This window comes from Gymnodraco acuticeps, unplaced genomic scaffold, assembly GCF_902827175.1.
Source record: "Gymnodraco acuticeps unplaced genomic scaffold, fGymAcu1.1, whole genome shotgun sequence".
NCBI lineage: Eukaryota > Metazoa > Chordata > Actinopteri > Perciformes > Bathydraconidae > Gymnodraco > Gymnodraco acuticeps.
The window spans coordinates 1,200,565-1,488,922 of NW_022990685.1; the positions used below are offsets into that span (position 1 = coordinate 1,200,565).

A 288,358-nucleotide genomic window follows, 5' to 3' on the forward strand; every position below is an offset into this window, starting at 1 on the left:
TATATTTGTATTTCCTACTTATTTAATGCAAGTGTATTTCTATTTGAGATGTTTACTTTTTGGATTGTTTATTAGTCTTTTAATTTCTCTAATGTACAATGCCTTGTCTTTTTATGCTGCTGCAACGCAAACATTTCCCAAATTGGGATCAATGAAGTACTTCATATCTCTCTCGTCTTAAAGTTGTAACCAAATACGAAAAGTCATGCAGATGGAGAAGCTTCTGTTTTGATCTGCATGAGGTTTTTATAAAAGATGATTTGTGTATATAACCAACTTGTTGTTAAATGAAAGGCACTCTGGTGCTGTAGTACGGTGGCCGACAGGGGCAAACGGCAGTTAGTCTGATCATTTCAAGTGCTTTGTCAGTTTATTAGAAATGACTCGGCAAACTAGCTAGCTAGCTAGCTAGCTTACAACAGATCTGCAATGATAATGTCTCTATCGTGTTTTGAGCTTCTTGCAGCATTTGTATTAGCTCTTTTTTATTTGCAGCGTTTCCTTTATGCAGTGCTTTCACTGAACGCTGCGCATGTTTTTGTCAAGTTGGTGAAGATGTTTTTTCGTTTGCATGTGTTTTGGCACATTCGTGTTTTTATATTTGCATCATTTTTGAAACTGCAGCGCGTTTCTCCTGATGCAGTAGCTTTGGGCCCGTCAGCAGCCCAACTGTAGGACTACCTACAAATGACATTAGACAAACATGCAGTGTATTCAATGGAAATGTTTTTTGAATGTCAGAAAGAAAACAGAACATTGTTTTGTTGTGCGTTTGGAGATTTAATTTGTTCATTACACTATAGTACCAGTAATGTGCATTTGGCTTTAGTTACCAGCATCCAGGCACTTCAGCGGCTGAAACTGGTTACTCGGTGTTCATGTAACAACCCTGTAACAATGTCTGCTCCTCATTGTGAGACTTAAAACGAGAGAATGTCATTTATTGGCAGGGTTACAAAAAATAAAAGAAACTACATTCCACTAATAGTGTACTCTTACCGTCTGGGCTTCAGAGGCGAACACACAGAGTCAAATAGATACAAAAAACGACAGATTTGTGCATGGAGTCTGGTTAGTTTCCAGGCTCCATGTCGGATCCATTGTATCCTTCATAGAAGTAAAGTGCATTTTGAGTGTGATTAAACACACAGGCAACATCCTTACAATACATTTTACATTAATTCAACTACACATCATTTTTGTGTGAACTCTGCTTCACACTCTTGGCAAAAGGAAGTCTTTACTGCCCTCTGGTGCAGAAATGATGATCTCTAAAAACTACAACATCCACAACAACACTATATCAAGTAAAGCCCTTCTTAGGTCTTTAGATGTCTTCCTCCTTGTTGATGTCTTTAAAAATAGACATGACACTCCAAAGGAAAGGAGGAAATCCCATCTAAATGACATTTATTAAAAAGCAGCTGCTATTTCAATGATAATGGGTTCTTATTTAAGGTCACATATTGGTGGATAACCTTATAATTATTGTATATTTCTAATAACATTTATTAGATTTGGTTCAGCACCAACGATAGCTAAAACATTTTCTGCCTAAAACTCCGGTTTCGAATGTGTCTCATGGAATTGCATCCCACTACTCACATGTGTTGCAAAGTGAGTAGTAGTAATCAAAGTAGTAGAGTAGTAAATAGTAAATATATTTTCCATAACACATTAAAACATTCGGAAGTTTTTAATTTAACAACCCTTTTCTGATCCATTTTAGTAAAACTCCCAGAAGGCACTTAGCCTCCAGCTGCTGCGGGGGGATGCTGCGAGGGAAGTGGGACTGAAATGTGTGCGTCTGTGTAAAAGTGAAAGGAGGGCATTGGTCGAAGTTAAATAAATACTGAATAAATAGTCTTTAAGACATAACTGATGTTAACCCAACTGCAGCTGAAGCCTGGACCACCTTTAGAGTTCATCAATTAAAGGAATTGTGGTTGAGGTAGAGCGTGGCACAAATCCTGGTTTTGTAATGTTCAGAGTTTGACGTGTACCAACAACGCTTTCTAGGAACCTTAGCATGCTTTGAATACACGAAGCTGTGATTTAAATTCCGCTGCTCCGGAGACGCTGCTCTGACCGCCATGTGAGGGACAGACTCTGTTCCTCTTCACAGACTCACCTCAAAGCCTTTCACTCCTTAGGAATCAACAATCAGATTGCACCTTGGCTCACAGAAAGAGGTTGATTTTGGCGGGGACTGCCTTACAGCCGGTGGTGGAGAAGTACTGTCCCTGGGCGGGGGTGTAGAGCATGTCGCCCCCTACTGCCTCTACCACGTCCGTGCGGCCGCAGCTGCCCCGCTGGCAGAGCTGCGAGCGGACGCAGCGCTCCACGTGGCGTCGGCTCAGCGGCAGGAAGGGGACGAAGCGGGTGATGAGCTTCTGCTGGATCACCCTGGACTGGAAGAAGCCGCCTGGAGAGAGAAGCTCACTTTAGTTTGCTTCAACTGACAGACACCCAGCATGCTTCAGGAGAGCCCTTTTCCACTGGAATTAATTCTGTTCTAGTTCTGTGCTGGGGATAGTTTGGTCAGCAGTGTTTTCAACTTGTTATACACTGAAAGAGGCCCCCTTCCCTATGCTGTAATTTGTAGGTATTGTGTGCATGTAAATGGTCTGCAAAGGCTAAAATCCCAAAATTCTCTCTCCCCCACACTGAATATCTCTCACAATAACAAAAGTGGCAGACTACTTAGACTACAACTTAAGGTACTATTAAACTTAAGAAGGTAGATTGAATTGCAAGAAATCATTTATACTGATTTCAGAGAGACGTGGCTACAACCTCAACCCGCATATAGCTTAGCGTGTCGTCGCGCCAGCTGCCGCATGAAACTAGTCACTCACTCTGACTGGTCCACCAGTGCCTTTGTCGCTTTAATGAATATTTCTACAGTTCGGTAAAAGAGAATGAACGGGAAATGTAGCGAGAAAAGCTCAAATAAAGGATAGTGTCATGTGAAGTTTCGCTCTTCCTCCATGGATGATGTTAGCATAGCACACCCAAGCCAGTCTGACTAATCGATAGCAAGATTTAGAGGATACAAACAAAATGATTCTTGTATTATCTTTGGCGTGACGTAACAGGATATTAACCGGGAAACCTATGGAATATGAATTATTCACTATAAATTGCTTTTGTATAAGTAGGTAGTAAGGACTTGTTGCCATTACAATGCTAACAAAGGGGTTGTGACTCAAAGTATAAGAACTGCCTCTTGGAAAAAGGGTATCAGTGGTTCCAACATTGAGCTCATTATTGTGCATTCCACTGAGAAGGCTTCTTATTAGGATACACATTTACATATAGCAACTCTTCAGTCTGTATACCTCTCTGAATATTTTACAGTTATATCAAAGGACACTCACTTGTTGTGCTGTTGTAGACCGCCTGTGCGATGGCTTCCTGCAGGTGTTCCAGCTGGATGTCCTCCCTCTCCTGCCCCGCCTGCCGGTTCTCTAAAGCCACTCTGTTGATCACCTCCTCTCCGGTGGTCCTGCGGGGACCACACACAACACACCGAGTCACACCTTTTTCACGTTTTATAATTAGGGAACTATTTTCTGTTGGAAGTCATAGGACACTTTAACAGCTCGTCTCTCTCATGGAGTTCACAGTTCAGTCACTGTGAACTCTTATTTCTGTCGTCCATCATTATCAGATTTGAGCAAAATAGTATTTTTTCATTTGTATGTGTTTTGGCACATTTGTGTTTTTATATTTACATAGTTTTTTAAGTGCAGTGCATTTCTCCTAAGGAAGTGTTTTTTGGCTGTAGTAACACATGCACCTGTCGGCCGCCGTACATTTAACAGCTGTCCGTTTAAAATAAATGTATCCTCATGCATTCATTTTTCCTTCTGTAACAAACTTGCACTGAACAGTGACTTCTGTGTACTGTTACACCCATAGTGTGTGTGTGTGTGTGTGTGTGTGTGTGTGTGTGTGTGTGTGTGTGTGTGTGTGTGTGTACCCGATGAAGACGTAGATGGCCTTCCGGTAGTTCGTGCGAAACACAACGTGGGAGGGACCAAGGAAAGGCTCCAAAACATCGATGAGACCTGGAGGCATCTTCTCCATCTCGTCAAAAAAGAAGACGGAGCGAGCGCACTCCGTCAGGTTCCCCTGCACCCAACTCTTCAACTCCTCCTGCAAACAATTAATCATGATTATTCACTATTGTGATTAACGCCATTACATTCTTTTATCAATTCCCACCACTAATAAAGACACACCTAATTGTTTCTTATCTTTGATTATACTCGTGATGATGAGATAAAGATGAACACTGCCTAATGACCTCTAACCTACCCTGTATTCCTTGACTCGGTCAGGTAAGGGGAAGTGCAGCGTGGGAACAAACTGATGGACGTACGGGCTGCTCATCGCAGAGCTGTACAGATGATTTCCCAGCATGGCGCTGACCATGGTCTTCCCCGTCCCAGAGGCGCCATGGAAAGACAGCACCAGGGGCCGCTCGGGGCTTTTATTCTGAAGGAACTTCGCCACCTCTTCTGACACTATGTCCTGAGCCAGATGTTGTCCATAAACATTCTTGTAAAGGTCCCACTCCAGATCTGAAATTAAGGGAATAAAGATTTGTTTGATGTTATTGTTAAATGATTGGTTAAGTTATTCTCAACACTTATTTGTCTTTACCCGGAGCTACAAGACCTTTAAAGACAGGAAAACACTACGACATTGATTGATTGATTACGTATTGTCATACTGATATTTTGTACAAACTGTAAAGTCCACTGAGACAAATGTAACATTTGTGATATTGGGCTATATAAATAAACATTGATTGATTGATTGACTTTCTGGGGGAATTCCTTATGGCTGATGATGTTACATAAGATGACGATCCTTACGGCTTCTGTCCCATGACTTTGGTCATTTATAACCCTCTAAAAATCCAAAAAGATCATTTTCAAGCTCAGGATATCTGTTGCTTGGAATTGGACTTCGTATGTCTAGATTGCCAAATTTAATTAGATTTTCTCAACAAATACTGTTTAAGTGTCACATTTTCAACAGTATTATAACACAATTCAGCTACAGATAAGACTTAGCTACTTGCAAAACAATGATTTGTTCCAATCTATTTAAACAGTATCTGCAATGTGAGAGAACACATCCTGTGTTATGCTAGCTAGCATAACAGCTAACGTGACTACAGTATAAGGTAGCTCTTCGTGACAACCTCAGTTATTTAACAGTTTCAGTACACGAACAAAACATATAATGTATGACACAATTGGCTGAAACAACCTGCCTATAGATACTTTCCATGTTAAACTAAGCCAGCTGACTGACAGAAAGCAGCACCCATTACTTAACGTGAGCAAGCTACGACATACATATCTGGTCTTACCTCTGATATGTGGCTTAAAGTCGCACTCACAGCTTTCTGATATACTGCAGTAGACTTGCTGATACCAAACACCAACAACGGGGTTACAAATGTATAATAGCAGCACAGACAGGATGGCCAACATGTTGGCTGCCTGCTGGCAGACAGGAAACCGGAATGGCCCTTCTGCTAACGACAACCGGTTAGTTTGGTAGTTTCTTAATTTCGAGGAAGTCGTCCAGAAACACGTACCAGAAATGATAGTAACGACTTCATTTCCCAGAAAGCATCTGGAACCGGTATCGTGTGTTGGCCACGTTGGAGGATCGCAGTCACAGTCCAGAATACACAGCGGATAAACACAACATCTGGAAAAATACTCACTATACTTATCACTTTATGTGCAGTCTTTTATTACACAAGTGATATAACAAATACTATGTACGAGATGATGTTGGACATTATGGTAAAATGCAATATATTATTTAAGCAATCAATAATTAAACCAGAAAATTAGAGTTATTTTTAAAATAAACTGTAATGTTTTATAGAAATAATGCACCCTAAAAATAAAACCTTATCCAAAAAGGTAATTTATACAGTAGAGGGTGCTATTAATGTAAAAATGATCTTTTATGGAGCCATATTGGTGTTTAAAGGTCCCATGAGCTTTTCCGGTTATTACCCGTCCCCTTGTGTGTTCGCTTTTTATGCATGTAAACGGTCTGCAAAGTCACAAACCCTCAAAGTACACCCTGTAGCGAGTACAACTCTAACACAGAAAATACCTGTCTGTGCTGCCCCAAAACGCCTCGTTGGAGATTTCTCTTTTTACATTTTTTTCTTCGTGGCCATAGTGACGTAACACCGACCAAATGGACCAATCCGCGGAGCTCTGCACACACACGCACACGCACGCACGCGCGCGCGCGCACACACACACACACACACACACACACACACACACACACACACACACACACTCAGCCTTATATTTTCTCAGCCGCGGCTCCGCAGATCTCCGCACACACTAGGCTGCGTTCCAGGCCCGGTTCTACGTGGGTGCATAAGGGTGTTTATCTCAGTTGAGTCATTATGCACCCTCAAAAAAAAAGTGAAAGATATTACATATATAATAACAATAATAATAATAGTAATAAGAATAATAAGAATAAGAATATAGTTGAAATAAAATAAATTGTAATTGTGGTTAAATAACATTGTCTGCTGCATTTATTTGGTCAATTTAAACGGTAAGTAATGTTATTATGTCAGGTCCGCGTGACCTGTGCCGCTGCGCGTTCGTCATCTGCAAGGTGCTTACACAGCAGTCAATGATGATGTCGTGGACAGTGGACACTAACGTCCTCCCGCCCGACTCGCCGGCTTTGCCCGCCTCGCCCACGGAGGCGGAGCAGCCGCAGCCGTCTTCGTTGCCCCAAACACCGCCACCCCTGGGCGGTCCGCAAGTGCCAGAGGACCTCGGCAAAACAGAGCCTGCCCAGGTATATTTAAACAAGTACCCAACTCGCCTGTACAGTGGGGTAAGGCGCTCATTTTGCAGCTCATGGTTTCAAAACAGAGATTGGCTGGAATATTCCTGTAAAAAAGATGCCATCTTCTGCTATGCATGTAGACATTTCGGTCTTAAAAGGGGAGTGATTTGTAAAATATCCATAAAGAAAAAAAAAATCTGTTTACAGTTCTGTTTCATATGGGTGTTGACATGTATCCATAGATCTCTTCATTTTGCTCTCAAAGTGCACCAGATTGATTGATGAACTTCAATATTAAAAACAAATCTTCCCGGGGGAGCAAGCCCCCAGACCCCCCTAGAGGAGGTGAAGACCCTCCTACAGGAGGTGAGGACCCCCCTAGAGGGTGTTACTGTAGGTCCACTCCCCACTTGTAAAAATAGCACTTTACCACTGCACCCTCTCTAATCTCAGATGCACCCTGAGTCATTTTGTTCTGGAGCCGGGCCTGCTGAGTTCCGCGGTGTCTCACTGTCTCGCTGTCTCGCAGACCCCACACAGCAACCAGGAAACGACACCAGTAATCCACCTCTCACTGTCCGCTCCTCGAGTCTCAAAGGGCGGAGCAGCGAGCCCTGCATCGTCCCGCCAACACGGCACTCAGACCCCATGCAGCATTCTCATCTGTTTGTCATTACTGGTGTCATTTTCTGGTTGCCAACAAACGCTATTGTAAAACGTAATCACTGATGTTCCGCTGTAACGGTGGTGGACTCATCAGAACAGAGTGGGCGAGCTGACCAATCAGAGCACAGTGGGCTCATAGGGAGGGGGGGCAGGAGCTTCAACAGGCCGTTTAGGACAGAGAGTGAATACACATACTATACAGAGATGCTGTATGAGAAACCAATGTGAGTTTGGAACATTGCACAATATAAATCTATTCTAGTAGACCTCAACAATGGAATTATGATCAGTAGAAATGGCCAGGACATGGGACCTTTAATGAATTTAATATATTCATTAAATTGGCCCGACTTGAAAAACTGATCTGAAAAACCTGGCCTGATTTTGGAAAGGTTGTTGTGATATATTCCCCTTGTGCTTTATTCCAAATACACACAAAATCTAGCAACAATACAGATCCATTTGCAACCTCAATTTACTTGCTACTTGCTTGCCGTGCTGTGAATGGATCTGGCCCTTCCTACATCCAGGACATGGTTAAACCGTACACCCCAGCGCGTGCACTACACTCTGCATCAGCCAAACGACTCGTTGCGCCCTCGCTGCGAGGGGGACCCAAGTTCCCATCAGCAAAAACACGTGGGTTTGCTGTCCTGGCTCCAAGATGGTGGAATGAGCTCCCCATTGACATCAGGACAGCAGATAGCTTGCACATCTTCCGGCGCAAACTGAAAACTCATCTCTTTCGACTCCACTTCGAGCGTTAGAACTATTAACGAAGCACTTATATACTAATAAAGGACTGGCTTATCTAAAGCCAGTTGAGTAGCACTTGAAATGTTTGGCTCTATGAAACCTGATGTACTTATATGATTCTGTTTTCTTCAAGGTTGTGTCTTCCTGGTTGAATGTACTTATTGTAAGTCGCTTTGGATAAAAGCGTCAGCTAAATGCAATGTAATGTAATGTAATGTAATTTCATCACCTCAAAGAACATTAAAAACCCCACATTTATTCTCACTTGTAACTGACAGAAAAATATGACAGTATTAGACAAACAGTGAGGTAAACATGTTTATTTACATTTCAGATAAATATGAGACATTATTAATAAGGTTATGGACATGATCTGTACCTGTGTACTGTGAGTGTGTGGTTAGAGTCAGTTCAATCACTTCCAATTCATATAGTGGTATTAAAAGAAGTAAGAGTAATGAGTAAGAAAAGGGAAGTTTAAACAAAAGAGTTGTGAACTGACCCTAGCACTGGTTACAATACCACTAATCACATCACATTATGTATTTACTTCACATTAGAATATCCTTATGATAAACACATGATGATAAACATAATATTTAAAATGGAGATAAAATGTTATTCTGTTATTGCGTTGTACAATATGACACACACTTTGTATGGTCTTTTTGTTAAGGAAGGTCCAGCCTTCAGGAAGACATAAAAACGTACTATACATTAAGCTAACAGACCAAGGCACAGCCTCATTTCAGAAACTATTTACCACGACTTCCTGTTTCTTCTGCAGAAGAAAAGCAAAATAACTCGACACAGTTGCACATATTTACACTGATATATTCCCTTCACATTTTGGTTCCGATACGGGCTAGATGAAGTTCTCTGGCTTTGACATATTGGGACATAGCGTGATGTAAATCAAAATGGGTAAATAAGCTGAATGGTAAATGAGAATAAAGTGATTTTGTAAGAACACAAAGCACATAAAACAGTTATTCAAAAACAGGTCTGGGGTCAGCGTGGTCTGACAGGTGGCTCAAGCCTGTTGGACAAGGCGGTCAGCACCTGGTCAAACTTGGCGTGTCGCAGAACTTGGCTCTCCTCGGCTCCCCTGCTCCCCCAAAGCAGCCTCATCTGGAAATCGGTCAGGAAGAGCTCCAGGACCTCCGCCTGACCCTGAAAACCTGCAACCAATCAAGAAGAGGTTACCATCAGTGGATCGACTGCAGAGTTCACAATTTGATTTCAATAACTGATTTTCTTAGTTCATAAGTTTGAACCTTATTTAGAAAATAAATATATTATTTTAATACTAAATTCAGGAGAAACACAACTTGGAAACAGACATCTCACTCCTCTGGCTGTGTAAATAAAAAAACTAAACAAAAAAACAGTACCGAGACAAGTTGACTTCAATTCAATTTATTTTGTCATCAGAGTTGACATAATTGTATTATTACGTTAAAAGTGATATAATTCAGTTAAATAAAAAGTATTAAAGGGGCTTTATTCTGCTCACTTTCAGGTTCATATTTGTATGTAGTGTCTCTACTGGGACATGTTTCCATGCTTTAATGTTCAAACAGCTCTTTATTTTTCTCATACTGCCTGTGCTGCAGCACCTCTTTTCACCCTCTGTCTGAAACCAGAGCCCAGTCTGCTCTGATTGGTTAGCTGGCTAGCTCTGTTGTGATTGGCCAACCGCGTGTCATGTACAATGTGTAAAAGTGCTAGCCAATAGAAATGTAACATAGTGATGTCACTATGTTGCATAAGGAAACTATATATTTTTTGTTACAACACCATTAGCGACCAAAGTTAGAAAGTTCAAAGTCTTCAAAGTATTTGCAAAATGTCTGCTATTCAGCAATGTCATGAATTCTTACAAGTTTTGATCAACAGCGCATCTCTCTCTACTCTCTTACCTTGTAGTTTGCTCTCAGCGTTGGAGCGATAGATTCCCCCGAGCTGAGCGATGGTCCTCGCCGCCCCCAGGTGGAACATGACCACATCCACCCCGGCTTCCGCCACCTCCCACGGCTCTGTCCCCTCACCCACCGCCATGCTCTTCTCCAGCAGAGAAAGGAGGGGTAGGACGTGAGGGAAGCTGGTGTTGGACAGCGGACAGCTTTCTGGAGGACAGACATATACAGAGTTAACATTGCAAAAATCAGGCCACACAAAAACTTTGCTGAAAAAAACTAGACTTTGCATTTTTACTTCAAGGCTGGATTTTACGGCTGTATCCAATGTGTATGTGCATCTGTATTGACAAACATTGGGAAACAAGATCATATTACTGCTGTATTAGCTGCACTGCACATGCTCCTTATAAAATACAGAATACAATTTCAAACTCTTCTCTTAGCCTTCAACGCCCTTAATGGTTTCCTTTTTGATAATGCATATCGTTTGGGCTGGCTCAGGCTTACCGTCAACCAGCCCCTAGTAATGCTGTACACACTGTAAAGCCAGATCAGACACATTTGTAATTTGTGACATTTGGGTATATAAATCATATTTCAATGATTGAACAATAGTACGTGTTTTTTGTTAAATGGGACCCCTACCTCTCCCGTCATTCAGACTCTTCATAAAGGGCCTTAGAGTTTTCTCGTAGAGAATAGCGCCCTCTGTGTGTCGCTGCCGTAACACCGTCCAGGTCTGTTCCAGACGGCACACCTGAGAGACAGAATAACGCCTCCATTAAAACCTGCTATCAGTGCATGCAGGGGAACCAAAGATTCAAACTGAGGACTGAGCAGTATCAAACTTAAAGGGGCCCTATTGTGCTTTTTGGGGGTTTCATCTTTCCTGGTTTGGTCTGCATTTCCCAAAGTTCACACCAGAGGGAGTTTCTCTCCCACACACTCTCCCCCTGCCTGAACAGTTGGATTGTAGTCCTTTGTTTACTTTGGTAACATAATGACATAACCAGTTAACACTTGTGCTTCTATTGGCTAGCGCTCCAGCACATTGTACGTGAGGGGCGGGACATATCAAAGCTGTTGATCACTCACAACAGAGCTGGCCAGCTAACCAATCAGAGCAGACTGGGCTCTGGTTTCAGACAGAGGGTGAAAAGAAGTGCTGCAGCACAGGCAGTATGAGAACAATAAAGAGCTTTTTGACCATTAAAGCATGGAGACATGTCACAGTAGAGACACAATATACAAATATTAAACCTGCAAATGAGCAAAATAGTACTATACTAGTGACATTTTCTGAATTGTCTGTGACAATCTAGAAATATTCTCTATGTTCCTTTCCTCTCAAGTAGTAGTAGTAGTAGTAGTAGTAGTAGTAGTAGTAGTAGTAGTAGTAGTGGTAGTAGTAGTCAAAATAATTCAAATGTTTGCCTTATTAAACTCTAAAAAGGTTTAACTCTGTGAAAATGAGGTTGATTGACCATGAATGCCAAGAAGATAAATACAACTTGTGGCAAATAATTACATTGGATTAAAAGGTATAACCCAGATTTGGGTGATTTTATGCTCTATCTATACAAACAGGTCAAACCAGGACAAAAGATGCGAAGGGAAGACAACAGAAAAGTTAAGAAAAAGGACAGTTCAATATTGAATCTAATTTAGTTCACACTGGTATTTGAGCGAAATTCAAAAGAATATCTTACTTCTATAGTGTTTTTATAATAGTATAGTAGTGTTTTGTACATAAAATGTGTTTGATGGTTAATCTCAAGAAAAAAACCTTTGAACAGGGATTTGACATGTGATGCTAAGTGTGATTTTAGTGAGAAAGTATAAGAAGGTTTTCAGTATTAAAAATAATATAATTTCTTTTTTTTCTTTTGTGTTAATTCTGACATGGGATAAGTGTATGTAATTTTGCACCACATTGCTATGTTATCTCAAAACATATTTTTTTTAAAGGGGGCATCATATTTCAGCTCAGTGCACAATACAAGCTTGATTTAAAACATCTAAGGACATATCCAATTACGGACAGTTACTTCCTCTGCTGCTATAAAAATAAGGGATCGTAGCTAGCTAACTTGACATGAAGGACACAGTTAGGGTTAATAGGCAATCAAAGGTCGTATTGCAGTATTATCAAAGTACAGCAGTGCTTTTTATTTGTTATCTCCAGTGGGTAACAACTTCAGGTTATAAAACACATGGTTCTTGTCTTTAGCCTAGGCTACTTTCAAACGTGTGTAAAAAAGAATCTGCAACAGTGATACTGGTATCCCTACATCATTGTTGTCCCTAAAAAACCCAAATGCGGGCGAAAGAAACACACAGAACAAATAGATACAGGGATTTATATTTGAATAACAATCAACTTCACTCAATGCCCCACAGATCAATAAAAAACAACAATATATCAACTAAAAAGGTGATTGACCCACACTCTCAAGAGGACAGGGATTCTTTGATTTGATGAAGAAATCTGTGAAACTATAGTCTGCTACTCTTCTAACAGCTATTTTTACACTCCACCACACCACCAAATGACTCCATGGTTATCGTGCTAATCTCAAATCTGTATGTCCTATATATATTGTTCCAGGTGACTATCTTGGTTATATGATGTGTGTTTACCTGCGGCAGCTCTAAAGCTCTCATGACGGCGGTGAAGCCAAACATGTTGCCCATGGTGCTCTTGAGCTCAGCTGCTATTTGGATGATTTTATGCAGCAGGCCCGCCCTCTCCTCAGTCGTCCCTGTGCAGCCCAACACATCCACAGCCAACATGATGGACATGGTTTGCAACCTGCAGACATGGGGAGTTTCTAACATTTAGTGAAAATCTCATTAATATGGTCACATCAGCCATATTTCACAGGGAGGAGTATGACACAAAATCATAAATTGCTTTGGGAGGTAAATATAGAGGTGGATGAAGTACTACTTTTGTCTTCAAATACTCTATAACAAGTAAAGTCATGAATGCAAAGTAAAGATACAGAAGTATTATTAGCTTAATGTATCGAATATCGAATACTGAGCCAATTTGAGATAGTTGGTAGAAATAGTAGTACAGTACTGCATAATTTCCTAAAAGCATACCACTATGAGTATTAAATACATTTGGTGGTGTTACAAATACATCACTTGCCTGCAAAATGCAGTGAAGTACACTTTTAAAAGTCCCTATTATACTGTTTTTCATCAATATATTATAGGTCTCAGATAAATACAAACATGTCTCTGAAGTGCTTGGCTCGTAATACCAAACAGATCATTGCAGCATCCCATAATCCCCTCTGTTTCAGCCCTGTTTCCAAAGTGCTGATTCTCTGTCTGTTACTTTAGATGAAAATAAGAAGCCCCTCCCCACACCCCTCTGAGAGATATTTGGTTATAAAGAACTCAATGGTGCTCTAGGAGGAGATTCAGGTGATAAGGGGGGGGGGGGTTACCTTGGTTAGTGATTGGCTAATGGTTACACAAGACAAAACATCGTTATGACATCATAAAGTGGCCAAAATCTGAACAGCTCATTTTCAGACAGGTTTTTATAGAAATGGATCAGGACAAAAAGAGAGAGAATCTTTTCTCCTGAAACTTTCAGAGTCTCTTTCCACAGAGGGGACACATGTTGATGTAGAAGAGACATGAAAACATGGATTTGGCATAATAGGTGACATTTAAAGAAGATTAAAAGATAAAGAACAAGTATGTCGAAATAACGTTAAAATATGGTTCTTGGGCAAATGGTGGTTTACCTTCCACTATTCCACCATATAATTAAGGGCTATACAATTGTTGGTTTAACAATGTAAGTCAATTGGAAAAAGTTTGGGCACAATAATGTTACAGGCTGACACATAAGTCGAAAATTTGCTTCAACGTCTGCCGCACTTCCTGGGGGCTTGACTTCCACAGAGTAGTGGCCTTTCACATATCCAATGTATCTGAAGGCCATGCTTGGGAAGGGTGCCCCAAAGGGTGTTCAGTTGGTTGCAATCTGAAATCTAGATGCCACTATGTCTTGTACAAGTGACTTTTAATGAATGTTTACAGGCTCTTACTATACTTGGTCAAATAGTATAGTGTATCCTCTGCTGGACCCAAGTACTTGTTGGAAGAGGTTGACTGGAGGAAGAAGGGTCCAGGATTTATGAATCATTACTCACCTCTCCAATAGATCCAGCCTCATCTGTTGGCCATGTGGCAACGTTAGAAACTCCATCCCTGAACTAACTCCCATCATCCTTTGCACCTCTGGAGTCACCTCCAGAATTCTTGCTACCTGCGAAAACACAGACAAATGTACACACTCCTGTATGAAGGTCACTTTTGGTTGGTGATTTATCTGAGAGCATCATGTAAAACAGCTGCCTTCAACTCTTTTCACATTAAAATAGCAATGTTAGCCACTGTTGAACTAAAGTATTAATTTCCATCAGTACCATGCAGTCAGCCTTGGTGATATGTTTGGCCACTGTCCTGGGGTCGACCTCCGACAGCAGCTCCTTCACCCTCCGCAGGATGCCCACCTCCAAAGGCTTATTCTCCTTAGGCATCAATGGCGACTGGTACCTGTTCGGTTTAAAAGAAGATACCGTCTCCACCGATGGCGAGAAGTAAAAGCCCCTGTCCTCGGCCCTCAGTGGATCAATGCCCAATGACCCTTCCTCCACCCGCAGCCTCTCCACGTAGCTCTGGGGGCCGGGGTACAGCTCGGTGTAGCAGCTTCCATCTTCATCAGTAGACAGGGGGTCCAGGTTCAGATGAGGTTGGGATCTGTCATTACACGGTGTGTTCAGGCTGCTGTTGGGAGAAAGCAGGGTTCCGGCAGTCTCAGAGCCCCTGGAGAGGGACGGGGGTGGCACCATGCTGGCTGTCCGGCTATTGCCAGGACTTCTAGTCTGTGGGGCTGGAGATAGAAGAAGAAGAGAGGAAAAGGAGGAATGATTATGAACTTGTACCAATGTGTGTGAGTCCAATGTTCAGCCTATCAAATGATAAGGTATCAGCAAGTTTAATAGGAAAGGATAAGTCAATTGGTTCTTATTTAAAAAGGTGCAATATGTTGATCTGAGCCACCTGTTCCAAAACAACATGAACATTAAAGGTCCCATGTCGTGCTTTTCCAGTTATTACCCGTCCCCTTGTGTGTTATGAAGGTTTTTCTGCATGTAAACGGTCTGCAGTCACAAACCCTCAAAGTACACCCTGTAGGTAGTAAAACTCTAACACACAGAAAAGACCTGTCTCTGCTGCCCCAGAACGCCTCGTTGGAGATTTCTCTTTTTCTTCCTGGGTACAGTCACGTGCCCATACCCAAATGGACCATTGGTCCAAATGGACCAATCCATGGAGCCGTTACGTGACCAATCCGCGGACTTCCTCACACACACTCAATCTTTTCTCAGCTGCAGCTCCGCCGATCAATCAATCAATGTTTATTTATATAGCCCAATATCACAAATGTTACATTTGTCTCAGTGGACTTCACAGTTTGTACAGAATATCAGTATGACAATACGACACCCTCTGTCCTTAGACCCTCACATTGTACCGATTTCTCCTCCCTGAGACGGCGGGACGCGGCGAGGCTGCGGGTGTGTGTGTGTGTTTCGGGCTGGGTTTCGCTGGGTTTCGCTGTCTCACAGACGGCCACTGGGCTCACAGGGGGGGGGGGGGCAGGAGCTCCAACAAGCCGTTTAGGACAGAGAGTGAATACATATACTTTACAGAGATGCTGTATGAGAAACCAATGTGAGTTTGGAAAATAGCACAATATAAATCTATTCTAGTAGACCTCAACAATGGAATTATGATCAGTAGAAATGGCCATGACATGGGACCTTTAAGCATTTCACTTCTTCAATTGGGTCCATATAACATCAATCAAAGTGATCTGTTATTTTAATGCTTTTGAATAAGTTACAGGAGGGAAATAATTAAGAAAATGCTGTGAGTTAAATGAGGCACCACCAGTAACCTAGTCGTTACTCTACAGAGAGAGTTCAGAAGGAATGTTAGTGAAGTTTTTTAACATCTTTAATACTATTTAATCAAATGTTTAGCTGGCTAACTTCAAAATGAACTCCCAGTGTTAGCTTTAGCCTACACTTTCGAATCATTGATAGTGTACACTACAGGCTATCATGGCTCATCACTATCATCTTTGACGTTATCATCCTCACTGATAAGCAAGGGGCACCACTCTTTGTTTTCATGCATTTGTTTCATGTAGAACTAGAAAGCTCTTTTTCTTCAAACAACAATCCTTTTAGTGTAGAGTGTCAGAATGGAAAAATAAATGCAGCTTTAAATGAAGCTGCATTGTAGTTCACATTTAGTCCAAGGGTAAAGTTTAAAGTCAACAAACAAGGTTATGTAGTTCATGTATTACCACACTGTTTGGTTACAGGCTACTAACCCAGATTGCATAACTTGACTAAAACTAATCTATGTTTATGTATGTATGTTCATTCTTTCCAGATTTGCATTTTATTTTTGGGGATTTTTTCTTTTCTCTTTTAACCGGTTTGTGCGGTTGTAAGGTTCTTTTGTTACTTGTTTTTTTATCCAATACTTATTTTGAAACAAAAATAATAAAACACCTTGACTCTTAGTTGTATTTTATCTACACAATTCAATGTCTATTATTTCTTCCTCTGAGTTTAAAATGTTCTTCAAAGAGGCCCTATTATGCTTTTTTGGGGCGTTTACCTTCCCTGTAGTGTTATGCAGGTTTTTGTGCATGTAAATGGTCTGCAAAGGCTAAAATCCCAAAGTTCTATCCAGAGGGAGTTTCTCTCCCACACTCCCCCCCCCCCTGCCTGAAACACCTCCATTGTAGTCCTTCCAGTAGAGTCCCAGGAGAGGCACAACAAACTATTATGGAACATGAAAAGGAGCATGATAGGGCCCCTTTAATCATAACGTAACTAATGAATTCTGCAGACAAAAAGAAAAGCTTAATCGAGGTACTTCGAGGTAATGCAGTGTTTACAGAATGGATGTAAGGTGTAGGAAACACAGGTTAATTGAGTTTATCATATTTATTTGCCACTCTACTATATCAACCTTCCCTCCACAGAGTTATCTCAGTACTACATCTTTATGGTCAAAGTCTGAGCTTGTTACGTGAGACTGCCGTAGATTTAGCTCTCATTTGTGTAACTAAACTGCTACAGGAGCACACCACACACTCTCTGAACTTTAGTCCTGTTCAGTGCCCACACCCTCCGAGCTGCAGTATCTCACAGAGCTGGAGAACAGTCGGCCATCCGTTTGCTTTGAAGGAGGAACGCACAAACAAGCTTGTGAACTCCGTTGACCGGGACGCTCTCGGTAAGTGTTTGGGGCTAGAATAGGTATATTACTTTTTGCTAATGATTTCAGTACGTTTTCATTAGTGTGTAGCATGGTGTGAGTATTACTGTGATGTATATGTGCTTGCAAAGAATATGCACCTAAACCCTGATGAATGCTACGGTCAGGTACAAAGACTTCCAGATGTTTTCTATTGACAGGAGCCGAACAGCACTTTTAGAATGCTTTGAAAAACATACCTTGCACTATAGTATTTTTAAGGTTTAGCTTATAAACCATGAAAGAAAATCTAAGTTTATAGTTATAGATGAGCACAGTCGAAGCAACGGGAAAGCACAATGAGACCCAGATTCAAATAACTTAGTGTTCTTAGTACTTGTAATTCAAAACAGATCAGCCTATCAGCTCTTGCAATCGTCTCACATTTCCTGTTGGCAGTAATGTCAGAGTCAGGACCTTTTCTTTCCTTATGAAGAGCACGTACTTTTTTATTTATAACAAGTCGTATTGGGCCTTTAAATGAATTGCTCTAAACTCTCTGTTCTTCAATAGTAATGACAAGTTGTATTGTTGCTATAAAGAGCACACATCAGAAAGTGTAAGCCTTTACTCATATATCATTTTGTATTTTTATAATCAAATGTACCATATTTATATGCCATTATTATTATTATTTGTTTTTATTACATTTTATTATTATTATTATTATTATTATTATCAGTAGTAGTACATAAGTATGGTCTTTGAGACAAATGAAACTGAAAACAAATAATTACTTAATAAGATAAACCTAACAGTTGTGCTTCTTTGCAACACAATGCAATAAGCTTGATTGACATGTGTCCTTGTAAGTACAAAAGGCAGCTGCTTTTATATACCGTTCCTAGTTTAAAACCTATTATTACTGACACACAACGCTGTGAAACCTGAGAGAGAGAACATTTACCACATCAAAAAAGCTTTTGTAAAACTCCTGGGAATAAGCGGCAGGAAATCCCACACATTGTGCTTGTGTTGTATAATCAGGGAATCAGGAAGTTATGTAAGATTTGAAGCAGTGTGCTTCAGTTTGCTGCAAATCCTTCATAGAAAGCCTTGTAGTGGTGTGCTTCAGCTTTGTTTTTTCTGCACTTCTGAAACTACTAAAACACACACTGTGCTCTTAGATAGATGGATAGTATTGGAGGGATGAAACCCTCTTTAATGGTCACATGTTCATGCACACAGTGAAATGTGTTCTCTGCTGTTTACCCATCCTAGTACTAGGAGCAGTGGGCAGCTATTGTACAGCACCCGGGGAGCAATGGGGAGTGGGGGGGTGGGCCGTTGCTCCACAGCAGGGCTCAGGAGGTGAACTGGGACCTCTCCAAGTACCAGTCCACACTCCATAACTTAACTGTTAGTGTTGTTGATCCTCAGAGCTGGAAAAGGTTGCCATTGTGTCAATAATCATGTTTACTTGAGCTGGCAAGACTTAGAATGCAGTTGGCTTTTAGCTTAATCGATTAAAATAACAATTAGAAATTGATGATTGAAAAGAAAGCAGTGGTTAAGCATTTGCATATTCATTTGCAGAGGGGCAAGGTTGCTGCTGCCCCTGCCTGTGAAGGTCTGTGTGGACGATAAACACATGCCATCTGTGCATTCGTGGACTCATCCACATATCTTTGTTAGTATAATAAAAATGACTATAACTTTATTTTCCAACCCTATATTATGCTTGTTTTTTCATGCAGGTGTGAATTCAGATACTTTCTGATATTTTCCACTAATACAAATGTAACTAATCAGATGTACAGCCTTGAAGAAAGCGTGTGCTATATGACAGATTTTAAAAACGATTTCCTACATTTTACATGGGTAATTGAAAACATATTTTGACACAACAAGACATTTATGTTGTAATCTTTGACCAGTTTTGTATCAAAATCTTATAATTGAATGCCCCTTTGACTAAATCATCAGAGCCTTTAATTGTCAAACAAACACAAGAACAAGGTGCCCTTTTGCAAACTGAAATGTCCCAACAATTAGTTGGAAATAACTGAGGTTAAAAAAAACTGTACACATACATATGCCACATTTACAGTAATTATCTTGTTATTTTTGAAGTTTCTCTGAATTATAGCTAAAATAACCAAGTCAATAGAGCCTGTTGTCTGGAAGCTTACTCACAACTCCTACTTTGCTTAGCAGTTTTGATGATGACACTGCTTGCAGTCTCTTACAGATCCTTAACCTTGTAACAAATATTGTACATCTTTATCTAACCAATATCTTATACAGTTTTAGTTCATCATGAGGTTCAGAGCCTCTGTAACATGGTAAGTCGTGTCCTCTTATAAACCACTAGCCATAGTTCGCAAATTAGCTCAGAAACCAGATTTATGTTCAATTATTTGTTAAGCTGAAGCATAAGTTGGATATTCAGAAATGAAAAGCCTTTTGAAATCTGGAAGATCTAACATTATCACATCTCTTGTCAGATTTTCTTTCAGAGATGTACCGACCAATCTTGACGGCACTTGCAGTGCTGCTCTGCTCTTCACCCTGGGTAAATTCAGGGAAAATCTTGGTTGTCCCTGTGGATGGAAGCCATTGGATCAACATGAAAGTCCTCGTCGAAGAGCTTCACTCCAGAGGTCACGACATCACAGTTATACGGCCATCAGACAGCTGGTACATCAAGACAGAGTCCCCTTACTACAAGTCCATCACAATCAATTCTGCTGCTGGCTTTGATGAGAAAGGCTTTGGGATATTTGTAACCAAAATGCTGACCATGCGTCGGGATGGTGCTTCACTTTGGGCGCGTTTATCCCTGGAGTATGAACTGGTGGAACAGTTCTATCAGATGAACAAGCAAATGATTACAATGGTAGGGGAGATTTTTGAGAATACCCAACTGATGCAGAGCCTGAATGATGCCAAGTATGAATTAGTTCTGACAGACCCTGCGATCGGTGCAGGGGTGCTTATTGGTCATCGTTTGGGTCTTCCACTTGTCCTCAATGTGAGGTGGACTGTTCAGGGTGAGGCACATCATGCAATTGCACCTTCCCCATTTCATATGTCCCAATACCAGGGGCAGAGCTGACTGACAAGATGAATTTCCTCCAGCGGGTTAAGAACTTAACATACTTTTTCTTTACTTGTTTTCAAACTTGGTATGTAACAGATTCAAACTACAAACCATTTGTCCAGCGTTACTTTGGAAATGATGTTCATTACATGGAGCTTTTTCAGGCAGCAGACATCTGGCTAATGAGGAACGATTTTACCTTTGAGTTCCCAAGACCCACAATGCCAAACATTGTCTACATGTCAGGATTTCAGTGCAAACCCTCCAAGCCCCTATCTAAAGAATTAGAAGACTTTGTCCAGAGCTCTGGTGAGCATGGTGTTATCGTTATGACTTTGGGAACCCTGGTAGCAGCACTTCCTGAGGACATTACTGAGGACATTGCTGCTGCTTTTGCCCAACTTCCTCAGAAGGTGATCTGGAGGCACAAAGGCAAAAGACCATCAACCCTCGGCAACAACACCTTACTGTTGGACTGGCTGCCTCAAAACGACCTCCTGGGTCACCCCAAGACCAAATTGTTTGTGGCCCACGGAGGCACCAATGGAATCCAGGAGGCCATCTACCACGGTGTACCCCTTGTGGGCCTGCCCCTCATGTTTGACCAGTCTGACAACTTCTTCAGGATGAAAGCAAGAGGTGTGGCCCAAGTCCTGGACATTGCAACTGTGAACAAAGACAACTTCCTGGAGGTGCTGAAGGAGGTACTCTATGACCCAACCTACAGGGAGAAGATGAGGGTGCTGTCTAACCTGCACAGAGACCAGCCCATGAAACCACTGGACAAGGCCATGTTCTGGATCGAGTTTGTGATGAGGAACAAGGGAGCAGCACATCTTAGGACAGAGTCTTACAAGATGTCCAAGATCCAGTACCACTCGATCGATGTGGTGGCCTTTTTGCTTGCAGTCGTTTTTCTAGTTTTTGCAGTTTTTATTTATGCAATTAAGGTTTTGTGGCAAATATTTTTTTCCAGAAACAAAGTCAAAAAGGAATGATTAAAGTTCTGTAGGATGTTTGTCCGACAATATTTCTTTGTCCTGATTTATTTATTTTTTATTTGGAAAGTCTGTTTTTCAGAGTTTAGTAGAAGTCTAAGCTGAATTATGCCAAAGAAGTTATGTTTACGTGATTTTTTCGTTCGACAGATTATTTGAAATAATTCTTGCAGGTTTTTTTAAAATACAAAAATTATTTTTATAAACTACTGCATTTTTTTAATTAAATTAAATGATATAAGACTATATTTATAAAAACGTTCATATTTGTTTGTCTATCATCTGTGGCTGGGCAATGATTTAATATTCCTCATGAGTTTTTAGTAATGATCCAATGTTTTAATGTAAATTGTTGAAATCAATTTATATTTTCAAAATCAAGATTTCAGGCTATAAATAAAAACTGGCAATTTTTTTTTATTGAATTTCTATTTTACACATATTACAGGTTTGGTCCAATGTATTGCACAGCAAGTGAAATATAACTTTACAAAGGATTAGTTATTTTATATGTACTTTTCCTTACTTACAAGGACTTTAATAAATTAATCATCACACGCCACCACTTTGGAAATATATATATATTGAAATAAATTACATCCTAGCTTCTTCCTCGTTTGTAGGAAACTCCCCCAGAAAACAGAGTAGATGTCATTTCCTGTATTCTGGTGCATTTTGTAATTTCATCCACTAGTAAAGAAACATATTTGATTATTAATTCAGAGTCGTCTTTGATAAAAAACACCCATTATTTATTTAAAATCAGTAGTATTCGACATGGTCAAAGTCGGGGGGGTCTAAACATTATATGAGACTTGTCACCCTCATATAATGGCTGCGACGCCCATGCATTATACACAGTCATGTATACACTTGACCATGTATATAAAGTATTCAAACATAATGAATCAAAATGTTAGATAGAAATATATATTGCAAAAAACCACCACAATAAAAACGTTATTAAATGAATACCTTCTCAACAAAGTTTACACAAGAAGCCAATTATAATGTAATCTTTGTCCCATTTAGTATACAAATCTTATAATTTGTTAGACTATTCCCTTTTAAAGTTGTCTTCTCTGCTTGAAAAAACTAACAAGGGATCAACTTTACAAAATAAGATCAAGATAAGATTCACTTTATTGATCCCAAATTGGGAATGTATTTCTGCACAGCAGCATGTTAAAAGACATTGCACATCATGTGAAAATAAAAAGAGTAGAACATAAACAGTGGAAACCTCTTATAGTGAACATATTTGTCTGTGTCAAATTGATCACTACAAGTGGGTGATTATTACAATTGACTTTCTATTCTTAATTTCCAGTGCATTTAAAATCTAACTGAAAAAATAATACACAATAATTTATAGCATTGATATGTACAGCTTCGCTCAATCCTGTATTGTCTCTTTGAAAAATCCGTACAGCTGTTTCAAAAGCTTTCACACTACAGTACAATTGAAATTCTGCGCTATGTATTTTTCAAATATACTACAATACTGCACAGTAGCCTACTATATATAAATACAGCTCACTGTATTACTTTGGCGATAGCCTAAAAAGTATTGTACAAACACAGAAACATCAGTAGAGCTACTAAGACTGGAATTGGTTTCAATGTGTCCCTTAAAATTGGTCAGGCGTTAAAATCAACTGAAGTTATCAATGACTATCAAAAAAAATACGGTACATTTATTTCCAGGTTATCCTGTATTTTCTTCACTGTTCTTTTCTTTTAACACAAATAAAAGTGTCTTACCAGATGATGATGGAGACATTTAAGTCACATAAAATAAACAACTTAAACTCATCATTATGAATTATTTTACGCATAATTAAACTATTAAATAATCAAAATAGTAAATCAACATTTTGGCTCCTAAACTCCAGCACCTAATTATTATGGAATGACAATTATTAATAAACATAAAATGGAGAGCCAATACAAAACATTTGTTTGTTAATAACTATAATTCATATAAAGTCCACTGCACTATAGTGTCCATCTTCGGTGCTGACCCTTTGTGGGCGAATGTGGGCGAATATTTTCCGTCTATGACGGATTTATTTTAACAATGACGGAAAAATCTGAAAGCATTCCGTCATTTTTGACAGATTAGAACAAACTCGAAACAGCACCAAAGCTTCCCCGCAGCGAGGCTCCGGTGGTATCCCGTATTATGCATGCCCGCCAAAAAGGAAATGATATCGTTTCCAAACCTAACTTTGTCGTACAAATCATTGAAATGTCTGTGAGTTATTGCTTTACGCTGTGCGCGCTCCCGCGAGGTGCAGTGGACGTGCATAACATGGCATAACACCGGAGTGTGCGTCCCCCCCCCCCCGCCCGTCAGAGGTGTGTACAGAGTAGACCGACGGGTAATAATGAATTTTGACGAAAATGTTTACGATCCGTCAAAATGACGGGCAGCAAAAAAGTCTAGAGCCACCTCTGAATAACACATGAGTCCATATGTGTAAAGGTGCTTGTGGTGCAAGAGGGGAAGGGGGCTAGAGCTCATCATCAGCGATCCAGTTTGAGACCTCCTGAGTAAACTCTTCCAAAGCAGCTGCTTTGGGGTTGTACCATTCATCTTGATACATTTCCACCTCCTCAATGGACATTAAAGCTCGAACAGAATCATTGAACTCTTCCATTTCCTTGCGTAGTTGTATACATTCTATTTTTGACTTAACCAGTTCCACATTGCAGAAATGCTCCATTAATTGTCTTATTTCATTTATTTCCCTTGTCAATGCACCCAATGTTGCACTCCTTGATGATTTCAGTCGCTTGAGCCTTTCCATATACACAGAGTCAATGTCACTTTCCAAGCTTGCAATTTTTTTTGCTTTTTGTTCAAGACAACACATTTATTCCTTTTGAATTGTACTTAATTGTTTATGGACTTGCATTGTCTTGCTTTCATTTCCATTGCATTTTGTACTGTTTTCCGCGAGTTGAGATGTTTCCAACAGCTTTTCCGTCTTTGAACGCTCCACAGCAGTCACGCGTTACATACGTAATTAGAGGAGGTGCGATCGTTCGTTGCCTTCAGTCATTCAACACCACTGTTCCCGGAAGCAGAAGCCGTAGCGAAACGAAGGCGAGTGTTTGGCATACTGTTATGAGTTGAGTTCTTGGCTTCAAAACAAACATTTCCACGGACCGGCGCGCATTAAGCAAGGTTTTTTGACTAATAAAAAAGCAATCTTTCCCACTTAGTTTTTGCTCCTTTCTGTCCTTTGGTTTTGCGCCTGGCCGACACGCTCACACATCACACAGATAGATATTGTTTGTTTGTTTCGGTAAATGTATGTCCATGTTATCCTTTACATGTCTTTTCTTCACTGTTCTCTTCTTTTAACACAAATAAAAGTGTCTTACCAGATGATAATGGAGACAGTTACGTCACATAAAATAAACAACTTAAACTCATAATTTCTCTGCAGTGCATCTTCAAACCAAAATGAACGCAGAGTATTGTCAGCAGGACTCTTTTGTACCAGCTGAGGCAATCGCAGTGACAATCAGCTGTTTCGTTTAACAGCGTGTGCGGATCACAATTAATTGACAACCTATTCCAATCCATAACCAATATTCAATATGTTAGGCACATTTAAATAATCAAAATAGTAAATCAACATTTGGGCTCCTATAACTTTAACAATGTTCACTTTTGAGCTGTTACACTATATACAAATGTTCATAGGTGGCACAAACCTTTCTAAAGCTAATGAAGTAGCTGAAATGGTGTTCTTTTTTTTATTCTCTTTTTTCAGTTGTTGGTTAGGTTCAGGGCCGCCCCTCCCTACACGTAGATCACGCAGACTACATGGGGCCTCATCTTGCGTGGGCCCCCCGTCGACACTCGCAACACATAAGGAGGGCCTCATGAAACACCTTTGTGTGGGGACACAAGTTAGCCAGGGGCAGCCCTGGTTAGGTTGGTGCACTTGGTTGACCTCAGGAAACTGCTAACCTTGATTCTTGTATCTCTTGTCAACATCTCTTTCAGTGATGTACCGACCGGCCTTGGTGGCACTTGCAGTGCTGCTCTGCTCTTCACCCTTTGTCCATGGAGGTAAAGTGTTGGTGGTCCCCTTGGATGGAAGCCACTGGATCAACATGAAAGTTCTTGTTGAGGAACTTCACTCTAGAGGTCATACAATCACAGTGTTGAGGTCATCAGACAGCATGTACATCAAGCAAGAGTCTCCTTACTATGAGTCCATCACAATGGATTCCTCTGCTGGTTTTAATAAGGAAATCTTTGGGTCATTTACAACCACAATGATAAACATGCGGCGAAGAGGAGCTTCACTTTGGTCTCGTATATCTCTGGAGTATGAAATGGGGAAGCAGTTTTCTCAGATGCACAAAAATCAGGTTGAGATGGTAGGGGAAATTTTTGAGAATACCCAACTGATGCAGAGCCTGAATGATGCCAAGTATGATTTGGTTTTGACAGACCCTGGACTCGGTGGAGGGGTGTTTCTTGGTCACCGTTTGGGTCTTCCACTTGTCTTCAATGTGAGGTGGACTGTTCAGGGGGATGGTCATGATGCAATTGCCCCTTCCCCATTGTCATATGTCCCAATATCAGGGACAGAGATGACTGACAAGATGACTTTTCCTCAACGGGTCAAGAACTTACTTATGTATGTCTTAACACGGTTTCTAATCTGGCATATCACAGATTCAAACTACACACCATTTGTCCAGCGTTACTTTGGAAATGATGTTCATTACATGGAGCTTTTTCAGGCAGCAGACATCTGGCTAATGAGGAACGATTTTACCTTTGAGTTCCCAAGACCCACAATGCCAAACATTGTCTACATGTCAGGATTTCAGTGCAAACCCTCCAAGCCCCTATCTAAAGAATTAGAAGACTTTGTCCAGAGCTCTGGTGAGCATGGTGTTATCGTTATGACTTTGGGAACCCTGGTAGCAGCACTTCCTGAGGACATTACTGAGGACATTGCTGCTGCTTTTGCCCAACTTCCTCAGAAGGTGATCTGGAGGCACAAAGGCAAAAGACCATCAACCCTCGGCAACAACACCTTACTGTTGGACTGGCTGCCTCAAAACGACCTCCTGGGTCACCCCAAGACCAAATTGTTTGTGGCCCACGGAGGCACCAATGGAATCCAGGAGGCCATCTACCACGGTGTACCCCTTGTGGGCCTGCCCCTCATGTTTGACCAGCCTGACAACTTCTTCAGGATGAAAGCAAGAGGTGTGGCCCAAGTCCTGGACATTGCAACTGTGAACAAAGACAACTTCCTGGAGGTGCTGAAGGAGGTACTCTATGACCCAACCTACAGGGAGAAGATGAGGGTGCTGTCTAACCTGCACAGAGACCAGCCCATGAAACCACTGGACAAGGCCATGTTCTGGATCGAGTTTGTGATGAGGAACAAGGGAGCAGCCCATCTTAGGACAGAGTCTTACAAGATGTCCAAGATCCAGTACCACTCGATCGATGTGGTAGCGTTTCTACTGGCAGTTATGTTGCTAGTATTAACAGTTTTTCTTGTTGCAGTTAAAGTTATATGGAAATGTTTGTTTTCTAGAAGCAAGGTCAAAAGTGAATAATGAATATACTGCTACCTACATACACAGTCGTACATTTTTAAAAACATTTATACTTGGTAACTATTCTGAACTGTATCAAGATGTATTATGAGCATGTCTTACATTGTTATCCTAACTTTAGCTTTAGTGTGTGTATCCAGGTTTTAGAAAATGTTGTTGGTATAATCTTTTTTTAATTAATTTCACAAATAGCTGTATATTACGATTGTCTGTCAATAAGACTGGGGGAAGGACTACTTGCTTTTTATTTTATCATGACTTTTAGCTTTGATATGACGTTGTTCTGTGATTGTTCCACGGATCTATGTGGATATCAGTTTCTGTTTATTTCTCACACGCATCTAGTATTTCACATTATCCTGTTGTCCTTTTTAATGATCATTTGTGGCATGTTGCCTATTTGAGAGCTAAGAGTCATGTAGGGAGACATGAAGACGGAGGGGTAGGACAACAAAGGTGCAGTAAAGGTCCCCAGGCAGCCAAACCTGGGACCTTTTGGTTATTTGGTTGGCACCATTGAAGCTTAAATGTACAATGTGTAAGATAAGGCCAGCAAAAATGTCCCACACTATCGTGTATATGTTAGAAAGCTGACGCTATGTTGAAAACTATAATCAAACAAATCTACTAATATTAGCATGCTTAGCAGAGCTTGGTGCAATCTGTCATGTAATACCACTTTTTATTTTAGAGGCCTTAGTGTCTCACTGTGACGTCCAGTATGCCTTCAGTTCTGAGGACTAAGAAGTAGCGTCGATCCAAGGGTTTATCAATACTGTAATACATCCATTGTACATTTTTATATTGGATTTAATTAAAGTGGCATAAAATACACTTTATAGATCGGTTAGCTGTAGGGGGATGATGAACCGATATTAAGGCCACCCCCCACAACTGCTCGAGCAAATCAAGAGTTGAGCACAGCCACTTGGCTTCTACGTTAGCACCACAGTTTGGCTAGAATTACTACTACTAAAACCTAACCATAATAGCTTTTATAAATACATTAATGATAGAATTGAGACTTGCTCAATGACACACATTTGTAATTCATGTTTCAGTCGGAGTCATCTGCATGTCTGCAGTCACTGTTATTATTACACACAGTTTAAGTTGAATGTTCACTGTGTGAAGCACTTTGGAGTGGGAAACACTGGAGGCCTGCCCCTACTCCCCGCCAGATCAGGACACGTTCTGTGGCTACCATAACACAGGCTAACGCCACAAGTAAACATTACAAGATTGCATGGTGTTATTTGATCTGTTCGTTGAGTTTCATTAGTTTGGCGGAAGTTTCTCTGGGCAAAAGTCAAACTGACCAAGGGCACTTTTATGATTTGATGTTGGCCCTGGGGAATTGTCAGTCATATGGTCATTTATGATTTAACTATGTTATGGGTTGTGTCTCTTCTGTGAGCATGGCAACAAAGATGAAAAAAGAGTTTAGTATGGTATGAGACTCACTGTTGTAGACAGTGGAGAATTCTGCAGCTGTCAGCAGAGGACGGTGGTCCTGCTCCCTGTGTACATCTGACTCCCTGTGGTGGAGAGAGGAAGGACTGCATGGAGACACAAAGAGAGAGAGAGACACAGATGATAGATGGTTATCACCATACAGGAACATGTTCATTTAGATTTTTTTTTAACTATCTCTGACTAATAAAATATTATTCAAATGGAGTTATGTTTGTGTATTATTATGCTTTAATGACGCTTTGTCGCAACATGTTGAAACTTTTCTACACTAACCAAGACACAAACATTAAAGGGTATTTTTGGGGTTTCCCTTTCCTGTAGTGTGTTATATAGCTTTTTGAAAACGCATCAATTGGATTTACTTCCGTAACATACAGTAATGACATCACTATGTAACGCTCCAACATATTGTACGTAATAGGCTAAGGGGTGGGATTTCTCTTAGCAGTTGACCAATCACAACAGAGCTAGCAATCAGAGCAGACTGGGCTCTGGTTTCAGACAGAGGGTGAAAAGAGGTGCTGCAGCACAGGCAGTATGAGAAAAATAAAGAGCTGTTTGAACATTAAAGCATGGAGACATGTCCCAGTAGAGGCACTACATACTAATATGAGACCTGTATTGAGCATAATAGGGCCCATTTAATTCTTTCCTGAATTGCTTATTTTGGATATGAGGCCATATGAAAAAAAAGTGATGTATGTCAGTGAAATGTTACCTTTTCGGACAGACCCTCCCCTCTCGGTGGCTTGAGGGAGGGCTGACAGCAGTGCAGAAGGCGGTCTGCAGGTAGCTGAGAGGCAGAGTCCTGTTCAGTGGCTGCTGAATCTGTGCCTCGCTCCACCCGGTCAGAGCCGCCTTGCTGCCCACGTAGAAGTGAACAAGAGCCGGCAAAGAGTCAAACGCTTCGTCCTCCAGGCTGTACTGCACCCGGGTGTACGTCTCACTGGACTGAACCAGCGTCTTCCTGATGACAAAGTGAAGGGTTTTCTGCTCCCAGTGGCACGTGAGCAAGAAGTCGCCCTGACAGGACTGAGAGTCTCTGAGGAGGAAGTCGCCGTGGTTCACCACCAGACTCTCAGACACCTGAGCAGAAATATTAATTCAATCAGCATCTGTTTTTCTTCTTTAAAAAAAAAATACAAATAAGCATTTTTCACAGATAATTCAAACAGCATAATGGTTCTGGTCATGACTTTTGGCAACATTATAGCAACTTGTTTTTTATGTCGAATGTACTGTATATAAAAATGCTGCCGCTTCTACTTTTTTATGTTTTTGTAGGTCAACAAGAAGATAAATCCTTCATGTTTACAATTCACCGATACAAATACCACACATGAAAATCCACTTGTAATTCAGTTTAAATGAATGACAATAATGTATTATAGCAGGGATAAATACAGTGCAACACCAACTCCATAGATAAATGTTGACTCCCGCATAGATGCCTTTTGGAATTCATATAAAACAAAAAAGACTTGGGGGGGATATTGAAAGATTGCTTTCAAGAACCTGTGATTGTAAAAATGTTCACCAACCTGCCTATTTCAAAATACCGAGAAAATAAGATATCCTTATCCAAATCCTTTTCTCGTCATTAGTTTATAATAAGTTGATTTGGCAGCGTTTTCCGAAAGCACTGCATACACAGAGCGCTGCAAATACAAAACACTGCAAAGATAAACAGTTGGCCAATTTTATAATCCCTAAACATCAACAAGCGTTCCTGTCCCAGCTGTGTGCATCACTTTTAAGTGTCCCCGTTTCTCCGTTGTGAATTTAACTGATACAGCTATTTTTATTTGCGTGTTGTTTATGCAGCACTTTTAATAAATGCTTTGCATGGTTTTATCAAGTTGGTGAAGAAGTGCTTTCATTTGCATCTGTTTTGGCTAATTTGTGTTTCTTTATTGTATCGTTTTTGAAACTCTTATGGAAATGTTTTGGGCCGTTGTAGCGCGTGTGATCGGCCACCGCTACCTTGATTTAAAAAATGCATAACATCAATAGAATATTACTTTATCACTAAAGAACAGTATTAAGGAAACACTATTTCATAACACAACTTACGAAGCTCTGTAGATGGGGTGAAACCACAAAATCAAATCTCCCAGCATCCAAACCTCTTAGGAAACACCATCTTAAGCTCATCTGTCATACATCTGTGTGTGTGTGTGTGTGTGTGTGTGTGTGTGTGTGTGTGTGTGTGTGTGTGTGTGTGTGTGTGTGTGTGTGTGTGTGTGTGTGTGTGTGTGTGTGTGTGTGTGTGTGTGTGTGTGTGTGTGTGTGTGTGTGTGTGTGTGAGAGGCCTACCTCCCAGGGGATTGGTCCATGGTACCAGGCATGGCTCTTCAGGTTGCTGCCGCTCAGTTTCAGCTCCTCCTCTAGCTGCTTCCTCAGCTTCTCCGACGGAGGCTCCAGCCAGAACTGGTCTTTGGAGAACTTGAAGGGCATCACAGGGGCACAATCAGACACAAAAACCCAACAAATCAAAGAGCAGACACTAGAGCCTTCATGTGGCATCTTCCCAATTTGGGTTCACAAATCCCAACAGAGGCGATCTCTACTGTTGCATTTCTGCGGCTTCTTGAAATGTTCATCCTTTGCGAGAACAAGAATTGTGGGTAAATCTAGTCAAACCGCAGCCTTTATCAGCTCTGTTGTTGTGTGAGTTTGTGTGTGTGTTAACAGGGAGCACAGAGGGGAGTGAGGTAGGAGGAAGGACAGCTCTGGCATTCCCACACTGGCATCAACACTGGCGACACCAGGGGCCCAAGACCCAGACCCGTGCTGGAGTCTTGGCCCGGTCGCTGTGGCAACGTCATTGTGCGATGGGGGTCATCACTCAGTGGCGCTTTGTCAGACGCGTCTTTATACAAATAGGAACAAAAAATGAAGATACTGTATATCAAGAGGTTACGCCAGCAGCAGGCCGGGAATGCTTTTGTTTAAGAAGATACACACACACACACACACACCACTTACTGTCAATACACCGTTTTATAGGTGGCATGTTTTTCTTCTCTTCGACGCCTCCCACCCCTCCCTTGTTTTTGCCAGAATGGTTTGTCCCACTAGAGTGTGAATTAAGGGCTGGGCACCGGGCCAGGTCCACTTCAAAACAACATAGAAGAATGTGTGCATATACGGTTTGTGTGTGTTTGTTTGTGAGTGTGTTTTGGAGGGGGGGAAGACCTGGAAGCCACTAATGAATTGCTTTAATTTCATTAGCTATATCATTCATTGCCAGCTTGTCCCTTTTAGACAAGTGTGTTTCTCAAGTATCCAATTATAAGTCAATGAGCTGGAAATTCTCTCTCTGTGTGTTTCTTTCCACCTTTTTCCAGGCAGAGCTGCCGGGCGAATCGAGGCCGTTGAGGTTACCAGGGGCAACCGCAGACGCTTCAAAGCTTTTTATCCGCAAAGGACCACATTCCCCGAGCCTTTTCTGTCACCCATCCTAATTTAATTAGAGTGCCTAAAGCAGAGGATCACAGTAATTTTAATTTAAAGGGGCCCTATTTTGCTAATTTTCAGGTTCATATTTGTATTTTGTGCCTCAGTTGGATCTGATTGGTTAGCTGGCCGCCTCTGTTGTGATTGTACAACCGCTTAGAGATGTCCCGCCCATTAGCATGGGGGGGGGGGGGGGGGGGGGGGGGGGAGTGTGTGGGAGAGAGAATCGAGGAAACCCAAAAAGCAGAATAGGGCCTCTTTAACATTAACAGAGAATCGTGCTACCACTGGGAACAGAAAGTGTCAAGTCAGAGGAGAGGAAATGATAATAAGCATCACTGTAACAGGAAGCCACATATAAACAAGTTAAGATTGTTAGATGAAAATAGATTAGCTTACCTTCACATACTCTCCACTGCTGTCTGTCTTGTCCCGCGGACTGAAAAATGACAGAAACACATGAGGTTTTGCTTTATTATAAGTGTCTTTTGGCGATTGCTCATTTATATTTCTAAAGGGATTAGACAGCCAGGGGGGATAGGGGGGAATTAGGTTGTCTCTATTTAATTCTCATTTGATGCATACTTTTTTGGTCTCTTGTTAGGACACCTTGTTACCACTTCTTGAAATTAAATAACGCCTTAAAAGTATGTATATCTTAGTATGTTTTCTCCAAAGCAGTATGTCATTTGGAAGTCATTATAATGAAAACATTTATTTAGGTGAACAGATTGAACCAAACAACAAAATAAATATGAATTGGTCCTTGAATATTGGTGTGGTGTGCACTGACCTAAAGACTCTTCAAAATACAGAACTGTTTAGTATATTAATACATTTTTAGGAAATGGAACTTTTATTTTTGGTTCGATGATATCTGGAATGAAGGCAATAGTCAAATGTACAGCAAGTGAGTATGACAAATGAATTGGAGTTTAACAATAATCTGCTGTATCAGGATTGTGTGGGTGGGGTTTAATCAGATTTGACTGACCATCTCCATGGCAACATAAAAAACATAAACTGTGATCAAATTTGAGTTTTTTACTGCTCAACTCTGGTTGGCGTGTGGAAAGTTCTCAAATAACTTTAACCAAATATGAAAACATGCGGAATGACTTATTACCAAGAATCACATGAGCATATTTCTGGTAAACACAAGAGATAATGAGGTTATTTTTGCTTGATATATTTAAAGATCTGTCAAATAAATTGCCTAATCAAGACAAAACATTTAAAAGTGGCTGTCGACTGAGGACAGCCCTAATCTGAATCCCAACCAGAGAAAATGTCAACATGACAAATCCGACTAAATATTTGAAGACTGTGATAGAACTATTAACGAAGCACTTTTATACTAATAAAGGACTGGCTTACCTAAAGCCAGTTGAGTAGCACTTGAAATGTTTGGCTCTATGAAACCTGATGTACTTATATGATTCTGTTTTCTTCAAGGTTGTGTCTTCCTGGTCGAATGTACTTATTGTAAGTCGCTTTGGATAAAAGCGTCAGCTAAATGCAATGTAATGTAATAATGTAATGTAATGTAAAAGACATCTTTCAGAACTTTAGTGAATCTTACACTTTTTCATGCTTACTAAGAAGTACTGAGCTTTAAAATACCCAGCCCTAAGTACTTTGAAAGCAGTACAAATAGCAGTTGTAGTAGCAGTAACATTACAGAAAAGGCAGAACATGCTGTTTTCTGACTGACTGTTGCACAACTCTCTGTTAATGCAACACACCCAGCAACAACTTGTCACACAACAAACTTCTCCAGGGAGGATGGGAAATACTTCTGCTGCTGTGTGAAGTCATATCTGCTCAAAAGTCCGTTTTTTCTGGAAGGAAGCAAAGGAAACTTCTTTTGTCCCCTGATGTCAATCCAGGGATCATACCAGCTGGCTTCTCACCAGGTCTGAAGGCTCTGGGAGTCACCACTCATGGAGAACAAACTCTTTTAATTAATGTTAGAAAAAGAGGAAAACAAACTAGTTTCTCTCTGACAGTGAAACTGCACATTGGCAATGTGAAACTCTTTTGGGTCACTCCACTCATCCTCAACATGCCGCATATTTCCATGAGTAACGTCAAGGGAGGTGACCTTTTGTTCCCAAACACAAACTCTGAGAGCACACACAATCACACACACACACACACACACAGATGTGAACAAACAAGTACAACATATTTCATGAGATACAGTCAGAAGCTACATTCACAAACGTTATGTAGTTGTTATATCCGGGTTGGTTGCTTGTATTTGTGAAGAGTTTATCGAGCGATATCAGATAAACAATTATTTTTGAATTACTTCACGATTACAGTATTTAGGAAGTGCCTTCAGTTATTTTCTGATCATTTCTTGTCTCAAAACAAAACTTGATTTGAGAAATGTTGCTCAAATCTTGTTATGTTGTTCCTGTGATTATGAAATGTTTTGAATCATTAAAGAAGAGTTGCGGAAGTTTGATTTATTGTGATCACAAAACTACTTACACATGACCAAGAAAAAATGTCTTTCACCCTCTAGCTTTCTGTCACGATCTGTTTCTGCTTCCTGTTTTATTTTGAAAAGTTTTCACCCCCTGTTAGGTCTGTTTTAACCTCCAGTCTGTTCACCTGGTGCCTTTGGCCCAATCCCAAACCACGCCCTACACACTTTACTGGTCTCACAAACAAATCTATTAGAAAGCTGCAGCTAATTCAGAACGCCGCTGCTCGAGTCCTCACTAACACTAAGAAAGTGGATCACATCACTCCTGTTCTGAAGTCTTTACACTGGCTTCCTGTGTGTCAAAGAATAGATTTCAAAATACTGCTGCTGGTTTATAAAGCACTGAATGGTTTAGGCCCAAAATACATTTCTGACCTCCTGCTAAATTATGAACCATCCAGATCTCTCAGGTCTTCAGGGACTGGTCAGCTTTCTGTCCCCAGAGTCAGAACTAAACATGGTAAAGCAGCGTTCAGTTATTATGCTCCAAATATCTGGAACAAACTCCCAGAAATCTGCAGGTCCGCTGCAACTCTGACTACTTTTAAATCCAGGCTGAAGACTTTTCTTTTTGCCGCTGCTTTTAATTGAACTATTCATATCTTAAACTGCACTGTAACTTGTATTCATGTATTTTTTCTTTTAATCTTTGCTTTTTAATAACTGTTTTTAAAAGGCCATTTTCTTAATGTCTTTCATTGTTGTAAAGCACTTTGAATTGCCTTGTGTTGAAAGGTGCTATACAAATAAACTTGCCTTGCCTTGCCTTACACACTAACCATGGCTGTATGAAGAGAAATTGCCTGACTCTCAAGAACAAAAACACTCAGATCTCCCTGGAACTTCCGGCGAACTTCTGTACTCGTGGTTTCCCTAAACCCCACCATGTAAACACAACATTTTGTCAAATCTTGGCTCAGTCAAATTAATAAAGGAAAATAACTCTATCTTCAACTATGAGCAAAGAACTTGGACTTCTAGACTTTTCTCTTCCAGTATAGTGTAAGTCAAAGAGCAAAAGTCCTTCTGGGCCCAATGGCATCACATGACTGACACAGACGTTTTAGTACCACCATATGACAACTATGAACATTTGCTCCAACACCTGGTGAACTTGCTGGGGGCTTGCCTTTAGTGTCTTACATTATGAGGCTCTTTAAAAAGTCTCTTTTTAAATGCCTTTTTTACAGAAAAAAAGGGAGAGGACGGTACATGAGGGATTATGTAGGAGCAGAAGTAGCAGTGACTGCTTGTTAAAAAAAAATTCCACACTATTAAAATATTTTCCTTCCAACAATATCATAAATGATATGGAACATTAACGGAACATAAACGGTCTCACGGTCTCACGGTACGTCCACACAGCAGCTTTTCAAAAATCTTGAAAATCTTGGAGCTGGGCGTGTCTGAAAGCTTGGGGATTTCGCGACCAACAACCAATCACATGAATCTCCCGCCCCCGACATACAAAGCAAAAAAACCCGGTTCTTCTCCACTATTTCTTTTAACATTTTGAACATTTATGAGATTAATGTCTATGGTGCTATTTTATGCTACATTCCATGCTGGCTAATGATACTGTCTATGCTTGCTAGCAACGAAGTAAACTAGCAACGAAGTAAACTGGATATAAAATCCCCAAACAAGCGAAAACCTACCAGTTTCACCCACTGCCTCTGCCACCTCCCTCCATGCCTGGTTCCTCCGGTTTGTATCCCGGTAAGTAAATAGGGACTGGTCATAAAGAACCGGGTGATTTGCTACCGCAATAACTAACTTCTCCTCCATTTTTGTGGAATATAGAAATGAACTGCGGGTCTGGTTCTCCCAGCTTGCACGCGGTTTGATTGGCTAGCGCTTGAACTGTCAGATTTGCATAAAGGGATCTGATTGGCTGTCGCTTCCAGCTCAGCCTCAAAGTTGAACATTGTTCAACTTTGGAATCCTGAACATCCTGGAAATCCTGGAAATCTTCGCCTCGCCCCCCCACAATGCAGTTCGGCGACAAGCGAGGGAAAGTGACGTCATCCCCATTCAAAGTCAATGGGCGGAGACGCGCTGGAAGCAGTGGACAAATCGCCAAAAGCTGCTGTGTGGACGGGCCGTAAAGGTTTATGTTATGGAAGCAGGATTGAATATTTTACACTTTTTTTGAGAAATCATACTTAATGAACCCCGGTAGCTGTTTCAATGGATACAATACCAGCCATAGGCACCAAAGTAACTGAATCAACCCAAAAGTGAGAGTTGATTAATTTAAACTGCAGAAGCTTCCATTAGCAATTATAACATACTTTTTAGCTCTGTAATTGGATGTTTTTTGCTGATGTTTTTTAAGACATGGGAGGCAGTGACAAGTAATCATGATGGTACTAAATTGTATTTATAAACCTTTATAAACCCCCCCTAACCTTAACCCTATGTCAACACAGGTGTTTAAGGCATTTTGGAAAACTCTACTTTTGCCAGTGACCAAATTCCACATATCAATAAGAGCATATGAAGGTGGGATCTTTCTGTCCTTAACACGTGCAACTGCAACAGGACATCAAGGAGCCTGTTAATTAAGCATGTCCTGCATTCTGAGCAGAAGTCTGTCAAATTAAGTGAACACACCTGTGTGGAAATGGACCTGCAGCTTTAAAAGTGCAACCCTGTGAGCAACATGGGAGTGTAAAGACTGAGGCGCTGTTTACACGAGAACAAAACGGGTTGTATCCGCTACTTTTCTCTTTCGTATCATTTGTATCATTCGTTCATTCACACGAGGCCGTAACGGAACCGCGGAAACGGACCCCGCAAACGATAACGGGTCCCAAGGTGGATAGATCTGCAAACATCATTTTCCTGATAACGATGAAGCCATAGCCCCGCCTCTCCCCACCTCTGCTGCTCACTGCTGTAGCATGGTCAGTAGCTACTGTCAGTAGCTACTGACCATGCTACAGATGTTAGTGCAACATCTACAGCTCCTCTACCACAACCATCAGCAACAAGTGGACATGGAGAACTACATGAACTATGTTGCTAAATCCACCACGGAGAATAAACAGAAGGGCAACCATGGCAACCATGCTCGGTGGTCTTCTTCACTGCTTTTGGTGTACTTTGTGGCGGAAGTACAGCGCCACTTACAGGCCCGGCATATGTACTACAGCATCTCCAGCGGGTCGAGCGGTCTTGTGTGAAGGGACACGTTTATTGAGCCGTATCCGTGTGAACGGAAGACTTTTTTGATATCGAATTTGGTTCGTTTGCGTTTCGTTTGCGTTCCCGTGTAAATGGGATCTGAGACTAAGTGTCGGTTGTCATACGAGGGCTGTCAGTGTCAATAATTCACGGTAATGATATTAACACCGCATGTAAAACGTTTTTTTTAATAATAATGCTATCTTATCAGCAAATGAAATACACTCTCAGTGGCGACTGGTCATTAGGCACAGCCCCCACCTATGGCACGTTTCCACTGCAGCGCAGAGCTCGCTTTAAGCGCGCCGAGCCGTGCGGGGCCCGTTTTTGGTTGCGTTTCCACTTGGCCTAGTGCCGGCTAGCGGGTCCTAATTCACAGTTTTTCTGGCCCCATAAAATCGTGGTTCTAGGGCCAGGAACAACCAGGCTGAGTCGGGCTGAGTATGCTAAACTAGAGAGAGAATCGCTGGCAAGGGGGCTACAACTACAACCAGATGAACATATTTGACCTTGATTTAATTGTAATACACGTTTCAAAATGATGCCGAAGTAACAACATACTGATACCGGTTAGTAAAAACCATGAATTAATGCTTTGACAAGTCTGCAGACAGACGGCAGGCGAAAAACCTTTTAAAATGTGTGTTTTCTAAATGGAGCTTGGCTAAGCTAACGTTGTAAATGCTCCGACCGTCCACACTCACAACAACGGCCTACAGACATAAATAAACCAGCGACTGTATTCGCCATGACACAGGCAGTCTGTGGTTTGTACTTGTTTAACTGTTGTCTAGTTTCTGAACAGAAATGATGAGCTGTGAGCTCTGAGTGCTAACAGCTAACGGCTGTGTTGTTTTTTTGGGGTTCTGCGTTACTATAGATACTAACCAAGTTCCTAAACTGTAATGGAAATGCGCCATAAAGTGAGCCAGTCCTAACGAGGCCTAGCCATACCGAGCGAGGCCGTGTAGTTGAAATGCACCACTAACGTCAGCAGAAAGTATTAAAAATAATTATTACAAAAATATATATATATATAAAATATATTTGAAGATCATGTTTAATCATCTGATTCGTCTGTACATTACTGTTTTAGTCTGTGCTCTTCTAATTAGTGTCTACAGTGTGTGCCTATTGAGCTGTTTAGAGCCATGTGGGACAAAACCCGATCATGCCCCTCCCTCTCATTGTCAAAGTGAATGGTGACTGTAAAAACTACACTGCGCATGCTCAGAATATGTTCCTATTTAATGTGTGTGGCAAAAAAATAATGACCATAGGGGCATAGAGCTGCCATCCCCACCATACGTCATCTCACATAATTCAGAGCTGATAGAGAACCGCAGTGACGCATCCTAAAACCCGGATGTAAACTCCTTCCGGTTCCTTCGTCAAAAACGCAATGCAATTTCTCCATAGGATTTTGGAAAATAGCTGGAAATAAGGTCTGTGGTTGACACACATTTAAGAGACAGATCACGTTTTGTTCAGCCGGATAATATCCACATGTCTATCCTACTTTTATAATTTTCGAAGCATAAATCTAGTCGCAAGAAGCAAAATGCTAACGTTATGCTATAAAGGAACTACAGCAGGGTCGCTGCTTCAACGTCACGCCAACTTAAGATCCATATTCAAACATACAGATTGTAAATGGTACAAGTTGAAGTGTTTGTTTGAACAGTTTGCAAGAGGCAGGTACTTGCTTTCAATCAGAACAGGGCAAACAAACTTAGCGGGAGTGTTTTACGTGTTCGGTGTATTGACGTAAAACGGCCTGGACAACTTCTGTAGTCCTATTCAGCCACATGTTAACAACCATCGTTTTTCAGACACGTAAACTCTTCAAAAATCACCAGCGGGGTCACTGCTGATGTATTTTATGTCGTAGAACAAAACGTGATCTGTCTCTTCAATTTGTGTCAAACACAGACCTTATTTGGAGCTATTTTTCAAAATCCTATGGAGAAATTGCATTGCTTTTTATCGAAGGAACCGGACGTGGTAAAAATGCTAACTTGACTAACTAAAAGTGTGGTGTGTAAAGAGGAGACGAGAGAGCTGCAGTGACGCGTCCTAAAACCCGGAAGTAAGCTGCGCATGGCTTCCCTCCCTTCTTCATAGGATTTTAGAAAATGGCTCGAAATAAGATCTGTGGGAAACATAGGCCTACCTGTTATATAAATGCACGTTTTGTTCAGCCGGATAATATCCACATGTCTACCCTACTTTTATAATTTTTTAATCATAAATCTATCGATTAGATTTATGATTCGACTTTTGAAACTACAAGAAGATAAGGAGGACTTTTACAAAAAAAGTAATAGAGATTTTTGTCCAGAAGGATAGGCAAATGGACTTCATCTTCAAGTCAAGGTCAGACCACCATTTTATTGAAAATGGGATCTTACTAAGAGAGAACAATTCAATATTTAAATGATAAAATTGCATTTTTTGGGTATCCTTCTGTTGAACTGTCTGTTTAAAATTAATCGAAGCATCAGACTAAAAAAGCTTTTGAAAATAATATTATATTTTGATTTAGGTCAAAATATAATATTTGTAAACATGAAGAGTCAGTGCCAGTGCCTCACCAGCCATGAACCTCACTGCAGAAGCTTATATATAGAGATCTACGTTTTTTGTGCCCCACCACTTTTGTACATATAAAAACGCCACTGTAAACTCTAAATGCAAGTTTGTGTGTGGGCATGCAAGGAATGGGACAAAGCAAGAACAGCAATACACATAAATGATACAAAAAGTGCTGGATTATAATAGCATGTTAACATAAGTGCATGTTATCATTATTTTCTTTTGCATTAAATGGTTATTGTCAGTACCGGTAAATCTTGACACCACTAGTTGACATTACTGAAAGTTGCATCGTAAGAATGGGGAAAAATATGTTATTGGAACATTACGGAAAACTACTGGCTTTATGTTTGAAAAATAAATATTACGCGTCACCGGCTTGAGCTTCAACATCAGGATACATATATTTATTATCCTTGCAAGAATGGAAGTAGTCATCACATACAGAGAGCATATGACAATTAGTTCCGTCCTTGCAAGGATAATAAATACATGTATCCTGATTATTGAAGCTCAAGCCGGTGACGAGTTATATTTTTCTAACACTTTACATTCATGAAACTCGGTGGATGGGTGAAACATGGGCCAAGGAGGAACCCATTACAATTTGGAGTGGATCTAAATCCCGGGGCGGAAACACAAATGATTGTTTAAGGCATTGGTCGCAAAATCTGGCTCTCCATGACCTTCTAATTATTTTGAGTTTCATGAAGGACAGCTCAAGATATCAGTGCAAAGATGACAGCAAACATCAGGCACAGTGAAATGCCCCGCTGTTTCAAAAGCACTGTAATGGTCTAAAGAAACTGCTCTGAGAGCCCAGTGAGGGGGAACTCCCTCCGCCTGGGGGCTGCGCTCCCCAAACCAGCATCATATTTTACAGCACTTCCTGCTCTTCCGGCCAGCAATCCTTACTGCATTGCATTAAACACACTTAACTTCCATAAAACACACACACACACACACACACACACACACACACACACACACACACACACACACACACACACACACACACACACACACACACACACACACACACACACACACACACACACACACACACACACACACACACACACACACACACACACACACACACACACACACACACACACACACACACACACACACACACACACACACACAGAGACACACATACACACACACACGTTCAGCAAATGTGTGGCCACATTGCTCCAGCCGCTGCGCGCCCATGGCATGAGAGTTTTCTTTTATCTGGACGACCTCATAGTCATGGCCAGGTCCAGGGAATGGGCAATGTTTTACACAGCCCAATTGATCCTAGACCTAACCAACTTCGCGATCAATTGGAAAAAAAAAGCACCCCCATACCTCACCAACAGGCGCTGTATTTGGGAGTGGTTCTCGATGCAGGCAGGCTACGCGCCACCCTGTCAGAGAGCAGACGCAGATGCGTCCCTACTCTGGGCGGTTCCCAGGCTGTGACAGGGGGCGACAGTGACAGCTTTAACTGTCATGCAGACTCTGGGTCCGAGCTGCTCACGTTGTGGTCCTGCTCGGGTTACAGCATATGCGCCGCCTGCAGAGGTGGTTCTCCAGCCTGCCTGAAGGCCTGAAGAGGGCTATAGGTGGGCGCTGGTCTCTAACAGAAACACGGCACAGCAACCTCCTAGAGCTACGGGTGGTAGTGTTAGTCCTCCAGCATTTCATGCCCCTAATTCAAGGGAGACATGTATTTGTCAGGAGCGACAACAGCACCACAGTGGCTTATATCAACAGGCAGGGCGGAGTCCACTCCGCCGCCTTGTTGGCCACAGCGGAGAGGCTGTGGTTATGGGATTCAGAGGTGGTGTTATCTCTGAAAGCCCTCCATATCCCAGGACTGGAGAACAGGGGGGCCGACCTCATGTCGAGGGGCGGGCCCCTGCCAGGCGAGTGGGCACTTCACCCGGAGGTGGTGAAGCAGATCTGGGCCCAGTTCGGGAGAGCGGAAGTGGATCTGTTCGCCAGCCGGCGCAACAACCACTGTGCCCTGTGGTTCTCCATGGCCCTGAGCGACGACCCGCCCTTGGGGGCGGACGCGTTCGCACACGAGCCATGGCCAAGAAAGCTGCTCTACGCCTTTCTACCGCTGCGTCTCATTCTCCCTCTCCTAGGGAGAGTGAGGCGAGAACGTCTGTGGCTGGGATTTTGGCGGCAGGTCAGCCTTTAGTCAGCCACTAATGTTGCGGTTTTTACAGGGGGTCAGGAGGCTGCGCCCAGTAGTGCACGGCACGCCTCCTCCCCGCAGTGGGACCTGCCGTTGGTGCTCGAGGCTTTGGTCACAGAACCATTTGAGCCTCTGGAGCTCTCCTCCCTGAAAGCACTGTTGTGGAAGACAGCGTTGTTACTTGCCTTAACGTCAGCCAAGAGAGTCCGAGTTAACCGCTCTATCGGTGAACCCAAGTTGCTTGTTGATCCGGGTTGACCAGAGCGGGGTGATACTCAGGCCGAACCCCTACTTTGTGCCCAAGAGCCTAAGGAGTGCGTTCAGGTCGAGGGCTATTCAGTTAGGGGGCTTTAGTCTTCCCCACCATGGTGGGGCCAGGGAAGCTAAACTGCACCTACTCTGCCCGGTGCGTGCGCTAGCATGTTATGTGGAGCGCACGGCTGCCTTTAGACGCTCTGAACAGCTGTTTGTGTGCTTCGGGGGCGGGGTGATCGGGAAAGCTCTGTCCAAGAAACGCCTGGCAGGATGGCTCTGCGAGTGCATTTCACATGCCTACGGACAGGCGGGGAGAGCCTTTCCCACGGGGGTCCGTGCACACTCTACACGGGGTATGGCTTTGTCAACAGCCTTATTCAACGGCGTGAGTGTAGAGGCCATATGCACAGCGGCGTCTTGGTCCACGCCAGGCCCCTTCATAAGGTTTTATCTCTTGGACATGTCTGGCTCTTTCTCATCGTCTGTGCTTGCTGGGGCAACACAGGACTGGTGAGGAGGGGGGGCTGTGGGTCAGTGGGCATTTGACCCCCTCCCCGGACATAATGCACTTACGTAGTGCGCACTGGGCCCATACAGGGCTCGAGGGCTCTCCTCGCCTGCCCAGGGGCAGGAGGGGAGAGCCTTCCACACTATAGTCCACACACACTCTGCACGGGGTCAGTGTCCAGGTAGAAGTATTTTTCTAGTTTATTTGTTAGTTAAGCATTAGTGTAGATTTATCATTGTATGTATTTTTCTGGACCTGCCGATCCTGTGTTTTTTGGTATTCATTATATATTTTTTACTACAACTGCTTTTCAAGTAAAGACTCTTTTTGATACTTGAATCCTGTGTCTGCTTTTGGGTCCACTCCTTGTACACTCGTGACACACTCTGAACCTACGACGATATGCAGTCATGTTAATCTGCAGAAAGTCTGGTGAATTTAAAGTCAGCTGAGGCCGATTAGTTTTCTGTCTGATGCTCTGAAAACAACATTGAATACCTTTTGAATATTCATTTCAATGCATTGGTTTTCCAAAAACGTTTGACTCATGACGGCTAAATTGTCCCCAGTAGATCAAAGCAAAATAAATCAATAACGAGAAAGCAAGAGAATGAAAGGGGTTAAAAGACACAGAGAGCAGGATGACAGAGAAATCAGCAGAAGAAGAAATACACGTGGTAAACACTAAAGGGAACACTGAGCTCTCGCATTGTTTAAAGACTGGTAAATGGAAAATAAAGTGTGAAGAGAATTCAACGGTTGAGGTAGAAAACCTTAACATAAGCAATACAATCATTTTTTTAAAGCAATATTTTGAGTCAACTCGTCTGTTTATTTTGTAAGCAGCCGTGTTATAAGCGGGATAATGGTCAATGTGCTTGTTTGGGTGCTTTTCTGAATAATGATGGGCTCAACACACATCATACCTTACTTATCACTGCATTATAATGTCTCAGACAGGGCAAACTGCATTTACCTACAAAAGGACAGAACTTACACATGTTTTCAACGTTGTGAGTTGCATTAAAAATACTTTGTTAGGTTAAGAAAACTAAACTTCTTGATTGGATTTATGAAACAGAACTACTTAGCTAGGTTTAGGCAACAAAATTAAAAAAACGTAAACATCCTCGTAGTGATCCACCTTACCAATAGATGATAACAGCCAACTTACCCAACTATAAGTAAGAACAGGGCCATTACATTTAAATTCCCTTAACTAACAGCATCCATTTCCACTGTTGATAACTTTTGTCTCTGATTTATGTTTTGATAAATCAAACCATAAAATGCTTGGGAAAGTCAAGGAAAGACTGTCGACATTGTTGAAAGAAACAATGTCTGTTGGTACAAGATGGGATGCAAAAAGCTGCCTTTGTTCATTCAACCATCTTTTGGCAGAAAGCTATGGTGGCCGACAGGGGCAAACACACTACGATGGCACAAAACACTTCCATTAGGAGAAACGCGCTGCATATAATATATAAAAAGTAAAACATACATGTGCCAAAACACACGCAAATGAAGAAACATCTTCACCAACTTGTTGAAACATGCAAAGTGTCATAAATAAAACGCAGCAAACACAAAACGGTGCAAATAGAAAATGCTGCAAGAAGACAACAACTATCCCTGTCACTGGAAGCAGACCTTAAATGTACGTTTTATTGGCATACTTTAACAATGTGCTTGCATGATTACTTCCGATATTATTGCAGATCTGCTGTAAGCGAGCTAGCTAACGGAGCTTACAAGTCATTTAAAATATACTGTCAAAACGTAAAATTATGAAACAGCCAACTCTGCCAACAGTGACAATGTTTTCTTTATTTTCATGTGTTTTTGCACATCTGTGTCTTTTTATTTGTGTTTTTCAAAGTGCAGCGCGTTCTTTCTAATGCAAGTGTTTTTGGCCGTTTAGGGCTGTAGTGTGTTTGCCCCTGTCGGCCAACGTAGAACCTCTCACTACACGTGACTTTGTCCTTCTTTGCTAACCACAAGAGATTACGTGTCAGAAGAAATTCATGACATTACACATACGTTTTTTGAAGTTTCAAATATTCATTCTATTGGTTTAGTCAATTCTGCAACTTGATTTAAATTATTGATTTATTGTTTTTGGACAAAATTCGAATTAATTACAAAAACACACTATTGAAAATCCTTAGTACTTTTTTTGTATGGATAACTTGCACCATGTTCTTTACTTTAATTGTTTTCGGCTACACATGAACTACACATGTCGGTTAAATAGCTTAAATTCCAATAGAAATGTCATATGTAATATTCAAGATGCTTGAAAACATACTTTTAACCCCTTTATTCTCACTTCCGGATTTCCACAAGAATGTAAAAAAGGTATTTGCAATATAACAATAATAATAATATTAAATTACTTTTATAGCGCAACGATGCAAGATATTTGACGAATTAGAACCAATCTTTTACAAAAGATACAAAAAATAAAAACTTATATTCAGAAACCATTTACATAACACACCTTTCCAAAAAGTATGCCAAACATGAACAATATTTTAATTACACATGTGCTGTATTTGCTATGTGATTAAGCACTGCGTCTCATTCTACCATTCACATTTTCTCTGATATTAGCTGAGATGCTCTTGAATTAAATGTACAGGTAGTGAACTACATTCAGGTGTGGTGATAGTACTGAAGAAAAATATCTGAATACTTTATTCCAGATCAGGTCAGACTGAAGCAGATAGGACAGACAGGCAGACAGGAACAAGTGAAACAGGGATCTGCATCTCTGCCAACAAAGCCTTATCACCATTCTGACTGAAAGCAGAGCAGGATCAAATTCCTCCTCTTGTGTAACATATAGTCCCGTCCAGTTTCAGCCTGCACTTCTCCATGTACAACACAGACACACAGCTGGTATCACACTGAGTTCAAAGTCAAATGTTTTACTAGTCAGGACCATACGTTTTTAATGGCACCAAACTAACCGAAAACGGATGTGTTCGCGGTCCTAAATACAGTAAACACAGACTACATGCAAAGTTATTTAGAAACGTGTAGTCACTGATTTGCTATGATTAATAGTAGTTATTTAAAATAAATAATATTATTTATGTTATTACTTTGTTCCCTCACCTTCTCTCTCGCTCTCCACAACGGTCTGACCGAGAAAGAGCGTCCCGGACTTCACACATCTTCTCCCGCACAGAGAGAGACACGCTCTGCCGAACCATCTGACTGGCTGAACCACAGCGGCAGGCAGGCAGCTACTGCGCATGTCTGCCGCTGCTGCACATACTACTCTAGCTTTTAAAAAATCTTTCTTGGTGGTAAAAGCCATTGTTGTTGAATATTGAAAATGCAGTCTGTATTTTAAAACGTAGCTATAATTTGTGTTACTAGAATAGTTTAAAATTGTAAGCTAAGGTCACAGAAAGTGTCCCCTTTGTTTAGTTGTAGGTCCTATTTCCAATCATAAACAAAGTTATATGCCAATGCTCAAATCTGATTAAATGTTCAACCAATATAAAAAAACGTTTAAAATACATATAAAAGTGTATTTTATTTCATCCTGGTGCAGCAATCTGGCTTATTTGGACTTGTATCAACATACTGATATATTATTCAGGTTTATATAATCTCACTGTAGTGGCAGATGACTTTGCAGTGTTGGTTTAAACCTTATAACTTAAGTTTAAAAGCAGGTTGAAAAAAGTAAACCCCACAGTCTATATTTGGGGTTGAGACCCTATATGTTTCCGGAAAAAGTCAATATAAATAATTCAACTTTCTCACCTGCACTTCACCTCCTGCGAGCCGTTCACAGTCTTCTTGGTTTCCTGTGTTCTTGACGTGACACCAAGCTGCGTCTCTGTTTGGTCGTCCACGTGGCTGCGAGCTGCTTCTGCTATCGGGTCCATCGGCACGTAAACATCCTGGTGCATAGCCATTTTGGTGCCGTTTGTTGCCACGTGTAAAGGTTCTCTTACATCTCTACTAGTTTTGAAATTATCCCTGCTCCTTTGCTGTGACTCTTGGTTTTGAATGGGGTCCACTGAAGGATCATTGACGCAGCCTTTAGGTACAAAGGTCAGAGGTGAAGCCCGGCTGGGAGTCGGGGTGGCTGGCAGCGGCCGGTCCATGCTGGTTAGACTGAGGCTGGACAGGGCACTGAGCAGAGGGGAGTCTCGGACATGGTCCCCCGCCTTCCACTGGCTCTGCCCTTCACTCACCCCCTCCTCCTTTTTCTTCTTCCCCTCCCTCAGCCCCTTCAAGCTCTTCTTCTGTTTCTGGGTGCGGGGCACAGTGCCCACATGTGTGTGCATCTCGCTGGAGCGGGCGTAGCTGGGGCTGCGGAGGCAGTCGTCCATGTCATCCACTGATTGTTCCCTTGCTGCTGATTTGGCACCGCCGAGGCTCCCATCATGCTCTGGGCCTGCCTTGATGTTGGCCTTCTCTGACGGGCGGCGGATGGAGAGATTAGTGAGGCTCCCAAACCATTTGAAACCTGAAAAGTAGGGGGAGGTTAAGCTGCATTCACATGATAGCCTACGCGGCAAAACACCTCTTTGCTGAAATTGCCATTGTGACATTATAGGTATTTCATGGAAATGTCTTGCATCCATGGTTTATAAGAAATAAGGTCTATTGACCGTGAACTCCAAAAATATACAACATTAGTTTTTTGATGGAATGACCATTTACTATATGAATCCTAAGCAGTAAAAACCTTCCGGGAGAAAGTTGACAACACAAAGGTTAAAATAACTGTGATACATGCAACCAACTGCTCCTCAGGTTTCAACATTAATGTTGTGATACTGTAATCTACTGGATGAGGACATAGAGGAAATTATAAAGGTTATTTTAAAATATGAGATGTTGTATACAGTAGCACAGGGAAATTCAACCTGTGAACGTTAACCTTAGATCTGAGCATTCTGACTTGCATTATTACACCCAGTGGTCCTGCAAATGAGTCACAGCACTATTGCCTTTGCGAGATGTGGATGTACATTTTTAAAGACAATTAAAGAATAATGTTGGACTTTAGGTCACACATGGGACCAGCAGCTGCAAACATTACATGTTTTTTTTCTTCTGTGAAACACAAAAAAAACGTTTTCTTTTCCACGGAGACAGCAGAGCAATGTTGTTGTACCCTCATCTGCTGAAACTCTCATAGTTTATATTATAATCGCTCCAGCTCTCAGCAGCATTTGATTATGTTTCTGCCCCGGGGACCTATTAGACTCTGACGGATATTTATTTCCTCAGCTATATATAGACTGAAGATTTTGTGGAGGCGAGAGAAGTGAGATGCTGTCTCTGCTCTGCTGGTCAGAGATTTCAGGCCCCTTAGCTTATCATGAACAATATGATGAAGCGTTAGCCAAAAGAAGCGCTAGTGCTACATAGTGATGTCCCTATGTTGCAGGAGTAAGCAAAGGAGTCCAATGGAGGCCTTTCAGACAATGTGAGTGTGTGGGAGAGAAACCCTCTGAGATTTTAGCCTTTGCAGACTGCACAACAAGTGACTTGAACCAGTGGCTAAATAATGTTTTAATTTGGACAAAGTAAGGCTAGCTGTTCCTTAGCTAGCTTTATGCTAAGCTAAGCTAATTGTCTGCTGGTTGCACACTAGCTTTACATATAATGGAAAACGATGAGAGTGGTATCCATATCTGATGTAACGACTCTGCCAGACAGCAAATTAAAATTACCAAAATGTTGAAGCGGACCAGATGTTTTATTCAACATTTGAATATAGGTTTGAAGTTTTAACAAATACAACTGACTTATCTTAAATAAAGTTAAAATCCATTTTGTTTTGGGGGTTATTTTTTTCACTTTTGATGGAGAAGGCTCGTCCATTCACTCTGCTTCTGGTCTTTGTGCTACGCTAGGCTAAATACATTCTAGATATGTCTCTGTACTGGACTCACAAAAGTGAAAATAATATCCAGAAAACTCTGAGAAGGACAGCACACTGTACAGCAGGATTTCTCCAAATCTTCCTCGTATGTGTTAACTTACTTGGCAATAAACCTGTTTCTGATTCTTGATGTGTTTCTTAAATTAAAACACATATACAACCAAACTGAATACAGTGTCAAGATAGAATCTGTTGCGTGGAAACAACAAACCTTAAATGATCAGAAGCTGTTATCAAGGGACATTTTTGATCCCTTTATTACGAAAATGTAAAAGTGAAGACGTCAACATGGCCGAAACTTTTCTGTGTCTATTAATCTGGCGCAGTGGGGGCAGATCCCTCATGGGTGAAATTCAACTTCAACTAGTGAACAACTATAGAGTCTAACAGCAGAAGAAGAGAAGCACAGAGCTGTCCTTTCAGCAGACACTCACTGTCTTTGCTTAAACTCTGCTCTCAGCTGGGACGCTGTCCATTCAAACTGCACAAAGACACATCTATGCTTCATTTACAATGCATCAAAAAACTGTGTGTGAGTGGGACAAACAGCCAGCACACAAACACACTCATTCACAGTGAAACAAGTGTCAATAGATCACTTTCTTTTAAAGGATACATATATAAACTTGTATCAGCCTCCTGTGTCTACTAGAATGTATTTTCATGGGTGGAAAGTCACTAAGTAGACCAACTCAAGTACTGTACATGAAACTGTTACTACTACTGTTTAGTACTTTTGCGTGATGTTACAGTCTTTACATGCACAAAACCTATATAACAATAGGAAGGGGGAAACCCCAAAAAGTATGATAGGGCCCCTTTAAGTTTACAAAACTGACGGTTTAAGTTCAGCAAACAAATCTGCTCAGCTGGTTTTGGGAACACGTTGGCAGGAGGTGTTGCGTGATGTTGACAGCTCTGCGGGGCCGTGGCTACCCTCCTGCAGCGGAAACACACTTTCTGTCTGTCAGAGGAGAGCTGGCTCACACTCAGCAGGATCTATTCTTCAATATGACAGCTAGAAAATAGGGAGGAAACTCCAGTCTCCATCACTTTTCTACTTCTTCTGAAAAAAATAAAAAGTACACTCTTTCACTCTTACATCAGACTGATGCTAAGAGTGAAACATTTTGAAATCCAACACAGATGCCAATGTTTTGGTGTTCATTTTTTGCATCTATTTCCCATTTGTGGCAGGGAAACAAATACATGTGTATAAGTCTCGTAAACATGAGTTAACAAAAGCCTCCAATACAATTACATATTCAATAACCTTAGTGTCTGCAACCTCAGTGCTAGATGGCACTTAATCACACCCAACCTTCATAAGTTCCAATGCAACAGTGTTACAGGGTTTGAATGCGTGTGTTGTGATGGAGTATTACAAATACTCCATCACAACACACACAAATGTCCTGCATTCAAACCCCTACTTAAGTAGGACATTTTTTTATTGTACTTAAAGGTTCAGTCGGTAACTTTCTCTAAAATGCTGTTTTACGATATTTTCTGAAACTGTCCCTCTAAGATATCCTATAGTCTTTCAAACAGACTGTAGTGCATTTTACAAGTGCCTCTAAAGGCATTTTGTAGATGAAATCGGGCCTGAAGGAAACCAACCAATCACAGCTGAAGAGTCTCTAAAGCAATGTTACTGTTAGCGCAGATAAAATGACCTATATAGAAAAACAGATCAGCCAAAACCAAGCTCCTCCTACGAGCTGGAGCAATCTCTCTCATTTGACAGCTAAATATTACACTCAAATATTTGGGGCAGAATTAGGCAGTGCAGTAACAGTGTCCTAAATTCATATTTGACACTGCATAAGAGACTACTCAGCTCTGATTGGTTGTATTCCTTAGGAGCACTAAAAGGAGGCACGTGAACATCCTTTTTTTCACAGATGATCTGTCTCGTGCCTTACTCTTAGGCTAAAGTGCCAGTTTTGGCAAATATCAACTTCCAGTAGGAAATACATATGTTCTGCAGTAAAATGTCCCCTCCAAGTTATTTTACTCCTGTTAATAACACAACATTGTTAGAGCAGCATTTAACTGTTACTGCCGCTCAGGGTGGAGATAGCTTTATGTAAAGTGTCTTAGTTTATTGCAGTTGTTTACAACCTGGTTGGGCCCCTCCAAAGACTCACAGATACATTGGAGAGGTTGTCGAAAGTTAACAAAAAAGGGAAGAAGGAAAAAAATAAGTTTAAGCCATATACGGAGGGAACTGCTAACTACTCAAAGACATCTGAAATGTTAAAAGGAACCCAAATGAAACGTGGTGTTTTGTCAAAAATGTTTGGAACCAATGGTTGAATCCTTCACAATGCATTGTGCTTTATACTGTACACTTGTATAAGTAAATACAATGTAAATGTTGTTCCAGGTACAATATTTGGTTTCCATATTCCCCATACATTTCGTTAACTCAGTCTTATGTTAGATTTGGAATGAAAAGAGTTGTACTTTTACATTTTAAATATTTTATTAAATAAAAAACTCTCATAAAAAGTTGTAATATTCCCTCTAAATTAAAGTCTACTTCCTGTTGTTTCGTCCAAAGAACTTAATTTACCCCCTAGCAATTGCACCATGGGTATATTATGAAGGTATTGTATTTTGTCCTTTTTGTGCAATAGGGACTTTGTTGAAAACATTTAAGGAAAAAAACACAACACATCAGAAATATTACAATAACAATATGATGAACTAAAATATAACTTACTCAGTTTCCGTTTGTTCATGGTTCAGATGTCAACTTCCTGGTGTATTTAGTGATATAAAACAGTTTGCTGCAGGGTGACAATGAGCCGCGTGCTCTTTACCCTTCAGAGTGACTCTGCTTCCTGTTCTCTGAACACAGCGGAAGAGTCGGGGTGCATTTCATGTCAAGTTGATGCCATCAGGAGACATGTCACTTTCTGACTACACAGCGGAAATGTGTCATTTGGGAGGAAGCCACAGTGGAGTTTTGACAGCTTTTTTATTTCCACTTAAAGGGCAGAAAAGGCAATTATTTTAAGGTGGCCGACCCATACAAACACACTTACACTTACATTAGGGTAAACATGCTGCACAACAATATGTAAATATGCAACACAAATGTACCAAAACACGTGCAAATGAAGATACATCTCCACCAACTTGAAAACACAGGCATAGTATTTAGAAATAATTCACCAACTTGAAGAATCAAGCTCAGCGTTTACTAAAAGCGCTGGATAAACAAACTGTTGCAAGAAGCTCAAAACACAACAGAAACGGGTCAACTCAAAAGTGACGCACACAGCTGGGACCTTAAGCGCCTGTTGACCTTTGGGTATTATAAAGTTGTCCAACTGTGACTCTCGCAGAGTCTGTTTATTACTTGTAAGTGTTTTTTCAGTGTATTTGAAATTGCTAGGTTCATCATTGATCATCATGAGATCACATTGTTAAAATAAAACTAACATTTTAGGTTAGCTTCCATTGACAGTTTACAGTTGGCCAACTTCCTAATCCCTGAACTTCAAATGAAACAATTGTCTCCTGAGTGTATACTGTCACTGAAAACCTACCTAAAAAGTTGTATTGACTTATTATAACAGTGTGATTGCATGATTCCTTCCGAAATTATTGCAGATCTGCCGTAAACTATAGCAAGCTAGCAAAGCATTGTCTGTTTTTTGTGTGACTGTGTTCTTTAAGTGTGATTTTTGTAAAGTGTCTTTGTTTATATTGAAAAGTGCTATATAAATTAAATGCATTGTTATTATCATAGCTAACCTAGTAATTGAATTGGAAAGTTAAATATTATAAAAATATTATAGTGTTTAAATACTCTCCCGTAAAGTTGTGCATTCAAAATCTTACCCCAAGCCTGTTTTTCAGGTCTCAGGCTCGAAAATGACATTCCCAGAACAAATGACCATATCTTTTTTCTCAAAGTAATGATAAACCTGTGAGTTGGATGTAGAAAAGTCAGAATCAATATAGATGTTTTTTATTTTAAAGAAAAATCAGATTGAACATAGTAAAAAACTGTAAGTTATAGTGTCCGTCCAAAGATTATTGTTTACTTATAGTGAAAACTACCCTTGGATGATGGTATGGTAGACTAAAAGCTTTAGGAATCCAAAGTACAACATATAATAAGTACCCTGTATCAAGATTGATGCAAAACAAGTGACATTTGATCTTTTTAGAGAGGTTTAGCAAAAAAAACTCAGTGGAAATGGGGGTTTTACCGTTTCTCTGGAACCCATCGGTCGATTTTGGTGATTGACATCTCTTTCTGACCGTTAGAGCCAATAGAATCGAAGGGGAGTTTTCACATAGACACCAACGTCAACACAAAAAGGTGGAGGCTTTGCGCTTTAGTTTTGCATGAGAGTGAAGCTATCTCTTGCTCTGACATCTGGAAACGGAAAAGCAGGTTTATTGCTTATGGATTATCATAAATCATTTCAAAGGGACACAGACACATTGGATTAACCTATGGATTAACTTCAGCAGCGTTTGTATCGTTTTAATGCCATTGAATACCACTTTTGACCAGACTACGACACAGGTAGGCCATGTTGCCGGTTTTGCCACATGTTCTGATGTCTGTTCTTGTTATTCTTGTTATTTCTTATCATAGAGTGATGATGTATGTACCCATCGATTCTGTGTCTTCTCACGATGCTAGTCGATATGTTGGATGTGCAGAAAAGATAAATAATAAGGGTTTTATGAGTGAGTTTCTGTGCATTAATCTGTTAGCATTTTTCACTCGTTGCTAATTCAGAGGCTCAGCATTAGCACCGTGGGTTTAAAAAAAAGATCAGTTAGCTGAGTTTCTTCCCGTTACATGGACGTAAAACATTCATAGTTTATTACATCTTAAGAAGCCCTCAGACACTTTTGCTTGCAGATGTTGTGATTTCGGCCCCTTTGGCGGGTCCGTGGGGTTTAAGAGGTGTTTAAATAAAAAGTAGAAAATTATTAGCATCAAAAGTTGAGAAAGTACTCATTATGCAAAATGATACATTTTTGGACTGATATATATATAGATATACATATTGTAGGGAAAATACTGAATGTGCTCTTCCAATATCAGAGTAGCACATGATAACAAAGGCCCTACGTAGCTGCGTACGTAACAGGATGTATGATTACCTAGAAGAGCATCAGGACTGTTTTAGGCATACGATAGCTATGTGATTAACATGATGATTCAGCCTCTATGGAGATAGACATATGACTGTCATGTTTATTGCTTACGCAGGCCTTAGCTAATCTGAACTAAACATTGAATACTGCTTTGAACCGGCATTCCTCCATCTTGTGATGTGTAACTCGCTCTCTTGTATATCAGCATGTCAAGGACACTGTTCTGGGAACTATTTGTCCCAGCAGCTGACTACTTCCATTCTTGCCAGGATAATAAATACATGTATCCTGATATTGAAGAGCAAGCCGGTGACGATTGATATTTTTGTACACACACATGTATTATTATTGTATTTGACCTATTGATGGATCTCATTTTATTTTATAATTAATAATATTTTTATTATTATGCTGGGTAGTTTAACCCAATTTATATAATCATGATTTTCTAGCTGATTTTAATTTTAATTTTAATAATATGAAATTGCAGTTGAATCTAAGTAAAAACAAAATGGGAAGTAAAAAGTGTAATATTTACCTCTGAGATGTAGTTGAGAGGATGTTATGTTTTACTAGAATAAAATGTAAAAACCCAAGTAAAATACCTCAAAATTGCACTATATTACTGAGTAAATGTACTTGGTTACATTCCAGCACTGTAGAGCTGCTGCTGTAGATTATTTTTGATGTTCCAGTCCTTCTCTCTATGTTTTATTCTAATATTAGATTTAAAACAAAGATTTGGATCACTTGTTATTTACTGAAATTGGATGATCCTGATATGTTTGACCACTAGGTGGCAGCAGAAGTCAATAATAAAGCAGGAAGTGATTCTGGGAGAATGTTATGGATGGAAACTCTCAATACGTTGTTATTAAGTAAGATTAGCATTTTGGTATTTCTACTTTTACATCAGTAAAGAATTTTTGCAAACATTTCTGTGTTTTCACGGAAAATGGTTAACTGTAAATTTGATACAAAAACACTATGATTTTGGGAGATTTACTGAAGCCCCATATGAGCTATAGTTGAATGCACGTTTTTGTTGATGTTGTGCCCATCTTTTACATTGGCATTACTTTAAAAACTGATAAACTGACTAGTGTGGCCATGACGAGTGATTACTGTCGGTGTCATTAATACTGGGGACATGACCCAACCACTTTTTGAAATGGCTGATTGTGTTCCCAACACTTTTTAAAAGTATAATTTGTTAAAAATAAATAAAACAAATATGGATATAATAAATAAAATATAACACATTTTTGTGGAGAAGAAACTCATTAACATTTTCTAAGAATGTGAAAAATATGGTGGCTGAAAGTGGCAAACGCATTACAACGGCCCAAAACAATTAAATAAACTGCAGTTTCAAAACGGGGGTTATAAACTTGGCCAACTGTTACTGTCACTGAACTAAGCTAAAAATGTACGTTTAAAAAAATATGAAATACAAGTGCAACCATAAGACAGGATGGAGACATGTGAAATGGGATACCCCAAGAAGCTATAGCTTGCGAACAGGTGCCAGACAATACATATTTACTTTATATATAGTCAATACATATGTGTTTGTTATTCAGAAACCCAAAAATAGCCCATGATAACCAAACATCTACAACAATATTAGATTCAACAGTCTAATAATTTGTTTAAAATAGGTTATAGACAAACAGACACTTTTTATGGAAAATGTGTGGTACATATACATGCATATCAGAGTAAGTAAACTTGTGTAGAAGTCCACAGCCATTCAGAATATTACCTCTCTGATATATTTGCTTAACAAGTGTTATTTGAATAGCTTTGTAAAGGTATAGGCCTACGGAGATAAACACATTTTTATAGTGTCATCAATTTCATTCAACACTTCCTCTGCAGACCACACCAAAGCTGGTAAATTAATGTTTGCGCTTTTTGTTTTCAAGTTGTTTTTATTTCTACACTGTTTTTGAAAGTGCAGCGCGTTCTCCTAATAGGTGTTTTGGGTCATTGTAGCTTGTTTGCACTGGTCGGCCACCGTAGATATCCAATATTTCCTCTGCAAAACTTTTGTCTCAAAATTAAACAATAGATTTAAACCTGTATCAACTCAATGTACAGATTTCTGTTCAAAAAAAGTGTGCAGCTTAGCAAATCAATCTTTATTTCCTATATTATTTTCAACTTTTACCAAAATAAATATCAAATCAAAGACTAGTAATTGTCCTGGCAGTTAGAGTAAAAAGGTGTTTTTTTTGTATTCTTACACATCATTTGACAAAAATTAGAACCAGGACTTTTAAAGGAATATCCCAAATTCAGACATAGTCCGTCCATACAGCTGTTTTTAGTGGCACAGATACTGAATAAGAAAATGAAATAAACATTATGTGCCGCACGACGAATACGTCAGAGGACTTCACTGTTTCAGGATTAAAATCTGTTCAGGAGGGAAGTCACCGGAGACTCTCCTCGAAACTTGGACGCGTCCCTGAAAGTATTTTGTGTTTGCTGGAGGGGATTGCCTTCCTCTCTGAGCCATCTGCCGGTAAAGAAACATGACGTCTGCCACGATGTTGTCAAGGTCTCTTTTACCACAAATAAACATGAAGAATACCAGGGCATCTGGTTGATCAAATAATGTGTCCCTCTAACTGACGGCACCATCTGGCCCACTGAGCTGTAAACCTGCACATTTTTATTCTCACTTCGCTCATCTGAATAAACGCTAAATCACTGCACATTATGTGACAGAGCCACCAATGTATTAAGATAATACATATGTTTATAGTATGAAGTTTGTTTGTATAAATGTCAACTCCCTGTAACTAATCAGTTGAGGAAAGCGGGTGGGGAACAAAGGGAGAGGAAATTGTTTGTTTAAGAGGCTGGTGTTTGTAATGCCCCTTTCACACCAACGTGGTTCCAGGGCCGGTTCGGAGCTAGAGCCTGAAAAGCACCGATTTTTCCTGTTCACACCGCAGCGGAGCCGCCACCAAGCTCCGAAACCCGGTGCTTTTCACGCACCAAAAAATGGTCGGTCTAGAAACAAGAACCGCATACGTCACGCTTACGTCGGAGGCGGGGGGCAGGATCAACCTGAGCAATAACAGTTTATGGCGAGTACGGCAAATGAAAGTTAGCGCTGTCCAAAGTGACTAGAACGCAACCACACACTTCTTAAAAAAACGGCACTTTATAAAGTCAGGCAACACTAACCAGGCTTTGTGTGATTCTGTTTTTTTCTACCTTACTTTGACCATCCATTCGCTGTTATTGATCATTGTGGAGAGCAGGCAGACGTTTTGTTTTGTATTATAGCAGCTATAGGCTACATGCTATCACAAGTAGAATCATAATGAAAAATACGCCGGTAAAATGTGCCGGCTTATGCCACAATAGGATAACAACAAGTAGTCAAGATAGTCAGTTTAGCTTCGGTTGCTATGCTAACCCATTTTATACCAGAGAAACTTTCATTACAGCGTTGTGATGCCAAACAGCGGGCAGCACTGCAGCGGTCGGTAAATGCCGCTGAAACACATTAATAAACAATGAACCACGGCACTCTGGAGAAAAGTACAAGGGTTGAGAAGTAGTTATTTAATTTAATCTGGCTTCGTATGATTAAAAGCAACACGATCATCGACCTGACGCCGTTGGGGAGAAAATCAGCGACGTAAACGGTGACGTCATGACGCAGCAGCGGCAGCACCAGTCGGGCTCTGGGCGGTGTGAACAAAACGGGGGCTGAAAAGAAAAAACGGTCCCGAACCAGAAAAGCTCTAGCACGGAGCTAGAACGGGAACCGCGTTGGTGTGAAAGGGGCACAAGAGGAATACAAAGAACATGCCGGGCCGGTTGCTGGAGGGAATTTGTAGATTTTGGTAGATTTTGGTAGATTTGGAAGTATCAACAACAAGTAGGCTACACAATCCCCGGATGTGAGAGGACGCTGGCGTCGGTTGCTCGCCACTTCTCTGTCTGGATTGTTTTTACTCTTTTCTACTCTTTCCTCAACATTTCTTAGCAGCTTTTTGGCTGACCAGTCCGGTTAAGATATATGTCAATCTTCCACTGCCTGGATCACTGAGATGTGTGAAAGTGTCCGTGTTTTCCTACCTGAAAACACCGGCTCCGTTTCGCCGCTCCACCTGCTCTCCTTCTGATCCTCCCGGCTTCACCTGCCTAGCTCCTCCAACGCTGCCTCCACCCCATTCCCGGACTTTTCAAAACGTGTCCTGCCTTTGGCTGGCCTGGACCCCTCTTCCATGGACTACCTGGAGCTAGCTGCCTGCATCTCTGCAGTCATCAAGCTGCAGGATACCCGCTAGCTGCTAATGCTAGCGGCTGCCCGGCTCACCTGTCCACTCAACGCTCCGTCTCTCCTGCCTGGCCTGGCATTGAGGTACTCCGCTGCGAGACTTCTACAACTCAACAACCATTCCACACCGTTATGCATCTCTGCCATCAAAAACCACGAACTTTTAAAATGAACCAGATACATCCATAGAGGCTCCGGTCGCAAGTTTGTTTACTTTCACACAGGTCACTCCATCCCCGTACTCTGGTCAGCTGAGCGCACACCCACCTTTCGACTACGTCATCACAACCCCTGTCTGCAAGCCCTGGCAATGACACCTGAGTCAATCCTCACCACACAAATAAATATGAAGCTCACTCTGTTTAATACCCGGTCCCTCAACAATAAATCCTCAACGAATTCATTCTGGACAATAAACTGGACTTTCTCTGTCTGACAGAAACCTGGCAACAACCTCTGGATTATCTCTCACTCAACCTCACTACACCCAATGGATACTCATACATAAATAAGCCACGCTCGGAGGGCCGAGGTGGTGGAATTGCCGTAATACACCGACAGGACATTAAAACCAGCCTCATCCCCATCTCATCTGCTCCTTCACTTGAACACCTGGCTTTTAAACTCTCTGGTCACACACAGTCACAGAACTCTTTAGTTCGCATGAACTAAGTACAGATCGCGTTCACACTGGAATAAATCCCTGGGGGTGGATTAGGCAAATGAAGCCGCTCACGTCACTTCTTCTTCTTCTGCTTTGGGTTTACTGGCAGGCCGCAAAACACTTCACGGCGTATACTGCCGCCCAAAGTCCCCGGCCGGAAGTCCCCGGAGTTGGGGACTGGCTTCAGTAGAAGCTGCTGGGACTCCCAGCAGCTTCTACTGAAGCCTTCCGAGTAAATCGCCAGAACGCCGACACCTCCTCATCTCCACCGCTCCCATGTTTTATTTTGTGTTGCCATAAATTACCCCCTAATCCCACCAGGAGCGTCTGCGCTGCGTTGCGCTGCGTTGCACTGCGTTGCGCTGCGGCTGCAGCGTTTTTAGCGATCGCGGCCACTCTAGTCAATGGGTGCTATTCCACCAGACACGCTGTGCCGCGCTGCGCCGCGGCTCGAAGCGTCCCAGAAGCTCCTCGCCGCAAGGAATTTCTAAAATATAGGATGAATCCTATTTTTGACGCGGCGCAGCGCGGCGCAGGCAGGAAGTGGAATGTTCATCCAACAACTGTGAGGCTGCACACAAGACGCTCCGCTTCCGCAACGTTTTGAAATGCGCCTGGTGGGTCAGGACGCAGGAGGAGGTCGCAGCGCGGCGCAGCCGCAGCGCAGACGCTCCTGGTGCGATTAGGGGGTTAGTCTCTCTGCGTTTCTGCGCGGGGCTAATGCTAATGCTAATAATGCTAATGCGAGGATAATAAAATGGTGGCTTCACAAAACTTTTTGGGAGTTTTACGGGGCGTGGTTTGCAATCCGCCCAGCCAATCAGAAATAGGAACCTTTTTCTCCCACGAAAGTCCCTGCTCTAGCAGGGACTGAAAAGGGGGTGAAAATGTTCTCATGAACTAATTTTAGTACCGGCTCTTTTTGGTGTGAATGCGACAAAAGAGTTCTCATGAACTAAGCTCTCATGAACCTTTGTGGGAAAAGTACTGCGGTGTGAATGCGCCTATTGAGTCACTTCTTCTTTAAGTGTTTTTCTTATTTTTGCAAAGATTTGTTTGCCTTGGATTATATAGGCTATTTGTTGCTTTATTTTGTGGAGTGACCGAATAGCATGCTGTTTTAAGAAGACTGGCTTTTCAGAAACTGTTTACATCTCCAACAAAATCACAAACACAAAATATATTTTGAGATGGACATTACCTCAGAGCCCTCAAAGAGACATTACTCTAGGTATATTTTGTGTTTGCGCTTTTGTTGGAGTTATTTGAATGTTTTTTGTTAAATAAAATGTTTCAGAGATGCCCGTCCAAGTCTGTCTAGGCCTTTTAGTTTGGGTGGTAAATGTATTAGAGGACACACCAATATTATCAGCTCCTATTTGCCTTGTTAAAGAACCACAGTAGCTCCTAAATTATTTTAGTGGTAACTAGGCTTTAAATATGAGCTGATTGTTATCATTAGTTAAACGCACCTTCTATAAAGAAAAAAGTGAGCATTGTTCATTGGCTGATCCAAACTCTGCTCTCCTTTTTATAATTGTTATTTCTGATTGTCCTTCTATCCATTGTCAACCGCTTATCCGGAGTCGGGGCGCAGAGGCAGCAGTTCCAGCAGTTCCAACAGAAGGCCCCGAACTTCCCTTTCCCTGGCCACATCAAACAGCTCCAATTGGGGGATTCCAAGTTGCTCCCAGTCCAGCGTGGAGATACAATCCCTCCACCTGGTCCTGGTACTGCCTCGGGACTCCTCCCAGCTGGATGTGCCTGGAACACCTCCCTATGTTGGCACCAGGTTCCCATAACCCCCTCAATTGGCTCTGTTCAACACGAAGGAGCAGCGGCTCTACTCGAGTCCCTCCAGATGACTGAACTTCTCATCTTATCCCTAAGGGAGATGCCAGCCTCCCTCCAGAGCAAACCCATTTTGCTGTTGTATTCACAATCTTGTTCTTTTGATCATATTAGTGGTTTTTGTTACAACCCTTTTATTAATTTTTCAAGCCATATTAAGATGACTAACTCAAACAGGAGGGAATTTGTTTGGGACTATTTTCAGTTGAGGATTAATTTGTTTCGGCATTGATTATGTCGTTCCTGACTTCTTTGGTTCTATTGTTTTAATCCAGTTCAATATTGTAAGAGTGTATTCAATCCTTTATATTGTAGCCAAACTGGGAGTCACACACAGCCCAGGGGCCTCATTTATAACGCCGTGCGTAGGATTCACGTGGGAAGGTTGCTTACAGTAGAAATCCAAAAAATAGGTACAGAAATGTTCCGACATTTTCCGATTCACCAAACATTGCGTACCGGCGAGGAAAGTGCGTACAGCACTTCCTACGCCGGTTTCCCTTTATAAATCGACTCGAAATGCGGTGCAGCTTTTGCAGGCTTCACGTAACGCCCATATTTGTCTATAAACAGTCAAAGAAACGCCCATTCATTCATTCATTTTGACTGACTGCATGAAGAAGATCGCAGGAAATGACGACAGAACAGCTAAAAAAGACATCTCACACCGTATCAGATTTTGGTTATTTTGGGGAGGTCGAGATAAATCATATTGTTTGGTGGATGCCGTTTGAACCACACTGTAAAAATATCCACCGTGAATTCACAATAATTACCTGGCAACTTGTTGCATGACTTTCACAGTAAGGTTCACAGCAATTTACTGTGAATGTCTTCACAGCAATGTATTGTAATTTCACATCCATGATATTACAATGCATTGTTGTAAAGGTACAACTGTATACTGTAACTTCACAGCTTCAATTACTGTGATATTACAGTATGTTACTGGGGAATTACATTATTTTGTTGTACATTAATTACAACAAGGGCCTGTACTTTTACATTTCTATTGTGAAAGTACTGCAGGAGTAGCCAGTAATTTACTGTGAATTTACAATATGTACTGTGAAAGTACTGCAGGAGTAGCCAGTAATTTACTGTGAATTTACAATATGTACTGTGAAAGTACTGCAGGAGTAGCCAGTAATTTACAATGATACACGTGCATAACTGTAATTCCCAGCTCCAGTACTTCCTGGAGGAAGCTCATACAATGGTTTCCTGTCCAAGTTTAACAGGAAACCAAAGTGTGAGCTTCCTCCTGGAAGTACTGGAGCTGCACTATAAAAATGCACTTAATGTTATTGTACAATTAAAAACAACACACCAAACGCACAAATGAGGTAAAATCAATGGAAGCCCACTGGCATATTTATTGACAAAATAAACAACAGAGTAAACAAACAGGAACATGAACTAGTTCACCTCAACTATCCATAAAAAACAGATGAACCCTTAACGGATCCTTTAAACAAATAATCCCTCGCAGGTGAACTGACCGTAATGCTTCCCACTAAACTTGTCCCCGCACACCATGCAGTCTATGCAGACCATTCCAAGTCTATCAGCTTCCGGTGAAGGGTGCTCACGTGAGGGTTAATGGAGCTTCGCTTCTTTGCCTTGGAGCCTTTCTCCGGGTTGATGCCCAAGAAGCATCTGTTAATAAGCAAAGATAAGTTTCAGTTTTAAATACACTCATGTATTGCAGGCAGCATTTATCAAGGTGTTCACCTGTGTCTTTTCCCACACCGACTGTTACTAGTACAAACCTGTTGGATCATCCTCTCACAATAACATTATTTGTAGCCTAGCAGAGTGCCTCAGGTACCTCTAACATAAGGTTTACTTACTTATCTGAATTTTGAAGCCATACTATATTGTGAATTAAACCATTATGTCAATTTTTTAACAAGCTAGCCCAGCAACATCAAGTGATGGTGTGGTCCCAATTCGCATATTTGGTTCCAGGCTTCATACTCAAAGCATTTAATCTACTTTATAGCCTCTGTAGAAAGGCATGGACTTAATAGCAAGATAGTGAAACACAAATTTGCATGACAAGTCTTACTGATGACATTGATCATGTGTTTGAGTGTTACAATACCTTTGGATGAACTCCAGTGTGCATGATCCAACGGGATATTTGAGGTTGAAGACATAGTAGCTGCTGAATAAAGCAGCTAGCCCATGCAAAAAAAATGGGTGTGGGCCCATTACCACTTGTCCCTCGATGGATAGCATCCACCCAGAAGGCTTCATTGTGTCACCTGAAATGAACAGATACCCCGTCATGCGTTATTGTGGATAGGTACATTCCTAGAATCAATCAAAAATAATACTTGAGCTGGAGATGTCAATACCAGATCCGAGTAACATTCATGATTGCCAAGGACCAAAAAGCAGGAAAATATACAGTGCAGAGCATGCAAGGACATGACACAGAACCCTCCAGGTGGACAGCACTTTTCTACTCCACCATCAGTGAGGTAGGCTACTTAACAGTCACTGTAAAAGCATCAAAGGTGTTTGTGCAGATAGGAGAATCTGGCTGAACGACAAAGCAACTCCCTAGCCCTCCTCCCTCTGCCTTTATGGATAGACGGTTTAACCTCATTCCTCTATGGGTAGATGGTTACGAGCCCAGCTAGAACGAGAACATGTCAACTCGTCAGACCCCTGAATCATTGAAACAGGCTATAGATTTTAACTAACGCGAATCGCTGAAACATATGGCGTCAGAGTATCGTAAGTGTCGTTTCACAGACTGGACTTGAATGGAGTGCAGGAGAGATGGAAGGCCTTCAGTCAGATTCTCCCCTTGATGCAAAGGAACACTTAAGCTCTTTAGAGTAACTATTCAGTATCCTATACCTCATCGATGGTGGAGCAGAACAGGGATGTCCTAAGAGAAATTATATAACTAGAATAAAAGCAGCAGTGAAGTCTAGCCATTCAGGTCAGAAAAGCAGGAAATCCAGTATAAACAGGAACAATCCCAACCCTGAACATTACATTACCTTGAATGATCAAGCAGGGGGTGCTTGGGAGTGCTGCAGTATTCACTACATCAGCAGCAGTGGCACAGGTCTGAAACAAAGTAACACACAATAGCATAGATTTAACATTATGCAAGGATGAAGATCGTTCATTGGTCAGAGGTAAATCAGAACATAATAAATGGTCTAATAATAATAATAATTACTTGCATTTATATAGCGCTTTTCAAGACACCCAAAGCGCTTACAAATGGACGTCCGCAAACCAATGTGTAGCCCCCGCCTGGGTGATGCTAAGGCAACAGCTAATCCGCGCACTACAGCTCAACACAGATCAGCTCGGCCCATTTGGAGCAACTTGGGGGTTAAGTGTCTTGCTCAAGGACACTTCCGACATGCGGACAGTCAGAGCCAGGATTCGAACCACCAACCCTACGGTCGATGAACGACCAGCTCTACCAACTGAGCTTCAGTTGCCCCTAATGTAATCACTCGTTTAGCATTTTAAATATTTAAATACATTTTAAAAAACTTACATCAACTTCGAGCATCAGTTTCTCCGTAGGCTCCTTAAAGTAGACCATAAGGAGCTGGAGGATGCAGGCAGCCTTCTCCGAACCCTCTGGATCATAGCAGGCCAGAAATTCCCTGATCTTCGGGTTGTCCAGTTTCTGACAGAAATGCAGGATGGTCTGTCCTCTCTGATGACCTAGAAAAAAGGAGACCAGAGAAAGGAGAAATTACAAAGGCAACCAACAAAAGGAATTTTTCAGTTTGCATGCAGATTATGAACATGAGCATGTTGTAAAGGTGTTCAAGGTCAGGTAGTCGAGCATCCCATTTAGACGAGACAGCAGTCACAATCATATCGAAATGTTAACTACCTTAGCTGCAACAACACTCGAACAGTCACTAGCAATTTCCTCGAGGATGGCGCACGCACACCAGGATCACGAGGATGTCAAATCTGGAATAGAGGCAGTAAAAAACCACCACAGGGAAGCAAGAGAGGTAAGCTCACATAAATGTACTGTCAAACAGTATTGGATGAAGTGATTAATCTCAGGTGTGCTGCACAGGTAACAAATGTCTGAGCTTCAGTACTTCATGGAGGGAAGCACTGGAGCTGGGGACTGCAGTTATGCACAGTCTATAAACTACGGTCTGTGTTGCATACTAGGCCTACCTCCAACTAGGAAGCAATCCGTGGATTGGATTTAGGCAATACACCTCGTCGCGTCGGTCAACACCAGGCAGGCAATCAGTAGGCCTAGAGCAAGATACAAGATCTGTTTATTCGCCATGTAGTTTTACAACATACTAGAAATGTGTTGCTGGTAGGTACTGACATAAAGACAACATTGGACAGGGTGCAGGGACAAGACAGGACAAGTGCAAAACAGGACAGTGTACAAAATGCAGGTAAAAGTAGAAGCTAATTTAGGCTAGAATAGTATAGAAGTAAAATAAGATTTAAAAAATTGTGTTTTCAGAGAAATAACATTACGCATTGCAATAACCTATAAACATTTCAAACCTATAAACATTGCGAATCTGTAAACATTGTGAAGAGGCAAGAGAGTTTGGTAATCCTTTATCATCCAGAGTAGTGTTGATGAAAGTATTGAGTGATTGAAACTTTGCTCGCCACAGGATGGCGTCTGTAACGCACATATTAACATAGATACGCTCCTCTGAAATGATTGTCCCCTGCAATTATTATTATCCCTCAATCGAGATCGCTATTCAGCTAGCTAACGTTAGCTTAAACAAACGTAACATGCAACGTTAGCCTAATCTAAAATGCTCTACTACGGCGTACCTTTCATGTGGCTCGTCAGCTCAGACTCTCGCATCGTTATTTTTGCAAACTTTGCAGGAGGCTACTCGTGGGCTTGACCCTCGTCTTAGCCATGGCTTGTATTTGTCTTCTGCTAGCCAACGCTCGTTGAAACTGCAACCTCCTGGCACACAGTCATCTATCACTCTCATCAGAATGCCCAGGTCACACGTAACACAAACACTTGCAGGTCGCGCGCATAGCGCGGGAAGGCCGCAGCGGAGCTGTTTTATGTAGAAGCGAAGCAATTCTTTTCTTTTAATCTAAAAAGCGAACTATTCAGTCAGACAGCAATTTATTGTAAAAGTAAAGCATTTACATTTTCAAGCACTTTATCTCAATTTCAAGCACCATTTCCAAAATTCAAGCACTTTCCTAACCTTGAAAACAACACGTCAAATGTCAAGCATTAACAAGGATTTCAAGCACCCGTACGAACCCTGAGTAGTACAGTTAAAACCTTAACGATCCGAATAATCGATGAATCGATAGATTCATCGATTATCAAATTAGTCGTGTGTTGCAGCCCTAGTGATGACACGTGGTGACACCAATGTGCAATAGGGTCTGTGACGAATTCATTAAGAACATTGTAAGAGCAACTAACGTTACCAACTTTGACACCGATTTAGATTAGGTCTAATTTGATTAGACAATGTCATGAAACCACCAAGCACCTAGCACAAGAAACATTCATTAGCTAGCTAACATCAGCTAACCTACTAGTAAGTTAGTTAGACCATGGCGTCAGAATTCAAACTTAGCAGCAATGCTAAGCTAACTAGCTTATACCAATGGCAATTATACCAGTCTTACCGGTTAAAATATTCATTGTTCGCTCTTTCATTCGAATACAGCATAAGCCTTCTGCCAACAAATGGAACAGTCAGCAACAGTTGGCTGGCTAGCACCAGAGCCATCTACCATAGCCATATACGGCGCTGGCTAGCACTAGCTAGGCTAACGTTAAGGCCACCTGCTTGAAGGTGGACATGGCTGCTATCAAGCTAATGTTACTAGCTAACGCTAGCTATCTATTCGCTACCATGTACAAACCAACACGACACTACTCCACTGGCGTTCACAATCGAAAGCACATAATATCCACCACTAATCCACATTATGGGCAGTACTTACTTGCTGTTTACCGATGGTAACCGCTTTGGAGAAACTCACAGATGTTCACCTTGACTGTTGCCTCCGTGCGAATTTTCGAAAGGATCGAGGCATCTCTGTTAGGAGGCTTTGGGTTCCTCAATGCGCGATATGATTGGCCGTTCGAGCGATGACGTTCCGTTTCGTCCCTTCAAACGTGACACCTACGGTTAACAGGCAAACCAGTGGACAAATATCCAGAAATGACGTTTTTTCTGGCGTGTATGTCACGTGATCTTCAACTTTCTCAGCAGAATAAAATAAATATAAATATATCAGCGATTAAACAACATATTCCATTTCTTTTCACACAATACGTCTCCTTTCAGTATCAACACTAATTCGGCTGACTTATATATTTGATCCAATTGGTAGATAGGGACACCTAGTGGTTAAAGCACGTTATTGAAATATTTTGTTGAATAATCTTTCATCTTTAATAACCTGACTTTGGAAAGGGCTGGAAAGATACTTTTTTCACCAGGGGCCTCTAAATAGGGCCCAGATAAGAAATATGAAATATGGGAACCGTAACTCACCCAGACATTTTTTTTCAATCTAATGTCAAACTCTCACAAAATCCTGTCTAGAGCTAAAGATTGGACACCCTTTGGTGAGGGAGGGAGAGAAAATTGAAAAAAGGTGCTTGGCGCTTCGAGACTTTGAGAGTGTGTTGCTTCACTTGTGTGGAACCCGCTTGCAAAATTTGGGGCCGCGGTGACCTTCAACCAAGTCTCAAACTAAGGTTAAAGGCAGTGCTGGAATTGGGCCGGTACTCACCGGTACGCAGTACCGGCACTTCTGGTTCTGACCCATGGAGTACCGGCACTTCTTGCTCAGTACCGGCATGCTGGCGGTACTCCGGTACTCATGCACCGTGCCAGTACTCAACACTCTCCCGCCGTTCTTATTATACATCCATATATATATATACAGCCGCCCGGTACTCAGTAGATGCGTCATGAGGTGCCGAACGGACATTCTCATCGCTCTAACCGCTGGAGTTTCACAGCGGCTGTCAGCTGTTTACTCCTGTCATTCAAACAGAACGTGCTGTTCAACTTTGGTTCTTAAAACAGATAAAGTAATTATCGTAGGTGACTTTAATATTCATGTTGACGATGATAAAAATAGCCTTACTGTTGCATTTAACTCTATATTAGATTCTGTTGGTTTTTGTCAGAGTGTAAATAAACCAACCCACTGCTATAATCACACTCTCGACCTTGTTCTGACTTATGGTATTGAAATTGAGCAACTATTAGTCGAACCGCATAATCCTGCTTTATCCGACCATTTCTTAGTAACTTTTGAAGTACTGTTACGAGACTACAAAGCATTAGTCAAAAGCTCCTGCAGCAGAAACCTATCTGTTAGTGCTATAGCCAAATTTAAGGAAGAGATTCCACCAATACTTAACTCGATAGCATGTCTGCATGTAAGGGAGGAAACTTATACAAAATGTACACCACCCCAAATTGATCATGTTGTTGATAGTGCTACAGATGCGCTGCGAATACAATTAGACTCTGTTGCTCCTTTGAAAAAGAAGAAAATAAAACAACATAGATTAGCTCCATGGCATAATGCCGAAACCCGCAAAATAAAGCAAAAGTCGAGACAACTTGAAAGGATATGGCGTTCTACTAAACTTGAAGAATCTCGTTTAATTTGGCATATTACTCTCAATGAATATAAGAAAGCACTGCGTAAAGCGAGAGCAGCCTACTACTCTTCATTAATAGATGAGAATAAGAATAATGCAAGATTTCTTTTCAGCACTGTAGCCAGGCTGACAGAGAGCCACAGCTTGATTGAGCCTTCTATTCCCATAGCACTCAGTAGTAATGATTTTATGTGCTTTTTTAACGATAAAATTGTTACTCTTAGAAACAAAATTAATGACCTCTTGCCTTTGACCAGTATAGTGTTATCAACAGCTCCCGGAAACGTAAGTTCTAATATTACACTAGATAGTAAACTAGAATGCTTTTCAGCCATAAACCTTGAACAATTAAATTCAATGATTCTCTCTTCTAAACCATCAACGTGTATGTTAGACCCAATTCCAACTAAGCTGTTGAAGGAAGTTTTTCCATTAATTAGCACTTATTTATTAAATATTATGAATATGTCTTTATTATCAGGCTATGTTCCACAATCATTCAAAGTAGCAGTGATAAAACCGCTTCTTAAAAAGCACAACCTCGATCCAGAGGTTTTAGCCAATTATAGACCTATTTCTAATCTTCCGTTCCTCTCAAAGATTCTTGAGAAAGCGGTCGCAAAACAGTTGTGTGATTACTTAAAAAACAATGATTTATTTGAAGACTTTCAGTCTGGCTTTAGAACACATCATAGCACAGAGACAGCTCTGGTTAAAGTCACAAATGACATTCTAATAGCCTCAGACAAGGGACGTGTCTCTATTCTTGTTTTGCTCGATCTCAGTGCTGCATTTGATACTATCGACCATGATATCTTATTGCAAAGACTAGAGCACTTAGTTGGCATACAGGGAACTGCTTTAGACTGGTTTAGGTCCTATCTATCTGAACGCTCTCAGTTTGTACGTGTCAATGATGAATCTTCCACACAAACCAAAGTTAGCCATGGAGTGCCACAGGGCTCAGTGCTCGGACCTATTTTGTTCACATTATATATGCTTCCGTTAGGCAATATTATAAGGAATCATTCTGTAAACTTTCATTGTTATGCGGATGATACTCAACTATATTTATCAATCAAGCCTGATGAAATTAATCATCTAAATAAAATTCAAGACTGCCTTAAGGACTTAAAAACGTGGATGACCTTAAACTTTTTGATGTTAAACACGACCAAAACTGAAGTTATTGTACTTGGCCCGAAGAATCTACGAAACAAATTATCTAAGGATATACTAACTATGGATGGCATTAATTTGGCCTCCAGTGAGACTGTAAGGAATCTTGGTGTTATATTTGATCAGGATTTATCCTTTAACGCCCACATAAAATCAATTTCAAGGACCGCCTACTTCCATCTACGTAACATTGCAAAAATCAGGCATATCTTGCCTCAAAACGATGCAGAGAAACTAGTCCATGCATTTGTTACTTCAAGGCTGGATTATTGTAACTCTTTATTATCAGGGTGTACCAAGAAGTCAGTCAAGTCGCTTCAGCTGATTCAAAATGCTGCAGCTCGTGTACTAACCAGAGTTAGGAAAAGGGACCACATTACTCCTGTTCTGGCTGCCTTACACTGGCTCCCTATAGAACACAGGATAGAATTTAAAATTCTTCTTCTCGCCTACAAAGCCCTTAATGGGCAGGCGCCATCTTACCTTAAAGAACTCATTATACCCTACTGTCCTACTAGGGCATTGCGTTCCAAGAATGCAGGGTTGTTGGTTGTTCCTAGAGTCTCTAAAAGTACAATGGGAGCCAGAGCCTTTTCTTATCAAGCTCCACATTTGTGGAATCAGCTTCCAGTTTGTGTTCGGGCGGCAGACACCCTATCCGTTTTTAAGAGTGCGCTTAAGACCTTCCTTTTTGATAAAGCTTATAGTTAGGGCTGATTAGATCCAGCCCCTAGTTTTGCTGATATAGGCTTAGTTTGTCGGGGGACATCTTACTTCTTCCTTCTCTCTGTCTATACCTGTGTACTCTCATGTTCCGATTAACCCAGCTTCCCCAAATGTCTTTCTTTTTGGTGTCTATATACGCCGGGATCCGGAGTCATGGATGATCCTGCGCTCCTCTGTCCTGGATCGCGAGCCCTGGATCTTGAGTCGTGGCTGTGGTCCTGGACCATAGGTCCTGGATGGATATCCTCGTGGATTCATCTTCCTATTATACACACATGCATTTCCAAACATTTGGACTACCTATGTTGCAAATGTATTATCTTTTCAATTTACACACGGCATCTATTGCACGTCTGTCCGTCCTGGGAGAGGGATCCCTCCTCTGTTGCTCTCCCTGAGGTTTCTCCCATTTTTCCCTTTAAACTGTGGGTTTTCTCCGGAAGTTTTTCCTTGTACGATGTGAGGGTCTAAGGACAGAGGGTGTCGTATTGTCATACTGATATTTTGTACAAACTGTAAAGTCCACTGAGACAAATGTAACATTTGTGATATTGGGCTATATAAATAAACATTGATTGATTGATTGATTGATTGCTGGAGAGGGGGCGGGGCTTATCTTCTCCATGTAAATACTGTGGTGGAAACGACTATGTCAAAATTAACCTATTTGACCGTGATTTAATAGTAATACACGTTTCAAAATAATAATAATAATAATAATAATAATGCCGAAGTAACAACATACTGAAAACTGTTAGTAAAACCATGTTTTAATGCTTTACAATTTACATACCTAGATGCACGTGTGTTGTGTTTATGCAGTGCAACTCCCACCCAGTGGGTGGCTATGTAGAGTGATAGAACAGAGCAGGCACGCCCCCGAGAGAAGGAAAGCAAGTCACGTCACAAATTAGCATTTCTAAAATGTTAGCGTGGATTAATAAAAGTGCAAAAAGACAGCGGTTGTCGCCGGAAGAAACTTCAAATACAGAGAATGCTGTACCTGTGTTGGAAATTGTGTCTGATGCGGAGCTTTCTTTGGTTGATCCTCCTGCTCCAAGTTCTAGTGCATTAGCATTAGCACTAGCTCCGCCGCCTCCTCCAGAGCCTCTAACGTTAGCTGCTGCTGGCGCAACTGCCACCACCAACACCGGGCAAAGCGATGCACCTGACTGCTGGACAACGGACCAGGTGCAATATTTTTGCAAGACCAATGCATGGCTCCTTCTTAAAGATAAGAAGCTAGGATGTCGGATATGCAGAGATGTCAAATCTTTGGGAATACACACTGGACAAGGACTGAAACTGTCAACTGAATGGGGTGAGTGTGCAGTGTCTCATTTCGGTGTTGACAAGGGCAAACAACAAGCTAGCCTGAGAAAAAAAATCAAAGAACATAAAGAATCACAAGCCCATGTAAAAGCTGCTGACATCCTTACATCTGCTTCACGTGAAACTATTCAACATCAAGTGCAGTCTATGCATAAATCTGAATTAGACACCACTATCAGAGTTTTTTCGAACGGCATATAAAATTGGCAAACATAGCCGGCCATTCACAGACATGCCAATTGATTTGAATGTACAGAAACTGAATGGGCTGAACGTGGACAGGGTTTTGCACTCCAATAAAACCTGTGGCGAAATCATCGACCACATAGCTCATGAGCTGAAGAAAAAAATGGCAAAAGACATTACAGAAAACCAAAGAAAACTCTGTGTTTTGGTCGATGAATCTACCACTATTAGTGGTAAAACGGTGCTTGTTGTGTGTCTACGCTCAGCATTAGCTGATGCTGAGCCCGAAACGTTTTTTTGGGAGCTGATCGAGTTGGATGGAACAACGGCTGATGACATCACAAAGGCGTTAATGGAGTGTCTTGGAAGAGATTTTAACGAGGACTTTTTAGGTCAGTGTTTCGTTTTTTTTGCATGTGATGGGGCTTCAGTCATGCTAGGGAAGAGAACAGGCGTTGCTACCCAGTTGTGTAGTAAATTCCCAAGCCTGTTTGTGTGGCACTGCTCCAATCATCGTCTAGAGCTGGCAGTTGGGGATGTGGTCAAGGAGGTCTCAGGGCTCAATCATTTCCAGATCTTTTTGACAAACTCTATTCCTTGTTCCATGCCTCCCCCAAAAATCAGAGGCAGTTAGCGCAGTGTGCGCAAGCAGTCGGACAGCGTCTCCTGGTGATAGGGCGTGTTTTGTCCATCCGCTGGGTGGCTTCAAGTGAAAGGAGCGTCAGAGCAGTCTGGGAAAACTACCGAGTGCTTCATGATCACTTCACAAATGCTGCAAACGACACGAGCAGGGATTCCAGAGACAGAGCAAAGTACAAGGGCCTGGATGATGTGCTCACATCTGCAACGTTTGTCAGCAATCTGGGACTGATGTACGATGCGCTCACAGAGCTCAGCGACCTCTCTCGGCAACTCCAAAAAAGAGAGATGACACTGCCTACAGCAGATAGGCTCTTAACTCGAGAAATACGAGTTTTTGAATCCATGGTCACCATGCCTGGCCCACACATGACTACAGTTCATACAGCTCTAGCTGAGAAGTCCTTCAAGGGTGTTGCCCTGCGTGAGAATGGCAGGCTTGTACAGATCCATGCAGGTCAGTTTTTCCGCAGTATGGTAGAGAATCTGAGACACAGAATGACTTCCACAACCTCCTCTCATGTCAGCACAAGAGAAATCCCATTACATGGCCGGGAGGCCCGGGACAATCAGCTAATCCAGGACATGAAAGTGGAAGTTGGCCTGAAGAGGAGTTAGACGTACAGTATGGGGACGTAGAGGTGCTACGTTTGTGCGAAGTGCTGAAAGTGGACAGAAGAGAGACTGTTCAGGGCTTTCGCGAATACAAGGAAACCAGGGCATCCCGTACACCTGCTGCCATGGAGCCTCTACTGAAAGCAGTCCGAACCATCGCTGTCTCCACTAGTGAGTGTGAGCGGGCATTCAGCTGCATGAACGATATCCTTACTGCAAAAAGGAATGCTCTCTCTGTCAGCCGACTGTCCAGCCTGGTTTTCATTAAATGTAATGGACCATCACTAGGACAGTTCAATCCGGAACAGTATGTGAGGTCCTGGCTGGCAAAGGGAAGGAGAAGTGCTGATGAAAGAGCCTGTCCAGCTCCAGCCCCTGATACTGATGTCCCCAAGGCATTCTGGAGCCTTTTCTAACAATGTGAAGTATATTGCAAAGCAGCTCACCCAGTGAGAAGACTTTTGGCATAATGTGCCGATTTGTACAGATCCTGGAGATAGAAGGACTTCAGACCAACCAGGGAGTTATCTGATCAGCTTGGTGTTCAATGTAACTCTTTACCATGGCTCAGACTTTGTTACTTGCAGTTACAGTTTCTCATTTTAGATTGTGCACATTTTGCATTTGTTTTTACATGTTCTTTGTTCATGCTCTTTATCATTTTTCTGAGTTGGAAAGTTAGATTGCATCATAGTTTACTTTATACATATTTGTATTCTTCAGTGGTGAAGTATATTGCAAAGCAGCTCAGCCATGTGAGAAGACTTTTGGCACTTTATCGTTTTTCGTTTTCTGAGTTGGAAAGTTAGATTGCATTCAAAATGTACAGAAATACTTAATTTTGTTAAAGCTTTTTATAAAAAATGCTTCTGACCAGAGCTTTGTTTCCTTGTCATTAATGTTGAACACCACCAGAGGGGCTCTCACCTGAAAGGTCTCTGCTTCATGTGTCTTCAGCAGAAGATCTAGACTTTGATTGCTATATTTTCAGTTAATATTGACCTTACTGAGCTTTAGCCATATCCGCTGCCTATCATAAAAAATGTTAAGTACAGTGAACCTTTCTAAAATATACAGTAGTAAAGAGACAAACCCACCAGCATTATAGTAGCCAAATTCTTGTTTGTGGGCTGTATATATAAAATTGACTTGAAAAAGTTGCTGATTTTAGAGTACTGGCACCTTTTTCATTCCAATTCAAGCACTGGTTAAAGGTCATGTTTTCATGGCTCTCAGTACTCTAGACGGCACAAAGAAAGGTCCGACAGCTTTGAGCTTGGTGTCGTTGGAATCGCCTCGAAGAGTACATGCAGATTCATCCCTCTGCTGCTCCGAATGTCAAACGTTACGGCTTAAAACGGGACAAAGCCTTCCATTATGCCGCTTTCACTCTCGCTCTTGTGGTGACAGAGCACGCCAATTTTCCCGCATGCTAGGCAGACAAGAGTATTCTAGTTAGCTTTGGTTTGATGTAGAGATGTGATTTGATGTGTCGTTTGTCCCCCAACTCCTCTCCAAAGTTGAGATATGTAATAAAATACTCAGGGGAGTTTCCTGAATTTTCATGCCGAAAGCCAAGCACTAGGCCCTGGGTAAATTAAGACGCTGATTTGGGGCACTTTTTCCACTTTCCCTGGTGCTAGAAACTCAAGTCAGGCATCCCTGGAATCGTTGTAAAAATACATTTCTAGCTAAACGTAATTGAGAATGCAGTTTAGTTCTGTGGGAACGTAATTTTTAGGAGACAGGGTTGCCAGGACACACGCCGATTAGAATAGTCTATTCTGCACATGTGCAATAGTGCACAATTCAAATTTTACAGTAATGAGTTGTGCTCTTTATATACAGTCTATCATGGTTGTGCTAAGATGATTTTGAGTACAGTGCTTTACTGTGAAATAATAGTTAAATAACGTGAAATCCAATTCTACTGTTTTATAGATATTTTGTTGTGATATTACAGGGGCTTTTGATTACAATATTTCTCTGTAATATGATACTGCTAATAATAATAATAATGCTGTGAAATCCTTGCAATTTTTACAATGTTGTTGTGATATTACAACATTTGATGTGATATTACAGAGGATTTTGATTGCAGTATTTTATTGTGAAATAATAGTTAAATGCTGTGAAATCACAAGGATACAGTCCTTTTTACATGTATTTGTTGGGATATTACAGGGGGCCTTGATTACAATATGTCACTGTAAAATAATACTGTTAAATGTTGTGAAATGCTGGTAATTGTTTACAGTGCAGAGTAGCAGCATGGAGGTCGGATCATCACCAAAATAAATAAATAAGTGGTCCGAAAAAGGTTCATGACAAAAAGAATACACATAGCCTTCCTCAGGCAGTGTGTTTGTACCGGGGACAGGAGACCCCCCCTTGATGAGAAACTGTAAGAAATGATCGGGGAATCCCTCCGGAGTGGAGTCATGACGACTGGATCTGAATTATGTTTTCGTATTTGGTGGTTTGTGTTCCAGCTGTCGATCAGCTGTGCGCAGCGTCTCCACTGCAGCAACTCTATATCCACCAGTTAAAGGAAATACAACTAATGTGTTGTGTTATATTAGCTGTACAATTTACCACATATGGTGTTCTTAGTTTCCATACCTCCTGTGTTTTATGAGCGACTTATCAAGTCTTAGCAAACGGCATAAAACATGATTAAACATGGTAGTATATAAAACCATGCTCGTACAACCTATATAAATGCTAAACGGCGTCATTTATGAGAAAACATTTCATAACATTAACACAAATTTCTCCAAGTTATGTTTTTGTGTGCACTGAGGAGTCTCAAACAGGCGTTTGTTTAATCATTTTAAGATTGGCTTTAATCAATGTTTGAAAATGAATTCTTCATATGATAAATGAGAGGTAACATTTTATTTATGGTATTATTTCCACATATTTCTCTCCATTCTTCCTTCTGCCAACGGTGTCGCAGTTTCTCGTCTCTCCCGTTTTTGTGCTTAGTGCGTACGCATGGGTTAGAGTTTGCGTGGAGGACCGCACATTTTCCCGTCAAGTTAGTATTTTATAAATCGCAAACATTGCGTAGAAACTGGCGTACACCATTTTTTGAGCGTATATCCCTTTATAAATGAGGCCCCTGATCTGTACGTGTGTCGTACCCTGAAGCTTTAATGAACACACAGATCTGATTCTGAAGAAAGACACAAATGTCAGCATAAAGCCACTGGCCTCCTTTTTGTTATCGTGTGCACTGAAATATTGATGATTGATTGATGTCACTGTCTCAGATACTTTCCTCTGACTGTTGAACACTCTGGTATTTGTTACTGCAACATATCGGATTACAGTTAACAAAAGCTGCAGTGCAGGCCATGTATTATTTATTTTTTTAAACACAGGGGGAGAGGATGGGTGAGCATCCTGCAGTGTGAACAGTTTGTCACTATTTTTATCTCACTACCATCCGTGCCCAGTCTGTTGCTTTCCTCAAGAGTCTTGTTTTGGATCTTCGCAGAAACACTAATTTTGCCCCCCTCTCCCTTCGTGCTGAGCACTTCTCTCCGGTTGTAATTTCTCACCGCTCCGAGGCTTTCAGTTAATTCCCAAGTGATGCTACTTGTCTTAACCACCGCCCAAAATAGAAGACTTAACACACAGAAGTAGGCTACAGAGGACATGTGTGAGGCTCCCCTCCCCTGCTATCAGAGACAATGTGTTCCTGCAGATTCACACTAAGGTCTCTTCACTTGTTTTACACAAAGAAGTGTTCTTGAGTCGATGCTGGATTAAAAAGGTTTCTCTACATAATTAGTTTGATGAAGAGCAAATACTGCAGATAACTGACCGATCATTCCCTGCAAGGTGCACAAACCATCCTTGGTCAATTAAGGTTCTTGTCATAAGGAAAAGAACAAGGGATAATACTGTCTTATCAGAGGCCCTTTCAATATATAAATACACAATCTTATTAGAGTGGTGCAGTGATGACGTATTTTTGTAGGTCGTCCCAGAAGTTAGCATCTCAAAGGGCTCCCTTGACAAAAAGCAATAGGATTTTTCCATTGGATCTTGGTATATTGCAAAACATAAGATCTGTGGCCAACGATACGATGATACTTACCACGTTTTGTTCAGCAGGATAACATATTAACGCCAATTTGTCATTTTTTTTTTAAGCGTATGCAATCGGCAGAAGTAAAATGCTAACGCTAGGCTATAAACGGACTACATCACGGTGTCATGGCTGTCCATCACCACCGCTAAGCTAAAGGTGGTCTCGTGTCGGCATAATGACGTTTTGTAGCATCTTTGTGTCACTTGTTAGCAATCGTCGTTTCTATGACACGTAGAATTTTTCCGACATTCCAAGTGGGGTATTTACTGACATATTTTCAGGGGGGCCAGAGGGGTGTGTTGTGGTGGATGTGTTGGGGGGGGTCTCTTCTGCCTGGGCCCCCAGAGTGTTTTGCAGCACCCCTGCGTATTTTATGTAGTGGAAAATCTCTTCAGCTTGTAACGTGGGAACCAGAAGTGGTAAAATGCTGCTGATTTAGGAGTTGTTTCTGCACCACTTTATAGATTATGTCTTTAACTTTGTCCTTAACTTTCTTTGTTATTTTGCAGCCACATGATTAATATGTACCCTACACAGACTCAAATACATGTGAAGAGCTGGAGTCAGGACCATTTTGAATGAGGGTATTGTGGAGATGCAGAGATTACCCAGATCCTCTTAAAAAATTCACACCATGATCATTTTATGTTATTTTTCAATAATAATGAGAATGATGATGCAAAATGATTTAACTCTCCAATAATGTGAATCATATCACAATTGCAATATCAGTAAAATATTTTTGCAATAACTCATATTTTCGAAATAATGCAGCCTTATATATTCAAAAATATGTTGCTCTTTGTGATGCCCTGGCTCGGGCTTGTGTGTTCCTTTTTGCTATTTTATGACCCCAGAGGCCTGTACTACGAAGCAGGATTTTCGCTTAGCCGGCTAACTTCAGGGAAAACTCGGGCTCTCCGGTCCTACGACGCTGGTTCTTTTTTTAGCGGGCTAGATCTCCATGGTAACGTATGCTGTGCGGCTAACCTGGTCCGGAGCAGGTTAGGTTGCAGGCTAAGAGCTCAACTCAGTGAAAGCACCGCCTGCTGACCAATCAGAGCTCAGTGTGCGGAGTTTAAAGCGATCAAGTCATATTACAGGAGAAAGGAGAAAAACTGCCGTTGCAGGAAAGACGGCCGGCAAAAGTCACCGACTGTGTGAACGTGAACATTACTAGAATATCACCTCCCATCTTCAGAGCAATCTGACTATTATAACATTAGCATTAAGAAAGCTTACTTAAATATCTGCCACAACATAAGTAGCCTACACTGAGTGCAGACGTCGAGGTGTCCCATTATCATTCATATCACATCATTCATATCACATCATAATGTAGCCTATCATATATCTCCTTATCTGAGTCAGCTGAGCCGTATCTGGCCGTGCAACACTCACAGTGTCACATAGGCCTACTGTATGCAGAAGTATTATTTTAAGCATCACATTAAGTTGACGAAACACTCGAGTCAAATGTAATTAAAGTCAGATCGTGTCTTATAAACCTGTTAATGTACGCATTCAAACACTTGTTCTGTTACCAGCTGTATTCACCTTGCAGGTGCAGCTATGTGGCTTTTATCCTGGATAAAGTGTTTAAATCATGGATGTTTAAAGTTTAACTTCTTCATATTTGACTAGTATTAAAGTTCACTTTTCATTCAGGAAGTATGACGCTGCGCTGTCAGTACGCTTGTCCATGTTTGTGATTGGTCGAATGCTCCAAATACCACCCCTTTCATGTGAACGCGCACCTAACTAGATAGGACACGGCTTGCTTGAGCGACCCACTTGATAACCCGCGTCGTAGGACCGTTTAGCGAGAGCGCGTATGTTTTGGATTAGGCCAACCGGCTAACTCAAACATATCCAGGTTAGGTTGAACCAGCTTCGTAGTACAGGCCTCTGGTGGCCTTATAATAATGCATCATTACAGCCATCATCTGTCTGACGTCTCAGCAAACATGCGGCAGATGGATGAGATGCAGCGACTTGTTTGGACTGACGCTAGCAGCAGAGAGACGAGGCAGGGTGTTTAGTGTGCCTTCAACAGGCCTAAGTGATGACATTTTTGTAAGGTAAATACATTTTGGGTCAGTTAGGCCATTTTTTTTGGGTTAGTTAGTTATTTAGTTAGTTATATCAGTCAATGAAGACAACTGAAAGATTATCACACTTCCTTTTTGTTTGTTTTTCTATTATTACTTACAAATATTTGAGAGGAAGGACTTGGTTTTTGCACTTGTAAATGTCTATAACTATGTAAATGTATCCTGTAAATATAATGTATGATGTCCTTTATTGTTTTATGTTTCATGTGGACCCTATATGCTGCAGGTCTCCCTTGAAAAAGAGATATATGATCTCAATGGGACCAATCTGGTTAAATAAAGGTTTGAGATGAGATGAGATGAGATGGTTTTAGGTCAAAGGTCCGATTTAGTTTTAGAAAGCCAAGAAAACACAATTTCTTAATAAGGGACCTCACAAAGATAGAAGCAAACAACTCTGTGCAGCCATGTGTTTGTATTATGTCCACATTCCTCGGTGTGCATGTATTGTAAACACACATGCACATATATGAACATGCTTGTGCTTGTCCCTGTGTGTTTGCGTGTGAGACTGCAGATTCTTCTGACCTTGGACGCCGTTAAGCGGCTGGAAACACGCAGCAGCTCATCAAATATTTACGGCTCCATCTAATTCAGGACTTCATGTGGTCTTTGTTCCTCGGGCTGCTGGCCGCAGACTGGCAGAAAAAAGAGGAAAACAGTCCACACTCACTATAAACACGTGAAAAGCACCGTTCATCCCATAATGAGCTGTTAGAAAGTCCTGCATATAAAAATATATATGAGCACAGTTGTGCCCAAACACATGCGAAGAAAGAAACATCTTAACCAACTTGACAACACGTGCACAGGGTTTACTAAAAGTGCTACATAAATGAAACACTGCAAATACAAAATGCTGCTAATAAAAAAAATGCTGCAAGAAGCTCAAAACACAACGGAAAAGTTGGATGTTGGCAGTTAGACTGTTTCATAACTGTAAGTGGTTTGTCAGTTTATTTGAAATGACTAGATTAGCTACATTAGCTATCTACGGACCCCCCCTAGGGGACATGGAGAAGAAAAAGAAAAGAAAAAATGTTTTGCGAGATACCGCAAAATCTTTGCGAGATCTCGCAATACTTTTGTGAGATCTCGCAAAACTTTTCATTTAGCTTAATGTACTTCCTGGTCAGTTCGGCTGCTACAGCAACACAGAAACCACAACAATGGAGCGGTTAATTGATTTCACTTTGAGCTTGGCCTTAAATATAAAGATATAACATCAGTGCTTGGCAATAGGCACGGGTTATTGACAGATTCGAATTTCGCGGATCAATAACTCATGAACATAACGTTGTAAAAATACAAACAACATGACTTTACAATCATAGCAAGGTAGACAACGAGCTACAGAGTCGTTTTTATCAGAACAGTTCGATATGCGCCGTCATCCGAGCAAAACATCAAGAATTGGTCACAATCTGGGTTTTGCGAGATCTCGCTAAAGTATTGCGAGACATGGAGAAGAAAAAAAAATTATTTAAAAAAAAAATTAGATCTCGCAAAACACCTTTGCGAGATCTAATTTTTTTTTTAAATAATGTTTTTTTCTTCTCCATGTCCCCTAGGGGGCACCGTAGCTATCACATTGTTAAAATAAGCCAATAAAACGTACATGTTCGGTAAGTTTCCAGTAACAGTGACCAACTTCATAATATATGACAAACATATAACAAACTAGATAAAACGTTAATGCCCTGGCAGTGGCAAATAGATTTTATTTTATTTTTGATTTGATTACATTGTACATGTACAAATAATTTGAACTGCTACTGTGTGAAGAGAATACTGCTGTTAAAAAGCACCTTATTTGTTTAAAGTGTTTGCAAACCAAATGTTATTGCACTACTGTTCATATAGCAGTACTTTAAAGGTCCCCACTGTTTTTCCTCAATATAATATAGGTCTCATAATATATACAATATATATATATATATATATGTTATATAATTTTTCAGCCCTGATTCAAAGTGCTGATTCTCTGTCTGTTACTTTAGATGAAAATAAGGAGCCCCTCCCCACGCCCCTCTGCGAGATATTTGGTTAAAAAGAACACAATGGTGCTCTAGGAGGAGATTCAGGTGATAAGGTAAAAATTGTTATGACATCATAAAGTGGCCAAAATCTGATCAGCTCATTTTCAGGCAGGTTTATATATAAATGGATCAGGACAAAAAGTGAGGGAATCTTTTTTCCTGAAACTTTCAGAATCAGGGGGGACACATGTTTATGTATAAAAGATGTGAAAAAGTGGATTTTGCATAGTAGGTGACCTTTAAAATAAAAGTGCGCAATACACTACTTTTGAATTCATTATTGAGTTTTGCACGATTACTCGCAGAAAATCATGCAATTAATCGCGATTAAAAGGTTAATCGTTGCCCAGCACTAGCTATTATTTGGCATCATTTTCTGAACGTTTTCCCCTGTCGGCCAACCTACAATATATAACGATATGTCTCATAATCTGGCATCAAATTTGTGCTCGAGAAAAAATGAATACAGATTATTCCCCTTTGTTACTCGACATACGCAGTTATACCCCCACAACTTTATTCTATACGTGCAGCACATACATTACATGAGAGCTAATGTCACAGTTGCTTATAATCATAGTCATAAGGTATTAGGAGCACAGTCAGAGGCATGAAGACCAGCATGTATCCATTTATTCTAACACTGCATCATCCACAAGTGACTGATGTCGCTACTGTGCACGGCTGCTGTTTCTTTTCCTTTTCTTCCCCATCCTGATCCCTTGATTGTAATTCAGCGGTGGAGGTGAAGGGCAGATGGAGGCGATGAACAGATCTGTTGTGGGAGAAACAGAGGAAGTGAGTCCCTCAAGTGAAAGGAGTGATTAACAGTGAGGGTGAAGGTGACTCTGACAAAAAGAAGGAAATGAGAGAGTGTAAACATTTGAGTGGAAGTGAAAGTGTGAAACGGATAGGCGGAGGAGGGAGGTGATGATGCTGTGCCTAAAATCATGTTTTTTTTGTGAGCAGAAATGAGGATACAATGTACACCAGCATCAAACTGGTGGTGCTCTACCAAGATAACGTCTAGAAATGTTATGTTATGTTATTATGTTATGTGATCTTTATTAGATTTCCTGATAAGAATTGATTCAGTTTAGCAGTAATACTCATTCAATTGTAGATTATTAGTACATACTGTACGTTGACGTTATTATTTATATAGGAGCCCTGTAGACGAATCTCAATAAACCCAACCAATCGTTGTAGGGTTTTATATGTGGTAAACTTGACAACTGTTGCATTGTGGTCCGTAATAGACTAGGGTGGTAATTTTGTGATCCAACTCGGAAGTTAGCATCGAAAAGGCCACCCTCGACAAAAAACATTGGATTTTGGTGTAGGCTATTGGAGAAAATAAGCCCTGTGGCAAACATACATTTATGATACTTAACACCTGTGTGATTTTCTTCATTGTAAATGCACTTGTAAAAGCTAACGCTAGGCTATAAACAAACAACATCACAGTTGCATGGCTGCGCAAGACCAACGCTAAGCTAAAGGCGGACTTGTGTCGGCGTGATGACATTTTGTTAATCTTCGAGTTTAATCACAGGTTTCTGCATCACTCTATTATCCTTTAATAAAATGCTGAAGGGCCTCAGTATAGACATGTTCCTGTTTATTATACATGGAGCCTTAAGACTTTCTGTCATGAATCCTTGAAAGTTGTTTCTAAATATTTGTTGGCACCACCAGAAGCAGAGTGCTATCTAGTTCAGCTTCAGAGAATGCATACATCTGATCCCTTCAACAATCTTCAACTCACATCATTCCGTTCTATTGAGTCGAAACATGTGCAGATTTATATGACACACAGTCCCTTGACCCTCCTTAGCAACGGTCTGTTCTCATTAGCAGCAGACTGTTCGCGAGAATTAACAACCTCTGAAATGTCTAAATTGATCAGAATTGAGTAATCAACTAAGTTGAGTAATATATAAAGATACAATTGCCCGTTGATTAAAATACTTTGATTCATCCAACTTACAAAAAACGAAATGTAGCCTGGCTTATCAATGTTCTGATATATTCAAATGTTTCATAAAATGTAATCAGTTTGTCAGTGTCTTCTGGAAGAACAATTAAATAATAAAATAATAAAATGAAATGCAACCAAACAAAGCAGTGTGAACTACTACTTATACATACTGACTAAATACACACAGTACACCATGAAAGACTTGCCACGAGCTACGGTTTTCTTGTTAGCAGAGAGCAGCAACTCAAACAGATGAATGCTTGGTGGAATGTATCCAATTATATATCATGGTCAGTGAACACGATCATCTGACTGAATATGAGGGTCAAATCAGCTGAGACTGTGAAATAATTGTACCTGGACCAATATTAGTCATTATTCCTCTGCACTAATCATCTCTGGCCAAGTCAAGGTAGTACACAAATGAATTGCAAGCAAATTAAATGAGTCAAACACTTTGTTTCTAGAAATGAATACAATTAAATCAGTACTCTCTTGAGACTTACAGAGTGTAGGAGAAAGGTTGCTGGCGTAATAACATTTTGGCACTTTGCAATGGAATACAAATTGCGTCCTGATTCTTTGTGCTCATCAAATGAAGACTTAATGCCAAATTGCTAATTTGCATTTGAATTATCAGGATTATAAACCCATTAATTTGATCTTTTGTTTGTTTTCCATTTATACATTTAGATGTACTAATCCAAAGTGTGTGCAGGTGACACATGCTCTGGCTTTGTACAATGACCCATTCATGTTTTTAATAAAGACCCTGGGTCTTCAAAAGTCATTAACTAAAGCTGGTTTCACTTGATCAGCCACATGTTGCTTCACATTTTATCAAACAATTTAGTTATTCATGAGTAAGCGTTGAGGCATGATTCAGCAGTATTTTTGTGCTTTTAAAGGCCTTCCATATTAAACATTATATGACACCTTCTGGCAGGTGTGGATCTCCATCAACTGATAATCAAACAGCAGCAGCTACATGATGAACCTGTGGTGTAACACTATAAACACTGCAAACAAACTACAATGTCCAATTCTCTGTGAAAATGCACATGAAGCCATAAAGGTGCGAGCCCTGAAACCCGAAATGAGTTTTGCCACTTTCAGTTCCTTAATCTCCAAATTCACCAGTTTTTGTTTAGGTCCCTTGAATAATAATCAAGTTGAAGAGATTTTGGAAAACAATTGATGACATCATATACGTCAGTAAATACTCGGTACCACTTTACAATAAGACTACCCTTATAAAGGATTCATAAAGGGTTTATAATTAGGTTATGAATTAGGTTGTAAACACTTTATTAATCATTAAGAACCATTTATAAACCACTTCTAACATACGTCAACACAGGCTCACTATTTGGCAAGATGACTAAGCCTTATATTGGCTACCTAGCTTACTTCGTCTTCTTCATCAGCCAGCATCCTTGGTATCTGTTGTTCACTGAGTTCATCCATCTTGATGTGTCTTGGCATCTCTTATGACCATTTATTCATGAGTTACTAACATTTATAACTGCCAAAAGGGAGCCATGGGTAACACTTTATATTGAGGTACACAAATTAACCATCAACTAGTTGTTAATTATCATGCATATTAGCAGTTTATTGGCTCTTTTGTAGTCATTATAAAACACTTATTAATGCCTTATTCTGCATGACCATGTTCTACAAGTAATAAGCCATTAGTTGAGAGTTTTCCTCAATAACCCTCTAATTAGTGCTTATTTATTGCAAGTAAGGAAGTTGTTGTACATGAGTTTTGTTCTTAATATGCTCTGCTCAATATGGGCCTAATAAGGCAGTAGTACCACAAGAATAGTAATTCTCCCATAATAACACTTAACAAATATGATCTATTCTTATGTAACAAGACATGAAACTATAAGTGTTAATTAAGTCTAAATAACTCAAAATGAGGTATTTATATCTAAGAACATGTTCCCTATTCTAAAGTGAAGTCTTGTTCATAACCAATAAGCTAGTAGTTTGACTCTAATTGACCTGCACAGATTCCCTATTCTAAAGTTGCCTCCTCTTCACACTTTGTAAATACATTATAGCACACAACTACTGAAATTAACCTCAACACTACATGAACAAAGTAGGCACACATTGAAATATCTGTTTTATTAATGAACCACTAAAGAGAGGTTCACACACATACCAAAACATGTCAAGTTTCTCCAAGGCTGAGAACACATAATGCAGCCTGTACTTTTTAATAAAAACAGATTTTTAACAGAGTTTATGTATTTGTGATCATACTGTGTGACCTGCTTGTATACTTACACAATAGGTGTACTGTTCTTTAGTTTTATGTTTGGACATCCCTTTAGCTCCTCACTCAAATTGTTCCAGATCTTCACCCCACAAACAGAAACACAAAAACGTCTCTTTGTTGTGCAAACATTAGTGAATATAAATGAACCACGTACATGTAAATAATAATTCCCTTGTCTTTCATTGAACAATATCTGAATATTCCCAGGTAATTGAACGTTTTTTGCCTTAAACATGATTTGTGCAATTTGGAATTCTACAAGATCTGACAGTACATATTACTAATGTAACAATACATGTTACTAATCCTTACAGTGTAAGTGTAAGGCTCACACTTACACTTACAGTCATTGCTTTCTGACGGACTTGACCCTTATACTCTTCAGGTTGCATAGGGAAAATTAGTAGCAGTCTACTCATGGATGTCTACTGCCATGCTATTCAGTTCACTTTCTCCTACTTCCTGTACCCGGTTTCCTGGCTAACCTTCAGTACACATTTTACAAAAATATAAATGTGTAAATATGAAACATACAGGTCAATATCACCTTGCTATTGGTAGCTGAACTATCAATACCCCAACACATATTCTTAGATATAAATCCTACCTAATGTTGAGTTATTTAGACTGAATTAAAACTTATAGTTTCATGTCTTGTTACATAAGAATAGATCATATTTGTTAAGTGTTATTATGGGAGAATTACTATTCTTGTGGTCTACTGCCTTATTAGGCCCATATTGAGCAGAGCATATTAAGACCAATACTCATGTACAACAACTTCCTTACTTGCAACAAATAAGCACTAATTAGAGGGTTATTGAGGAAAACTCTCAACTAATGGCTTATTACTTGTAGAATATGGTCATGTAGAATAAGGCATTAATAAGTGTTTTATAATGAACAAAGAGCCAATATACTGCTAATATGCATGTTAATTAACAACTAGTTGATGGTTCATTTGTGTACCTTAATATAAAGTGTTACCAAGCCTTAAAGTAATGCATAAATTAGGGCGTGGTCACATTGAGTTACAGGTCTGTTCAGTGACTGTTGCTGATTAGCTTTCTGCTCTGCTAGCAACTCCGTGATGCGACAGGGGCTCTGCCTGTTCAGCTCATCGGGGGAACATAACTTGAACTCGGACGTGTTTGTTGTGCTGGTGCCTTGTGGACTATTCTTCATGCTTATATCGGACTATTGTGACTCGCTCCGCGTTTAAAACAGACGGTGCATGAACAAAGTTTTACGGTAAGTGAAATTCGAGTACTTCATTTATGTGTTGCTTATGTTTTTAGTCAGCTAACGTTAATGAATGTTAAGGCTTGGGTTAACATGTAAGCAAGTGGTAGCTACGATGCTAATCGTAGCCTCCAAGTTAAAACGTAATAGAGAAGTGTTAAGCGTTAAGTGGGATAAAACTCTAGATCAAACGGCTTCTGTGTGAGGTTGGTAAAATAAGGTCATCCTTGTAAGCAGGGGCGCCACCAGGGATTTTGGGTCCCATGAAAAGATAATCACATTGGTTACTTAAATTTTTTTTTCTTAATGTTCTTCAATTGTTTGGGTCCCTGTCAGTCACGGGCCCTTAGAATCGTCCTAACTTTTCACCCCCTTACGGCGCCCCTGCTTGTAAGTTAGAGAGATATATTATTAGGTAACTTTATGGATAAGGTTAATTTAAATTTGCTATGATCGATTATGTAGACAAGCTAACGTCAAAGTAGTGTTGAAGAGCGGCGTAGTTTATGTGAAATCAACCTCACAATAAGATGTGTGTATGCTACAAATATTAATGTCATATTTTAAGATGATTACTTAGATATTACAATCTGGTTGAGCTGGAGTTCATTATTGAGCTTACACGTTAACGTCACAGTCATATCTGAAGAATGAAGAGAATACATTTTTTTTTAAAAAAATCAATATGGACCATTACTGTATAATTATCCTTAAATTATGTTATACAATGCACCTTATAAACAAGTATGTTCAAAGCTTTTATGTTTAAATAGTGTATCAGTCATACTAAACAGTCATTACTTTGAGTCCTGATTTTCTTCATGTGTGAATAAAATGTTTTGCTTTGCTCTTTTGCATCTTACTTTGCATTTCATGTGAAAAATGTGTATTAGGTCAGCGTGAATGTTATAACACATTCATAAATGGACATGTGTATTCAACTTAAAAACAACGCACCCTTTCAGTAGTTATAAATGTTAGTGACTCATCAATAGATGGTGATGTGTTTCACACTTTACAATAAGGCTCCCTTTTGGCAGTTATAAATGTTAGTAACTCATTCATAAATGGTCATAAGAGATGCCAAGACACATCAAGATGGAATGGGGGGAGAATCAACTCAGTGAACAACAGATACCAAGGATGCTGGCAGATGAAGAAGATGAAGTAAGCTTGGTAGCCAATATAAGGCTTAGCAGTACAGATAAATGTTGGCTCACTATTTGGCAAGCAACCGGTCACAGTTGCCCTGTTTATCTCATGTCTTATACAAGCTTCTTAAGCCCCACGGACCCGTATCCGGGCCCGAAATCACGTAATTTGCAGGAAACAACGTCTAAGGAACCTTCATATTTAATAAACTATGAATGTTTTATATCCATATAACGGAAAAAAACTAATTTAACTGATCTTTTTCATTTAAAAAAAATAATAAATACTCAAAATGCTAACAGTGATCCAGTGACCTTTGCTTGTCAAATGCAACTTTATTAGCGAGAGGACCCTCTGCACTGATATCCCCACGATGCCAAATCATTAATGTCATTTAAAATGAAAAAGGAGGCTGTTTGTCTGCTGTTATCGATCAGAAAACAGCCATATAGACAAGTCAGTCACAACGAATAAAGGAGTGGTAACATAATTGCAATGAAAGGGGCCCTGTAATGCTTTTTGGGGTTTTCCCTTTCCTGTCGTGTTATGTAGGTTTTTGTGCATGTAAATGGTCTGCAAAGGCTACAATCCCTGTGTTCCCTCCAGAGGGAGTTTTTTCCCCACACACTTCCCCCCTGCCTGAAACATCTCCATTGGAATCCTTTGTTTACTTCCATAACATAGTGACATCACTATGTAACACTTGCACTTCTATTCGCTAGCGCAACACATTGTATGTGACAGACTAAGGGGCCGGACATCTATAAGCGGTTGACCAATCACACCAGAGCCGGCAAGCGTACCAATTATAGCAGACTGGGCTCTGGTTTCAGACAGAGGGTGAAAAGAGGTGCTGCAGCACAGGCAGTATGAGAACAATAAAGATCATTTTTAAACGTTAAAGTATAGATACATGTCACAGTAGAGGCACAAAATACAAATATGAACCTGAAAATTAGCATTATAGGACCCCTTCCAACACATTGCAAAACAATTTGGTTATCAGAGAACGTATTATTATCTTCGCAAGATTGTAAAAGTGTGAAACCAGAGAAATTCTTTGTGTTAAAATCACCAAACCGTGTGTGTGTTTGGACGAAAGCAGGCAGGAGGGCCGCTGCAGAGGCTCTCTTACTCTCCAGTCCACCTGCTGCTAAGTGATGCAGACAGAGCTCACACACACACATGCACACACTTACGCACGCACACACACACACCACACACACACACACACACACACACACACACACACACACACACACACACACACACACACACACACACCACACACACACACACACACACACACACACACACACACACACACACACACACACACACACACACCACACACACACACACACACGCGCACACTCACCCCTGTAACCCAGCACTCTGCTGATGCAGCAGAATAACAGCCAGTGTGTCTCTCCATCTAAACAGGGTCACTTGAGCATGCAGAGCCACAGAGTGGTGCAACATGACAGATAAGATAAGCGCCGTCCTCCTTTGCTGCTTGAAAGGCTGAGACGCTGCTGATGCTCGCCGGTATAGATATGTGGGGGACCTGACGTCTGTGGTGTTAAGCACATACCAGATGGAGAGCGTCAGCTCTCTATGTGTGTGTGTTAGAGAGTGAGATTGTGTGTGTGTGAAAGAGAGGAAGCCATAGTTGAATTTGAATGTGAGAAATCAGAAACACATTACATTACATTGCATTTAGCTGACACTTTTATCCTAAGCGACTTACAATAAGTGCATTCGACCAGGAAGATACAAACTTGAAGAAAACAGAATCATATAAGTACATCAGGTTGCATACATAGAGCCAAAACATTTCAGGTGCTACTCAACTAGCTTTAGATAAGCCAGTCCTTTATTAGTATATAAGTGCTTTGTTAGTTGTAAAGGAAACTTCTGCAGCAATGGAGAGTCAGGACTCAGAGAGACACGAGGAGAGTTGGAGCTTTGATGTCAAACACTGATAGTTTATTACAAGTATCGGCCGGAGAATTCATATCACAAGTCACAGCAGCCAGAGGTTCTGACTGCACGGGTGGGTTGCCATATCAATTCTGATCAGCCTCTCTCTCGATAGCCCTTTGAACTAGTTTACAGAGAGTTAATCAACAGCCGGGAACACTGGAGATATCTCCAACATCTGGAGACACTGAATCACTTGCCTGACTCTTAGGCTCTGTGACCAAGAGTTGACCGGTCATAAAACTGAGAATAAGTGCAGCAGCACATTCTTTAAAGGAGATAACAGAGTCAGGGTTGGTTATTAACATCAACAGGCAATAAGGTTAAATATCTTAGGAGTAAGGAAGAATTATTCTCTGACATTAGTAATTCTATCGCTCGAAGTGGAGTCGAAAGAGATGAGTTTTCAGTCTGCGCCGGAAGGTGTGTAAGCTATCTGCTGTCCTGATGTCAATGGGGAGCTCATTCCACCATTTTGGAGCCAGGACAGCAAACCCACGTGTTTTTGCTGATGGGAACTTGGGTCCCCCTCGCAGCGAGGGTGCAGCGAGTCGTTTGGTTGATGCAGAGCAGAGTGCACGTGTTGGGGTGTATGGTTTAACCATGTCTTGGATGTAGGAAGGGCCAGATCCATTCGCAGCATGGTACGCAAGTACCAGTGTCTTGAAGTGGATTCTAGCAGTTACTGGAAGCCAGTGAAGTGACGTGAGCGGAGGAGCGGTGTGGTGTGGGAAAGAAAACACAAAAAAAGAGTGAAATGTGTGTGTTTCTATGTTGTAACATTTATAACATGTGAGAGGAACAGTTTCTTCCCATCCGCTACAGGCCTCTTAAACAAGGCCCGGCCCCCCCACTGACACTTACCTCAGCCACAACGTAGTCTCTATATGCATTACATTAATGCACACAATGTTCATACTGCTTACTGCACATATTTCATATTTCATATTTTATATCCTATAATTCATTCATAGCATTCTATTTCCATGTAAATTACTGCTTGATTTTATTGCTATTTAAAGGTGGGGTAGGTAATTTTGGAGAAACCAGCTCGAGTGCGCTAGAATTTGAAAATACACAGCCGGAAGAAATCTGCCACTTCCTCACAGAGCCCCTCCTCCAACACACAGGAACGCGCACATGACCAATGAGGGCACGAGATAAGTTTGTGCACAGATGGAAGGCTGACAGGCAGGTAGGCCATCCAGTTATTTTAGCCGGGCCGGCTAAAATGATTGGTCGTGCTTTTTACAGTATTACGGCTTCCACGGATGACATTTTAGTATGGATTTTTTGTCAAAGCACTTCAGATATTCATTGCTATCGGGATGTTAAGAGCATTCCATGGAATATAACAAAAAGTGTATCTAGAGCCGGTTTCTCAAACTTACCTACCCCACCTTTAACTATATTTTATTGCGGTGTCCTTAAAGATTTTTTGTTTTATATTAGATTTCTTGTTTTATATTTGATGTCTGCACCATGACATCAAGTCAAATTCCTCGTATGTGTGAACCTACCTGGCAATAAACCTGTTTCTGATTCTGAGGTGATAAGAAGAATAGACTTTATTAATACCAACTGGGGGAATTCAGTTTTCACTCGGTTAGTACACAGTACACCTGAAATACCCACATGCGATACACTTGACATAAAGTATATAAAACACACCTGATTTACACAAAGCACAAACGTGACCTATATATAATAGCCAGAAATACGAACATGCACCAACACATGCATTTTATGTAGAAGTGTAAGAACAAAGGGGCTGCCATGTTTCAGCGCCCAGTTGTGGGTTCGGTGTCTTGCCTAAGGACACTTTGGCAGAGCAAAGGAGGTCTACTGTAACCTCTCCTGCTACCAGTCCACACAATGTGTTTAGCTAAACAAAGGATTCTCAAAGATAAGCTGTCACAATTCATCTTATCAGACTATAGTGCAACTTCCAGCTAAATCTGTTTGTGGTTATTCATTCATTACTTAACACAAAAAGTCAACTCAGTGTGCAAATTTGCTGCAATTACTGTGATTTCTGACATGAGCTAATCCGCTCTTCGGCTCATTTGGTTAATATGTGATGTTAGATATGATGCACTTCTTAGTGCGTTAATGTGCACAGTGGTGGTGAGTCACCAGCAGGATTCATTCAGTATTACCTGGATTGCTTTGCTCTCTGCTGGGGGACAGCAACTGTGTTTTTGTACCTGAGAGGAGTAAATAAATGAAGAGGCGTCACTCTGCTGCTGTTTCCCCGGAACCATAAACACCACTGAAGCCTGTTATAACTTCCTCATCTATGTAAACCAAGGGTGGAAGTACATTTACTCACTGTACTTAATGACACGTTTAGTCTCTAAACGTGTCATTAAGTACATGTGTCTAACTACTTTAGAAACATTGCTGTTTTACTTCTCAGAAGTATTTGATGGCGCTTTGACCACCAAAAGCTGAGTGTCATAGTTCCGTTACATTGGAGAGAAGGCAGACATGTTTACGGCTGATATCGCGAACACCCTGCAACAAACACCCAAAACATCTTGACATTGAAATAGCATTACATGTAACGGGAAATATATTTATTTTAGATTTTGAGGTGAACTGTGCCTTTAACACTGAATATGAATTGCATTTTTGAGTTTTCGACTGAATTTCAAGGAGCTTCAGATTAATTTAACCCTCAGTCTTAAATCCCCTACTAAGGATTGGAAGACCCTAAAATGCAGTTAAAAGCTCTGAAGAAAATTGTAAGAGCTGCCAGTTGAGACATTTTAGTGCAATGTGGACAGGTATTAAGAATATCAACGGTCAATTATTCACTTTGTTACATACCTTCAAGTTCAGAACGTTTTTTATAAATGTTTTCATTTTGAAAGAAATAACAAATCAAAGTTTTAGTTGCATTACTGTGAAGATGAAACTTCATCAATCTTCACGCCTTGGCTGTGAATTTTCACACAGATCTCACTGTCCTTTTTTTCTCATATTCAAATGATCTTCACATCGCTGCAGCCAAACGGAGTTAGATTTCCTAAAACAACTGACTTTTACAACAACAGTTTAAAATAGATAAATGCAAGTGGACTGATATTGGAGGAATTTGAATTTGACTCAGAAAGCATTCCTGAGAAACAGGATCCTGACAGTAATGTACATGCTGCACATTTTACAACATGGGTGCCTATTTATAGTGCACAGGGTATATGAGGTCAGTTAGGCCCGAACTGACCTCATATACTGACCCTAACTGTTAGTGTATACCAAGCATGTATGCTAGTTGTGTAGACATGGACGCAAAGCATTATTTACATTGTAAATATGTATTAGCATTCTGATTGTTTTTTGTTCAACATATAACAGGACATGCTTTGATTTAATGTTTTAGTTCAAATGTGTAAAGTTGCCTTACCTTTACCAAACACGCTGGCAGTATACAAGCACAATCCTTAAAAGACAGTAGCATAACTGTTATCACACTGTAATCACAGTGCAAATTAAAGTGCACTAGAAAAACACAGCATGTTGCTTTCAAAGTGGATAAAAGGAGCCCTATTATGCTCAGATTCAGGCTCATATATTTGTATTTTGTTCCTCTACTGTGACATGTTTCCACGCCTAATGTTCAGAAAGGTCTTTCATTTTCTCATACTGGCTGTGCTGCAGCAGCTTTTTTCACCCTCTGCCCCTAATCATATCACTTACAATGTGTTAGAGCGCTAGCCTATTGGACTCACTCTGGATCATTTACATGCATACAAACACACACTATAGGAAAGGACAAAACCAAAGAGCATAATACAGCCCCTTTAGGTTTGCAGATTAAGTCAAGTTTTCTCTGAATATTGTTGCACATTTTAATTTTGTAACACAGTGATTCACAAGCTAATTGTTATGTACAGTGACTGACTTTCTTAGTCGTCAATAAATGTTCCAGTTTGAGAAGCCTCAGAGGCTTGAGTTGTTTTTTTTCAGCGTGCTGGTTTTGGCTGCACATGAAGTAAACAGAATGCAGACATACGGGGTAATGGCACGGCAGTGTTCAAATTAGAGGCTACAGATGGAACATGCATACCAACCTCCAGTTGGCTCCAGACATTTAATCAGTTGAAGGAGAAAGCTTGTATACAGAGTAAAAATAGTGGTGGATAATCATCCATTTATCTTGAGCTCAGCAGAGACATATCTAGCATTCTTGATGTAGCTGCATTAAAGTTATGATTATTGTGCGTATATTCAGCACAATTTCAATAAGTTCATCAAACAAATCTTTACTCGCTGTCACATCTGCAGGAAATTCCCATCTCTCTATGTTTTGTTGTGAAATAAATATATCATGGTTAGACGCATTTCACTTTTTGATGATATTTTCTGTAGATTAGGGTTACTCCTCTATTATGTCTGTTTTGCTATTTTCAATTCATTTATCAAATATAGCATTTTGGTAATTAATTCTTAGAAATCTGTACAAAAACAACAATATAGCCTACTGTGGTCTCAAATATATTACTGAGGATATGACCTCAGGTTGGCATGTCTCTAAAAAGCTTTACTTGGTCCATCTTTGCTTTAGACGATCTTTGTTTCACAATTTAATTTGGTTGGTGCATGCGCAGCCGCAACCTCCACTCCCCCCTGCGTTGGATGAGCGCTGACAGCAGGCTGGCCGGAGACCGTCAGCAGCCGCTGTTGTTGCCACTTCCACTCCACGTTGTGAGACCGGATACAAACTGACACAAGTACGGTAATTCATTTCTGTAACGGACAACAAAAAGTGTTTTCTGAAAGCTTTTGGACACACTGAGCGCCGAGCCTACTCCTCCTCCTCCTCCTCATATTCCCGGTGCTGAGCGGACTGTCAGTGAAGGTAAGTGTCCGCTTTTTGTGACAGTTTACGGTGCGGAGGGAGAGAGGGATGCACCGGTGTGCTGCTGCCGTGTTGACCGTCCCGCACGGCTCGGTTAACTTCAGCCTCCATGTGTGTTAGCTCTATTCGCGTGTTTAAATGTGTGGTTTTACTGAAGTCCGCTCTTGTTAAGGATATGAACACAAAAAGGCAAGTTTTCAAAGGGCTGCATCTCGACCGTGCAACCCGCGTGGAGCTGATCGTCCTGCACGCGGCTTTTTAACATTTAAATAAATACCTTACCGATTAGATATACTTTATTGTTTGCAAATTGGAGATTTCTTTCCGTCACAGCAGCATGCAAGTAAGACATTGCACATGAATTAAAAGTGAAATAATGATAATAACATAAAATACAATAAAAAAAAAAACAGTAAAGATATATCAGCAGAAACAAAACAGGCGAACAAAACCGTGAGTAGTCGATAATGAAAGATATATCTATACAGTATATCTATTGAATACACCAAATAAATATACACATATACAGGATTGTACATTATGATCACAACATCACAAAATATGCTATTACAGGTAGCCCAACAGATATCCAAATTAATTTCCCACAGTTTTTATGTTAAGTGCACTTGATTGTTTGTAGCCCCTGTGACTCTGTAACTATTATCATGCACAAAGACCTATAACACACTACAGGAAAGGGAAACCACACGAAAACAACCAATCTGACTGAACCTGGTTGCTGTAACTGTGAGGAGTTGCTTTCTCTGTAATAGGATTTGTACAGCTGTGTACATTTCATTCACACTCTGCCACTTTTATTTTTTCTTTCTTTTGATGTTTTTCACAGATGTGAATGGAAACCATGTTATTTTCTCGGCCCTGGCTTGTATTAAAATAGTCCAAAAATGATACTGCTGTATCATCTACTTAAATTTCAGTTCGGATGCTTTTAACTTTTTACATGAAGGTTAAATGAAAGCAACTCTCAAGACGGTTGGTTAGTTAACAAAAAGGCAGCATGGTCCAAGAGAGATTGTCCCATAACATAATGTGTCCCCTGGTGTAGTGTCATCAAGACCCTCACACGGTCCCACCCCCATCTGCTTAATGAGTGAAAGTATTTCATATTTTGAACCTCATAAACACTGAACAGTCCAACCTCCAGTGGGAGCCCGGTGTGCTCGGTAAGCAGTCCTAGCCCCCAGATCCGGAGCAGGTGGCTCCTCTGAGGCCGAGGAATGGAAATGGAAACGGTAACCAGAGCCTAATGTTCGTCGGCGGGTAGCCTCGGGACCGGCTTTAGCTAAAAGTGTTGACGAGGATGCAGGACGAGCACTTGGTAATAAGGATCAAGTGTGTGTGTGACATTTTCTTTTCAATTAGAGTTGTCCTGTCCGGTGTGTAAGGAATACACCAATGTTTTCTTAACAGTAAATCCTCAGCAAAGATGCTGACAGAGGGTCGTACCAGCGTGTTGAAGCTCAAAGTCAGATGAAGCTGCTCAACCCTTTCTGTTGATCAAAGTAGCTAAATGAGCCTACTTATCACCATCTGGAACATTAGCTACTTTAAAGAGCCTGTGACACGAGTTTCCCCCATCATCCAAACCCATACATTTGAGTAAATATTGTCCCCTTGAAAACCGTTACTGAACTGATTTTGGATATTTGTACTTTGATAACCATTAATCTGCCCTTCAATGTTGACCATTTCCTGGATCTGCTCGGGGATTCTTCAAGTTCCGCCAAATTACGTGTGACGTCATTGCGGGCACAGCGCTCCAGCTGCACCGTTCAGGATCCCAGCATCTGCATGTAAACGCACGATGGCGCTCACAGCAGCACATCCGTGCATCTTATCCATTAATTTCCCCAACATTGTGGTGAAAAAACACACGTTTAATCCATGTTGGTGTACTACAACTACAAAAAGCATCGGTTTGTTTTCTCATCAGGAAATGCAGACCGGCTCAAACAAACGATCATTTAATGTATCATATGTTCGCCGAATTGACATGAAAGCACTAATAAATGTAGTTTCATCCACTTGAGTTTACAACTACAAAAATAATCGATTTGTTTTTATATCACATCCTACGGGAGGAAATTCAGCAGCTCTCACTACCGATTTGTAATCCTAATGTAATCATCATCTTCACCACGATCATTTATGTTTATGTTCACCGAATTGACATGAAAGCACTGACAAATATGAATATACTGTAGTCAACTTCATTAAAACGTTATTAACGTGCCTAAACTCAGTAATTCACCATTTCTACGCATGACAACACACTTTGTCCGTGTTTGGCTCTCTCGCCGCACAGTGAAGCGTTCCCGCATTGACGTCACTTCCGGCTTCCCCCAAAACTTCAAAATGAGTCGAAGGAATTTCCCCGCGATGTTCGAAATGATTGATATTTAACGGAACGGTATCGCACCTTCTTTTTTAAGCTGACGGTTCGAGATTACTAGTAGCCCAATATTTCATTGCACAACAGTTGTTGGGATGCTGTCACAGGCTCTTTAAGCTTAACGCGAAGCCTTGTGACCGTGATAGTTTGTTTATAGCCTAACGTTGGCTTCTTACTTCTGCCGGTTGCATCTGAAGCTTTATGGGTTTTCAAAAGGCAATTTCTTAAACGTTTGTTTTCCAAAGATTGTATTGTACAGAAAATACTTGTCTGCAATATTTACAAATCCTATTAAAAAAAAAATCCCATTGCATTTTGCCAAGGGAGCCCTGTGTAGTTGCAATATAATAATTGAATTGATCGAAATGTTGACATGCCTTGTCTTTTTATGATTGCATCATTTGTTTGTATTCATAATTGTTAACGTTTTGTGCATCAAGTTCGAAATGTGATGGATTATATGCTTTTGTAGATTTCTGGATATTTTATTGTGTCGTAGATAGAGGACAGGAATTCAACCCCTATAAACATTGTGGCATTGATTACTGATGCCGATGGGAAATATGAGATAGCATTTGATGTCCAGAGCAGGTAATTGTAATTCCGATAACTGCAGCACCAGAACAAATACTTGATGATTCATCTATTTGTCAGTAGACAGAAAATGACTCAACAGTTATTTGGATCATTTTAAATTGTAGGATGACAGATGTTCCCCAGCTGTGAGGTTGGAAACCAATAACAGATGGACGATGAAAACTTAATTTCATCACCATGATAATATGATCTTGCATGTGGTACATAATAACACTTTATAAAACGGACAAGTCTAATCAAGCAATCTCATTGGTTCTTAGCCGTGATATAATGAGCGTATATCACGGGTAGAATTGTAGTTACTTTTCACAAGTCAGTATCCCTCCGCGTCTGAGAAAAGCTACAACCGTTACAGCTGTTACATTACGTCCGTTACGAAACTAACTAACTTACAAAGCTTAAGATGGAAACATTTAAGGTTAACTTCGACCTCCGGGGGGGTCTTACTACGGAGGAGTGGATTGAGGAGTGCCTATCTCCAGAAAGAAAAAGCACCTAAACGACGACATGCAGAGCTACGTGAAGAGCAGGTAGACCAACTGGAGAAGTACCACCATTCAAAAGCTTTCTGATGCGTGTCTTGAAACAAAGCAGAGACATTATGACCGTTAGTGGCCACAGGTGCGAAAGCTCTCTCCAGAGCTACTGGAAGCCGAATCTCGGGGACCGGAGAAAGTGGAGCAATATTCTGACCACGCCAAGCAACAGCCAGAACAACCTCAACCTATGCAAGTAACCACGTAAGCCATGCTACTGATGCTGGACAGTTTTTCAGTGGGTGCATCATAAACGACAACATACAAATGAATGTAAATAAATAGCCAAATAATGGATCAACGCTCTCTGTCTAATATGTTGGCGTCGGGCCGAACCACGCCCCTTAGCTGTGATAATGAGCATATATCACGGCCTGTCGTGAGCATTGCTTAATTATATCGGTTTACATACCTTTTTTTTTAGTATTGATTAGGCTATTGCATAAAGATATAAGGCCATTTTTCATTGTAGAGTTACATCTTTGAAACACTTCTGGATTTATGAAGTTGACCTGAAATTGGCCTGAAAACAACCCGAGTCCCCACTTTGTCATTCTACAACATGTCCGCTGGAGCTTCATCACCCCCCCATGATATCTTGAGGTCTTTGATAATCGCTGTTGCTGCTCTTCAATCTTAATGATGAGAAATAAGTATTCTCCAAATAGTTTCTGTCCTTTTAGCATGAAGACCCAAACACATTTAGACGATGATGTGAAAGTCAAACCCACCATGGTAACCAGACTTATGCGCTGCATGTAAATGGTCTGCAGAGGCTCAAATCTCAAAGTCCATGCCAGAGGGAGTTTCTGTCCCTCACTGCCATATTTGAACTAAGAAACAAACAGGAACAAACTGTTTGTTAATAAAACGATAAGTAAAACAACAGAACAATTAAAATACAATATTTAAATAATACATTAAGGTTTAAATCAATTACCCAAAACTAATGGCAAATGTGTTCTGATTCTAGCTTCTCAACGGTTAGGGTTTGCTGATATCTTTTGATTTATTTATGATTTTCAATAGAATATATTTGAGTTTCAGTCTTTTTTAGCTGTCCAAACTGTGTTGACCAAAGAGGTTTGACATGGCTGAGACTGAATAAATATGTGTGGCCTCTATCATTATTTAGTTTTGAATATAATCATCTCATGCATCAGACACAGGATTAAGACCATTGTGTTCCACGGACTGTGAGTTCCAATACCAGTTCTGCTGTACCATTAAGTATGCTAGGGAAATAATCATTGTATGACAAAAGCAGTATTCCAAAGAACACCTGCATCCCATACTGCATCCGGCATCCTTTTGATTTATTTCTGTCTCATTTTGGCATGACCTTACAACAACATTTACATATAGTGGTGTAAAAACCTGGGAAATATCGACCACATATAACATCGCACCCACATTAATTATGAGTGGATATAAATATTTAGTGATAGCCGCATCAGCATATTGTTTACTTATCCTCTCATGCGTTTGCTTCAATAGCACCTCTTCAGTGTAACTGAACAGATCTGTTGAGGTAAGGCAGTGAAACCTGAGCAGAGGTTCCTGCTGCCATCGCCTCCATCTTCTCTCATTTCAGCTCCACCCTCCCTCTTCTTTCACCCACCCTTAGAGCCTGGAGAGCTCAACTCATCGTGCACTTTAAACGTCTGAAAGTAGCCTCGTACTTAGAGCTTGTATGATGACGGAATAGATGGAATCAGATCTGATGTGAAATAACTACCTCATCATCCGGGACACGGTGTTTTTCCCAGAGGATTTCTCTTCTCCTGAGCTGTTTGATGTTCTCAGAAAACACAAACCCTGCAGCCCTCTGGTTTTTGGAAATGTGATCGCTGCCAGTCGGCTGCTTCTGCCAGCACTGGGACTTGTTTACAAAACCCCTCGTGGACTTCCATCATAGGGCCATGAGCTCACACGCTACATTTGACCCTTTAAGACATGCTGTTGGATCACAGAACAATCCCAAATTCATATTGAAGCTTTCCCTCCTATATCAGAACTGAAAACAGAGAAATCTTTGTTGATGTTTTGCAGATCAGTGAAGACGGTTTAAAGGGTGCTTAGTGAATTAATTAGCAGACCGAACCTTCCCAGTAAGAGATAACCATTTGCAGTGGCGAGCCGTGACTTTTATACCTAGGCCCCCCCCCCCCCCTTCCCTCGAAAAAATAAAATAAAAGAGGAGTTATTACGTCACAGCGTATACTTCAGCGGAATATCAAAACAGCGGCCCAGTGTGCAAAACGCATCTATGACAGCGACCCTCTACCACACAGAACAACACCATTTATATAAACACCTATCATGACAGGGCACCCACAGCCAAGTAACAATTATAAATGAATTAAGTCGGCACGGCGGCCCGCATTGAAAATGACTTAGGCCTACCTTTGATGATCAAATCACTGAAACACAAAGTCCATCCTCCTGTCCTTTTGGATGAAGCACTTGATGGCGGGTCATTCAGCTGATCCTTTGCCACTCCAGTTTATCATTGTAACTCAATCTTGAAAATGACTCGATTAATAATTTCGCAACAATGTCATCACTATCACTGACATGTGCCATCATGAACGAACTTAAGCTAATCATAAATCTATCGATCATAAATCTATCGATTAGATTTATGATTAAAAAATTATAAAAGTAGGGTAGACATGTGGATATTATCCAGCTGAACAAAACGTGCATTTATCTAACAGGTTCGTTCCACAGACCTTATTTCCAGCTATTTTCTAAAATCCTATGGAGAAATCCCATTGCTTTTTTGTCGAGGGAACCGCGTTTTAGGATGCGTCACTGCACCACTTTATACATGTGTATAAACCTCACAGCGGGCGGAACTTGTCATTTAGAGGGTCAATTATACTGTCATTTGACATTACTCTCATTGAGTTACTATAGCTGGCCCTCTGTGAATATACAGCAGGACCACCAATCAGCTCCTGTCTTCACAGTAACTCGCAGAGACTGCTAAAGGAGCTTCTTTAACCCTTCACATTCCAACAGAAACTGTACAGGCAGATTTTAAGGATTTATTTCTTTGGACATTTTATATTAAATACAATTAAATCAAGTTATTTTGGTAAAACTAATGACAAATATAACTAAAAAAAAATTTTTTTTCTTTTTTTCTTTATGTTTTCAAATATTATTTTTTTGAATATCTTAGACCCTCAGAGGGCCCTGACCGCTCGCCACTGACCATTTATGTAATGTATAAATAATTGGTTTAATGTTGCCATTTTTGTTTAGGCATCCACCAAGCCAACATTTTCTTTGTCAAACCTCCCATATATTCAACCTACAGTAAGTCAACCTGATATATTTAAGTCCAATATTATCTTTCTCTTTTAGCTCTGACTCCCGAGGAAGGTATACAGGTATACAGTGATGCGGAAATGACTCTTAAAACCCTAAAGTGACTGAGCATTTACCAACCCGGTTCAGTTGTCTCGAACTCAGCGGTTTTTTGAACACGCTTGTTGATAGAAGCCTGAAATAAGTTCTGTGGTTAACACAACCTGAAGAGATTTAAACGTTTTATTCTCTGACATACAATCCATCTGTAAATATCCCACTCGTGAATGTCTGAAGCTTCTATGTATCATAAAAACGGCTGTTGCTAACAATTGAATAAAAGAGACTACAAAACGTCATCATGCCGACACAAAACTGCCAAAACAGTAAGCTGAACAATGCCGAAAAACTCGTAGAGCTGATGGGAAGTCAACTACAGAGTTAGGGGATAATCCTCTGGGACTTAGTCATTTTGAATATCCTCTTTTACTAAACACATACGACATTGATGTATTTGTAATTTAAAATATTGATCTGTCAAGCTTTAATATTCGGCATTAGCAACAGTTGAGAATTCACTGGTGCAGTCTCTACACTACCAATGCTCTGAATAATAAATGAACAGGTAATACTCCTTTAAGCAGCTCAGGTAATCTCTACTTGAATCACTATGTGCTGACTTTGAAACCACACTAAGGTCTTATTAGGTTTGAGCATTTTAAAGTTTTGTTGCAACTACATTATCAGTACTCTAAAGGCCGGTTCAATTCTGGTTGTGGTGTGGTAAAAGTCTGACATCCAAACCAAATAAAATAGGCAAATAGCAACAACTGTCGAAATGGATTATTGGTCATCATGTCATGACCAATCAGCAGACAACCAGTTGGTTTCAATATCTATACAATAATGATAAACTGTAGATTCCCCGCACCAGGCGCTGTCACTCCCCTAAGATATCCCTCTCATCTCTTTTAAGTTCTGTTCAGCTCGAGGAACATGAGTGCTGCTTGCTTGAGGCTCGCAGAAAAAGAGACCCACAGGGAAGCAAAGCACTTTGCCAGCAAATTCACAGGGATGGGAATATACACAGGCATTCTGCTCCGGTAGCATTCAGCCAGGCCTCCGAGGTGAAGGACAACTTGTACAGTCTCATAAGCATAAAGAATGGATTTCAGTTTTCACTGATGTATTGAGTCAAATGTGGCCCTTTTATTCACAATCATCTCTCCTGCCAAATCCCTGAATATAACTTTATGAAGAAACCTGCAATAACTTTTGTGCTTTACAGATCGTTTTGGCAATTTAATGTATTCGCAATATCCAGTTACTGTTTTGAAGAGGTGTTGACCTAAAGAACATTTGACTGGTCTCAGTAGGGAGTTTTATTTTCTTACTGAATCTAAATTATATTCAGCTTTTCCACTCTCTCAAGGCGATCAACATTTCTTTGGCTTGAGAAAATGTTAAGTAGAGAGAGCAACCTATCCAGGTACTTTCCCTCTATGTCATGGCCATGCCCCTTTTCCGGGTGAAAACATTCCCTCTGATTTGACTGCCGGTAAATACAGATTTACATACATTCTTAAGTGTTCAATAATCACATCAAACATTTAAGAATAGTGTGCATTTTTCTAAAATGAGCAAAATGAAGATGGTCATTCAGTGAAACAATTTCACAAAGTCATTGGAGATTGATGATCGGTGCATATATATAGTTAAATTACAAAGCTATAGAGCAGCGGTTTTCAAAGTGTGAGGCGCGCCTCCCCAGGGGGCGCCAGAGAGCTTCAGGGGAGGCGCAGCGTGAGAAAAAAATAACGAGAAACAGTGAAATCTAGCTGGTTAACTTCAGCTAAGTTTATGCGAGCGGCAACATGGATCGATTTTTAGTGAAGTTACCTAAAGGGAGAGAGGAGACAGTGTCTGGCAGAAAACGTGTGTCACTTGCACTTTTGGCTGTCTGTGGAGACCGAGTTCCCCCACCTCGCCAAAAAGGCTGTAAAAGTGCTCATTCCCTTCACCTCCTCCTACCTGTGCGAGTGCGGGTTTTCCGCATTGACTTTGATCAAAAGCAAGTAGCGGTCAAGGCTGCAGCCAGAGGAGGATCTGCGTTTATTCCTGTCTACATTGCATCCCCGCATCATCGGCCTGTGCGCATCGAAGACGCAGACTCATTGTTCCCACTAAAGTAGGGGTGAGTGTAATAAGGAGGCAAAGTGTGTGTTGCCGGGAGCATATAAGGATTTATCCACAATGGTGAAAGTTATTGTTTAATGTTTTAAGGAGGTGACGCTACTCAGCCAATCAAATCGGTGCAGTCAGTGAGTCAGCACGATAGATTCAAACACACACAGACAGGGGCGGCGGGTACTGTAGGCTAGGGAAGGCTCAGCCTTCCCAAATATTGTTGTCACTGCATCCTGGTAAAATAAAAATATAATGTTTGTGTCTTTGACATTTGCGCTGCTATGCAGCCACCTGTGCCCTCTAGGCCTACTACGAAGCCAGTCCAACAGACCCTGGATATGTTTGAGTTATCTTCACTAACCCTAACAAACGAGATCTCGCTAAGCGGTCATACGACGCTGGTTATCAACTCGGTGAATCAAGCCAGGGATTCTCTCTCCAGCTGAGAACGCGTTCACGTGAAAGGGGCGGGGTTAGCTACATTTGACCAATCACAAACAGGGACAAGTGTACTGACGGCGCAGCGTCATACTTCATTAATGAAAAGTAAACTAATATTAGACAAATATGAACTTTAACCATCCATGACTTAAACATATAATCCAGGATATAAGCCACATAGCTGCTGCAAGGTGAATATAGAACAACTGGTTAAAAAATAAATAAACTACAGAGTGTTTGAAAGCGTAACAGTTTTATGATATCACTCTCCCATCTAAGACACGAGTGGATCTGACTTTAATTACATTTGAGTTTATCCTGTAATATAACTTGATATATTTAAACTCCGCACACTGAGCAGATCAGATAGTTGACACTGAGTACGTGGGTTGACTGCTGCAGGTGATAGAGCTGGCTAAAAGATCAGGTGATATTTTGTATTGCCGCACTGGGTAGCAGGAGTGTGTTGAAGCAGTACGTGAGCTGTGAGTGCGATGAGGAGGAGTTCAGGAAGAATGTGTGCATCCTGAGCTACACTAATGAAAGCCATTGGTCGACAGTGTGGCTTTAGACTCTCCTGCTGCACAAAGCTAAATCAGAAAATGCTCCTTGAAACTATCACACTAGTGGTTTTAGGTAAAGATCTCAGTCCGTACTGAACATATAAAAAATAGTATAACGGAATATTAAACGGAATAGTAAAAAGCCTAAGGCCGTGTGTTTAGACGGCGCCATTTTCTGGCAGAAAGGCTCTGGCAGGGTGATAGAAAGTTCTTCCTTTAAGCATTGCATAACACTTTTTTTCAAACACAATGTCCTGACAACCTACCAACGCTTTTATAAGACCGACTAGCTTTGCCTCCTTGACTGTTATCGATCTATTTGGGATACTTTTGTATTTTGTTGACATTGTCCCTCACTGTGGACACAAGGTAAAAGGGTCTTGCTCCCAAACTTTGTATCAATGAGCTACAACTCTCAATGTCACAGCCTTAGAGCAAGAGGGACGATCCGCATTCAGGCCCGTCGGCCGATTTACAAAAAAAAAGAGCTTTTAATCTTAGTTTTGATAGTTAGCGTCTGAAGACCAATGTAATAAACAAGCGGCTCCTCCAAATTCTACAGTGACGTCAGCAGCACACAAAAAGTTAAATATTTGTAAGAGGTCGCAAAAAAAGTAAGGCACGTTCACGAGGCGTGGAAATGTTTGTTCTCAGACAATGTGATATGTGGCCCTAAAACACATTTTTCTTTTTGTTTTCAGTTGACAAACACCTAATTTGTGTATGGAAATATAAATTCAGCCAAGACTTACAAGACAAGCGTTTGAGCTCAAGAACACGTGTAATGTTCCCAGGTTAATCTACTCAATAAACGTAAAGAATTTTCCTTCCTTAAAATAACATTGTGTACCAAATCCACAATTCCTTTTCACGGACATGACATGTGTTTGTTTCTCTTTCTGTTCTGAGGCTTTCTAACAAATGAAATAAATGCAGGATACCAACAACACTTGAAATGCTCTGTGATCAGCTACTTTGAAATTGAAAAACAAGTTATTACAGAGAGAAAATGGGGGCAACAGAAAGTTGGTTTTCTGAACACTTCTATCACTCAGCTTCTACCAGAGCGGCCCTTTTTTTCAAAATACTTAAACTTGACCACCATTTTCAGATTGATCAGATTCTGGACCAAAACAATGCTGTCTTACGGGCCGTCCACACTACAGCTTCGACAGCTTCAAAAACGGTTTCCAACGCATCTGCCCATTCACTTTGAATGGGGTGACGTCACTTTTCGCCGAACTGCATTGTGGGAAGCAGAGTGGAGCTTTCCTGGCGTTTCAGGCTGCAAAAGTTGAGCAATGTTCAACTTTTGAAGCTTCTGAAGCTTTCAGTGGAAGCGTCAGCCAATCAAATCATATGCCAGTACAAGCTCTAGCCAATCAAACAGCTGCTTGTGTGTCAGGGGCGGGAGATTCATGTGATTGGTTGTTGGTCGAGCTTCAGACACGCCCAGCTCCAAGCTTTTTTTGAAGCTGTAGTGTGGACGGGCCGTTAGAGTAAAGAAAATGCAAATCGGAAACTGTTTTCTTTTGTGTGCTATTAGCCTTAAAGAGTGTTTTCACACAGATTTCAGGAGAAGGAAAGCATGCACTGGCACGTATTGGTAGAATGTAAACCTCTGAACAGCTGGGTATGATTTGTACACACCTGTTTTTTCTCCTTGCAAACCTAGTGTGGCGTTGTTATTTTTAAGACACAATGAAATGGCATCTTCAATATGACAGTTTTCATGCTGAAACAGGCTGTTGGAGAATGAGAGAATATTCCGACTGCCCCCCACCTGCTGCAGTCAATAAAGAGGCACTATAGAAGTATAGAAATGCACAGGTCGAATTCAAAAGTGGCCCCTAGATGCACATTTTCGGGTTCATATGTGTATTTAATGCTTTAATGTGACATGTTTACATGCTTTAAAGTTGAAAACTCCCTCTGGAGGGAACTTTGGGATGTTAGTCTTTGCAGACCATTTACATGCACAACAACCTATACAACACACTACAGGAAGTGGAAACCCAATAAGAAAGTATAACAGAAGGTATTAAAGGCATCTAACTCGGACAAAAGAGACAAGGGGACCAGAAGTTGAAACAAGCTAACTCATCTCCAGGTTTTAGGACTTAGTGCCACTCTATCCAACACAGAGGTAGCTGGCTTGCCTCTGTGAACCGGACTACTATACGCTTTGAAAGTGGATTTAAAAGTGCAGGTTACAGCTTTATTTGGCCCCTCAGGTGTTGTAGCAGCGGGTCTGCTGGGGTACGCCGAGGTGCAGAGTCTGATATCTCTCTCTCAGGCTGTGGATGGTGAGAGGTGAATGGAGGCAGTGAATTGGCCTCAGCCCATGAAGCCTGTCTGGACTGAGGCCTAATACTACGCTGCTGGATATTATAATTAGCTTCTTGCAGCGGGACTATATTCAGAGTTCACTCAGGGCTGGGAAAGAAATGTCATTCTGTGCACGTCCTCAGAAATCTGTGTAACTGCACAAAAAAAAAAAAATGGGATCCCTGTGTAAGAGCTGTTAAACCAATTGGATGAAGTTCATTAATATTAAAACCCAAAAATGTAACAGTAACGATACGTAGCTGTTTGGCTCCTTATGATTTTGTCAATATTTTATGTTGTGGTTAATATTTCACTATATCTATAAAGTTTCAGTGTAGCACAAATTCTTCAAACGTTACATTTTACATTTCAAGTATTTACCAAATGCTTTCATTGCCCCTGGCTCAACATATGATGTGATGTTTCCATTAGGAAAACAAATCAATACTGAAATCATAAATAGCCTGTTAGATAAACATTTATTGATAGCGTTCATTATGTGTTTTTGATGATATTTATTATGATCACACATTATGAACATTGTGTCGAGACAGTGACATTGACCATTGACTTATCATTCAATATCATGATGTGGAATTTCAGGTCTTGAATGAGCTTATGGGTCAGGTTTGAATGCTGATAGAATCAATCAGCATGAATTTGAATGGCTGCGATGCTGTGTTTCAACCTTTTGACTCAATTATATTTCAGATCGGTGTTATCAGCGACGTAACACTGCCTTAAAAACATAAACAAGAACTGAAAATGGCTGTCCCCCAAATGGCAAATTGCTTCTGTAAAAATAGCAAGTAATGAGTGAGAGCATCCCAAAAGAAACCCTGGAATGGGTGCACTTAAATTTCCCGAAATATAAAATCCTGCAGCTTAATACAAATGTAGCAGCCTGATGGGAAGAAGCGGAGAGGGTTGAAATGAAAACTACTGTAGGGCTCAGGTATCCTGCCCTCTAAAGTCCTCAGTGCTCAGCTCAGAGTGGACAGCCGTGCCCCGCCTCATGATGTCTCCATTACCTGGCCGAGACACACACACACACACACACACACACACACACACACACACACACACACACACACACACACACACACACACACACACACACACACACACACACACACACACCACCTGCTGCTTGTACCCACCGCAGGAGACTCGCTTCATATGTCACTCTATTCTGATTGGTTGTGGACAGAGCAAAGAGCTGAAGCTGCATCATCTCCTGATTGCCTTATTTGTTATTCTTTATTGAGTGGACACTGGGTATATCATGATGCTGCTATTGGACATGGAGTGGTTCAGTCATGACATTTCATCTCTTTTTGCAATGGATTTTGGAATATTGTAGCAAATAAGCTTTGCGGCAAACACACGCTTAGTTTAGTCACACATTTTATTCAGCATGATAATCTCCAAATATATATACCACTTTTATGATCTTGAAGCTTACCACATTGTAGCAGCTGAGGCCTTAAGACATGTTTAAAAAAAAGGAATATAAAGTCACAGAACAGCTCTGTTGTGATTGGTCAACTGCTTAGAGATTTCCCACCCCTTAAAGAAATAAACCAACATAAAATAAACTTAATTTGCAGTATATACAAATGTCCACGGTCGAGCCTAAATAGCTTTACAAACACAGTAAGGATAATAAATAAAATGGTATGGCAAGCAATAAAAATGCAAGGCAAGCTCTTTCTGTGGACTAGAATAATAAAGCAGGTCTGATGGAGGCAGCAGCTCTCTCAGCTCTCTGTTCTTTCTCATCATTTCCTGGCAAAAATCCTCCTTTGAGTCTTTGTCCATACTAAGGTGGTTTTATCTTTGAGAAGCAGCGACCACTGCTCCATTTCTAAGTAATGACGATATCCAGACATTCACAGTTTTGACCCAATATTGCTCTCTTATAGAAAAATAGTTTGGGAATATGTTTCATTCATTCACTGTCAGAGACACAGGAAATCTGTCTATTTTTATTTTCTTATCATGTTTTTTATTCAGTCCAACATTGTGTTGTTCATTTTCTATTCAAGAGCAGTTTGCCCTGATCCAAGACCACAAACAACTTATCACTGTCTGCATGGCTATCTGCCAGAACTCTGACATTTGAGTCACTGATGCCAAACATCAGATAGGATAAATAGTGGAGGAAGTCGGCCTGTCGCGATAATCGATAAATTGACTTATCGTACGATAAATAAAAATGGACTCGATAACTTTTCTGAGCTCGATAAATTGCCATTTATATAAGGATGTGACCAGCATTTTAGCCACGCGCGTTGTGAGGGGGGGGGGCTGACTGACACACAGCCAAGTCAGGAGTCAGACACTGCGTGCACGTGCAGCAGTGTAGCATCCAAATTAATAATATAGCGACAAGCGGGAGACAACGTGTGACTTACTCGAGGGGAATTGAAAGTGAAATGGAATTGGTTACAAAACCTAACTACACATCTCCGGTGTGGCAGTATTTTGGATTCAAGCCAAATGAACGAGGCCAACCTACGGATTTGAATGAGCCGGTATGTCGCATTTGTTTAAAAAAAGTAGCGACAAAAGCAGGCAAGACCACAAATCTTAAACTACACCTAAAACATAACCACCCCATTCCGTTTTCCCAGCTGGGAGCAAACACGGCAGCTGGAGAGGGAGAGCCCCCACCTTCCTGAGTTTTCAATCAAAGATGCATTTGCCCAACAATGCAAACATGTTGGTGTTCCTTGCTCGAAAACTGCATCTGGGTCTTTGTATGGACAGTGGACTGTAAACTTGAGTGTTGTTTTAAGCAGGGTTTTTTTTGCTTGTGAGACAATGTGTGCTCATATTTATTTATATATATAAATAGATAGAGAGAGCTCTGTTTTCCAGCCTGAGTCTATTTAATTGATTGTTTTGGTTGTGTGTGTGACTTAATTAATTTATTATAATTTAATTAATTTGTTTTATTTATTATATATAATATATATATTTGAATATTATTTCACATTTCATTTGCAATGTTGAATGTTCAATAAAAAGTTCTCTTTGAAAGGATGTACTTGAATTCTTATTATATATTATCATTATGTCAGTGGTCTAAAATGGTCTTACAACAGTGCCGACAATATTATCGTTTATCAAAATAATTTCCAGGAAAAGTTATCGTCCAACAAAATTAATTATCGTGAGAGGCCTAGGAGGAAGTCTTATTGTCGACTTTGCAGATTCACTGCATTTGCGGGGTGAGGAAGAAATCCTGCACCAACAATAATTTGACATGTTCAATTTAATGGAACAGACCTTCAAACCCAAATTAAGAGAAAATAAGAACCACCAAACGGCTGAAAAAACTTGGAGCGGCTTGTCACATCAGAATGGCTGTTCCACCTTAAAAGCCAGCTGTCCTTAAGCTTGTGCTGGTGTTGTGGCTGCTAGCTTTGAGGCTTACCAGAGCCCATCACATATTTCAAAGGATTTTAATTTAAAGTTGCTCATATCACATGGGGTCTAACTGCCTTTATTGAGACACAAGTAGGGACCATCACGAATGGGGTATTTACTGACTTATTTTATGGCATTGAACAAAACATGGAAGTCGCACAAACTTGTGTTAACCACCAAAAACACGTTAAAGACTGTTGACTTAGAGATTAGGGAAACTGAAGTAGTCAAATTTAACTCATTTCCATTTTTAACGACTCATTCCTGCTCCAACTCTATAGGGTAGAACGACGGCCCAGGCCATTCAACCTAAAGTGAGCAAGGGAATGAAGTTGTTGCTAACTTCGACGCTTACCCTTTCATTCTAATTTTCAGGTTACATTAGCTAATTAGCTAGCCGGCTCTGTTGTGAATGGTCAACTGCTTAGAGATGTCCCGGCCCCTATTCTATAATGTACAATGTGTTGGAGCGCTAGCTAATAGAAGCGCAAGTGTTACATAGAACTAACACTAACAACACTAACATAGCTTTTACAATACGTCACCCAATGAAGATCCAAGTGAGGGAATTTATCTGTCACTCTGTTGGTTTTAGGGCTGCCCCCAATTAGTCGACTAAATGTTAGTCTGCTAAAATAGTCTTAGTCGTCAAATGTTGTATTAGTCTATTAAACTAACAAACACTGGGCAGCCTGAGATTGAATCGGCTGACTTGAACAATCTTTATTCGAGAGCAGCCCTAGTTGGTTTGTTCATGAAGCGTTGTTCCGCTAGTACATGAGGTTATGAAGCCAAAGAAGGAGGACATTAAATGCAATCTCTACGATGTATCTAAAAGTAAAGTGTGGAAGCCAACCATCACCAGGTCAAATGTTGTTTTCCTAACTGAAGACCTACTTTGGCATCAACAGCAAACTCTTTTCCATGACACGTTTGATACACGACCAAACAGAATGTTACCCCTCACTTTGAGAGAGACCCATACACCCACATAAACAAGCTGCTTTTAGTGTTAGACAGGGATGAGTGTGTTGTGCTTACTTGGATGTTTTTAGGCACCACAGTGCACCACTGATCCATTAATGCATTAATGAAGGTCTAATCCTCTGCTGAAAAAAAAGAAAAGCACAGAAGCCGCTGTTTCACAACAAAGCAACTGTGTTTCCTGAGCCCTCTGTGTGGCCGTCGCCCAGCTGGGCTTCAAATCTGGCTTTAGGGCCCGCCCAACCTTTAGCTGCAGCTTTCTCCACAGTCTGAGTTGGACTGCTCTAGATTCCATTTCCTGGTTTATACCCTCTGTGACCCGTTTATTTATTTGTAGGATTGCACCAATGCACATTTCGCAGCCAATATCAATGTTGAGAATTAGGGATGCACGATATTGGTTTTTTGAAACCGTTACCGATACCGATAACTTCCTGCTTCTCAAGACCGATACTGATAATACCCTTTTTTTTTTTTTTTTTTTTTTTTTTGACGCCACTAATTATTTTAACGCGATTAACGCATGTGTATTTTTTTTCCTCGGCCGCCCCGTAGTTTCAGAGCGCATCGAGTTTAAAATACCATCTACAAGCTGATGCTGACAGCCCCGCTCCTGCCGCCCGCTTGTGGCAGACCACACTTCCACGCTCACCGGCAGGCACCGACTGGCCATCTGGAGGACCGGGAGGGTGTGTGTATGTGTGGCCCGAGCGAGCGAGCGAGAGAGAGACCTTACGTGCATTGTTGTTGTTAGCATCAGGTGCTAGCTAGCTGCGCTAACGGATATACGGAGCTGTTTAAATTAGAACAGAGGAGCGACATTTCGCCACAACTGCGCCGAGCACTTGACTTTATGCAGGAAGCCAGACAGTGGGACATTGTACGAAAAGTCAGCACACTCAGCACGGATAGTGCGCAACATGATTGCAGCGTCCAGGCAGCTCCGGTTCGAGCATATGCCTTGAGTTGCACATAGCTCCAACGCCCATACCACCGACGACATGTTTGTTTACTGTCCTGGCTTCACGGCCGCACACCATTTACGTCACAGCCAGGCATGAGTTAGGGAGCGCTGGATTTGTGAAGAACTCCCCTCTTCCTAAACCACTAATACCACAGTACTGGCCAAACGGGAGGAGCCGAGTGAAAAACAAGCGCCCCTCATCCCAATCCACCCACACCGCAGTATCTTTTTCTTTTTTTTTACCCAAAAAATATATTGTATATTATCGGGGCAATTAATACTTTTATCGGGTTTATCGGGATGACGTCATAATTCCTAATATCCTAATTATCGTGCATCCCTATTGAGAATATAAATGTGGAAGATGGCAATGTTTTTCTCTAAATGTTATTGTTGTTGTTATTATTGATTCCCCTTTTGTGCCAGGGAAACAAACAAATCTTTAATCTAGCACAGATTCATAAAAATAACTTAAAAAGCCTCTTTAGTCTGCTATACAAATACCCACTCCATAAGAAGATTTGAGCATTCAGTGATGGTGTTCAACTCTGTGTTCAACGGATTAAAGTGAGCTGTATAACTAACTTATAGGAGAATTATTATGCTTTTGGGGGTTTTCCCTTACCAGTAGTGTGTTACCTAGGTTTTAGTGCATGTTAATGGTCTGCAAAGGCTAAAATCCCAAAGTTCTCTCCATATGTAGGTAAACTTCATACTAATGAATAATATAGTCGATTATAAATGTATGCCACTTAAAAAGGTGGTTTAGAGCCAGTGTGGTGGCCAGAGAACAAGAAGGGACACATCATTTACATATTATAATGGGCCGCTGTGGCTCAGTGGCTAGTGTTCTGGACTTTGAATCAGGGGATAGCAAGTTCGAGTCCCACTGCACCCCAAATTGCTCCTGTGGGGATTGTCCACAGTACTGATTGTATGTAAGTCACTTTGGATAAAAGCGTCTAACAAATGACATGTAATGTAATGTTATAAAACCAAATGCACACAACTATGAGGAAGAACAACATTGATCTTGCTGCGTCACTGATATACATTGCCCCAGAGAAAAGAAAGTAATGCGATACACATACAGTATGTGTTAATGTAACTGCACAGCTTGGGCATTAATGTAACGTGACTGCTGCAGTTTACATTTATAAAGTATTCCCTCAGTTGATACTAATCTGTACCCCTCATAGATTGACTATAAAGGCACGCTACTTCCAAGAAATGTAACATAACCTGGTCCAAGCAAGGTATCATTGCAGCATAAGTTGCCATGGCTTTCTGCACAACATAACTGGCTAACTCTCTAATCTGGCCTCCTGCTTCTCACTTAAAATAATTTCTGGCCTAATTATTTTGAATATATTAATACATATATGTCATACTCTGCTAAAACATGTTGAGCAATGGCTTAAGCTTGTTATACAAGATGTATAAACTGAGAAAAAATAGCCTGTGTTTTAAAGGTTTAACAGTTGATCCGCTCTGTTTTTAAATTCTGTTTGTTGGCCTGTTACAGCAGCCGTCAGGACTGTCAGGCTTACAGCGTTGCTTCGCCTGCTTTACCCTCGATGGTCCCTGATGTTTGGAGCGGCCGTTCTCCAATTATCACACTTCCAGACCCGAACTTGCCTTGTCTTTAAACAAATGTGTAGAAAGTGTGCAGATCCAAGCCTAGGAAAAACAGCTTCTGTTGTGTTATTTAGTGTGCTTGCTTTGGATACAACTTTCTGCCAATTCAATGTGAAGTGTATTTGAGTGAACCCAGTAAGAGGGGTGCATAATAGTTTTTTATTGATAGTTTGGACCTAAAGAAAATGTGACACACTCACATTAAACCTCGTCTATACTGAACTCCATACATAATACTCTGGCTCTGAGAAATGTGCCGAATCTAATTTAGTGAGATGGGCACACACACTGACATATGTTCTCTGCCGCTAACACTCATATAGGTCGCTGTCTACACATTGTGCCTTAATGCGTCAGGCAAGGCTCCAGCATGCTGCAAATATATTGGGTCATTTGAACAAAAAAAAACGTGTCCATATTAAGGAAATATGTCATTAACTGAAGGGCATTCTGCAATTTAGGTCAGAGTATCTATTTACCTGCTGTCCTATTTACAAGTTTAAGTTTGATATATTCCTACCAAGTTATTTCGATTATTTATGAGTTTATTTGTCACACATCATTTGGGATCAAAAACACTGCAAGCACAACGCTGCAAGCACAACGCTGCAAGCACGACGCTGCAAGCACGACGCTGCAAGCACGACGCTGCAAGCACGACGCTGCAAGCACGACGCTGCAAGCACAATGCTGCAAGCACAACGCTGCAAGCACAACGCTGCAAGCACAACGCTGCAAGCACAACGCTGCAAGCACAACGCTGCAAGCACAACGCTGCAAGCACAACTCTGCAAGCACAACGCTGCAAGACGCTCCAAACGGAAACAGGGACACTAAAAAGTGATGCCCACATCTGGGACCGGAGCGTTTGTTGACGTTCAGGGATTATAAAGCTGGCAAATTGTAACCGTTGGCAGAGTCAGTCTGTTTCATAATTCTATGTGTTTTGTCAGTATATTTGAAATGATTAGGTTAGCTACGTAGCTAGCTAGCTTACAGCAGATATTCAATAATGTAAGAATGAATTATGCAATCACATTTTTTAAATAAGCCAATCAAATGCCCAAAACGTGCCCAAACGTCAACAAGCGCTCCGGTCCCAGCTGTGTGCATCACTTTTTAGTGTCTCCGTTTCCGTTTTGTTTTGAGGTACTTGCAGCATGTGTTTATTTGCAGCGTTCTTTTAGTAAACACTGCACATGCCTTCTCAAGTTGGTGAAGATGCTCCCTCATTTGGGCGTGTTTTGGCACATTTGTGTTTTTTATATTTGCATCATCTTTGAAAGTGCTGCGCGTGTTTTGTGCCGCTATAGCGCGTTTGCACCTCTCATCCACCGTACAAAACTCCCAAGTGTTGGAACATTTGAGATTCTCTGCATCTTCACTATTATTAGAGAGTTTGCGGCTCCCCTTGTTGTCGGAGTGTTAGTCAAAAAAGCTTTCTAGAGAACTAGGCTTTTTTCTGTCTCCCACAAGGCATTATTTGAAGTCTTGTGTGAACATAAAAGTCTGCTCATAAAAGTTCCCTGCAGTGAAAACTACCTAAATAAACACAGCCTGTGAAAAATAGTTTATCTACCCTTTCTCAATATGGAGGCCAGGGAGGCATTATAGGGAGAGGATACCTGAGGAAGGGACGTTGTGGAGTGGAAGAGCGCAGCCATTTGCTGGATGTTTCGGTCCAGAGTGCATTCCAGCAGCATGAGTGGATGCATTTTAAGCAAGTCTTCTGACACTGGTAATGTTACCGCCTTACTCTACTCACTGGGAGTGGGACTAATAACCCCAGTGCCTTGTCACTCACCACAATCACAGCTGTCAGTCAGATGTTAAGCCGCTTGTTGTAAAAAAAAGCATCATTAATACTTTAGATTCTCTGTTGCTTTTGCAATACTGGCACTCTCTTACATACTTAGTTTGGCTGCCAGTGGTGCTTTTGACCTCCAGTCTTCACGCAGATATTCGATCAACTCAAATATTTTATATATATCTTGCATAATGAAAACAACTGTAAAGAATGTGTCTGCTATTCTGGGATTTACACCCTACTTTCGTGTGGCAGTTTAATCTAAGTTTGATCATATATCCAAATATTGATTGAGCTTTATTCATTTAATTCACCTTATCTTTTGAGCTATGGAAAGATTATAAGACATTTAGCTGCTGTAAACAGAAATCCACTCTTGAACCCATAGCTCCATCTTACCTTGAACCATCGAATATAAACTTCCACGGAAATAACACATAAAACAGTTGGATACTATACAAAATAACTAGGGCCGGGACTCGATTAAAAAAATTAATCTAATTAATTAGAGGCTTTGTAATTAATTAATCGAAATTAATCGCATTTTTAATCGCATATAAATATTTGACCTAAGAACAGTGAGAAGCAATTTTTTTCACATGGATTTTAGTATACCATTAGGCGCATTCACACCGCAGTACTTTTCCCACAAAGGTTCATGAGAACTTAGTTCATGAGAACAAATTAAGCCGCTGACGTCACTTCTTCTTCTTCTGCTTTGGGTTTACTGGCAGGCCGCAAACCACTTCACGGCGTATACTGCCGCCCAAAGTCCCCGGCCGGAAGTCCCCGGAGTTGGGGACTGGCTTCAGTAGAAGCTGCTGGGAGTCCCAGCAGCTTCTACTGAAGCCTTCCGAGTAAATCGCCAGAACGCCGACACCTCCTCATCTCCACCGCTCCCATGTTTTATTTTGTGTTGCCATAAGTTAGTCTCTCTGCGTTTCTGCGCTGGGCTAATGCTAATAATGCTAATGCGAGGATAATAAAATGGCGGCTTCACCAAACTTTTTGGGAGTTTTACGGGGCGTGGTTTGCAATCCGCCCAGCCAATCAGAAATATAGCTATTTTCTCACAAGAGAGCCGTACGAAAGTCCCTGCTCTCTAGCAGCTCTCTGCTCTCTAGCAGGGACTTTCGTGGGGGTAAAAAGGTTCTCATGAACTAATTTTAGTACCGGCTCTTTTTGGTGTGAACGCGATAAAAGAGGCTAACGTCCACGCTAGCTTCCACGCTAGCTGCTATATGTTTTGCATTGAGGTGATACTTGAGGCTTGATGTGCTGCGGTGATATGCGAATTCCTTTTTGCATAATTTGCACACAACCGTGCTCTTATCGACGCTTCCATCCGTCCGTTTTTTAAAACAACATTTCCCACTGTTGTTCACTGTGGTTTGTTGTTGTCTGAAGTCATGAACGTTAGTTGGTGCTCCAGTATAATCGGTACGCCTGAAACTCATCCAGTGAGAAACGTTCCGCGGTGCAAAAATAAGTGCGATTAAAATGCGTTAATTTTTTTAACGCGTTAATTTTTGTGTAATTAATTAATCTTAATTAACGCGTTAAAGTCCCGGCCCTAAAAATAACATATTGAAAATAGACTATGTAGTCAGTATGACGTTACCCACTGGTTTCGATTTGCGTTTGTAACCTATAGTTTGTTATTTTGGAACCATAAATGACCAGAGAAGGTGGAGCTAAGTGCAACCAAATGCTGGACAAGACATTTTAGGATACTAAAAAACCTTAACCGTCGATCGAATGGTTTGAAACCAAACCAACCTTTAGTGGCTACCTGTCACAATTGAGCCATTTCCAAAACCATACCCTGCTTTATTGTTTATTTTACTCCAAATGGAACCATCATTTACAAAAACAACAACATTCTGTATTGAAGAAGGCTTGAAACTACTTGGGACCACAAACTCATAAGGACATTTTTTGCAGGATAAATCCAAGTGAGAAATATGTTCATTTTCTCCTAGACTTCTATTCAATATGCGTTATAAAATATGCACTGAAAAGCTTAATTATGGGTAAAAATGTACACTTGTTGACACATCAACATTTAAGGATTCAGGATATAATTGTTGTAATGGCACCAATGTCTAAAAATGTCAAACAATACCTAATTGGATTCTTTATGTCGACTTAGCATTTTACCACTTCCGGTTCCATCGTCTCAAGTCAAAGTTTTTTTTTAACGTGTTTGTGATTAGAAGCCTGTAAAAAATTGGAAATTCTACAAGCTGAAGAATTTGTTCTCTGACATAAAATAACTTGCGATACTTGCGAATGTCTGAAGTTTCTATGGGTCTTAAAACTGTGACTAAATGGGACTACTAAACGTCATTACGGCGACATGAGTCCGCCTTTAGCTTTGCGGTGGTGTTGCGTAGCCATGCCATAATGATGTATTTGCGTTACGCTTCAAAAAGTCTTAATATGTGAAGATTATCCAGCTGAACATAACGTGTTAAGTATCATAAACATGTGTTTGCCACAGAGCTTATTTTCTTCCATATACGGACATCCAATGGGGAAATCCAATCCTATTTTGATGAAGGAATCCCTTGCCATGCTAACTTAGTGAAACCGTAGTTAACCTTATCTTTTTCTTGTGGATTAATTGCGAACATTTATTTCTGACTGGGGTTTAATGATCCTAATTGCCGTTTGGTGAAACAAAATGGAAAGCTCTCGCAGGGTTTTGTTTCTCACTGAAGATCTGAGGTTGGAGAGTGTCCTTTTCATTTATTGTCTCATAATGTGGGCGTACTGAAGCCCTTTGAGACTTTACCCAGGATAAAGGGCTATGCAAATACAGTTGACTCAGAGGGAGTGGATGTGTTTAAAGCTCCCACTCTTCATACCGTTCACTGTTGTGGCTTTTATTTATGTAAAGCTTGTCGTACGTCTCCTTTGAGTTGTGTTGAGATTCTATATTTATTTAGAGGGGAAACTCATCCTTGCTGACATGTACTCTCTGTCTGGCTTTTTTTTTAATCAGCGTTGCCTTTTTGTCACATGCTGAGCTCACCATCTGCTGCTCCTGCAGCACCATCAACGTCCTTAAAAAGTCATTGCTGTATTTTTAATTATCTTCGTTTAATCACCCCTCTCTTCAGGGAGATGAAAGGTTATTAAAAAATGAGGCCGCATGGGGGAACTATTAGAAGAGCAGCAGAATACTGTATGCTAATGTAGACAGCCATGACTGTTACGTCTAGGTCCTGTTGTCCTTGTGCCATGTGTTTTACCATGAACTGTTGGCATTTATTCATGATTAATCACAAGTTGAACATTCTTGTATTTTATTGGAAGATAAAATGAATACATGTGTTGTGTTGTAAAAAGAAAATGCATGACAAACTCGTGAGGTAAATCAGAGTTAGGTTTACTTCATTACAACATGATTTATGAATTATTGGCGTAAAGTCAAATCATTTTTCTCTTAGCAAAAGCATCGATTAAGCCGCTGTCAGGGAGAGCCGCTGTGATGTTGTGCTTTGGTTTATTGGCGCGTGGTTCGGCACACTTCCGTGTTGGTATTACAGGAGGATGCTAAGGTCAAATTTGGTAATGTGATTCATTTGCGTACATTTGTATTACGGTTTCCAGATTGCTTTAAAGTGTGTTAACAGGAGGGTTCATTCAGGGCTATTAGAGTGTTCATGCTGGGTAGTTGATTTTGTTCCAAAAAAAGATGCGCTGATACAGGTATATAGATGCCTCTTCTCAATGTGAGTCAACGGGAAAAAGTCCCAATGATGTCACAGACTGACAGAGGATTTGCAGTACCATCGTTTGGCCCCTACGGACATTTGCTTCACCATCTGGCCCACTTCCTTGGGGCTTGCTTACACCCTCTGTCTTGAAGCAGAGCCCAGTCTGCTCTGATTGGTTAGCTGGTCAGCTCTAGTTGGTGATTATTCAACCGCTTAGGCTAAGGAAGGGTTATTTCTATCGTGTACAATGTGTTGGAGCGTGGCCAATCAAAGTACAACCTCTTAATTCAGGTAGGAGTTGGGACAAGATTGCTATATTGCATTATGTTTGTTTTTCCATATTTTAGGATGAACAATATCTTGTCACATGTTCAGCAGGACGTGCTCAACATATATTTGTAGCAAAAGTGAATATCCTTTGCATTCATCCCAGTAAATTGTCTGTGGCAGTGTGGAAACATCTATCTAAGAATCAATGTATCTTTCTTCTTAGCTACCGAATGGATTTACAACTTTCACCTTTTCTTTCCTTTTTTTTCTTTTTACAAAAGATTCTACTGTACTTTTATATTTATCCCTCAGACCAAGTTCATCGTTAAGTAAAGATGTATTTAATTAAAAAATATACGTTTTTCAATGTTATTTTGTGTAAAAAGTATTTTTGGAAATTGGCATGTTTTGGGAATAAAAAGGCAGTAAGCCCAAACATGTATTGCTTTCATCCAATAATTTGCCCCATTGCCTTTATCATATCAGACTGGAGATGACCCTGAAATAAGCAGCCATACTATATGTACTTTAAGCGGCCATATTATGCTTTTTGGCTTCTCATTCATACCATTCACTTCGATGTCTCACTATGGGATGCGCCTCCCTGCGTATACCCCAGAAGCATCAATCTCATCACTCCAATCCTGATTGGCTAGTGAGTGCGTGAAGCTAGTCAGGACAATACATTTTCTTGTCTATATATATATATATATATATATATATATATATATATATATATATATATATATATTTACATCTGCAACAACATAGATCATACAGATCTGGTATCAACATTTAGAATTTCTAAAGGAAATGTTCCAAACTGGTCACTCAAGTTGTTATCAAAAGAAAGTCATGGATCTATGTCAGCCTTCCTCTTCCTCTTCCTCCTCTGCAGCCTGTCATTGACAGTCAGAAAGTCACATGAGATTAGAGAGGGATGCAGCAGAAATATGTAGCGTGAAGAGGTGATGTGTCTTCAAACTGAATACTGACGCACAAACACTCCTCCTTTTCCGTGTGAGAATAAGGCTTGTTAGCATTCATGTGCTGAGTTCCAGTCTCTCACACATAGCAACGTCCTCCATTATTGAGTTTTAAATGCTTTGAAATTGTGCTGTTTGGGGAGTTTATGTTCCAAAACAGGCTAGGAGCGGGAACGTGAGGCTTTGAAATGCATACATCTCAGCAGCTGGTTCAGTAATTGCTGTGCCATATTGATCAACATCCTTTTTCTTTCTTTTTCTCCGAGTGTTTACTCTATGCGACGGTTAAAGGATGATTCAAGACTTGCAGTAAATAGACAATACTGCAGCAGTGAACACCATCAGCCTGCTCTGCTCTGCTCAAGGTCAAGGTGACAGAGAACCTAATTGACGCTCGGCTCGACCCCACTGATTCCCCCAGGATGTTTTACACCATCACCACCACCACCACACAATTACACCAAAGGCTCCGGCTCTCGTCTCATTAGAATTCGACCTTGTGGGCGATGCAAAGCTGCTTCATCTAATGCTTTTAATGGCCAGAATATATTCTGCGTAATTCAATTAATGTGTTGCCCTGCTTCTGTGGCCCGATAACGTAAGAACAATTTCATGTCAGCATCAACATCAAATTGGTTTGTGAAAGGCTGTTTTTTTTTTTTAATTGGGATCAGAATTTTTTGAAATGTCCCATACATGAAGCATCTGTTCTGTAAAAGCATGAGCTCATCACAGAAGAACAGGAGCAGAAGGACTAACACTGTCATGAAACATGGTTACAGATCCTATTTAAAACAGGTTTATTCAGTATAGCCCACATGATCATTTTGGTTGTTTATTACAAAAGTAAAACGAAATAAATTAACACAATTTAAACAATATTTTTTTTAGAAAGGGTGGACAAACTGAAAACAATAATGAAGTTGCGAGTTGTCATAGCAGATTAAATGCTTCATACTTGGTAAAACTCCAATAATTGTACAATTCAAAGTCTACTGCATATGTCAAATGTAATTTTATAGAGCGGTGCTTGAATGGGTCCTTAACCCGCAAAATAGTTAGCATTTAAACCCTTCCAGTTTCCCTCTTAAGACTACTAAACATCATCACACAGAACATTAGCATCCTTTAGCCAAGCAATGATGACATGTCACCATTTTATCACTTTAGGTTCCCTCGTCTCTAAGGCAACGTTTTTTCAAGAGTTTATGTAGATGCCTAAAATTAGCACAATCTATACAGATTGTAACGGTTTGTTCTACGACATGAAATGGGTCAGTAAACAACCCACTCATGATCTCTAGCTTATCGTTGGTGACGCGCAGCTTTGTGACCACCGCTGACTGTGATGCAGTGTTTCTGTTAGCTGGTATGTACCGGACATTGACCAGAAAACCTGTAGAAGTCAGACACATTTAAATCTCTCTGCTCATATCGTCAGGTAAAAATAATTAGCTGTAAGTACAATTTTTTAAATGTATGAAAATGAATAATAATTTCAGTTTGCATTCAGGGCTGGACTCAAGGCTGCACATAGACCAAAACAAAGAAAAGAAAAGCTTTTACATTTTTCAAAGACACGACTAACCCTAATGTCGATACACATTTGGTTGATTTGGGGCCAAAGTTTCAATATTATGAACTGGCGGTAATTTAGCTGTATACTGTTTACAATATATTACTTGTTTATCATCTTTTGTACATAATCACATATTTACAACAGGGAATGCACTACAAGTGCATGTGATGCGCCCTGATGACCAGACGTTTGCCGACTTTCCTGTTGTGCAGATTCTGGCTTGGGAGACTTTATTAACAGCAGTTGCATATCCTTCCAAACGAGCCATCTATTGTAGATTTTGTAGAACATTTGTGTGATTACTAGTATTGAAATGTGAAGCACAATGGTTATAAATCTGACATCAGGGATTATCATTTTGAGCCTTGAAAACTCAGCCAGACATTTGAAGCATTTAGCTGATATGTATTCAGAGCAGCTAGAATAAGCCTTAAATCGTGGTTCACCCACATCATAAGCAACAATTACAAAGGTTAAAGCTGCATCATTACCAAACAGTGCCCCCTCTGAATGTTGACAAACACTTAGAGCTGCACCAGAGGCCTGTACGACGAATGCAGTTCAACATACCCTGGATATTTTTGAGTCCGCTGGTTTACCTAATCCAAAACAAACGCGCTCTCGCTAAACGGTCCTACGACGCTGGTTATCAACTCGGTAACTCAAACCAGGGGCTGAAGTCCAATAGTCCATTTAGCTTAGGAACCTTCCTAACGGAGTGAAATGACCCGGAAGTCCCTCAGTGGCAGCCATGATAAGTGCCGTTCGAATTCTCTAGAGATGATAGGAAAGCAGGTTTCAAACTTCCTTTATAACCTCCTTTAGCTTAGGAACCACTGGACCTCCCTAACCGAAAGGAGAGGAGAAAATGCTGCCCCACAATGCATTGCAGCCGCAGCATTTGCGTCACACAACAGTCGGCCGTTCACGGAAACAAACAATTATGACGGAGAAATGATATCATGAAAGTTACGGTGCTTATTAAGCATTTTAAAACGTATGTGGTAAGTTGCCAAAGTGCTTTGTTTTGAACGTTCATCAGTAATATAATCAAAAAGAGAAATATGAACGTTAGTTTTTACTGAAATGATCAAATAAAGTCAACATTCCACAGTCTTTACTGAGCTGTGTGGGGTTTGTTCAACTTTTAAAAGATGTTTGAATGGTGATATACACAGTGATAGATGTTAAGGACTAACGTTTATAATAAATAAATTTGTATTAATTTTAAGATATTTTCATCATACAATCATACGTATTGGGATCATTTGTATTAATGTGGACCGGAGGGAGAGGGTGACGAGCATAAGTTTCACTTTCCTTTTTTATTTCAATTCCAACTTTGGTCATGAAGAATATGTTTCTCTGTTGTCCACGTTCATAAAGCAAAGCAACAGCATCAGAGCACGGTGCAGAGTCTCTAGATGAGTTTACAGTAGTCCCTCGTTCTTATTAAACATCCATGTTGTAGTCCGCTGTATAGAAAACTGTAGTTTCCATAGTTTCCCCACAGCAGCAGACGCACATTCATGACGTCCGCTGGCGCATCATAAACACGTCGGATAGTGAAAGTGCATTCGGATTCTCTAAAGCACCGCAGTCTCTTCTCCGAAGTCCTTTTGAATTCTCCTATCCACTATCCCTTAACCTCGTGACGTTTCACTCGGAGGTCAAGGAATAGACGATAGGGTTAGAATTTAGGAGCTGATTTTTAAACTATCCGACCGCAACCAGGGTTTCTCTGTCCGGCTGAGTGCGCGTTCACATGAAAGGGGTTAGCAACATTTGACCAATCACAAACATGGAGAAGCGTACTGACAGCGCAGCGTCATACTTCCTGAATGAAGAGTAAACTATAATATTAGACATGTAAAACTTTAAACATCCATGACTTAAACACTTTATCCAGGATCAAAGCCACATAGTTGCACCTGCAAGGTGAATACAGCTGGTAAAATAGCTGTATTACTTCTGCATACAGTCTGTGACACTGTGAGTTGCACGGCCAGATACGGCTCAGCTGACTCAGATAAGGAAATATATGATACATTATGATGTGATATGAATGATAATGGGACACATCAACGTCTGCACTCAGTGCCGCGGACTGTACGTAATGTTACTTTGATCTGGTTACTTATGTTGTGGCAGATATTTAAGTAAGCTTTCTTAACGCTAATGTTATAATAGTCAGATTGGAAAATACACAAACACACACACACTCGCGAGCTTCCCCCAGACCAGTAATCCAAACGAAAATATCTTCCCTCCGTAGTACTTTGATCATTTGCTAATAATCAATCAGATCGATGGATTCCAGAAAAGAGGAAACTTTAAAGGCCTTTTTCTCAAAATGATGACTCTGTGACAGTCATTATATAATGTGACATATTTTGCTTAATATTTGGAGTACAAAAACAATCCTGATATCATCAGAAAGCTAGGAATCAAAATATGTCTTCGGGTCAATGCGACTGATTTCGATAGAGCAGGTCACTTTGCATTAGGTAAAATAAAGCAGGCAGACATAACAGGAAGAATATGTACATGTTAACCCAATCAAATAGGACATTGTCACACCATTCAAATCTATCCATGTTCATTACAACTAATAAAAAAGCTTAAATTTGTTTATATGTTACGTTGTTTACTTTATTTGTTACGTTGTTCTGTGTGTGTCAGCCGTTAACCTAGAATATATACACTTGCAAACATGTCAGAAGAACCAGCGCAGAAGAAAACTAAATACAATCAATCTAAACTTAAATGTAACAACTAGAAGGTCACATCCCTGACATCCACATCTCCGGAGCCTGGACCTTCATCAATCATAGAAACAGCGAAGCCAGATGAACCCAAAAGCAGCACCTCTGCGGCCGCAGAAACTGTCAAAACCGCCGCCGCCGTCGTTGAACCGAAACAGGCTGGTTCCGACTTCATGGAGGTTTGTTGTTGGGACATTGAGGCGGGTAAAGCTGTACAGCTAACTATCGGAAAAAAGGAGACCGCTAGATTATTTGGGCAAAGAGAAAGGTACTTCAACGCAGAATGGTACAAAAACAGAGAGTGGTTCATTCTTTGCAAACCCACTAAACGATAGTGATAAACTGCGATGTTAACAACCGCATGATAACCTCATATTTTTTTAACTTAGGATCATACCTGTGTTTAGTCTAGAAAAAGGTAAATGTGTGCATTTTATTATAAAGTTGTGTATATTTACAGACTGTTGCAAAAACTAAGAAGCTTATAAACATCAGGTTTAAAACTAAAAGAGCTTTACAAAAAAGTAACGCAATTAAAGATGTTTGCAGTTTTATTTGAGTTATTCATTTACATTTTTTGTCAAAGAGATGCTGATTTGAAACCGTTGTTACATACAGTTACGGCATTTCCTGTTTCTGTCGGAGAGAGGGGAGTTTGTCCCAAAGCTTGCCGCTGTATTTACTCCCTCCATCTGACAGGAGGGAGCCTCATGTGTCACTCCACGGAGTTCACTCCGTCACGGAGGGAGGGAGAGTGGGTAGGGGTAGGGGGTAGGGCGTGGTTTGGGATTGAGCCATACACAAGCACTTTTTTGGCCCCCCCACTTCTAAAATGAATCCGGCGCGCCTGTCAGCAGGCGGTGCTTTCACTGAGTTGATCTCTTATCCTGGAACCAAACCTGCTCCGGAGCAGGTTAGCCGTTCAGCATAAGTTACCATGGAGATCTAGCCCGGTAAGAAGTGAACCAGCGTCGTAGGACCGGAAACCCAGAGTTTTCCCTGAAGTTAGCTCGTTAAGCGAAAATCCGGCTTTGTAGTACAGGCCTCTGGTGTATGAAAAATGCTATACAAACTAGAAAATGCATTTCTTGCAGAAAATGCGTGCGAATGCTGTAAACTTTGAACATTTAAGGCTGAATTTAGCTGAAAATGCAGAAAAAGCTGAATATGTTATTAGCTGAATGGTAGCTGCTTTTAGCTAAAAAAAATGCAGAAAAAGCTTAATATTTGAAAGAAAAGGTTTAAAAAAGGTATAAACAACAACATGTATAGCCTTGATGTCCTGAAATAGCTGAATAATGTAATAGTTGAATGGGTTCTGCAGCTGAAAATAGGCTGAAGGAGTTAAATATCAGATGTAAGTAGTAGTGAATGAATTTGTATTAAGATGAGAAAAGAAAGTAAAAAGGCTTGGGAAACTTTTGAACTAACTTGATGGTGAATGATCTGTCGCCATGGCAACGGCATTTGATGACATCCCATAATACTCTTAGATGTGTTGATGGTTGCATTGTTACCAAACCTGTGAAGTTTTGGGCCATTTCGAGTATTTTCACTGAAGTTATGAGAAAACCGTGTTTCATGGTGAGCATTGTGTTGCCATGGCAACGGCATTTGAAGAAATCTCAAAACTGTCACGTAGATGTCTTCACGGCTGGACTGTTAGCACACATGTGAAGTTTGAGCACTCTTTGAACATTTTCATAGGACTTATAGCGACATCATATTTTATGGCGAGGGATGCGTTTCCATGGAAACGGCATATGGTGAGATCTCAGATTTGGCGTAGAGCTGTTGAGGCATGGACCGGTGATATACAAGTGAAGATTGGGGGACGATTGGACAGTGTCGATTGGACTTACAGGCTCATCGTGTTTCATGGCGAGTGGTCTGTCGCCATGGCGACGACATTTGATGACACCCCATACTACGCTTAGATGCATTGATGGCTGCATCGTTATCAAACCTGTGAAGTTCTGGGCTGTTTGGAGTATTTTCACTGAAGCTATGAGAAAACCGTGTTTCAAGGCGAGCATTGTGTTGCCATGGCAACGGCATTTGGAGAAATCTCAAGACTGTCCCGAATCGTCTTCACAGCTGGACTGTTGAAGTCTGCTGCATGTCAGTTGGAGTGATGACATCATCGTGTTCCATTACACAGGTGTTTATAGTTGAGCTAATGAGCTCTGTAGAGATCACAGGTTTCCATTGTTCTGAATGAGAGATGAACCTCTTACATGTGAACGTTTTGTGGAAGAACCGTAACAGATATCTGTGAAATTTCAAAGCATGTCAAGGAAGTTGAGTATCTGAAGTGTAATTTTTGTGTAGTTTTGGGTTAATAATGTGGCCTTTTTGGCAGTTTAACTAAAGGTGTGCGGCTGCTACCATGAGGAAATATCTGCCTGAAATTACAATGGGCTTCAATGGAGGAATGTTGAACGTTTTTGTCACTTAATGCCCTCAAGAGTGTCTGTCTGTCTGTCTGTCTGTCTGTCTGTCTGTCTGTCTGTCTGTCTGTCTGTCTGTGTTAGAGTGTGTGTGTCTGTTTGTGTATCTGTCTGTGTGTATCTGTGTTTGAAAGAGTGTGTGTGTGTGCCTGTGTTTGAAAGAGTGTGTGCCTGTGTTTGAGAGAGAGAGAGAGAGTGTGTGTGTCTGTGTTTGAAAGAGTGTGTTTGTGTGTGTGCCTGTGTTTGAGAGTGTGTGTGTTTGTGTCTGTCTGTGTGTGTGAGAGAGAGAGAGGGAGTGTGTGTGTGTGTGTGTGTGTGTTAATTGTTACAGCTCAAATGTATTGCAAAAACTTCCATGTTAAAAGAAGACTTTAAAAAGCTGAATATTTTAAAAAGTATAACATATTTTGAAAAAGTTGAAAGTTGCCCATCATGTGCTGAAAAGGCTGAATAGTTTGATATTTGAATGGTTCCTGCAGCTGAAATTAGGCTGAAGGAGTTAAATAAATATATTAAATGTAAGCAGTAGTGATTGAATGTTTACAAACACCTGTGTGTGTAAACCCAGAGATCAAAGGTTTCCATGGTGTCTGCTCTGATTGGATGATGTGACTCGTGTGTGGCTCCAATCTGCCCAGCAACACCTTGACAACCAACTGCAGCACTGAGTCCCATAAGAATGCATTGAGGATTATATCTGACAATTTTGCCACCTGTTCAAAAACTATGGCTCTTATCAAAAAATGAGCAGACCGTGAGCATCAGGGAACCCCAATGAACTGAAATATGTTGTTTTTTGGGGTTTTGTGTGTAAAATGTGGAGATGGGAGCAGTTTGTCTAAAGTGTACTTCTCTCTGCTCTGAAGAAAGATCCAGAACAATTTAACATGGGAATCCATTGGGAGCTAGCTGGACTTTTTCTCTCTTCATGCCCTCAAGAGGCATTTTGTTTAATATTTGTTCTTATTTTATTTTAATTTTCAAAGCTAGGAGAGGTTTTCCTACGTTTTTCATGAAGAAATATGTCTGAGGAGTGTAGGGTTTGGGAATTATGGCAAGTTTAAAACATTTTTGGGGGAGAATTTCAGGCACTGCTGCACTCTGTTTTGAGATCAAAGCACTCTAGAGTTAATGAGCTGCTCCATCCACTCTAATGTAAAAATCTTAAAAATGCCTCTCTACCAAGCTCCAAACTAAATTCAATATCTCAAAAAGTTGAAAAGATATCAAAATTATTTTATACAAGTTTTATAGCTGAAGGTATTGTGATCATTTGAAAGTTGGAATGAAGTGTCTGGCTGAAATTATGTGGAAGGAGATGCATTTGGCGCAAAGTGTAGGAAAACAGGATTTGAAGGCATCTCCCATTGACTTCAATGTTAAAAAAATAGTTTAAAAAGCTGAATATTTCAAAAAGTATAACATATTTTGAAAAAGTTGAAGGTTTCCCATCGATTCCTGAACAGGCTGAATAGTTTAATATTTGAATGGTTTCTGTAGCTGAAAATAAGCTGAAGTTATGGAGTGCCAAAGTATTGGCTGAACTAAGGGGAAGAAGAATACATTTTTGAAGTACTATAGTGGAATGCTGTAAACAGCATTCGCACTAATTAACTTTTAAAAATAAATAAAAGAGAAATACAAGGTTATTAAGTCCACATTTACCGAAGGTGTGAATTTGACATTTTTCTTCATTTTATTTGTATTCTTTTCACAGTGGGACTCTGACCGAGAGGCCGAAGCTGAGAGATTTTTGACCGCATGAAGAGGCCAAGTGACGGGACACCGGTCCTCACCTAGACCTCTCCCACGAACCAATCCCCCCCCCTCCCCTGCCCCTGCATGGACATGGTGAGCTTTGTTTTATATATTGTGTGTGTATTTACCTTGGCCAAATGTAACTGTAACTGATCACGTTAAAACTGTAAAACACTCGTAAAACTGTGAAGTAACACATTTGTTTGTTTGAAACGCTTAATGAACTACATCTCTGGTCTTGCATACGTCACCAACACCAAGATGGCTGTCACGTTAGCACATTTCACCTCTTTCTTTCAGAATGAAGTGAAAAGTATTAAAAGAGGTGAAAATCACTACAAGTCTGGGCATGTTGAGAGCTGTACATGCACAAAAGGGGAGTTAGTCGGTTCTGTAAGAGCCAGCATGCGGGACCGGCTTTACAAGGTTTCGGTGAGTAACACGAGTGCAATGTGTAACGTTAATGTACGTGACTCTGGGATTTGTAGTCTTTCTAGTTGCGTATTTTTCATAGTCTTATATTTCAACAGTTTTAAGACAAACTGACTTTTTTTACATGGAAATTATTTTTTAAGATTGACAAACATCATATGTGTAATTCATGGCACAATTCAAACGGGATCGAAAGATACGTTTTCTCTCTCCATTGACTTCAATACATCATTTTTCAGAAATAAGGTCCCATGGGGCGGAAGTAGATGGGCGTGACTTCGCCACTCTACTGTATAAACCTCACAGCGGGCGGAACTTTTCATAAAGTCCGCAAAAATAAAGCCCACCCATTTAGAGGGAAGATATGATTGATCAATTGTACTGTCAGTTGACATTACTCTCGTTGAGTTACCCTAGCTGGCCCTCTGTGAATTTACAGCAGGACCACCAATCAGCTCCTATCTTCGCAGAGACGAGCTTCTTTCATTTGACCCTTCACATTCCAACAGAAACTGAACAGGCAGATTCTAAGGATTTATTTCTTTGGACATTTTATTTTAAATACAATTAAATGAAGTTATTTTGGTAAAACTAATGAAAAATATAACTAAAAAAATATTTTAGAATTTTTTTTTTTTTTAATGTTTTAAAATATAATTTTTGGGAATATCTTAGGCCCTCAGAGAGGGCCCTGACGGCTCACCACTGGTTAGATGTCATCCTCTGAAGTGGTTTGATAGAAAGAACATTTATTTTTATTTCTGTGTGTGTCAGATTGAACTGAATGGCATCCACCGACAAACCCAGCAAAGCAATTAATTAAAGCAGTGAACCTCATTACCATGTAATTACAGTGCGAGCCTCAACACCCAGATGTCTCGTAGGTAACAAATAAACAAGCCTGACGTGGCACGGTCATCCAGAATCAGTGTTGAGGCCGTGAAAGTCCTAATCTTTCATTTAGATCTTGTTAATGTTTGTGTGTACGTTTTGTGTGTTATGGCTCTTGACACCGGCCACACTTGCCTGTACACAGCCTCGAATGCCCCCGGCAGTTCAGCGAGAGATTAGCTAGGTCGTGATGAATGACCCTCGCAACTCCAGCACAAGCCCCCGGGAGTCATGGCCATGAATTATTAAAGCACCATCATAAATAACTCACCGTAATGAGGGTGTGCTTACACGCTGCGGGCGGGGAGAGAGGCAGGAGAGGAAAAAGGGGATATGGAGTTGAAAAGGAATGGGTGATGGAGAGAGATAGTAGTTTGACCTTGGACTGGAAGCCTGGTTTGAAGCCTTAGGGGAATTCATCCACAAAAAACACACTGGACGCTGCACTAGGTCAGAAACCAGAGGAGACTGTGAAGTCCACCGTAGACGACCACTTTTGGACAAAATGCACTCTCCATTAAAGGCAGCTCATTGTGGAATAGCCTCCCAACTGAGATACGGGATTGTCCCACTCTCAATAGTTTTAAAGGTCAACTAAAAGAATGTTGAGAAACAAACAGATGTGCAATCACCGCTAAATGCACTTTAACACAGGGGTATCTCCTCTTGCACTTTATGTAGCTATTTTATCTTCTCTTGCACTTGTCGTTGCTGCTATATTGTACTGCCATGTGGTAAATACTTGTGTGTGCTGCTCTTGCTCTTTTGCACTTTTTGCATATCATGTATTTGTCTTTGCTATGTGTATAATTGTCATGTTCTTAAATGTTGTATGTGAGGGACTGCGGATGGAAATGAGCTCTAAGCTAAAATCCGGCATATTTACATTATTTGCATTTTCTTGTTTTAAGTGTTCATTAATTTGCATTGTCTCTGCTAAATAAACGATTAAATTAAATTAAATGGTTTGATGCTCGTCTGACTTGTAAAAACGACCATGTAGCAAATTTTGCACATCGTCAGCCCTTTTTATTCCTCTCGCTCTATTCCTCTAACGGTACGTCCACACAGCAGCTTTAAACAAATCTTCCAATGCTTCTCTGCCCATTGACTTTGAATGGGGATGACGTCACTTTGCCTCGCTTTCCGCCGAACTGCATTGTGGGGGAGCGAAGCGAAGATTTCCAGGATTTCCAGGATTTTCAGGATTCAAAAGTTGAGCAATGTTCAACTTTTGAAGCTGAGCTGGAAGCATCAGCCAATCAAATCCCGTTTATGCAAATCTGACAGTACAAGCGTCAGCCAATCAAACCGCGTGCAAGCAGGGAGAGCCAGACCGCAGTTCATTTCGTCATATTCCAAACGAGAAATTACGGTATTAAATCACCCGGTTCTTTACGACCAAACTATTTACCGGGATACAAACCGGAGGAACCAGGCATGGAGGGAGGTGGCAGAGACAGTGGGTGAAACTGGTAGGGTTTCGCCTGTTTGGGGAGTTTATATATTGCTCGCATAAAATCCCCGGGGTTTTTTGCTTTGTATGTCGGGGGCGGGAGATTCATGGGATTAGTTGTTGGTCGCGTTGCTCGCAAAAAATCCCCAAACTCAAGGACACGCCCAGCTCCAAGATTTTCAAGATTTTTTCAAAGCTGCTGTGTGGACGGGGAATAAGTCAGGGGTGCCCAACCAGTTGATCGATCGCGGGGAGATTCCCAGTCGATCGCGAGATGTGTCTAAAAATAGAACAACAATATTCTGTTTTATCGTTAATGTCCTATAACATAATCTTCCCGTGCCAGAATAATGCACTTGAACGCATCAAAGCTTTGTGATTGGCCGGCGTGACCCCATGTGTGGGGGCGTGGCTGGTGGGCAGTGGGCACTATTTCGCTGACGTTGTCCGTGGCAACAGGAGTGACAATCCGCACACACACACACACAAGACCGCAATTATGGCAGAAGCAAAAAAGCCCAAAATATATAATTTTCACTCCGAGTGGGAGGATGATTATTTTTGTATCTATTCCATTTCAAAGTCCATCTGTCTCATCTGCAATGCGAGCGTAGCTTTATCGAAGAAGGGTAATTTAGGAGCGGCATTTCAAAACAGTGCACAAACGCTACGAGACGGAATTCCCTCCTAATTCTGCCTACGCTCCCAAAAGGGGAGGGGCCTGAAAGGACAGCTAAATGCACAGCAGTCCATTTTCACCAGGCCCAACAACAAGAGCAAGGCTGCTACCATAGCATCGCGTCACGTTCTTACGAAACACATGAAGTCTTTCAAAGACGGCGAAGTTGTGTAAGAAGCATTCCTGGAGGCTGCCGACGCGCTTTTTGGGGACAGTAAAAATAACAGTAGCATTTCAACAGGTTTTTGATATAATAAAAACTCAAGTTAGATACCGTTATTAATCAGCTGTAAGTTTTTGTTTGTTTGAACTTATTCATTATAATTATTGTACACAATGGTATAAGAATGCAAACTTAAATTGATTATAGTCTATTATCAATTCAGGTTAAGAAACTAGTGTTGCTTGCATCCTATTTTAAAGGCATTTATTTTTATACTCTACTAAAATGCAACAAAAAAAGGGTTTGATTCTATTAATTTTGTCTTTTTATTGCACTTTGGCAGCAGATTCCTGTGTAGCTTCAGATCTGAGTTGTCTTATTAGTAAGCCTAATTTATACTTTTGTAGCAACACTATTTTTATATAATGGCAAAGAAAGGGTTCAGAGTATTTTCTTTTTTTCCTGTGTCATATGTGGCAGCACTGTTCAATGTTTCTTGAAAGCATTATCCACTGTAGTATGTGACGTGTGAATAAACTCCAACTCTGTATCAACAACACTGTTGTGTAACTTCAGTTAAATACTTGTATGTGTGTAGATTAGAAAGAGGTAAGATAAAGGATCTGCAGTATTTTATGAAGTATTCATCGTACCAAGGTCAGTTTTATACAAGTAGAAGTGTGTATATGCAGGAGCTCCAACAAGCCGTTTAGGACAGAGAGTGAATACACATACTATACAGAGATGCTGTATGAGAAACCAATTTGAGTTTCGAAAATTGCACAGTATAAATCTATTCTAGTAGACCTCAACAATGGAATTATGATCAGTAGAAATGGCCATGACATGGGATCTTTAAGTAACGGCGGATGTATCTGGGCCACGCAGAGATTGGCAGCAGTGCAGGTCTCTTCAGGTGTTGCGGAGTCATACTAGGGCATACTGAGTCTTGGACTGCGAGCCCTGGATCTTGAGTCGTGGCTGTGCCTGTTGCTGTGGTCCTGGATCATAAGTCCTGGATGGATATCCTCGTGGATTAATCTTCTTATTATAGACACATGCATTTCCAAACATTTGGACTACCTATGTTGTATATTAGGGATGTTCCGATCGCCAATTTCGGGGCCGATCGCCGGAATCAGTATCGGCCGATACCGATCGCCGATCCGATCGAGTGGGCGGGGCCTAAATGGAAGATTTAAACATCACTTTAAATCTTCCATTTAAAGTGATGTTTAAACTCAGTTAATGGGGCTCATTCACTGGAGCTTCCACAAACAACAATCAACTTAATTATTACATTCAAATGATGTACATTATTCAAGTTTACATTCACTTTGGATAATAACACGGGAGAAATGAGCGGAAGCGCTCTCTTTTCCTCTCTCCCCCCTCTCTCCCCCTCTCTCCCTCTCCTGACAGCCTGTCAGTATCTCATGCAGCTCACTGATCCAGTAATGAGTGACCCGACAGTGAAGAATACATATATTTATAATGACTAGGTTAGCTTGTTCCAGAGGTAGATAAAATAGCTAAGTGTGTTAGGTAGTGCTGGGGGGAAACGATTATTTTGAAAACGATTAATCGGGCGATTATTTGAACGATTAGTCGACTAATCTAACGATTATTTTTCTGTTGTTCAATTCATAAAAAACGTAATGTAAAAAAAACGTAATGTAAAATTTTTTTTTTTCACGATACTGTGTCTCAGGGGATCTTAATATTTAAGAACCTATTAATGTGTTATACCAGATTAACGGAAATAATCTCAGCTAATTGGCGATACAAACCATGTTTACCAAAACAAAACACAAGTCTCATAAGAAGCATCTAAATGACCCCTGAGCGAAAAATGCTAACGGACATTGGCACAGAACTCAAGATAAAAGTACCCTTATTACTTATCGTAGCTGCACATACAATATATCCGATTAAAGCTGAGACTCCACAGATTATGTAGGTATATAGTATCATCACTGAGTGATCCGGACTCGCGACAGGGGAAGCAAATACAGTCATCACAACACGTACCTTCACAGAGCTTCTAGGGAGATCGTCTCACCACCGTAGCTGTCAATCTGATCAAAAGACGTGTTCAATGGCATTACAATGAGAAAAAACGCGGCTGAATCGGTTAATCCATAGGTTTTTAACGTCTATGTATAAAAAAATGATTGAATTTATAATCCATAATTCCATTTTAATGAAAAATCGGAGAGCAAATGCTAGCTGCTAATGGTAGCCACCACAGCTAGCTGCTGCTTCTGCTAGGCTATGCAGCAGTCTCAGTGAGATATAAATATCTTTGCGTTTTGGACTAACTTTAAAATATTCCCATGCTTTTGAAGACCTAGGGCGAGATGTTTTCGTTTGGGGGCTTCGTGCGCAATCCTGTGAGGAGGAGGTGGTAGCCGTTTCAGTCTCCATTGTGTTTGAAGTGCGATTGCGAACTGCTTGTTGCTTTGGGTGACCCACGTGTGTGTAGCGACGCGTCGACGCGGAAATATGTCGTCGACGATATTTTGAAGCACTAGTGTTAGGTCTAACTCTTGTGTGTTTCGCTCCGCTTACCGGTCCGGCGGGCGGAGCTGCAGGATTTCTGCTTCACACACGTTGCATACCGCTATTTTACTGTCTTTTTCGGACACCTTAAAATAATGCCAGACCGGTGAAGCCATTTTGGCGAGCTTGTTTTGCCGCACACACAGAAAAGTGTCATGTATTTTACGTCATGCGATCGGCATGTTTAGAGAGCACCGATCGATCGGTAGAGAGTGAGTATCGGCCGATCTCGATCGGTGACCGATCGATCGGAGCATCCCTATTGTAAATGTATTATCTTTCCAATTTACACACGGCATCTATGGCACGTCTGTCCGTCCTGGGAGAGGGATCCCTCCTCTGTTGCTCTCCCTGAGGTTTCTCCCATTTTCCCTTTAAACTGTGGGTTTTCTCCGGAAGTTTTTCCTTGTACGATGTGAGGGTCTAAGGACAGAGGGTGTCGTATTGTCATACTGATATTCTGTACAAACTGTGAAGTCCACTGAGACAAATGTAACATTTGTGATATTGGGCTATATCAGTGTTTCTCAAACTTTTTCATACCAAGGACCACTTAACCAATAAAAAAACACTCGCGGACCACCTAACTCCAAAAATATCACAAATTGCCTAAAATGGTACAAACAAGTTCGCTCCATTGCGGAGATATTCCCACGAGAGTGCGGAAAACTTATTTATTTAAAATGTGAAATGTTACCAATATACTCAAGAGCTCACGGACCACCAGTGGTCCGTGGACCACACTTTGACAAGCACTTGGCTATATAAATAAGCATTGATTGATTGATTGATTGATGATTCCTCTCTGGATGTCCTTGAGTTTCACTCTGAACCTGCTCCCGCTGTGGGATTCATACTGCATCAGCTAGAATGAAAACCTAAAATAAAAAATGACCATGTCTTTTTTTCTTCTCTCCTGAACCCAGAGGTCTTTCAGATCGTTTGCTAACGACGACCGCCATGTCATGGCCAAGCACTCCAGCATATACCCGGTACCAGAGGAGCTGGAGGCCGTCCAGACGCTGGTGTCCACTGTGGAGGGAGCACTAAAGAAAGTATCTGATTGGATGGATGGACTAAATAAATCCTCAGGGAAGACCTCCAGCAATAATGAGGCTGGGGACATTCAAGTGGAGGCAGATGCTGCTGAGACAAAGTATGTCCTGCTGAATGTGCTGTTATTTTAGGGTTGTTTTAATGTTCATACTGTGATGATTTAAAGCTGACAGTTTATACCGTTCTGTCCAGAGAACATCTCTTCTTTGATTATAGTAAGATGGTCCTGCTCAGTGGGAAAGTTAGCTGAAATGTCTAGTCTTTCAGGTTTCATTATTATATTATCTGCCTCTACTCCTGTGACATGATTTAATGTTCAAAAAGGTCTTTATTTTTATCATACTGCCTGCCTCTTTTATCCATTTCCTCAATACAGTGCTACATCCTTTCCCTCATAAAAATGTGTTCTGCTGTAAATTATCATCAGGAGGGAACATGTGATGATTGGTTGATGAAACAAGCCCAACAAGAAATCATAAATCCTCAACATTTGGCACGTTACCTGAAAATACACACAGAGGTTCTGCACTCAGAAATCATCTCAGACAGGATACAGAGAGGAAGATGATTTATAGAAATAAAACACAACCAGGACAGACATAAATAAATATATTGTATTGTTGCTATATACTGTAGGAGGATGTCTAGTCAGCAATGTTTTTGCAAAGAGAATTACCAGAATGTCTCCAAGAAGAATCATTTAAAAAACCCTAAGCAATAAGTGTCAGTTCACCCAGAATACCAAAACATATATTTTTTCTTAAAGGGGCCCTATTATGCTCATTTTACAGGTCTCCACGCTTTAATGTTCAAAAAGCTCTTATTATTATCATACTGCCTGTGCTGCAGCACCTCTTTTCACCCTCTGTCTGAAACCTGAGTCAAATCTGCTCTGATTGGTTAGCTGGCTGGCTCTGTTGTGATTGGTCCACTAAACTAAACTAAGATTAGCATTAGCATGTGTATATAACAACCTATATGTTTTCTAAATGCAGTGGTTTATGGTAGCATTAAACGAAGTGAGCATAGCAAGGGCTCCTTCAACTAAAAGCAATAGGATTTTTGAAATGGATGTCAGAATATTGCAGAACATACGTTTCTGTTTAGATTAGATTCAACTTTATTGCAAAATGCAGTTTGCATCAAACCAGAAAGTGCAAAGAGAAGGTAAAGTGTTAAATGTTCCAGTATCTGTGGCAAACACACGTTTATAATATATTTTGTTCAGCAGGATAACCTTCACATATTTTCTAAATCAGCATCAGTAAGCTAAAGTCTGCCTTTGTTTGGTGTTATGATACACGGTTTGCTCACTTGTCACTTGTTAGCAACCGATACATAGAAGCTTCGGACATTTATGAGAGGGGTATTTATTGACACGTTTTATGTCGTAGAACAAAACGTGAAAATCTCGTAGGCTTGTGTTAACCACAGTTGAACCAGTGTTGACCTTATTTCTGTCAAAAAAGCCTTGAGGCGAGGTAACTCAGAGGAGCTTAAACGGTAACTTCCAGATGTAGGACTCATTACTGCACCACTTTATATACTACCATCCTATATGATCTTATTTTAGCCTCCTGACCAAACAACTGTTAATTAAATACAATAAAACTTTGACTTGATTTCCGGAGTTTAGGACTGATTACTGCACCACCCCATAGTTTCAATAGTTCTCAACATGTATTTGTGTCAGCTTTTCTATGTGAACAGAATAATCTGATGCTGGCTGTCCTCCATCTTCCCTCAGGCCCGACCACACGCCAGCGCTTTGCGGGGTGACGCGTGTCGGTCTGGTGGCCAAAGGCCTGCTGATCAAAGGGGACATGGACCTGGAACTGGTGCTGATGTGCAGGGAGAAACCCACCAAAGTGCTGCTATACACCATCAGCGCCAACCTCCCCCTGCAGATCCAGGTACCCGCAGCCCACCTGCAGCACTGCAGTGTTCAGCACTGTGCATCCAGAATGAGCCATCAAAGTGCCACAGAGGAAGCAACCTTGGCGCTCTTTAAAAGGCTTCTTTGTGATACTAGCTTCAGTGGAAATACTTGTCCACAGAGAACAACCAGAAAGCCATTTTTGTGTGACAAAAGAACTCTGTCGGGTGAAATAAAAAAAAGACATACCTGAAGATCAGAATAATAATACTAATGGCACATTTAGTGGACTTATACATTCTAAATGTAGCTTCATTTGCATTGTGCGACACTATAGACATAATGTACGGTAATAAGAAGGTTTAAAAAAGAAAAACACTAACTTTCTTATGGTTGTGTGGAATTTCAGCAGTGATGCACAAATTGTCACTATGTTTACACATTTAAGTGATACATGTCCCTGTCCTTAAGCCTAATTTAATGTAAGTAAAAGTAGATGAAAATTAAAAAAATATTATAGAAGGGAATTACGATGTATTAACTTCGTAATCGTAGCTTTAGGCATATTATAATACATTATTCATGCCAATAACATTTTAATAACACTACCATCATATATTTCCTTATCTTTTAAATTGTTATAGTCTTGCCATAAACAAACAATTACTATAAAAAAGGGCGTAATTTACGTGGCAATTGATAATTAATCAATAATTGAATTTTATTGATAAAATGTTATCAATTATCATCCCTAGTCTAAAGGGATGGTCTACACAGCCAAACAAATACAACATAGATCAGAAGAATATTTAATTTTCCAATAAAGTAAAAGTTCACCAATTGTGGGAGAAATGTTCCCTCTCCATTCATTTAACTGAGCCCCATATCGAGAGATCTGAGGCTCAACAAAAACTCAAGTGTTCATGCTCTATGGACCCAGATATGGGTACTTTTTCGATCTACTGTATAGTCACTCCATTTTGGGCTTCATGTGTCACTGAGCAACTTTCATAGACATGAACGACGGCCCGCCTCCGACGCTGTATGCAGTTTTCTTCATACATCCTTAGTTCTCGATGGCAGCTTCTATTACTTCTGAACAGCAGCATTTAAAGAGTAAAGATAGAATTCTTGATAATCGGCATTATTAGCATTAGATTAGAAAACATTTTTAGTTATTAAGTGAAAACCATCTCAAAAATACCTGTGATGTGCACTATTGTGTTGTTTTTATTTCAACCCATCTTTTATTGAAATCAAATGCTGCTTAAAACATTTGTATGACTGCAGAACAAGTTGAATTCATTAGCAACACAAACCAGTTCAAGAGTTCAAGCCTGAGTAAAACAGAATAATGATGAATCATTTTCATGGGCGAAATAAATAATTTCTCAGTAAGGAAAAACTGATTTGTATTCTTTAACCAGATCAAAGGATGCTTTTTGGTTAGTAGAAGAAGACTCAATGATAGGAGATGGTTTGAAGTGGATATGATATGAAACAGGAAGTGGCACTGAGTTTTATGTCTGTCTCCCTGACGTGTGTAAAGCCCAATCTTCAGAGCATGTGGACCCTCTCTTTACAGAACTAACTGTTATTTGTGATTTCTCCCTGCAACACTATGAGCCTTGTGGGTTATCATAAGATCTCTACCCTTCAGATGAGTTTCAACAGAGCCCCACCCCCCTCTTTAAGCATCTGCTAGCTAACATTGTCGACGTGCACAGTGCTTCCTGTGCCCCCCCTCTCAGTTAATTACCTGCCATATCTGCAGTGCCGGCTTCATCATAAACGGAGGAAACCGTTTGAAGCTCTCATTTCCTGGGCCAAGCTGTGAGAGATTGACAGGGAGAGGGGTGATGGATGTGGGTCATTCCTCGCAGGGAGAGATAGAGCACTTGGCAGCGGAAAAAACGGGAATCGGAAAAGCAAGATAGTTTGGCGTGCTGGCAATAACAGCCGGGGTTCAAGCTGTAAATGAAATTTGGTGGTAAACACAACAGTTTGTGTGCCTTTTGCTGCTTCCTTTGGCCCTTATCATACCAAAGCATAGGAAATCAGGGTTTATACTCTTTGGGATTCTTACCGTTGCTTGTTGATGGGATCATTAGCTGGCAGCTAGCAGTACCCATGTTGCTAATCTGAAGAAATATTTGTGTTCGTATGATGGACTGAAAGTGTGTTGACATCTGAGTAACGCCCTTTTACAAACAAATGTAAAAGTCTGTTTCTGAACTGCACTGGAGGTTTCATTGGGGTTTAATATTGTTGAGTTGTTACAATTAAATGCCTGTTGTCAAGGCAAATAAAGTACATTTCTGTAAATACAAGTCTTTTATGTGTAGGCCACTGACCTTGTTCTAACAGCTTGTCCCAAACAGAGTAGAACAGCAGCGCCTCGTTCTCCACAAACAGCAGCAGTCAATGTTTCCACTGTTAATTAATGGTGCAGCCCTGCCTTGCAGACAATGACGGAGGACACATTTGAGGTGCAGTCGTGCGTCCCCGAAGCAGCCATCCGGGTCCGCAACACCAAAGACCCTCGACTCACGCTGAAGATCACCCTCTCCTCCTTAACCATGAGGGAGGAACACAGCCCCACAGAAGAAGGTATTGACCCCTCATCCCCTCTGCCCCCCATGCCTTACCCCCTTTTACGCTTCCTGTTTGAGAAGATGCTTGCTCTGTTTTTATTTGAACCGTTTCCTGCCAACAGAGGGCTGAGAGGAAGGATTATATAGAGGGAATGTGAAGGTATACAAGTGCTATGAAACCTGAGCTTTATGTGGGAGACAGCCTGGAGAACATTGGGAAGGATGATACATTGAGAGAGCTGAGAGGCCAACAGGGGAAAGGAGAAGGGACAATATGGATCTGGGTCAAGTGTAGGGGAAATAGCAGATGGCCGATGAAGGATGATTCCACAGGGGTTGTTCTAGATTGGGATTGGGGGGAAAAGGACACGTCTGTCCCAGGTGTCCTCTTCCATATCATCCTGCATCTGAGAAAGACGATTCAGCTATCCAATAATCAGAGTATAGTACAGGAATTTAAAGAATTCATCTTTAAAGAAAAGGAGCTGGGTGTTAGGCAAAGTTGTTCAGTGTGTTGCCGGGAGCATATAAGGATTTATCCACGATGTTGAACATTGAAAAAAAATAATAATAATATATTTTTATAACATAAAGATAAAAAGGTTTTAAAAAGTTGTTGTTTAATGTTTTAAGGAGGTGACGCTACTCAGCCAATCAAATCGGTGCAGTCAGTGAGTCAGCACGATAGATTCAAACACACACAGAGACGAGACAAGAAGAGAGAAACAGTCGGAGTCATTTCAAATGGCGTGCTCAAAAAAGAGAAAGTTAGACAGCGAAAACAGAGCATTTAATGACATGTTCTCTTAGTAATAGAAATAGTAAAATACTAAATCATCTGGGTTTTAGGACTAATTCCTGCACCACTCTATTGGGCAGCGTTAATATAGGCAGAGATTGTTTTTCTTGTTAACAGATCAGCTGATGCCATGAAAGAGATTAAAATCTCCCAGTTAATTGTATCCATTTTTGGAAAGTTCTTGCACACCAGGAACAGTTATTGACGGGTGTGCTGGATCAAAAGAACTCCCACTTTTGCTGTATTTTTGTGAAGTGGTGAGTAACAGTCTAACTGATGCCCTCTGGCTCTGAATTGATCCCTGGTGTGAAGCTAGCCTCTGCTCACTGACTGTTGGTTTTGTTGCCGTAGTTCCGCAGGTCAGCGCTGTGTGGATTGACACTTCTCTGCGGCCCCGTTGCTGACGAGGCGCCCCCCCCCCACAACCCGGCTACAGGAAACCCCGGGTACAAGGGGCTTCCCCAACAACTAAATCAAACCAACCCTCTCACTCTCTGCCTCAGACATGCTCCTCTTACCCCCCCTCCACCCTCTCCTCTTTTGACTGGACTTCTCTCTGGGTCACCATGAAATTCTGGTCCATGTCTACTACCGAGCACTTAGACTAAAAATGACTCCGGCTTCTCTGCTTTAATTACAGGGGATGACCCCTCTCTGGTGTTCAATTTGCATTGGCTCAAAATGACATCCCATAATTTCATGTTGTAGAAAAACGGTGTTAATTAAGTTAATGTGATGTCCTCGTCACTAATCAAAATTCACCTAAGCTGATTATGTCAGGGAGAATTTAGTAGGGGTTGTCCTTATCTGTCTGTGGTGTTGACCTGTGACTGATGGTTCCTTTATGGCGTGCCTCTGGGAAACAGCTTCTGAAAAGCATCAATCATGCCACATAAATGAATGCATACATACTTGAACAATTCTCCATCTTTCACAAAAGAGCTGGAATAATCTTGTTTTTTTAATTACCATATTCAGGTTATTTCTTAGTATCTTATTTTATGGAGTCTTGGGTGTGCTACCTACATCATTTAGTGTTTGCTGACTTTGAATTAGATCTAATTTAATTTGTAGGTAGCCCTCTGCCTACACGTTTAACATTTAAAAATAATTATATTTCAATTAAAGCTGATCGAAAAAAGAGACTAACTGTGAATGCAGGAGATGGATTAATTTGTGAGATGAAACGTGATTGGACAGACAATGTAAGTAGGTAAGCAAATAAGGGCTGTGACATTAAAAACATTTCAATTGACATGTATACATTTCATATGAACAATTATATGAAAGTCCCATTATTATTGACATTAAACATACTGTTGGACTTTAACCTTGACCCGACCTTTAAGCTGCCTTAAAAAGCAAGTGTGCTGCTTAACCATCTCTGCTGAAGCAACACATTATTCTATATATATATATATATATATATATATATATACATATAGAACTAATAATGATAAATAAAATGTTATTAATATTTAAAACTGAGATGCTCTATAGTTATTCCCATGGCACTCTCGCGAGTCCTTAGGTTGTAGTTATAAAAAGGTATGATGAAATCCCTGACAGTTTTAATGTTTATCTTTTTAAGTATTAACTTGGGTCCAAAACTTAGGGAATTACTGCACAAGACAAAAGCTTCACCCTCAAAACTTTATAAACTTACAAGAATAAAATTCAACAAAGTATTTTTTCGGAAATAAATCGTAATTTAACGTCTTTTTTTGTGATTTCCCTTCAATTCTCAATTACATTTGTTTCGGAGTCTCCATGTGCACAAAGGTAAACTCAGATTGTACCTGAAAGTGCCGAATTAGAGAAGTTTACTCTTCCAATGCCACTAATAGTGGTAGATATTTTACCCAGAATTCCCAGGGGCGGAACATAAAGGATCCTAAATCTTAGGTCTTAGAGGAGGAGTGACACTGGACGAACCCCGTGTCTCATCAGCTCCTTCTTTGTCTTCCACCTCTTCCATCCTCTTCAGCTTCTCACACGGTCTCTTCAGCAACAGACTGCCAAACCACATGCCGCTCACATTGCTACTGATGAATCACACACACACACACGCGCACACACACACACACACACACACACACACACACACACACACACACACACACACACACACACACACACACACACACACACATTGGAATTGTAATACTGTGTGTATCTGGAATTAGAGACTTGACTGTAACGTCCTCTCTAGGAGCCGGAGCTTATTTGAATGCTCTGTGTCAGCATTACTGTCAGCCTGGTAAAAAATAGCCATGATTTAATCTTGGCTGGCTGCTGCTCTTTAGAGAAGAGTTTGTTGAACCATAATGCCACTGATTCCACACTGATGAGACATTTATCATCATCTAATATTTGCGACTTGGCAGGCTGAAGATAATGTTTCAATTCGCTATCGCAGATTCCCTCCTGATGATTCACTGATAGCCTGTGAGCCGTCACCACTGAGCTCCGCAGTGTGGTTTGCAGTCTGTTCCTCCCACCCTTATTTGTTCGTCTGCTTGACTGTCCCACAGCGGGCACCCCTCAGCCGCTCCCGAGAACAAACGGCCTTCACTTTCTTTCCAGGGTGGCGTTCTCACTCAGATGTTTATGTTGTCCTTGTCATCTGCTGTCACTCTTTATTCTGCTGTCGTTCTCCCATGGCTCGCCTCCAGTCTTGGCAGGAGCGCTCCCCCACAGGAACCCGTGTGGAGAGACTGTCAGTCAAACATAAACATCTGACCGGCCCCGCAAGACTGAAAATACTAGCATGGCGCCGCAGAAAACTGCAGCATTTTTTTTATTTAAGCGGGATGACTTCCCCTCTCAAGTAGAATTGCTAAAAAAGCAAACGAAAAAAAGTGAAACCAAGAGAAAAAAAAAATCGTGAATTTGTTATCTTGATGAGCCAGAATTTCCATTTGCATCAAACGGGCCCCTGTTCCAAAGTGTTATTATAATCTTTCATTTGGCTTTTGGCCCCCTGTTTTCGCCATGCTTTCATTTTCGTCCTGCGCTGTAATTGATAACACACTAATCCGGCGTGCTCCATCGCCTCCAGCCACTGATCTGCATCTAGAGTGAGACTCCGGCCGGGCGGCATGTGCTCACGTCTACTCCGGTTCCTCCTGTCGATGTCATGAAAGATCCTGCCTTGTGCATGAGAAACCCACCCCCCCTCTCCCAAAAAAGACAAAACAAATGTACAGAACCTCTCAAATTTCCCCTTCGCTCATTCGGTCAGATCAGTGGGTTTGACTAATAATTAGCAACCCTGCTGCTTGTGTGTCTGTTTCTGAGTGTGGGAGGTCACGCTCAGTCTGTCCCGTCTCACCCTGTCCGTCTCTCCAGAGAAAGGCCATCAGGACGACAGGGAGCAGGAGGACAAGAAACAGAAGGAGGATGAGGAAGAGGAGGAAGAGATCCTGGACAGGCAGAAGTGCCGGGCTGCGCTGGCTTCACTCCGACACACCAAGTGGTTCCAGGTGAGAACATCTGGACCAATGACACAATCACTCTCTGAGTCCGACCCTGAACATGCAGTGAATGTCACATTTGATTACAATGAAGCACAATCACATAATAAAGACAGACTTTTTAAAAGCTTCAGATGTACTCATTTGTAGGCAGCAGCTGTTTCATACACAGGCTGATGACTTCAAAATATATATATATATATATATATACTTCATTATTTTTTACGTCTTAGGTTTACCAGAATAAGCGCAAGGGTTAAAGCATTAACTACATAATTACAGGTTTTAAATGAAGCGGAGACATTTTAATCTGCTTTTATATACTAATGTGTGGCTGCAGCTGTTTTAAACATGTGTTACAATGATTTGCTAGTTAAAGGGGTTTTATTATGCTTTTTGAGGTTGCTTCCTCTCCTGTGTGTTATATAGGTTTGTGTGCATGTGAATGGTCTGCAAACCCTCAGCTGTCACTGTCGGCAGAAAATGCCTGTTTTATAATTGTATGAAGTTTGTAAGTATGTAATGTTGCATGCTTTCTAAATGGGCCCATGTGTTGTCCAGTTGGTGAAGATGTTACCTCATTTCCATGTGTTTTGGCACATCTTTTATTTATTTATTTTTTTCATAGTTTTTAAAAGTGCAGCAAGTTTCTTCTAACGTAGGTGTTTGAGCACATCTGCCCCACTCTGCCACTGTACTAATCTAATGGCATTATTTGAATGCAATGAACTCCTAATGTTGATGATGACAGAAGTGGATAGAAACATGCATTTGCATTTTCTTTTGCTGATTATTTTTTAATTTAATTTAAATTCACATTACCTATCATAAATAGTGGTAGTAAAGTAATGTGTGCGCATTACAAATATCCAGCAACTGAAATCATTAAAAGCACATTAACTGGCAGGTAAGAGAAGAGAATAGACAGCAGGGACATGTTTCTGTTCTGTCGAAATGTTGGAGGAAGAACTTGGCAGAGTGCGATGTAACTGAAGGTCATGAAGAGATTCTTAACCAAATCAGGTTTCAGATGAGCTGAGAGTTATCCAGCGCTGGAGAGACAGAGGAGAGTCAAGGGCAGGTGAGCAGCTTCCCTGAGGGAAGGAGAACCAGATGCAGAGTAATACCACAGTGAAGGCTGCTCTAAAGGTGAAGCAGAGCAAGGCCGGTTCTCTTTCATCATATTCACGCGGGTGTACTATGAGCCGAGGACCTCCACCCCTGTAATCACTGCAGATGCCCTTAGTGGCAATCCTCTCATCCAATCCGCTGTAAATGAAAGCACCCGAGTTAAATCACCAGCTGTATTTGAAGGAATATTCATTTGGTGCAAATTAGAAGTCTCCATTGTCTCTAGTTTGATTAGTTGTTTATGTTAATGTCATCATCTTTAAGATGTAGTCTTCAATTTCCATCAGATTAGATCAGAATAGATTATATAAAATGAGGATGGATTCATTGCACTTGAGGTAAAAATGAACATAAACTGTTAATGTTATAATCTTTAAAATGACATTAGATGATATTAGATTAGATTCAATCAAATCAGATACAATTAGATTAGACAAAATTAATCAATTGATTTTAAATAGGAATTTATTCGATAAAAACTGATCAGATTTACATCAAATTAGATCAGATTTAATTGGATAAGATTTATTTAGATTAGATTGAATTATATTAAATTTAACTTCATTTAATTAAATTAGAATAGATCAAATTGAATTATACACATTTAAATCAAATACACTTTGATAAGATTAAACTTGATTAGATACAATTAAATAAGATCAAATTAAATACAATTAGATTATGATAGATCAGATAAGATTTGTTTTATTTATTATTTTAATTATGGCTATAGCAGCAGGTTAACAAGGCATTTGACATACATTCACAAAGAAATTACAAATATCAATAATAAATCAATACATATCTAATAGACAAACCTATATTTATAAAGCATCTCTATCAAATACAAAATGAGTTAGTAAACACTATGATTGACCAACAAAATATAAATACTTTATACAGTATATTATATGAGTTAGGAGTAGTTGCAATCTTTAAAATAAAATGTAGAATTTAAATGCAATTGTTCACACTTCCATCCTTTTAATTTGTTTAGCAACATGAGACCAGGGGTTGTAATTATATTTTCTCTGGATAAGCACTGGATTTCATGTGGGTCAACTTGGGGATTTCCATTGGTTTTATTAGTTCATGTATATTCATGTCACTAAGTGCAGAGATGTCCAGTGAAACTTATGGTCAACCATATAATACTCCTGCCACGGCTTACAAATGACTACAGTAGTTTCCCTATGAAGAGGCAAGGGGGGGGGGGGGGATAATATAACTACAATATATGACCAGGATGCCTGACACAGAAATCTACTTAAAAGCATTTCACAGTTGAGTGCAGGGGGGAGAGGACTCAGCATTGAGTGCTTACATATATGCTTTTTATCGAGTACTGCACATCAGTATTGGAACAAACATTACATTTCTTAAAAATACTACTTGATTAATTTTAAAGAGGCCCCATTTGACACCTATGTCGTGTATTCTTGGGTTACATTCTCACAATAACTGCTCGATGTTCTTTGATTCCAAATGAGAGGACTCTTATGCTGCGTTCACACCGGACGCGATGCGATGTTTGGGGGCGGCGCGATTACATGTAAAGTCAATGCAGAGACACGGACAGACACGAATTCGCTCCGACGGCGAGCATGAAGCGGTGGACGCGAATGTCGCGGCGCGATTGAGGCAATTGGAGGGGGCCGCGTTAAACGCTCGAGTTCAATTTGTTCAACTCGAGCGTCAAATTCCCGTGACGCGGTCTCGCGGTAGCCAATCGGCGGTGAGGATCTCAGCCTGCCTAAATAGTTCTGGTCGGAAAGAACCGGGTGATTTGCTACCGTAATTTCTCGTTTGGAATATGAGGAAATGAACTGCGGTCTGGCTCTCCCAGCTTGCACGCGGTTTGATTGGCTAGCGCTTGTACTGGCGGGAATTGCAAAAACGGGATTTGATTGGCTGACGCCAGCTTCGAGCAAGCATCGAGCCTCAAAAGTTGACGCCGATAGACGCTCGCGATGCTTGCAACGCCTTGCCATGCTACCCACAATGCAGTTCGGCGAAGTTTGAAAATATCCTACGTCACCCCATTCAAATGAATGGGCGAAGCGTTGAAAGCATTTTTTGACGCCTGTAGTGTAGACGGGCCGTTAGCCTGGTCGATCCGATCTTCATTCAGAAAACACGCATTTTAAAAGGGTTTTTCGCTGCCGTCTGTCTGCAGACTTGTCAAAGCATTAATTCATGGTTTTTACTAACCGGTATCAGTATGTTGTTACTTCGGCATCATTTTGAAACGTGTATTACAATTTAATCACAGTAAAATATGTTCATTTTGTTGTAGTTATAGCCCCGAGTCAGCGCGTCTTGTTTGAATGATGCGAGTAAACACAGCTGGTAGCCGCGGTGAAACTCGAGCGTTTATAGCGATGCGATAAGAGCGATTAGAGCGAAGCGAATATTCGCATCACGTCCGGTGTGAATGCAGCATTAGATTTATCAGCATTTTAAGCATTATTTCTCTACTTTTATATTCTTAATGTTTTGTTTATTTATGCTACATTTAGCATAAATATATTTTATGAAATGTTTATTACTTTTTTAAATGTGTTATGGGGGTTCTTGTTTTGGTTATTCTGGTTTGGTTTTATTTTTGTTCATTTATAACTATGTTTTTAACTTTTCAACTTAATTTTTAAGAATGTATTTTTCGATACAATGTTTATCACTAAACATTGTAGTCCACTGAGACAAATGTAACATTTGTGATATTGGGCTATATATAAACATTGATTGATTGATTGATTGATCACTATATATTTTCATTTATTGCGAAGGTTATTGTGTTGGTTGTTGTTGTTTAGGATGAGTTTTGTTAATTTACAATTATATTACAAATAGATTTTTGAGATTATTGAACACACTGTTTCTCATTTTCTTCCATTTATTTATATTAATTAAGGTCTTTTTTATTTATTGTAGATGTTCGTGTTTTTGGTTGTTACTGTTTGGGTTAAGTTTTGTTAATATCTAACTATGCTCGAAATTTTTAAAAAGTGTTTATAAAAATGTTTTCTATATTTTTTTTATGTATATATATTTTTTTGTTTTGGTAGGGGAGTTCTTGTTTTGGTTCTCTTGATTGGGGTGTGTTTATAGTTATTTTTAAATACATTTTTCATATTTTCTTTCAATTGATTTATTTAGTTGTTTCTTGTTTGGGTCGTTCCTTGCATGTTTTGTTGTATAACTTGTCTTCCTCCAAGCAAATAAAGGTACTTAAAAAAGATAATTGAACATTATCAAATTAGATATCAAATGCAGTCTCTCACAACAGTATTTGTAGCAAAATGACATTTTAGTGGTCTTGAAAAATGCTTCTTTAGGCGCTGCAGTTCTACTATCTCTGAGCTTGAATACATATCCTATTTCTGATGTGTGCTGCTCTGCTGTGTTGCTCCTTGTGCTGACACTCAGTTCTGTTTGTCTCTGTCTGTCTGTCCCCTCAGGCCAGAGTCACAGATCTCAAGTCTGGCGTCATCGTCTTGAGGATTTTCAGAGACATGAGCAACAGACTGGCTGGGTGGCAGCCTCTCAAAGGATGGGTAGGTGGCTCCACAGAATCTGAATGAAGCATCAAGGTGTCACATTCAGTAGAAGTCGTACAAACTGTAAACTACACAAGTGTCGTAAGCTCTGTGTCCCAGGACCAGAAGCGTGCCTGGATTTGCTTTAGTTTGTTGAGTGTCCTCTCTATGTCCGCAGCCTCTGGAGCTGATCTGTGAAAAGGCCATGGCAACGTGTAACCGGCCCCTGGGTCCAGGGGAAGGCCTGCGCCGCGTCATGGAGTGCATCGCCTCAGGGATCCTTCTTCCAGGTCAGGGATCAGTCCTTTACTGCAACCTCCAGGCCCCCTCTGTGGTCTGCATTTACACTATGCACACGATCACATTAGTTTAACAGCGTTTGTGAAACCCAGGATGAACTGTAGGTGTCTCACCATTTGCTTGGTGTGTATGGTGCCCACATAGAGAGAAATACAATTGTACGAAAATTGACCAGAACTATTACAATTTATTTTTTAAACCATATACAGGGATGCAAACTTGTCACTTTTCGGCGAAATTCGCCGTTTTGAATCCAAAATAGGTCGTTTGTGTGATTCATGTAGATCTGCAATACAAATATTTTTGGGGTATGGGGGGGTCTGGGACCCGGAGTAATCTGCGGCCGCGAGCTGTTATGTGCCATCATGACACGCATGGTGTTCTTTTTTTATATATGATAATGAATCGCGAGCGGTGTGCTCGAGTCTTCCTGCCTGTCGGCTCTGCTGCTCCGCGAAGATGGTCTAGCTTCAGCAGCTACATTACCTACGGGTGCGTTCGTTAATATTAACTGTGTGGTCCGGAGTGACTGTGGCACAGACTGGACCGCTGGTGAACAGCTGTTATAACGGGGCGTTCTGGTGTTCAGAGCAGAGCTCCCTGTCGGAGCGGCAGAGTGTGATGTGAACTGAAAAATGTTTCTGTCGCAATGTTATTTAAGGAATCGTTGAGCTAGCTAACTAGCATACATTGTCACTATCTGCTAACGTTAGCTTTAGCCTTCGTTTTCTAATAGTTTTTTTTTGTTTTTTTCATAGGCTATAAACGGAGGTGGTATAAGTATAGATATTGTACTTGAGTAAAAGTAGAAGCACCCAGATCTTGTACTAGAGTAAAAGTAGAAGTACCAGAGTGTAGGAATACTATGTTACAGTAAAAGTACTGCATTCAAAATGTTACTCAAGTAAAAGTATAAAAGTATACCATTTCAGAATAATATATGATATGTTTTATAATGATTGATCATGAAAGTGTTCTCAAAGCTGGTGAAGGTGCAGCTAGTTTTAATGACTTTGTATACTGCAGGGTAGCTTGTGGATTTACTCCAGGTGGAACTAAAGTCTGATTTAACACTTGATTATATTTCACATCATTCATCCAGATCTGTAAAGTAACTAAAGGTATTAAATACATGTAGTGGAGTAGAAGTACACCATGTACCTCTGAACTGTAGTGGGGTAGAAGTACACCATTTACCTCTGAATTGTAGTGGAGTAGAAGAACAAAGTAGCAAAACATTTAAATACTTAAATAAAGTACAAGTATCTCAAAATTGTACCCAAGTATAGTACTTGTTGAGTTTATGAACGTATAGTTACTTTACACCAGTGGCTATACAAATAGAAATACTAAGCCTTGCACAGAGGCATGAAAATACATTTTCAAAATGCTCAACAGTGCTGCCAGAATTATAAACTGACTGCTACACAATTAAAATAAATGCTTTTATATATTTCTATTAGATGTGACTCTTTAGCGTTTCTATTATTATTACCTGCTGCTTTAGTTGTTCTGACTGCTAAAATCCTCTGTTATTCCTCATGTTAAAGCCGATATTCCGTGGGGTCGGGGGGCTCGGATCCTTGTCACCTTTTTCATACCTGATGAGTTTGCATCCCTGCATATAAAACATAGGGAAATATTTACACAAAATATAAATTTAAAAAAAACCTAGTACAGTAACATTATGATACAATACCCGGGTAAAATAAAACATGTGCAGTATTGGAATTTAAAGTGGAAAGCTTTGCAGATTTAAGAAGGGGTAGTGTTTAACAGAAATGTGCAAAGGATGTTGGCAATATTAAAATGAACCATATTCATTCACATGATGTGAATACACTTAAACCATAGTGTTTACAGAGGGGTTAAGAGTAGTTAGGGTCCCAGACCTTGTTGATGACCAGGCCTCGTATAGAAAGATATAAACACAGAGGTGAACAGAAATCTCCATATCTTTATTTATTTTTCTATTTGCAAATGTGTCTCTGCAAATGTAGGTGTCATTAAAGAGTGTATTTAAGAGGCCCTGTTATGCTTGTTGGGATTTTCCCTTTCCTGTAGTGTGTTGTATACATTTTGTGTGCATGTTAATGGTCTGCAAATGCTAAAATTCTAAAGTTCCCTCCAGAGGGAGTTTCTCTCCCACACACTCCCCCCTGCCTGAAACTTATTGTATGTTGCTTTTATACTAATTTGTAGTCAGCAGCTGTTTAAAACCTGTGTTACAATGATTTGCTCATTAAAGAGGCCTTATTATTCTTTTTCGGGGTTTCCCCTTGTGCATGTAAATTGCCTGCAAACCAGCCTGAAACACCTGTTTTACACTTCTTTGTATACCTTCCGAACAGTGACATCCCTATGTAACACTCACGCTTCTATTGGCTAACACTTTGTACATGATAAGGTAAGGGACAGGACAACTATAAGCGCTTGACCAATCACAACAGAGCTGGCCAGCTGACCAATCAGAGCAGACTGGGCTCTGGTTTCAGACAGAGGGTGAAAAGAGGTGCTGAAAAGAAGAGCTTTTTGAACATTAAAGCATGGAGACATGTCACAGTAGAGGCACTACATACAAATAAGAACCAGACAATGAGCAAAATATGTTGTTGCGTTTTGGATTTGAAAAAATAATCCAAGCAGTCAGATTTGTGCAAATGTTATATTCAACCTCAAGTAGATTGAACTGGAAACTAGAAAATGCATTTCCTGCTGAAAATGCGTGTGAATGCCGTAAACTGTGAACATTTGTTGCTGAATTTAGCTGAAAATTCAGAAAAAGCTGAATACGTTAATAGTTGAATGGTCTCTGTAGCTGCTTTTAGCTACAAAAACCAAGTAAGTGTGTTGCTGAACTTAGCGGAGAAATGCAGAAAAGTGAAATGATTTTAATCAAATTGTTACAGTTCAAATGCATTGCAATGACTTTGTTGAACACTGGAAATGTTAAACTGGAAGAGTAGAAAAAATAGTGAAGAAGCTTAATATTTAAAATAAATGGTTTAAAAAAAGGTATAAACAACCTCAATGTCCTGAAATAGCTGAATAATTTAGCCATCATGTGATGTTTGGTGGCGTTCTGAGCATGTCAGTTGGAGTTATGACATCATCACACTGGTGTTTGAGCTAACGACCTTATGAAACACCTGTGCTTGAGCCCAGAGATCAAAGGTTTCCATGGTGATGTGCAGTAATCAGTGAGAGGAGAGCCTTTCCATTGTTCTGAATGAGAGATAAACCTCTTACATGTGGACGTTTTGTTGAAGAACCGTAGCAGATATCGGTAAAATGTCAACGCGTGAAGCGTCTCAGGACCCTGACGAGCGTCTGAGTCTGCTTTTGATGTGCTTTCGGTTCAATAATGTGGCCTTTTTGGCAGATTAACTAAAGGTGTGCGGCTGCTGCTGTGAGGAAAGATCAGGCTGAATTTACAATGGGCCTTAATGGAGACATGTTGAACGTTTTTGTCACTTCACACCCTCAAGAGGCATTTTGTTTAATTTTTTGCTGAATCTTTTTTGTTGTTTTCCAACCTAGGAGAGGTTTTTCTACGTTTTTCATGAAAAATTATGTCTCAGGAGTGTAGGGTTTGCGAATTATGGCAAGTTTTAAAAAAAAATATGAAAGTGAATTTCAAGCTGTCCCCCACTCTAGTGGCTCATTTCCACTCAACCCAGTCTCACGGCATTTCGTGTTATAGTCACGACATTTAATCTATTGATTCGTGTTCACCAACACGATTTTACCCTTTTTTTCGTGTCACACAGAACGATTTTAAAAGCAATGTATTTCTATTGGCAGTATGTTTCGTGCCTGCAGCACGTCTTTTTGTCCGTTCGGGTCTTGGAAGACCGGAAGCTGTGGGGTTCATAAAAACATGTTCTTACTCAATATCAAGCCATGATTATTGTTTTTATTTTCAATCGTATAATGTCGGACTTTTTTTGTCGTCTGTGAGGAAAAGAAATGGGGCTCAGAGCCTCAGAATACTGAAATCTGTATTTTTTAAATCTTTTTTTCCTTCTAATTTGTTATTCTTTTCTAAATAACACACTGTTATTTACTCACCAATAACACACAATTATCCTTGCTTTTATTTATTTGTTTAATTCCATAATCTCTGGCTTTTTTGTCGTCCTTCAGGAACTGAATTTCAAAATAAAATAACCGGAAACAGACGTAGGCCTATAAGGGACATTTCGAGCATCATTGCGATACACAGCCACTGAACTGATTACCCAAGATCCTCAGCTATGGTTTAAGCTCAGTGATTGGATGTTTTAGCCACAATGCATGTAGGGATATGGTGTTCATGCGATGTATACAGGCTTCTCCAACAATGCAACACAATAATACAGATAAGCAGACAATATTAAAACAATATTAAAATATACTATATTAAAAGTAATACAAAAGAAAAATAGTTTTTTTAAAAGTGAGGAAAAAAAAGTAGAATAGTGCAATACGAGTCTATATACAAGTTCTTGGAATTATATAATAGATACATAATTACTAAGTAGCAGATTTAAATTGTTTCAGCAGTTCAGTTGTTTAACATTTGTTTCCAACTTATAGTTTTATTTTTTAAATTAATTTAGCTTGACTCAGTTTTTTTTTCTCTTAAACTCTTAGTTTTGCTTGATTCTGAGAAAGTGTTCCTTTATCTTTATGAAAACAAACTAATCCCATATTTACCAAGCTCCAAACTAAGTTAAATATCTCAAAAAGTGTAAAAGATATCTTGTGATCATTTTAAAGTTGGAATGAAGTCTAGTCTAGCATTTGGCGCACGGTGTAGTTAAGGTTTCTCCCATTGAGTTATATGTTAAAAATAGAGTTTAAAAAGCTGAATATTTCAAAAAGTATAACGTAATATAATTTTTATTCAGTATTCCTTTGTTTTTTTTAAATTTTGAAAAAGTTGAAAGTTTCCCATCATGTGCTGAAAAGGCTGAATATTTTTGATATTTGAATGATTTCTGTAGCTAAAAGTAGGCTGAAGTTATCGGACTGCAAAATATTGGTTGAAATAATAATAAGAAGAAGAAGATTAAAGATTTGAAGAACTATAGTGGAATGCTGTTGCATACTTCTTTTCCAAGTTGGAATAAATAACCAAGAGGCTCACAACTCAAAACAATACCAAAAGTCAAAACATGTTGGCATCAGGTTTGCCCTCTGTTTGAATCATTCAACAGTTTTAATCTTGTAAACGATTAAATTACTCCGGCCAGGAATGAATACATGTAAGCCGTCAGTGGATAAGAGCTGACCGTAGTGATTGGATCCAGTACTCAGACTCTCTGCTCGGAGAGCAGCAAAATGAAATTACAAAGTTTGACACTGAAATTGAAGTGAGCAAGGACACTGGAGGAGCGTTATAGCGCCATCTGAAGAGAACAATTAATAAGAGGGAGTATTTAAAATGATGATCCATTGTTTTGGTCAGTGCACCATTATACAAATAGATGTTTACTACTTTTATACTAGTTTTAAGGGAAAGGGGCTTTCACGTACATAAGTCATACATGAAATAAAATGGCTCAATATCTGCTGGGTTCAACAAAAGCTTGCTGAACACATTGGTCATGGATATCCATAAAATGCTTTTCAGACATTCAGGTTCCCCTCAGTTGGAATTGTAAAAGGCGTAGCTACGATGATGATTTAAGTTCTATTTAAAAGTGTCCCTGCCATTTATTGTCAGGGCCGCCACAAGGCAAGGCAGGCAACTGCTTGGGGCCCCAGACCAAAAGGGGGCCCCCAAAGAAGGTAGATTAAGAAGGTCCACAGCAACGACAACATGAAACACCCTTTAATTTACTGCAACGACATGTCGGGAAACCCCCTCAAGGCGGCCCCATGCATAGTGCGCCGTAAAATGCTGCTTCTTATCTTAAGTTTCGTTGCCTTGCTCCGTTGTGCGTGGTGATGAAAAGCGGGTTCGAGGGGCCCCCAGTGAATGTTTGCCTAGGGCCCCACAGACTCTAGAATCAGCACTGTTTATTGTCATGGGAATGTCTTCCTGTTCTATTTCAAAAATGGAATCCCACTTAATAAAGACATATTATGTTCATCTTCAGGTTCATATTGAGATGTTGTGCCTCTTCTTTGTCATGTCTCCATGCTTTAATGTTCAAAAAGCTCTTTATTTTTCTCATACTGCCTGTGCTGCAGCACCTCTTTTCACCCTCTGTCTGAAACCAGAGACCAGTCTGCTCTGATAGGTTAGCTTGCTGTGATGTGCCAGCCCTTAGCCTATCACGAACATGTGTTGATGCGCTAGCCAATAATAGCGCAAGTGTTACAAAGTGATGTTATTATGTTGCGGAAGTAAACAAAGGAAGACAATAAAGGCGTTTTCGGGAGAGTGTCTGGAAGGAACTTTGGGATTTTAGACTTTGCAGACCATTTACATGCACAAAAAACCTATATAACACACTACAATAAAGGGAAAAGCGTAATAGGACCTCAGTCTACAGTATCCTACAGAGCATTAATTGGGTTGTATAGATTCCCTCAGGGCTCCTTTAGTGGATTAACAGCAACATGAGTGTGGGTTGAGTGGAACTCTTTCATTCAGTAAAAGTTGGTGGTGAATTATATTTAGAGAGATCGAATCCGCCTTCTTCATCCTCTGCATTTTGAATACTGGAGCAATCCACTTTAACAATGTTTTTTACTCAGCTCCAATACAAGAAAAATGTTCTCAGGGTTATTTTTTCCTTCCCCTTCTCTTTCTAATTCATATTCCGGCAGCTTCCGTGTTTGATCACTGCCGAGCGTTAGCCTTTGTGATGATGTGATTTTGTATTCGGGCTTCGCCTCAGCGTTGAAATGGCAGGTTGTTCCCTGGAGACCCTGAATCATTGATGAGTTACTGCTGCATTCAGAGTGTACACAGCAGGAGTTGCTTAATTATTTCCGTGTGTGTTTTCCTGTAAAGAGAAATTAAAGAGGGTTCAAAGAGTGTGTTGCTGTTTGGAGGACTCTCATGTCTGAGTCACAACCGTTTCCTCTACAGAAGGCCCCGGAGTCCACGACCCCTGTGAGAGGGACCCCACAGACGTTCTGACTGACGTCAGCGCGCAGCAGGCAGATGCCATCACTCACAGCGCACAGGTCAGTCCTCTTTACCCATCAGCCCCTGCTGCCGTTAGTTCTGCAGTGATTAAAGCCAAATCGTTCACACCGCAGTACTTTTCCCACTTTAGTTCCGATATAGTTCCGAAATGTCGCGTTCACACCAAAAAGAGCCGTAACTAAAATTAGTTAATCAGAACCTTTTTTACCCCCTTTTCCGTCCCTGCTAGAGAGCAGGTACTTTTTGCGGCTTTCACACCAGCGCTTTTCCCTTTCTAGCTCCGAGCGGGAGCTTTTCTGGTTCAGCTCCGGTTTCCCTTTTCTGCTCCCGCTCTGTTCACACCGCCCAGAGCTGCCGCTGCTGCGTCATGAAGTCACCGTTTACGTGCCTGCTTCATAAAATCCAAACCGCGGAAATCCCTCACATCGACAACAACAACAATGGCCGATTGTATTGAAGCATTGTTCGCTTTGGTTATCCTCTTACGAAACGAAATGGAAGGCATCGGACGACTTTACAAGGGACGACTTTACAAGGGACGACTTTACTTGGAATGCAAGACTTCTTTGTGGTCTTCAGCATCAACGACGAATCTGCCCCTGCCCCCGCCTCGACGTAAGAGAGACGTAAGCGACGGAGCTGAAAACGCGTTGGTGTGAAAGGGGCATCTGTGGGAGAAAAAGGTTCCTATGTCTGATTGGCTGGGCGGATTGAAAACCACCTCCCGTAAAACTCCAAATAAGTTTTGTGAAGCCGCCATTTTATTATCCTCGCATTAGCATTATTAGCATTAGCCCTGCGCAGAAACGCAGAGAGACTAACTTATGGCAACACAAAAGAAAACATGGGAGCGGTGGAGATGAGGAGGTGTCGGCGTTCTGACGATTTACTCGGAAGTAGTGATGTGTCGGTCGCGAACTCTTTTAAGTGAACGACAGGAGCCGGCTCTCGCACGCGAACGAGCCATTTTTTTTGTTTTTGCGGAGGGATCTAGATCGGCATGAAGGCACATTATGCAATGTGCACATTATCCCGCTTATTACACGGCCACATTCTCAACAAAGTAACGACATGACTCCCAATATTAATTGAAATGCTTTTATGGATTTAGAAAATGATTTTATTGATTTAAAAAATAGTTTTATGTATTGATTTAAATTGACATGCATCCGCTAAGAAAAGTAGTCCGTTGTTACTGTTTGAACTAACGTAGCAACGGCAGGAACTGCTTCGATAGTGTTTTTGAGGAGCTTTTTGATTACAGATTTGAAAACATCGTTGCTTGCTTTAAAAGTAGCACAATTCATTATGTCAAACCTTGGAAAGTATCTAGATATCCCTGCCCTAATGCCAAAGGAACTGCACACTGAATATGTGTCGCCGTTTGATGTCTATGTCTGGGCCGCTGCGTAAAAAGGAGGGTTTCTGCCCCATTACTTCTCTTCTTACTTCTATAAGAATAAAACACGGAGGACGGAGATCTCTTTTTCTCCCCCTCTTCTCCCCGCTGCAGCCTAGCAGCTGATCTCAAAGCACGCTCCCCTCTCCTGCAGGGGGGCGTGGTCAGCTGCAGCTCACAGAATCAGCCCCCTGCAAAAACAGCGCTGGAAAGAGCAAATAGAGCGAAATGAGGCATGGCTAAAATGCAGGATCTTTTTGGTATTTTGAAAAAAAAACTATATTTATATACTTTATATAGGTCGATACAGTAGCCCCTTTTTTAAAAATAGTTGTTATAGGTGTTGCTATCTGTTTTGTGTAGCGTGGTTCTACAAGCAAGTCAATGCATTCATTGGGTGGTATCAGAGAGTTGCACGGGTCTGTAAATGCAATGAAAACAATTGGCCACAGCAAATCATTTATATTAAACATGTAATTTTTACTTTTGAATACTTCAGTACAAAGGATGTATTGAATAATTTAAGTGATATATGTGTACACATATAAGTCATTAGTCAAAACAGGGCTACATTTGATTTAATTAAAAGGTATAATATGTGGTAAACTGAAGAGCCGTTTGGGTGCCGAAAGAGGTTAGCCGAGCCAAATGATCCGGCTCACCAAGAAGAGCCGGAATTCCCATCACTACTCAGAAGGCTAGAAGCCAGTCCCCAACTCCGGGGACTTCCGGCCGGGACTTTGGGTGGCAGTATACGCCGTGAAGTTGTTTGCAGCCTGCCAGTAAACCCAAAGCAGAAGAAGAAGAAGAAGTGACGTCAGCGGCTTTATTTGGCTCAGGGATTTATTCCGGTGTGAACGCGATCTGTACTTTTAGTTCATGAGAACTAAAGAGTTCCCATGAACTAAGTTCTGATGAGCCTTTGTAGGAATTTGTAGGACCGTGTGATTGCGCCTATTGAAGCATCTTGAATGTCTTGCTGCTAGCCCAAAAGCCAATGAGATGTCTTAATGTAGGAAAATGAAATGCATGTTTTTAGATTTGAGAAGCTAAAGTATCAACTATTTTTTGCTATAAAGATTAATTTATTAAAAAATGCCCACCTGCACTGCAGAAGTAAAACATGTTCAGTCAATAAAGCGTACCCCAGGCTCAATGTAGCAAATGTATCTCTCAGGGGTTTGTGCTAAAGAACACTCTCGTTACAATCAAAATAATAAAAAAAACATCTGTTTTTTAGTTGCTTTCGTGGTTTTCTCCTGTCACAGAGAGATAGTGTGTTTTGTTGCTGCAGGCCAGGAAGTTTAAGCTGATACCTTTTTGGTTTTAATTTAGGTTTAGGAGGTTTATAGTGCTCAAGGGCACTTTTACAGGAACACAGGAGCATTTCATACATCCTTCTGTCTGCACCGGGAGCATCGATTAAGACGCTCTTGTCTTCGGCCACAGATGCTCCCGAAGGTGATCGAGTCAGACACACAAAAAAAGGTCACCTTGAAATTCATCAAGTATGGGATGGCAAAAACTGTTCAATCTGGAGCTAAATAATAAAATACTAATACATTTTACATTTAGAGTGCTTTTTAAGATACTAAAAGATGCTTTACATAATATACATTTTTAAATCAAAAGGCAATCATTAAGAACAACACACTTCAAATGTAAAACAATAGTAATTTACACAATAAAGAGGCCCTATTGTGCTTTTTGGTGTTTTCCCTTTCCAGTAGTGTGCTATATATAGGTTATTGAGCATGTACATTTTCTGCAAAGGCGAAAATCCCTGTTCCCTCCAGAGAGAGCACAGGCAGTATGAGAAAAATAAAGACCTTTTTAACACATTAAAGCATATAACCATGACACAGTAGAAGAACAAAATCAGTGTGAGAAAAAGTTTTTAGAGAGTACTTGTCCATGGACAAGTGAGTTTGGCAATTTACTTGTCCGAATACATTGTTCACTTGTCCAGAATGGACAAAAATTGGGGCCATTGGAATCTTCTTCTTCGTCATCGTATTTTACATTTTCCCACGGTTTTTACGACACCGCTAACGTAAGTGAGCGGTAAGATTTTACTGCATCACACATAGGGTTGGGTATCGTTTGGATTTTAACGATTCTGGTTCTGCTTTTCGATTCCGGTTATTTTCGGTTCTCGATTCCGGTTCTTTGAGAGGGTAAAAATAAGTCAAACTGGGAGAAAAATATATTTATGAAAACATTAAGTCAAATCTGTATTCCTATTTACAAATCACTTCATACTGTTTAATTTCTTACGGTTATTGAATACAATTATATAAAAATAATCTCTGCATTGTTTAGTTAGTTCTAAGTGGTGCAGTTTGAGAATGTACAATTGGCCCAGTGTCCTCTGATGTTACACTGCAACCTGCCTGTGAGACAGAGTCCAACCACACATGTCCAACACATAGGACATAACCTAATAATAATAATACATTATATGTATAGCCTATAGGCCTAGCGCTTTTCTACAACTCAAAGACGCTTGCACTCTTACACATGTCCTGCAATACACATGCTGCAGCTGCCCAGCTGCTCACTGTTTGTAAAAGTAAATAAATAGTATTTTCATTTCAATAATGTAGCTACTTTCTATACCCTGCTTCATAAACAATACTGACATCCCTGCGCTGCTCCGAGTCTGGGGGTCCGGGGATGTGAGGACAGCGCGAGGACACAGACAGGGAGGCTGCTTTACTTCATAAAGGAAATGGCGGTCAATATTAACAACACAGGAGCTAAAACGATTAATAACCTTCATTACGTGTTAGAGAAAGAACATAAGAAAGTTTGACAAAGATGAGGCTGTTAAACGGGCAGCGGATCCGCTGTGTGTAGAAAGAGAGAGAGAGACACTGAGCTGCACCGTGCAGCGATCAGCTGATACGGAGCATATGAGAGAGCTGCAGTCCGCGGGGCTCGGCCTCGCCTCCTGTCCTCACAACTCTTATTAATCCCGGTACCGGACAATTGTTATTTGTTCCTACTCAGAACCGAGTTTTGCTTCCCAACCCTGCCACTGTGCTACACTTCCCACCCCGCTCCGCCCCGCTCCGCTCCGCCCCGCCCCCGTCTAACGGCCCCTACACACGGCGGCGTGCGTTGCCGCTTCAACGCTTCTGCCCATTCACTTTGAATGGGGTGACGTCACGATTCGCCGAACTGCATTGTGGAAGCAAAGCGTAGCTTCTCTCGCGGTGCTCTCTGCAAAAGTAGAGCAATGTTCTACTTTTGCCGCCTCGACGGAGGCGTCAGCCAATCAAATCCCGCGTATGCAAATCTGACAGCACAAGCGCTAGCCAATCAAACCGCGTGTATGTTGGGAGAGCCAGACCGCAGTTATTTCCCATGTCAAAAAATGGAGGAGGAAATTATCGTGGCGTTAGGGAATCACCCGGTACTATATGACCAGTCCCTCTTTACATACAGGGATACAAACCGGAGGAGCCAGGCATGGGGGAGGTGGCAGAGACAGTGGGTGAAACTGGTAGGTTTTCGCCTGTTTGGGGAGTTTATATCCAGTGTACTTTGTTTGAATGGACAGCTAGCAAGCATAGACAGTATATTTAGCCAGCATGGATGTAGCATGAATGCTTTGCTTTGTATGTCCGGGGCGGGACATTCATGTGATTGGTTGTTGGTCGCGTTGTTCGTAAAAAATCCCCAAGCTTCAGACACGCCCACCGCCAAGCGGTAACGCACGCCGCCGTGTGTAGGGGCCGTAACGGTGTGTCCACACAGCAGCTTTGACCAAATCTTGAAAATCCTGGAGCTGGGCGTGTCTGACAGCTTGGGGATTTCGCGACCAACAACCAATCACATGAATATCACATGAATATCCCGCCCCCGACATACAAAGCAAAAAAACCCGGTTCTTCTACACTATTGTCAAATAGGAAGGGCTATGATGAACATTTATTTTTTTAACATTTTGAACATTTATGAGATTAATGTTTATGGTGCTATTTTATGCTACATTCCATGCTGGCTAATGATACTGTCTATGCTTGCTAGCAACGAAGTAAACTAGCAACGAAGTAAACTGGATATAAAATCCCCAAACGAGCGAAAACCTACCAGTTTCACCCACTGCCTCTGCCACCTCCCTCCATGCCTGGTTCCTCCGGTTTGTATCCCGGTAAGTAAATAGGGACTGGTCATAAAGAACCGGGTGATTTGCTACCGCAATAACTAAGTTCTCCTCCATTTTTGTGGAATATAGAAATGAACTGCGGGTCTCGTTCTCCCAGCTTGCACGCGGTTTGATTGGCTAGCGCTTGAACTGTCAGATTTGCATAAACGGATCTGATTGGCTGTCGCTTCCAGCTCAGCCTCAAAAGTTGAACAATGTTCAACTTTGGAATCCTGAACATCCTGGAAATCCTGGAAATCTTCGCCTCGCCCCCCCACAATGCAATTCGGCGACAAGCGAGGGAAAGTGACGTCATCCCCATTCAAAGTCAATGGGCGGAGACGCGCTGGAAGCGATGGACAAATCGCCAAAAGCTGCTGTGTGGACGGGCCGTAACTGTACAGAAAGCGCGAGATGCATTTCGTTAGGAATCGACAAGCAGAACCGAAACTAACATTTCTAAACGAACATTGGCGGACACGTACAATTTGCGAATGAGTTCTGCCATTTGTAAACTGAATGTATCAATAATTTGTCAATAAACGTCACTTGTCCGCCGGACAAGTCAATTGACAGATCTACTTGTCCGATATTGTAAATAACACGTCCCGGACGGTGGGACGTGTACTTTTTCGCACACTGAAAATAGAATGATATACCTGAAAATGAGCATAAAAGGGCCCCTTTAAAAGCAGCATTGAAAATGTGAGTTTTGAGCTGCTCAAACAACAGAGTGATATGTGAAAACCAAAGAGAGGTGTGAATGTAAACTCTTTTGTGTGCTAAGACTTCTTGGCTGGAGATGAACTAATGTAAAGCCACAGATGTGTTCCGAATATAGACTTTCTTACATACCTTCCCTTATAGGAAGTCTTTCATATGAACTGCTGCTTTATGGACCTTGTCTTTGCACTCTGCCCCTGAGATCTATAAAACTTCCCTTCCTGTGTTCCTGCTATAAAAGCTGAGTATAATCATTAGCTGGGCTGCGACTCTTGAGACTTTGAAACATCTCACTGGGGTTCACTTCCTCTCCGCCGAAGTCAGCTTTTTTTTCAGGAGACCGGATGAGCAATGCTCCCCTGATTGAAGGAGATTTATTAGAAGCAAGCCCACTGCATTACATCAGCACTATAAATAGCTGAGTGGCTGCAGAAGCCCCGGACTCTGACCTCGGATCAGCAGCCCCTCGGTGTAACGCAGGCTTGATGAACTATGAAGCCTAATTAGCCTCCTTAATGAGCGTGGGAACACTCTTTCCCGCTCACACCCACACAACTACTGTTCCACCACCACTGCTGCTGCTGCAACGCACAACAAAGTCTGCCCCCGGGTGGAGAATGGGAGCTCAGTGCTGAGAAAATAATGAAGACATCCTCAATTCACATCTTCCCCTCTCACTCTGTTCTGCCTTTGTTTTGCTCTCTGGGAATACGTTTCTTTCTTTTTCTTATCTCCTTCGTTTGAGTGTTTATTCCCCTCCTCTATAATGCATGACGTTTCTCCCAACAGAGTCCGATTGTTTACACAAAGTTTGCCCGGTAATTACAGCGCATTGATCGGAAAATAAATGATATCCATGCTGCCTGTTTTGACTGCACACTTCTGTTGCTCTACCAATACAGAGACGTGCTTTTATTCTGTCTGGTGTGTGTTTGTGTGTGTTTTTCAGCATGCGTTACGCCTCCTAGCTTTCGGACAGCTTTACAAGGTCTTGAATATGGATCCTCTCCCCGCCAGCAAGCCCTCACCAAGGCTGTTAGAAGGTGTGTGTTCAAATGTGTTTTCCTGTTCATGTGAGTCTCATATACTATAATATACGGTCGCTCATTGCAACACCAAAACATGGCCTCTTTTACGACTATCCTGCAACATTGATTTAATTGTGGAGTAACTGTCCTAATCCTTTTCAATTTATTTTGGCTGTTCCCATTATTTTTATTTTATCATTGTCTATATTCATTTTTCACATTTACAAGCACAAAAAAAGTGTTGTGTTTGAATTTGCCAGTAAAATTGTTATAGTTGTAATCTTGTGTTTACTATTTGAGTATGGGCTTTTAAACATACATTGCCCAATCCATCCTTTCTCCAACCAATCAGTCGATCCATAGACAATTCACTGGAACCAGAGACCAATAAGTTATATAGAGATTGACACTCGATAACGTCAAACAAATTTGATGTCCTATTTTTGCAAAAGCAGATTTAAACACCTAAGGATAAACCTGCCAGCCAGCTAACCAATCAGAGCAGACTGGGCTCTGGTTTCAGACAGAGGGTGAAAAGAGGTGCTGCAGCACAGGCAGTATGAGGAAAATAAATAGCTTTTTGAACATTAAAGTGTGAAAACATGTCACACTAGAGGCCCAAAACATAAATGAAAATGAGCAGAATAGGGACCCTTTTAACCAGTGCGTGTACACCTACTAAGAGAAGTCAAAATAGACATGTAAAGAGAAAACATGGTTGCTTTAATTGGCAAGAAAAACATCGACAGGAAGTATAGCCCAAACAATGCTGATTAATCACCCTAAATGCCCTCAAGAAGTGAACTCACAGAAGTGTATTTGGTGGGCTTCTTTGTAATGTTTATTTGACCATTTCTATTAGATCACATTGTTTCCTGAGATGACACATGCTGCTCAATTTGCATGACCAGACAAATGAATGTTCCAAACATTAATTAATTTGGCGTTATGTGTAATTTGTTGTGACAGCAATATTACAACTCTGTTGTGTGTTAGTGTATCTTTGTATTTGCATTTCTTCTGTGTGTGCCCGTGTGTGTCTGTATTCAGATTCCTATTTTCATCTCATCATTTTATTTCTTGTTTTCGTACTCCCCTATGCAGTGTACTATTCTCTTTGTATTCCCTCTGGAAAAAGATAATTACAATAACAATGTGTTGTTGCTGACATGAGTGTCTTTGTGATGTTCCAGGTGATCAGCGCTCCACAGGCAGCTGTCAGAAGAGGCACCGGGAGGATGTCGGGTCAGATGACAGAGACTTCATCAAAAGGATGAAAGGTGACTTTGAGCATCCACTCACCGGTGTAAAAAAGAGACATTCTGCTCACAGGATTTTAATTCTCTTCCTCCCAACTCGTAAACACACAGCACACACACCACAGGGGACTAGTGAAAAATAATAATAACCAAAGACCGCCGAATAAATGCTTTGGCCAATATTCAAACACTGGAATCCATGTCTGCTGATAGTGTTCACAGTGTCTATTTGAAGCCTTATTTTTATCATGTAGCATTATTAATTGATATAACTTTTCTTAAAGGGGCCCCATTACAGAATGCTTTTGGGGTTTTCCCTATCCTGTAGTGTTATATAGGTTTTGGCTAAAATCCCAAAGTTCCCTCCAGAGGGAGTTTCTCTCACTTTTTGGAAAATCCATTTAAAAGGGCAGGGATCCTATAACCAGACCAGACCATACATACCATGCCATAAAGGGTATCAGGCCTTCAGTTTATTAGAAAGCTGTCTTGCTCATTTTGACTCCCCAGAATAAAGCTTAGCGTACAGCAGATAAGTGGATATTGATTGAAGAGATTGTCGCTCAGTTGTAGCTAATGACAAAGACAAAAAGCCCTGTTTTCACTGTTTGTATCTGGCACAGCTTTTAAGTACAGTCCTGTAAACAAAGTGCCTTCTGACAGGCGTTGTGTAAAAGGTGTACAAGTGAGAGTCAGTGGAGCAGAAGGAGGGGAGGCTAAGCTTTTCTCAGAGATCCGGACGCTCTCTGTGTGAGGCTCAGAGCGGCTGTCAGACGGTATGCACTTCAATCTCCGCTTCAGAGGAGACAAAGTACCCCGGCTCGGCCTGGATGTGGCCCATTGTAGGCCGCCGTTTGAAATTCAGCAGTCGGAGCTGATATCTCCTCAAGATCATATTAGCAATCCACTTTAGTGCAGTGAATTGTCAACAGCTTACTGTATCCTCAGAGGCATCATTCACCGTATCACCCAGCTGCATGAAACCGGTTCAAAAAGCTCTTAAAATTCTGAAAGGAGCTGTGGCCTTTTAAGTGAAAAGTTTCCTCCATGCAGAAAATTGTGTGGCGTTATCAGATTTCCGAGTAGCTGCGATAGAGAGGAAAAGGGGAAATGGAGCTGAAAGACGCATTAACAGGTTATCAGGAGTCTGTGTGTCTTAATGTCATGTCAACGTCAAAACTGTCCATCAGCGCCATCCAGGTCTTCATCAGACATCTTCATCAGATCTGCGTGCTGTGCCCTCAGCAGTGTTGGGGTTAACACGCTACAAAGTGATGTGTTGCTGTAATCAGATGACGTCGCTGTTGATAACAGCAGTAATCACATTTCAGTTACTAAGCACGGCATTCATATTTGCACTAGATGGTTGAAAGGAAAACATATTTTAAGTTGTGTTGGTGTATGACAAAGAATTGAGAGTTTTTCTGGGATGTTTTTTAAGGCTGATGTTTAAACAAAGAGCATTTGTCATTTGATTTAGGTTGCATCTCAGGTGATGTTACAGTGTAATCCAAAAGTAAAGTGACTAGTATTGTAACTAATTACTTCCATCAGTGAGAAATTGAGTAAAGTAAGGCATTACTCTTTTATAAAGTAACTAGTAATGTGTAATGCATTATGTTTTTTTAGTAATTACCCCAATTATGGCCCTCATTGATGGCCCTCTGTATAATGTGCGTAACACAGGTTATATGCTCTGATGGTAGTAGTCTTGCTGCCGCTATCATACTGAAGGCACTATCTGTCCCTACAGTGGTGACCCTGTACTCTATCTTCAAGAAACAAGCTATAGCACATGCTTCAGCAAAATGTATTTCCGCCGTTTTCACCAGTTCAGGTGTGCTGTTATACCGAGGTAGTGCTGGTGCTTACTGATGTCCAGTGGTCAGTCAGTTCAATACATCTAGCTTTTTCCGGTTCCGCTTTCTTTGCCTTCTCACTGCCATGCAATTCATGGTAAACCTCCACTCTGGAAAAACAAAAGGAAGTTGGGGTCAAACTTTGTGATATGATTCATTTGTGTACATTTTTTATACGCATCAAGGTTTCCCGATTAATTGCAATCTACAACGCTTTGACTTTGACAGCCCCAGAAATAAGTTTAGATAAGACGTATTCCCTAAGGGGCACATTGACTTGTTAAAGCATAACAAATGTATACTGTAAAAGGCTGTATTTCTTTGAATGAAAATAATAAATTAAAGAAATAAGAGAGGTGACATTAAAAAATGCTGCAAACAATATAAACATTAAAATATGCACAAAAGAGACTGATGAAGGTTTGTTATTGTGGATTGTCTTCAGATGTGGCCGTCCTAGCAACGGTTTGACTCAGATCTGAACACGTGCACATTAAACACACTTGTTTAAATTCAGTGTGACTGAGGACGTCACTATCCCAGCTGCCCTTCACAAACAAACTTTCACAAATCTGCGTGGAAAGTAATCCAAAAGTACACTTGTTAAAACTCCAGAACTTGCTTTTTTGAATATTCACGTTTTCATGCTTTTTTCTAAATTAAACTAATTTAAAACGTTGTTTTATACTAGTGCAAAAAAGGTTCAATTGTGCACTTCTGGTAGCTTAATGTAAATTATATACAATAAAGTTATGAATAATGTGAAAAGTTTATGCAATATTGTATTCAAATGTAAATAAAGTTTTATAAAATAAGTGTAGTATAGTGTAGGGAATACAATTATTTCCAAAATATATACCTTATCGTATAAATGAAAAAGAATACCATGATCAAATAATATTAATATGTAAATATTCAATGAATAAATTAGTAGCAATACAGCATTAGTATGTAGTTATCTAAGTTATGCGATTTAGAGTAATAATGAAATCCTGAACATGTTGAACTGTGACTGACTCCCATTGTAATAGATGTGGGTATCATGATTTTAGACACTTACATCAGATTGTTTCTACAGCTACATTTCAGCATTACTACCTTTTTTTGGCGGCTCCTGCCATACCCTGAATTAAAGTTATCAATGTTTAAACATTGATTTTATGTCACTTAAATGTCTAGAAAACGTCAACTGCTTCCAGAGGCGCGGCAAGGTATGTTGAGTGGGGGTGCTGAGGTGCTGGACTCCAGTGAACACTATTACGGGCACTGTATAGAGCACGCACAAAAGCGCGAGCACCAGGGGCGCTACAGTGGAATGTTCTACTGCAACACTCCCCACATGCAAACACACAGTACACCCGCGACTGTTGCAATGAAGGCTCGATAATCAGCTCACGGCATATAGGCAGGGGTAAAGTGCGATATTTTCCGAGTGGAGAGCGGACCTCACCTCCTCTAGGGGGGTCCGGGGGGATGCTCCCCCGAGAAGATTTTTTTAAATATTGAAGTTAAAAGCATCAATCTGGTGCACTTTGAGAGCAACATTAAGAGATCTATGGATACATCTCTCAACACCCAGATGAAACACAACTGTAAGCAGATGTTCTTTTTCTTTATGGATATTTTACAAATCACTCCCCTTTCAAACTGTATTCTTGTTTTACTGCCATATAGTATTTCATAACTGTTTTTCATTTATTCTCTTGTTTTTTTTATAAAGATAATGATCATATAAAGATGTGCCGCGGAAATAATCTTTTGAATAATTTGTGACCAAACCGTTTGAGACCCACTGAGATAACTTAGACTAAAGTGAACTATCTAAACACTCAGTCCTTTAGCTCACCTGAATCTCTCAATCTGTCAGGAGAGGACTCTCCTCCAGCTTGTTGTGAAAACAGCTCCTTATAGTCAGTGCAGCTAGCTAACCAGATGCTAACAACACGGTCTCGCTCTCTCTCTCGCTCTCGCTCTCGCTCTCTCTCTCTCTCTCTCTCTCTCACACACACTAAATGCGCTATTTGCACACACACACACAGAGCCGAGCTTGAATGACACAAGCACACTTTTATTTCCATGAAACTCTCTGATTGGTCTGGTGTCTCGCCTCGTTGCATTCACTGAACACGGAAAATTACAGTACTGCCGTCCTCTCTAGTGTCATGATGAGGTTCACGTAAAGCACGGTCAATGTATTATATTATTGAGGTAGAATTGTCCGGGGCTACAGAAAAAACATTCGGGGCAGGCCAAAATATTATTTTACCAACAATGTGGAATTTATTGGCTACATATTACACAGATTATGCACAGCGGGAGCAGCAATAACCGTCAAATAATAATTCAGACAGGGGAGCTCCGCACCGCCTGCCTGCCGATAGGGGGTGCTGCAGCGCCCTCAGCACCCCCCTTCCCGCACTTGCGTTTTTCTTAAGCCCCGCCTCCAATCTGCTGAGTCACGGCCAGTAATGTCTCAGTCAGATTATTGGAGAGGGAAAAGAACACTGGACTCTGCTTTTAGCAAATGTACAACTTTTAGTCCTTAATGATTCAAATAAGAGCTATTCAGTAGGGGTGGAACGGTTCACAGAAGTCACGGTTCGGTACGTACCTCGGTTTGGGGGTCACGGTTCGGTACGGGTTCGGTACAACAAGAAAAAGCAAAAAAAAAAGTCCCAAATGCATAATTCCAGGTTTGTTATCTATTTTTGAACAGTAGTGCAAGTTTCAGTTTAAAAATAAGGAACTCTAACATTTTGAATAATTAACTGTATTACACTGTTAAGAACAAACCACAAACAGTACCACACACACTCAGATGGCCATATTATCTATAATGGCTGATGTCAAACAAAAAGATTCAATAAGCTGTAAAACTAAAAAGAATGTCTTGAAAATATGACATCATAAATAATAAGAAAGTGTTTCAAGAGCGCATAGTCGTTGAAATATATATGCCAATAGCTTCCGTTATTTATTTTGGTCTCACGGCTTTCATGTCTATTGGCTTCTTAAAAACAGCGGGGATCAGCTGCTGAACTGCTGCTGTCTTTTGCCGGGCTCCGGTGATTGGCAAATCTGGGTGATGCCTTCTGAGATGATTTAGCATGTTTGGCATGTGTTACCATTAGCATACCGCACCGCTGTCAAACAACGCCGGCACACCGTCCTCGTCCGATCCACCACTCGCACACTCCATCGTTATTGTAGTCCGCAGGGAACCCGAAATGTTTTGCATTCCCATGGATCCCACTATTTTTGGCTATTCACACACATGTCCATACCATTGCTGCTATATATACAGTACAAGTGTGGCTGACATTGATCCTGTCTGTCACACATTATTTTATAATGATCTGAACAACGATTGCATGCAGTGTTGAGCTGGTTGTGATAGCAGAGTTTGTGTTTGTGTTTGATTCCCCACTATTTTGAGCTCCAGTAATGATTTGGGAACACATCTGTCATGGCTTTCTGCTATGCTAATGTAATAGGAGTAGTAACGAGATGTCACAGAACAGCTACAGTAGCTTTATTCCTATGATCATTATAGATTCCACTACCACTGCAGCAAAAGTCCAATTATGTATACCTACGGTCATGCATCATGTTAAGTAAAGCAGCAACGATACGTCGACTGTTCTGCTCAAATTGTATGCCCGTCTAGTATATTAGTAGCAGAAGCCAATATATTTTTAATAGGCAGGTAGTTTGATGCCTTATTCATAACTTTGACATTCAAATGCTGCTCGGCTTTTCTTCATTTTGCTTATAGGCGATTTTTCTGCACAGTTGAAGAAAATGATTAGAATGCTAATAATAGTATTAGTATTAAACTATTAATACAATTATATTCCAGTGCTGGCTGTATAGGAGTGTGTGTGCTCCAGAGTGTTGTAAAGTCTAAAAGTCTATATTTATTGAAAAAAGATTAATGTAATCATATCCAAAATTCACAACTTGTCTTTATCTAACCAAGTATTAACATAACAATTGCAACAAACTGACAGCACCATTAATTAAATGTATACAAAACAAAAATATCCACTTTTTTAGGGTTTGTAGCCTTTATTTAACCAGGTGAAGCCCCTTGAGATCAAAAGATCTCTTTTTCAAGGGTGACCTGCAGCACATTAGTTACACATGTAACATAAAAACAACAGAACAACAATAAGGATGACATACAACATAATGTGCAGGGTACAGTTTACAAACTCTATTTACAGAGACAGGTACCATGAGTATCAAACAGCATGTCACCCAGCCGAGTTTTAAAATGATGCAGGGGAACCAAAGTGCTCAGTTTTAAACATGTTTGCAGACTGTTCCAATTTAGTGGAGCTGCACAACTAAAAGCTTTCTTCCCTAAGACAGTCCTAGCACTTGGCACATTTAATAAAACAACATCATGAGATCTCAGGCAATATGTACTTTCAATTCGTCGAGAGATCAGAGAGCAGATATAAAAAGGTAGTTTACCCAACATGGCTTTATAAATGAACATGTACCAATGACTGAGCCTCTGGGGTGATGATGGTTTAAGAGTCATATGAGTAAACCAAAATAAAAGAGTATAAAAGGTTAGCTGGCCACCTCTGTTGAGATTGGTCAACCGCTTAGAGATGTCCCGCCAATAAGAGTGCTAGCCAATAATAGCAGATTCAATGTGAATATGGGAGAGAGACTCCCCCTGAAGGAAACTTTGGGATTTTGAACTTTGCAGACCATTTACATGCACACAAACCTATATAACATACTACAGGAAAGGGAGAACCACAAAAAGTATAATAGGGCCACTTTAATAAAAATACTTTCGGTACTGCATTCATTTTAAAATCACCTTGATTTTAATTAGTGCAAATGCTGTTTACAGCATTCCACTATAGTTCTTCAAATCTTTATTCTTCAACTTATTATAACTTCAGCCTACTTTCAGCTACAGAAACCATTCGAATATCAAAATATTCAGCCTTTTCAGCACATGATGGGAAACCTTCAACTTTTTCGAAATATGTTGTACTTTTTGAAATATTCAGCTTTTTAAACTCTTTTTTAACATGGAACTCAATGGGAGGAACCTTCAAATCCTCTTTTACCTACACCTTGCGCCAAATGCTACTCCCTCCACATACTTTCAGCTAGAGACTTCACTCCAACTTTAAAATGATCACAAGACCTTCAGCTATGTTCTTCAGATTCTTCATATCTTTTACACTTTTTGAGATATTTAACTTAGTTTGGAGCTTGGTAAAGAGGCTTTCTTCAGATTGTAACATTAGTGTGTATTGCGCAGCTCGTTAAGTCTAGAGTTATTTGATCTCAAAAGAGAGTGGAGGAGAGCTTGAAATTCGCCCAATTTTTTTTTTTAAACCTGCCATAATTCCAAAACCCTACACTCCTTGGACATAATTCTATGCTTGAATTGTAGGAAAACCTCTTTTACGTTGAAAAATGAAATAAAATTAAGCAAGAAAATTAAACAAAATGCCTCCTGAGGGCATGAAGTGACAAAAACGTTCAACATGTCTCTATTAAGTCCCATTGTAAATTCAGCCTGATCTTTCGTCAGAGCAGCAGCTGCACACCTTTAGTAAATCTGCCAAAAATGCCACATTATTGACCCGAAAGTACACAAACAGCAGACTCAGACGCTCGGCAGGGTCCTGAGATGCTGCACATCTTACATTTTACCGATATCAGCCACCGTTTTTAAACTATAGTTAGAAATTAGGGGTGTAACGGTTCACAAACATTTCGGTTCGGTACGTACCTCGGTTTTTTGGTCACGGTTCGGTTCGGTACGTTTTCGGTACAGCAGAATTTTTTTTTCACAAAACAAAACATATATATTTTTTTGTAGTATTATTATTAAACTGTGAATAATGTATTCACTCAAATAAATACAAAATATAATAAAATAAACATTAAGGTGCAGCATTTCGATGAACTGAAATAATCTGTATTTGAACTTTACTGTAGGCTACTAGTACTCACAAAACATAAACTATTAGTTTTGGGTTTTTAATTATTATTAAACTGTGAATATTCACTCAAATAAATACAAAATATAATAAAATAAACATTAAGGTGCAGCATTTCGATGAACTGAAATAATCTGTATTTGAACTGAACTGTACTAGTTCCTAAGCAGCCAGTTTGACATTAGGACTTGCTTGTCATTGTATTTTCATGTTTTTTTAAAGAAAAATGAACTTGTCCACATTGCTTGCCGAAAGGGCAGATCTGCTGGCACTAACAATGTCTCCTGCTGTGGAGAACACCCTCTCTCTAGGGACAGAGGTAGCAGGTACAGCCAGGTAGCGCTTTGCTAACATGGCAACATAAGGATATTTGGCGTTTGTAATAGCTTTGGCTCGGTCTGAACTCTCTGCGAGTGGTGGAGGCTTACATGCTAGCGGGAGTTGGGTTTGCACTTCAGTCTTTTTTCTTTTGGTACCGGTGATATTCACGTTCGGGTGATGCCTTTTCAAGAGTGTGCAAGTTTGATGTATTGCCAGCCGCGTAACCAATGTTAGTTGAACAATGCCGACAAACAGCTTTGGTTCGGTCCACCTGTCTTTGTCCGTCATCCTTGTACGTAACTGCGAAACCAAAATGTTCCCAAACCGGAGACTTCAATGATGCTGGAGGATTTTCGAGCTCAACTTTATCTGCGTTCGCCATTAATTTTCGACAGTTCCTCAAATTACTGACTACATTTGAACGCATCCCTCTGACCAGCTCTCATAGTATGCCTCTCATCCAATGAAATGACTTGCTCGCTCTATGACGCGTTGAACCCAATGTGAGCAAATTACTCTGAATGCTGCGACGCAGCACCTGAGATTACTTCCAAAAAGTTGTTCACGTTCTCAATTTTTTACGTTTAACGTTATATTCGTTCGGTACACTTCGGTACACACCTGTACCGAACTGAAGGGCCCGTACCGAATAATTTCGGTACGGGTACGTGTACCGTTACACCCCTATTAGAAATGTAAGAGGTTTATCTCTCATTCAGATCAATGGAAAGGCTCTCCTTTCACTGCACATCTCCATGGTAACCTTTGATCTCTGCACATAGGTGTTTGATAACATCGTCACCATGGTAACCTTTAATCTCTGGGCTTACACACACAGGTGTTTGATAGCGTCGTCACCTCAAACACAAACACACAGGCTTTCTCAGCCTATTCTTTTCTGTCTGATGGACACTTCATACTGACTTCAACATGTTCCACATATTTTATACATTATTGGTGATGTATGGTTTTAGTCGAAAAGTTTGCAGTTTAAAGCGTTTTTTCTTTCTTTTCTCTTGTTAATACACATTCATTCACTACTACTTACATTTAATATCTAACTCCTTCAGCCTACTTTTAGCTACAGAAACCATTCAATTATTAAATTATTCAGCTATTTCCGGACATTGAGGCTATACATGTTGTTGTTTATACCTTTTTTAAAACCTTTTCTTTTAAATATTAAGCTTCTTCACTATTTGTCCTACTCTTCCAGTTTAACATTTCACTTTCAAGTTTTCAACAAAGTCATTGCAATGCATTTGAGCTGTAACAATTTTGATTCAAATCATTTCACTTTTCTCCGCTACGTTCAGCAACACACTTACTTGATTTTTGTAGCTAAAAGCAGCTACAGAGACCATTCGACTAATTTCTGCATTTTCAGCTCAATTCAGCAACAAATGTACACAGTTTACAGCATTCGAATGCATTTTCAGCAGGAAATGCATTTTCTAGTTCTGTATAGCTTCCAACCTGATCCTGATCAGTGGATCAGCTGGTGAACTTGTTGCCGTCATTACTTGGTTCCCTTTGTATTTGCGCCTGGCTTCAGAACTCAAGTTCCAGTCTTAAAATAGCACTTGAAATGTTTGGCTCTATGAAACCTGATATACTTATATGATTCTGTTTTCTTCAAGGTTGTGTCTTCCTGGTCGAATGTACTTATTGTAAGTCGCTTTGGACAAAAGCGTCAGCTAAATGCAATGTAATGTAATGTAAAATGTTATACTGGCAACCTGCCAGGTGAGAGACACAAAACTCTGGAGATGACGCCCTGGATGCTGCGTTATGAATATGCATTTTTGGGAAATGAGTGCATTAAGATATAGAGGACATGAGAGAAAGGCAGGAAGAAAGGTGAAAGTTCACTCGACAGTTTATGCGTAGAGCAGCATAAATGAATGGAGTCGGTTCAAAGCAAGCCTGAGCCAGCCCTAACTATAGGCTTTAAAGAGGTCAGCTTAGGCTCTCCATTTCTGGAGCTCACTTGTTCCAAACAAGATGCACCAAGACAGAAAATGAACTGTTCATGCAGATTTAAAGACGCGTCTTAAAAAATAAGTAAAAGGCTACGTGCTCCTCTTCCTCCCCTCCTCCCTCCTGTGTGTCGGTGTAATTAAATCTCCCTCTGTGGGACGATCGTCCCCTGGAACTCTCCTCCGTTTTCAGTTCAAAGCGAGTGACAGGAGGCACAGATACCGAGGGATTAAAACTGCAGACTGCTGCCACGCAATTATCTCACCGCCTCCCACCACGCCAAACACACACGGAGCATTAACACCTCCCCCTCTCTTCCTCACAGCACCTGTCCATCAGCACATCCGTCTCCTCACACAGCGTCCCCATCCATATTCATACCAAAACACACTTGAGTCTTTAGTGGCTGTCAGACCCTCCAACTCATTACTCACTGACTGCATGACAAAAGACAAGTGTGTGTAGAAGCTGCTGTAAGTATTCTGTGCGACACTAGTTTTACAGAAGGGTACATCTGTGGTTGGCCATATGGAAATGATCACAATGGTATCTTAGAGATATACTCAAATAATCACACTTTTTAGATATAAGGAAATAAAGACTGGTGTTTTAGGTTAAGGATGCCCTATTATGCTGTTTCCTGTAATGTGTGTTCTATAGGTGTTTGTGCATGTAAATGGACTGCAAAGGCAAAAATCCCTGTCTTACCTCCAAAGGAAGTTTCTTTCACACCCCCCCCCCCCCCCCCCCCCCTTCCTGAAAAGCCTCCATTAAACTCATTTGTTAACTTCCGTAGTGACATCATTATGTTATCACAGTTGCGCTTCAATTGGCTGGCTTCTCACTACATTGTATGTGATACTTGTGATAGTCTAAAGGGCGGTACATTTCTAAGCTTTTGACCAATCACAACAGAGTCGGCCAGCTGACCAATCAGAGCAGACTGGGCTCTGGCCAAAATGCAAAAATATGTCTTCAGTGTTGTTCAAAACAAAAAAAGACATTAACTGACTGATTGGGAAAGCCCTTTTTTATGAAGCCTTTTCTTTTGGTTTATCTCTTTTTGGAGTCACATTATAATAAGGACAGCTTTTTGCTCAGGGCTGCCTGTATATCTGACAGATTTGTAAATATGAAGGTGTTGTGTGCGATTAAATGACATTAGCTGCTGCAGCTGCAATATCAACGTGTCATGCATCTGTATAAATAATCACAAAGGATAGTCTAAGACCTGTAGGGAAAAATATGAAAAATAAGCTTTGAATCTTTGAAAGGAATGTCTGATGTGCATTAACGACAGCAGGAACGTTTGGAACATCTGACCCCTCAGCATCGCTCTGAAAGCAAAAATAAAGTTTACCGGGTGCAGTATGCCAGTGATATTTTTCTGGAGACAACACAGATATTTCAGGGTAGCAGGGTTAGCTTTCCTTTTAATACCATCCTTCTGTTGGTTCTTCTCAAGTGTTTACAGAGGAGTGTAAAGCAAATCTTGAACGCACACCTGTCCATGTTTCCATACAGCTCAAGGGAATAAAAACATTTGCTATGGCAACTGCCAGACCTTTTGTTCTAACAAGATGTCACCGAAGTGTCACGGCAGAGAAGAGGTGTGTGTGGAGGTGTGTGAAGTATCCTCTCATCAGCTGCATATTAACCGTGAGGGCGCTCTGTTTTATTACATTTAACTCATATTTCATTGATCATTGATGGAGGTCGTGCACAAGAGCTCAGCCTGTATTTTAGTGTCGATATTGTCTTTGCGCTTAAATTCAGTGTTGGAGGTTTTTCAGGACGCTTCATTAAAACCTGCTTTTGCATCATAGGATTCAAATAACCATACTAAAGGTTACTGCAATCTAAGAGTAGCTTGTTATTTAGCAATGGTGATAAACTGTTTGGAAGAAACAAGATTATATCTTTTTAAAACTTGTATTACTTACTTTAGAATTTTAGAATACTTTTTCTGCAGCGTTTTTAAATCTATCTGCAGAATCAGGAAACTTGTTTACAGTTAGTGACCATTAAGTCTGCATTCATTTGTGTCATTATCACATTGTAACCTTATCAATATTAGGGACAGATTGTATAAGTGAAAAAACTCACATTAATATTTACCAATTTGTATTGTACATGAACAAGAAACTGTGTAACTAAACATCACAAATCTATAGTGAAACAATTCAATATTAAAGAGGCACATTTTATGCTTATTGGGTTTTTCCTTTAGTGTGTTTATATGTTTTGTGCATGGGTCTGCAAAGGTTCAAATCCAAAAGTGCCCTGGACTGGGCTCTGGTTTCAGACAGAGGGTGAAAAGAGGTGCTGCAGCACAGGTAGTATGAGGAAAAATAAAGACCTTTCTGAACATTAAAGCATGTAAACATTTCACAGTTGAGGAACAAAATACAAATATGAATCTGGAAATGAGCAGAATATGTCCTTGTTTCAATGTTATCCTGCATGTCTCTTTTTACCTTGACAGGCATTACTGGCAATTTTAGTAACAAAACTGTGATCTTGAGACTTGAGGATTTATCTTATTTTTCTGTTTGACAAAAATAAAGAAATCTGCCCATTTTACACCTAAATATCATTGGGTTATAACATATATTATTTTCTGTAAAAATGCTTGTATATTGGTATCGTGGAGAAACTGATGTTTATTGGTTTCTCATTAATCAGATTTATTCAACCTGCTTTTAACAATTCAGTTTGAAAGAACTGCAAACCTCAAGAACATTTCAAGTTTGTGCATTGAGTTTTATACAGAACAGAAGTGAATGGAAATCAACGGTCGCCTTGAACTATAGAAAAATACATCCTGATAAAATGGCAGCTTAAAATTCTAAACACATCAGTATCCCTCTTTGAAAAAAAGAAATGGTCAGTAAATATTGTTTCATGCATCTCTATCAGCAGTAAAACCTGCTAGAATATCATTCTGAGGAGACTGTTTGGGACGAAATTGAACTTGAAACATGATTGATTATCATTATCCTTTAAATTCTTGCATGCAGTTGTTGAGTTGATTTAAAAGAGTCATACGTTTGATGCCTAAAAACAACTTTACGTGTATGTACTATAGCTTCTGCAGATTCCTCCGTTTCCTTGGCTTTTTTTCTACCAATCATTTAATAGTACAAATCTGAACTTGTATCACGGGAGGAACTTTGGGTCAACTTGGTAATGTCATTCATTTGTGTTCAATATCCAGATTAAGGTTTCCAAATGTTCTTCATAGTTTCTGCTGTTGTGTGTTCTAATGACATTTTAGGGTCATATTAACCAAAATGTTTGGAAGATAACCCGTGCATCTCTCTTCCTTTAGTCCTGGACTGGAGGATGACGGATCCTAACCACCCCATGAACGCTCTCATGCGTCTCAACCAGATCCACCCGGGCCTGCAGTACCGCCTGCTCTCTCAGTCCGGCCCAGTGCACGCCCCGGTCTTCACCATGTCTGTGGACATCCAGGGGACCACCTACCAGGCCTCCGGCAACTCCAAGAGGACGGCCAAGCTCCAAGTGGCCCTCAAGGTATTCTGCACGTTCAACACATGTTTTATAGTGTGCAGGAATTAAATATACTTTACTAATAATGTGAAATGACATCAATCAAACTCACACTAGCAGAGAGCTAAATGTAATACTTTAAGTTTTGTTTGTTCTCCAAGATCTTTCTGGAGCCCTTTCCCTACCATTCAAAACGTATTAGAATTATGTGTAGCTCCTCCATCTCTTTTGTGCAATGTCCATGAGCTCAAGTGTCATAGTTCATAGCATTCAGACTTTTAAATGTAGTCCAACACATTGGGTTAAACAAATATTTGTGTACAGTCATGATCCCCAGAGGATGATTCCAGCTGTTCATTTAGCTCCACCATGGTGTTAACGTTTGTGGTTTTGAGTAAAATATTTCAACAGCTACATAGTTGACATTAAATACAATTTGAAGATCCTTAAAGTCTCACCCAGCAGCATTGTTAGGTCTCTATAGAGTGGTGTGCAGAAACGAGTCCCAAAACCAGGAAATAACTTCGCATTTTCCCACTTCGGGTTCTCTCGTCTAGAAGTCTACAGTTTTGTTAACGTGTTGATGGATAGAAGCCTGAAACAAGCTCTTTTGACAACACAAGCAGAAGAAATTCTCACGTTTTCTGCTCAATATAAAATATGTCAGTTAATACCACGCGGCCATGCCACTGTGATGTAGTTATTTATAGCCTAGCTTTAGCTTTTTACTTCTGGCAATTGCATTTATGCTTCAAAAGTTAAAAGTGGTGTCAATATGTGGAGATTATCCTGGTGTCATTGATGTGTGTTGGCCACAGAGATTATTTTCTGCAATATACCAAAATCCAAATGGGAAAATCCCATTGGATTTGGTCAAGGGAACCCTTGTGATGCTAACTTGGTCGAGGGAACCCTTGCGATGCTAACTTGGTCGAGGGAACCCTTGTGATGCTAACTTGGTCGAGGGAACCCTTGTGATGCTAACTTGGTCGAGGGAACCCTTGCGATGCTAACGTCCGGATCGGCTAACATGATGGGAGCTGTAATGTAGCTAAATGTTATAGAGCCCCTAAGGTATGGCGTGTAGGCTTTGTGTTAATGATGATGAAGATGGCCATTCTGCAGCCTCACTGCCACAGTGTCAGTGTTCAGCGCCTTGCTCAAGGGCTGTTCAATCATAGACACTGGATGTGTATGTTTTGGGACATTAGGGAACCAGTTATCCTATAATTAGATGACTGTCTAATGCAGTAGAGACAGACTATTTACTGGAGGTGATGAATAATTAGTGCCGTGTTTCCTCCTCAGGCGCTGCAGGCTCTGGGCTTTGTGCTCGGCGGCGACGGAGATGTGGACTCGCTGAGCGCCGACGAGAAGTCAGATGGCGAAGGCAAGATCGACAGGATGTCCACCACCTCCAGCTCCACCTCCATCACCTCCATCACCTCCTCCACAGACACACAGGAGGTGGGGAGGACACACACACACACACACACACACACACACACACACAGTAGGATTATTAACAAGAACACATGGGTATTAGGGCGCTTCACAGACAGACAGTTTCACCAAGTAGTGATGTGATATAGGGCTGCAAGATTTTGAAAAGAAAAACGTAGTGCTATTATTTAGACTAATATTGCATTAGGATTCTTTTTACCAATACTAGATACTGCAATAATCTCATTGAAAAGCAAATAATAATAGTTTGATTTTCTTTTTGGGAGGATCTGTACTGTTGTGGCGATTTAGCACTCATAACTGGAAAGAATGAAACGGAGAGGAATCAAATAAAACACAAACACAGATATAGTTGATCAATTATTATCAATAATAACGAGGAAAATATTACCTCTGCTCTCAAGCAGTCCTACAGCAATGCTCCCACCCAGTAGAATTTTACAGAGACATATATAGGACTTCTACAATGACGTACCCTCATTTCCTTTACATTAACTAACACACGACATCACATGAATGCCACACTTGTATATGTTGCAGATGTCGAAAGTTCATCTATCTCATGACATCTTTAGGAGTAATAAACTAACAAAGGTTAACTGTTTTTATAACCTGAGGCCTTCTCTGAACTTCCTCTAACCTCGGTGTCAGCTCACTTAAAATGAATACATCTATTGATAATTCAAAACGACCATTGTCTCTCTAACTCTGTGTGACCTAACTCAGTAACACACATGATATCGCTTACCATGTGATCTTATTGAATAAGCCAGAAATACGCTGTAATAAGGATTCTGCCATAACAGTACCTAACAAGGAATCTTCTTTAAGTCTATACAATATTTGTAGTAGGTCGTGACTGCAGCTGCACAATACTTCATCTAGATATTTTGCCTTTACTTACTATTGTATATACTGCTACTTGGTTATTTCATTAGTCCAATTTGCAACTTAGATTAAATGTGCAGCCCTGTCATCACTGATGTTTATTACAAATTCTTAACTCTTAAGTTTGAAGTGTCATCTTGCCAAACAAAATCTGCAGTCACCTGCCTCTCTTTCAGCATGTGTTTTAGTGTCTTCTTCCATCTGTTGTTCTTATAGAGGTAGAGCAATAATGGTACATGTCAGCTGTCAAGGCATACCCAATATTTCCAACTTCAAGGCTAATGAGGGATCTGAGTGTGCTGAAACTTTCAAATACACAGGCATTTTTAGAATGTGTCAAAATAACATTTGTATGGCATGTGAAAAAGCTGCATGGTTGTTGCTAGCACTGCACAATTAATTAAAAGTGTTACCAAAACTGCGATGGACTAGTGCAATATTCGAAGAAAGCATAACATTTGTTGAATCCTAAATATTGTTTGAGATACCATTTTTAATGAGGTTCTTTGGAGCTGCAGAGATATCACAGCCTACAAATAGTATTTTAACATAACATGTCTGTAAATACTCATAGGAACCATGAGCGTACCGTAAGAGGTCAGACCGGAGAATTGACAAAGACATTTGCTGCAGCAACAAAGTGATACAGCTCAAGCCCAGCACATTCTGAAGCTTTCTCACCCATTCCCACGCATTGATGTAGTTCTACATTTTCTACATCAACATTTTGCATGACATTGACAAGACATAACAAGCAAAGCACTATGACTCCTTTCAAAGACAATATGAGCCAAAAAGGGGCGAAACATACCCGACAAGATGGACTGCAAGATATCCCTAGAGCAAGCAAAACATCCTGTATCAACTTATGCCAACAGGCAGGAAAAAAAGAGACAAAAGTACTCTCTAACAGAGAGATAAGCACCCAAAGGTTGCATATGTTCAACATATAAAAACTGAAATGTGAAAGATGTGTTTGAGGTCATTTAGTATCTCTGCTACTTTTATTCATATACTTTGTCCACAAGGGATCACTGAAACTGAAAACACACTGCAAAAGTCCCAAAATGTATACTTATACAAATACTTGCACACAATATATCTAAATAATTGTTGATATTATTTGTATTGTTGTGTCAGTTATTCTCTGTCAGATAGACAGAGACAGATTTGAACTGTAGTTAAAAACATTTAGGAATATCTAACCTTGTTCTATATTCTGCCTCCGTCCGCCTGCAGTCCAGAGCTCCAGGTCCCATCCTGACGGCGGGGGGGAAAAACCCCGTGATGGAGCTGAACGAGAAACGGCGAGGGTTAAAATACGAGCTGATATCAGAGAGTGGCAGCAGCTACGACAAACGCTTCATTATAGAGGTACACACACACACAACCACAAACCCTAATTAATTTCCTGTCTCCCTTTCACAAGGTCTTATTAGGAATCAATGAGGGAGGAAGCGTGTTTGATGTTTGGCGCTTCCTGCATCAAAACTTCACATGGCAGGAAAGAAGAGCTTAACATAAAAACAATTGTATCCTGTGAAATCAATCTGAATCACAGTGCTGTTTCTACAAGACTAAAGTTATTCTAAATGTCTTGATATTATTCCGCACCCGGATCTTGTTTCCTTTAAGGAATTGTTATTATTTCTTATGATGAATATGTGCCAACTTGATAAATAATTTGAATACAAATAGTTTCCAGTTTGTTTAAAAGAACCAAAAGAAGAACTGTGAGGTGAGCATGACCAGTGACACCCACAGTAATGTAACGGATGAGTCATCAACAAATACTCATTGCATTACATGTTAATGCACTAAACCATGTTTGTAAAGCTAGAACATTTCAAATATATCATTTTCAATTTAAATTATTTTTTCAGAGTTACAGAAACGTCAGTTGTAAAGCGGTTCAGAATATGACATTGTATTGTTAACTACTGTCTGAGTAGGGGCGAGGAAGTGAAAATAAGTGAGTTTGTGTGATAACAAGTGAGAAGATTTTTTTCTGTGTATGTATATCCTAGTCACCGGGGAGTACAGATGTCACGATTGCGTTTAAGCATGTTATGTCTATAATTTATATTCTATATTGCTTTGAAACTGTAATTATTCAAGTTTTCTAGCAAATAACGCTGGGTTACGTATTGTAACCCTTGTTATATTAACACAGGCAGAGCCCTCTACTGCACTCTATGGGTACTACCTTACAGAGGTGGGAGTAAGTCCTACATGTGCAAGTCATAAGCAAATCTCAAGTCTTGACCTACAAGTATCAAGCAAGTCCCAAGTCACTGTGGTGAGAGTCAAGCAAGTCAAGTCAAGTCATTGCTCAGGTCAAACAAGTCAAGTCATACAACATTCTGATGAATAAGCCCAGTTTCCACATTTAAATCAGTTAAAAGACAGTGGTTATGAAAATGGATTCAACCCACACTATGATTCATTACATACACAGTTAATCATTTGAAATCTAATTTAGACCAATGACAATCATATTAGATCAATATTAACCCTAGAACTGCAGACAATAGCTAGGACTCAATCAAAAAGTCTGTTCAAAAAGGCAGAATTCCAGGTAAGAAAATCATATATGGCATTTGCCATTACACATATTTAATTTACATTTCTGTTAACACTAGAACCGCCAACAGCGTCAGCACCTACATAGATATCATTTTCAAATCATTTAATTTGTTCCTCTTCATAATTTCTTTACAAACTAAGTAGGACGATTCAAAACTCACTTAATTGGGTTAATTTAGAGATTGCTTCAGTTTATCATCATAACAGATCAAAAATGTCAGATTCATTTTATAATAAATCAAGGAATGATGCACTTCTGCAAACAAAAACAACATAATTAAAACATTTAAACAAACTACTAAAAGTAGATGAACTACATTATTCAACAGTTTACAGTAACTTCTGATAATAACACAGGGGAAATAAATGAGGCTTCTCTTTTCCTCTCTCTCCCTCTCCCTCTCCTGACAGCCCGTCACTATCAGGGTTAGTCAAAATGAATCCCTTGGTTAATTTACCGTTTTGTCTTCTCTTTGAAGAGGGCTGCACATCTAATCTAAGTTGCAAATGCTTAATCGATTTGAAACCAAGTCTAACGTAGCTTAAATTTAACGTTAGCTTTCTGGCTAACACAACACATTCACGTACCTTTCTCTGTGGGGTTTGTTGTAGTGACGAATGAAGTTGGATGTTGTGGTGGTCGTGTGACTGATCTTTATGCTGCAGACCCTGCATACCGCTGTTCTCTTCTTATTATCATCATCGGCAACATAATCCTTGAATCCAATCTTGACTATTTTTGGAGTAAAGCTAGCCACTGCCATGTTAACTGACACTCCTGCCTACTAGTGGGTTGCCAGGTTTGCGCGCATGGCGCTATAATCACCCAATCACATTTCGAAAAAACTAAACTTAATATCTCACTACAAAAACAAATGCAAATATTTAATTTTAAAAAGTCAAGTCCTTTCAAGTCATCCGTCTCAAGCTTAAGTCAAGTCTCAAGTCATGAATACCAAGTCAAAGTCAAGTCAAGTCTTTTATCAATGTTAATCAAGCAAGTCTCAAGTCCAAAAATATGCGATTCGAGTCGGACTCAAGTCATGTGACTCGAGTCCCCACCTCTGCTACCTTATCATGCAAGCATTCACCTACTGAGATTTCTATAGACGTAGCTGGCCCCGGGGCGGGCCTACCTGAATGCGCTCGCATCTCACTTCCGTATAAAAGGAGGCCCCGCCTCCTGACCATCATCTCACACCACTCTTCAGCGAGAGGTATAGGACAGACAGTGTCCCAGGGTAGAGGGCTCCGCCTGTGTTAATATAACAAGGGTTACAATACGTAACCCGGTGTTATATCTCTCACAGGCTGATGTATGCACGCACTGTCGTCCAACACACTGTTCCACCTCACTGTCCCTGACCGGCTTTAGCAGCCGCTGCGCCTCACTCACCTCTCCCTCGGTTGAAACCGTGGAGAAGTCCAGGCTGCAGCCGATAGAGCACACCCTGATGCGCTTGCCATGCAAAAGTGTGCTCGAAAACAGTGCTGAGGGCTCCCCTGCGTCCGCCTATAGGCAGACAGGGAAAGTCCGCAGCCATGTATGGGTTCACTATGCACCCTCTCTCATGAGTCCCTAAAGAGCACGGGGAGAGCGCAAGTGCCCGCTACCAAGTAACAGGCTCTCCCTGCCTGCTCGTAGGCATGTGCAATGCCTCCACAAAGCCAGCCTGCCAGGCGTTTCTTGGACAGAGTTTTTCCAGTCACCCCGCCCCCGAAGCACACAAACAGCCGTTCAGTGCATTTCAGGGTAGCTGTGCGCTCTACATAACATGCTAACGCGCGCACCGGGCAGAGGAGGTGCAGTTTAGCTTCCCTGGCCTCACCATGGGGTGGAAGACTAAAACCCCCCAACTGAATAGCCCTCGACCTGAACACACTCCTTAGGCTTTTAGGAATAAAGGAGGGGTTCGGTCTGAGTGTCGCCCCGCTCCGGTCACCCTGAATCAGTAAACAGCTCGGGTGCACCGATAGAGCGGTTAACTCGGACACTCTTTTGGCTGACGTTAAGGCAAGTAGCAATGCTGTCTTCCATGACAGTGCTTTCAGGGAGGAGAGCTCCAGAGGCTCAAATGGTTCTGTGACCAGAGCCTCGAGCACCAGCGGCAGGTCCCACTGCGGGGCGGAGGCGTGCACTACTGGGCGCAGCCTCCTGACCCCCTGTAAAAACCGCAACATCAGTGGCTGACTAAAGGCTGACCTGCCGTTGAATCCCTCATGACAGGACGAGATGGCTGCTGCATACACTTCCACTGTGTAATGCGCAAGCCCTCTGTCCACCAATAACTGTAAGAAGGATAAAATAGAGCCTAACTCACAAGATAGGGGCTCTATTCTCCGTTCCTCACACCATCGCTGGAATCCCAGCCACTTCGGCCTGTAACAGGCTGTGATGGATCCAGCTCTTGCTGCCTGGATAGTCTGAATAACGCTGTCGGACAATCCACGCTGTCTCAGCCTGTCCCTCTCAGGAGCCAAGCCTGGAGAGGACGGCCCAGAGTGGGTAACGCCCCGATTGCAGCTGCCTCTTGAGACATCGCCCCCCAGAACGGGGGAATTGCCCAGGGCTGGCCCACCTTCATCGGTGTCATCTCTTGAGTACCACGGAGCCCCGACACGATCCGGTGCTACCAGAATGACTGCCAGACGTTCTCGCCTCACTCTCCCCAGGAGAGGGAAAATGAGACGCAGCGGTGGAAAGGCGTATAGCAGCTTCCTTGGCCATGGCTCGTGTGCAAACGCGTCCACCCCAAAGGGCGGGTCGTCGCTCAGGGCCATGGAAAACCACAGGGCACAGTGGCTGTTGTGCCGGCTGGCGAGCAGGTCCACTTCCGCTATCCCGAACTGGGCCGAGATCTGCTTCACCACCTCCGGGTGAAGCGTCCATTCGCCTGGCAGGGGCCCGCCCCTCGACATGAGGTCGGTCCCCCTGTTCTCCAGTCCCGGGATATGGAGGGCTTTCAGAGTTAACACCACCTCTGAAGCTCATAACCACAGCCTCTCCACTGTGGCCAACAAGGCAGCGGAGCGGACTCCGCCCTGCCTGTTGATATAAGCCACTGTGGTGCTGTTGTCGCTCCTGACCATTACATGCCTCCTTTGAATTAGGGGCATGAAATGCTGGAGGACTAACACTACCGCCTGTAGCTCTAGGAGGTTGCTGTGTCGAGATTCTGTTAGAGCCCAGCGCCCACCTATAGCCCTCTTCAGGCAGGTCCCTCCCCATCCTGTTCCCGTGAACGCTGTGATGTAGGAGGTTACCCGTCCCAGTGGGGACCCCCGCCGGAGGTGCCCGGGAGACCCCCAGAACCGGAGGTTGCCCTCCACTGAAGGGGGGATGGTCACGAGCCGCCGTTTGTGCCTCTTGGGATCCAAACGCAGGCTGGAGAACCACCTCTGCAGGCGGCGCATATGCAGTAACCCCAGCGGGACCACAATGTGAGCAGCCGCCATGAGACCCAAAGTCTGCATGACAGTTAAAGCTGTCACTGTCGCCCCCTGTCGCAGCCTGTGAACCGCCCGGAGAAGAGACGCACTTCTGCTCTCTGACAGGGTGGCGCGTAGCACGCCTGCATCGAGCACCACTCCCAACTACAACGCCTGTTGGTGAGGTATGGGGGTGCTCTTTTTTCAATTGATCGCAAAGCCTAATTTGGTTAGGTGTGTGATCAATTGTGCTGTGCAAAACATTGCCCATTCCCGGGACCCAGCCATGACTATGAGGTCGTCTAGGTCAAATAAAACTCTCATGCCGTGGGCGCGCAGCGGTTGAAGCGCAGGGGCCACACATTCCCTGAATGTGCATGGGGATAGGGATTAGCCGAACGGGAGTCTGTTGTACTCGTAGGCTATTCCCTGAAAGGCAAAACGCAGATACTTTCTGTGGTCTGGCACAATTTCTACATGAAAGTACGCGTCTTTCAGGTCGATGGTGGTGAACCAATCGCCCGGTTGCACCAGCCCCATTAACTGTTTTATGGTTAACATGTACAATTTCCTGCGGCAAATGTGACGATTCAGGCTGCGCAAATCTAGAATAGGTCTGAATTCCCCTGTCTTCTTGAGAACCAGGAAGTACATGGAATAAAAACCCTTTTCTCTGTGCTGAGGGTGCACAACAGACACAGCCTGTTTCTGCACCAGCGCCTGAATCTCTGCTGAGAGGAAACACATCTCCTCCTGAGATGACAGATTTAACTCTCGTATGCCTCTGAATGGAGGTGGGATGCTGCAAAACTGGAGTGAATAACCCCGTTTCAGCATCCTGTCCATCCACTTCGTTAACACACAGCTGAGGCTCCATTCCCCATAACATTTGGACAAGCCCTCAGCTGTGGGAGACAGGCCACATTTCCCGAGACTGCCCAGGGAAGGAAGAACTAATGCCGACCGCCAACTCATCTGGTGCAAGGCCCTGCCACCTTCTTGACTCCTACTGGGTACAGGAAAGCTAATTTACCCCTTTTGTTTTATAAGTGAAGTTATAGTCATTTGTTCTGGGAATATCATTTTCGAGCCTGAGACCTGGAAAACTGGCTCGGGGCTTAACAGGTTAACAATCACATAAGATAAAGATAAAAGAGAGCTGGAACCAGACATTTTGAAAGAATCACTGAACAGTTAACCAATTATCAAAATAATCCGTCAACGAACAAATTGATTATTAGTTTCAGCTCTAATTCTCTGAGAAAGACCAACATAAAGAAGAATAAACCTATCTTTTATACACCTTTCATCAGAAGCCGTTCTCCTCTGTGTGTTGTTTGTGTGCGACAGGTGGAGGTGGACAAGCAGGTGTTTCGGGGAACGGGTCCAAATAAGAAAGTAGCCAAAGCCAGCGCAGCGCTCGCCGCCCTGAACAGCCTGTTCTCCGGCTCCAAATCTACAAGCATCAAGAAGAAAAGACCCAACCCTCCTGTGAGTACATCACATGCTTCTCTGGTCAGCAAAATGAAACCACTTAATATTCAGTGCTCATGTGTATCTGCTGTGTGTGTGTGTGTGTGTGTGTGTGTGTGTGTTGTGTGTGTGTGTGTGTGTGTGTGTGTGTGTGTGTGTGTGTGTGTGTGTGTGTGTGTGTGTGTGTGTGTGTGTGTGTGTGTGTGTGTGTGTGTGTGTGTGTGTGGTGTGTGTGTGTGTGTGTGTGTGTGTGTGGTGTGTGTGTGTGTGTGTGGTGTGTGTGTGTGTGTGTGTGTGTGTGTGGTGTGTGTGTGTGTGTGTGTGTGTGTGGTGTGTGTGTGTGTGTGTGTGTGTGTGTGTGTGTGGTGTGTGTGTGGTGTGTGTGTGTGTGGTGTGTGTGTGTGTGTGTGTGTGTGTGTGTGTGTGTGTGTGTGTGGTGTGTGTGTGTGTGTGTGTGTGTGTGTGTGTGTGTGTGTGTGTGTGGCCAAAGAGACCCGTAACCTCGATGCTGACGCTCCCGGCCCTCGCTGCCAGACCTCCAATTGTCCCTGTCCTCCCCAGAGCCCCCTACATCAGCACACAACACACACATGGATACATCCCCCCAGGTGAGTTTTACATGGTTTACTAGACTAAGAAGACAATCAGTTATATTTACAATATAATCATTGCAGCGTAAGTTTTCACAAAAAATAAAATGTTCAATATTTTAATCATAATTATTAAACATAGATATTAAAAGGTTGAAGGTGGGTGAATTGTGTCACAGTTTTTAGTGTTCGAGGAATATTTGGATTTTGGGGGAAATACACTAATTTGCTTTATAGATAAGAGGATAACAGTTTATGATTTCTTTTAGTTCCCTCAACTCTCCAGTAACTGTGGAAGAAAATAGTTTTTGTGGCAAATACGGCACATTTACATGATGGATTCAAGTGCTCATGTTATTTAAATAAATACTAATACAAACACAACTGCTTTTATGTCTGTACAGTGAATACAAACATGCATGGTATGTGCAATAATTACACTGTGGTATGCTTTTTCTCTTTCTCCTCTCAGGTTTTGGGGCTCCTTATGGTTACAGCCCTGCAGGTGCCCTCCCTCACTACGGTAAACTCATTCACTGATCAATAATCCCTCCATTCGATTTTTTCCATCACTACATCACAACATTTGAGTTATTTTTTTGTTTTGCTTGGCTCTCCCTTAGGTTTCCCTTCCAGAGTTCCCTCAGTAGTTGTCCCAGTCATCAGAGTCCCCACAGCATACCCCATCACCCACCTCTACCCCTATTAGGACCCTCAATTACCTCTCCAACTTCAGAGGAAGTCACTGGTTAAAGTTAGATTCTGACATTTACTTTTTATGTTCAGGACACACACTTTAAACACCAAAAACCAACAGTGGATTACATAGACCTTTGACTAGTTGACCCAATCAGTACCACTGTATAGGATGTTCCCTTATTGGCAACCAACTCGATCAATTTGGCCTTCAGAAAGTTGGGCGGCCTGATTACAAAAATAAGCTCTTTGGTCATCAAATCATTATACATGACAAAATGAGTTCAGTGTTATAAAGACTGGTAAGGTTTAGTATTGAACGTATTAAATGGACATTCACTAAAAAGAACTAAATCTACTAAAGGGAACACAAATAAGCCACTTGTGAAATGTAAACAATACAGACAAAAAGCATATTTTTTAGGTACCAAAAATAATGACAGAGATTCTCAAGTACACAAACTACTTAATATCCAATGTAGGAAATTAAACAAAAAACTGTACAAAGGAACTTCCTCTTTAAGCAGACCGTACAGTTGCTGTTTTTGTAGTTCTTAATAGGATGATTAATATCCTAAACCATGATTAACTAAATACAAAAGCACCATAGCAAGGAAAAAATAACATGTGGTCATAACTAAATATTTAATAAAACTAAATGTTCATCCAACAAGGGGAACCAATTTGTTGCAGTTTTAGTCGGTATTTATTAACTTTTCTATATTGTGTCCTGTAGGTGATATGTGTAGTCCAGTTCTGGGAACTGAGCATCCACTTTAACAAACTGAATTACTAGCCTCTCTATAGGTATCTATAATAACACCAACTACCAGTAATCAACATAGGAAACGTAAATATCCATTGTTATGAACTTAAAAAAACACTTACCATAGAAGACCGCAAAATACAATACTGTATACAGTATCAGGAAATAAGTCAATTAACTGTAAAGAGGTAAACCAACATTTGTGAGAAACTTAAAAAATAAGGTTACTTACTATACACTAACTATTAAGTATCTACAGTATGGCTCTAAACTGTCACCGTAAGGAAGTAAACAAAAAACGACACCTACCATGACAGACTTCAATACAATGGTGTATATCAGGGAACTAAGCTGCAAAGGGGAAAGCATTTTCTGTGGGGAACTAAATAAATGGAGCACTAGCAAAACACTTACTGTTAAGTATCCAGGTCATTGTTAGGAAGTTAAAAACTATAAAAACCTACAACATTTACAGTGCTGTATATCAGAGAACTAAATAAATAAACTGCAATGAGCTGATTTTTTTTTGGGGGGAACTAAAGAAATTAGGCTACAAACGTAACACTTTCTATTAAGTATCTACAGCAGGGGTGCCCAACCAGTCGATCGCGATCGACCGGAGATTCCCAGTCGATCGCGAGATGTGTCTAAAAATAGAACAACAACATTCTGTTGTATCGTTAATGTCCTGTAACATAATCTTCCTGTTCAGAATAATGCACATGAACGCATCAAAGCTTTGTGATTGGCCGGCGTGACCCCATGTGTCGGGGCGTGGCTGGTGAGCAGTGGGCAGTATTTTGCTGACGTTGTCTGTGTCAACAGGAGTGACAGTCCGCACACACACAAGACCGCAATTATGGCAGAAGCAAAAAAGCCCAAAATATATAATTTTCACTCCGAGTGGGAGGATGATTATTTTTGTATCTATTCCAATTCAAAGTCCATCTGTCTCATCTACAATGCGAGCGTGGCTTTATTGAAGAAGGGTAATTTAGGAGCGCCATTTCAAAACAATGCACAAACGCTACGAGACGGAATTCCCTCCTAATTCTGCCCTACGCTCCAAAAGGGGAGGGGTCTGAAAGGACAGCTAAATGCACAGCAGTCCATTTTCACCAGGCCCAACAACAAGAGCAAGGCTGCTACCATAGCATCTTATCGTGTCAGTCACGTTCTTGAGAAACACATGAAGTCTTTCAAAGACGGCGAAGTTGTGAAAGAAGCATTCCTGGAGGCTGCCGACGCGCTTTTGGGGGACAGTAAAAATAACAGAAGCATTTCAACAGGTTTTTGATATAATAAAAACTCAAGTTAGATACCGTTATTAATCAGCTGTAAGTTTTAGTTTGTTTGAACTTATTCATTATAATTATTGTACAAAATGGTATAAGAATGCAAACATTAAGATCTGTTCTGTTTAAATTGATTATAGTCTATTATCAATTCAGGTTAAGAAACTAGTGTTGCTTGCATCCTATTTTAAATGCATTTATTTTTATACTCTACTAAAATGCATAAAAAAGGGTTTGATTCTATTAATTTTGTCTTTTTTATTGCATGTTGGCAGCAGATTCCTGAGTAGCTTCAGATCTGAGTTGTCTTATTAGTAAGCCTAATTTATACTTTTGTAGCAACACTATTTTTATATAATGGCAAAGAAAGGGTTCAGAGTCTTTTCTTTTTGTCCTGTGTCATATGTGGCAGCACTGTTCAATGTTTCTTGAAAACATTACCCACTGTGGTGACGTGTGAATAAACTCCAACTCTGTATCAACAACACTGTTGTGTAACTTCAGTTAAATACTTGTATGTGTGTAGAAAGAGGTAAGATAAAGGATCTGCAGTATTTTATGAAGTATTCATCGTACAAAGGTCAGTTTTATACAAGTAGAAGTGTGTATTTACCTGGTAGTAGGCTGTCAGTAATGGCTACGCCTCTCTATTTGGAATGGTAGATCTCGGCAGACTGACAACTTTAAAAGTAGCTCTCGGTTCAAAAAAGGTTGAGCACCCCTGATCTACAGTATGGAACTAAACCGTCACTGTAAGGAATGAAAACATTAGCCGCTTTTCATATATATATTTAAAGGGATAGTGGAAATCCGCAAATTTTGGGTTTAATTTATGTATTTTTATTAAAAAAATAAGCATAATAAACAATTTTTTTTAATTTCATGCGCCTAGTTTCATTTTATTTTCAATTTTACTGCGCCCTCTCAATGAAACGAAATACTTCGGGAATCGTCGGGAATCTTCGGGTGATGACGAGAGCATAGGAAGACGGGCACAAACAATGGCGGACATTCAATAGCATTTGCATGTGAATAGCCGAGTATATTGCCATAAATATGATGATTGATTATCAGTAAAAAAATTCTACGTGACACAACGACATTGGATTAACCTTGAGATGCGTTTTTATTCCGTTGAACACAACTTTTGATCACAAATCAAAAAAGGTAAGACGTAATTATTGTAATATTTTTGGAACCGGATGTTGTTTACTTTCTCTTTTCTGGCTGATAGCTATAGGAATTCGAGGTCTTACAGTGATGACATTACATGTGTGGAATCTGTGGAGTCTCAGCTTTAAATCGTATATCTTGTTTGTGCAGTTAAGATAGTAATAAGGGCATTTCTACCGTGTGTTGTGTGTAAAAAAGCGTTAGCATTAGTTAGCATTGTTTCGCTCAATGCTAATTCAAAGGCTTGGTATTACTCTTGTGTTTTTTCTAGCTAACAATTGTTCTTATTGTCAGTTAGTGGAGTTTCTTACCTTTAAAAGGGTATGAAACATTAATAGTTTCATAAATGTTAAGAAGCCCTGAGACATGTGAGAGAAAAAAAACTGTGGGGACCTTCGGGCTTAACTGGTTAACAATGATTAATATTTGTAAAGGCTACAGGTGATCTTAAGATGCGTGAGCTATGCTTAGGGACCTACCAGTCAAGATTATGTGTGCGTAGGGGTGCATCATCTGGCGCCTGGTCCTGGTCATCCTCGCCAGTGCCCATGCCGTGAACCATCACCTCGGGCTCGAACAAATAAGGACGTAATGGTCCATCGTCTGGCTCAATATTGTCACCATCATCGCTTACTGAACCGGATTCAGATTCAGTTCCTAAAACGACATTTTCGTAGGAAAGCCGAGAGGATGTTTCTGACTCGCTATCATCACTGGATACCTCGTACAATCCTTCTTCTTTGTCTGGTATATTTGCCCTTCCACGTTCATTCTGCATAGACGCCATGGTTTGTTATCGTATCGTCTTCCTGAGTTTTCGTCACTTCCGGTTTGGCTGAGTCGAACATTTCGTTTCTAAAAAACTTCGGGGAAGCTGCAATAAAGTGCTTCTAACATGCGTAAGGCAATTATTATATATTTTTTAATCAGGTGTGATTGTTTTGGTACGTAATTAAGCATGTATATAAGTTAAAACGAAACTATTTGAGGTTCCATTTCCACTATCCCTTTAATATTGTCTGCTTATCTGTATTATTGTGTTGCATTGTTGGAGAAGCCTGTGACCTAAGATTTTCAACGACATAATTACTCTGTAGCTATGTTAGTTAGGGGTGCCCCGAATGGGAAATTCTTGGCCGAAACCGATACCGAAAATAGGAAACAGTTGGCCGAATGCCGAAAGGCCGAAAATGATTAATAGAAATATATATATATATATATATATATATATATATAATGTATACATTTTTTACCAATGTTGTTCAGCTACCTGATTATGGAAATAGACATGATTATGGCAAAACTTAACTTAAATAATAATCACTATTATGGGTCCATAAAACATGTATTCAGCACTTTTGAATGCATACAGTACATTTATTTTCTCTGTAGGATAACTACAACAAAGTGCATTCAGAACAAAGCCAAGGGGCTTTAAAACTGCATAAACATCTAGGCCAGTAGGCCTACAACAAAATAGTGTAAATAAAGACTGTAACAGCCAGGCCTTCAACAACAACAAATGCACCTATAAGTGCATGCATACAAATGTGCAAACTGGATAAATCCACATGAATGTAACTATAGTATTTACAAATGAAATTACAATTGAATTTCAAGAATCTGTAAATAAGGCCTCATAAACAAAGTAGTAAACATTGTATAAAGATACATAAAGTGAAAACTGGATACAAAATCCACAATCAATTACAAATTAAATTACAATTTCAAGAATCTGCAAATCAGGTGGTCTGTCCTCATGAGCAATGTAAACAACATTGTATCATTTAGATACCGAAAGTACAATGTATTGAACACTGTGCTGCTGTCATTTCCCCCTAATGATAACCTGAGATGGTGAATTATAACTCACAATGAAAATTGTTCAGGAAAGTGGGTATAGAGTAGACATGTAGAACTAGATAAGCTTATGATAAGCCTATGATAAGCCAGCCTTGTCTACTTATTAAGGAAAAGTGGGAGGTTCTTTTTAATGAACAGTAGCTTCTCTGCTTTATCAGCCATAAGTCTGTTCCTCTTCTCATCAAGCACATGAGAGGCAGCGCTGAACAGTCTCTCGCTGTCAGTGCTTGTGCATGGAGCACTCAAATACTTGCGTGCCACCTTGGCCAGGTCAGGAAAGCGGTGAAAGCGGTGTGCGCTGGTGATTTCATCATACTCCGCATATTTGTCCGGGTATTTAGATTTCAAGTGGTGGAGTAATCCCGAAGTGCTGAAAGTCTTTGCAGTTACACCCCCTCGAGAAATGTCAGCTGAACACGTTTTGCAAATCGCAATCCGCGCCTCTTTCTCTGATATTGTGAAGTATCTCCAAGCGGCAGACATGTTGGCTGTGAGCCAGCTGCGAGCATGGTCGCCGCGTCTTTATTACGTCATCACAACAACATGTTAGGTTACCAACGTAAGCCTGTTCTGACATTCAGTGATATTTTTTCAGTGCCGAAAGCCGAAAGGGCCTTTTTAACCATTTTCGGCCGATAATTTTCGGTGGCCGAATATTCGGTGCATCCCTAATGTTAGTTTGACAATAAAGAACCTTGAACCTTCACACCAAGTACTTAGCCTGGTACTTGTCCCCGGTACTTGTTCCCCCCAAACTCTTTAGTCCCTGGAACTGTTTTAGTAGATTGTATTCTCACCGGAATAAGTCCCTGAGGGAGGATTAGGCAAATGAAGCCGCATTTATCTGTGACTTTCTGTTTGTGTGTGAGGGGGGGGTCAGTGGATCAGAGTGGCAGGTAACGCTCGCTGCAGCGTTTTACGGGGGTGGTTTGCAATTCGCCCAACCAATCAGAAATTGTTAGTGTGGCCGACACAGCCACAAACCATTTCCTCCAGAGGAAAGTACCACCTCTCTAGCAGGAACTATCTGGAGGTGAAAAGGTTTGTGCGAACTAGGGACTAGTTCCAGATCCTTTTTGGTGTGAAACCAAATCTCCGCCCCCCCCCCCCTCCCTATCGGCCTAGTTCGGGGGGAAAAGTACTCCGGTGTGAAAGCGCCTATTGCTAATATTAGTAGGGAACTAACTCATTACTGCAATAACACTGTGGGATGCTGTGGCTCAGTGACTTAGTGTGCTGATCTCTGGATCAGGGGAGCACTGGTTCAATCCCCACTGCAGTCAGCATGTGGTTGTGTCCTTGGGCAAGACACTTCACCCACAATTGCTGTAAGTCGCTTTGGGTAAAAGCGTCTACCAAGTAAATTCAAACCTAAAGGGAACTTAACATGTTGTAGTTACTACTAAATGTACATTAAAGACAATATACAATAATACAATTGGCTGTAGAGAACTTATGAAACAGACACTGTAAGGAAGTAATTAATACTAAATACATGTACAAAATGTATACTATGAAATGCATTTGAACAGAGATCTTTTTGTCAAAAGGTTAAATGATTCCTTCAACCTCACCTCATGGATGTGAATGTTGTTTGTATTTTATTTATCTCTGTTTTCTTATGATTTAGAAAGGTTCCTGTTGAGATCAAAAGAAAAAAATGGTGAAAGTCCAGGTTTACATTTGCTGTTGTTTTTGAGCCATTTTGTGTTGAGTGAAAATACTTTATTTTCAAGAAGATTTTAATTCTGACCTGTTTGCAGGTTATATTCTGTTGAAATAAATGAATAATTGTGTCTACAGCTGAATAACTTGTACTTTGTAAAGACTTTTCCGTGATGTGGCCATGAACCCAAGTACAAAGTTACAATCCCTCAGCTAGCATTTTGCTATCCCCTCTTTTCCAAACACCAATTGTCCAATCATATTTTAGCAACTGGAAAAAACTGGTTTATCAAGCTTTGGTTTGATCCACGTTGAAGCATTTGGCATGGAGCTGTAATACAACAGAATTGTAATGGTGACATAATAGAGTGGTGCAGTGATGAAGCATTTCTGTTGGCAGACCTTGAAGTTAGCATTACAAGGTCTCCCTTGACAAAAAGCAATGGGATTTTCTAAGTATATTGCAGAAAATAACATGTTCATGATACTTACACATTTTATTCAGCATGATTATCTCCACAAATTCAAACCGCTTTTGACATAAATGCTATCGCCACAAGTCAAAAGCTTACGTAATGCTATAAATGAACTACATCACCACCGCTAAGCTAAAGGGGGTCTTGTGTCGGCATGATGAAGTTTACTATTGTATATTACTTGTTAACCACTGCTGTTATTATGAAACATAGAAGCTTCGGACATTCACAAGTAGGTTAACTGCACATGTATGTTATGTTAAAGAACAAAACGTGAAAATCTCTTCAGCTCTAGTTAACCACACGCCTTGTTTCAGGCCTCTAAAGAAAAACACTTTTTTTTTTTTATTGACTTGGAGACGAGGGAATATGTCATGCTAACTCATTCTGGATTTTTGGGTTCGTTCCTGCACCACTTTTTAACAAAACTTGTTAGTAGACTTCAGCTTTTTACAAGCTTGTCTTCATTGTCTTTATAACAGAAAAACCCATGTAGCTAATGTTAGCTGATAGCTAGCTAGCTACAGCTCATTAAATCTGCCAGTGACACGCTTTAATTCAGTCGTAATAAGTCTGCTTAATTTTTTAAATAAAGCCTAATTTTTTATGAGAATAACTATCAACTTTAATTTCCAAACCTGCGATTTGTATCCTGGTAAAACTACATAATGTACCATGCATAAACTGGAAGCTTGACAGGCGTAGCATTTCTTACTTAGCAGGCAGATAGAAATGATGGTCCGAACTTTCAAAGTAAAAGCCAAGATGTAATGTCTCTGAATTGTATTTGAAGTAAAAGCTGCACCAGGCTGTTTCACAAATGTAGCTGTTTGTTATAACTGGCAAACACCCAGAAAACACCTGTGCTAGAGACGCTTGGAGAGAAACATTGTAATGCTGATTTAAAAAAATGTAATAGGATGCACTGAATCTCCTGAGCACTAAGAATGTCTGGGAGATACTTTCTGAGAGCAGCTACAAAAAGTATGTATTCTGCTTTGAATGTGCAACCTAGTCTCTGATCACATGTTTAACACATTCCCCATTCCTTCTAATCACCTCAGAGTTCAGGACAAAGAGGATACATGAAGTGCTGATGATTACTTCTGTTAACCCCGTTGCTCGTGTCTCCTGTCTGTAGGCGGCCTGTACATCGACAGTGCCTATTACCAGCCGCAGACCATCGCCACACCTATCATCATCCACCTGGGCCCTCAGGATCTTTTCTGACCCGACCCACGCACCGAGGCCAGACTCTGCATCGTCCTCGGCCCCCCGTTTAACCCCTTGCCCTTTTTAAACTCTGCCAGCGCCTCTCAATTACTGCAGCGCCGCGCCCTCGGGACTCTCCTTCCACACGAGACGCGGCAGCAATATTGAAAGCAATATGGAGGAGACAACACTGCGGGCAACACTCTGTCAAGTCAAGGTCGGGTTTTTGTGAAGAGGCGAGACTTTGTTCGCCAGCTCTCTCAGAAAATGTCAATAAAACACAAAGCAATAATTCTCCTGCCTTTGGGTATCTCAACATGTTCAAAAGCAACTTCAGCAGAATTCAAACAGACCATCAACACCGGCACATACACCACAATGTGACCTGTCTGTCAATATATTTACTATCTGTATATATGAATGTTTGTGAGTTTTGAATATATATATATATATATAAACATGTTAATATGTTTGAATATGTAAAACTCGCTGACAGGTAAAGAAACGTATTCATAATATATCTCTGAATGTAAATACTAGTAGCTTTGTATTTAAAGCACTCAGCAATGCTATCTATGAATATTAAGATTTAAATTAATTTTACAAACTCTATTACACTATTGGTATGCTGGTATATATTCCCTATTTAAACATGATAACATATAGTATACAAAGTATTGATTTTCCCTGAGATAAATGTAACATACTATTTGACATAAGGTTTTAATTATTTATTTTCCCAAAAATAATCTCTTAAATTGAATCTTTGTCACCAGTCGTAAAGTCCACTTCTGTCACACGTCTGTTGGGTTTAAATCAATGGTTACCAACCCGAGGGCACGGGCCCCCTCAAAAGCACACAGGACAAATATTAGAGGTCGCAAAATGATTAATGGAAGAGGAAAACAAATATTTCTACTACATAACGTTGTTAGTAACAGACCTTTCTTGGTTTTAAAGCTTGGTTTTAAAGCTCTCAGACAGAATCATAACTATAACAACCAACACCCAGGGCCGCCCCTGGCTAATTTGTGGCCCCACGCAAAGTTATGTGATGAGGCCTTCTGTGTCGCGAGCGTCGACGGGGGGGGGGGGCCTGCCCCACGCAGTCTGTGTGATCTGCGTGTAAGGAGGGGCGGGCCTGCCAACACCTACAGTATTTTACAACTGAATGAGCAGGAGTGCCGCTTTGGAATTTGTTAATCAGAGCATTATTAAACTTTGATAACTTTTTGCTATGTAAAGATGGAGAGTTATATCTATCTGAGCAATCTTTTACTTTACGCTGGTTAGCTTTTTGCTTAATTTGTTAGCATTAAAGAACTACATCTCCCATGATGCTTGAGGGCAGATATTGTTGCAGTTGAATGGTGAGAAAATAGTGTGCAGTGATGATGTATTTTTGTAGGCCGACCTGCAAGTTAGCATCGCGAGGGCCCCCTCGACAAAAACCAATGGGATTTTTACATTGGATTTCGGTATATCGATGAAAAAAAAGCTCTGTGGCAAACATAAATGTATGATACTCATCACGCGTTGTTTGGCAGGATAATCTACACATATGTAGACACACACATATATACCACCTAATGATTTTTTTGAACGGTAAATGCAATCGCTAGAAGTCAAAAGCTAACGCTTTAACAAACAACATCACAGTCGAACCGAACCTGAAAATCTCTTTAGCTTGTGTTAACCACAGACCTCATTTCAGGCATCTACCGAAAAAGCACCTTTTTAAAAAAAAACATTGACTTCAAGATGAGAGAACTGTAAATGGTAAAAGGCTGGTTCATTTCAGGGTTGTCTTCTTGGACTGGTTCCGACACAACTCTATAGCATTGCTACCCTAGTTGACTATAGCTCAGATGTCAACAAGTGTTGCTAAGAGTTACCTGATGCTAAGTGCATACAAACCCTGACATTTTGCTAAATAGTTTAGAAGATACACTTCCCGTTTGGGAATATGTGACCCTTCTTCAAGAGAATGTTTCCAAATGACTCTAAAGCAGGCTACAACAGTGCTAACCATTAGCACCTCACTGTCCACCAAACCTCTTAAAACTGAGGAATAATATTTGATTTAAAAGTCTGATGAAATGACCTGCTAATATTTTGTTTTTGCATTATTCCTCACTGCAGCCTGACTGAAAGCACAAGTGTTTAAAGCAATACTTCACTCAGGAACCTTCAAACTAAATCTGATCATGTGAAACAAACAAACAACAGAGAGTACGGCAAACTCCTCGGTACTGTAGACGAGACAATGCTCAAACAGAATGTAAATGCTGTTGTAAATGTAAATTGTCCAAACCAGATAATAATCACATTTTATGTCACAGTTATAAAAATGTTTAGGGAGAATAACCAAATCCAGTGAATCCAGTGCAGATTCCCGATGAATTGACACATCCTTTGTAAAAATGTTGGTTCTTGTCTAACACTAGTTTTGTCGTGTCTGAACTTCCATACTCTGCACAGCTCCAGCAGTCTTCTCTGGGATTATGTGTGATATCAAAGAGGCTTTTCTGATTTGTAACAGTCGTGCGAAACCTGGAAATTAAAAAGAATGTGTAACAAGAAAAGACGAGGCATGAAAGAATTTGGAGTTTGGTGTGTGTTCCTGACCCCTTCTACTTCATCAGTTTTTTTTTCTTTCAGTCACACTTGGCTGCCGCAGAGCTAATTACATCTGAGGGAACAGAGAGAGTGAAAGAAACATCGGATTACACACAGAGAATCAAATAAAGTCCCAAAACAAGACATTTAAACCAGCTGCTTGAATGAAAAGCTAAAGAACTTAATGAGTAAAACTGTGTTTGTAACTCCGCAGGAAGCTTATTTGGTCTCCAGTATCCCACTGATGTCAGCCAATTCTCACCTCAGTGCTACACCACATGGAAGCCGTAAGAACACACACACATTTGAATTTGTCACTGGTTTAAAAAGACTTATTGTCCTGGTAACATCCAGTTGTTGCCAGAGGCATAGCACAGCAGAGGCAGATAAAAACCGCCATCAGTCAAAGTGTTGATGTTTTTACGTGTCGGTATGTGACTGGAATATCTATTTAGATCTATTAAATAACTCACTAAGGGGCCTAATTAAGCTGATTTCCAGGTTCATATTTGTATGTAGTGCCTCTACTGGGACATGTCTCCATGCTTTAATGTTCAAAAAGCTCTTTATTTTTTATCATACTGCCTGTGCTGCAGCACCTCTTTTCACCCTCTGTCTGAAACCAGAGCCCAGTCTGCTCTGATTGGTTAGCTGACCGGCACTGTTGTGATTGGTCAACCGGTTAGAGATGTCCTGCCCCTTAACCCTGTTATTTCTACCACTGTGCCGTGACAAACCAGTGTGCCATGAGAGATCGTCAGGTGTGCCGTGAGAAATTGTAAAATGTCACTTAATCGCTCCAAAAATATTATTTAGTTGCTGCAAATAAAATCGAACACTAGTATTCACAAGAATACGGACTATTTTGTTTGCCTGCATTGACTAATTGAGAAACGGGTAATTTTATTGAGAAAAATACATAGAGAGAGATCTCAAAGCTAGCTACTTCGGCGCTGAACTCCTAGCGGAATTGAGAGACTTGTCAGCTAGCTTCTTTAGACTGAGCCTGTCAAACTGTCAATGACTGTTTCTGGTGAGTGGTAACCTGTCATTATTTAACAAGCCCACCTTACTTTCATTACAATTTTTTATTTTCTTTAATTGAGTTAAAATATTGAGTTGAGGAACTAGCAATATTAGTTTTTAGCCAGATCATCCATTAGCCTTATAGTAGGCCTTTGATGAGTCTTATCCTCCATAAGTTTATGGTGTTGAATTTCAGACTGACACAAATCAGCACTTTCCCAGATTTGTGAACAGAATGTAATAAATGCTGCTCAGACCTCAGCAAGTCTGCAGAGAAAATAAAAACTCTTGCAGGGAATATTGTTCGTTCCAACTGCTTTTATTTCTAGCAATGAAATCATGGATGTTTAGTGTTCGGTGAGGCAGAAGCCTGAATGCAGATGGCGTGGATGTCGGTATCAGATGGAGGTTTAGGTCCTGCTGGTATTTTCAGCGGTGAGAAAGAAGCCAGAAGGTGTTGGATTACGCAACGTGGGTACATGCAGCCCTCACTGATGGCAGGCTGTCATCTTACTTTGGCGCTCAGGACCATGATGCAGTGCAGCGCAAACACATTTGTTTCACCCTCGAAACACCTCTGACATCAGTTCGAAGGATAAAGGACGATCACACTGTATATATGTATATTTGTCATGATGCGACTAATTGTTACAGTATATACAGGGTTGTGTTGTAACGGAATACATGTAACGGCGTTACGTAATCAGAATACAAAAATCAAGTAACTGTATTCAGCTCGCGTTACATTTGAAAAACGAGTAATCTGATTACAGTTACTTTCGTAAACCTGAAGTGAATATATTTTGGATTACTTATTGGAATTATTGGTGGAAAGATTTCCTCACAACATTTAATATTCATTACTAAAGGTACAGCCGAATCATCACAGCCCACAAAACCTATTACCGCCGCAGATGGACCAAAAAAGCGTTTGAAAAAAAATCGCGGGTCCGCTCAGTGAAACAATAACAGCGAAACATGGAGGAACACAAGTCTGCGTTTAAATCGCGTGTGTGTGTGGTTAAAACACATCAGCCTGCGGTCGCTCTTTCTTTAGCCTTACTAATGATTATTTCTGAAGGTAAACACAGTGAAGGCGGTGCGTGAAAGGCACTGCGTGCTCGTCTTCTCAGAGGCTGAGTTAACCCTCCCGCTGCCTCCTGGCGCTGCAGAGATTTCATGAAGTGAAGGAGGTGTTCCTTCTATAAAACAGCTGCGGCCAGCAGATACTGTGAGAGTCACGGACATGAATTCATAGATCAAGGCAGACTGGTGCACACACTCTCCTGTTTTGCCAATCCGGTGCTTAACCCTCTGGAGTCCAGGTGCGCATAATTTTACGTATTTAATCATATATTTCCGATTATAAGGAGTATAAATATGATTCAGATATCCGCGTAATCGCTGGAAGAGTAGCTTTCCAGCGGTATCTCCTGTGAGACTGTAACCAGGGCACAGCAGCCAATATGGCCGCTCAAAGCAGCTTGACTTTACACTGTGTGGGATTGGTGGATTTGTGTGTCCGTCAAGGAAATCTCGGCCGGCAGCCATCATGGTCTGAAATGACCAATGGACATCGAGAAATCACTAAGGACCTACCCACCAAGTAAACCACGTGTCTCCCATCAGTTTACGTCTTTGAGGAGAGAGAGAGAGCCAGAGAAAATGGCTAAAAAAAACTTTGCAGTTGCCTACTTCGCTAGAGATTTTTTTCGCTAGCAGCAGTGAAGATAGAGCCTCAGAACGTGAAGTCTTCGACTCTTCTGAAGAAGAAGAATACAAAGACAACAACAAGGATCCATTTGGGCATGGGTAAGTGTAAATATTACAGTAATAGTGTACTGGCAATGTGTGGGGAATACCGCGAAAATGAACAATAGGTTTATTGATATATATTATTTATCGATAGTCATGAACTTTTTATTGGACAAAATAGACTCTCCATTAGCAAACGTTTACTCTGTGTTAACGTTATTTTGGTGTGTAAAAGTGAGATTACATGTGTAGAGGATTAAATTAATCATGTATTCGTCCCACCACGGAGACATTTACAGTGACATGTTTTGCCATCGATTATTTTATCATACTGTTCTGTACAGATGAGACTTTGTAATCAGATGTAGCCTATGTATATGTGTGTCTGTGATTTTATACTGAACGTAAAGTAACTGGAAATGTGTGTGTGTGTGTGTGTGTGTGGTGTGTGTGTGTGTGTGTGTGTGTGTGTGTGGTGTGTGTGTGTGTGTGTGTGTGTGGTGTGTGTGTGTGTGTGGTGTGTGTGTGTGTGTGTGTGTGTGTGTGTGGTGTGGTGTGTGTGTGTGTGTGTGTGTGTGTGGTGTGTGTGTGTGTGTGTGTGTGTGTGTGTGTGTGTGTGTGGTGTGTGTGTGTGTGTGTTGTGTGTGTGTGTGTGTACCTTTGTTAATTAAGAGGACTTTTGGTATGAATACACACCGACATTAGCCAGACATTTTTTATTAACAGGACAGGGTCGGTGTCCTGCTAATATATACAAATTCTAAAAGCGTAAGAAGTGTTTCTATAGGTGTAGAAAGCTTAAATACCCAACAAAAAAAAAAAGACCTTTTTATACACAAAACCCAGAAAATTGTGTATTTTTCTGTGTGTCAGAAGAGCGCTCATATAGCTGGTTTTTTGGTATTGCACCCCGCTCATGAATATTCACACAGAAGGAGCTCTGATTGGCTGACTGCCGGATGGTCCTGACAATTCATGTTTCTGTGAAAAATGTTGTGTGTGTAATAAGAATAAGAATAACATAGTAATAATAATTAATATTATTATTATGTTATTAATATTATTATTATTATTATGTCTAATACTACCTACATTTCATTGCAGTTTAGAGATGTAATTATCAGGCTTTTGTTTAATACTATATTATATCATTATGTCTAATATTTCTATAATTTCATTGCACCTCTACTGTAGCTTTTATCTGATAATATACTTTAAGGTACTCAGTGTTTTAGGAGTCCATATCGGTCTTTGTCTCAAGACCACTTTTTTGAGGTCTTGTCTTTGAATTGACTGCATTTTACCATTGTATTGTTTCATTCTTAGACAAGGCTGAATTTATTCCAAGACTGCTCAAGATCTTAACTGCGGGGATATTACATAACTTCCATTGTCAAATGTAATTGTTTATTTGTTATTTATTGTTATTGGATATAAAAATGCATGCCCAACATACAGTACTCTACCTTGTGCCCTTAGTAAAAATGTTGATTTTGTTTAGTCAAATTAGTCCTTCAATATGAATAAATGCTCACAAAATGGTTCAGAAATGTAAAATCAGGATATACATATCTCTCTCCGCACACATATCTATCATTGCACACATAAATGTGTATTGTTTTATATAAATCTGAAAAATTCCACATTATCCAAATTTTTTATCAACACATGAATATTTATTGCTTTTCATGTATAAAGTGCTCTGCATTTCATACAAAAAAAAGGCGAGTTTGTGAATGCAGGTTGAATAGTTTATGTATAAATGTAACAAAACAAAATATATCTTTAATGAAAATTGCTAACACTTTAATTAAAATACTTGTGGATATCTATTACAAACATTCTTGTGTGGATCAAAAACATTTTTAGAAATAAACCACATTTGTGCAGATAGAGACATTTATATCCATCCATCCATCTTCTCCCGCTTATCCGTGGTCGGGTCGCGGGGGTAGCAGTTCCAGCAGAGAGCCCCAAACCTTCTTTTCCCTGGCGACATCAACCAGCTCTGACTGGGGGATCCCAAGGCGCTCCCAGGCCAGCGAAGAGATATAATCCCTCCACCTGGTCCTAGGTCTACCCCTTGGTCTCTTCCCAGCTGGACGTGCCTGGAACACCTCCCTAGGGAGGCGCCCAGGTGGCATCCTAACTAGGTGCCCGAACCACCTCAACTGGCTCCTTTCGACGCGAAGGAGGAGCGGCTCAACTCCGAGTCCCTCCCTGATGACCGAACTTCTCACCTTATCCCTAAGGGAGACACCAGCCACCCTGCGGAGAAAACCCATCTCGGCCGCTTGTATCCGCATTTATATATAAATCCTAATTCAAAGCATGATTGAACAACTTGTGCACCTTTGTACATACAGTTTATGCTTTAATACTGTTATCCAGAGTGACGTGGTACATTGTTTACCACTATTTAAGTAGCACTTGCCGACGGCCGTGCTCCACCGGCGTTTCAGCTACCGTTTGCTAACTGGAGAGGAATAATTCGCTGTCTGACTGTCACACAAGCAACGTCCCCTGATACATATTCCCCAATAAATTCACATGTTTGTTAGCTTTAAATGTACACTGTTTGGTAATATAGCACTGAAAAGAGTTTCTGGACAGTGATAGCTTAGCCACCGCAGACGTCTCGCTGATTAATAACAAGCTGCTTTTGCTGTACCGGCGTATTTTCAATATAATCTAACTTGTGCTGTTCTGATATAACAACATGTTTAGCCTAAGTATTAATAACAGCTGATAATCAGACAAGCCTGTATAAAACAACAACAGAAGAACGGCTTGTACCGCTGTTATGACGGTCAATGATAGTAACGGATAGTCAGCTAAAATGTGGTGGAAAATGTATGGGTACTGGTTAATATTACGTAGCATTACTACATATGTACATTAATATGTGGGGTTGTGTTATAATCACTGCGTTATCGGCTCTACTGCTTATGTAGCAACTGTATTGTTTTCTCCGTACTCGCTATATAGTTACATTACATTACATTGCATTTAGCTGACGCTTTTATCCAAAGCGACTTACTTACAAACTTGAAAAAAACAGAATCATATAAGTACATCAGGTTTCATAGAGCCAAATCATTTCAAGTGCAATCTTCATCCACAAGATTTCCACTGAGGCAGAGACTCTGCATGAAAATGCTGCCATGACATCTGAGTCCCACTATGATGACATTACACAGGTGAGTTAACCACAACTCAATGTTCATAATAGTTACATGTTTATTTCAAGTTATAAACCATGAAGACTGGATTTGAATGCTGAGGTTCGATACACGGGTCCTGTGTATCACTCTACTGGACCGCTTTAGACACTAAGAGGACTGTGTGTCAATGCTGTTTTTCTTCTTAACGTTAAACTGAATGATCATACTCTTTAGATATGAAATACTATAATCAGTGTCTTTCTACCTGATTGTGTTGTTAACTCAGAACAAGAGCTTAGTGCCCTGGGGTACTAAGTGCCGGAGCACTAAGTGCCGGCACTAAGTACGGCAAAGTACTTGGTGCCGGCACTAAGTACGGCAAAGTACTTGGTGTGAACGCGGCTAATGTTGGTATTAGTTACATGTTTATTTCAAGTTATAAACCATGAAGACTGGATTTGAATGCTGAGGTTCGATACACGGGTCCTGTGTATCACTCTACTGGACCGCTTTAGACACTAAGAGGACTGTGTGTCAATGCTGTTTTTCTTCTTAATGTTAAACTGAATGATCATACTCTTTAAATATTAAACACTATAATCAGTGTCTTTCTACCTGATTGTGTTGTTAACTCAGAACAAGAGCCAGTAAAGCATTTGTATACTACTCTGGATGTCTAGTGATTAAACTTGGTCCTTCTTCATTCACAATATTTCCACTGAGGCAGAGACTCTGCATGAAGATGCTGCCATGACATCTGAGTCCCACTATGATGACATTCAACAGGTGAGTTAACCACAACTCAATAGCTGCGTTCACACCGGACTACTTTTCCCGGTACTTTTCACGTTTAGTTCCGTTACTACTGCTTATGTGGCGTTCACACCAAAAAGAGTACTTCAAGCCGGGAACTTTTACCCCCATTTTTAGTGCCTGCTGAGAGATGGTACTTTCCTGGGGGAAAAAAGTGCCCCAGTTCTGATTGGCTGGGCGAATTGCAAACCCCGCCCCGTAAAACTCTGAAATGTTTTGTAGAGCCGCCATTTTATTATCCTCGCATTAGCATTATTAGCATTAGCATTCGCCCAGCGCACAAATGCAGAGAGATTAACTTATGGAAACACAAAATAAAACATGGGAGCGGTGGAGATAAGGAGGTGTCGGCGTTCTGGCGATTTACTCGGAACGCTTCAGTAGAAGCTGCTGGGACTCCCAGCAGCTTCTACTGAAGCGTTCCCCAACTCCGGGGACTTCCGGCCAGGGACTTCGGGTGTCAGTATACGCCGTGAAGCTGTTTGCGTTCTGCCAGTAAACCCAAAGCAGAAGAAGACGAAGTGACGTCAGCGGCTCATTTGCGTAATCTTCCCTCAGGGAACTTATTCCGGTGTGAACGCGATCTGTACTAAGTGCCGGGGCACTAAGTGCCGGCAAAGTACTTGGTGTGAACGCGGCTAATGTTGGTATTAGTTACATATTTCTTTCCAGTTATAAACCATGAAGACTAGATTTGAATTGTGACGTTCGATACACAGGTCCTGTGTATCACTCTACTGGACCGCTTTAGACACTAAGAGGACTGTGTGTCAATGCTGTTTTTCTTCTTAACGTTAAACTGAATGATCATACTCTTTAGATATTAAATACTATAATCAGTGTCTTTCTACCTGATTGTATTGTTAACTCAGAACAAGAGCTTAGTGCCCTGGGGTACTAAGTGCCGGCACTAAGTACGGCAAAGTACTTGGTGTGAACACAGCTAATGTTGGTATTAGTTACATGTTTATTTCAAGTTATAAACCATGAAGACTGGATTTGAATGCTGAGGTTCGATACACAGGTCCTGTGTATCACTCTACTGGACCGCTTTAGACACTAAGAGGACTGTGTGTCAATGCTGTTTTTCTTCTTAATGTTAAACTGAATGATCATACTCTTTAGATATGAAATACTATAATCAGTGTCTTTCTACCTGATTGTGTTGTTAACTCAGAACAAGAGCTTAGTGCCCTGGGGTACTAAGTGCCGGAGCACTAAGTGCCGGTACTAAGTACGGCAAAGTACTTGGTGCCGGCACTAAGTACGGCAAAGTACTTGGTGTGAACACAGCTAATGTTGGTATTAGTTACATGTTTATTTCAAGTTATAAACCATGAAGACTGGATTTGAATGCTGAGGTTCGATACACGGGTCCTGTGTATCACTCTACTGGACCGCTTTAGACACTAAGAGGACTGTGTGTCAATGCTGTTTTTCTTCTTAATGTTAAACTGAATGATCATACTCTTTAAATATTAAACACTATAATCAGTGTCTTTCTACCTGATTGTGTTGTTAACTCAGAACAAGAGCCAGTAAAGCATTTGTATACTACTCTGGATGTCTAGTGATTAAACTTGGTCCTTCTTCATTCACAATATTTCCACTGAGGCAGAGACTCTGCATGAAGATGCTGCCATGACATCTGAGTCCCACTATGATGACATTCAACAGGTGAGTTAACCACAACTCAATAGCTGCGTTCACACCGGACTACTTTTCCCCGTACTTTTCACGTTTAGTTCCGTTACTACTGCTTATGTGGCGTTCACACCAAAAAGAGTACTTCAAGCCGGGAACTTTTACCCCCATTTTTAGTGCCTGCTGAGAGATGGTACTTTCCTGGGGGAAAAAAGTGCCCCAGTTCTGATTGGCTGGGCGAATTGCAAACCCCGCCCCGTAAAACTCTGAAATGTTTTGTAGAGCCGCCATTTTATTATCCTCGCATTAGCATTATTAGCATTAGCATTCGCCCAGCGCACAAATGCAGAGAGATTAACTTATGGAAACACAAAATAAAACATGGGAGCGGTGGAGATAAGGAGGTGTCGGCGTTCTGGCGATTTACTCGGAACGCTTCAGTAGAAGCTGCTGGGACTCCCAGCAGCTTCTACTGAAGCCTTCCCCAACTCCGGGGACTTCCGGCCGGGACTTCGGGTGTCAGTATACGCCGTGAAGCTGTTTGCGGCCTGCCAGTATACCCAAGGCAGAAGAAGACGAAGTGACTTCAGCGGCTCATTTGCGTAATCTTCCCTCAGGGAACTTATTCCGGTGTGAACGCGATCTGTACTAAGTGCCGGGGCACTAAGTGCCGGCACTAAGTACGGCAAAGTACTTGGTGTGAACACGGCTAATGTTGGTATTAGTTACATATTTATTTCAAGTTATAAACCATGAAGACTGGATTTGAATGCTGAGGTTCGATACACAGGTCATGTGTATCACTCTACTGGACCGCTTTAGACACTAAGAGGACTGTGTGTCAATGCTGTTTTTCTTCTTAATGTTAAACTGAATGATCATACTCTTTAGATATTAAATACTATAATCAGTGTCTTTCTACCTGATTGTGTTGTTAACTCAGAACAAGAGCCAGTAAAGCATTTGTATACTACTCTGGATGTCTAGTGATTAAACTTGGTCCTTCTTCATCCACAAGATTTCCTCTTTTTCTGTTTGTAGAGTCTCTTGAAAATGCTGTGGAGAGGAATCCCAAGAGGATGCAAAAACAGAAGTGGTCTCCAAAAGAGGTGGCAGCAGTTTTGAGACACTTTAATGCACACCAAGGGGAAAGTGGCCACGATGATAGACTGCAGACAGTGCAAAGCTGCAGAGCATCCTATTCTGGCTGGTCGCTCTTTGCAAAATATTAGAGACTTCGTCAGGAGCCAAGGCACGACTCAGAAGAAAAAAGCACTGCTACACAAATGATGATGAAATGTAATCGAACATGCAATGAGGACAGTTCACAGTTCAACTTCATTATTATGTTACATGTAGGAGCAATGTTTTATCCGGGGGCTGAGGGGTCGTTGCAGCAGATAGTTATATTGAAGGATTGGAACTTCACGGATCAAACACTCATAAACAAAACGTTGCTAAAACAGAATCTAACTACCGTTCACACCCGCCGCCCTCTGAGCTGGACACATCACACAGGTGTCCTCTGTCTGCAGCTGGAGGAGAGAGGAGGGGTCAGGGACCGTCTACGAAGTGCAACACTGAATAAAGATATACTCAATAACTCCTCTGTTATAAAGCTATAAAACATCACATTTTAAATCACACAATAATATACCGTTGCTTAAACTACACATGCAACTTTGCGAAAATAGGTGGTTTTAGTAGTTTATTTGCAGTATTTTTTTCAGTGTTGCACTTTGTAGACGGTCCCTGACCCCTCCTCTCTCCTTCGGCTGCAGACAGACACCTGTGTGATGTGTCCAGCTCAGAGGGCGGCGGGTGTGAGGTTGTTTTGATTAAATTGGATTGTGGATAGTTGTTTACCTTATTACGGTAGTTAGTTTGTGTTTTAGCAATGTTTTGTTTATGAGTTATTGATCCGTTCCAGTTCCAATCTGTCAATATAACTTTCTTGAAGATCTGCTGCAACGACCCCTCAGCCCCCGGGATAATTTCATCTTTATTCTCCGAACATAGCGACTTTAATCTCGTAATTATGACTTTATTCTTCTATCTTTTCTTTTGTGTGGCCCTAATCCTCTGTCGTACCAAGGTAATGCTGGAAGGAGAGTTATATGTTTAAAATAATAAATATTTAGTCTTAGCTCAATTTTCATGTGAGAAAATGTTATGTGAAAATAACCATTAAACTTGGCTCATTGTTCACTGTGCAATGTGCCATGTGTCCTTTTCTATCAGCTTTTAAAAGGTAATGCTCCAGTAGATGAGCAGTCTTGTAGGGCAAATAGCATTTTGTATTAGTGATAAACCAGTTCGGTCACTTTGCTATAAAATGGTTATCGGTTCTTTTCATATCGATGATGTAATTGCAATTAGCAGTGCTGCAAATATAAGCATTTACTTGCAAATGGATTTAATTCGTCTCGGAAGACCTGCTTGTAGTATACCCCTCTGGAGAGTATTAGAATGTGGTTCTACATTTGCATGAAAACAACAGATTGCAAACAGGAGGCAAGCAATAACCAAACACATTAACATACTTTTAAGCTATATATCTATGGTGCACTATATTGTCTATTAAAATATTACATCACAAATCAGGTATTCCTATGCTGTATACATTTTGTCCGTTTATAAAAGGTTTGTTCTTGTAATGCACAATCCAACACTTGTCTGTGTAAAGTTATGTTCCATTTAATCATGTTTGTCCCTTTAATACACTTCAGTGACATGTTTGTGTGTTGTATAGCTACTGTCCTCACAAATAACAATTTTGTCATGGGCGGGGCTTATGCAGCTCATTATCTGCTGTCCTCATAATTAAGCATGGTGTCAGGTTGTTGTATTTTGAGTTGTGATGTGTGTATTGGACATTTGAAGTGGGATTTGTGTTGTATGGCTCAAAATAGATTTTTTGATATTCAAAACATCTTTGTAAAGCTAGTGGAAAGGGGTGTCCTTCTAATGAAGGAAAAAACGTGTTTGGGTCAAAGTGTCCTTTTAGTTCACAAAAACCTGTGTGTGTGTGTGTGTGTGTGTGTGTGTGTGTGTGTGTGTGTGTGTGTGTGTGTGTGTGTGTGTGTGTGTGTGTGTGTGTGTGTGTGTGTGTGTGTGTGTGTGTGTGTGTGTGTGTGTGTGTGTGTGTGTGTGTGTGTGTGAGAGACTCCAACCTCCCAAACTTTCTTGTTATGTGTGCATTGTTATTTGTGCTTGAGCAACATTTTACTTGAACTTTATTTCAATGAATATAGTTGTAATTATTGTCCTACGTTTTAATTTGTTTTACAGATATGTTTCACAGCTGTCTGGGCCTAGTGGCCCACAGGCGGCGTTTATCCAGCAGCCAGAACATCCATCTGTGCCGGCCCCCAGGTCAAGATCTACCGTGACTCAAGGGCCTTCACCAGAGCCATCACCACCAAGGACCAGCAGACCAGCATCACTACAGCTGCCTCCACCTCCATCTGCGGCTGCCACCAGGTCAAGATGCACCTCAGCACAAAAGCTCCACCACAGCCATCACCTTCAACCCAGCCAGCAAGGAGGTCTCGTGGAGGTCTCGTATAGCACTTGTACACCCCACCTACATAGCAGCCCATGCACCATCACCCCCATCTTCACAGCAGCCAGACCCACTGTCTTGGAAGACAGACAAAGACCTTGACACTGTCTTGACATTTATAATGAATAGTTGGTTGAAAGTTCTGATGTTCAATATTGTAAATAGTTAGATTTTCCAGTTTCTTATATTTATATAAATAGTTGGTTGAAAAAAACATTTATAATAAATTGTTGGTTGAAAAAAAGGTTGAATGCTCAATTTGTATTTGTACACATCACATGAACCTTGGTATGTAATATGAAGTCATTATTCAGTCCTAATGTATCTCAGTCCCTGCTGTGGTGAAAGTAGAGTGATAAACACCTATTTTACTCAAAATTCGAATTTAACTTTTTTTCATTTTAGACATGAATAACACATTTATATACAGTGTAATTCAAATATTTCACTGCTTTTGTGATCCTAAGACTTTGGTAACCAAATCTAAAACACCAAAACAATTCGATCACATGAGTACATTTGTGTTTTCACAAAAGTTTTGAAGATTTTCCGAAAATCGGATGTCACATTTTAAGCTTTTGAGCTACTTATCTCATCAAACAGTGCTCTAAGGTGAGTAATTTGCATATATAGCAATACTAGAGATTGTCCTGAACATTTTGATATGTAACACATGGGTGCCATGTTAGAAGAAATACATTTAAAAGGTGATTTAAGAAAACATCTAAAAATCGAGAAAATACCCTTAGACTCCAGAGGGTTAAACAAATATAGCTCTACACCCCTGGCCGTAATGTCCTTAAAATGAAGTCCGAGTTTGACATTTTAATTCATGTCCTGCCAACACTGGCAGGACAGAAGGCGACACGCCCGTTCTAAGCCGTGTCCCTCACTCCTCACATACCAAGCTGAATCCCCAAAAAGTGTATTATGTTGTTACATCGTTTCAGATGTTATGTTTCAGTTGTGCTCTTGATAAGCCATTAAAACAGTAAAAACACATTCAGTTTCCTTTTGCTTTTTGTGTCTCCTGTTCACCAAAACATACCCATCTGTGATGGAAAAAGAAAGTAATCCAAAAGTAATCTAAAAGTAATCTGATTACGTTACTTTTTTAAGACACGTAACTGTAACTGTATTCGGATTACTTTCAGAGCCATGTATTCAGTAATCAGTAACTGATTACATTTACAAAGTAACCCTCCCAACCCTGAGTATATATGACAAATCATTATTAGTAGCTTTAGTTACTGTGTCATGGTAAGTATCATATCACCTCATTATTGCCAATACACAGCAGTACCTAGTAGAACTGACCAATCACGTGTGAGAAGGCTTTGCAGCAGTCCTTGTGGAGAGTGAATGAAGTGGAGGGCATTGTTAGGAATCCAATTTAAGAGCTTATTTGCTATAGTCTGACAACCATTTAGTTCTTTATTCACTAACATGTCAACTCAAACACTGTTTAGTTCATGGACATAGTGACATCACAATGTAACACTTTTGTTCTATACTAGCGCTCCAACACATTGTACGTGATAGGTTAAGAGGCGGGACATTTCTAAGTGGTTGACCAATCACAACAAAGCCGGCCAGCTAACCAATCAGAGCAGACTGGGCTCTGGTTTCAGACAGAGGGCGAAAAGAGGTGCTGCAGCACAGGCAGTATGAGAAGAATAAAGACCTTGTTGAACATTAAAGCATGGAGACGTGTCCCAGTAGAGACACAACATACTGTACTAATATGAACCTGAAAATCAGAATAGTAGGGCCCCTTTAAGGACCTAAAAATATCAGGATTCACTGGTCCTTCTTACCATCTGAGCTTCAACAAATCCACAGACAAAGGCTCTGAACATGTTTGAATGTTAGACCACAGCCTCCTCTGCTGGCGGAGTGTCCTTTGCTCGCTCAGTGCACAACCTCACTAATGGGCTTAGAGTTGCAGATATCCAGCTCATTATGTCAGTATTGTGTAACAGCATCAGTGCTGGGGTGCTTAGGGACAGTTAAACCTTACAGAGATTATAACAAATGAGTTCAGGCACCCTTACGCAGCTTCAACACACTTGTATGAACTCTGTTCTCCTTAAAGGCTGAACATGTGGTAAACAGGGAACTACTTTAACACCATAGACTGAAGCATTAGCTGCAACCTTACAACGGTCCGACATTTTTTGAGAAACTATAACTGTTTTTTGTACACTGAAGAAAGAAAGAAATAATCCCGAGGCAGTAACACATTAGAAAATGGAAAAGTAAAGAAAACAAAATGTGGATTGCATGAAGAAATACTGATCGAGTGGAGGGGGAAGAGGAAAGAAAACATAACAGTAGATAGACGGTTTGGAAGACACATAATCCCATCACATGTCACATTAAACCACTAGATGCCAGCAAACCTCTCTGACAGAAAAGTAAGCAAGTGTTTAACTAATGGCAAAATCAAAGAATTTGATAGAACAACATGAGGTATAGCTCTGAGGTTATTGCATCCAAAAAGGTTAAACCTCAAGTTTCTCCTATCTTTCAAAATCTCATGTTACACTTAATAACAGAGTGTATGGTGGATCATATCCAAGGCCCCAGTTCTGACAGCTGTATTTAAGATTTAACATAGATCTAGACAGGTTTATAGGACAACATTGAACTGAGCAATAAGAAGTATATTCCTTGGAGCTGCAGCAACCAGGTTAGTTGTTGGAAATTGCAATACATACAAATGATAAGCATGGATAGTTTGTGATTTCAATGGCTACTGTTGAGATTACACAATGTTAGTGCGTGTCAAGAGAAACACTTAAAGGAAATGGAAAAAATAAAGGTTATAATGGGTTTTGTCATGGACTGGATGTTGCCACCATGTTGTCACTTTTTGTTTTATTGACTGTGGTTTTGAAGCCTCCAGTTTGACATTTTGGTTGTCGCCATTTTTGTTTTTTGGATATCACCAAAAACTTTGAAGGTTCATTTTCTCAGAGACTTCTTTACAATCAGACTTATTTTTACAACCTTGCTGGCTATGAGAAAGCATGCAAGTTTAAGGCACCTCAACAACGTTGTACTTTAAAACAATTCTAAGCAGACATATCAAAAACAGAGATATTTAGAAATAATACAGGCATCCAAAGTGACATTTTTATGTAGGTTTCTTTTAAAGATCAACTGAATGCATCGGTTTTCCAGATAGAATCCCTTAAACTGTATCTTAAAGAGCCAAATACCAATACATATCTCAGGGAAACGTCTCACTTGCTGCAGTGATGTAGATGTACCTCTCAGTGTTACAGTACTGTGCCATGACTGTTGGGTGTAGACGGGTGTATAAGGACAGATCTGTTCAGCAGGAAGTGTACAAGACATTTAACAGTCAAAGTATGATTTCACCTAAAGCATATAGCTGCATAATTATTAAGAAACATCTTCTTTAAGAGATTTTTGGAGGAAATGAATCAGATCGACTTGATTTATTTTGTATTTTGTGCAGATTCTCTCCAGATAACGTATTTGGCAGATCGCACTGGCTATTCGTTTTATAACTTTTTCCTTCAAGATTATCTAACTATGTCCTTAAAATGTTGCAGCCGCGACTGTAGACATGTAAGATGAAATCTCAGTCCCATGTGAGGGTGGGATCAGAATGTGAGAGCTGCAGCCTCACTGTTTCTGCACCTGCAGATCATGAGACAGCCGATAACAGAGCTGCTGTCTCAGAACAACACTGGGCTGCATTGTAGTGACACACACAGCCACAGGCTAACTCATCCAAACAGGCCCAAAATCACACACTGCCACAGAGGAGGGAAACAGGCAGTCATGGACGATATGAGGGGGTGATCCTGTTATTTTGTTTATGTTGACTTAAAAACAATATTGAAACAATTCAGAATTAATAGAAAACTATGACAAAATGTTTTCAACTTTTAATCAAATGTAGTAGAGAAAAAACACTCCCTCTGGAGAGAACTTTGGGATATTAGCCTTTGTAGACCATTTACATGCACACACACCTAACACACTACAGGAAAGGGAAAATCCAAAAATACAGCCTCTTTATAAGAAGGAATACAAATACTGTTTTAATAGTTTGGGTCTTTCACTGGAGAATAAATACAGTCAATGAAAGAGACAAAATTAAACCCATAAAAGATTAATTTCACACTAGTAGACCCAGAAGGGAAGCCTCCATTTCCTCTTCAGAGTCTGGCTGCGAACTGAAATATTAATGTATACCACACCGAAGTTATCCTCAAGTTGACAAAAATGTTACAGTCTGAAAAAAAAAGATACATTAATTATGGAAAAAGAATGAATAGCCAGAGGGAAAAGTAGGTTGATTCATTCTTCATTCATTTATTCTTACAATTGAGTTATGTGTATGGTGCGTATCAATACAAGAAACATATATCTTATACATGGCTTGTAACTTTGCAGAGCTGCTGCTTTGTTCAATTCACCACTAGAAGTTACCGATTCAAGGGAACTCAACTTGCAAAATACGACTGAACAACTTACATTTGAAGACAACATACAGTATTAGTTCTATAAAGATTTCACCAATCGGCAACCTCCGTGAAAACCTGCAGTCTCTTTAATGGCCAGCAGGGGTAGACTCAAATGGTTTTAAAAAGGATTACGTTAGAAGTCTATGAGTAAAGGACCATACCCCTCACTTTGTTATGATCACAGTAAACGTTTTTCTATAAGTTTACGGTCTCAATAGCTAGTTTCAACTCCTCACAGCAGGATTTTCATATTAAAAATGATATTCCCGTTTAGAATAATTTGAAGATTAGTTAGGGTATGATTCAGGGCGTGACTACCTTGTGATTGAGAGGTCTTTACCTCATAATTCTCTTTTGTATAACTTTACATCTTTTACAGTCTTTTTAAATCATTACAGCCAACATGTTGGTTACTTTTAAATGGATGGTCACCGCTGGTTCCAAATAAAAAAATAGCAATGACATGTATATTAGATTGGATTGAGATATTTAGAGATACCTTATAAACTGGTTTACCAGTAAACTTCAACATCTAGTGTGGAAGGGCTAACAGTCTAAAAGATAAATGTTTATGCACTTTGTCATTTATGAGATTGATCAAATACCTCCTGCTGTTCACTTGTTAAGGGATTTTTCCCCATCAATGCTAGTCTGATGTGGCGTCAGTAAATAACTTGCTTGAGGCCCAAAGGAAATGAGAGACGTTAAAGAGAAGGAAGATAATCTGATAAAACCTAAATTAATAATTTTAGCCTCAAAGTTCAAAATAGACAAACTAGATCATAGAGGTCTGGGTGACCTAGTTTGTTTTGCAGCTGACCTAAGTAAAGAAAGGATTGGTCACATCTTTGCATTTAATAATAAACACATTTTCTTAACTAGCCTCAAACTTACCAACATTGGAGGTAAGTGTTGAGGTATATTTAGAGAGCAGCTATCGTTTATCGTATAAAGATGCTGTTCTGTGAACACTAAGACTCCTCTGGTGCTACAACTAACAGGCCTTGCAGCCCAAATAACCAACACAGTCTCACAGCATTTTGTGTTATAGTCACAAAATGAATCTATTGATTCGTGTTCACCAACACGATTCCCCCATTTTCTTCGTGTCACACAGAACGATTTTAAAGGCAATGTAAATAATAACAAATTAGAAGGAAAAAGAGATTTAAAAAAAATACAGAGGCTCTGAGCCCCATTTATTTTCCTCGCGGACGGCAAAAAAAACTCCGACATTATACGATTTAAAATAAAAGCGTTAGGCTTAGGGTAAGATATTGATTAAGACAATGTTTTTATGCACAGTCTTCCAAGACCCGACCGGACAAAAAGACGTGGTGCAGACACGAAACACACTACCAATAGAAATACATTGCTTTTAAAATCGTTCTGTGAAACACGAAAAAAAATTGTTGGTGAACACAAATCAATAGATTAAATTAATTTAGTGACTATAACACGAAATTCCATGAGACTGGGTTGGAATAACTGAGCTAACAGCTAACTAGCTTGGGGAAGCTAGCATTAGCAGCAGTTGGTGATTCGTGTTACTTTATCAACAAGTAAAGCTTTTGTCTAACTGTTACCTCAGTAAATCAAAGTCACTGGTGTAAATCAAAGGGAAAAACATTTTAGCCATATTAAAATTAAATCCAGTTTCACCAACATAAGTTTACTGATGTCAAGTGTTACGCACTTCTCAGGGGAGATGATGCAACCCATCAAGTAAAATGCAGGTAAAATAGTTACATAATGCTGCAGTTATCGAGTAAATGCACAGTGCAGTAGGCTACTTGAGTGAATGCTCTCAGAGGGGATGCACAGCAAGCACCAAGAAAGTTAGAAGAGCGTTGACGCAAATTATTCTGGTGGCCAAATGGGGGTACTACATCTTCCGTGCCAGTCAGGTGATGCCATTCAGCCCCCCCCCCAAAAAAACGTTTTCCAGTATTAGGGTCCTAGAAGTTGTAAATGGGCTAATATCAAATTCCTAAATTATCTCACCTCCTTTATTATTTTTACTGAGCATAGACCGGACGTGACGCTGCTGTGATGGATTGGAGGCGGGGCTTAGGGAAAACACAAGTGTGCATGCTCTATTGTCCCAGATACAGGCATTTTTGTTCTTCTCAAATTAGGCAATTTTTGCATCATTGTGCGACGGAGCAACATTCATAGGAATAAACGGGGCTTGTCTCCAAGGACATATCTATTTTCTTTAAACATCCATGATGCACTTCTTCCTGGGGGGTCATTAAAAGAGGGAAGTCCTGCAAATTTACGGTGGAGACTTCCTCCATCAGATAGCCAAGCAGTGACTGGTATGGTTACTGCAGCAGGAAGCAGAGCTGCCTACCTGCCTCCCACGCAAACCAAACAGTCCACACACACAGCCTTTTCTCTATATCGGTCCATAGATTACTCTTCTGCTTTTTTCAATGATTAATTAGTTGTCGGTTCCATTATTGATGCTGTGTGCAGCAGAGAAGCCTCGCTGAATAATAGATTGAACCCCAACTCTGCTAATGCTTTCAGGAAGGTGGGGGAAAGGTATAAGGGAGCAAGGAGGGTAGGAGACACTTTTAGGGTGGTAGGAATAGAGGAATCAAAAACCATGGGAAGAAAGAAAAACAGCTTAGAAAAACAATAAATGTGAGAAGAGCGGCTTTTGTTTCAATTGTTGCACATAGTGTGCAATTTAAATTAAATGTTTATAATAGCTATTATATTTAAATCTAAACAACCGCTCATAATCGCAGTAACAACCCAGTCTCATAAAAAAACGTGTAATAACTACGTTGGTCCACAACGTAGGACGTAGTATTTCTACAAAAACGCCATTTTTTCACCATTCTATCCAATGACTGGCGTCTATGTCACGTGATCTTCACATTTCTCCCTGCAGAAAAAAAAAACATGGCCGAACTTCGTTTTATTCTCGGTGTAAAATGCCTATTTTAAAGTTACTTTGGCCATTAAAATGCGTTTTGATGTCATTTGATGCGAGAAATATGAGTTGTTATTTCAGATTATATGTGCAGTGGATATACATGATCTTTAGTTTGCTAGTTATTACGAAGATTACTTCAGGAAATGGTGTCGATACAACGTTTTCATTGTTACCAAGGTGGTTGATAGGGACGCTGGTATCGATATTATTTCTGTTCTGTTATGTAACTGTTTAATGGTGTTATCTTTATTGCTACCCCCTTCCCCATCAATGTATAGTGTTGGTCCACAGCGCAAACGTATTAGTTTAACAAAATCCGCATCTAAAATTGTGGCATATACGTTATTTTCCCCTGTGCAATTCCAGTCTCACATCTCACATCACATCGTCATTAACAAATACCGGAAACAGACCGAAAACACTTTATTCCGAGTGTGCTTGCTTTTCTCTTTGAAAGTCATCACATAACGGCATTGTAATACACGGTTCGGCTGCATTAAATATTACATATCTGCCGTAGTTCTCTATTCATAGAGCCCTGATGAGAAGACTTCTAGACAAACATGAGGAACTGCCGCCAACACTGAAAACGTGACGTGGATCATAAATATATCAGCAATTAAACAACATCTTACATTTCTTTTCACACAATACGTCTCCTTGCAGTATCAACACTAATTCGGCTGACTTTTATATTTTATCCAATTGATAGATAGGCTGTATTTACACCATAAACGTGCACAGCTGATATAAATGGACACCTAGTGGTTAAAGCATGTTATTGAATTTCATTATTTTTATTATTAGATATTAATATGATCCCTATAAAGTATATTCATTACTCGTTATTCTCTACTAATAGTTAATTAAAGACTGTATATAATGACTATTTTGCACATTCCTTTCAAGATTTCAAGATTTTCTAAGGTTTATTACATTACATTACATTACATTGCATTTAGCTGACGCTTTTATCCAAAGCGACTTACAATAAGTACATTCGACCAGGAAGACACAACCTTGAAGAAAACAGAATCATATAAGTACATCAGGTTTCATAGAGCCAAAACATTTCAAGTGCTACTCAACTGGCTTTAGATAAGCCAGTCCTTTATTAGTATATAAGTGCTTTGTTAATAGTTCTATCGCTCGAAGTGGAGTCGAAAGAGATGAGTTTTCAGTCTGCGTCGGAAGATGTGCAAGCTATCTGCTGTCCTGGTGTCAATGGGGAGCTCATTCCACCATCTTGGAGCCAGGATAGCAAACCCACGTGTTTTTGCCGATGGGAACTTGGGTCCCCCTCGCAGCGAGGGCGCAGCGAGTCGTTTGGCTGATGCAGAGCGTAGTGCACGCGCTGGGGTGTACGGTTTAACCATGTCCTGGATGTACGAAAGGCCAGATCCATTCGCAGCATGGTAAGCAAGTACCAGTGTCTTGAAGTGGATTCTAGCAGTTACCGGAAGCCAGTGAAGGGAGCGGAGGAGCGGAGTGGTGTGGGAAAATGTAGGTAGGTTGAAGACCAGACGAGCCGCTGCATTCTGGATGAGCTGCAGAGGTCGGATGGCACATGCAGGTAGACCAGCCAGGAGGGAGTTGCAGTAGTCTAGGCGTGAGATGACGAGAGCCTGGACCAGAACCTGCGTCGCTTTCTGTGTCAGCTGGGGACGTATCTTCCTGATGTTGTAAAGCGTGTATCTGCAGCAGCGGGTTGTACCAGCAATGTTTGCAGTGAAGGACAGTTTGTTATCTAGGATCACACCCAGATTCCTTGCAGTCTGAGTCGGGGAAACAACTGAGGTGCCGATGTTGATTGTTAGGTCAAGAGTGGGACAATCTTTTCCCGGAAGGAAGAGCAGCTCGGTCTTGTCAAGGTTGAGCTTGAGGTGATGAGCAGACATCCACTGAGAGATGTCAGCTAGACAAGCAGAGATGCGTGCGACGACCTGGGTCTCTGAGCGGGGAAAGGACAGAATTAATTGGGTGTCGTCAGCGTAGCAGTGGTATGAAAAACCATGCGGGCTAATGACTGATCCGAGCGAGTTTGTGTACAGGGAGAAGAGGAGGGGACCAAGAACAGAGCCCTGAGGGACCCCTGTAGTTAATTGACAAGGGTCGGACTCAGACCCTCTCCAAGTCACCCTGTAGGTACGGTCTTTCAGATATGAGGTTAGGAGGGAAAGTGCAGAGCCTGAAACTCCAAGTTTTTGGAGAGTGCAAAGGAGGATCTGATGATTCACCGTGTCGAATGCAGCAGACAGGTCCAACAGGATGATGACAGAGGAGAGGGATGCAGTTTTGGCAGTGTGCAGTTCCTCCGTGACAGCAATGAGAGCAGTTTCTGTGGAGTGACCTGCCTTGAAACCAGACTGGTGCGGATCCAGAAGGTTGTTCTGATGGAGATAACAGAAGAGTTGTTTAAGGCCCTGTCACACTGTCCCGAAATTGACACCCGATGGACACACGAATATGGAATTGTGAATTTCGTACGATGATGGCCCCGAACCACACACAAAGGCAACATTTACATTACATTTAAGACATACTACTGCAATGAAAGTACCAAAAACAATTATGTTACAGTACTATGATACTGTACTGATATCTTCAGACTTTGTTCTTTACTTTATCCGTCGTTATATGTAGAAAATATTATGTTTTCTCCATAATGTTGTTTCCATAACAACAACAACTTCCTGTCAACTGTCCTTCAAAATAATATATTATATCCTTTTTAGTTTCACAGAACACAAATTGGGTTATTTACATAATATATTTACATGATTGTGCAATAAAACAACCCGATGGACACACGATAAAGGAAATGTTCAAATTCGGCTGTGATCGTAGCAACATCGGGCCATTCGTGAGGGCATCTTAAGCCTTCGTATGACCGCCGGTGGAGTTTCTCAGGCTCCGGCAGCAACTTCGTGAGCGGTGGCAAAATCTTTGGCATGCCAAAAAATTGCCGAAGGACCTTGCGAAGGTTCATTTTCGTGCTGAATTCGTGTGTCAATTGTGCCCTTCGTAAGGCCATCGTTAGGGCATCTTGTTATCATCGGTGCCATCGGGCATTCGCCCCGATCAGAGTGAGGGTGAATGCACCGTTGATAACACGAAGATGACACGATTTGACAAGATGCCCTCACGAGTGCCTTACGAAGTTGCCGCTCACTAAGTTGCTACCGGAGCCTGAGAAACTCCACCGGCGGTCATACGATTGCTTAAGATGCCCTCACGAATGGCCCGATGTTGCTACGATCACAGCCGAATTTGAACATTTCCTTTATCGTGTGTCCATCGGGTGTCAATTTCGGGACAGTGTGACAGGGCCTTTAAAGACAGCGCGTTCAAGTGATTTAGACAGGAACGGGAGGAGAGAGACAGGCCTGTAGTTTATAACATCAGACGGGTTGAGAGTAGGTTTCTTTAGGAGAGGGTTTACTCTTGGCTCCTTGAGACTGTTTGGAAAGTGACCAGAGGTTAGAGAAGTGTTGATGAAATGGGTGAGAAATGGTAGAATATCAGGAGCGATAGTCTGAAGGAGGTTTGAAGGGATAGGGTCCAGAGGACAGGTGGTAGGGCGGGTAGAGGTAATGAGGGTAAGAACCTCACTTGGAGAGAGAGGGGAAAAGGAGGTTAGTGTGTTGGTGGAAGGAGGGTCTGGTGACCCAGCGGTGAGTAAAGGTGAGTCAGAAAAAGAAGAGCGAATATCATCAACCTTTTTTTCAAAGTGGGTAACAAAGTCGCTTGACAGAAGTGAGGAGGGGGAGGGGCTTTTGGAGGGTCCAAGAGGGTGGAGAAGATGGAGAATAGTTTTTTAGGATTGGAATAGGAAGATTGGATCTTATCTTGAAAGAAAGTGCTTTTTGCCTGAGAGATCGAAGCAGAGAAAGAGGAGAGGAGAGCCTGATAGGTTAGGAGGTCGTCACGGTGTTTGGATTTCCACCGTTTCCGCTCTGCTGCCCTAAGGACGGTTCTATTAGCACGCAGTGCATCATTTAGCCAGGGAGCAGGAGGGGACCGACGATCCTGCCGAGATGTGAGAGGACAGAGAGAGTCCAGAGTGGATGAGAGAGTAGAGAGGAGAGATTCTGCAGCAGAGTTTGAAGGCAGGAGTTGGAACGAGTCAGAGGAAGGGAGGGCTGAGAGCACCGACGAGGCAAAGGTAGAGGGGAAGAAGGAACAAAGGTTACGGCGGACAAGTGCAGGATGAGAAGAGATTAGTTTGTTATGTTTGGAAAGGGGTAGAGAGAATGAAATTAAGAAGTGATCGGATGTGTGGAGCGGTTTTACAGAGAGGTTAGAAGTAGCGCAGTTCCTTGAGAATATGAGATCAAGGACATTGCCAGCTTTATGAGTCGGTGGGGACAGAGACAGTGAGAAAGCAAAGGCAGTTAACAGGGATGTTAGTTCGTCTATCTTCCCCGTCTGGAGGTTGAAGTACAGCGGGAGGGCCAGTTTCAGGGATGTGTGAGAGGAGATTATCTAATTCCTCCAAGATTTTTATTGACATATCACACAAACAGTGTAGTTATGCAATAAATGAAAAACTTTGTGTATACCTCCAGCAATGTTAACTATGTTGAAGCACTTATTTTAACTGATATTATACATATGTATTATACTCTTATATAAGATGTATGTATATAGTATAAGAAATTTGCAGAATATGACAGTTTAATGGTGGAGGTATACACACATATTGATAGATGTCTTGTAATGCACTGTTGAGGAACCTGCGACCAAAGTTTTTCATCTCCGGCCTTGTCAGGTATTGAACAATCAATAAATAAAGGACACAGAATTATTAAATATAAAACACAGAATTTGTGTGATTATACTAAATGATTTACAAATAAACACCACTGCATATTTACAACTGTTACACATGCTGATGTAACGCAAATGTTTCCAACTTGGGATCAATAAAGTATATCTTATTTTAAGATGATCGATGGCTACTGCCATATTTGCAAAATGTGCCTCTGAACCTTGACAAGTGCATGTTTCAGGCTTATCAATGAACAACAGGAGGGGTCACAGACATAAGACCAGCTGTTAAATAAAGCTCTTCTGACCTTAGCTGGCATGTGTGTATATACTTCGTCGACTTCAAAATATCGTCGACGACATATTTCCGCGTCGACGCGTCGCCACCATAGACTTCGTATGACGCCACACACACGTGGGTCACCCAAAGCAACAAGCAGTTCGCAATCGCACTTCTAACACAATGGAGACTGAAACGGCTACCAACTCCTCCTCACAGGATTGCGCACGAAGCCCTCAAACGAAAACATCTCGCCCCAGGTCTTCAAAAGCATGGGAATATTTTAAAGTTAGTCCAAAACGCAAAGATATTTATATATTGATATCTCACTGAGACTGCTGCTTGACCGGAAGCAGCAGCTAGCTGTGGTGGCAACCATTAGCAGCTAGCATTTGCTCTCCGATTTAAAATGGAATTATGGATTATAAATTCAATAATTTTTTTATACATAGACGTTAAAAACCTATGGATTAACCGATTCAGCCGCGTTTTTTCTCATTTGAATGCCATTGAACACGTATTTTGATCAGATTGACAGCTATGGCGGTGAGACGATCTCCCTAGAAGCTCTGTGAAGGTACGTGTTGTGATGACTGTATTTGCTTCCCCTGTCGCGAGTCCGGATCACTCAGTGATGCTACTATGTACCTACATAATCTGTGGAGTCTCAGCTTTAATCGGATATATTGTATGTGCAGCTACGATAAGTAATAAGGGTACTTTTATCTTGAGATCTGTGCCAATGTCCGTTAGCATTTTTCGCTCAGGGGTCATTTAGATGCTTCTTATGAGACTTGTGTTTTGTTTTGGTAAACATGGTTTGTATCGTCAGTTAGCTGAGATTATTTCCGTTAATCTGGTATAACACATTAATAGGTTCTTAAATATTAAGATCCCCTGAGACACAGTATCGTGAAAAAAAATTTTTTACATTACGTTTTTTTTACATTACGTTTTTTATGAATTGAACAACAGAAAAATAATCGTTCGACTAATCGATCAAATAATCGCCCGATTAATCGTTTTCAAAATAATCGTTTCCCCCCAGCACTAGTATATACAGTATATTAATGCTGCCCATTATGGGCACAAGCAATTTTCACCCATTTATTAATTATATGTTTTACATTTGAGTGTTTCCTATCCCCTAAACCTCCAGGGATGTACACAGTTTAATACTGGCCACTTCTTATTATGGGAAATACGAAAACGTCTTTTAAAACTACAATTCCCAGTAGAGACGTGCCATAGAACATGTTGCGAAACACACAATAGCCAGCATGTGTAGTTCTGGGAACGGAAAGGGGGACGGGGTGGACCCGTTCAAATCCAGTTTTGGACAGTCTGCCGTGGTTCCATCCCATTTCAAGTGCTGTTCGACGCTCGTCACACTCTCCAATCACAGAGCTTGAGGACTATCACGGGGTTTGTCAAGCGAAGCGGAGAGAATACTTACTTCCAGGTGTAATATTCTGTAAAGCAAATGAGCTGCTCCGACCCTCGGTCCTGCCGGACTCCAACTTGTGTTTATTAATCAAACAAATAAATAAACACAAGGATAATGATATGTTATTGTTGAGTAAATGGAGAATTGCACAGGGGAAAATAACATATCTTTGCCACAATTTTAGATGCGGATTTTGTTAAACTAATACGTTTGCGCTGTGGACCAACACTATACATTGACGGGGAAGGGGGTAGCAATAAAGATAACACCATTAAACAGTTACATAGCAGAAATAATATCGATAGCAGCATCCCTAGCAACCACCTTGGTAACAATGAAAACGTTGTATAGACACAATTTCCTGAAGTAATCTTCGTAATAACTAGCAAACTAAAGATCATGTACATCCACTGCACACATAATCTGAAATACTATAACTCATATTTCTCGCATCAAATTACATCAAAACGCATTTTAATGGCCAAACTAACCTTAAAATAGGCATTTTACACCGAGAATAAAACGAAGTTCGGCCATGTTTTTTTTTTCTGCTGGGAGAAATGTGAAGATCACGTGACATAGACGCCAGCCATTGGAATGAATGGTGAAAAAAAACGTAAGGATCTTACAATTTCAGAGGCGTTTTTGTAGAAATACAATGTCCTACGTTGTGGACCAACGTAGTTATTACACGTTTTTTTTGTGAGACTGGATTGGTCCCGCACAAACATACTCTTTGTCCCTCATGTGGCTTGTTGGCACCTGGTCAATGACATGACATGCCCAGAACAAATTACTATAACTTCACTTCTAAAAGGTTTATATGAATCATTTTTGTTATCAAAGCAAGGTTACATCTGTGAGTTGGATGTAGAAGTGTCAGAATCAATATAGATTTTTCTGTGTCAGAGTAAATTCAGATGGAACATAGCAAAAAAATGTAAATTCCTGTCTCCGCCTAAAGAAAACCCATTACTTATAGTGAAGACCAACCTTGAATGATGGGTTAGTAGCCTAAAAGCTTTAGGAATCCAAAGTATAACATATACCCTGTACCCTGTATCAAGATTAAGGCAAAACAAGTGACATTTGACCTTTTTAGAGAGGTTTATGAAAATAAAGTCCAGGCGGAATAAGCTTTGGGCACATTTGGGCACATTTGGTTCCATCAGTGCCATTTGACCTTTTTCAGGTACCAGACTATAAAAATCATTGTATTACATTGAATCATCACTATAGGCAGGGGTGCACATAACTTTTTTGCCCTGGTTCTCAAAGGAGCACCTGGAGATGTTGCTTGGTGCTCATCCTTAAAATGAAATAAACCGTAACTTTTGAGGGGGTCTTGTCTTTATTTGCCAGACACACGGCACTGAACACACGTGCAGAGGTGAACACAGAACACACATGCAGAGGTGAACACAAGACAACATTAGCACGACCAGTAATCCTACAAGCTGTCATCACTACCCTCCTGACTGTTCTCCTCACTGTCTTCCTCTCTGTCAGACATGGTAGCTGATGATGTAGGCCTACTACTTTCTCTCTGGTTGAGTCTGCGATTAGCTGCTTGCATCCACAAGTCAACAGCTGGTTTTGGGTCGAACGTCTCTGTTGTCATCTTAGAAAAGTGGATGTAATCAAATAAATATGTGAACATAACCAATAACCTACCATAGCCAATAACAAATGAATGTAACTTATTTTATTTGTGTTGTTCATTCATATCTTATTTTACCTTAATATTTATTTATGCATTTTTTTTTAACTCTCCAGTTTTAAAGGATGTTTTTGGTTACTGTCCTATAGTATACATTGGAATGATTTCAAACCTGTTTATCCCAATAATTATAAAGGAGTGCCTTGGAAATATGTGTTTACATAAATTGTGACCAAACAGTTTGAACTTAGACTAAAGTGAACTATCTAAACACTCAAGAGTCCTTTACCTCACTGCGCTGTAGTTATCAGCCTCTCAGTCTGACTGGAGAGGACTCTCCCTCCACATTATTGTAGAAACATCTTCTTCTAAAATCCGTTATAGCAGCTAGCACCAGATTCTAATAACAACAGCGCCGGTACCGGGCGGTGCGCCCTCCCTCTCTCCCACGCTCGCTCGCACTTTGGCTGTGAGCTGCGGGCGCCAGATAAGCCAACATCCCCCATTTTCATCACTTACAGCGCCCATCGTACAGGGCAAATTAAACGTGTAACCGGGGAGAAAAGGGTGTTACATTTACTTAATTATGAATATTGTTACATCAAGGCCGAAAATTAGGATGAGCCCCAACGGTCAAAAATGTTTTTTTCCCTCCCAGAACTGCCAGCGCAGCGCCTCCACAGATCTGGCGCCCTAGGCGAACATCTATAACGCCAGTGCTACGGGCCGACCCTGAGTTCATATGCAACTCGCAAATATCTTTCTCTCTCTCTCCTCCCTTCTCTCTCTTCTCTCTCTCGCTCTCTCAATTTTGGTACGCAAATGCGCCTTTTTTCAAATGACCCGGTGTGCTTTTTTTGGCGGAGGTGCGCATGCGCACCTGCGCACCAGTTATGTGCAGCCCTGACTATAGGTATTCATTCCACCCAAAAAAAAAAAATAATATTTTTTTTTTAAATATATATTTTTGTGTGAGTGTGTGTACTAGGTGTGTGTAAATGTAGGTGTGTGTGTATGTGTAGGTGTGTAAGTGTAGCTGTGTGGGTATGTGTAGGTGTATGTAGCTGTGTGGGTATGTGTAGGTGTGTGTATGTGTAAGTGTAGCTGTGTGTATGTAACTGTACCAACGCACTATACAATAAAACCACACTGTAGGTCATTGTGTGTAGGTGTACTTGCACAATAAAAAAAAACAGAAACATAGGTAACATTTGACTCCAACTGGGGCAGATTTATTTCAAACATTTTACCAACACACTATAGGCATGTAAAAACAAACATTTTACCAATGTACTATACAATAAAACCACACTGTAGGTTTGTAAAAACAACAAATATTTGACCAACACACTATACAATAAAATCACACTAGGTATATAAAAACAACACGTATTTTTTTTTAAAATAAACACTCGCAAAACGTTATACCTACCTGAACTTTATACCTACCTGAATGTTCCAGTATTTAGGTCGTGCCACTCCCTGAAACAGTTCTTTTTGACAGTGAAGCACAGAGGGACCTGGCACTTCCTGCAGTACACAGGTGTCTTCACCCTTTTGAGTCCAGCATCTAGGCACCTCCTGCAGTTCTTCCTGACCTTGGTGGCATCTTCCCCATAATACTCGGACATGCATGTGAGTGGTGGAGGAGGGGGTGGTGGAGGTGGAGGTGCAGGGCCTTCAGCAGGGCCTTCAGCAAACTCCAACAATTCTGCAGCAAGCTGCTCCCTGAAAGTCTTCTGGGTGTGTGGCTTTGTCCTGCTGGGGTCACTCCTCATCTAACAAATGTGGAAAAACAAAGAGATTAGATTAATTCACTGGCTTATACTTATAGGATAATATTGGACTATAAATGAATAATATTACACCAAATAAATAAGTAAACACATGTATATTCATTCACTGGCCATTCATTTAGAAAATGTAACTCCAAAAAGACAAGTAACACTATTTAGCATTTTGCCTAATCATTCCTGTAGCTTCTTGGCTAAGCTAACACTGTGATGCAGTTCCACCAAACACAAAAGTAATATATAAAAAGGATAATATTGGACTATAAATGAATAATATTACACCAAATAAATAAGTAAACACATATATATATATATTCATTCACTGGCCATTCATTTAGAAAATGTAACTCCAAAAAGACAAGTAACACTATTTAGCATTTTGCCTAATCATTCCTGTAGCTTCTTGGCTAAGCTAGCACTGTGACGCAGTTCCACCAAACACATAAGTAATATATAAAAACAGAGAGATTACATACCTTTCCCGTGGTGGAAGTTCAACATCCGAGTCACTACTGTCCGGATCCAGGTCTGGCTGGAGGAGATCTTCATCATCCGACGAAGAGTCATCTGGTATGAGCTATCGTCAGCTAGCATCTCTAGCACCTGCTCGCCTCGGTGGTGAAGCTCTCTCTTCTGGCGGCGTAATGCGTAATGGAGCCGGAGCGGGCGTAGTTTATACTACGCAGGATCATATCTTTGGAACCCATTGGTCGATTTGGGTGATTGACACCTTTTCTGAACCGTTAGAGCCAAGAGAATCGAGTGACAGTTAGTAAGTCCCGCTAAACACTTACGTCAAGTAGAGAGAGGTTTGCGTAAACAGCACGTGAGACAACATTAGCTCGGGACTGCGAAACTTTATAACTACTCTGCTGCCATGAATGTAATGATAGATTATCAGGAAGAATTCTAAAGTGACTAATAGACATTGGATTAACGTTAAAGAGCGTTTTTATTCCCTTGAACATGAGCTTTGATCACAAAACAGCAACGGTAAGACATAATTATTGTTATAGTTTTGAAAACTGTTGTTTTTTTCCTTCTCTGTTCTGGTTGATATCTCAGTGAGTTTGTGTCCTACAGTGATGATAGTTATAACAAAATAATCTGTGGAGTATCAGCTTTCAGATGATATGTAGTTTGTGCAGAAAATATTACGTTTTAAAGATCGTTCTTGCTAGTTAGCACCGGAAGTAGCATCTGCCCGTTTTAGCTAAGGGCTAATGCTAACGCTTCTTGTGAGACTTGTGTTTTGTTTCGGTAAAAATGGTTCGTATAGTCAGTTAGCTGAGATTCTTCTCGTTAATCTGGTATAACACATTAATAGGTTTTTAAATATTAAGATGCCCTGAGACACAATGTCGTGAAAAAAAAAACCAGGGTCCCCGCCGGCGGGGACCTTCGGGCTTAACAGGTTAAAGATGACTAAAATATGCAACCCGGTATCACGGCAAGACGTGAACATGTGACGATTTACCATGCTGGGAGACGTGAAGATGTTACAATTTCGTCCCTTCAAACGTGACAGTTACACGGTATTGTTAACATGGCACAACCAGTGGAGAAATACCCGGAAATGCCAAGCAAATGCTACCCCGACGGTCGGTTGTTATTGTCAATATTAATATAATAATTATTTATTTTTTAATAGTCACACTCAATTTCGCCGATGTTCTTGTTGCCCCAGCTGGTCGACACCTCTTTTAGCAGAAACAAAGGCTACATTAATGTATATCGATGTTAATCCATGCGTGTGGATGTGGAATTAACGGACGTGACGTTGTGCGATTGTGTTGCCAGGCAACAGCTTGGGTTCATGTTAATTTACAAACTCTTCAACTAAAACCCTAGTTATATTTAAAAACATTTTAGAAGGCCTCACGAAATACTTTAATGTAAATTAAAATTAAAATGTGAAGGAATGTGTGTAACAAAATACATCCGTCATTAACAATACCGGAAACAGACGTAGGCAAGATCCTCAGCTCGGTGGTTGGATGTTTTAGCCGCAATGCACGTTTGGATATGGTGTTTATGCGATGTGAAATCCGAAAACATTTAAACAAATAAAATAATACTTTATTCCGAGTGTGCTTGCTTTTCTCTTGCATTGTAATACACGGTTTGGCTGCATTAAATATTACACAGTCATCTGCCATTCTTTATTTATAGAGCCCTGAGGAGAAGACTTCTGGACAAACAGGAAGAACTTCCGCCATATTTAATATTTAAATGACGTTATTATCATTATAATAACGTCATTTAAAATATAATACATCAGTCAGAGGGTTTATTTTCTATGTAACAAGTACTTAAAACTGATATTCTTTATTAACAAAAAAGTGTTGATAACGCTCCTGTCAGTCCTTGGGATTTAATAGCAGGACTTTAACCTGTAATGATGTATTTTATGTGCAAATGAAGGATCAGATTGTTGCTCCACTGCTGCTGGACATTAAACGATCGGTTCCTAACCTGACTACCTAAAATAGGGGACAATATCTAAAGTCTTCATAAGTAATGCTCCAAAAGGTCAACAATATCTTAGCATTATAAAAACAATAAAAGAGAATTTTGTAAAACAATGGTAAAAGTTAGGCACATAATGATAAATAATTGTTTCAAACTATGCCATGTGAGTATTTCTAAACCTGTTCTTCAAAGCTAACACTTCCCCTCAGATACTCTTTTGTGATTCTTTATCATCGGTTTTTGATTTTCATTACATTCCAGGGGTGATGGCGTACTTTGCTTAATGCTGTATCCATTCATCCCTTGTTTGCTGCTATACCCAAATAGCTTGTAAACACCAAAGTGTGTAAACGAAAACTCATGCCCTTTTAGGTTGGAATTTAAATTTAATACAACCCTTGTACTGTATACCTTATACAACAATTACATTACAATGTTTCCTCAATTCCACTGCATACAGCTCTAAGTCCTTACACACCCGGGCCGAGACGAACAAATAACATGAAAAATTTGAAAAAAATCACATGCAAATATTTTGTATCCAGATCTTTTAATGTGAAATGTAAGAACATAAGGAGTGGATCTGGTATAATCTGAAAGGCATTATATACTGTATAGCATTAAGTATGCTGACATGGTCTTGACAATAAAGCTTCTGTGTTGGTTTTATAATTCTCACTCTTTATTTTACCAGTATTATAAGATTTAAAGGGGCCCTATATTGCTATTTTTCAGGTTCATATTTGTACTTTGTTCCTCTACTGTGGAATGTTTACATGCTTTAATGTTCAAAAATGTCTTTAATTTTCCAGCCCAGCCTGCTCTAATGGGTCAACTGCTTAGAGATGTCCATCCACATAGCCTATCACTTACAATATGTGACCTGCTCCATCGAAATCAGTCGCATTGACCCAAAGACACATTTTGAGTTGTATACACTGTTTGACTGAAATGAGCCGTTAAGACTTCCGGCGGGTCAAATATGTTGGAACGCTAGCCAATAGAAAGTGCAAGTTTTACGTAGTGATGTCATTACAGTATGTTATGGAAGAAAACAAATGAGTCCAATGGAGGAAGAGCTGGGGGGTTTCGTGGGAGATAAACTCTTTAGGGAACTTTGTGATTTAATTTTTTTTACCTCTTTCCAGAAAAGTAAAAACTTGTATTACTTTTGTACTTTTTTGTACTTTAATACTTTAAATAGTCAAATGTTGACTGTTGGGGACATTTCATGGTAACTGAATCTTTATCAACTGTGATATTGTAACTCTTACGTAGATTCGACTGCATCTTCACCTATTTTGTTTACTGCATTTCCTCCTTGCCATTGAGACAAATGACTAAAGCATTATCTCCTTTAGAAAGACCAATATAACTTACTTCATTAAAGGGGACCTATCATGAAAAATGCACTTTGTGATGTCTTTTACACATAAATATGTGTCCCTGGTGCGTCAGGGAACTCACGCAGCGTCAACAAATAAAACCCTCTCTCTTTTCCTCCGTACCCAAATCTTTTAAAAATGGGTGTACAACGAGCGGATACAGATTTCCATCCGCTGTGACGTGTCCATCCGCTGTGACGTTGGCGGACCCACAGAAAGTTGCTATCAGAAACAATGCCTGACGTGTTTTGGACGTCTTTGTTTCATTTCCATTTCATTTCAAACCTTTATTTACCCAGGTGTATCCCATTGAGATCATTGATCTCTTTTTCAAGGAAGACCTGCTCAAGTAGGTTCCACATGAAACATAAAAACATAAACAGAACAAAAAAAAGGACATCATACAGCAATCATTACAGGGATTACAATTTACATAACTATCCACATGAGCAGGTACCAACAGCTTCCGATTGAGTAGCATCCAACCGAGCTTTAAAAACATTTAGTGGCACCAGATTGCTCAGTTTCCATTTCAATTGCAGACTATTCCAAGACAGAGGAGCTGTGCATCTAAAAGCTATCTTCCCTAAGACAGTCCTAGCAGTTGGCACATTTAATACAACTACAGCATTCGATCTCAGGCAGTAGCCACTTACAATTCGCGGTGAGATCAGGGAGCAGATGTAGGATGGAAGTTTCCCTAACATGGCTTTGTATATAAAAATGTACCAGTGACTGAGCCTCCGTACAGTTAGCGAAGGCAAACCAGCCCTTGCATACAGGGTACAGTGATGGGTTAATGCTTTTCAGTTTGTCACAAATCTCAGTGCACTGTGATACGCAGCATCTAACTTGACCAGGCAATTGGCAGGTGCATTCATATAAATCAAATCACCATAGTCCAGCACAGGTAAAAAGGTCACAGTGACTAGCCTTTTTCTGGCCTCATGCGAGAAACAGGACTTGTTCCTGTAGAAGAAACCTAGCCTAACCCTCAGCTTTTTAAGCAGGTTATAGACATGAAGTTTAAAAGTGAGACAATCATCAAGCCAGATACCAAGGTATTTGTAACAGGTAACCAATTCAATTTGTATTCCTTGCGTAGTTACAATATCTACAACAGGCTCTGGTGTCTTTTTAGCTTTTGAAAAGAGCATTACCTTGGTTTTATCAACATTTAAAAGAAGCTTTAGTTCAGAGAGCTGAGTCTGAATAATGTTAAAAACTGCTTGCAATTCAACAACAGCCTCCTTAATGGAGGGACCTGCACAGTACATCACGGTATCGTCCGCATACAAATGTAAGGTTGCTCCATCGACATTTTCACCTAAACTATTGATGTAGATGGAGAATAAAAGTGGACCTAAAACAGAACCTTGAGGAACACCATTAGTAATGTTTAACCACTCAGAGGACAGCCCATCAAAATGAACACATTGGGACCTTTCAGAGAGGTAGTTCACAAACCACCCTACTACATGGCTGGATATGCCAATACTGAGTAGCCTCTGCTTTAAGATGTGATGATCGACGGTATCAAACGCTTTGGACAGGTCAATAAATAGAGCTGCACAACTCTGCTTATTATCTAAAAAACTCGCCACATCATTCACCACTTTCATTGTGGCAGTGATGGTGCTATGTTGCTTTCTGAAGCCTGACTGATGTTTAGACAGGATGTCATTTGTACATAAAAACACCTTTACCTGTTCACTCACTAGGCGTTCAAGAACCTTAGCCAGAACTGATCATTTAGAGATGGGCCTATAATTATTTAATAAAGTGGCCTCCCCACCTTTTAGTAGAGGCAGGACATACGCTGACTTCCACAATTTTGGGATTTTGTTCGTGCTGAGAGAGAGGTTAAAAAGAATAGTGAGAGGTGGAGCAATACAATCTGCAGCTATCTTTAAAAAGAAAGGTTCTACGTTGTCCGGGCCAGCCGGTTTCTTAGGATCTAACTTGGTTAAAGCTTCACGAACAACATCAACAGTAAAAGGAGTAAAACTAAAAGGGTTTTCCAAAACACGTTTTTCAGAGTCACATACTGTGGTGTTCACAGAAGCAGAGTTAGTGACAGAATCAAACAGAGAGCCACAGGACACAAAATGCTCATTAAAACAATTTAACATAGTGGCCCTGTCCGATATAGTGCCAGATGCTGTGGTAATGCACGGAGGTAGCTCATTACGGATATCACCGGTGGATATCGATTTTATGGCTTTCCAAAATTTTCCAGGATTATTCAGATTCTTTGTGGTAACTGACAGATAATACTTAGACTTAGCACTTTTGATTTGCGATGTGAAGCTATTTCTTAGCTGCCTAAAACGCAGCCATTCTACCTCTGAGCCGGATTTCCTAGCCTTTGCCCAGGCCTTGTTTCTCTCATGAAGGAGACTAGATAATTCAGCAGAAAACCAAGGATTGTCTCGTCCCTTCACTCTAAATGTACGCAGAGATGCATGTCTATCTATAATTTCCATAAAACCAAGATAAAAATAAGACCATGCAGTTTCTACATCAGCACACAGATCGATTTTACCCCAATCAAAATCAAACATCATGTACAAAACCCTGCTCCACAAAATGCTTTTTGTCTCTCTTAATGATAATGCGAGGTCTACCCTTTAGGACTTTTGTGTCCCTAATTGTGGCTACAACACAGTGATCACTCAGATCATTTGCAAATACTCCCACAGATGAGTATTTATGGGGAACATTAGTTAAAATGAGATCAATTAGGGAGGATTTATTAGGGGACTTAATGTTAGGGCGAGTAGGACTGTCTATAATCTGAGTAACATTCAGAGAGATACAAAGGTTTTTAAAATCCTCTGACACAGAAGTTAACCAGTCCCAATTAAAATCACCAAGCAGCACTATTTCCTTGTAGTCAAGTTGAGATAAAAGTTTTGCCAAAGAAGATAAAGAGTCCTTGACAGCTGAGGGGGGTCTGTAGCAGCCCACCACCATGACCTGTTGACCCTTTGCTACTTCAATATTTAAATGGCAACGCCACCACCTTTTTTAGGACGGTCGGTACGATATACACTATAACCATTTAAGTAGATGTCAGAGGCCAAAATAGATTTATCTAGCCTCGTTTCTGATAAGACAATGACATCAGCATCAGTCGAGCTCGCCCAAATGCGGACAAAATCTAACTTAGGTAACAGACTGCGCACATTTAAGTGAATGAATCCCAACCCAGATCTAGAATTAAAATCAGCAGGAGTAGCTATCTGACTACTACTGCTAATGGGCGGTCCAGGGTTTAGTTGTACATTCCCTGATAGTAATAATAACAAAAAAAACAAGCACCTTTTCCTCTTAACCGACACACATACATTGTCATCTGGACCAGTAAACTCCGCGAAAGTGAGATTAGAGCTCAAGAAGCAGTCCTGAAGAACCATCATAGCAGGCAAGTGAGAAAGACAAACATTTGTCGAACTGAATGTCTGTGACAAGGCAACCAGTAATTGTCTGTGTAACACATCCGAACCTTTACAGGGGATGTCCACTGCGGGCGGAAAGCCTCGCTAACACTCAGAGCTAACCTGTACTGTAGAGCACATGTGTTTAAAAAGCAGGAAATAACAAAAGGAACTCACCTTGTGATAAACCTGCAAGAGAAAAAGCATTTGAGCTCCTACTATTTCAGAAATAACCCTTGACGTGGTTTAAACAGGATGGTGTTTTATCACAACCGAATTTAACTTTATCTCCGGTAGAATTCTGATCAGGCATTAGCTCCGCCTCCTCTTCTTTCTTTTTTTCAAGCTAAGGACCCAAAATCCGCGTTTCTCTAACAGGGCTTCAAAAGAGGGGTTTGAGCAGTATGAGGCATGGCAACAATGGGTGATCTGTTTGGTATTTTGAAAAAAAAACTTCACAGACATGTTTTGTATAGGTCTGGCCCTACAATATATTTTTTTAGATATAGCATGATAGGTCCACTTTAAGCAATGTTACAGCTTGTTCAACCTGTAATAGACACAGATTGCAAGTCTGAAGTCTAAAGAAACCACAGTGACATCACAGGGATTAAATATGAATGATATTTTTTGTTCTAATCTAACACCCATTCCCATGACCAGATCCAATTCCAACCGCTTGAGCTTTCAGGCGGATCAGATGATACTTGCATTAACGAACAATTGTTTGTATGTTCCTGGAAAGCCAACATGTTGACAAATATGAGTCAATAATAAGCAGCCGTGTGACTGGAAACCCGAGAGGAAAAAGTGAAGGAGAAACTACAAATCAAAGAACTCACACAAGTTTGGAATATGTTCACGATACATTAACATTAAAGTTAATACACCTGTCCTTGTTTTTTCCTAATATGCTCCTTAGTGTTGGTAATACGCCTCATTGAAACTGAGAACCAGCTGCTGCTACAATGTGAATGTTAAGAAGTGTTGTTTCACCTGTTTGGTAACTTGCTCTGACATGCCTGAAGCAAACCAAGTGTTGACAACACCAGGTTTATTATAAATAACAAAAAATCACACCAGTAGCCACGTGACGGAGTTATTGTTTTGTACTTGCCTTGTATCAGACATATTTGTCATCATATTGCTATTCTTCTTTAGTCTGAAATGGGGTCCATGCTAGCTGAATTTTGTGGGGGGGATTTGATTTTCCGTAACGCTATTTTGATTGGTACATTTTAACCGCTGTTTCCTTTACATAAACATGTCAGCATTCACCCATTTACACACAATTATACAGAGTTGGGCCACATCCATACAAGGACTAAAGACTGTCAATCACACATAAGGAGAGCCCTGGGTGGGAGCTGTGTTCCTTTGTTTCACCTTTTTTATTTCTGTCACATTCAGCACGTTCAGCAACAGAGCCAGGAAAGGATGTTAATTAAATCAATTTTAAAAGCAACATGGAAGCCATGAACAACTCTTGATGGATATTTGTTAGAGCTGAGGCCAACAAAAACAGAATCAACACCTAATAAAAAACAGCTCATATTCACAATATCGACCTTTAAGACTTGGTGTTAGTGCTGAGGGACCTCATGAGTTTGTTTGAGTGTTTACGTGGATTCCTTTGACTCAGTGTAAATTGTCTGGTAATGTAATCTCCCTAAAAAAGTCCCTTCACATGAAAGGAAAACACAAAAAATCTGGTCATTGCCTTTCAGCCTAAAATGACAACAATTGAAACCTTATTTAAAGTTCAGCTTGAATATCTTTGTATTCTCATCGTCACTGCTCTTATTAGTGTAGCACAGTGCTTCTCAGACCTTTTTCAGTAATGTACCCCCTTTGAAACATCTTCTCAGCCAAGTACCCCCTGACCGACCCCCAACATTTTTGATAGAAAAAGCCATATAAATCATTACAATATAGTGATGTTCCATCAGTGTGTGATTTATTAACTCCTTCATGCATGAATTACAACCAACTAAGGATTTTTCCAAGGAGTTTTTCAATTGAAGTGAATCGAAATGATATATTATGAAAAACTATAAAATACAATACACACATTTGAATGTTTATATAAGGACCCCCTTGGTGGTTCTTGGAATATTTTATATAAAATGGTGTGTTCTATATAACTTGTACTAAGATTATTTTCGTAATCATGCATGCTATTTTTTTTTTTAAACCTTTTTTTGTTTTATCTCACGCACCCCCTGCAGTACCCCAACATACCCCTAGCGGTCCGCGTACCCCCATTTGAGAATCACTGGTCTAGCAGCAAGTCCTGAAAAAAGGCTTTAGTTTTCGAGATACCCCTACCTGAGGTAGAACAAAACACAACAATGATTTTTGTTATCTTTAGGGTCTCCCGTTAATGAAATTGATTGTTGTCAAATTTTAATTTGGGGGAAAAAAATTGTTTTGCTTGTTCTTTAGAACTACCCCAATCCCTGAAAAAGAGCCAAATTAGACCAGGCCGAATAGGGGAAAGGTGACAAAAAAGCCCATAACCTGAGAATGATCACTCCTTTCCTCTTCAGATTTGCTGAGGTATGAACCAGGTGGCTGTCCTACATCACCAAATAGTCAGAGTATTATTTACTTGATAAAATACGTAATTATAGTCCTGTAAACTTAGCTTTAGTTTAGACGGAAATTGTACTTTTTGGTGATTGGAACATAGGACTCAATCACTTTTCTCTCATTTATCAGAAAAACTGAAATCCCGAAAAAATATGCCATTACTGAATTGTCTAGGGTGCTATTGAACACTAACCAGTAGTTGTATGGAAATATCTGGGACAGTTCTATTGCAAATTAGATGTCTTTAGACATAGGCCTACCTCTTCTCTGACACAGTTAAATTCCGAATGGGGGAGAAGTGGCATAATAGCCTATAACGGCCCGTCCACACAGCGGCGTGCGTTGAAGCTTGCCGGCGGGCGTGTCTGAAACTCGACCAACAACCAATCACATGAATCTCCCGCCCCTGACACACAAGCAGCAGTTTGATTGGCTAGAGCTTGTACTGGCATATGATTCGATTGGCTGACACTTCTGCCGAGGCTTCAAAAGTTGAACATTGCTCAACTTTTGCAGCGAGCCACGCCAGCAAAGCTCCGCGTCGCTTCCCGCAATGCAGTTCGGCGAAAAGTGACGTCACCCCATTCAAAGTGAATGGTCAAGCTTTCAACCAATAAAATAAAGTGTGTTAGTTCTAAATTGCAAGCCTCTAAAACATAGGTGTAAATAGTACAGGTTTTATTGAAACTGGAACCTTAATTCAAAGTACAGTAATAATAAGGTCAGAAGTCAAGTTTATAGATACTATATATAGATATAGATAAATATAGATATATAGATACTTTGTTCTACCTCGGGTAGGGGTATCTCAAAATCTGAGGGCCCTTCCTGCTAGACTATATACTTTCTGCTCCTGCCTTTGGGTCAAATACATTTTTTTTTAAATAGAACAGCAGGCTAATTGTAAGGAAATTATCAACAAACAGAGAGTGAAATTGAGTGAGCTAGAGAAGAATGACAGGAAGTACGAATAATGAGCACAGAGGGAAGCCAGAGAATCAGCTTTCTGTGTCCGAGGTTCCCAGACCCTACACTGCTGAACAAGTCAATCTTTTTTATTCGTTTACCTACAACTATTGGAAAAACAAAAATTTCTGAGGACATATTTTACGTTGACTCTGCTCAGTGATGTAAGTACAGGAATGGTAATATTGTTTCAAAACTAAAATGGTAATGATTTATAATTGACGGAGGTTTAAGGAGCTACATTAGCATTAATGGCAGATATTCTTTGCAGTGTAGTTCTTTGGCTTTGATAACCATCAGTGTTTATTATGTCTCTATTTCTGGTTATCAGGGGCTCCCACACACACACACACACACACACACATACACACACACACACACACACACACACACACACACAAACACACACACTCTCACAGATTACATCACGCGGCTATTCATGAATTTCTATTTTTGTCAACTGTGAGTCCGCCACACAGAAAATACGTTGTTATGCACTCTCGTACTTCAGCCTTTGTGAGGACTGAGTTGAGTTATAGATGTGTTACTGTTCTCACTTGTTAAAGATAATTGACATAGTGTTATGATCAAAGTAAGAAATAATTAGTAATGTTAATCGGAGGCCTCAGAAAGGAGCTCCCTTGGAACGGAGTTCTCATTCATAACACTTCGTTCGATGTCTCACTATGGGATGCGCCTCATCGCGGAGCAAACAGAAGCATCAATCTCATTACGCCAATCCTGATTGGCTGGTGATCTTGACGTCAGCGTCAGGGAATTCACCCCCTATAAGTAGCTTGCGCCACGACGCATGCGTCATTCAAACACCTGTTCTCGCTTCAGAGCACATCTCTATAGTAGCCGGACAAGCTTAACGGTCCACAGACTGAACCCAAATAACCATTTCGGTCGACGGGCGCTCGCCGGCTACTCCTTCTGCTTCGCAGGAAGACGGTAATACTAACGCCAGTTAGTATTGAAATCGACCTCGCCGTTCTCTTTCCCCGGAAAGTAAGGTAGGTCTGATTTTTTCCAGCTAGCGTTAGCTCGCTCCCTCACTATCGACACCACGGTAGCGAGGAAGTTTTTTCTTTTCTCTTCCCCACGGAGGAGGAAAGGATTAAAGGAGCATACTGTCACACCAGTCAGTATTCTCCGGGAATAAAAGACCCACACCGTCCTTTTCTCCGGATTAAGGACAGGGTGGTAACACCTTTTTCTCACAACCTACCTGTTGAGAGCGGGTCCTCTCCACGCCACGAGGCGAACAAGATGGACGCCTCTCTCCCTCACACCAGAGGAGTCAGGGACTCGGTGGCTCGACTCTGTGGCTGCGGGTTGAAGATCTCGGGCACAGACACACACCAGGTCTGCTCGTCCTGCCTCGGGCTGGAACACGCCCGAGGCGCTATCGACAACCCCGGCTCGTGCGGACATTGTGTCCGCTTCACCGTGAAGAGCCTCCGCCGAAGGCTAGCACACCAAGCTAGCCTGTCGGAGCAGGACCCCCCCAAATTATACCTCCTTTGAAAGTCTCGTTTTTAGTCTTACGCATCCGACCTGGAAAACTTTGCAGCCAATCTTATTTGTTACAGTGTACCGTGCACCAGGTCCTTATTCAGAATTATTATCTGAATTCTCTGAGTTTTTATCAACTTTGGTTCTTAAAACAGTTGACGACGATAAAAATAGCCTTACTGTTGTATTTAAGATTGCATATTAGATTCTGTTGGTTTTTGTCAGAGTGTAAATAAACCAACCCACTGCTATAATCACACTCTCGACCTTGTTCTGACTTATGGTATTGAAATTGAGCAACTATTAGTCGAACCGCATAATCCTGCTTTATCCGACCATTTCTTAGTAACTTTTGAAGTACTGTTACGAGACTACAAAGCATTAGTCAAAAGCTCCTGCAGCAGAAACCTATCTGTTAGTGCTATAGCCAAATTTAAGGAAGAGATTCCACCAATACTTAACTCGATAGCATGTCTGCATGTAAGGGAGGAAACTTATACAAAATGTACACCACCCCAAATTGATCATGTTGTTGATAGTGCTACAGATGCGCTGCGAATAAAATTAGACTCTGTTGCTCCTTTGAAAAAGAAGAAAATAAAACAACATAGATTAGCTCCATGGCATAATGCCGAAACCCGCAAAATAAAGCAAAAGTCGAGACAACTTGAAAGGATATGGCGTTCCACTAAACTTGAAGAATCTCGTTTAATTTGGCATATTACTCTCAATGAATATAAGAAAGCACTGCGTAAAGCGAGAGCAGCCTACTACTCTTCATTAATAGATGAGAATAAGAATAATGCAAGATTTCTTTTCAGCACTGTAGCCAGGCTGACCTGGCCTACTATTCCCATAGCACTCAGTAGTAATGATTTTATGTGCTTTTTTAATGATAAAATTGTTACTCTTAGAAACAAAATTAATGACCTCTTGCCTTTGACCAGTATAGTGTTATCAACAGCTCCCGGAAACGTAAGTTCTAATATTACACTAGATAGTAAACTAGAATGCTTTTCAGCCATTAACCTTGAACAATTAAATGCAATGATTCTCTCTTCTAAACCATCAACGTGTATGTTAGACCCAATTCCAACTAAGCTGTTGAAGGAAGTTTTTCCATTAATTAGCACTTATTTATTAAATATTATGAATATGTCTTTATTATCAGGTTATGTTCCACAATCATTCAAAGTAGCAGTGATAAAACCGCTTCTTAAAAAGCACAACCTCGATCCAGAGGTTTTAGCCAATTATAGACCTATTTCCAATCTTCCGTTCCTCTCAAAAATTCTTGAGAAAGCGGTCGCAAAACAGTTGTGTGATTACTTAAAAAACAATGATTTATTTGAAGATTTTCAGTCTGGCTTTAGAACACATCATAGCACAGAGACAGCTCTGGTTAAAGTCACAAATGACATTCTAATAGCCTCTGACAAGGGACGTGTCTCTATTCTTGTTTTGCTCGATCTCAGTGCTGCATTTGATACTATCGACCATGATATCCTATTGCAAAGACTAGAGCACTTAGTTGGCATACAGGGAACTGCTTTAGACTGGTTTAGGTCCTATCTATCTGAACGCTCTCAGTTTGTACGTGTCAATGATGAATCTTCCACGCAAACCAAAGTTAGCCATGGAGTGCCACAGGGCTCAGTGCTCGGACCTATTTTGTTCACATTATATATGCTTCCGTTAGGCAATATTATAAGGAATCATTCTGTACATTTTCATTGTTATGCGGATGATACTCAACTATATTTATCAATCAAGCCTGATGAAATTAATCATCTAAATAAAATTCAAGACTGCCTTAAGGACTTAAAAACGTGGATGACCTTAAACTTTTTGATGTTAAACACGACCAAAACTGAAGTTATTGTACTTGGCCCGAAGAATCTACGAAACAAATTATCTAAAGATATACTAACTATGGATGGCATTAATTTGGCCTCCAGTGAGACTGTAAGGAATCTTGGTGTTATATTTGATCAAGATTTATCCTTTAACGCCCACATAAAATCAATTTCAAGGACCGCCTACTTCCATCTACGTAACATTGCAAAAATCAGGCATATCTTGCCTCAAAACGATGCAGAGAAACTAGTCCATGCATTTGTTACTTCAAGGCTGGATTATTGTAACTCTTTATTATCAGGGTGTACCAAGAAGTCAGTCAAGTCGCTTCAGCTGATTCAAAATGCTGCAGCTCGTGTACTAACCAGAGTTAGGAAAAGGGACCACATTACTCCTGTTCTGGCTGCCTTACACTGGCTCCCTATAGAACACAGGATAGAATTTAAAATTCTTCTTCTCGCCTACAAAGCCCTTAATGGGCAGGCGCCATCTTACCTTAAAGAACTCATTTTACCCTACTGTCCTACTAGGGCATTGCGTTCCAAGAATGCAGGGTTGTTGGTTGTTCCTAGAGTCTCTAAAAGTACAATGGGAGCCAGAGCCTTTTCTTATCAAGCTCCACATTTGTGGAATCAGCTTCCAGTTTGTGTTCGGGCGGCAGACACCCTATCCGTTTTTAAGAGTGCGCTTAAGACCTTCCTTTTTGATAAAGCTTATAGTTAGGGCTGATTAGATTCAGCCCCTAGTTTTGCTGATATAGGCTTAGTTTGTCGGGGGACATCTTACTTCTTCCTTCTCTCTGTCTATACCTGTGTACTCTCATGTTCCGATTAACCCAGCTTCCCCAAATTTCTTTATTTTTGGTGTCTATATACGCCGGGATCCGGAGTCATGGATGATCCTGCGCTCCTCTGTCCTGGATCGCGAGCCCTGGATCTTGAGTCGTGGCTGTGGTCCTGGATCATAGGTCCTGGATGGATATCCTTGTGGATTCATCTTCCTATTATACACACATGCATTTCCAAACATTTGGACTACCTATGTTGCAAATGTATTATCTTTTCAATTTACACACGGCATCTATTGCACGTCTGTCCGTCCTGGGAGAGGGATCCCTCCTCTGTTGCTCTCCCTGAGGTTTCTCCCATTTTTCCCTTTAAACTGTGGGTTTTCTTCGGAAGTTTTTCCTTGTACGATGTGAGGGTCTAAGGACAGAGGGTGTCATATTGTCATACTGATATTTTGTACAAACTGTAAAGTCCACTGAGACAAATGTAACATTTGTGATATTGGGCTATATAAATAAACATTGATTGATTGATGTCCACTGACCTGCCGGCCGGCAGTCAAGACGCGGGGGCGTCCGCCGCAGATAGTGAACCCCTCTCCGTGTCGGTCTGGGGCTCATTATCTGCGATGGCTGCAGAACCGGAATCCCGCGCCCTGGCAGGCCGGGACCCAGTGACGGCAAGACACGCGGGAACGGGACCCCACGCTTTACCGAGCTGGGGCTCCCGGTTAGACCTCACCATGGTCTCACCCGCGGAGGATGTCCTCGAGCTGGACTACGATGAGGACGAAGAGGACACCTCGGTGTTCCTCCTGTCCGAGTCGGATGAACATGAAGAGGACATCTTCATGTCATCGGCTCAGGCTGCAAAGCCTGGAGCGAGGGCTGCTCTCCCGGGCGATAGCACACCAGCTTCGCCCTGTCTGAGCATGGACCTGCAGGCCGTGTGTAAACGCGCCGCGGCCAGACTCGACATCCCGTGGCCTGAAATGGCCAAGGAGACCTCCAGGTCCCGCTACGAAGGGAAACATTTTCCCCAAGCAGCGCGGACAAAGAGGCAACTCCTTCCGGTCTTCCCGGAGATGTTGGATGAGGTGTCGGTCTCGTGGAGAGACCGGCCCTTCAGCAACAAGGTCCCAATCCAGGGTGCCTCCTCCCTAGACTGTGACGGAATGGAGAAGCTCGGCCTGCTCCGCATACCGCCCATGGAACCGCTGGTAGCGGCCCACCTCCTACCTGGGCCCGTCACCAAGCAGGAACCCCACGCTGCCAGCAAAGTCGGACCGATTTCAGTCGACAATGACTGAACGGTCCTACAAAGCCGCAGCGTGTGTCCTCGCTGCTAACCGCTTACCAAGCGGAGCTCTGCGAGGACCTGTCGGGTAACCCGGGGGCAGCCACTCTGGACGAGATGGCAGCGGTCACGGACATTTGTCTTCGTGTCCAACGCTGCGCCATCCAGGCCACGGGCAAGGCAATGGGGATCATGGTGGTGCAGGAAAGAGCGAGATGGCTCAACCTCACCAACCTCCCAGACCGGGAAAAGGAGGATGTGCTGGATATGCCCATCGTTCCCGAGGGAATTTTCGGCTCCGCTCTTGCTTCCATGCAAAGGAGGTGTGAGTCGAAAAAGAAGGAGGACGAGGCACTCCACCTCTGCCTCCCTCGAAGGGTCCAGCCGCTGCCTTCGCAGCAGCAGTCCTTCGCAGCAGCAGTCCTTCGCCCAAGCTGCCTCGAACCCTGCTCGGTTTTAAAACACCGAAAACGCAGAGGTCGCAGCCCGCCCCGAGTCCCCAGCCCAGGCTGGAGACGAGGGCGAGCTGGCCTAGAAAATCTCCGGTTCCGGCTGCAGCTCAGGCGCAGCCAACCCAGAATTTCGGCCAGCAGTCGAGGAAGAAGAAGCGAGCGGCGTGACAGCCCCTCCTTCTCCCCTCTGTGACAGAGCTGGAAGTCCACGGTTCCCCAGCTCTAAATGTGTTCCCGCCGTCTCGAGAGATGCCTCAACACCATCCTCAAGTCCGCACAAACACATGTCACACGTTTGTTGATTTTTCTGTCATAAAACATTTGCCGCTGACGCATCCAGGCTTCAGGCCGAGGGCGCAGCTCAAAGAAATGATAAGAAAAACAATAAAACCAATAAACAGCCCGTCAACTGTTCCCCTTCTGAGAGCAGCTACGGCATCTCTCAAAAGGCGGATTACAGGCGGGTCTGTGAAGGCACCACCGCCACGCGCATGCGCAGTGCCGGCTGGGGCTTTAAAGGCACCACCGCCACGCGCATGTGCAGTGCCGGCTGGGGTTGTGAAGGCACCACCGTCATGCGCATGCGCAGTGTCGGTGGGGATTGTCGAAAAGGGGCACCACTGTGTTCAGCCACTAGAGGGCCCCATAACACAACAAATAGAGACTCAGAGGGGAAGAGACGTGACATCTCCACTGGCTCTAAGGAGCATGCAGTGGAAGATGCTCACATCATCTGCTTGGGTTTTCAAGACAGTAACACGGGGCTACAGACTCCAATTCGCTGTCACCCCCCCTCGCTTCTCGGGCATTCTGCATTCGCAGGCCCGAGGAGAGTCAGCCCATATTCTGGAGAGAGAGATTCTCTCTCTCCTAGAAAAGAGGGCTATATCTATTGTACCCGCCGAGCAGAGTCAGGGCGGCTTCTATTCCAAGTACTTCCTCGTTCCCAAACGGGGAGGGAACGGAATTCGGCCAATACTTGATTTGAGGGCTCTGAACAAATATCTAAAAAGATATAAATTCAGAATGCTCACTCACACATCTCTGCTGCGGCTCGTGCGACAAGACGACTGGTTTACATCAGTCGACCTGAAAGATGCGTATTTTCACATCCCAGTATATTACCCACACAGGAAATATCTGAGATTCGCATTTCAGGGGATCTGTTATGAATACAGAGTACTCCCCTTCGGTCTGTCTCTCAGTCCAAGGGTGTTTGTACGATGTACGGAAGCCGCGATAGCCCCGTTAAGACAACAGGGTATTCGCCTGGCGACTTACCTGGACGACTGGCTGCTTCTCGCACAGTCGGAGCAGGAGGCTGTTACGCAGACAAATGTCCTCGTAAAGCACCTGCTCAACCTGGGTTTCATAATAAACACAGAGAAGAGCATGTTGTGCCCCATGCAGACTATACTCTTCCTGGGTTTACACCTGAACTCGGTGCCCTTTTCAGCTCGCTTGTCAGCGGAAAGAGTGAAAGCTTTCAGAGCTTGTCTCGCTCTTTTCCAGCTGCGCAAACATGTTCTCTTCAGATCATGCCTGCGATTGCTGGGGCTCATGGCGTCAGCCATCCTGGTCGTACGACTGGGACGCATGAGGGAGTTTCAGCGCTGGTGGCCGCCCTAAAACTAAACCCCGCGCGCGATGGTTACTGTGAAATGCGTAATGGCACTGCGCCACTGGCTGCACCCGACTTTTCTAGTACGAGGTGTGCCTATGGGTGCTGTCCTTTCACGGAAAGTGGTCACCACGGACGCATGTCTGACAGGTTGGGGAGGTTTTTATGATGCCTTTGTTGTCTAATTCTCTGATGTGTTGATTAAGTCTCTTTGTGTTGTCTGGCCCCTGTCCCCTCAGAGTTGTATAATCTAATTATGAAGTCTAGTCCTTTGACGGGAGGTGTTATAGCAGGTATGTGTGACTTCACACTGGTGTGTTATAAGCCTCTGATGTTAATTTAGGTGTTGATTAAGTCTCTTTATGCTGTGTGGCCCCTGTCCCCTCAGAGTTGTATAATCTAATTATGAAGTCTAATCTATGAGGTGTTATAAACCTCTGATGTTAATTTAGGTGTCTCTTGAAGTTAGGTGAGACTGTCTACCAGCCCCCTCCTAGCCTCTCCCCCCTTCCGGGCTATGACGCAGGCAGATAGTGGGGGGGTGGAATTAGAAATATGCGCAAACTAAATAAAAAGACAGCAATTCCATTTACCCACCTTTTCAAAAAAATAAAAATGGCCAAAAGACGCCTCGAATGGGGGTTAATCAGTCAGCTTACCGCATCCGTCCGGAGCGTCAGTCAAACGAATGCATCAGCAGCAATGCGGGGGTCTCTGTGCACAAACTTATCTCGCGCCCTCTTTTGGTCATGCGCGTTCATGTGTGTTGGAGGAGGGGCTCTGTGAGGAAGTGGCAGATTTTCCCCCGGTTTGACTGCAAAATTCTCCAAATTATCTAACCCTTACCTTAAAGAACAATTCACACACACACTCACACACACACACACACACACACACACACACACACACACACACACACACACACACACACACACACACACACACACACAACCAGATGTGGGGGGGGGTTGAGATAGCCTGGGTGTAAATGTTAATTAAGACACTCTCTGTGAGAGGAATGAAGTTAGTTTTTAAAAAAGAAATAAACTCAAATTAAATAAAAACAGCCATTAATTTTCACTCACCAAGACATCTAAAACGTTATTATCCTCTCTAGATTTGATTCAGGGTCTGTTTTAAATGGTGTGTGCTGGCTAAGGATGTTTTCTTTTCAAGTTTTTGTGAATTTGTTAAAGAAGTATCTGTTTTTCAAAGAGGTTATTTTCAAAAGATCTTATTTAGTTTTTTAATAGTGATACCTAAGGATATTCTCTTTTAGTTGTATGGATTTGTGAACTAATGTGTAATTACCTTTTATTAACTATAAGAAAAGTCTCTCTGAAGACGGAAATAATAAAACAAATTAAAAACATGATATTGTCTTTTTAATCATTATTTTACACCACTGTAAGGAAACCCCATATGAGGTGGTAATATCAGAACTCTGCTGTAGCCATAAAGAGAAGTTTTCTAAATGTGTTTCCTATTCACTCCATGACGGCTCCAGGGTGGCTGATCAGAACAAAATAAAGGCTGTAAACACTTAAAATACTCCATCAACAGTCTGAGGGTAAATTTAAATAGTCATTTCTGGGGGGGGCAGAAAGACACATAGCTAATTACCTGGATAAAAGGACTCATCGATTGGTCAGTTTCTTTTTGAGGGGTGACAAGGCTCTGTTATTTGATGGTCTATATAAGGCGACAAAATATTTACAGTTAGAGAAAAACAAGGGATGAATTACCCTGCCATTCCAGCTCAGCGCTTTTATTGACCTGGACGCCATCACAAGCCAATGTGGTAAGTACTTATTTTATAATATCATGTATTTATTATATATTGTTTATATTATATATATATATATATATATAATATATATATATATATATATATAGTATATTATTAGATACTTAAAAACATTATGTCCTTCTGTTTGCAGTAGAGATCCTGTGTGCTGGAAATCCTAATGTGTGGGGTCATGGGGTTATTGAAATACTAGGTGAGTTTCTTTTTACTTCTTTTTAAACATGTTTTTAATTAGAAAAGTATAGAGCAATATGGTGTGGATTATAATCAAATCTTTCTGTGTTCTCTCAGCTCAGGATACTCTGAGTCAGCTAAGGGCCATTAGTATTGGAACGAATATGCTCTGTACTTGGAGCCTACCTTAATTCACCCGCTGTGGAAAGTGAGTATATTTAAACTGATTGTATTTTTATTTTGAAATCAAATAAGGTTTTTATGTGCAAAGTATCCCGAATAACGGTTTTTACTCTTTTGTTTTTAAAGGTGACGAAGTCTATAGCACAGACAGAGGCTCTGTGTATCAAAACTTTTTCCCCGAGGAGTTCATACACAACCCACCCTTTGAGGTAACTGCAGACCCCTGGGGGCCAGCCGTCGCCCTCCCCCCTGGGACTCAGATAACCAGACAGAAACCCCCCTTTTCAACGCTACCCAGCAGCAGCAGCAGCAGCAGCAGGCAGCAGCAGCAGCAGCAGCAGCAGCACAGCAGCAGCAGCAGCCAGCAGCAGCAGCAGCAGCAGCAGCAGCAGCAGCAGCAGCAGCAGCAGCAGCAGCAGCAGCAGCAGCAGCAGCAGCAGCAGCAGCAGCAGCAGCAGCAGCAGCAGCAGCAGCAGCAGCAGCAGCAGCAGCAGCAGCAGCAGCAGCAGCAGCAGCAGCAGCAGCAGCAGCAGCAGCAGCAGCAGCAGCAGCAGCAGCAGCAGCAGCAGCAGCCTATATCTGAAACCTTCCTACAAATTCCACCAGAACTGCAGGCCGATTTTGACACTTGCAGTGCCTATCTGGACGACTTTGAGTTGCACCCCGTTCAAGACACACTCCTAACGAGTCAGACAGACTCACCCCTAGTCCTCGGGTCGAGGGTGAACCATCAGCACAGAATATTCGAGAGATCCAAGCCGGTATATCACTCGTCACAGACCCCCTCCTGACGAGATATCACCCCGGTAAATGAGTTTTATGGTTATTTTACAAGATGTTTGATAAATGAATAGTGTTAAATGTGTAATCATGTGTTTTTCAAAATACTTATCCTTCTTTTTCTCTATCTTTTTTTCTGTATAGATCAGTCAAGCTATTATCAAGGTGACCAACACTGCTGCTACTGCCATCTTTATGGACACACCCTACTGAGGGTCTCATGTAAATTGATGCCGATGTAACCGACCGGTATGTTTCTTCAGCTGTGACAAATGTATTTCTGATTTTTGTTTCATAAACGGTCAAACATGGATGATTTAGCAGATAGAGAATTTTCTTTTCTTCAGTCTATAAACGACATAAATGAACTAAGCAGTGATGAGGAATTCGTGTATGGAGATATGTCATTTCCTCAGTGTTCGGACAATATCAATGAGTTAAACGACGAAGAACCTTCCACCTCATCACAAACAAACTCAAGACATCCCCCCACCTTAGATAGTGCTTTGGAATGGGTATTGGCATACTATCAAAGCGCTGACAACTTACCCAGGTCTCGGGCTTTTAAAATCAGCTCGCAGACGGAGTAAGCCATCTGAATGGCGTAAATAGCATAGCTTCAACCATTACAGAGCATCAGTTTCCAGCGTGCAAAGTGACTCAGAATCACTAGTTTGCCTCCATGCAAAAGTAACGGACATGTTGATCAGAATGACACCCCCGAATGCTGGCTGAATCATCACCGGGCCCCCTGTCACAGCATGGAGGAGGCACTAACCGAAATGCTACCACCAAGTATTTATCTCGACCTGTATTCCATACACAGAACTGCGTCAGTCTCTAATCCTACCCCCTCCTAATAACGACGAAGCAGACTTTACATCCTATTATGGGGGTTCTGATGAACAATGTACAGGATATGGTAAATTATGCTTTTTTCACAGGCAAGAAGGGAAGATATTGTTCAGATTGACCTCCGGGGAGAGCAGCTTCAAGCTAATGTGTCCGCCATTTTGAATGCTAATGATGATAATCTAGCTGATTTTGAGGAGGCCCTATTCAATGCTGTACAGTCAATTTGGAGGTATTGGCAGACAGTAACCTTGAGTTAGTAGTGCAATTGTACAATCCCCCCGTGGCGGTACTAAACGATTGGCTAGTAAAATGTTGGACAATGAGATAGTTAAAAAGAAGAGGCGTTTTCTGTATGTGGTAACAGAATCCGTCCAACCAGCTGTGTTTTGCTATTATTTAGCACTGTTGTTACACGACAACCTCACTGATAAGAAGGTGTTGAACGCGGTAAAGAAATTCAGAGGATGGTGGGTTTGACAGATCAGACAGCTGTGGACATTCAGCGACATTGTTAAATTCGAAGACAGCTTAAATGCAAGATTGTGGTATTTTTCAGAGGCGATGAAGATCGTACTCACTGTAAATTCCAGGCAGAGGGTCCCAAACGAGACAAAACTGTGTTTTTGTTTCTCTTCAAAAACCACTACTATGGGATTAAAAACTTTAAGGGGTTTTAAGGCTCTACATATCTCTGTGAACATTGTTACACAGGTTACAGCTCTCAATGGAGTCATTCCTGTACGGGTCTTGTTATGTCTGTCTTGACCCCTCATGTACTCTGGACGAGTTTAAACCCTCTTTTGTAAAGACTGTAACAAAACGTGTCGTACGGCTGGCTGTCACTCTCGACATAAAAAACAGACACCAAAGATCATCAGACATTGCCAGTAACCTGCGATTACACAAAAAGTGTGTAGATTGTCAACTTTCCTACTACACTCCCAAGAGTAAGTGCAGATAAAACACACAAGTGTGCGGTGGAAAAATGTAAGACATGCAAGGAAAATTACCCTCTGCTTCTACAGCCGATGGTTGAAAAACATCTGTGTTACATCAGAGTGTTGCCCAAAGAGACAGAACACAATGACAACATTGTGTTTTATGATTTTGAAACCATGGCGGGGGCAGATGGTGTACATGTCCCCTTCCTGGTGTGCACAAAACCCTGGCGGGTGAAATTTGGGTCCTCCGGAGGGCACCGACTGTGCACTGCAGTTTCTGACACCTTTAGGGCGTCCAAAGTTCAAAAATGCAACCTCATCGCTCACAATGCTAAGGGTTTTGACAGCTATCTAATTATCAATGCAATGTTAGAACAAGGATTAAAACCCTCTTTGATAATGCAGGGAAGTAAAGTGATTTCTTTTACTGACCAGGATTTCGGGCAAAAGTACATTTTACAAGACTCCCTGTCTTATCTCTCTATGCGTTTAGCAGCAATGCCAAAAGCTTTGAGATTTGAAGATAAAATCAAGGGATACTTCCCACACAGTTTCAGCTCTAAGGCTATCTGAGTTATATCGGACCTTACCCCCCAGCACACTGTTATGGGATTGAACGCATGACAACTGATGATAAAAAAGTGACTTTTTCACCTGGTATGAGACGGTACGCACGGGTACTTTTGACTTTCAAAAAGCAGGCACAGCTTTAACTGTAAAAACGATGTGGACATTCTTGCCCAGGGAGCCACTTTATTTCGGAAAGGGTTTCTCGCAGAGACAGGAGTTGATCCTTTTAGTCGTGCGACCATAGCTTCTCTTGTATGAAAGTTTTTACTACACAACTTTCTATCACCCAAAACCCTATGCAATACCCCCACCCGATGACTACCGCTATGAAAACAAGACGTACTCTGACGCAGGTGTTCAGTGGCTAGAGTGGATAGCCCAAACAGAAGGTGTATTTAGTCAACATGCGTTGAACGAAGGAGAAAAACGAGTGGGACGTTTTGTCGTGGATGGTTTGCCGAAGTAGCCGGGGGCAAGATTGTCTGGGAATTTCTTGGTTGCTTCTATTCACGGGTGTCCATCTTGCTACAAGGGCCATGAGAAAAAACCCCTTGACAGGTGGCACATTTGAGCAGCTCCATGCTGCTAGTGAGGAAAAGCTGCATGAGCTACAGTCTATTCACGGGGCCAAAGTGATCGTTATGCGTGAGCATACATGGGTTGAGATGAAAAAATCCAACCAAGATTTACAGGCTTTCCTCAGGGAATACAAAGCGCCAGAGCCATTGACCCCCCGCGATGCTCTATACGGAGGGAGGACATGTGCTGTAAAGCTGAGGCATACGACAGCGGCAGATGAATTGGTTCATTATTGGTGATTTCACTTCACTCTATACCCTTTTGTAAACTGTACAGGCCTATATCCCCTTGGACACCCCCAGCTTCATATTCCGAGATTTCAAAGACCCTCGCAGTTATTTTGGGTTAATCAGAGCCACAGTAGACCCCCCCAGGGGTCTTTACTTTCCTGTCCTGCCCCACCGAACTGCGGGGGGTAGCTAGTGTTCACCCTATGCCGTACATGCGCTGAGCTTAACAACCAACAGGGGCCCTGCATGCACAGCAAAGAGGAAAGAGCAATTAACAGGAGTTTGGGTGACCACAGAATTCACCAAAGCCCTGGACATGGGCTACAAGATGACTCAGATCACAGAGGTGTGGCATTTTGAGAAGAAAAGTGACGCATTTTTGTAGACTAATATACACACATTTTTGAAGGGGCAAACAGAAGCATCAGGTTACCCTTCAGAGAGCCCCAGATGAGAGAGTCAGACAAAAGTATGTGGCAGACTATCATGCTAAGCAGGGTATCTTTGCTGGATGCAGATAAAATCAAATCAAATCCAGCCAAAAGACAAGTGGCAAAACTATGTCTCAACAGTTTCTGGGGTAAATTTGCCCAGAGAAGCAACCTGACTCAGACTAAGATTGTGACCAAAACAGAAGAATTTCTTAACCTCTTGTTTCAGCTAAACATAAGGTTAAGTATTTCTCATTCCTCAACGACAAGAACGGCTCTTGTTCAGTGGTGCTACGGTGAAAAATGCTACTCTCCTCCCAACAAGGTAGATAACATATTCATTGCAGCATTTACCACTGCGTATGCCAGGCTGAAAACTGTACAGTGAATTGGAGAAATTACAGCACAGAGTCTTCTACTACTGACACAGACAGTATCATAATTGTGACGAGAGCGGGTGAGACTCCACTGCCCATGGGGGTTTATCTGGGGGATCTGACAGACGAACTGGGGGGCGACACGATGCAGAGTTTGTTTCAGCAGGCCCTAAAAGTTATGCCTATCAGACCAAAAATCAGAAAAAGGGTGGTGATGCGTGTGAAAGGCATTACACCAAACGCACGACTGTTGTGACAGAGTGAACTTTGACAGTCTGACAGATCTGGTGGAAGGCTACGTTCAAAACTCTGAGAGGGGGGAGGTGTCTTCAGGCCCCACAACACAACATTGCACGGAATAAAAAGGGCTTCGTTTTGAGAAATGTGTCATTCACCAAAAAGTTCCGAGTTGTGTTTGATAAGAGACGTCTGCTAGACGGAGGAAATACTTTGCCTTTTGAGTATTGAGACAAAATGTTTCACCCCCGTCAAATTGATTTTGAGCCCCTCGACTACGAGTTCCTTTTTCTTGTTATAGTCGTGGGCCCCAGTGGGTGCGGAAAAACTTTTTTTGTCAAGAATGTATTGCAAAATTGTATTCATGTAATGGATGTACAGCCTCAAAATATTGTGTGGATTTATACTTCTTTCCAGCCCATGTATGCTGAACTGCAGGAAAATAATAAAAATATAAAGTTCATCAAAGATTTGCCTGAATCATTTCAAGATGAATCTCTATTTCCTCCTGATCAAAGTCATTTGATTATATTGGACGATGTTATAATTTCAGGCCTCGGAGCATCCTGAAGTAGTCAGACTTTTCACCCAATACCGTCATCACAGAAATATGACTGTTATCATGCTTACCCAAAATGTTTTTCATCAGGGGAAAAACAGTCGTACCATTAGTTTGAATACTAATTACATGGTCTTGTTTAAAAAACCCCAGAGACAGTTACAGATGAACATACTTGCTCAACAAATACACCCGGGTAATAAATCATTTTTCCTACAAAGTTTTGAAGACGCTACAGAACGGAACCTCACGGTTATTTAATCGTAGACATGACCCCCAGCTGTCCAGACATCTACAGACTTAGATCGGGAGCACTACCTAATCAGTGGCCAGTTGTTATGTACCAAAAACGAAAACTTGAAACAGTATGTCGGCCCGTTTAAAAAGAAACATGCCTCTGCTGAAGGCTTTGTGTAACGCAAAGGCATCGAGGCGCAAGGATATTCTCAAGAACTGCTCCACGGATTTTCTTCAGTCACTCTGTGAGCTGTCTCTAATCTTTTAAAGGGTAACATTCCACTATTCAGGCGCTCAGTATAAGAAGCTCAAGAAACAAAGAAAATGTTCAAACTCTTGGCCGATAAAAAGACCAACTTAAAAACTAAATTCACGCCTTAAGAAAACAATCTGGAGGTTTTCTTTTACCGCTGCTTGGTGCTGTGATCCCCATTTTAGGACAACTTTTAGGAGGGCTCACTCGATCATGAGTCAAAAGATTGTTTTTGTTATCACCTCACCAGTTTAATCAGCTCAATCAGACTGGTGTAACTACCCCCCCATAGTAAGGAAACAATGAGAAGCACTGCCGAAGATGTTCTGGATGAAAAATGAGAGCAGTGTGTTAAACGAAACAGGATTAGCCCCTTATGAAAAAATAAGAAAATACAACACCTTGCTACAGAGATATCTCACCTTACTCAAACAAGACGGGAATGAGGAACGCCATATTACTTTAACTCTACCCGAAACAGCGGGTTGGTAAAAGGAGAAGAAAGGATGGTGCGTCCGATGATAAAATAAAGAATGAGGTACTTCATAATATTCCTGCGGCGCAGCCGTAAGAATGCCGAGTACATTATGAGTAAATTAATCACTAGTACAGCTGGATGGACACCCGCGGGGGAATTTGTAGTAGAAAAGGGGACAGCTGTAAAAGGTCACACTGTTAGATTTATTTAAACATTTATCCTGTTCGTATAAATCAAATGCCCGGGAACCTAAAGGCTGGCGAGGTTTTTTAAATAGTCTGAATGAGCTCAACATTCCTTTATCAGCTTTTCAAACCTGCACGCTCGTGAACAATATCGTATAATCAAAGAGGACGAGCCAAATGGAGAAAATATACCCCAAAAAAAAAGAAGAAGAAGGATTACTAAATCATCTCTCCTAACGACCCCCCCTCCGATGGGGGGTGGCAGGGGGCCAGACACCACAGAGGGGGAGAACCTCTGAGTGCCCTGTTTAAGAAGAAAAGGATAAGGAAAGACAGAATATTAAGTCCAAGATGGCTACATTTAACCCCTTAAAGTTGTATTATATATTTTATTCTCCTAATAAAAGACAGAGTCCCTGAATTAATTTTGTCTTCAGACCTTTTTTATTTCTACATTTTATAACAATCTTTAAACATTTGGTAGAGAACAAACACTGTGATTAAAATGAGTGTCTTTATGACGTCTCTCACACCTTTGGTATTTTTCACAAAATTCGTTACAGCAGTATCATTTTTTACCACATCATCGTGATACAGAGATAACACATTTTCGTAAGACAACCGGACGCTATTTTGCATAGATAAAAAACACAGTGGTTGACCACAGGCTGTAGACATGACATTCTGAAGTTGCCGGTTAGGTATAAAAATAGTTTCACACTGTGTTTCTAGAAATTGGCAGGATGCTTTCGGATAATGACTAAAATCGGGGGGAAAATCCGAAAGAATCAAAAAAAAGTTCCTTCCCCTTCCTCTAATCACTGCTAGCCAGTGTTTCTCCGGGCATGTGGGAGGGGTGGGTGTTTACAATCATGTATACAGGGCATCTAAATATTGTTGTACTCGGGGTAGGCTGATCTAGAGGCCCACACCCCACCGAAAGAGTCCCCCACCATGTGACGCAGGAGACTGGCCAATTGGTGGTTATGTCATGTTTGTACTCTTCTTAGTAATAATCTACCAAACACTTGACGTTTTGAATTAATCTCCAGAATCGAATCAAAACAAGAATATACGATTAAAGTGGTAGTCTGTGGCAGCGGCACTCTGACCCTCATTTCCAGTCTTAAAACCTACCGCTTTTAATGGGAGACAGTGCGTCCGCAATCTTCAGCAGCAGTTAAATTAAACACAAACAATGAATATCCTTGTTCGAAATCATCTCTGTCAATACTCAGAGGTAAGTCTTTCATGTGTCTCCCTGTAGCAGTGAACATGTTGTAAAACTCTCTGATTGACGACCCTCGGTTAAATTGAGGTTGGAATGCTTTGGCTGGTACTTGCCTCCCATCCTGACATAGTGCCAGGATATTCCATAATCATTATGAAGGAAATTAAAAGGTGAAAGCTCTCTCCTTCCGGTGAAGGCTTCGTGATTTACCATACCCAATACTATGTATTTAGGCATATTACCCAGAAAGAGATTTTCTTGGTTGCATATTCTGGAATTCATAGGGATACTATAGGTCTTTAGATTCACCCGTGATAGGGGGTAGAGGGCGTTACCCTCTCAGCAGAGCCGCAGCATGACCTAAACGCACTGCAGGCGTGATTGTGGCTTTTTTGATAAAAAGTGAAGCCCCAGTATTTTGTATACGGTATGTAGAGTCAGTTGCACACATGAGCGTAAAGCATCGTTAGATCTGGTGAGTTTGATTCTCAAATCTACAGAGTTCAGGAGAAGGCCTCTTGCTGAAAAAAATATATCCGTGTGTAAGCACCATCAAGTGAAGGCTCCCGAGATTCTGCTGTGAGTGAGGCCTCTTTACCAGTCCCTTATTTGGTCCATTGGCTATGACTATAGAGTCCATAGACCCCGCGGTGTCTTTATAAAATAAGCCGGCTGTGAACTGAGTTTTTAAAGTAGAATCAGAGTAATTCAATAGCGTTTCAATCATCGCCCTGTAAAGATGAGTCGAACTGGATTGAGAAATTAGTCTGTCCCCTAGAATAACGTCGCATTGACTAAAAAATTGTATTCAGAGGGTAATTAACTAGGGCGACGGGGGCATCAGCTGCCAGATTAGTCCCATCTGCGTTGGTTATTTGATCCTGAGATGTATCAAAGGTGTCATTCATATCCAGGTATTTATCTCCGTCCCCGGGGATAAAAAATTCTATGGGTCCGTCCTCCGTAATGGCTGACAGCGGAAGGACCTCTGTGTAGTGTTTTTCATCTATAGACAGTTGCGTCATTGGGGCTGAAAATAAATCCAGCTCTGCCATGCTGCATTCAGCAGATTTGTGATGTAAAAGAGCCATATTTAACACGCTAAAATATATCTCTCCCCAATACGTCCTTCTCCGAGGGTGTTTTTTTCCCTAATGATTTTCTTTTGACTGAGTGCTTTCCTTTTTTAACACCTACCGGAACCCGTTTGCCTGGAGGTCTCTTCCTGGCCCTTCTTGCCAGAAACCATCAGACCACCTGCTCCTTCTTGAGATCCGGGGTCTGACTGGCGGCCAAATTTATGGACAGCCTTACTGATAACATCTGATGCAATATTTTTGGCAGCCGATTTCAGATGAGGTTTAGCTATGGCGAACCCTTTTCTCACCAGGGGTGCGACAAAAACGAAATAATCTGGAAAAATATAGAGCCAATGCCTCGCCCGTACATCACTGGGGCACCATAAAAACCCGGCAGGGATCCTCCCACTTGATTTTCATAGTAACTCACAAAACGTTGGGGGTCTTGATGAATCATCGTTTTGTAAAAGATTGCCCTGATTTTGAGGGTCTGAAATTAAGTTTTCACCACACTCTTCCCGTAGGTGAAGTTTACTGGTTTGTTCTGATCGTTTTTTATCTCTATCTGTATATTCTCGATGTGCGTTTTTGTTACCGGTAAGTAATATGCAGGGTTAAAATACTGAGTTACGGTATCGCCGAATGTTCCTCTTATATCTATAGTTCTCAAGAGAGGAGCAAAAGCGTCACCTACCCGCTGGTGACTGACCACATTACTATAGCAGTATAGATGTGTTGAGCCAGCATTTATATCCGCTGGATAGGCTGCTGATTTATCATCAAATTTGAGCCACTGGTCTGGTTGTATTCCAAGCATATAAGCAACGGTTTTTGGAAAGCGGAAACGATATTGGGCCCCTCCTAGAAATTCAATTTTCCTGTGAATTAGACTATAGTACAAAGTGACATCAGAGTCAATTTGTTTGAAGCAGGACTCAAGTTCCTCCATGAGCTGAGTTATGCTACTATAGTAAACCAGCTCTAAACATATGAAGCCTTAACTTGCTAGTCGGGGCTATGTCGGGGAGTTTTGTTTTCTTTATCCACTCAAAAAAGGCTGCTTCCGTAGGTAAGTTATACCAAGTGTGTGGGTATGATATTTCTGTCAGGGCGACCTGCCACGAACCATCCAAGTGTAAAGGTTGTGCTAGGTTCACCCTGATAACTAGAGCATTGTATTGTTTTGAAATACATCAAGGCTGGCATTGGACGGCAGCGTAATGTAGAAACCCTTCATTTATCTCCATGGCTGTAATGAAGGACTGAGCGGCGATTCTGTTTGCTTTTATACATCTTGGATTTCGCCTGGCATCAACCCAGCTGTTGAATTTTTCGGGCCAATTATGCCAAGATACAAACATTTGTTTTTTCCCTCTCACCACCCGCCTTTTAGAATTTTCTCGACTTGAAAAGCCTTGTCCTTGGATATCTGTACTTTTTGTAACTCTTTCTCATAAAAAGTCCCCTTGATCTCTTCTCCATCATAATCTTGAGTTTGTAACAGGTGGCTGTCGAGGTATGCCTTCAGACACCGTAAATAATTCGTCCGTATAACTCTGCTCATATTTTTTATCGAATACTCCTCTCAATTTGGATATCCTTACAAGCTCCCCCTCCTTAAAGTTCATTTTGACAGCAGCTTTTTTACGAAGGCTGGAGGGTTATATAGATTCCGAAACACTTGAGCCGCATTCTCCTTGGTTACCTGCAGTGGCGTCATTTTAATACTTCGGTGATAACTATTATTGTAACTTTCAAGTAGTTCAGGTAAGACGTCTATATATCTATGAGTGTTTTTAGCTGTAAAATACCTCCACATTTTAGTTTTCAGCGTACGATTAAATCTCTCTATCACACATGCCTTCATATCACTGGCGGTTGCATAAATGTTGTATACCTCGTTTCTTCATTAAGTTTTGAAAAACTTTGTTAAAGAATTATTTCCATGCGTCTGTTTGTATCTTTTTAGGAATCTCACTGTGTGTTAAAATTGTATCAAAGGCTTTGGTAACCTCAATACCCATATTCTTCTTTAATGCCTGAGCATAGGCTTTTTTCGAAAATACATCTACGACTGTTAACAAATAATTAAAACCATCATTATATTCGGACAGCGACTGCATATCGCAGAGATCTGCTTGAAATTGCTGCAGCGGTCTGAGTACGAAAACTCTGTTTCTTACAAAATGCACCCGAGCCGGCTTATGTAAAGTATATGCATCCTGCTCAGATAAATATTCTCTGACTTTCTCTACATTTATTTGTTTACCCATTTCATTCTGTACAGCTCTATGGAGTTTATCCACACCTCCTAAAACTCCCTGGATAGAAGGAGTGTAATACACCCTTTGCATGACACGTTTCTCAGACATGTTCCCTGTTACAGCCCGATGAGGTAATGAGAACAACAGTTTTTCTTACAAAGCATTTTATTGATATGTCACACATGTATAACAAAACATGTTAAAAGAAGTAAAATATAAAACATACTTTAACGAAAAAGTATCAAATTTGTTTTTCCTATTGCTGCCAAAAGGCCCAAGCTGCTCTTATAGTCTTCAGACGGGTCTCGTCGTTTTCTACCAGCTGGCCGTAAATCTTCTCCATTTTAGCCTCAAAGAGTCTGGTGTTTCTGAGATTGTGCAGAATCGTCTCGAATGGCTGGAATGAAACGAACGGTCCACAGTCTCTTTATCACATCGTCATAATTTATATCCAGAAAGTAATCTTGGGTCGGAAACAAACACTCGTGCTGCCTCTGACTGGGGTGAGCGATTCGACATCCGTTACATTTTTCCTCTCTGTACAGTTGCACGACCCTATCCAGCAGATGAACTACAACAGCTTTTACCGTATTCAGGAACGAAGCTGTCCTTTCACGTTCTGTATCATCAACTCGGGAACACGAGTATAGCATGGCATATCAACGCCTACTGCTGTTGATTCCCCTGGAGACTCGGATGGAGTAGATGGAGGGTTGATGCATATCCAGCCACCCCGTAATATCAATATCAGCCATATAGCTGTCGAGATCTGGTGTCCAGATTGTTGGAGAGGATGGAGGTCCTACAGGCGTTGTCTCCAGGCTGCAGCCTCGCGGTGAGAGAGTTGTTTCTTCGAGATCCATGGTTGCTGCTCACAAAATGTCCTTGAGGTGTTCTCATTTTTAAAATGATCTGGCGAGGAAAAGGCGGGGCTTGTTATGTTAAGGGCAGGCGGAGCCCTCTGTAAAAAGTATTTTGCAGTCAAACCGGGGAAAATCTGCCACTTCCTCACAGAGCCCCATCCTCCAACAACATGAACGCGCGCATGACCAAAGAGGGCGCGAGATAAGTTTGTGCACAGAGACCCCCGCATTGCTGCTGATGCATTTGTTTGACTGACGCTCCGGACGGATGCGGTAAGCTGACTGATTAACCCCCATTCGAGGCGTCTCTTGGCCATTTTTCTTTTTTTGAAAAGGTGGGTAAATGGAATTGCTGTCTTTTTATTTAGTTTGCGCATATTTCTAATTCATCCCCCACTATCTGCCTGCGTCATAGCCCGGAAGGGCGGAGAGGCTAGGAGGGGGCTGGTAGACAGTCTCACCTAGAGACACCTAAATTAACATCAGAGGTTTATAACACCTCATAGATTAGACTTCATAATTAGATTATACAACTCTGAGGGGACAGGGGCCAGACAGCATAAAGAGACTTAATCAACACCTAAATTAACATCAGAGGCTTATAACACACCAGTGTGAAGTCACACATACCTGCTATAACACCTCCCGTCAAAGGACTAGACTTCATAATTAGATTATACAACTCTGAGGGGACAGGGGCCAGACAAACACAAGAGACTTAATCAACACATCAAAGAATTAGACAACAAAGGCGCTAGCCCCGGGCTTTTCACATGACACAAAAGGATCTCTAACAAAGGCACTACACAGGGGGGCATTTCACACCTACGTGTGATGATACCTCACCCCTCACATCAAAGGATATCACACCTACGTGTGAATTCACACCTAGGTGTGACATCCACCTCGAACAAAGGGAGGCGGGACTTAGCTCATTAACATAAGTAGGGAGAGGTGTGACCTGTCACACCACCTATCACTTTTTTGACGAAAGGGGTATGTGTACTACTACTATATGTTACTTTGTTACATTTGTTTGTTATCACCAAAAATGTGTTCCGTGAAAAGTAAAGCAAGTTCATAATTAGATAGACATCGTGAGGTATTTATTTTCGGTGCAGTTTATGTTGAAACGGTTAGAGAGAGTGGCACACTTGTTCCATTCTTCTTCGTTTTCCGAAGCCGTGGCTTGGAAGTATACTTGCTTCGTTCTGAAGGAAGTGACTTGGAAGTACGCAACTACCAAGCCAGCATCCTCAAGATTGAGAAACGGCCCAGAGGGTGGAAAGGATGTGCTGCAGAAACATGTCCCAGTGGAGGCACAAAACACAATTATGAACCTGAATATTTTTGAATAATAGGGCCCCTTTAAGTACAGTACAGTACATACAGTACCTTATGACATGTTTTACCAGTGGTAGAGAAGGCTGTGTAATTATGGCGAGAGTCATTATCACAATTGTTTATGTCACTGGGATGCATTTTAATCAGTCCTGGCACTACGAAATCACAACAAAGAGCCTAGATCAATGAAGAACGTTGGCATCTTATAGTTGACAAAGATGTGAATGATGATCACACTGCAGAAACCCCTATGGATCTGAAGACAGTCGGGGAATTCGGCACAATAATCTCGATTCTCTCTTTTCTTGATCATGGCAAGCAAATCATAATTGAGATTAAAACGTAATAAATTATACATAGAGTAAAATCTATCTTTCAGGGATATAGTAGAGTAGAGCTATAAGCTTCATGAAATGGAAACACTTATATTGTATAATGTAGGAATAAATGTGTGTTATAACACATCTACATGACCCTGCTACTGAACTTAAAGTCAACTCGTGTTTCTAAGAACTGTTCATATAACTGAGTCTTTTGTGTGTGGTGTGTGTGTGTGTGTGTGTGTGTGTGTGTGTGTGTGTGTGTGTGTGTGTGGTGTGTGTGTGTTGTGTGTGCTGTGTGTGTGTGTGTGTGTGTGGTGTAGTGTGTGTGGTGTGTGGATGTGTTGTGTGTGTGTGTGTGTGTGTAGTGTGTGTGTGTGTGTGTGTGTGTGTGTGTGTGTGGTGTGTGTGTGTGTGTGTGTGTGTGTGTGTGTGTGTGTGTGTGTGACTTGCCGTCAGGGTGGTTGTCTTGGCTCCAGGATAATTCCCTCAGCTCTGAGAATAGCCGGCAGCATGAACAGGCTGTTTTCACTCTGATTGCAGATAGGACCCCACTTTCTTATCACTCAGGTTCCCAAACATGCTCCGTAACAACACACACACACACACACACACACACACCACACACACACACACACACACACACACCACACACCACACACACACACCACACACACTGCAAAAATGCAGCTAGACAGTTTAATCTCATTTCTATGCTTACTCTGGAAAAACATGTTACGTCATGTTACACAAACAAAACAATTCTAAAATGCAAGATTTTCCAATAGAATGAGGAACATAGGACTGAATATGGGTTTGATTGGGCCTCATAAAATTGCTTCAGTAACTCTATGATTGATTGATTGATTGATTGATTGATTGATCGGTTGGTCGGTTGGTTGATAGATAGATTTATTGATTGATTGATCGATTCACAACTTCACAGTAGATCTAACTAGGAATGAACTGTAACATTACAAAAAAACGCTGACGCTGTACTGGAGAGAGTATGTGTAACGTAATGTCCTTGTGGTAAACCCTGCGAGAGAGACGTTTGAGCTCCATGTTGTTTCAGAAATAATGCTCAAAGTGTTTGGGAACATAATATGGCATTTAATCACTGCAGCGTTTAGCTGAGTTTCTCCCGGAAGAAAACTCTCTTAGCAGGGGAAAGCTGCGTGGCGCTACAAAGGGGCGTGGCTAGCAGCAGCCGTTCCATTTAAAGCTACAGTCACAGAGTCAGCCTTTTGGAACAGGGCTGGAATAGAGGGGTATGAGCAGTATGAGGCATGGCTACAATGGGTGTTCTGTTTGGTATTTTAGGAAAAAACTTCACAGACATGTTTTCTATAGGTATGGCCTACAATATATATTTTCAACTATTGCATAATAGGTCCCCTTTAAAAGCATCCCATAGATTGTAATTGTTGCTGTACAGGCGCTAATAACTACAACTTGTTTATTATATACAACATTTCATAATTGGAATCAGTTTTATTCCTCCTTTTTTTTTAATCCTTTTAGATTAACAGAATCAGATATATGTAATATCACCAGATCACCATAGACATTAAAAGGTACAAAACTATTTTTTCAAATTACTGTAAGGGATTTATAAACGTATAAACTGAATACACTTCGGTCAAGGATTGATACAAGGTGTATATGACAAGTACATATATTTCACTGCTGCCCACAGAGCTATAGACTAAGTTGTTGCTCTTTATGCACTTTGTGCAATGTTTTAACCGATCTATCGATATTTGTTTTTTATGTGTAGACAAAAAACGTTCTAGTAGACTGCAATCATTTGGGAAAAAAAAGCTTTCTTCCCTGCCATTACTTACACCCAGACACTTAGATCAACAATATTTCACCTGTTCAAGGGGCTGGGGAATACAATTCTCACGATTTCTATTTACGATAAAAGTTTTTCTGAATCTATTTTCCTTTACCTGCACAAAATATTTAAAATCGATTATGTAGACATGGGGTATTCAACTAAAATTTCCGGAACTTCAAAATGTCTAGTTTGCTTTATGAATTAGTGTGATATATGAAGGTAGCCTGTAGCTTTATCAACGTCCTGCATGTAATCAACAACTGACTGCCAATCAAATAAAGAAAGTACAATTCATAAACAAACAATATTTATTGTCAATTAACATTGAACTATACAGATATACAGTAACATACTGTGGATATGTGTAATGTTCCTCTCGGGCTGCATTTAAAAATAAAATAGAGAAAATAAATAAAATAGCTTTTGAAAATATGTGCATCTTAAAAGTGCTTTATTTTAGATAAATAAAATAAAGTGTAGCAGCAGCTTGAGTTTCCCTTTTTTTTTGTTAACCGTTTCACATCATGACTTAACAGTTTCAGACGATTATAGAACAATATCAGTCTTTACACATCATAACAATTGAACAGTTTCAAAGTTTCTCTTTCTTTACCTCTTATATTGCAGTCCCTCACTCACTTTGTTTAAATTCAGTGCGAGAATTGAGCTTGAGCTTGTCCTGCCAGGAGTTTGTAAATCTGGGCTGACATGGAGTCAGGGGTCAGGGCTATTCTCATACACATGCAGGTGCTCATTGGTTACAGTGATGCAAACACAGGTATGGTGAAAAAAGAGAGAACTATTCGAAGCAGAACAAAAACAGCGTAATATACCATCTGACAAAGGCCTGTGCTATAATGCTTCAATTAACTGGCTATTCTTTATAATATACTCAGATCAATAGGAGACAGAGATGTTAAGTTATAAATCAAGGGTTTTTATTATTATTTACAGCAGGGGTGGGGAACCTTTTTCCTTTTAATTTTTACAACATCCTCAGAGGGTCGTACAAATTATTGAACTCAACCTCTGCTTAAAAAAACTAAAATCACAGCCCATTCATTTGGCCTTTCTTTCATGCTGTGCAAAGAAAAAGCAACCTCTTAATCCAGATATCTCACCATGACTCGCGCATGCATGCACGTGCACGGTTGTGGCATGACCACCAAAACAGAAAGATATGGACACAAGATGTATGCAAATGTATTTAGTTTCCTATCCATGTGAACATGATTTAAGTGGGGGGGACCTAACCTCCTCTAGGGGGGTCCGGGGGCCATGCTCCCCATGGAAGATTTTTTTTAAATATTGAAGTTAAAAGCATCAATCTGGTGCACTTTGAGAGCAAAATTAAGAGATCTATAGATACATCTTTCAACACTCATATGAAACAGAACTGTAAGCAGATTTTTCTTTTGGGATATTTTACAAATCACTCCCCTTTTAAACTGTATTCTTGTTATTTTTAACTTTTTTGTTACTGTCATATAGTATTTTATACCTGTTTTTCATTTAGTCTCATTAATAACTATAATGATCATATCAAGGTGTGCCTTAACCTCACTGAGCTGAGGTTATTTGAGCCTCTCAGGAGAGAGCTCTCTTCCACCTGGTTGTAGAAAAGCTCTTTAAATTCGTTAGCATAGCTAGCTAACCAGATGCTAATAACAACAGATCGCCACTGTGCTTACAACTAAAGACACAGCCATGCAAACACTGCGGCATGTGTACGGCTCCTTATGGGTACTGCAATATTTGAAGGGCTGGAGCGGCGTTCCGGTGCTCTCCGTCAGCACTCCTTTCAGACGAGACATATACCACGTGAAGACACGTTACGCTCGTGTTGTGTTCAAGGAACCTGTCCTTGGCCAGGAAAAATAGGGACTGATTGATTGATTGATTGAAAAGTTTATTAACAGCTTGTATATTGGGTACAGTACAGTACAGCTCAAAACATACAATTGTTAAGGGGATGCAGACCAGAGAAAGACTTTCGTCTTGTTTACATCAGGGTCCCCCATTTCCAATTCATCATATCATTTAAGACATATAAGACATATTTGACATACAGATGGCTTATTTACAATTTACATACAGGTGTTTTTTTTACATACAGATTGCTTATTTACAATTTTCATTTTAGATTTCGTTCTAATACATCCTAACCGGACATTTAAGACATACCAAGTCTACAGATATACAGTTAGTAACAGAGTCTAAAATGCGAGTATATACATAGATGGGGGGGGAAGCTGTCCATTGAACGACAGGTTGAGATTTGTACCATTACCGGGGCCAGTTTTGCAATGCTCTCCCCCGAAGGTGCTCTTTAAGAGAGGTTTTGAAGGTAAGTATAGTTTTACTTCCTTTACAGTTGTGGGAAGAGCGTTCCACCTTGATGTGGCATAATTGCGAAACGTGTATTCCCCCTTTTTTGTGCCAAATCTGGGTTTCACATGATTTGTGGAGCTCCCTCTGGCGTTATGATCATGGTATTCCTTGACCTTTGGGAAGAATTTTGACATGTACATGGGTACCATAGAGGTGTAGTGGATCTTGTAGACCAGGCCCATTGCAAGTAGCTGTACTCTGTCGTCTACTCTAAGCCATCCTAGGTTGTCAAAGTGGGCAGAGGTGAGGTGGGTTCTAGATGAAAGGTCAAGCAGTAGTCTGACCAGTTTATTTTGCGATGTTTGAAGTTTTATTTTTAGCGCCTTGGAGGTGCTATGGTACCATGACGTGCAAGCATAGTCATAGTACCCTTGAATGAGTGCTCCTGCCAGAGTTTTCAGGGTGTTTTTGTTTACCAGAGAGGAGATCCGGTATAGGAATCTAGTTATTTAATTGACTTTTTTTATTACATTGGATGCCATTTTGTCACAGGAGAGGTTTGCCTCAAGAATAGATCCTAGGTATGTAATTTCCTTCTTACTTGTGACAATAATGTCGCCCACTGCAACTGAGAAGTCGTCGGATTTGCTGAGATTATGTTTCGAAGCGAAGAGAATGGACGCTGTTTTACCCAGGTGTAATGATAATTTATTATCGGCGAGCCAGGTGCAGATTCTGCCGAGCTCGGAGCTGAGGGTTTTTTCAACCTGCAATCTGCTCCTGTCAGAGACCAGCAGGGCTGAGTCGTCTGCGAACAGGAACAAGTTGCAGTCACATGCTGATGACATGTCATTTACATAAATTAGGAACAGTAACGGACCTAATATGCTTCCTTGTGGAACACCACAGCTCACTGGGAGGGGGGGGGACAGAGTACCGTTTACCTCCACCATCTGTTCTCTCCCCTCCAGGTAGGATTGCATCCAGCTCACCGATAGTTTATCAAAACCAATTGCTTTTAGCTTGTCAATCAGAATGGGGTGATTGACAGTGTCGAAGGACTCGCTTGTTTAATTATTTTTGCGGTCTAGATTTCTTCTTCTTTTTAAAAGTGAGAAGCTGTCCGTCACTCTTCGTTTCTCCACGAATTACACAAGTCACCCAAATCAGCGTTAAAAAACTGGGGGGCCCCGAAAAATCCCATATTAATGTATTGATTATAGGTCCGGGTCCGTATAGGTCGGCGTCTGGGTCCGGATCCGGACCGCGGTCCGCCTGTTGCCGACCCCTGATAGACCTACATGCAGAACATATTTAAAACACTGAAGACGCTGTAGGATCAATTATGTGCAAAAAGCATAGTGAGCAAAGCAGAAGCAACTCACCTAGAAATTTGGTGTATTGACTTTTTTCCTATTTGATAAAAAAACATAATGAAAAACGTCTATAGGCAGAAGCCTAGCAGCGTAACAACAGCGCTGTGAGTGGATATTACATGAGAGCGTGCAGCAGTTTAGCGATGTTGAGACTGGTCTCACACAGGTAGGTAAACACTCCTGTACATAACAGTATAACCTTTGTTATTGCTGGTGATGGAATTAAAGCCAGTATGTACCACCCCTAATGTACATAAGGCATCAACCCTTACAACCACATTCTGATAATATCTGTTTTTGACACATTGTACAGCTCTATATCAATGTAATATCCCATAATTTCTACATGAGGCCTAAACCTGAGGACAGACCCATCCTAATTTCACATTATTGATTACAGTAAGAAGTCATAACTTACATTTCCATTGTATTATGTATTTACACAAAAAGATGATTGTTTTCTGGTCAATGCAGACAGGTCAATTACATGTTATTCCACTGAAATAAAACGTAATTCACCATTCAACATTGAATCCTCCCCTTTATGCTCAATACTCCCAAAATACAGATTATGTTCAAGCTTTCGACATTCATTAGGTTTTGAATATTAAACAGTGAGTTTGGCTTTCATGCCAGGAGTCATCATTTGTCAGATTTCACGTTGGAACGTGGGCGCAGGAGGAGAAACAAGCCTGATCGTTCCAAGCTAAATACACAACCCCCCCTTCCTCTCCCTTTCTGCTCTCAGTCCTGATCCAAATTTGGCACTGTTGGTCTCTGTGATAAGGCATTCCCCCAGGGGAGATGAAGGCTCTGTGTAACTCTTGACTTGCAATCCGGCTCTGACAACATGACGATTTTCCCACAGGAAAATAAAAACATAAACTTTGACATACATGTTTTTGAATCAGGGGATCACAAGAGAGGCTTCATGGGATCCACAGGTGCCACACAACCAGCTCAATGTAACGAAGGAAGCAGCTTTCACTAGATTTTCAAAAATAAAGCAGAGAAGCAATCATACACAATATGAGACACATTTTATGTTGAGATAAGATTAGTAAAGCACCGTGAAGTGGCAACTATTTTGCAGAGTTCTTTTTTGTTTAAAATCACTGTAAATTGTATATGTTTGAGTTTTGTACTGTTGTTGGGACAAAATAAGGTATTTCAAGACGTCACATTGGTTTCTAAAACCGTTTTTTTTACTCTGTTATTAAGGAACGATAAATGGATAATTAAAATAATTACTGTAGTTAGGTAAAGATCTTGAGCTTGATGGATGGTCCTGTGTACAGCTGGAAAAAGCTGAAGAACAGTTAACAAGCAGACAATTATGTTACTCATTTAGAAAAAAAAACATAATTTAAAACAACATTTTGTCGATAATTATAGAAAGATTTCAACCCTTACTTGGAAAATATCATGACATATATTTGTGGGCCATCAGATATTTATAGATAGAGTTTCTATTGTGGTAGCTATTCATTCAGTACCTTTGAATGTATAAACATTATTGTATGCCGTGTTGCAAATACAGTGATCACAACTCGTCCTCATCAATGGAAGTTTCATTATTTAGATTTCTTCTTGCATTTTTGCCTCAATTAATTATTAAGGACATTTACAATAAATAGATCTCACTTGATTTACTTAAGTAAATACATTCAAAATACCAATTTAAAACAAATGCACTTTTTGTCTTGTCTAGATGTGTCTTTGGTTTCCTGTCTGTCTGTTCCCTCCTACCTGTTCCCTCCTACCTGATTACCTGATTGTGTTCACCTTGTGCCCCTGTGTTTTCTCCTCCCTCCTCACCTGTGTCTTGTTTGTGTCATTAGTCCTGTGTGCATTTAGGTTCTGCGTTTTCTGTTAGTCTTTGTGAGATCCTTGTTTGTTTTTGACTGTGTTCACGGGGAAGGGCTCAGTATTTTTCTTGTAGCCTTTAAATAAAGGTATTTCTTGTTAAATCTGCGTTTGGGTCCTGCCTGCTTCGCTCAACCCTGACAGAAGGATCTCACCAAAAATGGACCCAGCAGACAGCCTGTCTGGTGACGTACAATTTAATGTGCCTAAAAAATTACTGTCGATATGCCTCCAGTAGAGAAGAGAGGCAGTCTATTATCTCTACGGCACGCCAGGAAGTAACCTCAAGGCCCTGGTTAAGGGAGTTACTACCCGAGTGGGTGGAGGACTTTTTCGGTAGCTTTGAGGTCAAACCTGTTTCCCAGCCTGCTAGCCCCTGGCATGCTAGCCCCCTGCCTGCCACAGTTCCCAACAAGGCTCCTTTCAAGGACCCTTTCGCTGGGTCTCGTCTGGCCTTTGGAGGACCTCTGAGCCTCCACAAGGCTTCAAGGCAGCATGGAAGGAAACGCAAGGCCAGGATTCAAGCCCGTGCCCCAGCAGCCATGGTCCCGGCCCCAGCAGTCATGGTCCCAGCCCCAGAAGCCATGGTTCCGGCCCCAGCAGCAATGGTCCCGGCCCCAGCAGCCATGGTCCCTCCTCTAGTCCCTGCTCAAGTCCCTGCTCAAGTCCCTACTCAAGTCCCTTCTCAAGTCCCTTCTCTAGTCCCTTCTCTAGTCCATTCTCTAGTCCCTTCCCAAGTCCCTTCCCAAGTCCCTTCTCTAGTCCATTCTCGAGTCTCTTCCCAAGTCCCTTCCCAAGTCCCCTCTCTAGACCCATCTCAAGTCCCCTCTCTAGTCCCTCCTCTAGTCCCTCCTCTAGTCCCTACTCTAATCCCTTTCCAAGTCCCTTTCCAAATCCTTTCTCATTTCCCTTCTCTAGTCCCAGCATGTCCTGTCTCGTTGGGGGTTCCGCCGACTGCTGTTTTGTCGGGGGTCCTGCCAGCCCCATGTCCTGGTCCGTTGGGAGTTCCACTGGGGGTCCTGCCAACTTTGTCTCCTGTTCCGTTGGGGGTCCCGCCGTCACCTGTATCGCCGGGGGTCCTGCCAACTCCTTGTCCTGTTTCGTTGGGGGTTCCGCTGAGGGTCCTACCAACTCCGTGTCCTGTCCTGTTGGGGGTCCAGCCGACACCTGTTTCGTCGGGGGTCCTGCCAACCCCATGTCCTGGTCCGTTGGGGGTCCTGCCAACTCTGTGTCCTGTTCCGTTGGGGGTCCCGCCGTCACCTGTCTCGCCGGGGGTCCTGCCAACTCCTTGTCCTGTTTCGTTGGGGGTTCCGCTGGGAGTCCTGCCAACTCCGTGCCCGACCTGTTGGGGGTCCCGCCAACACCTGTTCCGTCGGAGGTCCAGCCAGCTCCGAATCCTTTTCAGTCACAGGTCCCGCTGCCACCAGATCCTAACCCGCCGGGGGTCACGCCTACACCATGTCCAGTTCTGTTGGGGGTCCTGCTGACGCCTCTTCCGCCGACACCTTGTCCTGTTCCGACGGCGGTCCCGTCGACACCAGCCCTTGTTCCGTCTGGGGTCCAGTCGACACCAGCCCTTGGGTTCCGTCTGCACCTGTCCCGACGGCTCCGTTTCCTGTCCGGCCCGACACCGGTTCCTGTACCACCGGGGGTTCCGCCATTTCCAGCTCCCAGTGCTCCCGATCCCTGTGCTCCTGCTCCGGCGATCCAGCTGACCCCGGAGGGGCCCCATCGCGGCCTACGCCGTCTCCCTGCCCGTCCTCCGGAGCTGTCCCGGCACTGCCTTCCTGCCCGTCCTCTCGAGCTGTCCCGTCGCCGCCTTCTTGCCCGTCCTTGAGCCCGGCCCCCTGAGTTCCCCAGCCGCCGCCTTCACCCTCGAGCCCGGCCCCCTGAGTTCCTCAGCCGTGGCCTTTGCTCTCGAGCCCGGCCCCCTGAGTTCCCCAGCCGTGGCCTTCGCCCTCGAGCCCGGCCCCCTGACTTTCCCAGCCGATGCCTTCGCCCTCGAGCCCGGCCCCCTGACTTTCCTAGCCGCTGCCTTCTCCCTCGACTCCGCCCCCCTAATTTACCCCGACGAGGCCTTCCCCCCTGTCTTCGGCCCTCTGAGTTTCCCCGCCGCAGACTTCCCTGCTATGTTGCTGTTCCCAAAGGCCGTCCGCACGAGTCCCCCTTCTCTGCCTCTACCTTGCCCCCGGGCCATCCGCCTGAGTCCCCCTTCTCGGCCTCTGCTTTGCCCCCGGGCCGTCCGTCCGAATCCCCCTTCTCGGCCTCTGCTTTGCCCCCGGGCCGTCTGCCCGAGTCCCCCTTCTCGGCTTCTGCTTTGCCCCGAGTCCCTCCTCCGGTCCCCCTCCACCCACCCTGCTGGATGTTTTGGACTTTTTGTTTTTAGGGACGTCTGGGATCCGTCCCTTGAGGGGGGGGGGGGGTAATGAAACGATCTGTGTGTTGCGTTTTCTCTTGTCTAGATCTGTCTTTGGTTTCCTGTCTGTGTGTTCCCTCCTACCTGATTACCTGATTGTGTTCACCTTGTGCCCCTGTGTTTTCTCCTTCCTCCTCACCTGTGTCTTGTTTGTTTCATTAGCCCTGTGTGCATTTAGGTTCTGCGTTTTCTGTTAGTCTTTGTGAGATCCTTGTTTGTTTTTGACTGTGTTCACGGGGAAGAGCTCTGTATTTTTCTTGTAGCCTTTAAATAAAGGTATTTCCTGTTAAATCTGCGTTTGGGTCCTGCCTGCTTCGCTCAACCCTGACACCTATTGTGCTTTTTGGGGTATTCACTTTCCTGTAGTGTGTATTATTGGTTTTGAAAATTCTAAAACTCCAAATTTCTCTCCAAAGGGAGTTTCTCTCTCACACACTCTTCCCCTCCATGAATTACATTTAACAGACTGTCCTTGTTTGTTGTGCTTTTCTTTCTGTTATTTAGTTTTTGTTTGTTTTCTGTTTTGTTTTTTTGGAATGTCTGTATGACGTTGCATGATAAGGCCCCTTCAAATAGTGAATCCATTCAAATGATTTCAACTTTGGTTCCCCCTCACCACACACATTTGCACCATTAACCAAAACCAAACTGTCTAGCGAGAAATTAACTTTAAGTTAACAAAGAATACAACAAATTAAGTTATGATGGATTTATTATGTTGCTGCATGGCACCAAAAATATTCCATGCAATAAAAACTGTACAACAACAGGGGAATGTTTAAAAAAAAAAAGTAATGACAGTCAGTGGGTCAAATATGACTTTTCAATAAATTGAGAACATATTTTCCGGAACTGTTTGCAGACTGCTTTAGCCTGGAATAATGTAATTAAGTATTTGTTACATTTTATTTTGTTTTGTCACACGTTTTACTTCTCAAAAAGAAAGACCTTACTTGTAATCCAAAAATTGACATGCAAGAGCCCAAACTAAAATAATTAAACATGAAATGTATAATTTACAATGCACTTCTTTTATTTTTCTGACACTAAGCTACATTTATATTGCTATATATTTATATATAAAAAATGTTTTGTTTATATTTTTTGTTTTTGCCAACTCTGCTCTGTAGTCTGAGTCCTGAGAAGGAATTATTTAGTGTTCTTTCAATGAAATGTGAATTATATACGAATATGTCTGATAATTATTTGGGCCAGGGGAATATTTGAGTGGTTTTGGTGTAACAGATGTTGTCCCAGTTTACAAGCTAATTTACAGATAATTAAAAGTTATTGGTTTTCAAACGATAGCCAATGGATTCAGATATCGCTTTCTGATAATGTTTTCTGCCTCTTTCGTACGGTGGCTGTCACATGCAAACATGCTACAGCGGCCCAAAACACTTCCATTAGGAGAAATGCTTTGCACTATCGAAAACGATGCAAATAAAAAAAAACGAATATGCCAAAACACATGCAAATGAAGAAACATCTTCACAAACTTGACAACTCAGAAAACATTCACCAACTAGATAAAACACACGCAGGGTTTACTCAAAGCACTGCATGGACAGTTGTTGTAACGCATTAATTATTGAGTGTTCTTGTTTTTTTAATGTGTTATTTTAGACCTCGGGACTGTGGGAAACACTATTTCGATCTTTCTGTGTGTACAAACATATGTTGAGATTGACAATAAAGTAGACTGACTTTGACTTTGATTTGCCTGTCGGCCACGTTTGCTCTCCAAAGGGACTGTTTACCTGCATGAAACCAAACCCTTCAAGAATGTGAATAATCAGTACTACTCGGACTACAACCGTAAACCTAAATCTTCTCCTAATCCAACAGGATTTGTTTATTGTAAAATGAGGGGAAATACAAACACACACGTACAGCCATCCCAACTGCAAACATATTAAGTCCCAAATGAATCCAAAACACAGAATCAGAACATATCATTTTAATCTTACATTTACACCTTCATACAATAATTTACAGCAGTTGCTCAGATCACACGCTGAGTAGCAAACAGCCTAACCAGTGTTGAGATAATAAAAGCCCTTTCATTAATTTATTGTGGTTTGTGTTAACACCAGTAAGCTGTATTGCATTGACTCCCACTGCTGTCATAAAGATAATGCAAAGATTTCAGGTGTTTACTTTGACAATGTTAGGTTAAATGAGACCTTTTAAGGTTAGGCTCTTGGTTTTTGTGTTTTCACTGTTTGCATATTTGTGTCATTTTATCACGGCAGCGACAGGTGAAGATCACAGGAAGGCTAGAGGGTTTTCTGACATGAACAAGAACGATTTTCGCTCATAAGAAAACATGATAAGCCATATGTGGTACACAACAGTAGTTAGAAACCGAAGACATGGAGTAAAGTTACTCTCAGAACCAGAATCATGCAGGAAAGGTCCATCAGTGGAGCATTTTTCACAACCAATCAAGCAGGGATCAAACAAGTCAGAGGAAATTACATTGTCATAGCAGATGCTGAATACATACCATTACATAGAAAAATGCTTTATAAATAGAACATCAGCACAGTGGGGTCATTGGGAGGTTTGATCCCCCTGGCAGCAGCTGGTGTGACCGTTGCACCGGAAAAGTCCTACTGTTAAACTCTGAACCGTGACCCTACTCTGACCCCTGCCCTAAAGCCATGCTTTATTTATAAATCCTCACTACAGAAGCTGCTTGTAAGGTCTCAATGATATACAACAAGTCAATTAGAACTGGACAACCTTCACCTGCTGAGGATCAGGTGATTCACATCAACTTCTAACAGGAACTTGCTTCTGAGGTCAAAAATGTACGTTCAATTTTTTCAAAGTGATGACCCTTGTTATAATACACATTTATAACACCACATAAATGATCCCAAATGTCTAGATCAAAATACTCTGTTAAACTGAATACACATTAAGTTAAACTTTGTATCTTGAATCTTGAATCTTTTTTTGTTTGGATGCCCCTAAGGCAGAAAATGCTGTTTTCAATTTAAAGGGAATACTTTGTGTTTCAGACCAGCAAGAAAATACATAAACAAAAATCATCTTGAACTTTGACAACCCGTGATTGACATTTTTCACTTTTTCCAACATTTGATACATTTATTATTAAAGAAAATAATCAGCAGATGAATCCATAAGGAAAATAATGGTTAGTTGCAACTCGATTTAACAGGATCAAGCTGACTGGGAAACTGTGACAGACTTAAACATACAAACTGTTATCAGTCTCTCGGAAATGTCTGGTTAAGCAATGTGAACCTTCCCTGTTAAATACACTAATAAATAAAGTACACAGTACATTACAACAACAGTGTTGTAAACTGTGGTTTGGTTTTCGGTTCAGTTTTACAATTTACCAATCATTTTTCAAGCTGTTTTAAGGGGAAATGTACATTTCTATGGCATATTATTTGTAATGATAGATTCTGATTAACTGTTGTAAGATGCCTTTAGAAAAAGTGTTTTTCTAATGGATATTAGGAGCCCATACCTTAAAAACAGCCACAGATAAATACACTATTTGGTTCGGGCCGTGCATTTAGCCATATAGTGTTTTCCTGAACAATTTTCCAAAAGATTCTCTTTACTCTTCTTTTTCCACAACTATGTTTTAATCAAGAGCAAGACGCTATCAGAAAAACATTTGTGACTTTAAATTTATAAAACATTTTCCTGCAGTATGTAAAAAACAGGTTCAGTCTCTGGGGACATCTTGGCTGCGAGAAATAAATTATCTTAAAAAACATCCACATTTATAACCCCGGAGGTCCTCTTTACAATTAACCACTGTTTAAATATTGAAACTACGAAGTATATTTACACCAAGCCACAAGCGGTCACTGGCTCTTAGAAAAAGTGCTCTGACCCTCTTGCCCTCCGTGGTTGAGCTTGTGATTAAACTTGTGTTTCACTTTACATTCATCTGAACAGCCATCCACTGCTGGAGGGCAGATAATAAAGTTTACAGATAACAATGAAGTCAGTCTTTGCATGGAGGCCATGTGGATCCCCGCAGATAGCTGATTGATCATCAACAGTCGACGAGGCAGGAGGAGATTATCTTAAGACTCTACGTGGCTTGTGATTTAAGAGTCATGTTCTGTTTCAGCGGAGGTCCAAGGCAAACATCCCGGAGGCTTAACAAAGTAGGGCCGATAAACCTGAAGAGGAAACGCAAACAGAGAATAAAACTCTCCTAATAAATTAATGTATTGTCATGTTGAAGAAGACACGCCACTGTCTGCCAGCAGGGAAACCAGCAGCCACCATAAGAAAGCAAAGCTAATTCTTGAATCAACAATTTCATGTGAAACCCGAGACTGTGTAAACATACTTGAAGCTTCTCACAAACAACCAGGTTCAAAGAGAGAAAACCTTTTGATTAACATTTGAAATAAATCTTTTGTCTTCTCATTGAGAAATACTCTTGAAGTCCATCCGATTCACACACACGCTGATTATCAGATGAAAGATGTTTCATACACTCATTAACTCATTAGCATCTGGTGTTCCCTAAGGAAAACAGATCAGTGTCCTAAAATGTGTTTGCATTGCCTAATCTACCCTGAACGAACCAAGACAATTGTATTTTCTAGTCAGGTTCGGAGAGATTTTTTTGCATTTCAGCGGATCACACAACACAAGTCAGGCTGTGCTTTCCTTTTTTTGCATCTGAGAGTTGTTAGTGCAGGCAGGAGTGCTTATTAAATCATCTGAAGTGAAACACATGAATCTTATTCCTACTGTCCCCTTCCTCCATCGACATCAAACTTCTTTACTCCCTGTTGTCAGGTTGTGATCTTTGCAGCCGTGAAAGAGCAGCATCACAGTGAAGAGCATTCGTGAAAGCTTCCCAGCCTCCACAAAATCAGCCATGGAGACAACCAACAGGCATCTGCACAGGCACCTCTCCGTGCTCCATGCAGGGGGTCCCCAGCACATTTCACTGCGGGTCCACCTGTGTCATGCTACGCAGCTGAACAAAGCACACACAGAGGTTGATGCCCCCAAAGTGAACAATCCAAAACCAGAGGTGTCAGGGCTCACACTTGGCATTGGGTGTTTGCCCGGGGACCAATAGGAACTGGCGCTTTTTTGGCCTCCATGCAGCCGAGACAGGAGGGGAACAACGGGCTAAAGAGGCGGCCCAGACCTTTGCGGAAGACGCTGTTTGAGAGGCTGTAGATGAGACAGTTACAGAAGCTGTTGCTTATTGCCAACCATGTTGTAAGGAAGGATGCCACCTTATGGTGATACAGCCCAGCACTCTCCAAGAGGAAGTAAAGGATGTACGGCATCCACAGCACGTAGAAGACGCTGGTGATGCGGAACAGCACCATGGCGTAGCGTTTGTCCGGGCACCCTTCACACCGCTCCCCCCGCTCGCCTTTATCGCCCTCCGCCTGCGAGCTGAAGCGGGCATGCCGTTGGGTGATCTCTCTTGTGTGCTGCCTGCAGATCCGGAATATACTCCCGTAGGTGAAGCACACGGTGAGCGCTGCTGGTGCGTAGAGCAGCGCCGCGATGAAGGTGCTGAACCCTGGGTTGGTCTTCCAAGAGTCTGCGCACCACTGAAATATGTCCCCATGGTATCCTGGCTTCCCCCAGCCAAAGAAGGATGGCAAGAAGATCAGAGCAGAGTAAACCCAGATCAGGACGATGCACACTCTCAGTCGGCATGGCGTCACCAGCGTTGCGTAGGACAGTGGACGGGTGATGGCGATGTAGCGGTCCACGCTGATGCATGCAAGCGAGGCCATGGAGACGCTCTTCAGCACAGAAACCATGTAGCCAAAGGCCTTGCAGGTGAGCTCCTCATTCAGGCCTCGGAGGTAGTGGAGGAGGGACAGCGAGGGCACCAGGCAGCTGACCCCCACCAGCAGGTCGGCGTACGCCATGGTCTGGATGAAGTGGCTGGTGGTGTGGTGGTGCAGCAATGGGGCGCAGTGGAAGACGAAGATCACCACCATGTTGCCAGCAATGATGAGCACAGTGAGGAAAAGGATGATGACCACCTCCAGCACGCAGGTATCCAGGCTGCGGGAGTAACCCACGGAGCCCAGCAGGCAGAACGGGGGAGAACCACTTTGGTTCGCATCAGAAGAAGAGTTCATGTTTGGACTGGAGCGGGCAGGGAGTAGAAGGGGGGCGGTTTCAGCTCAACGTAGCCATTGACCTGTCCATAAAGTCTCTTTTCCAATCCTGAAGTTGTTCATCCGGTGCTCTTGTTATCCCTAAATCAGCATCTTTCTTCCCTTAGTGGGCAGGGAGCCCGTCCTTAAAGTAACAGTAATCCATTGTGTATGAAAAATGCAAACAGGCTCCACTGCTTCTGCTTTAGGTTGTGATATATGTGTGTAACCTCGAGAAGCAAACAAAAACCCCAACGTAGAACAATAGTCTGATGCTGCAGTGCTAACCATCCTCGCCTCGCAGCTGTTTATCATAGCGCCCCCCCCCATCCCACCACCCCTAGATTGCAAATCCTGAGGTAAGCATTCTGCATTGGCACACTGCCTCCGGAAAAATACAGGGATCCACTTCCTCTCTTGCAAAGGAAAAAGGGAGGGAAAAATAATGCCGATATTCCAGGCAGCTGTGATGTTGTAACTCCTTCACGTTGACAGTGACGACTGTCTCAGCAAACAAAAGCAAGAGAGTCCAAAGAAGCAGTGTCAGACCTGGAAGTGGCAGCCTTTTCTGTGGACCTCAGGGAACGAACACACACTCAGAGCGCTGCCAGCAGGAAGAGTGCAGGCAGGCGAACATCCAGAAGTGATGGATAATGTCACCGGGATCTCTCCTCTGTGAGGCTGGTAGTGAGGCTCAGAGGCAGCTGGCTGACTTCTAGTGTATGTTTGTGTGTATAGCATAAATGTGTGTGTGTATAAGAGAGAGAGATAGATCAGGGAGGCAGGCAGTAAACGGCTTCTCCTCTCTGCTGTAGTAGCAGTAGTGATGATGCAGCGCTGCCACTGTTGCTTCCCCCCACTGCTCGCTCACTCACTCTCACAATCTCGCACACACGCACACGCACACGCACACACACACACACACACTGGTGTTCCCTCCCTTCTTCTCAAACACACATATTTTTCCACCCTTCCCTTTCTGTTCTATCCCCCTTTTCCTCCCTTTCTCCCTTTTTTTCTTTGACACTCCTTCTCTTCCTCACCCCTCCACACTGTTGATATATTTCCACTGTACAAACACCATTCATTAATGAAAGCCCATCTGGGTGAAGTCAATATCCCAGTAGGGATGGCATTTTTTAATTTGCTGATGGTTACATAATACCGTTTTACCAGCGTTTAAAATGTATTTTAATGTAAAGCAGGTCCTTACATCACAATAAAAAAAATATTCGCAAAAATACTAAGCAATCAACATATAATAATATAATATCCAAGTAAACATTTAAAAACTATTTTTTTTACTGAATTAAGCAAGAGTGGACAGCTTTTTACTTGTAAATGACAAAATATATACTTGTCAGGTTTATGATTTTTCAATATAGCGGGCCATATTGTCATCAGTATGTCGTCAAAGATAGATTAACTTAAAAAAATGCCTCAATACAATTTTCTGTAGTTTAGTTACACACAAGGCTGATGTTATCCTTTAAATCAAATGGTATAGATTGCCAGCCTGCCATGTGAATCATACTCAGACTTTGTATTTCACATCTTTTCTCCAAGCATTTGTTTCTCTGGCTGTCGATTTCAGGCCACTTCAATATTAGACTCTCAAAGCAATGGCTCTGGAAGTCAGGTGACTTGGTTTAAGGGGGATGGGGTGGATGGGTGGGTCATTCAAACACATGACCCAATCTAACAAATGCTCAATTCCTTAATGTTGACTACCTAATTTGCTCCTCTTACAGAGCTCCGCCCCTTCGCATATGTTAACCAATGAGCAGCAAGCAGGTCTCCATCCCAACAAAGACTGTTCACATCTACCCACGTGCGACGAAACACACACAGATACCCTCGCGTGCAGGCATCCCTCACATAGAAATGTACCCATGCAAATGCTAAGACATTGTAACACCACATGTCTTCTGCAGTCAAATGGGTGGGCTAGAGAGGATTTGTAATGCAGTTGGGTGGGAGTTAAAATGTATAGCTTTTGGTGGAAAGTTGTGTCGGGCATTATTGTGGCATATGTTGATAATCACAAAAAACAACAGTTTTACAATTATTATGTGCACAATTTATTGACATCACTATGTTACACTTGCACTTCTATTGGTTAGCGCTCCAACACATTGTACTGGTCTGATAAGGGGCGGGACATCTCTAAGGTGTTGATTAATCACAACAGGGCCGGCCAGCTAACCAATCAGAGCAGACTGGGCTCTGGTTTCATTCAGAGGCTGAAAAGAGGTGCTGTAGCAGAGAAGAATAAAGACCTTTTTGAACATTAAAGCATGGAAACATGTCACAGTAGAGGCACACAATACAAAGTATGAACCTAAAAATGAGCACAAGAGGGACCCTTTCAAAATAATTTGAGCTTCATGTTTAAAATGAACTATTAAAAATGTAATTTAATCCATAACTTCCCGTGTCTTTTTCATGTGACGACAGAAAGCAATGGTTCTATAACAGTATGCGTCACAACCAAACTTAGCTGTCTGCTGATGTACCACATCAAACCAAAGCCTCTCCTGTGATATTAAGACCATGGGGGACCCGAGGGATTACTGTGAGGATGTCTTCCCCTTCCAGGCCTTCTGTCGATGGGAAACAGAGCAACCTTTCAGACACGGTTTGTTTTTTTGTCACCATATGGTGAGCACTGAGGTGGGTAGACGGCTATGTTTACATGTCTGTTTTTGCTTTTAGTTTCCAGGTCACAGGTGAAAAGGTGCCTCATCTTGCCGAATGATGAGGCTGAACGCCGAGGCGCCTGAACAAGCAGTGGGTTGTCTGACATGTTGTAAAAAGACATGTTAACATGAACGGCTCCACCATGATTACAACATCAGCATGTTGGTCTGAGTGAACAGCAGACAGGCCGGCGAGGGGAAAAGCCATCTTGTGACCAACGTGAGGAATTGAGAGCTTGTGATGCCTCGGTGCGAGTCCCAGCAGTCGAAAGGTAACTCCCAACCAGGGCAGATACAGAGCAGTCTTAAGACCTGAGGGCCTGAAGCACAAGTGCAAAAAGGCTCTTGTTGTGAAAATCAACATTATACTTCAATTCATTTTTAAATATTGCTGAAGGATGCTTTTAGATTTTATGAGGGAGAATAAAGGATTCAGGGGTTTAGTATCAGCTGTTCATGAATGACACTGTGTTTACGCATTTTTAGTCCAGCCCCAAAGGCCTTTGGACCGAGAAATCAGTACTAGGAAGATCAGGTTGCTCTGTTACTGTTATAATACCCAATAAATAAAGTGAAAAAAGTACAGAAGCCACTTTGATTGTATTTCTATTATTTAGGATTAGGGTTAGGGTAAGGGTAAGGGTAAGGTTAAGGGTTAGGGTTAGGGTTAGGCATGTGTTGGTTATGGTTAAGGTTAGGATAAGTCTCCAGGAAATGCATGTAAGTCAATATAATGTCCCCTGAAGTGATGTATACATGGTGTGTGTGTGTGTGTGTGTGTGTGTGTGTGTGTGTGTGTGTGTGTGTGTGTGTGTGTGTGTGTGTGTGTGTGTGTGTGTGTGTGTTGTGTGTGCGTGCGTGTGTGCGTGCGTGTGTGTGTGTGTGTGTGTGTGTGTGTGTGTGTGTGATGGATCGTTGGAGCTATGTGCAACTCAAGGCATATGCTCGAACGGGAGCTGCCTGGACGCTGCGATCATGTTGCGCGCACTATCCGAGCTGAGTGTGCTGACTTGTCGTACAATGTCCCACTGTCTGGCTTCCTGCATAAAGTCAAGTGCTCGGCGCAGTTGTCGGCGAAATGTTGCTCCTCTGTTTTCATTGAAACAGCTCCTTATATCCGTTAGCGTAGCTAGCTAGCACCAGATGCTAACAACAACAATACACGTAAGGTCTCTCCCGGTCCTCCAGATGGCCAGTCAGGGCCTGCCGGTGAGCGTGGAAGTGTGGTCTGCAGCACGCGGGCGGCAGGAGCGGGGCTGTCAGCATCAGCTTGTAGATGGTATTTTAAACTTGATGCGCTCTGAAACTACGGGGTGGCCGAGGACAAAAAATGCACATATGCGTTAATCGCGTTAGTAATTAGTGTCGTTAATTTTTTTTGTTGCGTTAACGTGTTATTAACGCGTTAACTTGACAGCCCTAATTTCTATGAATGTATTATGAACAGGGTATTCAGTGTTGTTTGGTCTGCAAAATACCAGATGTTGGCAAATATCTTGGAGCAATGAAAGATATTAACTGTATAGGGTACAAGCCACTTCCCTTACTTGATTTGAGTTGGAAAATGCATAACGACATCACTATGTAACACTCACGCTCCTATTGGCTAGCACTCACAACACATCGTACGTGAAAGGCTAAGGGGCGGGACATCTCTATCCGTTGACCAATCACAACAGAGCCAGCCAGCTAACCAATCAGAGCAGACTGGGCTCTGGTTTCAGGCAGAGGGTGAAAAGAGGTGCTGCAGCACAGGCAGTATGAGACAAATAAAGTATTTGTTGGACACTAAGGCATGTTTCATAGTATAAGAAAATGATGATAGTAGTATTATTCATACTGTTTCAATCACATTAGTATGCATAAAAAGTGACAGGTGACACGCCCCCAAATATGCAAATGAGCTAAGTCCCGCCTCCCATTGTTCGAGATCCTTTGAGGTGAGGGGTGAAGTGTTATAACAGGTAGGTGTGAAAACCCTCCCTGCCTTTGTTGTCTAATCCTTTGATGTGTTGATTAAGGCAGTCTCTTTGAAGTTATGTTGTCTGGGCCCCTGCCCCCTCACACCCCTTTGTAGTCTAATCTTTTGATGTGAGGTGTTATAACAGGTAGGTGTGATATAAGCCTCTGATGTTAATCTAGGTGTTGATTAAGGCAGTCTCTTTGAAGTTATGCGTGAGACTGTCTGGCCCCTGTCCCCTCAGAGTTGTCTAATCTAATTAGCCTTTGATGTTTGCCCTTTGATGTGAGGGTTGAGGTGTTATAACAGGCAGGTGTGATTTCACACGGTGTGTTATAAGCCTCTGATGTTAATCTAGGTGTCTCTTTGAAGTTATGCGTGAGACTGTCTACCCCCCGCCCCATCACAGCCCAGGCCTCTCCCCCTTTCTCCACCCCTTCCTTTGGCTATGAGGCCAGCAGATAGTGGGGGGTGGAATTAGGTGAAAATAGAAATACGCTCAAACTAAATAAAAAGACAGTCATTTCCACTCACCAAGTCAAAAAAGAAAAATGGCCAAGAGATGCCTCGATATGGGTTTAATCAGCGAGACGCCTGTGACAACTTACCGCCATCCGTCCGGAGCGCCAGTCAAGAAACGAATGCAGCATCTGTGCGGGGTTCAGACGCCTCCAGCCAAAGATCTGTGCACAAACTTATCTCGTGCCCTCTTTGGTCACGTGCGCGCGTTCATGTGTGTTGAAGGAGGGGCTCTGTGAGGAAGTGGCAGATTTTCCCCGGTTGTGTACTTTTCAAATACGTAAAAAGGGAAATAATAAAATATCCTATTGCCCCCATGATCTTTTGTCTTTTTTATAATTACTTCACACAACTACAAGGAAACCCAATATGAAGTTATATGAGGTTGTATGGGGGTAATATTAGAATTTGCTGTATGCAACAAAAAAAGGTTTGACTGGTGAAAAAGACTCTCACTTTTACAGAGAAAGAAAGAATGTGTCTCTTTTATGCACCTTTGATTGTCATCAGATCCCCGCCTCAATAGAGACCTTAATATCGGGCAGTTCCTTGTAGCTTTCGGAGTTTACAGGGACGTGATTTGCTCCGTTTATCCCGAGAGAAGACACGAGCTTGACTGCTACATGGCTCTAATCGGGGATCCAAACCAGAATTACGCAAAAAACGTATTCCTGCATTACCATAAAAGCTTTTCCATCAAAGCCGCAAACAGTCGCTTGGACTGGTCAGTGCTCGACACCGAGCTACTAGTGATGGCCATCGGAGGCTCCCCCATGATCATCTGCATTCACTGCGGTAACCCAGGCCACATCGCTCCCTTCTGCCCCATAGTAGCGCTATCATCCCCTCAAAACCCCCCGCCCCAGGCATTTCATGAAAG

At 41.1% G+C, this 288,358-nt stretch overlaps 5 protein-coding genes, 1 long non-coding RNA gene and 1 pseudogene across 13 annotated transcripts; 3 read left to right on the forward strand and 4 right to left on the reverse strand.

Annotated features, from left to right (window-relative positions):
- Positions 1-744: 744 nt before the first annotated feature.
- Positions 745-5,631, reverse strand: tor2a (torsin family 2, member A). The gene is made up of 5 exons (XM_034230250.1): positions 5,390-5,631; positions 4,324-4,589; positions 3,986-4,161; positions 3,381-3,508; positions 745-2,425 (listed from the first exon to the last, which is right to left on the reverse strand). The coding sequence occupies exons 1-5, from the start codon at positions 5,511-5,513 to the stop codon at positions 2,181-2,183; spliced, it is 939 nt and encodes a 312-aa protein (XP_034086141.1). The 5' UTR covers positions 5,514-5,631; the 3' UTR covers positions 745-2,180.
- A 2,958-nt stretch (positions 5,632-8,589) lies between these two features.
- Positions 8,590-52,231, reverse strand: sh2d3cb (SH2 domain containing 3Cb). Of its 2 annotated transcripts, XM_034230268.1 has the most exons (12): positions 52,049-52,231; positions 47,181-47,892; positions 32,562-32,601; positions 31,020-31,148; positions 29,422-29,789; positions 28,692-28,786; positions 14,663-15,129; positions 14,387-14,502; positions 12,849-13,020; positions 10,854-10,965; positions 10,209-10,415; positions 8,590-9,467 (listed from the first exon to the last, which is right to left on the reverse strand). In XM_034230268.1, the coding sequence occupies exons 1-12, from the start codon at positions 52,065-52,067 to the stop codon at positions 9,298-9,300; spliced, it is 2,607 nt and encodes an 868-aa protein (XP_034086159.1). In that variant the 5' UTR covers positions 52,068-52,231; the 3' UTR covers positions 8,590-9,297. The 2 variants fall into 2 exon arrangements, with proteins under 2 accessions (XP_034086159.1, XP_034086162.1); XM_034230271.1 differs by lacking the exons at positions 47,181-47,892; positions 52,049-52,231 and adding an exon at positions 46,521-46,638.
- On the forward strand, positions 17,408-21,652 carry LOC117555382 (annotated as a pseudogene).
- On the forward strand, positions 24,660-28,907 carry LOC117555381 (UDP-glucuronosyltransferase 2C1-like). Of its 5 annotated transcripts, none has more exons than XM_034230274.1 (2): positions 24,660-24,813; positions 25,645-28,907. In XM_034230274.1, the coding sequence occupies exon 2, from the start codon at positions 25,647-25,649 to the stop codon at positions 27,225-27,227; it is 1,581 nt and encodes a 526-aa protein (XP_034086165.1). In that variant the 5' UTR covers positions 24,660-24,813; positions 25,645-25,646; the 3' UTR covers positions 27,228-28,907. The 5 variants fall into 5 exon arrangements, with proteins under 5 accessions (XP_034086165.1, XP_034086166.1, XP_034086164.1 ...); XM_034230275.1 differs by having other exon boundaries at positions 24,687-24,940; XM_034230273.1 differs by having other exon boundaries at positions 24,687-24,732.
- A 12,673-nt stretch (positions 52,232-64,904) lies between the features above and the next one.
- Positions 64,905-67,459, reverse strand: LOC117555397. Its single transcript, XR_004570394.1, has 4 exons — positions 67,254-67,459; positions 65,463-65,546; positions 65,161-65,243; positions 64,905-64,985 (listed from the first exon to the last, which is right to left on the reverse strand). It is a non-coding gene; the product is annotated as an uncharacterized LOC117555397 (long non-coding RNA).
- Positions 67,460-95,164: 27,705 nt separating this feature from the next.
- Positions 95,165-202,566, forward strand: LOC117555389 (spermatid perinuclear RNA-binding protein-like). Of its 3 annotated transcripts, none has more exons than XM_034230287.1 (18): positions 95,165-95,384; positions 130,088-130,221; positions 137,238-137,467; positions 139,115-139,280; positions 141,709-141,853; positions 145,988-146,121; positions 150,705-150,800; positions 150,961-151,072; positions 158,110-158,207; positions 165,394-165,487; positions 166,666-166,752; positions 180,204-180,412; positions 181,697-181,855; positions 183,980-184,114; positions 190,106-190,246; positions 190,713-190,836; positions 191,291-191,341; positions 199,894-202,566. In XM_034230287.1, the coding sequence occupies exons 2-18, from the start codon at positions 130,213-130,215 to the stop codon at positions 199,980-199,982; spliced, it is 2,079 nt and encodes a 692-aa protein (XP_034086178.1). In that variant the 5' UTR covers positions 95,165-95,384; positions 130,088-130,212; the 3' UTR covers positions 199,983-202,566. The 3 variants fall into 3 exon arrangements, with proteins under 3 accessions (XP_034086178.1, XP_034086180.1, XP_034086179.1); XM_034230289.1 differs by having other exon boundaries at positions 190,719-190,836; XM_034230288.1 differs by lacking the exon at positions 199,894-202,566 and adding an exon at positions 191,442-192,934.
- A 75,530-nt stretch (positions 202,567-278,096) lies between these two features.
- On the reverse strand, positions 278,097-283,094 carry LOC117555393 (probable G-protein coupled receptor 21). The gene has a single exon (XM_034230298.1). It carries the CDS (start codon positions 282,280-282,282, stop codon positions 281,212-281,214), a length of 1,071 nt encoding a protein of 356 aa, XP_034086189.1. The 5' UTR covers positions 282,283-283,094; the 3' UTR covers positions 278,097-281,211.
- Positions 283,095-288,358: the final 5,264 nt, after the last annotated feature.

Coding starts and splice junctions, on each gene's coding strand:
- tor2a (XM_034230250.1), bottom strand. CDS start 5,513: ATGTTGGCCATCCTGTCTGTGCTGCTATTATACATTTGTAACCCCGTT. Junction 4,590..5,389: donor CTTTAAGCCACATATCAGAG/GTAAGACCAGAT, acceptor CCTTAATTTCAG/ATCTGGAGTGGGACCTTTAC. Junction 3,509..3,985: donor GCCATCTACGTCTTCATCGG/GTACACACACAC, acceptor TGGTCCCCGCAG/GACCACCGGAGAGGAGGTGA.
- LOC117555393 (XM_034230298.1), bottom strand. CDS start 282,282: ATGAACTCTTCTTCTGATGCGAACCAAAGTGGTTCTCCCCCGTTCTGC.
- LOC117555389 (XM_034230287.1), top strand. Junction 141,854..145,987: donor ACACAGCCCCACAGAAGAAG/GTATTGACCCCT, acceptor CCGTCTCTCCAG/AGAAAGGCCATCAGGACGAC. Junction 191,342..199,893: donor AGGTGCCCTCCCTCACTACG/GTAAACTCATTC, acceptor TCCTGTCTGTAG/GCGGCCTGTACATCGACAGT.
- sh2d3cb (XM_034230268.1), bottom strand. Junction 10,966..12,848: donor GAGCTTTAGAGCTGCCGCAG/GTAAACACACAT, acceptor TCTGTCTCTCAG/GTGTGCCGTCTGGAACAGAC. Junction 10,416..10,853: donor GAGTCTGAATGACGGGAGAG/GTAGGGGTCCCA, acceptor TCTGTCCTCCAG/AAAGCTGTCCGCTGTCCAAC.